At 41.2% G+C, this 288,358-nt stretch overlaps 12 protein-coding genes and 2 long non-coding RNA genes across 20 annotated transcripts in view; 9 read left to right on the plus strand and 5 right to left on the minus strand.

Moving 5' to 3' along the window:
• Positions 1–27,015: 27,015 nt before the first annotated feature.
• Positions 27,016–45,238, minus strand: LOC138968734 (ileal sodium/bile acid cotransporter-like). 2 transcript variants are annotated; one of them, XM_070341369.1, is made up of 6 exons: positions 44,798–45,238; positions 41,692–41,826; positions 41,083–41,366; positions 40,698–40,902; positions 38,339–38,490; positions 27,016–28,144 (listed from the first exon to the last, which is right to left on the minus strand). In XM_070341369.1, exons 2-6 carry the CDS (start codon positions 41,821–41,823, stop codon positions 27,766–27,768), a joined length of 1,152 nt encoding a protein of 383 aa, XP_070197470.1. In that variant the 5' UTR covers positions 41,824–41,826; positions 44,798–45,238; the 3' UTR covers positions 27,016–27,765. The 2 variants fall into 2 exon arrangements, with proteins under 2 accessions (XP_070197470.1, XP_070197476.1); XM_070341375.1 differs by lacking the exon at positions 44,798–45,238 and adding an exon at positions 43,154–44,389.
• A 3,140-nt stretch (positions 45,239–48,378) lies between these two features.
• LOC138968755 (uncharacterized) lies at positions 48,379–111,395 on the plus strand. Its single transcript, XM_070341400.1, has 6 exons — positions 48,379–48,605; positions 62,775–63,087; positions 92,652–92,849; positions 93,343–93,519; positions 100,073–100,289; positions 106,766–111,395. The coding sequence occupies exons 1-6, from the start codon at positions 48,457–48,459 to the stop codon at positions 106,954–106,956; spliced, it is 1,245 nt and encodes a 414-aa protein (XP_070197501.1). The 5' UTR covers positions 48,379–48,456; the 3' UTR covers positions 106,957–111,395.
• On the plus strand, positions 50,040–53,804 carry LOC138968747 (uncharacterized). Its single transcript, XM_070341388.1, has 3 exons — positions 50,040–50,410; positions 51,516–51,690; positions 52,133–53,804. The coding sequence occupies exons 1-3, from the start codon at positions 50,249–50,251 to the stop codon at positions 52,177–52,179; spliced, it is 384 nt and encodes a 127-aa protein (XP_070197489.1). The 5' UTR covers positions 50,040–50,248; the 3' UTR covers positions 52,180–53,804.
• Positions 111,396–115,089: 3,694 nt separating the features above from the next.
• Positions 115,090–130,376, plus strand: LOC138968839 (uncharacterized). 2 transcript variants are annotated; one of them, XR_011456298.1, is made up of 5 exons: positions 115,090–115,204; positions 115,717–115,874; positions 116,692–116,757; positions 117,098–117,174; positions 129,769–130,376. It is a non-coding gene; the product is annotated as an uncharacterized lncRNA (long non-coding RNA). The 2 variants fall into 2 exon arrangements; XR_011456296.1 differs by having other exon boundaries at positions 115,116–115,221.
• Positions 118,870–121,130, plus strand: LOC138963739 (uncharacterized). Its single transcript, XR_011454899.1, has 3 exons — positions 118,870–119,037; positions 119,403–119,734; positions 120,722–121,130. It is a non-coding gene; the product is annotated as an uncharacterized lncRNA (long non-coding RNA).
• Positions 130,377–137,979: 7,603 nt separating the features above from the next.
• Positions 137,980–143,954, plus strand: LOC138968848 (F-box only protein 31-A-like). Its single transcript, XM_070341513.1, has 5 exons — positions 137,980–139,106; positions 140,102–140,202; positions 140,942–141,101; positions 142,409–142,638; positions 143,181–143,954. Exons 1-5 carry the CDS (start codon positions 139,023–139,025, stop codon positions 143,335–143,337), a joined length of 732 nt encoding a protein of 243 aa, XP_070197614.1. The 5' UTR covers positions 137,980–139,022; the 3' UTR covers positions 143,338–143,954.
• A 3,035-nt stretch (positions 143,955–146,989) lies between these two features.
• On the minus strand, positions 146,990–151,282 carry LOC138968855 (protein adenylyltransferase SelO-like). The gene is made up of 2 exons (XM_070341524.1): positions 150,113–151,282; positions 146,990–148,136 (listed from the first exon to the last, which is right to left on the minus strand). The coding sequence occupies exons 1-2, from the start codon at positions 150,879–150,881 to the stop codon at positions 147,052–147,054; spliced, it is 1,854 nt and encodes a 617-aa protein (XP_070197625.1). The 5' UTR covers positions 150,882–151,282; the 3' UTR covers positions 146,990–147,051.
• A 540-nt stretch (positions 151,283–151,822) lies between these two features.
• LOC138968880 (glycine cleavage system H protein-like) lies at positions 151,823–163,738 on the plus strand. The gene is made up of 5 exons (XM_070341554.1): positions 151,823–151,981; positions 155,584–155,669; positions 156,439–156,502; positions 157,698–157,829; positions 161,019–163,738. Exons 1-5 carry the CDS (start codon positions 151,858–151,860, stop codon positions 161,111–161,113), a joined length of 501 nt encoding a protein of 166 aa, XP_070197655.1. The 5' UTR covers positions 151,823–151,857; the 3' UTR covers positions 161,114–163,738.
• Positions 163,739–166,703: 2,965 nt separating this feature from the next.
• On the minus strand, positions 166,704–189,075 carry LOC138968865 (uncharacterized). 2 transcript variants are annotated; one of them, XM_070341534.1, is made up of 11 exons: positions 188,996–189,075; positions 174,888–175,059; positions 174,317–174,472; positions 172,860–172,996; positions 171,838–171,986; positions 171,197–171,385; positions 170,784–170,873; positions 169,141–169,359; positions 168,349–168,480; positions 167,407–167,523; positions 166,704–166,869 (listed from the first exon to the last, which is right to left on the minus strand). In XM_070341534.1, exons 1-11 carry the CDS (start codon positions 189,009–189,011, stop codon positions 166,759–166,761), a joined length of 1,488 nt encoding a protein of 495 aa, XP_070197635.1. In that variant the 5' UTR covers positions 189,012–189,075; the 3' UTR covers positions 166,704–166,758. The 2 variants fall into 2 exon arrangements, with proteins under 2 accessions (XP_070197635.1, XP_070197643.1); XM_070341542.1 differs by lacking the exon at positions 188,996–189,075 and adding an exon at positions 179,041–179,119.
• A 10,450-nt stretch (positions 189,076–199,525) lies between these two features.
• LOC138968887 (mediator of RNA polymerase II transcription subunit 10-like) lies at positions 199,526–205,182 on the plus strand. The gene is made up of 4 exons (XM_070341561.1): positions 199,526–199,680; positions 201,760–201,843; positions 203,267–203,369; positions 203,809–205,182. Exons 1-4 carry the CDS (start codon positions 199,559–199,561, stop codon positions 203,902–203,904), a joined length of 405 nt encoding a protein of 134 aa, XP_070197662.1. The 5' UTR covers positions 199,526–199,558; the 3' UTR covers positions 203,905–205,182.
• A 4,512-nt stretch (positions 205,183–209,694) lies between these two features.
• On the minus strand, positions 209,695–241,459 carry LOC138968897 (mdm2-binding protein-like). The gene is made up of 20 exons (XM_070341573.1): positions 241,394–241,459; positions 240,730–240,902; positions 240,032–240,141; positions 239,398–239,465; positions 236,628–236,676; positions 235,716–235,923; positions 235,251–235,361; positions 225,314–225,438; positions 224,612–224,666; positions 223,818–223,938; positions 222,682–222,857; positions 220,287–220,437; positions 219,774–219,938; positions 218,813–218,950; positions 218,131–218,210; positions 217,577–217,665; positions 216,299–217,061; positions 215,880–215,993; positions 212,709–212,774; positions 209,695–209,812 (listed from the first exon to the last, which is right to left on the minus strand). The coding sequence occupies exons 1-20, from the start codon at positions 241,422–241,424 to the stop codon at positions 209,711–209,713; spliced, it is 2,895 nt and encodes a 964-aa protein (XP_070197674.1). The 5' UTR covers positions 241,425–241,459; the 3' UTR covers positions 209,695–209,710.
• A 3,663-nt stretch (positions 241,460–245,122) lies between these two features.
• LOC138963800 (uncharacterized) lies at positions 245,123–271,496 on the plus strand. 2 transcript variants are annotated; one of them, XM_070335682.1, is made up of 12 exons: positions 245,123–245,558; positions 250,888–251,088; positions 251,545–251,729; positions 255,408–255,543; positions 258,743–258,926; positions 259,254–259,414; positions 260,965–261,120; positions 261,696–261,844; positions 265,849–265,987; positions 267,255–267,335; positions 269,732–269,845; positions 270,862–271,496. In XM_070335682.1, the coding sequence occupies exons 1-12, from the start codon at positions 245,259–245,261 to the stop codon at positions 271,033–271,035; spliced, it is 1,980 nt and encodes a 659-aa protein (XP_070191783.1). In that variant the 5' UTR covers positions 245,123–245,258; the 3' UTR covers positions 271,036–271,496. The 2 variants fall into 2 exon arrangements, with proteins under 2 accessions (XP_070191783.1, XP_070191845.1); XM_070335744.1 differs by lacking the exon at positions 260,965–261,120.
• A 1,069-nt stretch (positions 271,497–272,565) lies between these two features.
• On the plus strand, positions 272,566–284,606 carry LOC138969026 (uncharacterized protein C20orf96-like). The gene is made up of 12 exons (XM_070341720.1): positions 272,566–272,688; positions 273,253–273,448; positions 273,882–274,030; positions 275,106–275,164; positions 276,284–276,383; positions 278,666–278,765; positions 280,267–280,346; positions 281,125–281,202; positions 281,915–282,016; positions 282,250–282,315; positions 282,925–283,067; positions 283,387–284,606. The coding sequence occupies exons 2-12, from the start codon at positions 273,280–273,282 to the stop codon at positions 283,445–283,447; spliced, it is 1,107 nt and encodes a 368-aa protein (XP_070197821.1). The 5' UTR covers positions 272,566–272,688; positions 273,253–273,279; the 3' UTR covers positions 283,448–284,606.
• A 295-nt stretch (positions 284,607–284,901) lies between these two features.
• The window catches only part of LOC138969074 (protein SYS1 homolog), a 15,236-nt gene continuing 11,779 nt past the window's right edge, over positions 284,902–288,358 (minus strand). For all 3 annotated transcript variants that reach the window (XM_070341779.1, XM_070341796.1, XM_070341788.1), the window contains one exon: positions 284,902–288,358. This exon is cut by the window's right edge and continues 2,680 nt beyond it. The gene's annotated coding sequence lies outside the window, so the exon portion shown is untranslated.

A 288,358-nucleotide genomic window follows, 5' to 3' on the forward strand; every position in this document is an offset into this window, starting at 1 on the left:
TGCTCTGATGTGTATTATACAAAGATTATCTGTGCTTAATAATAATAGTTTGAATGTTTTTTTGAAGTTGTTTGACTCCCAAGTACAACCGATAGTACAGTATGGTGCTGAGATATGGGGACTAGATAAGGCTGCTCTGCAGTGTGAAAAAGTTCATTTATTTGCATTGAAGAAGTTCTTAGGAGTCCGAATGCGAACACCTAATGACGTAGTATATGGCGAGACAAACAGATATCCAATATATTTGAATTCTATTTTAAGATGCGTAAGCTATTGGTTGCACAGACTTCCTCGTAAATCATATGAAATGTTGTATAAAAGGGATGAGAGTGGTAAAAGGAACTGGGCCTCAAGTGTACGTTGTAAATTGTATGAGTATGGTTTTGGTTTTGTGTGGTTGAATCAGGGCGTTGTTAATGAAAAACATTTTTTGTGTGTTTTTAGGGAAAGGTTGGTCGATTGCAGATGGCAAGAGTGGGATTATCATACACAAAATAGTGATAGATTTGCTGTTTATCGGACATTTTGTACTGTACATTGTCTTAAACCCTATCTTTTGTTGAATATGGATAGACATCTAAAGTTTATTATGACTAGGTTTCGATTAGGTATTTCAGAAATTGCTGTGCATTCTAACCGATATAAAAAACATAATGCCGATCAGTTGATGTGTCCCCTTTGTAAAGAAAAGCAAGAAGATGAAGTCCATTTTGTTTTTTGTTGTCCATACTTAAACAGATTAAGAGAAAAATTTATCCCATTTAAATATTATAAAACCCCAAGCACTTTTAGACTTAGCCTGCTCCTGGCCTCACCTCAAGAAACTGTTATCAGAAATGTATCCCTGTATTTGTATAAAGCCTTGAAATTAAGAGATGTTGTAACCTCGTAGTTAAAGACCGTGTAATATATGTTTTATTCTGTAGTGTTGTGCGATTATTATGATATTATGTTGTACCTTTTCTGCACCTGATGAGTTATATTATTTGCAACGTGAACCGTTTGTTCACACTCATTCATAAGGGACTATGGCCTATTGAATAAATTATCTGCGTCTGCGTCCCTCTCTCTCTCTCTCTCTCTCTCTCTCTCTCTCTCTCTCTCTCTCTCTCTCTCTCTCTCTCTCTCTCTCTCTCCCTCCCTCCCTCCCTCCCTCCCTCCCTCCCTCCCTCCCTCCACCCATTGCACACCGGTACGACCGAACTAAGGTAACGTTAAATTACTGTTGTGCAGCGGGTTGAAAGAATACCCTATACCTCGGAGATATACCTTCACTCGGTTTCAACGACGTCACGTGACATGTTATATGGTGGAAGAGAATGCTGTCGCTTATTTTCCTTTTAAGGATGAGGGTTTAACATGGATCGGGAACTTACAGGACAACCGCGGCTGTGCTTGCAAGTTTGGATAGTTCTTTCCGTGACTGAGCATCGTTTCAGTCTTACCGAACTGAGGGTGGAAAATAAGCGACAGCATTCTCTTCCACCATATAACATGTCACGTGACGTCGTTGAGACCGAGTGAAGGTATATATCTCCGAGGTATAGGGTATTCTTTCAACCCGCTGCACAACAGTAATTTATTGATACCTTAGTTCGGTCGTACCAGTGTGTAATACCTCCTCTCTCTCTCTCTCTCTCTCTCTGTCTTATCTCTCTCTCTCTCTCTCTCTCTCTCTCTCTGTCTCTGTCTCTCTCTCTCTCTCTCTCTCTCTCTCTCTCTCTTCTCCAGGCGAGGACTGGATAAGAGCATGTAAACTTGTGTCATTGTCCTCGTAAATAGCAGGGTTCTGTTATTCCTGAAGCTAATTAGAGGATGTGCATTTGTAAGCTTACGACACTACCCTCGTAAATGAGCAGGTTTTGTTGTTTCTGAAGCTAATTAGAGGATGCGCATGTGATTTTGAGTGAGCCGTTTCCTCTTTTTGAGATGTGATTGACTTTCGTACGCCTTCTCTTTCCCTCCCTCCCTATCTCTCTCCCTCCCTCTCTCTCTCGATCTCTCCCCCTCTCTCTCTCTCTCTCTCTCTCTCTCTCTCTCTCTCTCTCTCTCTCTCTCTCTCTCTCAGAATAACGTGGGATCTTTTCTCCCCACACTTCAGAGTTTGTTATGTCTAAAGCTAATTAGAGATCGCGCATTGAATCCTGAGAGGAATAGTCGACTGGAATGACAAATGAGATTATCGTCTGTTCTTGGCATGTTTTAGGAGTGTGGACCGTGTATGCTACACAGTACATAGTGTGGCTGTTCTTGTTATTCCTCGGTTGACTTTAGAACCGCGAATGATGTTTCCTTCCTTTTGTTTTTCATCCACATTGTGCTCTATGTGTATGTGTATGTGTATCTGTCTCTTGAAGCGTATGTGTATGCGTATCTGCATGTCTACCTATTCATACCGTTCTTTTCCAGTGCTTGTGTTACTTTATGTTTGTGTGTGTGTGTGTGTATGTGTGTGTGTTTGTATGTGAGTGTTTGTGTGTGTGTGTGTGTGTGTGTGTGTTTGTGTGTGTGTGTTTGTGTGTGTTGAGGCAGGGCGGTATTCTTGATGGTGTTTTGTGATTTTGTTGTTTTGTATTTGTTTTGCTTGGTTTTGTTTGGCTGTACAGGTTGTTGTTTTTTTTTTTTTTTTTTTTTTGGGGGGGGGGGGGGGGGGGGGGCTTGGTTTTGCCCATGTAAAAGTTGCTATCAGATTTAAAAAAAATAATTTTGCGAATTTCACACGGCATAAAAGCGCTTTGAACTTCGGATAAGGCGCTATATAAATAAAGAGAATTATTATTTATTATTATTATTAAGTGATAGTCCCAGTTTGGACGTACACTCAGGACACGTCGTGCTATTTATCATCACGGTCCTACTGATAGTTTTAGACGCCTCAGCTTTCCAGTGCCCAGGAGAGAGCCCAAGACAGGTTTACAATGCTAACACTCTTTCATCTGCCTTCCGTTTATCTTTGCGTCTGCGCGGCAAACAACGCCCCCTGTTTGGACTATCGATTGCGGCGGAAGAGTTGTTGTTCTTGTCGCCTCCTCCTGACCCCGATGAGGTCGAGGTTCTGACCTCTTGACACAGTAGTTTCTTCTGTTTCCGATTCTATCTGCATGGCAAATCAGTGGAAACAACAAGGCGCCGGTCTCTCTGGATCAATTGAGTCTCACAGGCTGTTCTAAGCTGTTGCAGTTGTGAACAAGGCGTGATTACAATGACAATTTTGAAATATTTGAATGACGAACGCCGATTACAATACATTTATCCACATGATTCTTGTTGTTTGGACAGTTTGTAAGTGTATGGAGCCTCTGGCGGCCCTGGAATAAGTCAGAGACGAATCGAGACTGTAAGCTGAAAATGTTTTGTGTAAATACACAAACAGCAATGGATTGCCATGATTGAAGAGCCAGGGCATGTGGGTGTCTTTAGGGGTATTATTTATGGGTTGTTAAATGTATATATAAATGGCGTTTTCAGCTTTCAGGCTATCTCAAGTTATTTCAAATACTGAGAGTTGAAAAATGGTATCATATATGTCTTGATAACAAGTTTATGAAATTTGTGGAAATAACAGTTCAAGCTGTTCTGCTTCAGTGTCCGATACAGAACTCTCTAGTCGCGGAATCTCTTCTTTGGTTGACTCACAAGGGGAGCGGCATTTACATTATACTCTTCAAGAAGAAAGATCCCCAATAACAGAGCATGGTCATTCTACCTACTCCGAACATCTTTCTACTGTTTTATTCAAATGAAGCACTTCTCAAAGCGAACAATGCTCCGTTAAAGTATAATAATTGCCACTATTTTTTCCACGACTTAAATTCGACTGAAAGCGATTTCTGATGGGACCTACTGACATAAAAACTTTCAGTCCCCTTACTTGGAGGGCCGACTGGGGGCGGGGGGGGGGGGGCTTGCAGGGTGAGGTAACAGCGAGTATCCGTCGTTACTGTTTCTGGTGCGTGTTTTCTTCAAGGGGGTCTGGCGGAGTGACACAGAAACACGCATATTTCGTTGCTGACAACGCCTGGGGCTATACGTCTAGTCGGGCGTGCATTTAGAGTCTGGCATTGACAAGAAGATTGGAAACTAGATTTTAAAATTCAAAAAATTGCCTGGAAATAAAAGGTTTGTATTCTTCTTTAGGTGTTTGAAGCCTGTTATCTGTCCCAGAAACATACAATGGCGAGCACATACTGAAATTATTACTGAGCCTTCCAATAATATGTGTAACTTAAGGCACAACACTTACCACTTGGGTCTTATTCGCAGTCTTCAAGTGGCAGAGAGCAGTTCTTACATGAACTCCTGGACAAAGCAAATTCATTGACCAAGAGAGTCGTCGGGGGTTGGGGTGGGAATAAAATTGCAGCGACCACCAGCTTCATATTCAGAGCTGGACTCCAAGTGTAAAGACGATCGACAAGATTAAGAAGAAGAAGTTGCAGCGAGGGTCAATCATTACTGGTTCGAGTGCGGTGCCTCCTGAACGTCAGTTTCCAGACTGTCTTCCAGTTAAAAAAAAGTTTCGTATGAATGCCTACATGCTTGTATTTAGAGCCAGGCGTATGCTTAGGCTTTGATACTAACTTCGATAAATAAAACCACATAAACACTCATTTGTTTGCCATCTGCAAGAACGCCAATGGATTCAGACGTCTTCTCAGTCTTTTCACTGGTTAAAAACCTAAGTCCCGCCCTAGTTATACTGACTCATGGAGAATTTTGAAGCCGGAGCTGTTTTCAGAGTTACTGTTCGCATACATGTGGTAACGTCTGGTCGCGAATATCCATAGAATCTGTTACTGACAGCAGAATCTCGGAATTTTCAGAGTTTCTTTTCTCATGCTGCGTCCGTGTGTGTGTGTGTGTCTGCGTCTGTGTGTGTGTGTGTGTGTTTTCAGTGTCTTGGTCATTGACTTGAAATCATTTTACCAACACGGGTCAGTATACTGGTGTGTGTGTGTGTGTGTGTGTGTGTGTGTGTGTGTGTGTGTGTGTGTGTGTGTGTTTTTTTAAGCCATGTTTCCTGCATGCCTTGTCTCGTATGAATGCGAAAGACGAGCTCCAAATTTATCATGTTTTATTTATATTGTTAAAACGTGAACCTGTACTCGGAAGCAGAAGAAGACATGGGGAGGGGGGCGGGGGGTGTTTCAGGAAAATGGGTTTTAAAACGAGAACTGAGCAAGTTGAGGAAGTAGCAAAGTAAAACAAGTCGCGTAAGGCGAAATTACTACATTTAGTCAAGCTGTGGAACTCACAGAATGAAACTGAACGCACTACATTTTTTCACAATGACCGTAGTCCGCCGCTTGTGCATAACGGAGTGAAACTGACGAGCCTGTTCATCGCGGTAGTGGTTTCGCTGTGCTGCATAGCACGCTTTTCTGTACCTCTCTTCGTTTTAACTTTCTGAGCGTGTTTTTAATCCAAACATATCATATCTATATGTTTTTGGAATCAGGAACCGACAAGGAATAAGATGAAATTGTTTTTAAATCGATTTCGGAAATTTAATTTTGATCCTAATTTTTATATTTTTAATTTTCAGAGCTTGTTTTTAATCCAAATATAACATATTTATATGTTTTTGGAATCGGAACATGATAAAGAATAAAATAAAAGTAATTTTGGATCATTTTATAAAAAAAATGATTTTAATTACAATTTTCAGATTTTTAATGACCAAAGTCATTAATTAATGTTTAAGCCTCCATGCTGAAATGCAATACCGAAGTCCGGCCTTCGTCGAAGAGGCCAAAATGTCAATCAATTTGATTGAAAAATGAGGGTGTGACAGTGCCGCCTCAACTTTTACAAAAAGCCGGATATGACGTCATAAAAGACATTTATCGAACAAAAAATTGTCTGGGGATATCATACCCAGGAACTCTCATGTAAAATTTCATAAAAATCGGTCCAGTCGTTTACACTGAATCGCTCTACACACACACACACGCACAGACAGACAGACACACACACACACACACACACACACACATACAGACACACACACACACACACACACACACACATACACCACGACCCTCGTCTCGATTCCCCCTCTATGTTAAAACATTTAGTCAAAACTTGACTAAATGTAAAAACGAAGAAGGATCGACAGAAGTTTCAATTATGCGGGAAGGCTGCGGAAGGATACAGGGTGAAAAGAAGTGATGACAAGTGTACGACAATGCCTGGAGGGATAGGTAGGATCGCGAAAAGTTCAGTGAAGCTGTGCTGTTGATCATGAGGTGTGTGTTTTGTGTTATGACAAGACCCAATAGAGCGTGTGCCGTAGCAAGAGATAGGCTTGTCTATGAACGTAAAACTGATGCGCTTGGTTCGCGCCAGCTTCAGTGCTGGAAGGTTCTCTCAGAACTGCAAAACTATCTGTAGGTAGTCTGCTGGAAGTCGAGTTTCAGAGTTAAGATATAACATCCCTGCCTGTCCGCCTGCCTGTCTGTCTCGCCCCGTTTCGCTCGCTTTGTCTGTCTGTCTGTCTGTCTATCTCTCTGTCTCTCTCTCGCTCTCTCTCTCTCTCTCTCTCTCTCTCTCTCTCTCTCTCTTTCTCTCTCTCTCTCTCTTATTGTGATAATTATTCTATTACCACACCATCAAATAATAAAACACGAAATAGCTAACTGAGGCCTAGTGTAACGCTAAAATCATTTTGCTGCATACAATAATAACAGGTATAATGGCAACTCGAGGTCTCGGAAGTAATAAATTGTTGATCAATGCCTGAAGAGGGAGACCAGAGTAACCCTTAGGGTGTTGTTATTCCTAGACGAGGGGAGTAAACGCATAACATAATGCAAAGCTGCATCAATATATCGGAACTAAAACGTACAACGTAATATCAGAACGCATCATTATTATTGTACTACGTTGCAAGCCCCTGGAGCAAATTTTTGATTAGTGCTTTTGTGAACAAGAAACAATTGACAAGTGGCTCTATCACATCTCCCCCTTTCCCCGTCGCGGTATAACCTTCGTGGTTGAAAACGACGTTCAACACCAAATAAAGAAAGAAAGAATCATTAATGGTACAAAAACATATAGAGTGATGTAAGAATGTATCATTATCGTGAAAAATGAGGTCAATGTTATGTACGAATGCATCACTATCGGGACAAAAACGAACATTGTAATACAAGAATGCATCATTACCGGTACAAAAACAGATAATGTAATCAATATATATATATATAAGGACGCTCCGCGTGAAGCCAAGCCCCCGAGGAAAGATCTTAGAAACGCTTTGTTCGGTAAAGCTATTAACAGATATTGTTAGAAGTCTGAATGTCTTTTCGATCAAGGCAGACGCAAAACACACGACGCCCAAACACAAAAGAAATATGAACCAGCCAGACACGGAAGTAGGTAAGGTCATTTAGAAGTCCATAAAACAGAGCACAATCATCACTGGTTGCTATACCGGCACGGTTGGCCTAGTGGTAAGGCGTCCGCCCCGTGATCGGGAGGTCGTGGGTTCGAACCCCTGCCCAGTTAAGTAGAGTCTTTATTGAAACCCCTTCACCTTCTCAGTAGATACTTTGTTCATCATGTCCTCGTCTTAGGCGTTAACAGTCACTTTGTCCTTCTCAGTTCCGTAGAGTTTGCATTGAAACCCCTTCTTCTTCTCAGTAGAGTCTGTATTGAAACCCCTTCTCCTTCTCAGTAGAGTCTGTATTGAAAACCCTTCTTCTTAGTAGATAAAGTGTTCATCCTGTCCTTCTAGGCATACACAGTCACATTGTCCTTTTTATTCTCAGAAGAGACAAAGTCCCTCTTCCACGTCTCTTTCTTCTTCTCAATGGAGTCTGCGTTCTGACCGGCACGGTTGGCCTAGTGGTAAAGCGTCCGCCCCGTGATCGGGAGGTCGTTGGTTCGAACCCCGGCCGGGTCATACCTAAGACTTTATAATTGGCAATCTAGTGGCTGCTCCGCCTGGCGTCTGGCATTATGGGGTTAGTGCTAGGACTGGTTGGTCCGGTGTCAGAATAATGTGACTGGGTGAGACATGAAGCCTGTGCTGCGACTTCTGTCTTGTGTGTGGCGCACGTTATATGTCAAAGCAGCACCGCCCTGATATGGCCCTTCGTGGTCGGCTGGGCGTTAAGCAAACAAACAAACAAACAAACAAACAAAAATCACTGGTTGCTAAAAGTACAATCCTTCTCGCGCATAACATCCTGTTCACCACAACAGATTAGTCCAGGCTTCTTTACATGGGATAGGATTATTCTTCTGTAACCGTGTGCCGAAACACTACGATCACCTCGGGAAGCGAAGTGCAATCAAACAGGATTGAAAATGTTAGGGCTAATTTCTTAGCCCTATAAAAACTGTTATGCAAACCCGAAGGTTTCCATGAACATACAGACAATCGGAAACCACCAGACCCCATCACAAACAGAACTCTACAATCCACTGGTGTTGACTTTTAAAGGCCAACAACTCGGGTGCAGAGTCTGCTGTGAAAGGAGCGGTAGCCTCCCCTGTCACACTTCAATTCAAACACACACAAAAGGTCTACAGCCTGGCGGTTTTCTGTGCATAGTGAGCGTTTTTTGTTTCTTAATTTGACTCCAAACTAACACAGATGTCAATCTGTAAATTTAATTCAGCACGCACACACAAATCCCACTCACTTTTATTGTTACATGTTTGTCTACCATAATTTACCATTATTATTTTGACATTATTTCAAATTTGTTATATTAAAATCGTCCGCCAAATTTCATTTGCTTTTAAGAGTACGCTCATAAGCTTAGCTTGTTGTGCTCCATGTTCCTTATTTCATGTATGCGGTAATAGTACCAATGGAATTTACTGAATAAACTTGTTTAAACCAAATCCCACTCAGTTACCAGGAAGCAGCTAGGCTGTAGAATGTTGGTCAAATTCAATGGCAGGATGAATTTGTCCTGTGTAAACAAAACAACAACAAAAAGGGCCAGATATGTGGGGGGGAAAAATCTCAATCACTTCGAACCATGAAACAGCCACTGTGTACATTTTACGTCTAGGGTCATATTGAAGGATGACCTTGTCCCCTGTTAACGCCTGGCCAGGTCTGAGCTTGTTAAAATGGTTTGCGCGAGAAGTTTTATACCTTTAACAAAGACCCAATCTCTATGTAGTCTTAAATGTCAATTATCAAGAAAACGAGATCTGCAGAATATGCTCGTTGCTCTCCAACACAGATTCTCATAACTAGAAATATAAAATACCGAAGTAACTCAATCAGATAGTATCAGAGAGGATGTCGCCCCATAAGGAGTAGATATTGTTTGTAAACTGAATCGGCGATCGTATTAAGTATATTTACAGATTAGCTTCGTTTGCGTTCCGTCGCCCGTGGTTACATTGATGAAGAGATATTTAAAAACATACGACAGGGAAAGAGTTTTATTTCCGGTCAGTATTTCACTTATCTTCAAGGATTTCTCTCTCTCTCTCTCTCTCTCTCTCTCTCTCTCTCTCTCTCTCTCTCTCTCTCTCTCTCTCTCTCTCTCTCTCTCTCTCTCTCTCTCTCTCTCTCTCTCTCTCTCTCTCTCTCTCTCAGAGAAAAGCCCTGCACAAATTCAAGACAAATTACAACAGAGCCTAAACGATGTTTCTGAGTGGTGTTCTGCAAATCGTATGCTTATTAATCCAGTAAAAACAAAGTCTATGATAATCAGCACTCGCCAAAAACATCAACTTTCAGAAATGACTCTGAGTCTGTCCCTAAATGAGCACTCCATTGAGCAAGTAGCTGAGCACCGTTTACTGGGACTTACTGTTGATAATAATCTCAAATGGCAGACTCACATCAATGGAATCTGCAAAAAAATTGCTAAAAATCTGTTTCTTTTGTCAAAGTTACAAAGCATTATTAATCTAGACACAAGAAAACTATTTTACAATGCCCACATAAAACCCCATATTGATTATGCTTCCATAGTATGGGACGGGTGTAGTGAAGTTCACTTGAAGAAGCTGAACTCGCTCCAGCGTAGAGCTGCTAAACTAGTTCTGCCCAGTCCATCTCTTTCTACAAAGGAAAAGATGAAAAGTATTGGGATGTTAAGCTTAAAAAAGCAGCTTTTGTATAATAAATGTTCATTTATGTATAAAGTCGTCTATAAGGACGCCCCAACATATCTTATACAACTCTTCAATTCATCTCCGTCATATTATTCAAACACTCGAAATAACCTTGCCTTGTCAAGGCCCCGCATCGATTTGTTTAAAACTAGTTTTTCTTATTCTGGTGCGTTCCTTTGGAATTCACTACCTGTAAATAACAAGTCATGTCTGTCATTATCTTCTTTTAAAAGACAGCTCCGAAAGCACCTCTCTAACGACTAAGTCGGTGTACACTTTGTGCGAGTGTGTGTGAGGATGTGTAAAAGAGAAAGTGTATAGTATGCTTCCATTAACAAGCACACTTTTGAATTTTTAATTTTTATTTTGTTATACCTTTCCCCATTGTTAATTCTTCATATTTGTTCTTTGTTTCATGTGTGTATTATAGTAGGGACTAGCTGTAAGAAAGGACCATATGGACCTAATGCTATCATCCCTCGGTAATAAAGTTTTCGAGTTCGAGTTCGAGTTCTCTCTCTCTCTCTCTCTCTCTCTCTCTCTCTCTCTCTCTCTCTCTCTCTCTCTCTCTCTCTCTCTCTCTCTCTCTCTCTCTCTCTCTTTCACACACACACACACATGCACACATACGCACACACTGATGCCTACGCACGCACGCAAGCACACACACACACACACACACACACACACACACATATGAATCGAACCTTTTTATGCCAAGGTATTTCGTGTTCCTTTTTTTCTTGGATGAATACTGCATCATTCCTCCACCACATGTTCGCAACAAAACCCGCCGGCTGTATGTTAAGGCACAGTCCTTCCCATTTAACAGATTTGGAATAAGTTCATTCGTCTACGCTGACACATAACAAAATAAACAGAACTGTAATACTAGTCCTGTGCAGTTTTGGACTCTGTTGATGAATTAATGTTGTAGACTGACCCTAGTTTAAGTAATTAAATTGATTCATAAAAAATCCTATTGTGTACAATCAGCACCAAGGGTGTTCAATTTAAGGATTTTTCCACTTGGAGAGATGGTCTTATTCCATGTAAAAGCCTGGGCAAATCACTGTTTCAGTGAGCGAAATTGTTTTCATGGAAATTAAAGCGTCGACTGTGCCTTCAAGTCTGCATAGAACGTCACTTACTTCTTTTGGAAAAACGTTAGTTTAAGAACTTTGAGAATTAATTCATTACCAGAGGCGGATATTAGATGGCAATGTCAATTCACGTTGTATTAAATCAGCTTTTTTAAACTTGGAGAAAAAATATGAAACTGTCTGGCACAGAAAGAATAACTATGGTGTGTCTTCGTGTCCTTAAAATGTGCTGCTTGGTTGAAGGAAGTAGCTGACTTGATGAAAGTGTCAGAAAAATAAGTTTGTGTACCATAATTGAAAAATACGAATGAATTCGAAGTTGTTGGTTTTTTTAAACGACGGCTTCTTTTCGACTTTCGCGAACCAAACATTATATTTCTGATTTTGTATAGCAGGGATTATACATGTATTACTGAAGTATTTCAAGACACAAGCATAACTAAGGAAGTTTTATCAACGAAGAACTTATATGAAACAGACAGACAGACAGACAGACACAAAGTAACTCACACATTCACACACACATTCACACACACGCATACACACACACAAACACACACACACACACATACACACACACAAACACACACACACACACACACACACACACACACACACACACACACACACACACACACACACACACACACAATTAAAAAGTCAATGATTAATTACGTTCAGTGGAAGAAACAGGCCAGATCCGACATTTAAAAGCCAACAGAGCAGGTGCTGGAGACCTTAACAAAAACTTACTTCAAAAAGCAATGGCTTCAGTTTTTTCCAACAACACGATGAATAATTCAAGTCTACGGATCTGACAGTCCGGCACGTTTCTCTCATTGATTTCTTATCCGTTGTCCAGTTGACAAATTAAACTCTATTGTGCTTGGGTTTGCAATCAGTGAAGCCAGACTGAGAAAAGCCTTTTTTCAAAGCATGGATATTACTTTATATAACTACTTTGTACATTATGGCAACAGTGGAAATCGATGTGCTTGCAATGTTTCCCTTGAAGAAAAATAGTAGGCGTGCAATTCTAATAGGAGGACAAATTCGGAACTATACGGACTAAGGCATTGTAATGTGAGCCGATTTTGTTTTTTAGATACACGATTCCGAAAAAACACACACGAAGACCTCTGTTTTTAAAGGCCAATTGTACGTATGTGTCATGTAGCATTACTTTGTTCTCTTTAGGCTCTCTGCAACCGTTTTAAATCACAAAAACTCCTGTGCTTCAACACAAACAGCCAGCGTTGATATATGAAAACTGGTCAGATTATGTAATGCCTGACGTGCATGAAAATCTTTGAATAATCTACGATTGTCACAGTTCGGGTTTTCAGTGTCCCAACGCATTGGAACGGATAGGTGCATATAGTATAATTGTGTCAGAGGCATTTAAAGGACTTAGATTCTCATCAAAATGTCTCAGTCGAATGTGTTTTTAAGTATTCAGAGAAGATTGATTTGGTTGATTCTGCGAAGCGAACAAGCCATGCTTAAGTGGAATTCCAGTCAATTCTATCGACCAGATCATGTGCCTTTTCCCTTCAGCCGAACAGCAAACACCTCTGGAAGGGGGAGAGAGCAAAACATTATTCCGATAATTGTCAATTCTGCGCTGGTTCTTGTCCCAGGTCGTGTTCGTGAATTCTTGCGCGAAATGAGGCCTTTTTTCTACCCGCTTCCGCATCTCTGTGTCAGTTTGCATGGCTGTTGGCGCGATGCGCTCATATACTCAGTGTCTCATTTCTTAAGCCGAAAATTTGCTCTCAAGCAGTTTTGTTTTCTCTCTCTCTCTCTCTCACTCTCTCTCTCTCTCTCTCTCTCTCTCTCTCTCTCTCTCTCTCTCTCTCTCTCTCTCTCTCTCTCTCTCCGTCTCCCTCTCTCTCTCTCCGTCTCTCTCTCTCTCTCTCTCTCTCTCTCTCTCTCTCTCTCTCTCTCTCTCTCTCTCTCTCTCTCTCTCTCTCTCTCTCTCTCTCTCTCTCTCTCTGCCCTCCGAACGAAGGTAATTAAAACAGATAGGTACTGGGTTATTTACTCTGAGTGCTAGTCTGGCGCAATAGCCTCGGGCACCGGGACGGGGGTCTGCGAGAATGAAAGGTCTGTTAGTGACCGTGTTCTAAAATACTCCGCTTTCATGTTAAATGTGGATGCTATTTACGCTGTTAAGATTATTTCCTTTCCGTGTGGGTCATCTTATAAATAAGGATAAGCTATCTTATAGCCCTCTTAGGTTGATTCGGGCTGCTGTCTCGCTTGGGAATTTTCTTCTTCTTTTTCCTGCATGTGTGTATTCATGTTTCCAAGACCTGAGACTTTTGACGTGAAATTGGGATCGTTATCGTGCGCACGCGCGTGCGTGCACATGGGGTTAAAGATCTTCTACTGCTTGTTCGGACACCGAGGAGAGTGCACACATTTTACTCTTGTAAATAAAATCCTCGCCGAACGTTGGGGTCGACAACACGCAGATAGCTACACACTGGTTAAGTCGATCCATCACCGCCATCTCCCCGCCCAATTTTTCTTTCATGTTTCAGGCTTCTATTATGAATAAGAGCCTGCTTCCACTTGGAGATAAACGAAACTTTACTTACAACAGTCCGTTCTGAATTTAACTAACTTTGGTGCGCATGGACTATATGACAGAAAAGGGTCTGTTCGGGTTATGTCAAGATCCACGTTGTGATCTAAAAACCTGCTGACACACGCTATTAGCAGGCGTATATTGTAGTACATTTCCGAGGTGTATGATCTATTGTTATGTTTCTTGTAATTGGCATCCGGCACTATGTCTGGTACATTGCCTTCTTCTTCTTCTTCTCTCTCTCTCTCTCTCTCTCTCTCTCTCTCTCTCTCTCTCTCTCTCTCTCTCTCTCTCTCTCTCTCTCTCTCTCTCTCTCTCTCTCTCTCTCTCTCTCTCTCTCTTTTTATTTAAAAAAAAAAATTTGTTTAGGGGTCGGGGTGTCATCTTTTGTGTTTCTTGTAATTGGCATCCGGCGCTAAGTACTGCTACCCTGGTACACCGTTTACATAGGCAGACCAACTTTTTCCCAACCGCCTCTGCGGCGACTTCGTTGTAAAATGCCGGGGAAAGCAGCCCGAGTCGTGGCATAGAAGGATGAAATGAGGAAAAACATCCCAAAACCAGATCTCTTCGTGACACGCTCCCCGAATCATTGAAAACTGACCAGCCATGCTACTTATTGGATTGGGCTGCTGTGCGTGTCGAGATTGCGCGCTTGGGGTCAGATATTTCAGACAGATTGTTTTTTTGTACTTGTTTGCAACAAGAAGTATCGTGTTCTTTCAAAACACTTTTTAAATATTTGAACAAAGATATTCTGTGCAGGCACAGCGCTTTAGGTAGCTCAGAAATTACCATCAAAAATCACGTTTACCTTAATTAGAGAAGCACATGATAGGTGTTCAGTAGTAACCCGAACATAATTGTAGTCGATATCAGAAGAATTTTTAGATCCTAACACAATAACGTGACAGGTTGGCAAACATCATGGTGGCAACGAATAAGAATAAGTGCTTGTCTATCAAATAACGCCCTTTTTTTTCCTTTTTTTTTTTTTTTTTTTGAGGGGGGGGGGGGGGGTACTTCGACCAATGTTTACGGGTGTCGATCACCTTTGACAGTCTCTTTTCTTGGAAAAATTAGAGCGTCTAGACATGTGCCGCTCTTGACGAGGAGGATTGGGTTCCTATGACAGCCTTGTCAAAAGCAGTTAGGGTTGCTCACATTGAAGGGGTACTAAAAAAATCCGTGGATGCAATTCAGTCGTCAACATTGATTTACTGTGTGGGTGTGTATGTGTTGTGTTTATCTCAGTGTGTGTTTCTTTGTCTGTCTGTCTGTCTGTCTGTCTTGTCTCTCTCTCTCTCTCTCTCTCTCTCTCTCTCTCTCTCTCTCTCTCTCTCTCTCTCAATCTCTGCGTTTGTATCTGTGTCTATCTACCTGTCTGCATATGTCTGCACGTGCGCCCTGCGTTCATGTGTGTGAATGGACAAGAGAGACAAAGAAACAGAGACAGACAGACAAACAAAAACAACAGCACAAACGGACAAACAAAAACAGCCTCGGTGCACTTTCGGAGCTAACGAAATGATTCACCGAGCAATGAGCCAATTGTCTAGATTCAAATTGACACACTGATGCGGAAGCGAAGAGGGAAAAGGCCTGATTTTGCGCAAGAATTCACGAACACGACCTGGGACAAAAACAAGAGCAGAATTGACAATTATCCGAGTATTACTTGCAAACTCTCTCCGTTCCATAGAGGCGTTAGCTGAAGGGAAACAGCACATGAATTGCTCGAGACAATTGACTGGAATTTAACTTTTAGCCTTTCATTTTCGCATCAACCATTGTATTCTTTGTAGATACTGAGAGTATCAGTCAAGATATCTCATTACAACGAATTTCTAAGTTTTGTTTCGTGCCTTGGTTGTTTTGTTGTTTGTTTGTTTGTTTGTGTGTTTGTTTGTTTTCCATTGACCAATTATTTGGACGTCTTGGGAAATTACATTGGAAATGTGTGTGGTTGTGTGTGTGTGTGTGTGTGTGTGTGTGTGTGTGTTGTGTGTGTGTGTGTGTGTGTGTGTGTGTGTGTGTGCTCTCTGCTCTCCCTCTTGGTCTTGCTTGTTGTTTTTTCCTTCCTGCATTCTCCTTCTCCTCCTTTTTTCTTTGAACGTGGTGGACATCGCAGACAGTTGTATCGATCATGCCCAGCTGCTTTACATGAATATGGTGGTACGGACATCTCTTGTGGTTCAACCCTCCATCTGTTCGCCAGCGTTAAGCGCATCTAATGGCTCTAATCGAAACAAGTCTTCCTCGCCGGTTCTTGCACTTCTACATATCCCTCCAGGCTGTGTAGTACCATCAGATTCTGCGTGTTGTTTCCGCTCTGTTGTCGCTCCATGTCGTCCTTTTTTCAAACCTTCGTGTCCCACACCCCACCCTTTTCTCCCCATCCCCACACCCATCGTGTCATCCGGGCGATTTCCAAATCCTTCCTCGCTCTTCCTTCCGTTCAACCCACACTCGTCAAGAAGCGGAAGTGGGCACAGCGCTTGTACATCTTTAACGAGTCAAGCGAGGTCATTGTTTTTGTTTTGTTTGTGTTCGTGTGTGTTTGATATACATGTGTGTGTGTGTGTGTGTGTGTGTGTGTGTGTGTGTGTGTGTGTGTGTGTGTTTGTTTTTTGTGTGTTTGTTTGTTGTTGTTGTTGTTTTGGTCCCGATTGTTGCTTCAACTTTTCTATTTTTTCCCCTGCACGATTACAGTTATATAAAAGCAGACTTGACCAGCGAAGTTACATACAAATCCCATGTATTCCATTTCTTTGTCCTTCCTGTTATGGTCAAAACCTTCCTGTTCTTCGTCCTCGTTTTCTTATTCTTCTTTTCCGGCTTTTTGGTTGTCTTCTTTTTCGTCGTTATTGTCGTCGACATTGTTCTTGTCGTCGTGTTATTGCTAGGATAAGTCGTTGAGGCTTCAGAGTGAGAGCTGTTGTACTGCTGTTTTCTTCTTCGTCGTCGTCTTCTTCTTCGTCGTCGTCGTCGACATAGACATCGTTGTTTATGGAAGCAAAGAAGGGTGAAGGGTTCCACACAAAAGGCTTTTATTTGGCTGGCAGCTAGATCGTGGTGATCACTACACCTCGCTACCAAAACACATAATGCACAAATCTTGACGTAAGTGTATTTTGAACGCACAGCCTCTTCCGCCTAGCCAATTTGCCAATATTGCTTGAAAATGTACGCAAATATGAAAATACTTCTTGTGACAGAAGAAACGTTTTGCACGAGCGGCGGACTACGGTCATTGTGAAAAAATGCAGTGCGTTCAGCTTCATTCTGTGAGTTCCACAGCTTGACTAAATGTAGTAATTTCGCCTTACGCGACTTGTTTCTTCTTAATTTCTTATCCCGAATTTAGCTTCATTTCAAATGGATAATTAGCCATCGTATGTGATCAGACAAGAACGCGCGCGCGCACGCACGCACGCACGCACGCACGCACGCACGCACGTGCGCTCATACACACACACACACACACACACACACACACACACACACACACACACACACACACACACACACACACACACTTTATTTCTCCAGCCCGGCTTTAATTTTCCCCTTATTGTTTTCAAGGTTCGATCGCCTTTAGATTTTTGAACGGGTCCGTTTTTGTTGGTATTTGTGTGTGTGTGTGTGTGTGTGTGTGTGTGTGTGTGTGTGTGTGTGTGTGTGTGTGTGTGTGTGTTTGTGTGTGTGTGTGTGTGTTGTTGTTGTTGGTGTTGTGTTTTGTTTTTGGTTGTTTTTTACATTTAGTCAAGTTTTGACTAAATGTTTTAACATAGAGGGGGAATCGAGACGAGGGTCGTGGTGTATGTGTGTGTGTCTGTCTGTCTGTCTGTGCGTGTGTGTGTGTAGAGCGATTCAGACTAAACTACTGGACCGATCTTTATGAAATTTGACATGAGAGTTCCTGGGAATGATATCCCCGGACTTCTTTTTCCTTTTTTCGATAAATACCTTTGATGACGTCATATCCGGCTTTTTGTAAAAGTTGAGGCAGCACTGTCACACCCTAATTTTTCAATCAAATTGATTGAAATTTTGGCAAAGCAATCTTCAACAAAGGCCGGGGTTTGGTATTGCATTTCAGCTTGGTGGCTTAAAAACTAATGAGTGAGTTTGGTCATTAAAAATAGGAAACTTGTAATTAAAATATTTTTTATTAAACGATCCAAAAACAATTTCATCTTATTCTTCGTCATTTTCTGATTCCAAAAACATATAAATATGTTATATTTGGATTAAAAACAAGCTCTGAAAATTAAAAATATAAAAATTATTATCAAAATTAAATTTCCGAAATCGATTTAAAAACAATTTCGTCCTATTCCTTGTCGGTTCCTGATTCCAAAAACATATAGATATGATATGTTTGGATTAAAAACACGCTCAGAAAGTTAAAACGAAGAGAGGTACAGAAAAGCGTGCTATGCAGCACAGCGAAACCACTACAGCGCTGAACAGGCTCGTCAGTTTCACTCCGTTTTGCACAAGCGGCGGACTACGGTCATTGTGAAAAAATGCAGTGCGTTCAGTTTCATTCTGTGAGTTCGACTGAGCTTGACTAAATGTTTTATTTTCGCCTTACGCGACTTGTTTTATTGTTTGTTAGTTTTTGACAAGGGGAAGAGTGATTGTCAGTGCATGATGACGTCGCAAGAGCTTGAAAAAATCAAGAATCAATTCAGTTTGTTTCCAACAAAAACAAATTAATCAATCTTTTTCCAGGAAACAAATTTCTTGGAAACATGTTGACCCTGTGATAGGGTGGAGTGGAAGGGGGGGGGGGAATAGGCCAGGAAGCATAAATGAGACGCCAAGACAGAGGTTGCGATAACGTGACTTTTAATTAACGTATACCAGAAAGCAAACACCAGAAAGCAGACACCAGAAAGCAGTGTAGATTCTCCTCAGTGAGCACACGTAAAAGGAACAGTAAACACAAGAGCACAGGTTTCGGAATTCAGTTACAACCACACGTCGACCGACACATATGAGCAGCACACAGCTCAGTATTACAAATCGCGTTCTCTCCTCTAGTCTAACTGGTCAGTCTTTTAAAGGCTGGCCACTTCCGATACCCTGTGGCGATAAGCCAATAGGGAGGCTACCTAGGTGTCAGACAACGGGGGGCGTTCTACTTAAGATTGCCTGCCAAATGAAAGGGATCGTTAAAGAGGCAGAAATCGTTACAGAGGTGTCACACACCGGAAATATTACGCACACCGGATAAGGCTCATTAGATTACAACCAGTTACAAAGAAGGGGGGGAGGGGGGTAAGAGACTAAAACCTCCAAGCCACCTGGCATCTTCTATGATGTACCCTGTCAAAAGAAATGACACCCACTTGACAAAACGCCGTCCAACGATACCCAGACAGTCTGGCGGCACATTACATAACGACCACCTAAATCTGAGATAAGAGGTTAGAAAGGAATCCGGTCAAGAGTCTACCCTACGATAGTAAACACACAATAATCCTAGCGGGAGACACAACTTGGGTCAGGGGAAGATAATAGACAGGGGAGGCAACTGGGTCGGGCAGGAGATAATTACACAAAAAGACTGGATACGCCACTTGGCTACAACCCCTAAAGCGATTCCATGAAGATCACGTTAATATCCTTTTGGCCAATTAGAAGAAAGGGCATGTTTTATGTGTTTCTGCACACACACGCTTCTTGTTTTCAATCTGGAATATATTTGCAATCATTTTGTGTTCCGACCCGATTTACTGCAATGTTGCACGCTCTTAAATGTCAGGATGAAAGATTGTTTCTATCAGAAAAAGAGTTGTGGGATCCTTAAGTTCATCCAATAAAAGCCTTGGCCATTTGAAGAAATCCTGTCGTGATATTTTTAATTTTTTTTTATATAATTTTGATTTGAATTGTGTTTGCCATGCACGTCACTGAGGGGCGTTTAATCAAGCTGCATGCGTCCATCAACTCACATTAACCTTTTTAATCTGCATAATTGAATTTTGTTGTGATTTTTAATTTCCTGAAAGCAACGAGAGAGACACACGTACACGGACAGCTTTCATTTCATTTTTCATTTCATTTTCATTACTTTATTGTCCCATCGCTGGGAAATTCGGGTCGCTTCCTCCCAGTGGAAAGCTAGCAGCTTGTTTGATGCATACAAAGATCTTTGTGACAAGCAGGCATTGGCGCGTGTTTTAAGGTCGTATGTTTTGCGACAACCTACGTAATCTGATTTTGTGACGTGTATTCTGAAACAAGATGCAATCTACCAACTGATCGACTTTCGTCCAAAACAGTACTCATGATACTTTCTGTATGACCTGCTTCTTTAATTCTATGTTACCTGAGTATGTGAATACGCTGCGTGTTCCATGCTTACAGGTACCGAGCCTCGTTTTAAAGATTTCTAAGACTGGTTGCAAAAATAATATGAATTAATCCGCAAAGGCGAATCGTCGCCTTTGCAATGATTAGATGTACTTTTATTCTTTTCTGATTAAAAGTGAAGAAATGCCATTCAAACAATAAATGTTCCCTCGCTCAACTAAGAGAACAATATCAAATTATCTGTTCTAAAGAATTTACAAAATAAAACTCAAAAACAGCATATCGTCGAGAAAAGAAATCTAGCGGGACAATTCTGGTTGTCAAAGCCCCTGTATTAAGATTACAGTCACGCGTCCAGCTCATTTCAAGTCATTCAAAGACAATCTTGTTAGTTCAAGTACTGCTGACAAGTTTTGGCATCAGTTTGGTCACAATCCAAAATGAAGCACTTCAATTACACGTAGCGGTTTATATTCAATCTGAAAGCGAATGCGAGATAGAGCAACGGATCAAAGGTCGCCGTGTAGGGTTCCAGGCGAGGAACTCTCGAACAAAATAATTGTGGATCTCTTTAAGCAGCAAAATTGTTATCTACCTAAGCTTTTTCGACAAGAGAATTCCAAAAATAAAAATGTAGGCTTTCCGTTTTGTTCATTTGCTTTTGCTCAAATCCAGTATTTAATGCGAGGAAGAGAACTAGCTTCGCGTTTGAAATTTGTTATTGCGGAAGGTCTTGGCAAGAGGAAAACATGCATCGGTGTCAGAAGGTTTTTGTTGTAAAAGTTAATGTTTTTAATGAAAAGGTCGTTGTCAAGGGATAAAAAGGTTACACACGTCGTCCTGGCATATTTTCACTCGGATAGATTTTCAGGTATTATCTCGCCAGAGGCTCTGGAATACCTGAAAATCGACCCGCGGAAAAATATGCGAGCCATCCAGGACTCGTAGGTGTGTAACCTATATGTTTCATGTTCGCACCGCGTTAAACTCAAGTTGCGTACATCTGGTCAATGCACCTGCTTGTAAATAGATACTGTCCTTTCCATGTAGAGCATTTTGTAAAATGCCACAGATCTGTACAAGCGTTGTACATATAGATAATAGCACCCTTTCACTTGGAAATACGAAAACAAAACAAAAAAGTCTGGCCGCTTCTTGTGCGTAGTTGGATTTTTTGCTGAATTAACTTTGCAGATTAATTCAAATTCATAAATTCATTATGACAGTATGACATAAATCCCACAAAATATCCCACTCTGTAAAGAAAGAAAGAAAGCAACCAGGTCGTGGTTTATTTGTCTGTGTGTTCAAGTGGAAGCATGCTCTTATCCTATGTAAAAGCCTGGACGTTTGAATAGTGATTTTCAGGATGCTTTACACCGTAAGGAATTAAATTAAGGCCCCTTTAAGAGCCCCCAATGAGAAACACGGTTCCGACAAGTCTGTAGCCACACAATCTGCCAGTGAACCTAGTTGAGCACGACTGTTGCCAAAATGGAAACAGACCAAGAAAAGAAAGGGAAAGGAAAGCATTTTTTTTAAATGGAAAAAAAGAACAAGTCGCGTAAGGCGAAATAACAACATTTAGTCAAGATGTCGAACTCACAGAATGAAACTGAACGCACTGCTTTTTTCACCAAGATCACATACTCGTAGTTTCGTCAGTCCATCGCTCGTGGCAAAGGCAGTGAAATCGACAAGCCATGCAGAATAGTGCAGTAGTGGTCGCGCTGAGCAGGATAACACGCTTTTCTGCATGTCTATTCTTTATAGCTTACTGAGTTTGTTTTTAATCCAAACATATCATATCTATATGTTTTGGGAATCAGGGACCGACAAGGAATAAGATGAAATTGTTTTTAAATCGATTTCGGAAAATTAATTTTAATCATAATTTTCATATTTTTAATTTTCAGAGCTTGTTTGTAATCCAAATTTAACATATGTATATGTTTTTGGAATCAGACAATGACAAAGAATAAAATGAAATTAATTTTGGATCGTTTAATAAAAAAAATAATTTTAATGACAAGTTTCCGATTTTTAATGACCAAACTCATTCATTAGTTTTTAAGCCACCAAGCTGAAATGCAATACCAAAGTCCGGCCTTCGTCGAAAATTGCTTGGCCAAAATTTCAATCAATTTGATTGAAAAATGAGGGTGTGACAGTGCCGCCTCAACTTTTACAAAAAGCCGGATATGACGTCATCAAAGGTATTTATCAAAAAAAATAAAAAAATATCCGGGGATATCATTCCCAGGAACCCTCATGTAAAATTTCATAAGGATCGGTCCAGTAGTTTAGTCTGAATCGCTCTACACACACACACGCACAGACACACACACACACACATACACACACACACACACACACACACACCACGACCCGGCCTCGTCTCGATTCCCCCTCTATGTTAAAACATTTAGTCAAAACTTGACAAAATGCAAACAAGTCGCGTAAGGCGAAATTACTACATTTAGTCAAGCTGTGGAACTCACAGAATGAAAGTGAACGTAGTCCGCCGCTAGTGCAAAAGGCAGTGAAAGTGACGAGCCTGTTTTAACTTTCTGAGCGTGTTTTTAATCCAAACATATCATATCTATATGTTTTTGGAATCAGGAACCGACAAGGAATAAGATGAAATAGTTTTTAAAACGATTTCGAAAATTTAATTTTGATCATAATTTTTATATTTTTAATTTTCAGAGCTTGTTTTTAATCCGAATATAACATATTTATATGTTTTTGGAATCAGAAAATGATGAAAAATAAGATGAACGTAAATTTGGATCGTTTTATAAAAAAAATATTTTTTTTACAATTTTCAGATTTTTAATGACCAAAGTCATTAATTAGTTTTTAAGCCACCAAACTGAAATGCAATACCGAAGTCCGGCCTTTGTCGAAGATTGCTTGGCCAAAATTTCAATCAATTTGATTGAAAAATGAGGGTGTGACAGTGCCGCCTCAACTTTTACAAAAAGCCGGATATGACGTCATCAAAGACATTTATCGAAAAAATGAAAAAAATGTCCGGGGATATCATACCCAGGAACTCTCATGTCAAATTTTATAAAGATCGGTCCAGTAGTTTAGTCTGAATCGCTCTACACACACACAGAGACACACACACACACACACACACACACACACACACACATACACCACGACCCTCGTCTCGATTCCCCCCTCTATGTTATAACATTTAGTCAAAACTTGACTAAATGTAAAAAGAGAAAATGGTGTTGTAATAAAAGGGAAAAAACTAAATTGAAAGCCACGCATAACTGTTAGCTTGCGTGCAGTCGGATGCTCAAGACAATGTGATCACAGAAAATGTGTCTGTCGAAAGTCAGGGAGAATTAAATGAAGATGAAAAAAAAAAAGTAACAGGTCGCGTAAGGCGAAATTACTACATTTAGTCAAGCTGTGGAACTCACAGAATGAAACTGAACGCACTGCATTTTTTTCACAACGACCGTAGTCCGCCGCTAGTGCAAAAGGCAGTGAAAGTGACGAGCCTGTTTAGCGCGGTAGCGGTTGCACTGTGCTGCATAGCACGCTTAACTGTACCTCTCTTCGTTTGAACTTTCTGAGCGTGTTTTTAATCCAAACATATCATATCTATATGTTTTTGGAATCAGGAACCGACAAGGAATAAGATGGAATTGTTTTTAAAACGATTTCGGAAATTTAATTTTAATCATAATTTTTTATGTTTTTAATTTTCAGAACTTGTTTTTAATCCGAATATAACATATTTATATGTTTATGGAATCAGAACATGATAAAGAATAAAATAAAAGTAATTTTGGATCATTTTATAAAAAATAATTTTAATTACAATTTTCAGATGTTTAATGACCAAAGTCATTAATTAATTTTTAAGCCTCCATGCTGAAATGCAATACCGAAGTCCGGCCTTCGTCGAAGATTGCTTGGCCAAAATTTCAATCAATTTGATTGAAAAATGAAGGTGTGACAGTGCCGCCTCAACTTTTACAAAAAGCCGGATATGACGTCATAAAAGACATTTATCGAAAAAATGGAAAAAAAACGTCCGGGGATATCCTACCCAGGAACTCTCATGTAAAATTTCATAAACATCGGTCCAGTAGTTTAGTCTGAATCGCTCTACACACACACACAGACAGACAGACAGACAGACAGACAGACATACACCACGACCCTCGTCTCGATTCCCCCCTCTACGTTAAAACATTTAGTCAAAACTTGACTAAATGTAAAAAGAAGAAAAAAAGTAACAAAAAATAAAAGAAAGAAAAAAACGAGAAAAAACCCACGTGTCTGAAGGATAGAGTGCAGTTCAAATTGAAAGGTCTGGGTTTTTAATTCACAGACAGTAAATTGCCTTGTTTTTACAAGTGTAAAGCCTTGTTTAAAGCAGACGGACACATGGACGATTTTTAAGGCCGCTCCGTCTCGTTAAACTGTCTAGTTCTTGTGCAATGGCAAAGTCGTGTGTGTGTGTATGTGTGTGTGTGTGTGAATCCTTCTTTATACAAGGCGGATAAATCGAAAGTTTTTAATCCCCACCGTCTCGTAATAGCATTGTCTAAGTCCCCTGCGAAGTCCCAGTTTCATTCGCTTGCATTCTTGTTGAGTACCAGATGAAATTAGAAAAGTTTTGTTTGATTCCCTTCGTCTCGTAACAATGTCAAGTTCCTTTTAAATCAAACTATTACCTTCGCTTTTTTTTTGCTTTTTTTTTTTTGGGGGGGGGGGGGGGAGACGTAAAATGTTAAGTGTACTGACCCCACCGTCTCGTAACCATGTCGACATCCGTTCCGATGGCCTCATGTCTTGCGCTCGCGTCGTTTTTGAGCAAATCCTTTTTGAACACGAGGGGTTTGTTGAATCGTTTCTGAAGCTCATTGGGAAAATGAAGTGTCGGTGGAAGTTTTTATTTTTATTATTGCTCCTCCCTCTCGTAACTAATGCATGCCGATGGCCCAGTGTTTTGTGCTATCACATTTTTGTGTGGATCGTGGGTTTTTTAAGACCGTTGTCTAGTAACTGTTATGTATACGATGCCCCAAGTACATTTTCTTTCAATGCATAATTTTTGGGAAAAAATCCTTTTTGGAACCAAACGAAATAAGTGTTCAGTCTTCCCCGTATCGTACCACTTGTCTAGTACTTTTCACATCACCAGCTTTATTCGCTTGTTTACCTTTTGAGTAAATCTTTATTTTCACTAAACGAGAGAAGTAAACTTGTGTTTATTCCCCGTCGTCTCGTAATATTATGTAGTTCCTTTGCCGTAGCTCAATTAACTTCGCTCGTATACTTTTTTGTCAATGTTTTGTTGAACCAGACGGGAAATGTGACGTTTTATCTTGGATCCATAGCCTCTCGTAACAGTGTCGAGTTCAATGACGATTACCCAATTTTCTTCGCTCGCATATTTTTCAGTAAGTGGTTTTTGGAACCAGAAATGGAGAAGCGAAAATTATTTTTAATCTCCTACCTCTCGTAACAATCCAGACGAACCAATTCCCCGCGCTTAGGGACTGCTGTAGGATAATCCTGTGATTTGAGTGTCGTCTGCTTTAGTTTCTAAATAGCCAACTTGCACAATGCCCCGCTTGAATAGCTCTCCGGTGCGAAAGATGAGAAAGGTTCACTTCCCTGCGGTCTCACAAGCGCTGGTGTTCTCTGGCTTGTGTTAAAAAAAAATTGTTTTAACTCGATCGCCTTTCCTTTGTGTACGGGCCATGCTTGGGTACTTTGAACGAACTTTAGGATTATTCTTGCGGCTATCATTGCCGCAGCCCACTGCTCACAGTAAAAATTCACAATTTTCAAGGCGAAGTGTCCGGACTGAAACGCAACCTCTCACAGAGCTATCCGACATGCCCGCATTTTGCGGCAGATCTCGCAAGGCCACGCAAGTTAACGCACATTTATCGCACGACTTGGCGGCGCTGACCGAAAGGGCAAGTCGCCTATAAGCTTAGCTAGCGACTGTTTATTTTCGTATCTTTCCAGATGAGCTTGATTTGCTTGTTTGAGTGCTCGCATGAAGTTGACTACACTGATCTAAAATGGATATTGCAAGTTTATTTAAAATCTTGTTTGTGAAGAGAATGTTAGATTAAATGACAAAACTTTTCTCTCCAGTTTCAAGTGCAAACTGTCAAACAGTAAAGGTTGATCTTTGTGTCCGTAAGAACGGTAACGATGTAACCGTGTGCCGAAACACTACGATCACCTCGGGAAGCGAAGTGCAATCAAACAGGTTTGAAAATATTAGGGCTAATTTCTTAGCCCTATAAAAACTGTTATGCAAACCCGAAGGTTTCCATGAACATACAGACAATCGGAAACCACCAGACCCCATCACAAACAGAACTCTACAAACCACAGGTGTTGACTTTAAAGGCCAACAACCCGGGTGCAGAGTCCGTTGTGAAAGGAGCGGTAGCCTCCCCTGTCACAATCGCCCCCGTTTGAAATGAATTTCGTCCCGAAGTTCCGAACCGGGAGACCACTGTCCATCCCAAGTTCGCAGAATGGGAACAGCACGATAATGTTCAGTGGTCATATTATGCCATTACCTGAACATATCATGCCGAGTCCCATCCCTGCTCGCAAGCGCCAGATGTAACCGTGTGCCGAAACACTACGATCACCTCGGGAAGCGAAGTGCAATCAAACAGGATTGAAAATGTTAGGGCAAATTTCTTAGCCCTATAAAAACTGTTATGCAAACCCGAAGGTTTCCATGAACATACAGACAATCGGAAACCACCAGGCCCCATCACAAACAGAACTCTACAAACCACAGGTGTTGACTTTAAAGGCCAACAACCCGGGTGCAGAGTCCGTTGTGAAAGGAGCGGTAGCCTCCCCTGTCACAACAGTAACAATCGACCGTGAATGCTTAACAATAGTATACGATGAACTTCAACTTTATTATGGTGAAGATGTAGAAAAATGAAGAATACAACAGAAATTGAAGAATACAACAGAACATGAAAATAACACTAGAAGCCCCGTGGTATTATTTAAGATGGTTGTTTTTAGGCAGCTCCTTCTCAAAATGACTTACTATGTCGTCCTTCACAGCCCCAACAATCACGTGATCCTTCTGCTTCTCTTTGGAGTCAGTATTCATCCTCTCCTTTTCGGTCTCAGAAGATACTGTGTTCATCCTCTCCTCTGTAGAGTATGTGTTCATCGTATCATTCTATGTCGATAATGTGTTCATCCTACCTCCCCTTCTTCTCCTCAGTAGAGACTGTAATCATCCCCCTTCTCAGTCGATACTGTGTTTAACATGTCCTCCTTCTAAGCGTCAACAGTCACGCTGTCCTTCTCTTTTTGAGTAGAGTCTGTGTTGAACCTCCCCTTGTCCTTTACATCAGAGTCTGTAATTATCCCCCTTCTCATTCTCAGTAGATACTGTGTTCATCCTGTGTTCCTCCAAGCCGCGTCAACAGTCACGTTGTCCTGCTCAGTTCATTAGAGTCTGTATTGAAACCCCTTCTTTTTCTCAGTAGATACTGTGTTCATCATGTCCTCGTCTTAGGCGTTAACAGTCACTTTGTCCCTCTCAGTTCAATAGAGTCTGGATTGAAACCCCTTCTCCTTCTCAGTAGATACTGTGTTCATCCTGTCCTTCTAGGCATAAACAGTCACATTGTCCTTCTCATTCTCCATCTTCCACGTCTCTTTCTCCTTCTCAATGGAGTCTGCCTTCTCCTTCTCCTTCTCCTTCTCCTCCTTCTTTTGACAGTCTCCGTTCAAAAAAAACATGCGTTGCTTTTCCTCCACGCCTTTCTGTGATCGCCGGTTGATCCATTCCTTGAGGCGAAAGCCTGCTACGAAAAGAATGGACTCGACCAAGATGAAGCACCCGAAGAGAAGCGGGTAGATGGCGATCTCACCCAGCTGTTCTTTCGGGTAGCTCAGGGCCAGCAGCGTCATGCACAGCGGAAAGTTCTGGACAGCCGTTTCCATGGAGACCGTGCGTCTTTGGGGTGACTCCATTCTGACGATCCTATTGAACAAAGTATAATAAAAGGAAAAAGATATCACCCACAAAAAATTAAACATTGAAAAGAAACAGGCTAAGTTTAATTTATTTCTTAAAATAATCTGATATGCGTCTTCTCTCTCTCTCTCTCTCTCTCTCTCTCTCTCTCTCTCTCTCTCTCTCTCTCTCTCTCTCTCTCTCTCTCTCTCTCTCTCTCTCTCTCTCTCTCTCTCTACTCTATAATTCTTAACTCATGCCAAATGAACTTACATTTTTCATTTAAGCAATGTATTGTATGTAAATGCACGTGTGGAGTACGCCCGGAAGATGCTGAACACTTTTTGTTACAGTGTCCAAAATTTAAAGAACATAGAACCATTTTATTCAATAGTCTGCCAAATATTTTCTGTTGTACAAGATTACGTTATGTCAACTGATCGCTTCGGCTGATATTATATTAACAGTGACTGCAATAGATGTAGCAAAGCATTCTCTCTCTCTCTCTCTCTCTCTCTCTCTCTCTCTCTCTCTCTCTCTCTCTCTCTCTCTCTCTCTCTCTCTCTCTCTCTCTCTCTGTTAGGAAACGCTACCGTTGCTGAGCTTTGGTTCAGTTTTGTGTGTTGCATGTAGTTGACTTATTTGTACTTTGTGGGAAAGTACCGATATTATATTTTGTAAACACAATATTTATGCTTGGACGAGAATGCAGGTGAACTTTCTGGTCCTGTCAAAACAAGTCGTTTACCACGCTGTTTGTAGTGTGAGTTCGTGGCGTTGGTTCGGATTAAGTGCGTCGGCGCTTTTGATGTACGTCACAGAGAACGTCACTGTTCTAGTCCATAGACGGTTCGTATATAATGTAGTTGTATCATGTTCGGTCTGGAATATTCTCGAGATTGAGTATTTACTATATATGCCAGCGCGATTTGAATGTTAAAAAAGCTTCTATTTGAGTTCTGCTACGATGTGCAGTTGTATGTATGGAATGCTAAATAAATCCTCGAACTCAATTTGACGAGTTGTTTTCTGCTGCTGCGAAGACGGGCGACGTAGAATAAAAGAACACAACTATACGACATTTGAGAACTTGTGGCAATCTCAAGTGTCGTGTAACAATTGGGGGCCAAAGCCGAGATCTACGTTTAACGCCAAGGGTTTTCCAGCAACAAGGACCAGTGTCAAGACAGTCACAGGAGGTAGCCATCAATCGGGTGTATCCTGAGAGATCAGTATTGAGACTACGGAACCGTGGATTCGGTGTGACTGGTGAAGAGTTTGGTAATCGCCGCAGCTCGGTACGGTGAGCGACGCCGGAGTGTATCGGGATTACAGAGGTTAGCTGCCGTTTGGACGAGACGGACTTCGTCGCGGAGCTAGTGCATTAATACTACGAAATACGACTGGGGTACGTCGTGTACGTATCGTGAGCAGTGTGCGCCGTCACGTTAGACGAGGAGGGTGGCAGCCTGCGTCTGCGAAGGTGAACAGCGACGAGAGAAGCATCGGAGGTGCAGTAGAGACTGTGTTCTTTTAGAAGACTACATTCGTCTACGTTCGTGGCTGTGAAAGAATACAGACGAACGCACCGGAAAAGACCAGAATGGCTGAGTTCTGGGCAAAAGGAGTTGAACTGGGACTGAAAGGCAAGCAGCTGACGGAGTTCGTCGAGTCCCAGACACGACTGCTAGCGCAGCGTGAAGAAAGACAAGCGCAGCGTGAGCGTGAAGAAAGAGAAAGACAAGCGCAGCGTGAGCGTGAAGAAAGAGAAAGAGAAGCACAGCGTGAAGAAAGGCAAATTGAGCTGAAACGCTTAGAGCTCCAGATAGAAATGGAGACGAAGCGCTTAGAGCTTCAGACAGAAATGGTGCGTGTTCAAAATGAGCACGAGGCACCACGCCAAAGAGATAACCAGCAGCAAATGTTACACAGGGCACCGAAACTTCCAGCATTCGCTGACGGGAAGGACCAGATCGACTGCTACCTTGCAAGATTCGAGAGGTTCGCTGAGAGTGCTAGATGGCAGCGCGACGACTGGGCGATTCTACTCAGCGCACATTTGACTGGGGCAGCACTTGAGGTCTACGCTAGACTCTCAAACGATGACGCCAGAGACTATGATGTACTGAAGGAAGCTCTGTTGCGTTGCTACAACTTCACTGAAAGGGGCTACCGTCAACGCTTCCGCGAATGCCAGCCATTGTCTGGAGAGACACTGAGCTAGTTTGTGGAGCGCCTGTCGTCATACCTGCAGAAGTGGGTGGAGTTATCAGGTGAAGAGCAGTCATACGAGAGTCTGCGGGACTTGATCGTGAAGGAGCAGTTCCTTAATGCCTGCCCGAAGGACCTGGCGACCCGCTTGGAAGAGCAAAAACTGCGGGGTTTGAAGGACATTACTGATGCTGCTGAGCGTTATCTCATTGCTCATGGAAGGACCCTGGGGACGTCAAAGTCAACGAAACCTTTCCAGAAGAGCGGAAACCAGGCAAACCAACCTGCCAAGGGACAAACGGAGTCCGCACCATCATCCAATGAAAGGCAGAACATAACGTGTTTCCATTGCAATGCCAAGGGCCACCGAGTCGCCAACTGTCCCCAAAAGAAAAATAACGGACATGTCAATGACAAAGCGCAAGAACATCGACGGAGATATTACGACAACAAGAGGCAAACGAGTGGCTCGAACCAACAAGTATGTGCGAGCAGCGTCATACTCCCAAGGGCTGCCGAGCAAGTGGATACACCATCGGACGTGGAAGAATGTCTATCTGATGGCCAGCTTCTACTCGCCAATGGCAAGTCAATCTCTGTCGTCGCCAGCGCAGCTGTGTCAGTGTCGAACATGCCCGTGTCGAAGGGATTTGTTGAGAAGCAGGAAGTGACTGTTCTCAGAGATTCGGGCTGCAATGGGGTCATCGTCAAAGAGGATCTGGTGCCGACAGAGAAGTTCACTGGTGACTTTAAGTGGACGCTCATGGCTGACAGCAAATGCGTGAAGGCACCAGTGGTAAAAATCCAGATCGATACTCCATACTTCACCGGAGAAGTTGAGGCCGTCTGCCTGAAGAAGCCCTTGTACGATCTATTAATTGGGAACATTGGGGGTGCGAGACGTCCTGATGACCCTGATTTCGAATGGAGAATGGGCTCAGCTCAGCCTGCTGCTGAGGAGGAAGACCCACTGCCATTCGCGAGTGAAGATATCAGCGAACTGTTACGAGATGACAGAGCAACTGTGCATCGCCGCGACCAGCCGCAGGTTGTAAGCGCTGTGACGACCAGAGCCCAGGCGAAGAAGGACAAAACAACTACGCCACTCAGGGTCACCAACAGTTCTGCAACTGCTGTCGTGGACAGGGATCGGCTGATTCAGCTACAGGAAGCTGATTCGACCTTAACAAAGTACAGGAGTCGTCCTGTCAAGGAGATGACTAAGGGCGAAGGCACTGTGCAATTTGAAGTGAAGGCCAAGATTCTGTACAGAGTGTTCCAGCACGCGAGAGTCAACGGTGGGAAGCCATTACGTCAAGTTCTGGTGCCTCAACCACTTAGGCGCCAGGTGATGGAGGTGGCCCACGACTCTATTATGGGAGGTCACCTGGGGGTCAAGAAGACATCGGACAGAATCCAGGCTGCGTTTTACTGGCCAGGACTGCATGCAGTTGTGACTCGATTCTGCCGATCGTGCGATATTTGCCAGAAAACCATACCTCGAGGAAGGGTCCCGAAAGTGCCGTTGCAGAAGATGCCTTTGATCGACCGACCTTTCAAGAGGGTGGCCATTGACCTCATCGGCGAGATCAAACCGCCAAGTGAAGAGGGTCATCGTTGGGTACTGACCCTGGTAGACTATGCAACCAGGTACCCAGAAGCCGTGCCTCTGAAGAAAATTGACACCGAGACTGTTGCCGAGGCACTTGTGGACATTTTCAGCAGAATTGGGGTTCCTGAAGAGATCCTCACAGACCTGGGGACACAGTTTGTCTCTGAATGCATGGAAGAGGTCAACAGGCTGCTGAGCATTCGTCACTTGACTACGACACCCTATCACCCGATGTGCAATGGGCTGGTAGAAAAATTCAATGCGACGCTGAAGTCCACGCTGAAGAAACTATGCAGTGAGCAGCCAAGGCAGTGGCATCGCTACATCAATGCCTTGCTGTTTGCATACAGGGAGGTGCCACAAGAGTCCACTGGATTCTCCCCGTTCGAGCTGATGTACGGGCGGACCGTGAGAGGCCCGATGCAAATACTAAAGGAATTGTGGACGAAAGATGTGGACACACCTGAAGTGAAGAACAGTTACCAGTACGTGTTTGAGTTGCGAGAGAAACTGGAGGAGACTCTCGAGATTGCTAGAGAAAACTTGAGAAAGTCTCAGGATAGTGGAAAGCACTACTACGACCGCAAAGCCGTAAACAGGAAGTTTACACCAGGTAACAAAGTGCTGATACTGCTCCCCACTGATCACAACAAACTACTGATGCAGTGGAAAGGCCCATACGAGGTTGAGGCCGTGGTAGGGATCAACGACTACAAGGTGAATGTCGGCAAGAAGTCCAAGATCTACCACGCTAACCTCCTGAAACTGTATGTGGAGAGACCTCCGGAAGCAGTACAGGTCGCAGCAAGTGTGGAAGAACCAGCCGAACTAGACGAGTTCGACGGTGAGGAACTACTGGAGTTGGGAGACCTCCACAAGAAAGAGGGAGTGGATGACGTCAAGCTAGGACCTGACCTGACAGAAGATCAGCAGAAGGAGCTGCATGATTTTATGGGCGACTTCACCCATAGGTTATGTGATGTTCCAGGCTCTACGTCCTTGGTCGAACATGAAGTCCACCTCACATCGGACGTTCCTGTTCGGTCAAAACCATACCCTATCCCGTTTCAGGCTCGGGAATCCTTGAAGAAGGACATCGACAACATGTTGAAGATGGGGGTCATCCGTGAATCATCATCCCCTTACTCATCTCCCGTTGTTGTTGTCACGAAGAAAGACGGCACAAACAGGGTATGCATTGACTTCAGGAAAGTCAATAAGATCACCGTGTTTGACCCTGAACCAATGCCGACGGCAACTGATCTATTCCGACAGTTAACTGGCAGTAAGATCTTCTCAAAGATCGATCTCAGCAAGGGATATTGGCAGATTCCTGTGCGCGAAGAGGACATACCAAAGACCGCCTTTGCAACTCCAGACGGAACGTATGAGTGCCTGCGGATGCCTTTTGGCATGGTGAACGGTGGTGCTACCCTTACGAGGGGAATGCGAAAAATGCTCAAAGGAATGAAGAATGTTGTGTACTACTGGGATGATCTGCTAGTCCACACGGAGACCTTTGCGGAGCATCTGGAGACTTTGAGGGAACTGTTTTCCCGCCTGACAAAAGCCAATCTGACCGTGAGACCCAGCAAGTGCATTTTGGGGACCGACAACGTTGGCTTCATAGGTCATTCACTGAAGGAAGGTCAAAAGGGGCGTTTGTTGGAAAACGTCACCAAGATCCTCAATGCGCCACGTCCTGAAACCAAGAAGCAGGTGCGATCCTTCCTTGGATTGGCTGGGTACTACAGAGAGTTCATTCCAAACTTCGCCGCCATAACGGCACCTTTGTCGGACATGACCCGAAAAGGATGCCCCAACCGAATACTCTGGGGACCAGCTCAGGAGAAGGCATACCAGACCGTGCGCGACCTGATGTCACGAGACCCGGTGCTACGCCTTCCTGATACTGCCAAAGAGTTCATCTTGCGTACAGACGCATCGGACGAAGGGATCGGCGCCATGCTGATGCAAGAGCATGGAGGTAAACCGTTTCCGGTCAGCTATGCCAGCAAGAAGCTGTCAGGAGCCGAGAAGAACTACTCGACCATGGAGAAAGAGTGTTTAGCCATCGTGTGGGGAATCAAGAAATTTGAACTCTACCTCCAAGGGGTGAAATTCGTGCTTCAGACTGATCACAAACCCCTCACCTACCTGAACTCTGCGAAGTTTGTGAATAATCGTATCATGAGGTGGGTGATGTACTTGCAGAACTTTGATATGCGAGTGGAATCGATCAAGGGTTCAGACAATGTTGGAGCAGATTTTCTCAGCCGAGTATGTGAGTAAAACTGTGTTCATTCTCCAACAAACTAATGTACATACCTGGATTTCAATCTGTTATGTATACATAATATGTGTACAGGTAGCGTTTCAATGGTTGAAAGAAATTGGGTAAATTTCTTCTGGTGTTGGGGGTAATGTTAGGAAACGCTACCGTTGCTGAGCTTTGGTTCAGTTTTGTGTGTTGCATGTAGTTGACTTATTTGTACTTTGTGGGAAAGTACCGATATTATATTTTGTAAACACAATATTTATGCTTGGACGAGAATGCAGGTGAACTTTCTGGTCCTGTCAAAACAAGTCGTTTACCACGCTGTTTGTAGTGTGAGTTCGTGGCGTTCGTTCGGATTAAGTGCGTCGGCGCTTTTGATGTACGTCACAGAGAACGTCACTGTTCTAGTCCATAGACGGTTCGTATATAATGTAGTTGTATCATGTTCGGTCTGGAATATTCTCGAGATTGAGTATTTACTATATATGCCAGCGCGATATGAATGTTAAAAAAGCTTCTATTTGAGTTCTGCTACGATGTGCAGTTGTATGTATGGAATGCTAAATAAATCCTCGAACTCAATTTGACGAGTTGTTTTCTGCTGCTGCGAAGACGGGCGACGTAGAATAAAAGAACACAACTATACGACATTTGAGAACTTGTGGCAATCTCAAGTGTCGTGTAACAGTCTCTCTCTGTCTATCTCTGTCTCTCTCACTCTCTCTCTCTTACTCTCTCTCTCTCTCTCTCTCTCTCTCTCTCTCTCTCTCTCTCTCTCTCTCTCTCTCTCTCTCTCTCTCTCTCTCTCTCTCTCTCAGCAAGAAGTCATGTCCGTAAGATGTTACATAAATGTAGAAAATCAAAAGATGTTATTGATAAAAATCTATATATTGCATTGCTAGGCGTGAATATAAATACCTGATTGTTAGGAAAAAGAAAAGCAACAACGCTGGTCTAATCGCTGACTTGAGCAACTCAGTAAAATCGCAGAAACTATTTTGGGAAACTATGAAGAAACTTTCACGGAGAAAAACGCAGCCGCGTCATAACATTACTTTAGATGATTGGTTCCATCATTTTAAGAATGTATTAGAGAAGGACACACATGTAGCTATAGTGGACGTCGTTGATGGTGCTGTGGATGAAAATGCTGATGTTAATGATGAAGGAAATGATAAGGATGTTGTTGAACATGTATTAGATAGACCGATTTCGAAAGAAGAGGTCACTCTTGCAATTAGAAAGCTAAAGAACGGAAAGTCTGCTGGTCTGGATGGGCTGATTGGTGAGTTGTTCAAGCATTCGGGTTTGTTTGTTTGTTTGCTTAACGCCCAGCCGACCACGAAGGGCCATATCAGGGCGGTAGCATTCGGGTGAGGCTGTGGTGATGTTTTTGGTAAGGTTGTTTAATGTCTTGTTTGATAGTGGTTTTTACCCGGACAACTGGAAGGAATCAATAATCTTGCCTCTGTTTAAGAAAGGTCAGATAAATGACACCAATAACTACAGGGGAATATCCCTGTGTGATGTCAGCAGTAAATTATATAGCTCCATAATTAATAACAGATTGCAGGAATGGATTAGCATAAATGATATTACTGGTGAACATCAAGCTGGATTTAAAAAAGATCATTCAACGGTTGACCATATCTTTACACTTTGTTCTTTCTTTGTTTGTTTACTTAACGCCCAGCCGACCACGAAGGGCCATATCAGGGCGGTGCTGCTTTGACATATAACGTGCGCCACACACAAGACAGAAGTCGCAGCACAGGCTTCATGTCTCACCCAGTCACATTATTCTGACACCGGACCAACCAGTCCTAGCACTAACCCCATAATGCCAGACGCCAAGCGGAGCAGCCACTAGATTGCCAATTTTAAAGTCTTAGGTATGACCCGGCCGGGGTTCGAGCCCACGACCTCCCGATCACGAGGCGGACGCCTTACCACTAGGCCAACCGTGCCGGTATCTTTACACTCCTGGCGGCCATTCAGAAACAGTTTACAAATAACAGAAAATTGTATGTAGCATTTGTTGATTTTGAGAAGGCATTCGATTCGATTTCTAGGAAACTTCTGTGGCCTGTACTTATGAAAAACGGTATTAGAGGAAAATTGCATCTTTGTGTGAAAAGCATGTATTTGGATGTGAAAGCTAAAATAAGATGTGGCGCTAAATTTACTGATGTAATCAATTGTACATATGGGGTAAAACAAGGCGATGTATGTAGCCCTGTGTTGTTTTCGTTATTCATTAATGAATTAGCTTTGGAAGTAATGGAAAATGGAAAATGGAAAACATGGTGTGACATTTGATTTTGTTGAATTGTTCATATTGCTTTTTGCTGATGACATTGTATTGCTCTCCACAACTGCTGTTGGCCTGCAAAGACAGCTGAATAATTTGTACAATGCAGCTTCTCGATTGGAGTTGAAAGTTAATATGAACAAAACTAATATTATTGTTTTCCGTAAAGGAGGATATTTAGCTAGTTGTGAAAAATGGAATTATGGTGCAGATTTGTTGTTGTTGCTTATAAGTATCTAGGAATATTTTTTTCCACGAGACTCAGTTTTAATGTTTCCTGTCAAGATTTGGTGAGTAGGGGTAAACGGGCAGTGTTTGGTATACTTCGTGTGTTGCACAAGTTAGAGAGTAGTTCTTACAAATTGTTTACGAAATTGTTTGATTCTCAAGTTCAACCGATTGTGCAATTATGGTGCTGAGATTTGGGCTTTCCAAAAAGGTACGAAATAGAAAAACTGCACTTGTTCGCCATGAAACGATTCCTATATGTAGACATGAGAACACCAAACGACCTTGTGTATGGTGAATTGGGAAGATTCCCAATATATCTAAACTCATATGTAAAGTGCATTACATATTGGCTAAAATTAACAAAAATGGAAAATTCTAAGATTCCATGTAAAGCATACAAAGTTCTCTATAATTTAGATTGTAATGGCAAGATTACATGGGCGACGGATGTTCGAAAGTGTTTGTTCTCTCATGGGTTTGCAGATGTATGGTACAACCAAGGGGTGGACAGTTTTGGTGGATTTTTGAAATGTTTTAGACAACGATTGATAGATTGCAGATGGCAAGACTGGAACGACCATATGCAAAGCAGTGATCGATTTTCTACATACAGATTGTTTAAGACCAGAAGCAGTACTGAAGCGTATATAGATATGGAAATGAACAGCTATGTGAAAAGTGCATTAACTAAATTGAGGTTCGGTGTATCGGATCTTGCTGTACACAGATGTAGGTATAGTGTACAGTACGGAGTGAGGAAGATTTGTTGTGTTGTCTGTGTAAATTGGCTGAAGAAAATGAAATACACTTTATGTTTTGCTGTCCTACACTACGTGACCTAAGAGTATTATTGATAAAGCCAAAATATTATAATCATCCATGTATGTACCGATATACTTTGCTTATATCTACTGGAAATGTCAGTCAAATATCCAAATTAGCACAATACATTTATCAGGGAATGAAAAGATTAATCACTGTGACATGATTTATGATGTATTACTGCTTGATGTGTACACATTTGGGTCATTTATGAAACACAATGTTTTACTATGATTATGTTGTATATGGGCGCATACCCTTCAGAAGGTGCTCTGGCCTAAAACTGAATAAACTTTCGTATTCGTATTCGTATTCTCTCTCTCTCTCTTTCTTTTTATTTGTATAAAATATTATGAAATATTTTGAAAGAAAAGGGTTGAAGTTATCCCTTGTTCGCCATGTCTTGTTATCAGAATGTGTATTGATTATTAGTTTTAGAACGTGTCCATAAGCAGTCTGCTTGTTAACGTTCTTAATGTTGTTACTGTTTATAACGTGTATACAAGAAATTATTAAAAACACGCTTAAACCAAATTTATGATATGTTCTTACTTTCATTTTATTATAATCATGTAGCAGTAGTTTTCTTTACTTGCTTATTCTTTAGCAATTTTAGATTAGTCCCTCTTTAGGGCGAGGGCCAGATGTAAAAAAGCAGATCACTGCTTACTCTATTACCCTCGTTAAATAAAGAATTGTTCTTGTTCTTGTTCTTGTTCAACGAAATTGCATGAGGCTATCTCCGAGTTTACTGACCAAGCAAAGACATATCCCAGTACATAGGCCACAGTAGGCAGGAGAATGACGGCCACGTAGATTCTCCAGGTGACGAAGAACATACGAGGGTAGAGAGCGAACATCAAAGCCTCCGTCAGCACAATACTCAATGCTGCACACACGCTGCCGACCTGAAGCAAGAACATCTGATAATAATAATAATAATAATAATAATAATAATAATAATAATTGTCACAAAGATGTGGGTATGATATTTGTGATGTGAAACACGTCGTGATTTTAACCTCCCTAAATATTGAATTGCGATGCGTAGGGGACAGGAGAAGCGTTATCACGGGTTTCGTGGGTTGCACGAGGAAATAGCTTTAGCTTGACATGAGTTGTGTTTACAAGTTTGAGAAATAGAGCTGGTTATGAACTAGAAAGATTACAGCGCCTAAGATTTTCAACCAGGAAGGTTGTCAGCGTGTGTCGGTCTTGTTCGGGGAACAAGCACTCTTTCAAGAGACGGGTCTCTTAAGGAGTTTCCATGAGGAGTTTTCCATGGCGTGTACGAGGGACGGACCTTACACGGGAGAATGCGGAGCGATGGTGGAGGAAGAGACCACATCGGCGCAGACATGGCTAGACGGGGGAGTGGTGCTACTCACTAATGGCGGAAGAGTGTTCCTCGGGGAGGAACGTGTGAAATATGCATAATAGCATTTACAAGGAGAGTGTGTTTCTGGGAAATCATCATCTACATAGATTCAGCGGCACAAGGATGTGTAAATGACGACATGCAGTGAGCCGTGATACGAACTCGTGAGTGTCTGTCAACACCTTAACTTGTGCGCTAATCTATTTGTGAGATAATTATTTATACCATGTATTCAATCACATGTTTGAGTAATTGCTATAAGATTGTGTGAACTGTGTGTTCGAGAGGTTGATTGTTATTGATGTATTGAAGTGAAGAATTGTGCTGTAATTTGTGAGGAATTAATAAGTCTGTATCCTCCCAAATTCTGTGTTTGAAGTGTGTAGTGCGAAGAGTGAAGAGTCAGTTTAATTATATAGGGCAGAACACGAATACATAACAGTAACTCCTTTATTCGCACCATAATCCACTTCATGACAATAATAATAATGATAATAATAATAATAATAATAATAATAATAAGGGTATTTATAGGGCGCAAATCCAAAAATTGTCTAAGCGCCTGATGTCAGCATCTCTTGACACACTATATATAGAAATAATGCAAACGTATGGAATCTCTGTGAATATTAGCGTCTATTTTACATAAGAGATTTCTTCCACTGCATTCAATTATACGAATTTATGTATTGAATTGATGTATTGAAGTGAAGAATTGTGCTGTAATTTGTGAGGAATTAATAAGTCTGTATCCTCCCAAATTCTGTGATTGAAGTGTGGAGTGCGAAGAGTGAAGAGTCAGTTTAATTATATAGGGCAGAACACGAATACATAACAGTAACTCCTTTATTCGCACCATAATCCACTTCATGACAATAATAATAATGATAATAATAATAATAATAATAATAATAATAATAATAATAATAGTAAGGGTATTTATAGGGCGCAAATCCAAAAATTGTCTAAGCGCCTGATGTCAGCATCTCTTGACACGCTATATATAGAAATAATGCAAACGTATGGAATCTCTGTGAATATTAGCGTCTATTTTACATAAGAGATTTCTTCCACTGCATTCAATTATACGAATTTATGAAGACCGTTGCTGGTTTAGGCATCCTCTATTTGAGCAGAATGCCGATGGGCAATATGTCCCTTCATATTACACACATTTATAACGACTGCTGACAGTTTAGGTCTTCTCCATCTCCGCAGGATACCGGCGTATAATATCCCCTGATATTACACTACTTTATGACGAACGCTGCCAGTTAAGGCCTCCTCCATTTGAGCAGGATGCCAGCGGATAATATCTCTTTATATTGCACACCTTTATAACGACTGCTGCCAGTTTAGGTCTCCTCCATCTCAGCAGGATGCCGGCGGGTAATATCCTCTTATATTACACACCTTTATAACGACTGCTGCCAGTTTAGATCTCCTCCACCTCCATCTCAGCAGGATGCCGGCGGGTAATATCCTCTTGTATTACACACCTTTATAACGACTGCTGCCAGTTTAGGTCTCCTCCATCCAAGCAGGATCCAGCGGGTAATATCGCTTTATGTTACACACCGTCATGAAGACTGCTGACATTTAGTGCCGCCTACCTTTGAGCGGGATACCTGCGGGTAATATCCCCTCATATTAACACCTTTATAACGACTGCTGCCAGTTTAGGTCTCCTCCATCTCGGCAAGATGCCAGTGAGTAATATCCCTTTGTATCACATACCTTAATGAGGACTGCTGCCAGTTTAGGTCTCTTCCATCTCAGCAGGATGCCAGCGGCAGCAGGGAAGACAACCAGGGCAAAAGCCTCGGCGATGTTCCTGTAGGGAATGGCGGCTGTGGTGGCTGACCAGCTTCCCCCGTAGATCCACAGGTTGAGGGGCAGCATGCCGGCGGCCAGGGCTGTGTTGATGGTGGTCATGCTCACACTGAAATGATTAAGCAGAATTTGCCTTGTGTTTGCAGACCCTCTGGCCAAACGCTGGCTAACAATTCACGTTAAACCATTCTCAAAAAAACAAATTAATATTTTCAGAATCATAACTTCTTATCACAATCGTCGTCATGTTCGTTATCTGTCCCGCAGTTGTCGTTGTCGTCATCATTACCTGAGAGGCACATCACCATCCACCCAGTAGGTGAAGATGTTGGACGTGGAGCCTCCGGGGCAACAACTCATCACCAGCATCCCCAAGGCTTGCAGGGGCGGTAACTGAAGCGCGTGACCCGCGCCGAACGCCAATAGGGGGAGCAGAACAAACTGGGCCACGGCACCGATGACGATTCCGAACGGGCGACGTAAATGTGCAAACAAATCTTTGACGTCAATTTGGCAGCCGACGGAAAACATGATGACGAGGAGCACAAGCATGAGCACGATTTTTGCGGCCACCTGAAAGAAGCACTTTCAAACACATCATTTATGACACGTTTTCTGAAGGTTGTCACCTTAGAATTATATGGGACTTTTACGCTGCACTCAGTGTACTGTAATTCAGGCGTTTCTGCAACGCTCTATTACTCCAAAATGCTACCTAACTATAATAATTCCTTGATATAATGTAACTCCAACTCTAAAACGTTCTGAATGAGTTTTTCTTCGATTGTTTTTTGTTTTTGCTTTTTTTGTTTATTGCTAAAGGGGAGGACGAACATGATGATCACCATGATTATCATGATGATGATGCCACTGACAAACAGCGGTGGGTAGTACTTACCTGCAAAGGACTACTCCCGGAGTTCTCAGGTGATGTCGCATTAAAACTGTTGGAAACATTCCCGAAGTCAACTGTGTAGTTTGCGATGTTAAACTGCTGTCCTTTCGAACTGTTTCTTTCTTTCCAGTCCATTTTCTGTTCAGCAACAAAGAAAAGAAACGTCCAATAAAAAAAGAAAGCAGGAAGAGCTAAACAAACGCTGATAATGCTGACACACAATAATTATTGAGTATCTGGTCTGATTTGCTGAGTTACTCTGGCCTTATTGCTTCCTTCTTCTTGCTCTCTCCCTCTCCTTCTCTTGCGCCTGCAAGATTTTTCACGATATGTTGTGCTCTATAATTGATAAACACGCACCACTACGTCAGCATAGAGTGAAACATCCCCAGCTCCCCCCCTTGGTTAACCTCAGACATTATCGAGGCAATGGCGATGCGTGATTATTTTAAAGAGTGCAACATGAAAACAGAGTATCTACAAAAAAATAAAGTGTTGGACACAGTGAGACAGGCAAAGGCAGAATATTTTAATAAACTAATTTCTGAAAAAAAAGGATACAGCTACAATCTGGCGAGCAGTGAATGAAATTCTTGATAAATCTAGGAAGGGATCAACCAATTCTCATTCACAAATATCTCCAAATGATTTCAACAAACACTTCATTTCGCTAGCAGACAACCTAAAATCTTGTCTCAAGCAAAATGATTCCCTTGATACGGATGATTGTTTTGAAAAATTAAAAACATTCTGTGGACAAAAGTTGACTCAAACTGACACATTTTCTATTTCTCCAATCTCAGTGCACGAGGTATGAAAACTGGTAGAACAAATGGCGAATAAGAAGTCAATGGGTCCAGACAAGATTCCAGTCAAGTTGCTAAAACTTGCTTTACCTTACATTGTCGATTCCCTAACTTATGTTTATAACCTAAGCATACAACAAAATGTGTTCCCTTCTATTTTAAAGTGTGCAAAGGTATTACCACTTCCAAAAAATAAGGATCTTACAGACCCAAACAACTTTAGACCTATTTCCCTCTTACCTGTTCTATCTAAACCCTTAGAAAAGCACATACAAAAACACCTACTGGCATATATGAAATAAATGAATCTGTTTCATTCTTTTCAGTCTGGATTCCGCTCGAAGCATTCCTGCCACACCGCCTTAAGCTCCTTATGCGAGACTTGGCTGTCAGCAATAAACAAAGCAGAAATAACGGGAGCGTTGTTTCTGGACTTTAAGAAAGCCTTTGACCTAGTAGATCACTCACTTCTACTGACAAAATTAAAGTGCTATATAAAAGACGACTCCGCCTGTGCCTTTTTTGAATCGTATCTTTCAAAACGGAAACAGTATGTATCCATTAACTGTAAAACTTCGTCAAACGAAATGTCAGGAGTGGTGTCCCTCAAGGGTCTGTATTAGGACCTATCTTGTTCTGTATTTATATAAATGACTTACCCCTGCATGTGTCCGATGAAAAAGTTAGATGTGAGTTCTTCACGGATGACTCTTCACACCAGTCAAAAATCTTTGGAATCCGTCAACTCTTCTCTTCAAACAAGTGTGGATGAAATCACTGAGTGGTGCGTTTCTAATGCAATGATCATTCATCCGATTAAAACAAAGAGTATGGTGATAACCACGAGACAAAAACACCAGTTAAGTCCTTTACTATTACAACTGTCAGTTGGTTCAACTCAAGTGCAGCAAGTTAGGGAACATAGACTATTAGGTGTTACCATTGATCAAGAGTTGAAATGGCAAACTCATTTGAGTAATATTTGCAAAGTAGTATCAAAGAATTTGTACCTGTTATCAAAATTAAGGCATTACGCCGATTCTGAAGCACTCAAAATGTTCTATTACGCCCACATAATGCCTCATATCAACTTCGCTTCGACACTTTGGGATAACTGCAGTGATGTTCATTTAAAAAGACTTAATTCCCTGCATCGCCGAGCTGCAACACTTATTCTGCATGATTTGAATAGGTCCACGGATGATAAACTAAAGCTCCTGAATTTCCTCCCCTTGAAACATCAGTTGACGTTAAACAAGGCTGTGTTCATGTATAAAATTCTAAATGACGACTGTCCTAAATATTTGCAATCACATTTCAAACATGCCACAAAAAGATATGGGTCCCAAAAAATTATCCCTCCTATACCTCGCATAGACCTCTACAAATCGAGCTTAGCCTTCTCGGGAGCTTTTCTCTGGAACTCCTTCCCCCAACAGATAAGAAACGCAACTTCAGTGAAAATGTTTAAGAGACAGTCACGTTCACACATCATTCGTGAAGGAAATGTCTTGTTCGATTGTTATTTTGTTGAACATTTTGTACTAGTGTTAACGGATGTGTTGCTAATTTGAGCAACTTAATTCTCAAAATGAAAGGTTTAACTATGTCAAAGTAATTTTGTAATTTTGTAGTTTTCCTTATATAATTCCTTAAATGCACATTGTGTTGCAATCCATACAATGTATTTCTGTATCTTATATGATTGAATTTTTATTTTTTATGTCCGTCTGTCTTTATGTGTTGTATAAAGGACAGGTTGGAAGAATAGGCTTTGCCTAAAACCTTTATCCTTTTGTAATAAAGTTCTGAGTCTCTCTCTCTCTCTCTCTCTCTCTCTCTCTCTCTCTCTCTCTCTCTCTCTCTCTCTCTCTCTCTCTCTCTCTCTCTCTCTCTCTCTCTCTTTTATTCATGTTGATATCCTTGAAAACTGTAACGTTCTCAATAGTTTTACCCGATAGCTTACCATGTAATGTGTCACAGGTATTCTTGCACTAAATGAAAACTGAAACTTGAGACACGGGCGCAGTTTATTTGTAAGGTACTTACCACACACAATGGGAAGAGTCTGGCTGAAATGTGTGTAACATGAACATTAAATACGCTAACACATTTCTCCTCGGAAATGTGTGTGGCTGTACAAGCTTCTGTGTCTGGGTTTGGATTTGGGTTTTTATTTCATTTTTGGTGTGGTATCCCCATTTTTACATCTTTTTTCTTGTTTATTTGTCTGTTTACAATTAACTGTTTTGGCTCAGTCAGTCAAGTACTCAAATACTAGTAGAAACATTAATTATACATACCGATTCCTTTTCTTGGAGGCGAAATACAGCTCCTATCTATCTTTAGACAAAACTAGAAGCGAATTAAACTCCCTAGTCTTGATTTACTTGAGTATTGTTCATATTCAAATGTACACACACATACGCAAACCTCAACACTGAATTTGGCCGTCACAAAACCTTAGTAAACTATAACCTCGAAGAACACCTGTTACACACGGTCAGTCCAAAAACACGGCAGAAAACTCGCTGTCAAAGTTTAATGTCCTTTGGACACAGACGTAGAAGCGATAGCGCACAACTTCAATGATGTTAGTTACTGGTGTTGATAAGATACGTGTATTTGTTAAAACTCGTTGGCTATGCGGAAATGTATGAATACACGGGTACTTATATGTAGACGACGCGAGAGTTAATGTCAGAAAGTGTCGATGGGTGGGTGAGCGTTGGTGACTATTAACCGCATTATGTTTGAGGATCGCTTGCTGTCGCTTGGCAACGAGGTGGGGGCAATGTTTTCAGAACACTCCACCATTTCATTTGTTTCACCTTTTTACCCCGTCGCGATATAACCTTCGTGGTTGAAAACGACGTTAAACACCAAATAAAATAAAGTAAAGTAAACCTTTTTACCTTTGTTTTTTGTTACCACCTGTCATGTGCGAACATCCCAGTGTCCTCAACATGTCAGGTGAACAATATAAATATGAATGATCATGTTGATCAGTAATTATTTAATGCAATTAATGATAAATACAAGGAGAAAATGCAAATTTTATGAAATGTACAACACTAATATATCGTCCACAAATACATTATGGTTTGTTCTTTATAAATTGCCAATGAATGAAACAAAATAACGACACACTATTCAAGTATGGACAACTATTCCCCTCGAGTGCAGTAACTGTTTGACATACAATCATGAATTGACATGGTTAATTAAAACAAATTGTATCATTAAAAATTGATTAAAAAAAATTCTCCTTTATACTTCGAAGAAATAAATGAATGAAAACAGAACAACCCTATGAAAACCTATTGCACAAAACTGTTCATTTTGCTTGTCACAAAAGAGACCCCCCCCCCCCCCTTCCACCTGCATTTGTTCCATTGTATGTGGATACATTGTTGCAGATCTATGATGCCTGCATACACAAAATGAAAGTTATGTCTGAACAGAAACAGCTTATTGATGGTGGCTAGCAGCCCGTAGAGTTTATCTTTTAAATTGTTCTGCATTGTCATAAGAGACTGCCAGCTGCAGTTACAAAAACATTATATTGCTGTGTGGAGTGACAGCTGCCCAATTATTGTTTTCTTGCATACGGGAACGCAGAAGAAGTTTTCCTGCATAACGATGATGATTTTCTTTTACTTTAACTTTTTCTTTTGCAAAATACTAAAACGTCTCAACCCTAATTCACAATTAAACATTACATTTAAATCAATAGGCCTACCATATCTATACTTACTTGTACACATGTTTGCTATCAACAAAATATGATTGATCAGTTTGTTTGTTGGGGTATGCATTCGTGGTAAATGACCAAACAATACATCATGTTCTGTTAATATAACAATTTAAGTCTTTACTTCTTCTTCTTGTCGTTCGCTGTTAGATCGTCAGTCCAGACTGCAGGGCGAAACGTGCTGTCCTCTCCAAGTCCTCTCTGGGGCCGTATAGCTTCTTTTGTAGCGCTGTCTCCTCTGGCCAGATAGTGTCCCTCAGAGCACTGTGGTATGGACAAGCCTGCAGGATGTGCTCTGCTGTCTGATTCTTGCCACACGGACATAAGGGGGAGGGAACTAGCTTCAGCTTTGTGGCCATATGATGGTATTTCTTTTTTCTATTTTTTTTGTGTCTGTTTACAATAAACTGTTTTGGCCTAGTCAGTCAAGTACTCACATTATAGTAGAAACATTAATTATACATACTGTTTCCTGTTTCCTTATCACTAGAAACGAATAAAACTCCCTAGTCTTGATTTACTTGAGTATTGTAAATATTCAAATGCACACTCACATACTGTCATACACAATCCCCAACACTGAATTTGGCCGTCACAAAATCTTGGTAAACTGCAACCTTGAAGAAAACCTTTTACACACGGTCAGTCCAAAAACACGGTAGAAAAAAACCCTGTCAAAGTTTACTTGACCATTAGACACAGACGTAGAAGCGATAGCGCACAACTTAAATGATTTAAGTTACAGGTGTTGATATGAGATACGTGTATTTGTTAAAACTTGTTGACTATGCAGAACTGTATGAATACACGGGTACTTATAAGTCCTGAAACAATGTAGGCGAGGCGAGAGGTAATGAGGGAAAGTGTGTGTCAGTGTAGGTGTGTGTGTGTGCGTGAGTACGTGCGCGCGCGCCCGTACCGCGTGTGTGTGTGTGTGTGTGTGAGTGTTTTCAGAACACGTCATCCGTTATTTTTTTGTTTTTCACCTTTTCTCTTTTTATTTTTAACCACCTGTCATTTGCGAACATCTCAGTGCCATCAACATGGTTAATGGCACTTTACATTATTTGTTAATTAAACAATAAATGATCACGAGGTGGAAATAATAATAATAATTCTGACAGCTGTGCTCCCCGCGCTTAACATATTAACTAAGAAGTGCTACTGCTGCTACATTTCTATTTCTGTCCCCAGTACAAGTGACTATTTGGGACATGATTTGTTGATACGATCAAGTCTATGAATTAAAAAACAACAACACTATTTGAACATCAATTACATATATACATTCTAGCTGATGATATGTATTGTTTAACGCCCTCACTGTAAAACCATTAAGGGCATGTTCCCGGTTTGACCCCGACTTGAGATGGTAAAAAAAATGAGACAAAAAAAATAGAAAATAAAAAGGGCCACCACAAGGTTGATTGGTTGATGGTTGTCGCGCTCAAGCTCCCGGTCAACGAGGCAACCGAGCCAGAGGTCGTTTCAAGTAGCGTCATGGAGATGGTTTGGAGCTCCAGCTGGATGACGTCGAATCGATATAGCGCACAACTTCAATGCTTTTAGTTACCGGTTCTCGATAAGATACGTGCATGTGTTTTAAACTCGTTGGCTATGCAGAAATGTATGAATACACGGGTAGCGATGCGAGAGTTAATGTCAGAAAGTGTGGGTGGATGGGGGACTTGTTTGTGTGTGTGTGTGTGTGTGTGTGTGTGTGTGTGTGTGTGTGTGTGTGAGTTTTTATGTGTGTGTGTGTGTGTGTGTGTGTGTGTGTGTGTGTGTGTGTGTGTGTGTGTGTGTATGTGTGTGTGTGTGTGTGTGTTGTCTGTGTGGTTTGACGGCGATTCACAATGACTGTGACCATCAACCGCATTATGTTTGAGGATCGCTTGCTGTCGCCTGGCAACAAGGTGGGGGGGGGGGGGGGGGCTATGTTTTCTGAACACTTCATCATTTTTTGTTTCACCTTTTCACCTTTTTTTGTTACCACCCGTTATTTGTGAACATTCCAGTGCCATCAACATGTTTAATGGTCACTTTAAAATATTTGTTAAACACAATAAATGATCACGAGGTTTGAAAGTAGTAATGACAGATGTGCTCCCCGCGCTTTACATATTAACTATGAATTTAAAAAACAAACAATATTTGAACATCCTTCTGTTGCAGACAGAGCGACGGCCATGTTGATGGAGTGACGTCATGCTGACGATGACGACGTGTGACGTACAGTCGTACCGCAGCGCGGTGTCGGCGCTGGCTATGCAGCACCTGATGTTGACAGCAGCTATGGTGGTGTTGTTCGTCTGCACCAAATCATACGTCAACCAGCTGCGACGTCAACACGCCAGGTATTTGTTTTATACATGTTTAATGATGTACGATACCGATACATGCACAGCCTAGCGGTGACCTGACGATTAACGTTCAAATGCTGATAGTGATATGTTAAAATCACCGAGACAAACTTTGTTGTCGAAATTCTTTGTCACTTCCTCGGGAGCCATGTAGAAGAAGTGACAGAATATTGACGTGACACCATTATTCACGTTATGACGTCTCTTCGGACATTGTTTGGTTTTTGACGACAGAGATTTCACTTTAAAAGAGAGGGTAAAAAATAGATCAATATCGTTTGTCTTTAAAGCGTCCTTCTCGGGAAAAAAATCTCGGCTCACCATCTCAGATTTAGGTAGGCGTTTACATGAAAAAGGTAATTCAATCCTTCCACTTTGAAATATATATATACCAAACTTCGACAGTCTGTGTTCTCTCATTTTAGAGTGGAACTTTTCTGTGTGAACAAATTTGTTAAGTGGACACAAGTGGCAATCTGTGAATTAATTCCCCACAAAAATTCTCATTCTCCACATTAAGGAGTCAGGGTGTTGATTTTTGTTATGTTTCCAAGCGGAGGGAAGTTCTTATTCCATGTAAAAGCCTGGCCAAATCTGAGATGGTGGGTGAACTGTGTCCACCGGAAGGACTGTGTCTTTAATACAAAACAGTATAGTATAATACAATACAGCACAGTGGAATACAGTGTGAAGTGTTCAACTTTTGAACACTCTGTTTGTAACCGGTTGTGAACACTGTGTGACGTACTATATATTTCTACTAGCAAAGGTGGCAGACGTTGTTACGATATTCAGTGTTTACAATGTTTGCTACTTTTGCTAGTATAAATACATAGTATCTCATACAGTGTTCGCAATCGGTTACAAAAAGTGTGTTCAAAAGTGGTGTAGTACTATACAAAATTGAATACGGAAAGAAGGGTGTCTGTTGTCTAGTCTTTTGTGCAGACTACACTTCTCATCCCACGTTTTTCATCCGCTCAACAGTATGTTTTGTCTATGTTCATTATCTGACATGCAGGACTAGACAATGTTATCGCCGGAAAGCAGCTACTTCTGTCTGTGGCAACGTACAGATGCAAGGCCCCCAAAAAATGTTGTTACCGATGACAACGCGAAACAAATTAGGTTTTGTTTGTTTATTTTGTTTTTGTTTTGTTTTTATTGTACGGAAGTTCGTTTGTTTCGGGTTTGTTTGTGTGTGGGTTTTTTAATTTACACAGGCTCAAAAGATGTTATCGGAAATGCAGTGTTTTCCTCAAACGCTGTTCCTAAGAAGAGCAATTTTTTGGGACGAGTGTTCCAGAATAGCTCCAAAAGATGCTATCAGAAAGCAGAGTTTTGCATTCACGGCGTACATGCCCTATTCCTCTGGATTCCTGGGGGAACATAGCACTGTGCAACGGCGAACACACGAAGAAACATTAAAGGAAAAGTCCAAGGTTTAGGGTCACTTTTGATATGTTGACCCTCTTAATTCATCAACCACAAATGCGTGTGTAAAAATGAACACAGAAATCCAAAAAGTATACTTTGACTCGTTTTTGGTTGTTCTGAATCGTTCCATCGCGCGCGCAGTCTTGGCTCATGACCTTGTGCACATACGTGTGCTACGTCACGAGCCTTGAACAACAAACATGGCCGGCTCAAGCAGTGAGGAAGACAAGTGGAATACGGACCGGTTTTCAGCCAGCCTGAGGTTTTTAGCGTGCCCGTTTGAGCCTCTTCGTCGTCAAAATGCTGGCGAGGCCACAAGGAACTGCTTGAAACAGAGCCAGCATAAGCGGCAATACGAAATGGTATGTGATTCTCTTTGTTGTGATGTTGACACACTAGTCCGTAGTCGCTACCTCTTGCATGCTAGATCGAAGTCAGGTGTGTTTTTCACAGATCAGTTGATGTTCTTCCACAGATCTGTAAGCATGTAAAGATTATGGATTTATGCTATTATTTTAGGCATCTGGTGTTGTTTATTTTCCTATCTTTAATCAAGGATTTCGTCCTTGAACTGCCCAGTTTAGAATAAATGCTTCCACGGTGATGTTCACACGCGACTATCCTTATTTTCTCTTGGAATTCTGAGTAATTATTCAGTCACACAACGAAACATGTAGACAGCAAGTTAACATTGCGCAAAGCCTGTTTCTTGCGGACAAAACTGTAATTATCCTGGTATTTTTATTTGCGACAGTAAGACACTACATGACATCGACACCACTAAACAGTGAAACTTTTTTGAAATGGCGGTGGGCTGCTTTCATGTGCTAATACTAATAGTGATCCTGACATTTTTCTTGCGAAACGGTCAAAGGGAAGTAATAAATGAATTTAGTTTTTTTTAAACGAGCACACGTGATTTCCGATCTCAAACTAGATCTGAAATCATAAGATTTTCTGAGCAGTGGCGAAACGCTGATGGCGTGATATCGCAAGCCGTTTTGGAAGCAAATAAGCACTGTCAGTGTCAGACAAGCAGTTCAAACTTTTTGATTATTGATTTTTAGGAGGACGCAATATCAGACAGTCACACTACAAAAAGACAATGCGTTAGTGCATAGATCGGTATTCTCAAACGTCACGAACAGACAGTACGTTGCTACTATATATTTTACTGTATTAACAAAACCTCACAGTCCCATTAAAAATGTGTGGTGTGTGCCGAAAAGCAACCATATGAGATTCAGTCAGTGGGACCCTGAATCTACCTGGGGTAAAATCGGGTTATTGACTCTCATTGCATGAATTTTTAAACTGAATATATACATGTACTACTGTTCGTGTTGTTTTTGTGATCCACTGCAATTTCTGTGTATACGTTAGAATCTCAAGGTATTATTTGAATGGGGCATACAGATGATGTATTTTGCCATGATCACAGAGTGATACGTGTATTTTGCTTTTCAGGTGTCAGTGCAGAAACTCCAAGAGGGAACGAAATTCAAATATCTGGAAAACCTGGATGAGGAGATGGACAGCCTAACAGCACATCCTCCTATGTTTGCTCGGACATCTACTACCTTCAAACTGCATACTATGCGTACACACAGGAATATGGACGACTCAACATTGATCAAAATGGGTAAGTAACACAACACAAACAAATGATTTCCATTATGATAGATTTATTCATCTGAAAGTAAAATTGACAACAGAGTGTACAATTTGTTTTCAAATACGAAAATATCACATTGGGTTAAAAAAAAACTAAAAAAACCCATCATATATCATAATCATTAAAACTATTCTTTATTTCTAAACGCATACATATCAGCATAGTTTATTCATGTAGACATCCTCATTTCGGTTCCCAGTCTATCTGAAATCAAGGTAAGATATGCCAGAAAGAATAGCGATCACACAGTGCTTCAGCATGAATGTGAAAACCTGCTCTACGTCACATAGACACAGCGTGTCTAATGATTCTATCCACCCTCTCCAAACAAATACGTACACGTTTTCTCTGGTACGAATGTCTTAAAAGCTCAAACTAAGCTGCTGTTTTATTCTGTCTTGCTTTGCAGGAAATACAGGCACGTCGCTTACCCATAACAGGCAGCTGGTGCGCTAGCGAGTGGGGTTTCTCGGCAGAAGCATCAGAGTACCATTACCAACCTGTGCAGTCAAAACAATCAGAGATACTTTTCCAAACGGATGAAGAGTGGGGTTCAAACTCCCTGAGCTACAGAAGGCTGAAATATACTTTTACAAATCGTGTGACTGTGTTGAACTAGTATCTTTGGTTGAACAGATTCCTGCATGGTTTGAAGATGATACTGAGTTGTCACGTGGTCCGGTACATGGTTCACATTCTGCAACATTTTGTTCCAGACTTTTTCCACTGTTGGTGTACTCCAGCATCAGGTAGTCAGTCCATGAGCCGGTCAGCATAGCTTGTGTCCAGTATTGTCCGTTTGCCTGTTGCCTGAAACATGGTTTTTGGGAAGTAACTAACGATCTCTGCACACATTTTAACATGTGAATAAGAACAGAAAAGTTTGTCAAAAGTATACATAGTTTAATTTACATTTACTTCAAGACCAGACTTTCTTCTCGTTCATTATTTCTTCATAAAGATTCTGGAAATTAACAAAATGTTTCCCCCTATCAAGGCCTCCTAACTTTTTTTTAAATGCAGGTCGGTTTGTTGTCATCTGTGCATTACTACCTCTTGCCACCCGTGCGGTCATTGCCACCAGGTATCTCAACAATCAAACCGTCTATACAGGCTTAAAGGCACATCCTTTTTCAAAAACAGGATTGCTCACTACACAGATCTGCGAAGACTTTTACATAGAAAAAAAATCTCTTGACTTGAACATATACCAGGAATAAACATCCTGACTGGTTTTTGGAGCTGGATTTTTTAGGGAATGTTTTACACGTGTGGCGTTTAAGAAATTAATTCATAAAATTCTACATTCGCAAAGAGAGTACCCATACAGAGTGTTCAGTTCTGGTATTTTTCAAAACGGAAGGATGGCCATATCCCATGTAAAAGCCTGGTAAGATTTGAGATTTTGAACCCAATCGTTTACACGGGAAGGGCTGTCCATTTAGGAGGAGGCATCCATGCCTGGGTGAGAAATACACTGATAACACAGAAAAAGCACGAGTTTAACCTGCATATTCACAAAACTGGTTCATTGGCCCGGCAAAGGGAACACATGTTAGTTATGTTAAGAGAACATCACGAAGACCTAATTATTAAATTAAAGCCTTTCTGCACGAATGTACATCTTCTATGAATTATATTCTAAAAGTAAAAAGCCATATGTCTAATTCATTCCACACACAAAATCCAGCTCCAAGAAGCAGTGAGGCTGTTGATTATTGGTATGTGTTCAAGTCGACAGATGATTTTACCTGTGTAAACTGAGCCTTGGCAGATCTGATATAGTGAGCAAAGACCTGCATTTTTTTAAACGTGTTCAGAGGCCTTGAAATGGTTAAACATTTTGTTTATTTCAAGTAGTCTTTATGAAGAAAAAAATAACAATAAGGAAGGCAAATGGGTTGAAATGCAAATTAGATTCCTTTTGACGAACTTTTTATGTTCTTCTTCACGTGTTACATTATGCGTACGTTGATCGCAAGATATTTTCGAAAAAATTCATAGATAAGCCAATCTGCAAACGGACAAAAATTCACAATATTTATGAAGCCAATAAATTTGACTCAAGAACAAAGCTTATGTGTTTGAGGTGATGTGCATGGGTATGAATGATGAATGTTGAATGAGTCCGTCAAAGATACCCTCCATGTCGCCTCACAGTGGAACCTACCATTAAAATTATACCACCTTAAATTACCTTGCTCTTTCAAATGTACTGCTTAAACTTCTTGAACATGCAACTCTTGCTGTCTACCATAAAGACCATCAGGTCAACAACATACTCGTGAATGTTTTGTTTTGGTCTATAATTAAACATTTCAGAAAATACCCTTTTTTTATATTTTTTTATTCGGAAGCATACTGACTTTATTTGAAACTACTTCGACAGATATAGTTTTGCAGGTTGACGGGAGGTGAGTTACGAACGAAATTCAATCCATATGTCGCTCAGCACAGAAAGCATAAACGATTAACATGAGTAGAAATGAACTTGTACTTGTTTTCATAATGTATTATTTGGATGGTATCTGTCAAAGACACTTTCTCGTTTTTTGCAAAGCTAGAATAAGGCACTAATTTTCAAAACAAAACAAAAATCTTACGATGAATGGCACGCTGGTTTTCTCCTGTGGTGATTCTGGACGGTAGGAACAGGACTGGTCAACAGTTGCGTTGTGATCACGGAGAACCGGGAAATCTGGAATGGTCTCAGTGTCTAGTGACCTGTTCTGACCAGTGGCCGTGAGTGATGATGAAAGGTCTGGAAGTAAAAGAAGAGAGAAAATGAGCGTGAGTATAAATCAATTCGAAAGTATGCTTCTGATCTATACAGTACACTGAACATTTAGACACCCTCTGGAAGTCGTCTGGATGTGTATCCATGTTGTAGCAATTAGACTGGTTTTGCGTCTCTCAGTCAATGCAGAAAGATTAATTCCCTGCACAATTCGTAATCTTCTTGTCTCTAGCATGCAGGTGTCTGTTTACCTTACCGGTTGCACATCCACCAAAAGTTTAGATCTGGTAAAAATAGCATTAAACCATGATTCCAGCAAACGCTGCCAATTTCATGAATTGATATCAGGGGATAGTTTGCGACTGAATAGAATAGATAACGTGACACACGCATTGTCTTACGTGTCCACAACCCTGACTACTTTTTACTCTTGCTCTATTCGCTGCGCAGCAAAACAATGTTTACGTGTATGTGTTCTGCGCGAACTTAGAATCCGGTTTCATTCTAGAATGGACCGGGTCCAGGTTGGAATTCTAACCCTGCGCAAGTACAGGGGTGCCATTCTAGAATGAAACCCTTGTTGCTGGTCCATTCTAGAATCGGCCGTGCGCAAGGTTGGAATTTGGGTCCAAGTTGGAATAGTCATTTCAGTTAGACTATCACACAGCCAAAGCCACAAATGTGGATTTTCTGTTTGTTTTTGTTTTTTTGTGTGTTTGGTTGGGGTTTTTTTCCGGTTTTTTTTACACTTTACTCAAAGACATCGTGAATTGGGATTGTGATGTTCTGAAAGTGATTACGATTTTGAGAGACACTCAGCACTGATCGCTACGAACGGAAATTTCCGGACTGACAGTGTTTTGCTGATCTCGCTTGTAACTTTTAATCTTATTCATATACATGAAGTTGGTCTTCTGAGTTATGAAGATATAATGTCAACGTTTTTTAAACCTGTGACAACAGCTCTATAACTCACTCTGTCCTTCTGTTGGTCTGTCTGTCGGTTAGTCGGTCTGACCGTCTGTCTGTCTGTCTGTCAAAAAAATTGTCAAAAAACCGGACATTTCCGAGAGGGAGACAGCGCTGACATTGCAAGCGGCCGCAACCGGCTCTCATCACAAAAACAACTGCCCTGCAAACAATACCGCCCTGGTAGTCCCCCTTGCTATGGTCTGCCTTTGTTTATTGCTTACTCAGGAGTGTCAACTTTCTTGACATGACATCGCAAGATCGCCAAAGGATTTTTTCAGGGGTAGACAAATCAGCCCCATTTTATCAAAGGGAAGGTGCAGGTGGAGATAATTCAAGGGAAGACAACTCTGTCTTACCTACAAACATTACGGCCCCCTTTATTCAAGGGTTTCATTCTAGAATGGCACCCCTGTACTTGCGCAGGGTTAGAATTCCAACCTGGACCCGGTCCATTCTAGAATGAAACCGGATTCTAAGTTCGCGCAGAACATATGCATGAAAATAAAAGCATGTACTCTGACCTTCAACGCATTCCTTCTTGTGAGATAATCCGCTGTTCGTATGTCGCCTCGGAGTTTCGATGGCTCGTCGACTGTACCAGCCTCGCGTAATACTGCCCTCTCCGGACTTTTATGAAGGGAAGACACTGCCGGTGGTCAAAACATTTGTTTCAGGGATGAAACGCCAACTTTTGTGCTGCAGAAAAATGGCGAAATCTGTGTCCAGAAAGTGCCCGACACTTTGAAATCTGCACGCTTGTGCTGCACACATCTCTTCCATTTCCACAAGAGACTCAGAGTTTTGTGAGGGAAAGTGTGCTATGAAATGCCTAGGGACATTGACGAGTTGTTGCAGTCTGCGGCTGCCCTCCACCGAGGCATTCTTTTCGGGCATACAGTGGTGACTTTTCTGTGTGAAAATCAAGCTGGTACTAGTGGTAGAATCAACACAATAACTTGTGACGTCACAGTGTACCGACGTCACAGTGTACCAAAAATCACGTGACCACTACTTGACCCCAGGCGACTTGTCTTGGTTAGCCCCGCAACACTAAATCTGCAACTACAACAACAACAAATTTTTTTCAAATTTTAAAATATTTTTCCAGAGATGTTTGTAACATTTGGCATTCGATTTTCAAGTTTTTGGGGATATTTAAAAACCTTGGACTTTTCCAAACAAAAAGGCATCAAAGGAGAAAATGTCAAAGAGAAAATAGGAGCAACTAATGTGATTCTCTTCCTTTGTGCAATATCACAGCCAGGGTAAAATTCCAAACAGCTTTGACGTGGAGACGGAAGTCAGGTTTGAAGAAAGAGTAAATCTATAAAGCGTCTGGAAGTGTCTTGTGAAGGTCCGAAGGCGGCGATTCAAACGTTCGAAAGCTTCTTCTTGTTCTTCTTTATGTTTCACCGTAGGTGGCAGGGGGAAATGTTATTTTGAAGTAGTCTGCGAGGATGTAACTTAGACAAAGGAAAGACGCATGAATGAGGAAACAGAAGCTTTCTAACCTTTTCTTCTATTGTGCAAAATCGCAAGAGGGAAGAGATTTTTGTTTGTTTGCTTAACACCCAGCCGACCACGAAGGACTGGGTGGCCGAGTGGTAACGCGCTTGCGCTCGGAAGCGAGAGGTTGCGTGTTCGATCCTGGGTCAGGCCGCAATTTTCTCCCCCCTTTCCTAACCTAGGTGGTGGGTTCAAGTGCTAGTCTTTCGGATGAGACGAAAAACCGAGGTCCCTTCGTGTTCACTACATTGGGGTGTGCACGTTAAAGATCCCACGATTGACAAAAGGGTCTTTCCTGGCAAAATTGTATGGGCATAAATAAAAATGTCCACCAAATACCCGTTTGACTTGGAATAATAGGCCGTGAAAGGTGAAGGCTCGCCTAACAGGCTTGAGGTTTGCTGGTCGATGTGAATGCGTTATATATTGTGTGTAAAAAATGTCTGTTTGTCTGTCTGTCTGTAAAAAATTCCATTTCAAACGGCAGAAATTAATATGTAAAGCGCGGAGAGCACAGTTAATTGTGGTTCGCGCTATATAAGCTCTTCATCATAATAATAATATCAGGGCGGGGGAAAGAGATGCAGATTTGAAGTCAATAGTTTAACAGTGAGTATTGTGCAAACGTTAACTGAATAAAAGAATTGAGATAAGAGGCATTGTCGGGCTTTGCTCCTCTGATTTCGAAGTGAGCCCAACCCTCCGAGCCAGGCTCCTTGACATTGACGTTGCATTTCTGCTCGTGTTAAACATCTTCACAACTAAAGATCCGTCCAGGCTTTCAAAGGGAACGAGAGCATCAGTACACTTGGGCACATACAAAAAATCAATAGATTGGCTCCATTCTGTACAGAGTCAGATTTTCTTTACTGAAATAGTTTAGCAGATTGACATATTAGCAGATGTCATTTTGGGAGCTAATTCAACAACAAAAATCCCAATGTACACACGAAGCGGCCAGAATTTAGATTTTGTGTGTGTGTGTGTACGTGGATGCTGTTATTCCGTGTAAAAGTCTGGAAAGATCTGTGGTGGTTAACATGATCGCTAATAGTAGAAAAAATGTACCTTTAAGCGTCTGTAAGTTTCTGTAAAGGTCTGAAGGTGCTTATTGAAAAGCCTGGAAGCTTCTTCTTCCTCTTCTTTATGTTCTACCATAAGTGGCAAGGGAATAGATTGTATTGAAGTGGTCTGTGAGGATCTAACTTCATCAAGGAATGAAGTCAGGGCGAGGAAAAGGAAACCGCTGTAAACTTTTCGTTTGTTGTACAGCATCGCAATCGGGAAGAGATCTTAATTCGAGTGAAGCCGATTGAGTTTTCAAACGTGTGTACGTAAAATGGGAAGCCGGAGGGATAGGAATCTCTGCCTATAAGAAGAACTCGATATCACCGTAGGTACTGGGTCAAAGCAAGTTAGTGCTCTATGTTGAGACGAGGAAAGACTTCAGTCTTCGGATCAAAAAGTGGTTCTTACCTTATTGCGAATGGTCTGGGTTGACGCGGGTCAATTTAGCACAACTGTTTATCCTACATACGTGAGAGAGATACCCGTGATATAAAAATCGTTCAAATCACACGTGTGTTTTTCATGTAAATGAGGTCAACCGGAAGGTCAAGCTATGTAAATTAGTAGTACATGGGATCAACCGGAAGGTCAAGCTATGTAAATTAGTAATTACATATTCATGAAGAACTACTTTTGCAACAAAATGGCAACTGCCACGAAAACCGATTTGTCAACACTGAAAGAATTTTTGACTGATGAGCTGTTCGAAGACATGTTTGGTGATGACGCGAATGATGAAGTCGATGAAGAAAAAAGTGAGTCATCCATGATTTATGATTTTTCTCCAATAGACTCATTCGTTCAGACAAACAAGAACAAGAACACTCTCCGAAAAACGGTTTACGATATACGTCGCCTATCGACGTTTATGGCGAAACACGGGGACAAAAGAAACATTAGCACCATCCAACCACAAGAATTATGCAAAATTCTCTGCTCTTTTTTCATGAGTTTGAAAAAACCGGATGGCAAAGAGTATGAACCATCCACGCTGAGGGGCCTTCTCAGCAGCATCCATCGACAGTTGAAGTCTAACAAGTCGCGTAAGGCGAAAATACAATATTTAGTCAAGTAGCTGTCGAACTCACAGAATGAAACTGAACGCAACGCAACGCAGCAAGACCGTATACTCGTAGCATCGTCACTCCACCGCCCGTGGCAAAGGCAGTGCACGTGGAATTGACAAGAAGAGCGGGGTATTCGTTGCGCTGAGAAGGATAGCACGCTTTTCTGTACCTCTCTTTGTTTTAACTTTCTGAGCGTGTTTTTAATCCAAACATATCATATCTATATATTTTTGGAATCAGGAACGGACAAGGAATAAGATGAAAGTGTTTTTAACTTGATTTCGAAAAAAAAAATTTGATAATAATTTTTATATATTTAATTTTCAGAGCTTGTTTTTAATCCGAATATAACATATTTATATGTTTTTGGAATCAGCAAATGATGGAGAATAAGATAAACGTAAATTTGGATCGTTTTATAAATTTTTATTTTTTTTTACAATTTTCAGATTTTTAATGACCAAAGTCATTAATTAATTTTTAAGCCACCAAGCTGAAATGCAATACCGAACCCCGGGCTTCGTTGAAGAGTACTTGACCAAAATTTCAACCAATTTGGTTGAAAAATGAGGGCGTGACAGTGCCGCCTCAACTTTCACGAAAAGCCGGATATGACGTCATCAAAGACATTTATCAAAAAAATGAAAAAAACGTTCGGGGATTTCATACCCAGGAACTCTCATGTCAAATTTCATAAAGATCGGTCCAGTAGTTTAGTCTGAATCGCTCTACACACACACACACACACACGCACGCACGCACGCACGCACACACATACGCACATACACCACGACCCTCGTTTCGATTCCCCCTCGATGTTAAAATATTTAGTCAAAACTTGACTAAATATAAAAAGTACTGTGCATCCGTTATAGACGGCCCCGAATTTGCACAACTGAGAGAAGTCGTGAAGACAAAGCAGAAGATTGTTAAACAGGAAGGTTGTGGCAACTTATTACCTAACAGGGCTCAACCGCTGAAAGATGAAGATGTTGACAAGCTGTGGCAGACAAAATAGATCGGAGTCGCAGATCCAGAAGCAATCCTGAATTCTCTGTGGTGGCAAAACACAGTCAACTTTGGTCTGCGCAGCGTGACTCCTCACAGGCACATGCAGTGGGGAGACGTGTCCTTGCATGAAGACAGTAATGGCAGAGAATATCTCCAATTTTGCGAAAGACAATCCAAAACATGCCAGGGCGACAATCCAAAGTCTGTGCGTGATGTCTGTCCGAAAGCTTGGGCGTCGAACGATGAGCGCTGCCCTGTCGCAGTTTACAAAACATACGCAGCTCTCTGACCAAAAGGTTACTCCGAGACAAGTTCCCCCTTCTATTGTGCAACAAACACAAAAGTTGCATCTGAAGAATTTCCATGGTTCAAGCGCCAACCTGTCGGCGTCAACAAGTTGTCAGCAACCATGAAAAACATGTGCAGAAAAGCTGGGATCATCAACCCGAGGTACACCAACCACTCTGCACGCAAGTTCCTAGTGCAGAACCTTTCCAAGAATAACGTTCCTCCGACCAAAATAATGCAGCTATCTGGGCACAAAAACGTCCAGAGTATTAACAATTACAGCAGCATTTCCCAAGAGGAACACCGTGGCTTCAGTCTGATGCTAAACGGCACTGCACAGGTCTCGGAGCTGTCGCCAGTGTCAGCAGACGACACATTGGTTTCGCCCGCATCGGCCACTTCATCTCCAGCCGTCCCCACTGCCACTGCCACAACCACATCCCAGCAAACGCTAACAACACTGTTTGCAGGGCCTGTGCACGTTGGTACCATCAACATCAACCAATATGTGTGCAGTCACCAAACCGAGAAGTGACCATCTGAAAGCTGTCGACTCGCCTGGCTCCGACCACAGGCGGAAGGTATCGTCCACTGGACTACTACTATCACAGAAAGACTACAAGGTATGTCACTCACCTTCGAGTCTTCTGTGTTCTTGGAGTCGCTTCCTGGGGGAAAATATTGTTCAAGACGGTTTGCCTCTTCCTACAGTCTGTGTAAGGTCAAATAAATACAGTTGAATGATTGTTTGAACTATTATGTGCCTTTAGTTTTCAGCTTCCGTCCGCTGCAGGTTGTTTTTAACCATCATTTGGACGAATCTTCGTTTGCGAGCCGCTAATCCACTTGGGGACAAATCATGTATCCGCACCGAATATGCATATCAGCGCTCATTGGTCTAAAACGTATGTAAATATTGAGCAGCAAAGGGAAGCTACCCACGGGAAATTAATCATCGAATATCCTGTTATTAACCAATGAGCGCTGGTATGCATATTCGGTGCGGATACATGATTTGTCCCCAAGTGGATTAGCGGCTCGCAAACGAAGATTCGTCCAAATGATGGTTAAAAACAACCTGCAGCGGACGGAAGCTGAAAACTAAAGGCACATAATAGTTCAAACAATCATTCAACTGTATTTATTTGACCTTACACAAACTGTAGGAAGAGGCAACCCGTCTTGAACAATATTTTTCCCCAGGAAGCGACTCCAAGAACACAGAAGACTCGAAGGTGAGTGACATACCTTGTAGTCTTTCTGTGATAGTAGTAGTCCAGTGGACGATACCTTCCGACTGTGCTCCGACTTGACTGTCATCCTATCGCGGAAGGATATGCTTTGCTGTTGTTGTTCCTTTCGGTTTCTTTTATCCTGTGGCCACTGCTTTTCTTTTTATCTGGTATATTTTGAAGTGACCATGATTTCGTTGTTCGAATTTATTTCATCAATGTTAATATTAAACTTAACAGTGTTAACAAAGGCGAACTACTTTGTCCTAGTTTAAGAGTGTGTGTCATGGCGGAGGAATGAATGTCAAATTGAGTAAAGTGGTTTGAAGTTAAGTTACAGTGATGATTGTCGTAAAAACGTGTGAAGGCAGCGTGTTGGGAATTTACCACATTTTCTCCTTGTGCGTTTCCCGCAGTGGGGCACTGCGGTTATGAAATTAAAGGCCCCTCCTGTTTTTGGAACCGCAGGAGCTTTCTAGTTTGCTGTTAGGTAGATTTTTGGTTCCTCTTTCCTGTCATGCTCTCTTTTTCTTCATGAATTCTTTTCTTTTTTCTGCCTTCTTGCTCATTCACCTGTATTTTTTCCAAAAATCTCTTCTCTTGCCGCTTGTCTTGCGATTCATGTATAGTTTAATCTGTTAGTGTTCTGATGTAAGTCCAGCAGTAGATAGGTTAAGCCTATTTTAACATACTGGAAACTGGTAATCTTCCAGTAGGTATTAATTTAGTTTTACTAAAGCCTGCTGGGACACAAGTAATGGGTTAGTGCATTTGTAAACAGGAATCGCTTGACAAGTGGCCCCCTTCATCCCCCCCTTCCTCGTCCTGATATGGCTCTGCGTAGTCGGCTGGACGTTAAGCAACAAATAAACAAACAAACAAACAAATCCTTGTGCGTTCGCTGGATCGGCGATAATGCATAATTATGTCACTATGTTTGATTGTTTGTTTGTTTGTTTGCCATACGAGCGACCAACTTCAGTCTTCGAGAGCTTCATTTTATTCACTAAATCATTTCAAATTCCTAGAGTAGTCCGTCTCGTCAATAATGCTGGATGTGAAAAAGCACCTGTCTTCTAATCCCACTAACCTCGTATATAAAGAGTACTGGTAATCTTATCTTATCTTATCTTATCTTATCTTATCTTACCTTATCTCTCTTATCGACAGGTGCACGGTCGTCATCATCGGGGCCGGTCCCGTGGGTTTGACGTCATTGATCATTGCGTCACGCAACCCTCACGTCAATCGCATCGTGGTGTACGAAGAGGCGAGCAGGCTCGCGCTGGTGAACAGAGCTCATCAGATCGCATTCGACAGAAAGACTGTGCTCTTTCTCAAAGGGCTGGATGTCGACTTCGACAACATGGAAGGCTTCTTCGAGAAGAACATCTTCTACACTAGGATAGGGATCTTCCTTGAGTACCTTCTGAACAAACTGCCCAGAGTACCTGTTCCTCTGGATTTGAAGATGGAGACTAAGGTAGGTTAAAGTTGTATGAGAGGGGGAGAGGGGTGTTAAGCTCTGAAAGATGTACCAGTTGCACTAAAAACAAACCTACGCAAGAATAGAATTTCCTATGAGTATCTGCTGAACAAACTGCTCTGGATATGGAGATGGAGATTAAGGTAAATTGTATATGAGAGGGGAAGGGGGTGATTGGTTCTGAAAGATATTCAAGTTGTAATAAAAAATAAATTTAAAACCACACGCAAGAATAGGGATTCTGCGTGAGTACAGACTGAACACAATGCCCTGGGTACCTGTGTCATTTGACATTTGCTATGAAGATGGAGACTACGGTAGACCGTCTGAGAGTGGGACGAGGGGTGATCGTATCTGAAAGGTGTACAAGTTGTAACAATAAAAACACGGAAGAATAGGGATTTTCCGTAAGTACAGGCTGAACAAACTGCTCTGGGTGCATGTGTCATTGGCTATGAAGATGGAGACTACGGTTGGCTGTATGAGAGTGGGGCGAGTGAGAGGGGTGATAGGTTCTGTAAGGTGTATCAGTTGTGCTAAAACAAAAGTCAACGTAAGAATAAGGCTTTCCTGTGAGTATGTGCTGAACAACCTGCCCAGGGTGCCTCGTTCATTGGTTATGAAGAGGGAGGCTCAGATAGGTTGAATAAACGTGGGAAGGGGATGGCTGTGGTGGCGGTGATGATAGTGGTGGTTGTGGTATACTCTACTCCTCATAATTTTCTTGAGTATCTGCCGAACAAACTGCCTAGGGTCCCTTTTACTCTGGATATGAAGATATAGACTACGTTTGGCGAGGTCAGTGTCGCTGCTATTGTCGTTGTTCATATCGTAGCTGCGGCCGCTTCTGATGCTGAAGCGAATTTGTGTCGGCTGTCGAATTTTTCACGCCATTTTCTTTGAGCGCTGGATGCAAAACAAGCTTAGAGAAGTCCATAGTGAAGCGAGAGGGCCTGTAAGTCTGTTTGTCTGTCTATGTACCTGTCTACCTGTTTGTCTGTCTATGTGCCTGTCTACCTGTCTGTGTCCGTATTTGCGAGAACGCATTGATGAGCACCATTAAACTGGGTTGCGCCTAAGCGTGTGCATCCTCCCATGTATGCTTTGTGCCAACGCCTACCTCAATGCGTCGGTCTGTGTCTGTTCTCTGCGTCTCTCGTAATACCGCGTACGCCCTTCTTCATCTTGCTTGCTACATGGTCTATAAGCCGGCTCACAAGGTCCGCTGATGTGACGGATGAAGCAATTACCACCGCGTCCTTACCCTAGAGCCACCAGAGAGCCCTGTCTCTTGTCTGCTTGAAACCCCAGGGTAGCGCCAACAATCAATAGCAGAAAAAGGGAAATGGGGATTCCACAAACGCTGTAGCTGTTTTCTTGTCAGTCCCAGGGGGAGGGGGGGGGAGATCGAAAGAAGAACGAAAGCAAAACAAGAACATGAATTAAATAAGCCAAACAGCGTAAAACCACTGGTAATTGTCTTGGTGTGGTTTTAATACACAGGTATATGATCTATAAATTCCTATCCCCCTTCATTGGCTCTGTCGACGCCCGTTTTTAACCGTTCTGGAAAAAGCTCAATGGCCGATTGATTAACCGCGCGTCGACTGCTTCCGATTACAATGTACTTCTGGCTAATACTAATACATGTAGAGAACGGGTGGATCGGTGGTGGGGGTGGGGGGGGGGAGTCATTTGCGTGCGGAGGGAAGGGCATCGAGTAAGGTATAGGATACGGAGTTTCTTGCCTGCAATTTGTTTGTCTAGGTCATTTTGACCCCAGATGGAGTTCGCCATCCACACACACTCTGTCATTCAATACGAACGGTTAGTGGAGTGTCCTTCTTGATCGGTAAGACTGAGCGATATTGGCGTTCGATTGTTATAACGCACCTTACGGACAAGGTGTCACTTATCATAGTCAGTCGACTGCGGAAGTTAGCTTGCTTGAGCAGCTGAGAATAGTAATATTTAATTTAGCTTTTGTTGCATATACAGCGCGGACATTTATAGGGCGCGCTGGCCAGGATTAAATTAAGAAAAGTGAACCTCAAATTTCGATCAATCCGACCCCAGATTAGTACTTTTCTTCATTCAATTCTGGAATGTCTGGTTCCCACCTGGTCGGTAACTTTCTCGCGTACGTCGGCCCAAGAAACGTGATCCGCATAGCTCTCAACTATTTGTTTTCAAAGAAATTGTACATGTTATGTCTTGAGCGCTTACGCCACTGTGTTATTGGATCTTACCGTTTATGGTTATAGTGGAAGGTCAAGGACTTCGTCTGCTTTCGTGGGCTGCAACTCCCACATGTACACTCGTGTTTTGCACGAGTGGGCTTTCACTGGTATGACCTGCCGTTTAAGCAGCTAGTCTGCTTTTTTCTGTCATTTTGTTAAGGGGAATGCATGCTGGGTATTTTCGTGTTTCTGTAACCCACCAAAATCTGACATGGGTTACATGATCTTTTCCGTGCGTACTTGGTCTTTTGCTTGCACGTACACACGAAGGCACTATAGCAGATCTGAAACTTAGTTGACCTTGGAGATCGGGGGAAAAATCTCCACCCTTATCTGTCATCTCACCAGGCGCAGCCGGGATTCGAATCCCGGAAATTCCACGTTGAAAGTTGAATTCTTAACCACTTGGCTATGGTAATCGTGCAAGGCCAAGGTACCTTTAAGTGGAGGTAGTGCGCGTGGGGAAGGGGTGTGTGTGATGATTTTATCTCCCTGGTTTTCTGGAGCACTTTGCCTACACCATTTGCACGACACCTTCGAGAAATCGTGGGTGCTCTCTGGTTTCACGCTTGTTAATTGATTTTCCTCCGGAGAGAGAGAAAGATGTAGGGTAGAGAGAGGGGGTGGTACAGAATGAGAGAAAGTGTGACGAAGAGAGGGGGCGAGGGAGAGCATGTGTGTCTCTGTGTGTGTCTGTGTGTGTCTGTGTTTTTGTATGTCTGTGTTGGGGCTTTCAGAAGTGATGTGGTTCCGTTAACCAAATCCTTTGCTTTTATTAATACACGTAGGCGTTTCCAGTGACGTTTTCCTTGAAGGTCAGTCTTTGTGAAATGTCTTTGAAAGTCAATCTTTCCGTTTGTCACAAACAAGGCAAAAGAACGAAGTCTGATGGAAAGTGAAAAAGTGGGAGTTTCCTTTGAAACTCAAGCTTTCAAAAGCTGCTTCTGCAAGGTGAAAAATTGGGACAATGGCTTGATCCAAGGCTTATAAAGATACCTTCCTTCTCGATTGAACCGTCACGTGAAGCACCACTGGTCTTTCAGGCGATAGAAAGACAAAAAGCTTGGCCGGACGAGACCCCCTGCAGCAGAAGCTTTATGGCGACCTTGTGCCACCCAACTGGATGGGAACAAGTCGCGGGATTTGATTGGTTTAAATCACAACAAATCTCAATTTCAACCAATCCGAACCCGCGGCTGCGTACCACCTATTCGGGTGGCATTAATCTAGTTTTGCTTCTCACACCTCAGGCATGTCGGCTCTAAAGAGGACGGCGACTTTTGTATGCGCCACAGGAGAGAACATCTGGAGAAGCACGACAACGAAGAACAAGAAGAAGAAGAAACAAGTCGCGTAAGGCGAAAATACAATATTTAGTCAAGTAGCTGTCGAACTCACAGAATGAAACTGAACGCAATGCAACGCAGCAAGACCGTATACTCGTAGTCCACCGCTCACGGCATAGGCAGTGAAATTGACAAGAAGAGCGGGGTAGTAGTTGCGCTAAGAAGGATAGCACGCTTTTCTGTACCTCTCTTTGTTTTAACTTTCTGAGCGTGTTTTTAATCCAAACATATCATATCTATATGTTTTTGGAATCAGGAACCGACAAGGAATAAGATGAAAGTGTTTTTAAATTGATTTGGACACTTTAATTTTGATAATAATTTTTATATATTTAATTTTCAGAGCTTGTTTTTAATCCGAATATAACATATTTATATGTTTTTGGAATCAGCAAATGATGGAGAATAAGATAAACGTAAATTTGGATCGTTTCATAAATTTTTATTTTTTTTTACAATTTTCAGATTTTTAATGACCAAAGTCATTAATTAATTTTTAAGCCACCAAGCTGAAATGCAATACCGAAGTCCGGGCTTCGTCGAAGATTACTTGACCAAAATTTCAACCAATTTGGTTGAAAAATGAGGGCGTGACAGTGCCGCCTCAACTTTCACGAAAAGCCGGATATGACGTCATCAAAGACATTTATCAAAAAAATGAAAAAAACGTTCGGGGATTTCATACCCAGGAACTCTCATGTCAAATTTCATAAAGATCGGTCCAGTAGTTTAGTCTGAATCGCTCTACACACACACACACACGCACAGACAGACACACATACACCACGACCCTCGTTTCGATTCCCCCTCGATGTTAAAATATTTAGTCAAAACTTGACTAAATATAAAAACATCACAGATCGGTCCCGGCTTTTTAAATGCACTAAGTGCGTCTTTTTTGTTGAATGCCTTCCAAAAATCAACAGCCTGGTTGCACGCTTCACGCAAAATATTTACCAGGCGTCGGTCACTTCAAAAATTGCATTTTGCCTACGCTGGCGGTTGTTGAAAGTAAGTGTTGAGTTTTAAAAGCAAAACTTTGAACCGTGATGCTTGAACTGAGAAGGAAGTTTGCTTGGAGAAATCATAGAAATGCCTCTAGGATAATGTCTCCCGTCCTTTCTTAACTATCCGCACGAACGAATCGAAGACCGACACATAAATTATATGTTCGCCTGTACTTCCTCCCTAAGTTGTCAGAAATGTGCGCACAAAAAGAATACTAATAGGATCATTTTCCACATCGTGTGTCAGCTTTGTCTGGTCTTTTCGTCTTTGTCTTCTATTTTGTCTACTCGTTATCAAGAGATTTTTCCCCGTAAGCTTTTAAATCATGCGCTGAAGAAGTTTTCTAGTTCTATGTGCATAGACGTTTTATGACCACACTCCAATTTTCAATACTCTCTCAGACTTTCCCTCTCAAATCCGATGCTTCTACCGGGGCGAACACCTCACATTTTTATGCGGCTCAGGGGGTGCACAGTTTTGAACGGTAAAATTGCGAAATCCATGCTTGTTATTCTCCCAGGTGCCAGGAGACTGGTTCCAAATAACTTACACTCTTGTTGCACAAGTCGTATGCATTTAGAGCGCTTACGTCCCTTTCTTTCTCATATCATGCATAACACGTTGCTGTTTTGCTGTTTTATTTTATTTGCACACACTTTAAGAGTCAACAGCATCCTTCACTTCCCAACACCACGATTGTGCGGTTCGAAAGTTAACTTTTTTTTTCTAAGAGAAAAGTCTTTCGGAGTTTTCGGAGTTTTCTTGCACCTCTCCTGTCGTGGAAAAGAAGAATCCTACCACAACACCTTAAGACTTGTGAGAGAGGTTCAATAATGCACTTCACTTTTGTCCTTTGAGATCAAACGTGGGAGTGCTTTTTGGATGTCAGAATTAAGGGAGATATACGAGTCCGGGATAAACTGTGCCCTCAAAGCAGTTTTTCCCAGTGTGACGTCCCAGAACGTCCCCACTCTAAGAACGTCCAGAAGGTCACAGTGCACATTTGAAAGCAGACCATCGACAAAGGTAAGATGTTATTAAAATGTTTGACTTCTTTAGGCTTTGGAAGAGACGTTTATCGGGTAGATGTATGTTTCTTTCTGATCTGAAGGATAAATCGAAAAAAATTTCGTTCAAATCGTTGACTTCTTTACATTTTTTTAAGCGAGCTTGATCAGGCAGAGGTGTGTTTATCGATAAGTTGATTAGTATCATCTGCTTATTCTCAAGAAAGATTATGCTGAAGGGAATATTGCAATGTTAACAGGTGCAGCGTTTGGACGTCAACATTTCAAACATCACTCTCGCTTAAAAAAAAGAAAACAAAAAACAAGCTCACAAACAAACATGTGGGATTGGGCAGGTGCTGTGAGAGAGATAGCCTCGGGGGAATCGAATCAAAACCCGATTATTAAAAAAAGAAACCAACTCTGTATGTAGCAGTTTAAACTAAACAAAGGTCAGAGCAGCCAGGCGATTGATTATCTGCCAGTTTTCCAAAGAGCTCCATCAAAGATAGAGCAAAGAAGAAAACTTACATCTTAATTAGTACAAGCATTCAACGACTTATGTCTTATTCTTCTCCGTCTTTTTTCGGTCTCTGACATGTCAAGATGTCCTAATTGTCCTTTAAAACAGGCTCAGTACAGGGGAAAACGTTCAATTCGGTTTCAGAGCGTTTTTTCCACCGGGAGGGTTTTTTCAGGGAATACTGCAGCTTGCGACAAGAGAAGCTCCCGTAGGACCGCCCGTAGTAGCACGAGGTCAACCAGGTATGGCCATACGTGCACAATTCTGGCAGCGCTTAGGGGCGGTATGCATGAAAACGTGCCCAACTGGGTGGGACTCAAGCACGGGGTATGTATTGGTTAAAATCTTAATCGAATCTCAGTTTCAACCAATCTGATCCAGCGCTTGGTTCCCTTCATGTTGTGCATTTTCTCGTGCTCAACACTCTATGGGATTCAAAAGAGCTGCAAATATGCAATAAACAGCCAAACAAGCAACCTTGTATGAAGATCTCATAACTTCGCTGTTTATCTCCACGTTTGTGTGCACTCTTGTGCCAGGAACGGAAAGAAGGGGTGTGTGTGTGTGTGTGTGTGTGTGTGTGTGTGTGTGTGTGTGTGTGTGTGTGTGTGTGTGTGTGTGAGGAGGGGGAGGGGGGGCAACTGTGCCTCAAGAACTCTTTCCGCTGAACAAACAACAAAAACAAAAAACGAAATAGATGAAGACATGGCAAACGGTTTTCATCACGTTCCATTTGAAGCACATGGTGACTGCACTGATAATGCTCCAAGCACATGCCGATGTCAGACATGTAAGGGAGCTGTAATTTTTATTTTTATTTTTTTTTTTTTCATTGGGACGAGGGGGCGTATAGAAAACAAAAGAGTGTGAGTCGGTGTGTGTACGTCTGTGCCTGTCTTTGTGTCTATGTTGTCGCGTCTGTCTGTCTCTCTGTCTGCGGCAGAATTGGAACATGTTCTAAAAATGTTCGTAACGACGACTGCGGTCTGCGTCGAAAGATCGCCGTAGGAATCTTTGTGTGTGTGTTTCTGTGTGGGAATACATGGAAGGGAGTGAAGTCTGTCTGTGAGTCGATGCATTTCTGCATCGGTGACTGTTTGATTTTGTTGCAAATCTTCCTGAATGGCGCATGAGCGACTCTCCGTATGGGAACGCCTACGGCAATTTCATTTTCCTCATGTCGAGTATTTCCTTCTTTCCGCTGAAAGAAAAGAAGTCTGTGTTTGCCTTCACACATTCCATAGTCCATACATCGATCTCCCACAGCAGTGAACATCATCGTTAACATACCGCCTGTCGCTCAGCGGCGAACAGCCTATTTTCCAACCCTCATTCCCACCCCCTACCTCAACCCTCCATCTCCAATCAAGACCCCAACCCCCTCCCCTCCGATTCTACGCTACCCTTCCCCGTCCTCACGACTGCTTCCGCCCTCTGCTGTGCAGTTCTTCCATTTTTGTTGGATAATGATGCAAGACAATTCCGCAGTGCCGGTGCTGATATTAAAACTGAAGGATTCTTTTTTTCCAGCGACCTTCCAGAACCCACCCCACCATGCCCATCCCCCTTTCTCTCGGATCACCCCCCTCCCGTTCCCCTTCACCTTCACCTTCACCTTCACCTTCCGCCCTCTGTTGTGCAAGTCCTCTATGTTTCGTGGGATGATAATGGAAGCCAGTGCATTACTGATTTGTCGGTACTGATATTGAAATCGAAGAGCCAATTTTCCGAACATCATCTCGACGCCCCGACCCGAGATCTCACATCATCCGCCGTTTACCTCCCCCCTTCATCCTCTGTTCTCTCTTTTTTTCTCTCCTTTTTTCTCTTTTTTTCCCTTTTGTTTTGTTTTATGCAAGAGAGAACAGATGACGGATGAAGACCTAGTTTTTGTCTCACCCTCCCCCACCCCCTCAACCCTTCGTTCCTTCATATCCACCACCAGCATTGCCCCCTGGCCGAAGCAGTGTCAGATATTTCTTTAGATTTTTAACTCCGGGCGCCAACTCTGCTCGAGAACATCATTGTCTATGATTTGTGTTGGATAATCCCGCACGACAGTAGAGTGGTGCCGGTTTGGGTTTTGAGATTGAAATCAAGATGTTGGTGTCTGGTTATACCCTTGTTCTGCCCACATGCCTCACACATCCCCCAAAACGCCTCCCCACCCTTTCCCCCACCCCAACCCCCCTCCAGCATTCACCTCCCTTTAACACACACACTCCCAGGTGCGACAATGTCCGATTTTGTTGTTCCTTTATTTATTTATTTATGATCGGGTACAAATACAAGACAGAGAAAGGATAGCGTCGGTTTCAAGATTGAAATGACGAGATGAGTGACTGGTGATGACCTGGTTCTGCCCCCCGCCTCCATCCTCCCAGGCCCTACCCCGCCGGTTCCTTTGAATCATCGGGCACGACACTGTCGGAAATGTTTAGTGTTGGCCGGACAAGAAAGCAAGACGCTGAGATGTAACAAAATGCTGAGACTGCAATCACAAGCTCGGTGACCGGATTTGACCTCGATCTGACCCTCACCCGCCCTGGACGACAGAGTCGAATACGTTTAGCTTTGATTTAATGACATATGCAGAATGGTGAATGTCGACTTTAATTAAATTACATTAGAATGGTGAATGTCGGTTTTAAAACTGAAATCATGAACTCCGTTATGCCCTGGTCGTCCCTCCGGGCTCTACCCACCTTCCTCACTCCCCTTTTACCGAACCTCGTTCCTAAACTTCCCGGGCACGACAGTGTCTAAAATTCTTAGTTTGATTGGTTAAGAATGCAAGACAGTGCATGGCTCCCATAGACGTTCTACCGTAAGGCATCCTGAACCCCGAATTTAAATTTGTAGGGGGTCCAAGGACCCCCTTTAGTAGAACTTTAGAGGATCCCAAGACCAGGAGGACTTCTGCGAGACCAAATTCATACAAACAAAAGCACGTTATTTCGGTTAGATTTACACCGAAGATTCGCGTCGGCACACATCTGGCAGAAAAATGTTATCGTCTTCAAAATCCAGACAATCTTGTCCATTCTGTGTATGGAAACTAGTAGACGATAACAGTCTGAAATCAGTACCGACGATACGCATGATAACGCAAATTTGGTGCGTCCAGTGACCCGCTCTTATCATCGTGGGACCCCCTTCAAGAATTTCTTGGACGTGTTTTCGGGTTCTAGTACGTATATTCTCTCACTGACTAAATCACATTGTAAAGTTTGTTTCGGTATCAAACTGATGGACAAAACTGTAACTGTATCAACTTTGACACAGCATCACAATGAGTACGGAGTCTGTGTTGCTGTTTCAAGGTTTATAAGGGTACACTTTCACTGCACATCGTGCACGTCCTCTTTTGAATCTCTTCAGATGTATTTGGTTGCAATTTTCTGCATGGGTTGGGCTGCCCTACCAGCCAATGTTGATTTCCCATGTTGTCACTTGCTGTACTGATCACACATTTTCTGCCGCGATATGATTAAGGTCGCTTCCGGTCTGTTGCTCATAAAAGCCGTTGCCTGCATGGATAGAAAGAGAGAGAGAGAAAGAGAAAACTGAAACTGAACTTTATTACAAAATGATAGAGGTTTTAGGCAAAGAGAGAGAGAGAGAGAGAGAGAGAGAGAGAAAAGAGAGAGGGAGAGTAGTGCGGTTTAGGGGAAGGGTAGAATCGGCGAAGGAAGTAAGGAGGTGGAAAGAAGAAACGGGTTCGTTAAGCGCAGTTTAATGTGCTGGTAATAATGCTCCGGCAAGCCACTTGAATTTTGATAGCCCGGAGCAGCCACTTCGCTCTGCTTGTCAAGGTTGTTTATCCTGTAATCTTCAAGTAATAAGCGTCACAACTCTCTCTCTCTCTCTCTCTCTCTCTCTCTCTCTCTCTCTCTCTCTCTCTCTCTCTCTCTCTCTCTCTCTCTCTCTCTCTCTATCTCTCTCTCTCTCTATTTTTCTCATGAAGGAAAAACCACTCCGGAAAATGAAACTTTGAACTCTGGCATAACCCTCCAAGAGGTTAAGGCAGCTATCGATCATTTAAAAGCCAATAAAGCTGCTGGACCCGATGGAGTCATACCAGAAGTCTTCAAATGTGCACATGCTCATGTTATTCCTTTTTTGGTCCAACTGTTTAATGCTATTTTTTCCTCTGGAGTTTACCCTGAAGCGTGGACTGAAGCCATAATCCACCCCTTACATAAAAAGGGCGATGTACATACACCAGATAATTATAGAGGTATATCTTTGTTAAACATCTGTGGAAAGTTGTATAGTTTCATTATTAATAAGCGTTTATCGAGTTGGGTAGAAGAGCAAAATTTACTCGGTGATATACAAGCAGGGTTTCGGAAAGATCACCGCACCGTTGATCACATATTTACTTTGTTCAGTATGATTCAGAGGCATTTGCTGAGGAAAAAAAAAGTTGTACGTTGCTTTTATTGATTTTCGAAAAGCCTTTGATTTAATTTCCCACTGTAAGCTCTGGCCTATTTTGCGCGGATCAGGAGTTGAAGGCAAGATGTTACAAGCCATCCAAGGCATGTACGTAGAGGTTACATGCCGAGTCTCAGTGATTATTAAAAATAATGGTCGAAGTTAGCGGATCATGAAAAATGCGAGCTTTAGCTTCGTACATTAGAGGTGTGTAACCTCTTTATTCCTCCTTTCTTCAGTTATTCAGTTCTTCAGTTATTCAAAGAAAAGAGGAGTTTTTTTGCGAAAGTTTGATCGAATCCTATTCACTCAACCAGTCAACCTGCGCAGGCGATCGATTAATGCGCGGTTGTATAGTTCCGTGCAAATCATTCTATTCTGTTAACACTTCTTGTCAGTTTTCCTATTTTGGACTAAAATCAAGTACACAAATATGCTGTTATTCTGCTGTGGCGGCAAAGGCAGATATTGTGTGTTCTGTATATGTTTTGGTATCGCTTAGGATAATGTTCTTTCGTCAAATGGGACTAGCAGACGAACTTATGCACCCGTGTTCCAACGTTAAAAACTGTATGAAGTTCAGTTTTCTGGGGAAAATAGTGTATGAAACCGCTTTATGTTGTTTAAATTGATGAGATGTGTGCATTTGGTTGCGTGTGATCTGTTTATTAAATGAAATATTGTTGAAAAGTGACCGTCGGATTGCAGTCTGTTGTCGAAGAAACTGAGTGAAAAGAAATTTGAAAGGGGAACTACTCTTGTCGCTAGACAAAGTATGAGAGTTACTTGCCTTGGGAATTTGCTTGTGATGAACGTTTGTGTACAGCAGACCTAGATTCAGAAAACAACCAAACTCATGGATTGTATATGGAGATTCATGTGTTCAAACCTGTAGTTGTTAATTTAAATGCGGTATGTTTGTATTGTTTGCTCCAGAGATGTAGGCCTATACTTCGTACATTAGAGCGTTCGGAACTTTTCAGTCGCAAAAGTAGTACCGACGCAGAACAGCTTCTCAACCCATTGCGCTATCGAGGATTCAGGCTGTTGCTGGGTCGTTATTTGTTTGGTTGCCGGGTGTTTATCGAAAAATAACTAGCTCTACACGTTTACAGAGGTAAAGAAGCAGAGGGGGGAATAAAGAAGAGTTAAAGGCCGAGTAAGATATGGATGTAAACTGACCGACGCCTTTTTTTGTCACAAAGGCCTCAAGCAGGGGGAAATAACCAGCCCGCTTCTTTTTTCCCTGTTTATTAATGATCTGGCGTCGGAAATTATTTGTAAGGGTAAACATGGAATACAGATGCTGCCTGACTTACTTGAACTATTCATTTTGCTTTTCGCTGATGATATTGTTTTATTATCTGATACCGTGGTTGGATTACAAAACCAACTGAATATCCTTGCCCACAAAGCTAATGACATGGATTTAGAGGTTAACCTGGAAAAATCAAACATAATTATTTTTAGAAACGGGGGATACATTTCTCAGAACGAGAAATGGTTTTTCAACGGCGTCAAGATGAAGATAGTAAGCTCTTATAAGTATTTAGGACTTGTTTTCACTACCCGCATGACCTTTTCAAATGCTCTTAATGATATGGCATCCAGGGCTAAGAAAGGTGTTTTTGAGTTATTAAGAACATTATGGAGACTCGGTGATTTCTCCCCAAACCTGTTTTTGAAACTATTTGATGCTCAGATACAGCCTATCCTGTTATATGGTTCAGAAATTTGGGGTCTTTACCCACAAACACAGATAGAGAAGATTCACACGTTTGCGCTTAAAAAGATTTTAAACGTGGCGCCAAGAACACCAAACGACATAGCATATGATGAAACTGGTCGCTATCCGTTGTACATTTTTTCTCATGTTGCATGTATAAAATATTGGTTACGCCTAGTCAAGATGAATGATTCCAGACTCCCTAAAAAAGCTTATAATATGCAGTTGTATTTGCACAGGCAAGGCAAGTTTTGTTGGACATCCCAAGTAAGATTAACTTTGTATAAATTTGGTTTCGGATTTGTGTGGGAAAACCAAGGTGTGCAATGCGAGAAAGCTTTTTTGAAATGTTTTAGACATAGGTTAATAGATTGTAATATTCAAAATTGGCAAGAGCGCATTAATACCAGCGCAAGGTTTGAGGTTTACCGCGTATTTAAGTTATCTGTTTGCATGGAAACGTATTTTACTTTTGTCAAAAATAAGCATATAAGAGATGTACTCATTAGGTTCAGAGCGGGCTTGTCCGAATTACGCTCACATAAATTGAGATACTCCCCACATACCCTACAGGACTTGTTTTGCCCATTCTGCAAAAAAGCACCTGAGGATGAAATGCACATTTTATTTCACTGTGATGCATTGAACGATCTTCGCTGCCAATACTTACCCTTTAAATACACGTCATATCCTTGTTTGGTTTCCTTTCAGTTGATAATGCAAAACAAGAAGGGTCTCCATGATTTAGGCAGATTTATTTATTATGTTAACAAACGCCGTGATTTACTTCCTAAGGTGTAACAGAATGATTTATTTTGCTTCATGTCTCTCTGTTTTGCTGATGTGGTTGAGTGCATTGTGTAGCTGCTGGTTTTTAAACAACTATGTCCTTTGATGTATGTTGTAGTTGAGGATGTATTTGATGAGGCTCCAGCCATCCCCTGTACATACCCATACATGTATGTATGTGCGTGTGTGTGTGTGTGTGTGTGTTTGTGTGTGTGTGTGTGTGTGTGTGTGTGTGTGTGTGAGTGTGTGTGTGTGTGTGTGTGTGAGAAGGAGTGAAAGCCAGAATGTTTGTGTGTATGTGTGTGAGAGTGGAGAGAGAGAGAGAGAGAGAGAGAGAGAGAGAGAGAGAGAGAGAGAGAAAGAGAGGCTGTCATGTTTGATATATGCACCGGTTGTAACGGGTCAGTTGGCCTATACAATAAACTTTCTGAGTTCTGAGTTCTGAGTTCTCTATTTTTCTCTCTGTTTCTGTCTGTCTCTCTCTCTCTCCCCCTCTCTCTCTCTCTCTCTCTCTCTCTCTCTCTCTCTCTCTCTCTCTCTCTCTCTCTCTCTCTCTCTCTCTCTCTCACACACACACGCACACGCACACGTGCACGCATTAACTCACGCTCGCCCACCCCCCGCACACACATACTTCTTTTCTTTTCCTCCTTTACTCTTCAAGTTCTTTTCGCGCGCAAAGACCTCCCCCCACCCCCCACCCCCAACCTCCAACCTGCCCATACCATCATGACCACCATCCCTTTTTGCCTTCATTCCCCTTTTAAATTCGTTTTCTTCTCCATCGCAAGCGATTACTGAATATCGATCTTCCAATGATGAAGACCCAGACTTGAATCAAGAGGTTTTGTGGATCCTGAAAAAGCGTTTGATGGCCAATGCTTCCACGGCCGCTTCTTGTGTTTAAATGCACTTCGTGTCCTTGAACTTAAGAACTTAGCTAGGAATTAGCTGATTGAAACTTTCACAAACTTTTTTCCTTTAAAGATACATTCCTGCTAGTTGAAATTATCTTGTAAGCCAACCCGGATTTTTTCAAGGCTCTGGCAAGGGATAATGGCATACTAACACCCCCCCCCCCCCCCCCCCCCCATAGGAAGAAGCGAGGATGACTTTTTTTTCTTTTTTGGGGGGTATGAGTCCAAATGGGATGATGCCCAAAACCTCTGATCCCGTTTAAAACTCTTGGCAGATTTGACGTGTAGTACGTGTGCTCTTTGTACGGGCAAACTTTTCAAGGGGAAGATAGATTTGTGCAGCAAGTAGGCCTATAGTGCGCTGGCACAGTTTTAAGAGGATTCGAAATGACGAAGTTTTTAATAAGCGCATTTCAGAAGGCAATGACATACTTTGCCAACAAAGTTTATCAATCTATTGATACCTCCTGTTGTTCTGATGAGATAGCATGTCAAACGAGCTGGATGATAACCGCGTCAAGAGGATTCCGAATGACACATTTTTACAAAGCGCATTTTGTTGGGGAAAAAGACAATTACATATCTGTCCCACTCAGTAGTTTACTGTATTCAGCTGTCTTGAATCATCCTGATATTATCCCATGTCACATGAGCTGGATGATAGCAGTTTGTTGTGCAGCAAAGGGGAGCTTTTGGGGGGTCTGTTGCGCGAGTAACATAAACGGATGAGTAACATCAGCTGCCGGTGTCAGACAGATATGTAATTTTCATTTCTAATCAAATGCACTCAAATGTATTTGATTAGTATTTTTGGTTTGTTTGTTTGCTTAACGCCCAGCCGACCACGAAGGGCCATATCAGGGCGGTGCTGCTTTGACATATAACGTGCGCCACACACAAGACAGAAGTCGCAGCACAGGCTTCATGTCTCACCCAGTCACATTATTCTGACACCGGACCAACCAGTCCTAGCACTAACCCCATAATGCCAGACGCCAGGCGGAGCAGCCACTAGATTGCCAATTTTAAAGTCTTAGGTTGACCCGGCCGGGGTTCGAACCCACGACCTCCCGATCACGGGGCGGACGCCTTTCCACTAGGCCAACCGTGCCGGTTTTGATTAGTATGGATTTCCCATTACAAATAGACGATTTTTGCAAATAACTCCGTCGGGTTTGTGGGGGTTTTGAAAGAGTGAATACCCTTGCTTTCCCTTTGACAAATAACTTCACACGTGCTTCTGTCCACGTGTTTTCGACACACCAATCGCCAGTGATTGGCCCTTCTAATTGTTATCCGAGTAAAAAGCAAGGGAATTCACTCTTTCACAACCCATACAAACACGACACAGTTATTTTTGGAATTCGTATATTACGACGGAGCTGACATCCCTGCTGCCACGAAAGTGCAAGGTGGCCAAAAACGTCAAGCCTAAAACGAACACTCTATATATGGACTTTGTACAGGACTGAGAACGATGCGTCCGAAGATGACCAGCAGATCCGCTGTAAGTGGCGAAGAATCATAACCACTCAGCGTGTCTGAGACCTCCTCGAAAGACATATACAGTAGAAGGGATTACTTCGTAAAGCTCCGAGGCTGTGAAGGGCTCGGAACCTGAGACGACTCAAAGCGGAACGTAAGCCTTGTTTATCTTCCACTTTCCCCGTCTGGTCGCAGCCATTGGTAAGAAGATTGGTGATGCTGATGTCGACTTGGATCTTGCTTTTGCTGTCTACTGCACAAGTGTCAGGTCCTCCAACCACCCAGATCCTCATCTGTGTCCTGCACCCACCCACCCACCCACACAAAAACACGCCCCCCCTCCCCCCCAACTCCTCATCTTCACCTCAGGAAAGCAGCCTGGCAGTTATTGGTTTCACATACCCTGAGCGATGCAGGGATGCTGCTAGGATTTATGTTCTTCCCCAAAATATTTCAAAATGGAATGAACAGTTTCTGCAATCTTCGAAAGCTTTGGGTGCAGTCCCTCGGTGGCGTCGCCTTTCCTCCAAACTACACACAGAGGGGGAACATTCTCATTTCCACGTCAATAGTCCCCCCCACCCCACCCCCACCCCCCCCCCCCCCCACCCTCATCTTTTCCCCTATGGGCCCCCTTTTAAATCCTCAGAGAAAAATTACAAAGTATACCTGCGTTTATCAGCTTGGCATTTTGTCATTTCTCAAAATCAAGTGGGTTTTTTTTAAACCCCAGGTAAATTTCGGTTTGACAGGCTCCGACTGATGCTTACACCACAAGAGTCCCCTCACCCTTCCCCCTCAAGACCCCCCCCCCCCCCCCCCCCCCCCCCCCCCCGAACAACCCCACCATCACAGACAAAGGATAAAGCAACAAGGCAGTTATCGGCTTGACATTTCTTGTGGTGATGTTTTTGTAGGGCTATTGGGCAAGCTACCGTTTTTGAGAGTCTGGGCATAGCCTTGGGCACAGTAATAGCGGCACAATCGGATTGGGTTAGATCTGAAAACTCTGCTGAACAATCCCTCTCAATGCGGTCAATGCGCATGCGCCAATCTTGGACTTAAAAAATGGGACCCTTTGACCGAACGAACCATGGGTTAGGGTTAGGGTAAGGGTTAGGGTTAGGTTGTTCACGACATGATTAATATCCCCATTTTAGCGCATGCGCATTGACCGCATTGAGAGGGATTGTTCAGGCAGAGTTTTCAGTTCGTGACACCGGTCTGAAGATAAATCAGCTCGAATGAGAAGCGACAAGTGGGATTGAATGATAAGGCTTATTATTAATGTCAAAGGTCAGTGTGTGTCAAAACTAGTAACAGTGCCAACAAATGAAAAAAATGTTATGTGTATGGTGTGGTAGAAGGTAATATATCGTTGGTCTGCAACTGCATTATCATCATCATCATCATCATCATCATCTTAATCATAACTGAATATATCAGCCCCAACGCTGCTAATTATAATAATAATAATAATATTAATAATAATAATAATAATAATAATAATAATAATAATAACGGGCATTTATAAAGCGCCTTATCAGAAGTTCAATGCGCAAGGAGGTCGGGGCCAGAGGAATACGGATCTGGTTTTGGCACCTTGTTTTGTAGAGAAATAACCAGATGCGTAAGCCGATTTCAAAACAGTTAGTCAATCTGTCGTCCTAAACATCAAAAATGAACTGTAAAGGTCCTCGCCGAGACTCTGCTGGCTGACAGAAACCCGTCGACCGACAAAGCGCTGTCTCGGAATCATGTACACTTGGGACCTAATTGACAGAAAATGGATTCTCGTTCTTTTTTTTAGCTCAATATCAATTCAAACCAAATACATCACATTTTATATACATACATACTTTTTGTTTCAAGAACAACATTATTTTAAATGCAAGAGGAGGGCTCATAAAATCTTGAAAACATTCGAAAACCTGTTAACCGGCAGCCGGTACACCAGAAAAGATATACTCTACCTTTTGAAAGCAGCTGACCATGCCGATACAATTACTGGTCGTGTCTAGTCGAGTGCTAATGACCATCGTCAGTATCAAGGCTTGGTTAGTGTGGACGCAGCTTTCAGTGCTAATTTGCTCTGATGGTCATCGCGGTATCCGACTTTGTCCAGACGAGGTGAGTAGTAAAGTGGACTCCCCAACACACTTGTAAAGACCCCTCCAATAAATGACTTTAAGACCCTCTTTTCTAAGATTTTCTGTTGAAAGCCTGTGTAAGTGTACCCCCATTTTAAGACTTCCTCCTTTGTAGGACCTGACTTTCTCACATTTGATGAGGTCTCAAAAGGGGGGTTCCACTGTACTTAGTTGTTGTACATTGGCCGGTGTAACACGACATTTTTACTCCACGAAAACTTTACTCCGGAGTAAATATTTCGTACGAAATTCTTACTCCGAGTACACTTTTCGTACGAGAAAAGAACTCTCCAAGGCACACAAAAATTACTTCCTCCACGAAATTTTTACTCCCCATTTTTTTTTACTTCCAGTAAAAATCTCGTGCGCTAAAATAAGTGATCTCGCGCACACGAATGTCGCGCTACCCTCCTTCCACCCCTTCCACCACCAAGCCAAACAGGGCACAAGGGAGTAAAAATTTCGGACACCTGGCATGGGAAGTTAAATTGCTCGTGTTGGGGTGAAGTAATTTATTCGTTATTTATTCGTCAGGGGAGTAACATTTTTTGTACGAAATGTTTACTCGGAACTCACCTGTCTTGGGGAGTAATTTTCTCGTGCAATGGGGGAGTGCTTTTTGAGTCACTTGAGAAAAAGTGACTCTATGTAATCGGTCAGTGTTAGTCTGTCCGGCCGGCCGTCCGGCCGGCCGGCCGTCCGTAGACACCACCTTAACGTTGGACTTTTCTCGGAAACTATCAAAGCGATCGGGCTCATATTTTGTTTAGTCGTGACCTCCAATGACCTCTACACTTTAACGATGGTTTCGTTGACCTTTGACCTTTTTCAAGGTCACAGGTCAGCGTCAAAGGAAAAATTAGACATTTTATATCTTTGACAAAGTTCATCGGATGTGATTGAAACTTTGTAGGATTATTCTTTACATCAAAGTATTTACATCTGTAGCCTTTTACGAACGTTATCAGAAAAACAAGGGAGATAACTAGCCTTTTCTGTTCGGCAACACACAACTTAACGTTGGGCTTTTCTCGGAAACTATAAAAGTGACCGGGCTCAAATTTTATGTGAACGTGACTCATTGTGTTGTGAATAGCAATTTCTTCCTGTCCATCTGATGCCTCGTATAATATTCAGAACTGCGAAAGTGACTCGATCGAGCGTTTGCTCTTCTTGTTTCGTAAAGGGAGTAAGTTTTTCGTACGAAATGTTTACTCCGGAGTAAAAATCTCGTGGGAGTAGTTTTCTCGTGTTACACCGGCATCAGGGAGCGCCGTTAGTATTAACTCATTAATCTAACGCGTTTGCTTGTAGCTCTGTCTGTCTGTGTGTTGCTATGCCTGTGTGTCTGTCCTTCTCTTTGTGTCTATCTGTGTGTGTGCTTCTATATGATTGTACCTGTGTGTCTGTCCTGCTCTTTGTGTCTATCTGTGTGTGCTTCTATAATTATGATTGTACCTGTGTGTCTGTCAACCTGTGTCACTGCTTGCCCGTGTGCATGTGCATGCCTGTGAGAGTGTGTGTGATTTCCTGGCCGCATGTCCGAAATTAATGTCATTCTTATCACGAACAACATTTTCCGTACGTGTGTCCGTCAGTCCCTTTAACCATTCTCTCTCTCTCTCTCTCTCTCTCTCTCTCTCTCTCTCTCTCTCTCTCTCTCTCTCTCTCTCTCTCTCTCTCTCTCTCTCTCTCTCTCTCTCTCTCTCTCTCGGTGCACACTCTCTCTCTCTCTCTCTCTCTCTCTCTCTCACTCTCTCTCTCTCTCTCTCTCTCTCTCTCTCTCTCTCTCTCTCTCTCTCTCTCTCTCTCTCTCTCTCTCTCTCTCTCTCTCTCTCTCTCTCTCTGATACACTTTGTAAAAACACATCCAAAAAAATATTTCAGTTATCAAAAATCAAACACTTTCTAGACCTTCGCACAAGAAAACTGTTTTTTCAGGCACATATTCAGTCAGCTATTGACTATGCTTCCACAGTGTGGGACTCTGCAAGTGCAAATACTTTGAAACACTTGGGCAGTTTACATAGACGAGCTGTTAAATTAATTATTTTAAAAAATACATCTCTTTCCGTGACTGATTATAAACGATTGCAAATTCTTCCTATCAAAGATAGATTTGCATATAACAAAGGTGTGATGATGTATAGAATTATGTCAGGGAATGCACCTACACTCATTGCCTCTAATTTCATAATAAATCATTATAGAAAATGTAACAAATTAATTACCCCAACTCCAAGAATTGACCTGTACAAGTCGAGTTTATCACATTCTGGAGCAATTATGTGGAACGCCATTCCAAATATAATTAAATTACGAATTCATGAAACATCATTCAAGGAATATTACATGCTGTTTCTTTTACAAAACTTATAAGAAATATTATCAAGCAGCTGGCAAAATATAACTGTACTCTCTGATTATATTGAAAAAACATGATTATATATAATTCATGAAGGATTTTTTACAAACACATATTTCTCTGTTATATATAATTTTCAAGCATTGCCAAAGAATCCTAATGCATCTTAAAATGTCTTATTGGTTGCTTGACATGTTAATTATGGTAAATATGTCATTTGTACTATAGTTAAACTTATCTTTTATTTCTTCTTGTTTGTTACCCCTCAATGGGCGAGGGCCGGATGAAAACAAGCATGTATACATTGCTTATTCTGTCACCCTCGTAAAATAAATTTCAATTCAATTCAATTCTCTCTCTCTCTCTCTCTCTCTCTCTCTCTCTCTCTCTCTCTCTCTCTCTCTCTCTCTCTCTCTCTCTCTCTCTCTCTCTCTCTCTCTCTTTCTCTCTCTCTCTCTCTCTCGCACCCTCTCTCTCTCTCTCTCTCTCGCACCTTCTCTCTCTCTCTCTCTCTCTCTCTCTCTCTCTCTCTCTCTCTCTCTCTCTCTCTCTCTCTCTCTCTCTCTCTCTCTGTGACTTCGTCAGATTCTTCGTCTGCTGCGTGAATGGTCTAAAACTCCCACGTACACTCATGTTTTTGCGCGAGTGTGTTTTTTTCCCCGGCCAACTGTGATCAGAGATTGATGGAGTCTTGAGAATGTTTGAGGCCCCAACTATCCCCCAGGCTCAAACATGAAATCACGGAAGTTTTCCATTACACCGTTGGTAGGAATGGCATTTTCTGCATAACATGTTGTCAGTTCCGCACCTGCTCTTAGTTGTCTTTTTTTTCAAACAAAACAAAACAAAACAAATCCTTAGCGTGCAAAGTAATTAGCGAGAAAGGTGAGTGTTTTAGACGAAATTACCCACAGCATGCTTGGGGTTCAACAACCTTTAATAGGCTAAGGAAACTTGCAGCGTCAAATTAGTGTTGGCAACATAATGCACTTAACAGACGTTGGCAACACTGCGGCACAGGTCTTGTTTTCTGGTAAAGAAACTTACAGCTTAATGATTGCTAATTTTGGTTTTCCAAAGAAAAATTGAAAATAAAAGACAGAAAGCAAGAAAGAAAGAAGTTTGGGAAAACATATGCATGGCTGTTAAACACTTGTTTTTAATTCTTTTTTTCGCTCATGTATAACAATAGAACAACAGCACCGCCAAGGAAGAAAGAAAAATACACTATCACAAAACGACAAAAGGTATACATGCACAAAACACGTCCAACTAACACGTTCATTTTCTATCCTATTTCCGATCTTTCCGTGAGGAATATGAATACTAGTTCCTCACAAAAATAAAACATGTTCTCTACCTAGTTCTGAATCGTGTACAAGACCATACCCATTATATCAATATAATGATATATTATTTCTGAAATCCAATTTGTTTGTTTGTTTTTGCTTAACGCCCAGCCGACCACGAAGGGCCATATCAGGGCGGTGCTGCTTTGACATAATACGTGCGCCACACACAAGACAGAAGTCGCAGCACAGGCTTCATGTCTCACCCAGTCACATTATTCTGACACCGGACCAACCAGTCCTGGCACTAACCCCATAATGCCAGACGCCAGGCGGAGCAGCCACTAGACTGAAATCCAATACCGAAATACAGGCAAATAAGCAAGCTTGTGACTTAGCACCCTCGCAAAAACCTGTATCCTGAGACAGTAATCATGTACGATTAGTCCACGCATGTACATTAGCAAGATCTAGATCAGCACTTTTCAGGACGTGTACGCGAACGTGTACGGGTAACGTCATCAAATCTAGTTTTTACGTCACGCGTTTGCCAAGATCTGCAGTCTTGGTGGGAGCAAAACAACGTATGCATTTGGAACATTGGAGAAAAAAGTGAGTCACGGGTGACGCAATATCTACACGTACACGTACAGGTCTTTGCTACACGTTCGACCATCTAGAACACTGTAATATCCAATATACAGCATTTGATTTTATCCCTAATAGCTTCAAACATCATATGAACACGTTTTTATGCAAAATTGGCTTCAAAACTCGTACTCCATTTCTCAAAATGTTCTGCTTTCACTAGCAGAATTGCACGTTAAACACTTGGTATTTGCTGTTCAACTTTGTGTGTATTTTTTCGGACACTTTTTGAGTGTTCCAAAAACAGGTGAGGGATTCAGGCGATGAATTCCATTTGGAGACGTTGCCCTGGGTGTGAAATTGATTTTCTTCTCCATCTTAGTGGGGAGGGGGGGGGGAAGAAAAGGATTGGAGCGAACTTGCATTGAACAGCTTATTCAGTGCAGACATCTCTCTCTCTCTCTCTCTCTCTCTCTCTCTCTCTCTCTCTCTCTCTCTCTCTCTCTCTCTCTCTCTCTCTGCTCATTCGCGCGCGCGCGCACATACACACACACACACACACAAACACACACATACACACACACACACACGCACGCACGCACGCACGCACGCACACACACACACACACACACAAAGCAAAGCAAAGCAAAGCAAAGCAAAGTAAAGCAACTTCAACCTTCAGAAACCTATCAACAACAATAACATCCCATTTGCAAGGTTTTTCTGAATAAAACAAATTTTGTCAAGAACTACAATTTCCTGTTCCAGCAAGCAACATTTTCAACGCCGCTGTCAACATGGCCACTAGCAAAGCCACGTCCCCCAAAAAGGGCGGGGGAGGGGGGGGATGACCATACCCAGCTACCAGGATTTATGAGTTGCCGTTCGAGCCTTTAGGCAGCGCTGTTGGCGTGTTGCTGAAAGGAGCTATCAGCAATAGTTCCAGACACTGCTAATGAACGTGCCAATTAGCCCGTTTCTTTCCTAATGGTATCGGTATTCATTTTTTCTCCAGCTCTTTGGACTGCCGAAATCCAGCCATGTTTTCTTATTTATTTCTTTTGTGCTAGGGAAACAGGCAAGTTGTGCTGAAAGTTATACACAAAATGTTTGTTTCCTTAATAACTACGGAGGAAACGAACTAATTGAAATATCGGTTTAGTACTTACACAGCCTTGCGGTTCCGTTGGGAACCGTTCAGTAGGCTAATAACCATGTTTCTTTTGTCTTTTGGGAAACGAGTAAGAAATTATGCCGAAGAAAACAGTAAAGTGATAATAAGCATTGTCGTTTGCATCTTTTCATTAGTACCAATGAAATACGGTTGTTGCAAAGTGTAGGAAGCCTGCCGTCGACTATCACCAGTTGCCCGCCACCACCCATGGGGCCTACAGCAATGTCGAACAGCCGTGTTATCGCTTCAATCGCTTTCACACACACACACACACACACACACACACACACACACACACACACACACACACACACACACACACGCACGCACACACACACATACACACACACGCACGCACGCGCGCACACACACACCCACACACACACACCCACACACACACACACACACACACACACACACACACACACACACACACACCTAGGGAGAATAACCTCACCCTCCGCCCTCGTTAAAACATTCAGTCTTCTTCTTCTTCTCGATCGCTCAGAAAACATTCAGTCATTACTTCTTTCTCAAACGACAGAGGAAGCAGTGCTGTTGAAATATCGTTTTTGTGTCGATACCATTCCGTTGGCTAGGGTTCAATAATACACTCATAGGAAAACGTTAGGGATCACTTACGCAAACACAGCTTCCAAACCACCAAACAAAATTGAATCAAATTTGTAACATGTTTAATTCATTATCTCTGCGATCCTTTTCCAAAATATGGTGACATTTCATTCACGCATTACGTGTCAACAAGCTCTGAAACAACATGGGGGTCGAAAACAAAATTTGCAAGTTCCGAACAGTTCAGTAATGGGTGTGTCCGCCGCGTTTTGCGATGCCTTCTGCAGTCCTGTTCCGCATCGAGTTTACCAGCTTCCTGCAGAAGGCCTGAGGAATGGCCTGCCATTCGATTTGCAGGAACTGAAGCAGTTGCTGCAGGTTCCTTGGGGGTGGGTGGTTGTTCCTCACTCGCCTGTCCAGCTCATCCCACAGGTGCTCGACGGGGTTGAAATCAGGGCTGCAGGCCGGCCAGTTCATCCTGGTGACACCAGCCTGCTGGATGAAGTTGTTGACCAGCCTCGCTCTGTGATGTGTCGCGTTATCGTCCTGGAACACAGCCTGCACACCAATCTGGTGTAGAGCGGGTAGAACCAAAGGGGCGACAATCTCATCTCTGTAGCGCTGGCCCGTCAGGTTGCCAACAATGTGGTAGAGGGGGGTTCTGTGTCGAAAACTGAAGGCCCCCCACACCATGATGGAGCCCCCGCCGAAGGCCACCCTCTCCTGCACCAGACCGTTGTTGTACCGCTCACCCTGACGCCTCCACACACGAGCCCGACCGTCATGATGGTGCAGATTAAAGCGGGACTCATCGCTGAACAGCACATCGGCCCATTGCTGGCGTGTCCACCTGGCATGGTTGTGACAGAACGCCAAACGAGCCTGGCGATGAGCTGCTGTCAGTCGTGGCCGTACAGCTGGACGACGTGATCGCAGGCCAACTTCGTGCAGGTGTTTGCGGATGGTTTTTGTGCTGACGTTGGTGTTTGTTGCCACCCTCAGCTGGCCCCTGATGATGGTTGCAGTGGTGCCTCGCTGCTGCAGAGCTTGTCTTCTGATGAAGCGATCTTCACGCTGTGTTGTCTTCTTAGGCCGTCCTGACCTGGGCCTCTCCAGAACGCTGTTGGTGGCCTGGAACTTCTGATGCAGCCTGACCACGACAGAATGGGACACTCCAAGTCGTCTGCCCACTTCTCACTTGCTTACGCCGTCGTGCAGCCATGCGATGGCCCGGGCTTTGTTGAAGGTGGTCACCTTTCGTCTGGGAGGCATAGTGAGAAGATGGTGGCTAGCGGAAAATCGCGGGGCTATAAATCCTAACTGGTGACAACAGTTCACTCTCAACACATCCTCCCTGCACGTGCATAACGAATTTTTCATCTTTCCCGCCCAGGCTTGCCCACGCGCCAGCGTAAAAATGGTCCACTTTTTGCAGTTTGGCAGTTTCTGTCTCGTGCCCTAGCCAGGCCTCCGTGGATCCCGACCAAGTTTCCTGCTAACACAGCATTGCTCCCCCACTGGTGTGTACGGCCTGACAGCCATTTGGTTTTAAAAACTTAGGAACAAGGAGTTTGGCACAGATAAAGTCAGCTGGGTTTTTCAAGGGCGGTCCCTAACTTTTGCCGTTCAGTATAGCTATGTTTGTTGTCAACTCCTCGGTTTGACCACCAAGGAGAGAGCGATAAGCTGCACTATAAGAAAAAGTAGCGGTAAGGATAATTGGTCTCTTGCTATTTGTATCACGCAAGTAAACTAGGTTCTTGAAAGTTCTTCAAACTCGTGTTCAGGATTGGCACGTGCTAAAATAGAAAAGGCGCAGAGGTGGCAATAAAGATCATTTCCTGTTTCTTCTTCTTCTTTGTTCATGGGCTCAAACTTCCACGTTCACTCATGTGTTTGCACGAGTGGGATTTTTGCGTGTATGACCGTTTTTACCCCGCCATTCAGGGAGCCATACGCCGCTTTCGGGGGAAGCATGTTGGGTGTTTCCGTTTTTCTATAACCGACCGAACTCTGACATGGATTACATGATCTTTTCCGTGTGCACTTGGTCTTGTGCTTGCGTGTACACACGAAGGGGGACAAGGCACTAGCGGGTCTGCACATAAGTTGACCTGGGAGATCGGAAAAATCTCCACCCTTAACCCACCAGGCGCGGCCAAGGTTTTTGAGAGTCGGGGGTATCTTCAATATCAATTTGACAATTATGAAATTGTGCTAAAACGTGTCAGCAAACCCAGAAGACAAAAGCGCAGGAAATGAATCTCCTTGTTCTGCTAGGACATGAATCTCCTTGTTCTGCAAAACACAAAGGGTAGGGAACAGAGAACCTAATTATCATTCGTGCGATAAGATCATGCTTCTGGCGGATTTTGTTTAAGTGTACGTGGTTTTTCTATTTTTACTCTTAAGAGGAACCCAAGAAAGCGACAGATGAAGGGTTTGCAGCTGTGTTCGAGTTGGAAGAACAAAAGCTTTTTATGTTTGGTCATATCTTCATGCTCCATCTCTTTGTGCTGTTTGCTTTATGGCAATGGCAACAGACATACACCATCCGCAGCTCTGTAAATATCAGACCCAGGCACGGGTGACAAGTAAAATGTAGGGTTTGTTTATTCTTAAGACTGGATTGTTGACAGGTAGGCACACACACACGTGTTTGTTTTTTCTTTGATTTTTTTTCTTGTGTTTTTTGTCCTCGCGATCCCTGCTGTGTTCACGAAGCCGGCACAGTATATGTGAATTATTCGTTAAAAGTGTGACAGAAGTAATAAAATGTGCTCGTCTGTGAAATCGTATGCATCACTGTATACACATCAGCAATTACTGCATGACCTAGCTTGTCCTTCTGTCATTGTTGTGTGCTTGCTGGTTTATTACTTTTGTGGACATTTACAAAATAATTGTATCAAAATTTTTTCCTAAAAGAACATTAAAAAAAACCATTCAGGGAGGTAGTTTTGTTGAATAAGATAAACGAACAAAAATAAAGAAACAAGTACACAACTAAGAGAACAAAAGACACAACTGTACTAATCTAAAACTCTACCAAATCAACGATATATTGAACTATTTCGTCAAATCATGCTTTACACATTTGTTCATGGAACAGCCTTATAAAGCATGAATAATGTACACGAATAAGGAAACCAAGAGAAAAATAAAACTAAAGTCTTCATTTCATGCTCTGCAAAACTGCCTCTTTGAACTCAACACCTTGAAAATGAACTGGATATTTTTAGTTCACATACCACTTTTTGGCATGCATATTTTACGCTTTATGCTTCAGGGAGCCATATTTCAAATCATTGAGTACTCGAAATGTGCAGCGTGGCAACAGTCGACAGATAAAAAGAATGTAAAAGGGTGTGTGTGTGTTTTTTTATTGTTAAAGTCTGATGCATTTTCGATGATTTAGTGTAAATGCAGAAGTTCTAAACTAGCTTGTGCCGACAGCTTTCATATAATAAAGAACTTGTAAGTAAGCCGAGCGTGCCCTCAGGGTAACCGCGCGTTTCTTGAAGAAAATTCTACAAAATGGATATTGTTGTATCGCAAACTCTGTACAACTTTTAAACAAATAATCTTGTTGTATGGCCCTGTAATTACTGCAACAATTAACCTGTCATCATTTTAAATCTTCTAATCTGAATGGCACTTTTCTTGCTTTAACTTAAAATGGCACTTTATATGCTTGTGTGTGTGTGTGTGTGTGTGTGTGTGTGTGTGTGTGTGTGTGTGTGTGTGTGTGTGTGTGTGTGTGTGTGAGTGTGTGTGTGTGCGTGCGTGCGTGCGTGCGTGCGTGTGTGTGTTTGTGTGTGTGTAATTGTTGTTTGTATTGATGAGTTTTAGGGTTATTGCGTGTTTATTCAGCCACAATGTAATTCCTCTTTTGAGATACTAAAGTTGTATTGTATTATTGTATTGTATTGTATTGTATAGTATATTGGACAGTTGGTCAAATCTTTGCTTGCTTGCTTGCTTGCTTGACCTTCCCCACAAATTCTCTGGACATTGTGACTATGTGGACCTGAATAGTGAAGGCGAATAGGGTAACTATTAATGATAAGTAAAACTAATTTCTCTGTTTGGTGATATTCACGCTTCTTGTTCAAAGTTACCTTTTTATATTTAGTCAAGTTTTGACTAAATATTTTAACATCGAGGGGGAATCGAAACGAGGGTCGTGGTGTATGTGCCTGTGTGCGTGTGTGCGTGTGTGTGTGTGTGTAGAGCGATTCAGACTAAACTACTGGACCGATCTTTATGAAATTTGACATGAGAGTTCCTGGGTATGAAATCCCCGAACGTTTTTTTCATGTTTTTGATAAATGTCTTTGATGACGTCATATCCGGCTTTTCGTGAAAGTTGAGGCGGCACTGTCACGCCCTCATTTTTCAACCAAATTGGTTGAAATTTTGGTCAAGTAATCTTCGACGAAGCCCGGACTTCGGTATTGCATTTCAGCTTGGTGGCTTAAAAATTAATTAATGACTTTGGTCATTAAAAATCTGAAAATTGTTAAAAAAAATAAAAATTTATAAAACGATCCAAATTTACGTTTATCTTATTCTCCATCATTTGCTGATTCCAAAAACATATAAATATGTTATATTTGGATTAAAAACAAGCTCTGAAAATTAAAAATATAAAAATTATTATCAAAATTTTTTTTTCGAAATCAATTTAAAAACACTTTCATCTTATTCCTTGTCGGTTCCTGATTCCAAAAATATATAGATATGATATGTTTGGATTAAAAACACGCTCAGAAAGTTAAAACGAAGAGAGGTACAGAAAAGCGTGCTATCCTTCTCAGCGCAACGAATACCCCGCTCTTCTTGTCAATTCCACGGGCACTGCCTTTGCCACGGGCGGTGGAGTGACGATGCTACGAGTATACGGTCTTGCTGCGTTGCGTTGCGTTCAGTTTCATTCTGTGAGTTCGACAGCTACTTGACTAAATATTGTATTTTCGCCTTACGCGACTTGTCTTAAGTTGCACAGTGTGTGCCTTGTCTGTAAAAGCCTGAAGAAACTATAGTCAAAGTAAGGCTTTGGGGGAAAGGTCTGACTCTCAGATCTTCTCTAAACTTATATCACTAGTTTCCGTTAATCAAAATACTATTTCAGCCTTACGAAGAGATCCAAGGACAGAAGCCTTGGTAGCATCTACCTGACGAATCCTCTCCCAGAGCTACGTGAAGCTGCTATAACACACAGAACATCTGAAGTCTGTATCTCTGTGGTGTGTCCTGTGATTCTCAAAAGTAATGGCGTGACTGATGAGTAACGGTCAACAGGGAGAACTCCTTAAGTACAGGTCTTTCCATTGGTTGGACACTAATTATGTGATGGTCATTGTCTGTCGGTTCCTGTGATTGGTTAAGAAGTTTTAGTTTACGAGAGAGACAGGGCACGAAGTGGAGATGCTGGAAGGCAGAAAAGTGGTGTTGGTGGCTATGTAAGCTTACACTACTTAAACGCAGCCTTAAAACTTTACATGGGAAGAAAGTTATCTTCGAAACAACATTTTCATTGTGACATTGTTTACGAGACAGAGAGACAGAGACAGAGAGAGAGAGAGAGCAAGAAGTTGAGATTCTGGAAGGCAAAAACAATTCTTATAACAAGGTTTTCATCGTGACATCACTTTCAGTTCATTATGGAGAGAGTGCACGACGTGGAGACTCCAGAAGGCAGAGAAAATATCTTCGAATCAACATTTTCATTGTGACAATGTTTACTTTCAGTTGACGAGGGAGAGAGTGCAAGGAGTGGAGACTCTAGAAGGCAAAGAAAATATCTTAGAATCCACATTTTCATTGTGACAATGTTTACTTTCAGTTGACGAGGGAGAGAGTGCAAGGAGTGGAGACTCTAGAAGGCAAAGAAAATATCTTCGAATCAACATTTTTATTGTGACAATGTTTACTTTCAGTTTACGAGGGAGAGAGTGCAAGAAGTGGAGACCTTGGAGGGCAGGAAAGTGGTACTGGCGTGTGACGGGTCCACAGGCGAGGCAGCGAGACTGCTGGGCCTCAGTGACGAGTTTGAGCAGAACTCATGCAAGGCTTACGGGGCGACGGCCTCCATGGACAGGGCTGACCAGTGCTGCGTACCCATGGCTGAAAGACGGGTACGTGTGTGGGGGGGGGGGGCGGCAAGGGGGTACGGGGAGGTTGGTAGGGGTGGTGGGAAGGTGCAAAACTTATGCAAGGCTTTACCGTGCTACAGCCTCCATGGACAGGGCTGACCAGTGCTGCGTCCCTATGGCTGAAAGACGGGTACGTGTGGGGTGGGGAGAGGTGGGGACAGGAAGGGAGGTTAGGAGGAGTACCGGGTCAAAATTCAGTTTTGGCGCACGTGGTGGCACTTTCTACCGATTATCTTGGGAGGGGGGGCTACGAGCTCAATGGACAGGAATGCCTTGTGCTGCGTACCTTTGGCTAAAAGACGGGTACGTGTGTGTGTTGGGGGGGGTGGGGGGGTGGGGGCGCAGGACCTAGTGTCGCGGTATTGTTTACCTTACCAGGCCATTGGTTTATGGGCACTGGTTAAGGTGCCTTTTCTCTTTGGGGCCGCGTTGATTTTACGGTTTCCTTGTGTTATAAGTCTGATGTATGTTTCAGTATCACGGGTTGATATTCGATCTGGCAGCCTACGGGATCGACACAAGCGACATGCAGGACGCCTCGGGTTTTACGCTCAAACTGTTCGGCAGTTCCCGCTACCGCTACATGAGTCTCGCCATTCCCAAGAGCGAGTCCATGCTCGTCAAAAACATGCGCCTTATATTGGATCGCTCTGTAAGTCTGTCACTGAGTGGCTCTGCGTTTTTGTGGCTGTAGTTGCTAACCGTGCGCCTTTAATTGAATTGTTCCGTGACTGTGTCAGCCCCTAGCTGTGTGTGTGTGGACGCGTAGGGGGGGGGGGGGACGCGTGTATGTGTGTGCCTCTGTGTGTGTGTGTGTGTGTGTGTGTGTGTGTGTGGTGTAGTGTGTGTGTGTGTTTAAGTGCGTGCGTGCGTGTGAGTGTGTGTGTGTGTACGCCTCACATCAGGGCGTTTTGTGAATCAGCCTTTCGTTTGGTATTGTTTGGTGATTGTTGACCTTGTTCTTGTTCCGAGTAGGTCTTCGTTTTGTGATTTAGTCATTGCTTTTGTTTTGAGCAGTATTCTGTTCGGTCATCACAATCATGCAACGCATAGTGTAAGGAATAACAACCAGGCAAAAGCCTAATATTATTTGGGCGAAGTCCACTTTACAAAGTCTACGTCACGAAGCTCGCTGTACGAAGTATTTGCACTGAATTTCGTTGTAAAAGACTTCGAGAAGTCTTTGTGAAGTCAATTTCGGGCTCAATTAAGCAAGGCCTTTAGAGCAGTGACAATAGTATTGAACCTGATCATCTTCATGTGGCCAGACTGTGCAACATTTCATTTTTAATCAACATGAAATATAATAATGTTTGATAAACACAATGTGAAAAGGAAGGTAAGTACAAAGACTTGTTAGCAAGTCAGGTACCGTGAGTTGTGGTAAGAGATGTTTGTTTACTTTTGGTCATGAATAAGCCGCTAGCAGCGGTTAAGCTGCAGAAAACCTAGTGGAGTAAAACAGATACGCCTTGTAGGCCGTAAAATGCGGTACCACTGAAACAATATACACTCCAAAATCATCTCTTCGAAAGAAGAAGCTTTTGTGTGTAATGTAAGCAAAGTACACCAAAAAATGAGATTTCACTGCTCCATTGCATCGCATTTTGCTATTCTGCTGTGTTTGGTTACTGCCCAGACAGGTCTTTCTTATACCGTCATTACGCTGAAATACGATTTCTTTGGTAGTCTCCAAACCAATTTGCCGAGATTTTTCACCGAATGAACAAAATCGATATTACTCGATCCAGAGATTTATGTTCTCTGTCTTTCTTTTTCTGTTGTATCTCTTTTCTTTTCGACTTCTACATAATCAGATTTCGAAGCGTGTATATTCATGGAAAAGCCATGAGACAGCTCAGTGCGTTAGAGCGGGATTCTCGAATTGCTATGCTGAACTGTAATGGAACCGTGAAACTGAACTCATCCTATTAACGGTACAGTGTTGCGAAAGTAAATGGCTGCGAGATTGTGTAGAGAAAAAGATTTCGCGCTTCGTTTACTTGCAGGCTTAGAAATTCTGATGTTGTTAGCGGTGTACGGTTTTTGGGGGCGTGGTGCTATGCTGTCACAAGCACAGACACACGACTTTAGTCGCTGTCGTTAAAGCTCTACAGAGGCACTGTTAAAAGTGTCACGAGTTCTTCTGTCACATAAAGACACTAGCTGTTTCTCCTGGTGTAACACCGGCAGGCGACTTTGTTGAAATGTTTTACGTCTCCTAGGCACCTTTAACATCAGTTGTTCTCGTTGAATTAGGCAAATACATCTCCTTTTTTGAGAAATAATGAAATTTAGATGTTTGTCCTCAATGGCAGCAATGGCCATGTATTTGATACTACACTTGAAAGCGTAAAAAGTGTTCCTAAATAACCAACTTCACTATATCTTCATGAGCATGTGCAAAGCACTGCCCCTGGTTCGATGGCTGACTAAGTTTTGGTTTATAATGATATACAAGTGTACAGCTCAGCTTTAAAAAAATAAAAAATAAAAAAAGACCTGCGTCAACATTGTTTCCGTCGCTTGCTAGATAAAAAAAAATTAAAAATTAAAAAAGTTAAAACATTTAAAATTCAGTTCTTAACGTATGTCACAGTAAAGTGGTCCGAGAGGCGGAGGAATTTCATTGCAGGAACCGCAATGCAGACCAGTCATTGTGGCGACAGAGAAGCTCTCGATACTAAACATTTTGTTTCGAGAACTTGCTGTCCTCTCTTTGTCTTCTCATCTAGGTATTCTGCGACTTGCACTCTGAGGCATTAAAGTGAGTTCGGCTTCGTTTCTGTGGTGATAAATTGTACAGGATCCACGAGGCCGAATGCATCCGGCGTTGTGAGCCTAATGAAGGTTGGCCTGGGTCTGAGACATCTTCACTGAGAGAATTACACTGCACTCCTGTCACCTTTATGCTTTACGGTTTTAATTGGGCTGGTTTCAGTCCGGGTGAATGTCCGTCCAAAGCCCACTGCTTTCGAAGGTATTCTGAATCTCGTGTAAATAATCGTCTACACCTACACAGCTTTGTTCAGTCATCCTCTTGAGCACATACTAAATTAACAGCTGGGCCCCTTCACAGAGAGCTGTCATAGTGTCAATGTTCGTGTTCCATAGACACAAGCCTGGACAGAGTGATGGTAACTACACGATGGTTTATTCAGTCAGAATGGTACCTTTAAAACTACATACCACATACCGTTTCTTTTGCCGCAAAAAAAAACCCACTGTCGCTCTTGAACATGGCTCCAGGCACTGTCGGGGTAAACACCTTGAAGGATTTAGACTGTCAGGAAATGTCTAAATCTGTCCTGTATCTGTGACCCTTGAGCACCCTACATTCCAGACCTTCCATTTCTAGGATTTGCTCCTTCTCCTGTTTCCGGTCTCGTCTGGGTCTCGCAGTCTCGGCCAAAGTCTCACTGCATGTGACCTCGTTCATATTGTCGGTGAAACGTGAAAGAATCCATGAAATTGAATGCACATTACCTACAGTGGTGCGTTACAATGGGTATTGGGAAAAAATGTCTCCGAAATTCTCAAGACAAGTAGAAATAATGAAAATGACCACAGATATGTGAGATAAAGGCGTCCTTCCACTAAGACACATACCAAGCAATCTACAGTCTGGCTGCTTTCTGTGCAGAGTTGGAATTGTTGCTCAATCGGTTTAGTAGCTGACTCTTGTGTCACTCTGCAAAGTCGACTCAGAAAGAAATCCACTCTGCGCGTGAAAGAACCATGCTGTTGACAGTTGGGTTAAGTCCAAGTGGAAGGATGCTCTTATTCCATGTGTTAGCGTGGACAGTAGTGATGTACACTGGAACCCCCCCCCCCTCCCCCCTTCCCCCTTTGAAGACCTGATAAATCTGAGAAAAGCTGATCTTAAAAAGAAGGGAGTCTTAAAATGGGAATAAATTTACGAAGGTTTTGAACAGAAATCCTGAGAAAGCAGGGTCTTAAAAGGGAGGGAGTCTTAAATTCGGGGAATCTTAAAAGGTGGGGGGGGGGGGGGTTCCACTGTACTTGATAGTTTAAGGGAAGGAAAGTATCTTTAAACAGTCCTCGGTCACAAAATCTGGTTCATCATCTCTTGTATTAGTTCTGCACACGACTCAGTGCAGCTGTTCTCGCTCTGACTGGCTTATCTTGCCCAAATCTCGTTTTACATTGGGGATGTTGTGTACGGAAATGAAACCCTTTTTTTGACTTTTCTCCTCTTAAGACACTGCTTTCTCGGATGTTCTGTTCAAATCTCTGTTCATTTACCATCTCTGTTTGAAGATCTTATTTTCTCAGCTTGTGGAGGTTTACCACTGTATAAGCTTTACCAAGTACATGTGTTTATTTAGTACGCATCTGCGGACTTCTCTTCTTATTTCGCTGGGCTGAAAAAAAAACTTTTTTAAAAGCGCGCATAAACACTGTTACCAACCACAGACACAGGATTTGGGGAGAGCATAAAAATCGGGGTCATGTGGTCTTCCTGAAATCTCGAATAATATGGAATGAGTGGAAGTTTTTTTTCCATTTATCATTGCGTTGGCTTTCGATGCTATTAGTCCAAAGCACTGCAGGCTCAGCACAAGAAAATGGGGCGAGAATGACTGAACAACATTGGAATCAACTGGTCGTCATGGTGTCTCGGGGTCTGCTCGATGGATCCAATGCTCGATGGATCCACGTGTCGGAAGATCCCACAGTGTTCAGTAAAAGAATCCATCGACCCGTGCTTCCATCGATCCTGGGATCTGTCGGCACACACTGCAGCCATGTGTGCTGATGGATCCAACAGTCAATAAATCCAAGGATCGATGCATCTAATGAAGTTTGATGAAATATTACACTCGTAGTTATTGAGTCTATCCACCCTTGGTTCCATCGAACCTTGCATCAAGTGACCTTTTGGTGTCCCACTGTGTTCAAAACGGGTTACAGATATGTGTTCAAAAGTGAAACACTTCAGATTAGAGTGTACCGGACCTTTGTATTCATTCCCCCCTGGATTTATCTCCATTAGGATCCATGGATCTGATCCCGAACGAGAAATCAGGCAGACCAATCGATCCTTATGTTGGTTATTCACCGCTCGCTCAATAGCTAGTGTCTGGTGCCTGTGCTGTGGATTACTGGTGTTCAAAGCCGACATTATGGTAGCCTGCGCTTTTTGGCACCGTTTTTAGGCTTCACGGGTTTCCTGATATTTACAGTATTTTGTTGTGATCTAAGGATTTTTTTCTTCCCACAAGACCGGAATAGGATGTAACTGATTTGTTTTCTAGCTGTTATTAGAAGATGTGCATGACCTTTTCGAGTCCCAGTTTTCGTGTGTGTGACGCGGGATTTTAGGTGCAACGTGATCGTGTATGAGCGCGGAAGGGGAGGGGGGGTACGCACGGGATTTGTGTGTGTGTGTGTATGTGTGTGTGCGCGTGCGTGCGTGCGTGCGTGCGTGCGTGTGACTTACTATCTCCGCCATTGTATACATTCTATGTCCGTTCTCTGTAGGCTTATCTGTCCTTTTTTATAAGCTCGCCACTCTGTCGGTCTGTTTCATCCATTCACTGACAAGCATTTAGTATTCGTGTCTTTCTATCAGTCTGTACGTGTTGCAGTATCGGTCTAGCTTGCCTGCCGTGTCTCGCTGTGTATATTAAACCTGATTAAACCCAAAAAAAGACTTAATTCGCCATTAATAATAATAATAATAATAAATAACTTTTCTATAGCGCGAGTCCCATCAATTGGCTCCAGGCGCCATTAAGCATAAAAGCCAGTGTTCATTTGCCTTGTGTGAGTTAGCATAATGTATACATATGCACTCATCACAAATACAATACACTGACAGTTTTTATGCAAAATAAAAAGTGAGGTTAATGAGATGAAACCACACAACAGTTTACCCGATCTCGCAAGGTCGAAAGCATTGACCCACGAATAGTTAATAGCAACATTGAAAGATCCTGTGTCCTTTTTAGATAACTGGTCAATCTGCTTCCTTACCAATAGAGTACACAGCGACCCAGTTAAATACACTGACCCTGTATGTATCAACATTAAAAAAAAAAACAAAGGTAGATTATGTAACATTGAATTTATGACAGAAAAAAACGTCAACATTCACAGTACGTCGACCCAGTGGTCTTTTAAGTTGACAGACAGACAAACACTTATGATACAGATAATGAATTTATCTCAGACTTGTCGACGAAACTCGCTTGCTTCTTCTTCTTCTTCTTCTTCTGCGTTCGTGGGCTGAAACTCCCACGTACACTCGTGTGGGTTTTTTTGCACGAGTGGAATTTTACGTGCCTTGACCGTTTTTTACCCCGCCATTTAGGCAGCCATACGGACTCGCTTGCAAGATGCTGGCTCGCCAAAAACTCGAAAGAGAGTTTCGTCGACAATTTTGAGAGAAGTCGTGGACGTACTGTAAATGTAACGTTTAGTTTTGTCATGAATCAAACGTTCCAATAACCTAACAGTCGTGTTTTTGGCTCACGAAGTGTAGCCTATGCGATCGTAACTTTGTCTGTCTGTGCGTGCGTGCGTATGTGCGTGTGTATGTCTGTGGTAGAAACTTTAACATTTCGTCATTTGAAGACGTCACATTATGGCGTAAGAGGGTTAGACGTCACGCGAAGGAATTACTGAAAGTCTCGGTCATTGTTATTTTGAGCAGGCCGAGACTAGTTGGCAGTCGTGTCCCTGTAAGTAGGCTACATGCAGACAGACAGATCTAGATCTAGTGTCTCGCTTTCTTGCACAGTTTCACCTATGCTTCCTCTGTGTGTGTGTGTGTGTGTGTGTGTGTGTGTGTGTGTGTGTGTGTGTGTGTGTGTGTGTGTGTGTGTGTGTGTGTGTGTGTGTGTGTGTGTGTGTGTGTATGACGGAGTGATTGAGTTTGTGTTACTGTTTGTCGATTTCTTACGTGAGCCTTGAAGGCTTCGCCTCTTGTTTTTTTTTATTCTGATTTTTGGAACGTTAGCGGTCTATCTGTTTTTAGAATCCCGTATCAACAGTCAAAGTGCTTGTGAGGACGTTAAATAAATTGATTCAGTCGGCTAGGATTTCTTGGGATCAGCAGGTTCACGTGACAAGCTTGGCAGTGCGACTTCCATCTCTCGATTAGCACGCCGCTTTACACAACTTTTACAATAACTGACTTAATTAATATCCAAATTAACTATTGTTTTTCTTTCAAACAGATGATGCGCAACATTTTCATCAAGTGCTTCAACTCGTGTCGAGCGTCGAGCGAGAGCGAACTGAATGAGACATGGGCACTGAGGAACATGAAGTTCTCTCCGCGTCTCTTCGACATCAAGCTCTTTCAACGTCGGGAGACCGTGGCCTACTTCGAGGACGCCGATATGTTCGTGTGTGCCGAAGGCGAGGCTGCGAGGTGTTATAATTTTCAAACTGGTAAGCTGTATCTAGTTTTCTTGTACGCACGCCGGAGAATCGTCGGAAACAAACAACGGCGCGTACTCGCTTCGCGCAGCGACAGATCTTGGCGTCTCAAGGCTGAGCCTTCATTTGAGGTAAATCGAACGCTTATCTGACTGGTTCTTGTTTATACGAGTGCATAAGACGTTAGACTTGTACAACAAAGGTACCAATGAGTTGATTAATGCAGAATTTCTTTTGTATGGTTAATTGAACGCTGGAGTTTTGTCTTCCCGCGGTAAACTTTTGACTTTAAATGCTTGCTTCTTCACACTGAATCCTTTTGAGTGAAAAATGTAACTGCCATAACAAACTTGAATATGTTCTCTCTGAAGCTACTAATTTCTGTTGTTGAGAATGGAGGAAATGTTTAGTAGAATCGATTTAGAAGATCAGATGTTCACTTTTTCAAACAACGGTGCCGCCACGTGGAGACGAAAGCATGACAACGGTGCTGACTTGGTATGGAAAACAGTGCTGAGTCGCTTACCAGGAAGTCTCTGTCGTTGATTTAGTCATAAAAACAGCGTTGTATTGAGTAACTAGGGTATTTCATTGTTCAATAGTATACAGAAATGGCAGAGACTAAAATGTGGATTAAGTTTGATTTCAGATGGATGTTGAGATTTCCGGAGAGTGGGTGGACAGTTTTGTTGAGGTTGAAACAACATCAAAGCAGATCTTAATCTGGGTTTTGTTCTGTGCAATAGCTTTCAGTGTATCTTCACGAACACCAGGGCGCACTTGTTTCTGTTGTGTGAGGGAAGAACTTTGAAGGCATTTTGCTGATGGAACAGCAAAGTTGATGGTTGCTTCAAGCGGATTGTACCGACCTCTTTCTGCACACCCTTAAATAAGCTGTCCTGCATTTTTTGGTCCTCCCATGAACTTCAAAAAACGTTCATGAAACAGACGAAAACCAGTCATCCAAAATCGCTTGACTTCATTGCTGTATCTCATTTCGATTGTACTTTGTGTTCCAAAAAATCTGACCACATCGAGAAATAACTGAAAGCAAATATTGTTCCTTGGAAACGTTCCTTCTGAGACCATTTGGTGAAACTGTATCCAAGGTTTCAAGCACCCAAAGGATTTCATGCATTCAGCAACATATGGGGCAAGTGACCTCAGCAATGCTATGTCTTCCATTTCTTAACTTGTGCTGGGTACTGGTTGTTCAGCAAGCTGCTTAAAGTGTTGTCGCCACTCCTCAAGATGAAATGGTCCTGAAGACTGTTCCTTAATTTTTGAGCTGATTTTCAAATGAACATGAAGGTGTTTGGACAACTTCTAGTTTATTTTTTTGAAGCTTGTCATCACTAACTGTGATTTTCAATCCCTTGTCATGGATGTCTTTTGGTACCGTAAAAACCCTAGAAAACGCCGCCCCCCCCCCCCCCCCCCCCTCCGCACAGTTCGGCTAAAAGTAGGGGGTGGGCGTTTGCTAGGTATACACCCCCTTGCAAGATAAAGTGTCATCACATTTTCACAAGAAAATAATTGATACAACAATGGCAGAGGAATACAGTGGAACAAAAAAAAACAGACACAGGTCTAGACACACAGACACACCAATAAATGAAGAAGAAACAAGTCGCGTAAGGCGAAAATACAACATTTAGTCAAGTAGCTGTCGAACTCACAGAATGAAACGGAACGCAATGCAATTTTTCAGCAAGACCGTATACTCGTAGCATCGTCAGTCCACCGCTCATGGCAAAGGCAGTGAAATTGACAAGAAGAGCGGTTTAGTAGTTGCGCTGAGAAGGTTAGCACGCTTTTCTGTACCTCTCTTCGTTTTAACTTCCTGAGCGTGTTTTTAATCCAAACATATCATATCTATATGTTTTTGGAATCAAGAACCGACAAGGAATAAGATGAAAGTGTTTTTAAATTGATTTCGACAATTTAATTTTGATAATAATTTTTATATTTTTAATTTTCAGAGCTTGTTTTTAATCTAAATATAACATATTTATATGTTTTTGGAATCAGAAAATGATGGAGAATAAGATGATTGTAAATTTGAATCGTTTTATAAAAAAAAATATTTTTTTTACAATTTTCCGAGTTTTAATGACCAAAGTCATTAATTAATTTTTAAGCCACCAAGCTGAAATGCAATACCGAAGTCCGGGCTTCGTCGAAGACTACTTGACGAAAATTTCAATTTGGTTGAAAAATGAGAGCGTGACAGTGCCGCCTCAACTTTCACGAAAAACCGGATATGACGTCATCAAAGACATTTATCAAAAAAACGAAAACAACGTTCGGGGATATCAATCCCAGGAACTCTCATTGAAAATTTCATAAAGATCGGTCCAGTAGTTTGGTCTGAATCGCTCTACACACACGCACGCACGCACACACACACATACACCACGACCCTCGTTTCGATTCCCCCTCTATGTTAAAACATTTAGTCAAAACTTGACTAAATGTAAAAAGAACGCTGAGGCGTGGTTAACCATTCAGTCAAGCGATTGCACGCTAAACTACGCCCGTGTTCATTTTACACACACACGCGCACACGCACACACTAAAGATGTGCTTTTTGATCAATGGATATCACAGAGAAGTACAGGCAAGATTAAATGGATCGTGAGCTTTTCTGGCGACAGCCGTCTGACATATGAAAGCAGTAAGCATCCATTAGGAAAACCTTTTGATTGCTAAAGTAATATATTCTACAAACAACTCTGCTCATTTGCAAACTTTATGTCCTGACATTGTAAGCCTGCAACTTCAAAAGCACAGATATGGGCCATTCTTTCAACACACACACAAAATAAAACAATTAAAACACACAAAAAGTCTCCAAATGATATGTCTGACTGGCAGTTTCAACGTTGATATCTTTGAGGCAGCAGATGTTTCCGCCGCAAAGTGAAACTGATTCGGAAGAATAAACACAATACAATACAATACAATACAATACAATAAACTTTATTAATCTCTAAAAGAGAAATTGCATTGCTGAGCTTTTGTGTCCGTAATAAAACATACATAAAACATTCAAAAATAAACATTTGTTCTTTGTCATTCATACATTCTTGTGTTCTTATACATTTCTTCAATTCCTACATCAATATTCTATCATAATTATGTACATACATTTATTCTCTTTTAACAGTCTGTCTTCAAACGCATCTCAGAGAGGAAGGCTAGAGATTTGTGTTGTGCCATAGGTAAAATCATGTGCTTAGCTATGAAGTAATGTTATCACATGTTATTTAAGGAAAATGAGTAAATATATGTACCAAGCGTATAACATCAGCAAAACTGAGAAAATACACACACACACACACACACACACACACACACACACACACACACACACACACACACACACACACACACACACACACACACACACACATACTTTGACAGATGTTGAGCCTGGGATCACTTTATTTTCACTGAAGAAAAAAATCCAATTTCACAATAATAAAAACAAAACCTAAATGTTTCTTCTCTACAGATATCAATTATTTTCGTAAATAAACCTGATCTTCCCAGCGATGGTGATGATTTTTGGTTTGTGATATAGACACATTTCAAATCAATGTTGGTTTCTTTTGGGACTGTATATATTTTGTAAATAAAAAAAAACACTATAACAATAGAATCAGGTACCTTTTTCTATTAACAAAAACAAACAACCGGGGTGGGCGTTTGCTAGGTAGTGACCCCTCTGCACAACTTTTGGTCAAAAGTGGGGGGTGGGTGTTTGCTAGATACTGGGCGTTTGCTAGGGATTTTACGGGTACATGGTTAAATTTCCTTGTAAGATAACCCTTATTGCCCGATGCTGGGTGTATTTGGAGCACTCGGTACTGCAGTTTCTCCTCGAAGTGTTCATTTTGAATGTAATTGACTATCAATGTGAAGGTCTCAAAAGTGTAGTCACAGTACCAGCACTTAAATTCATTCGAATCCATTATCAGTCCATAATATTTCACTGGAATCCAAACAACAGAAAAAATGATTAAAAGTGATCACTGCAAACAGCTTTTCTTTTTACAAACAGAGAAATGTCACAATATTGCATTGTTTACGGTTATCTGATGAGAAAATACGCAATTTTCCATTCCCATTTTATGTAATGCGACCAAAATGAAATGAAAGGTATGTGAATGCGTATGTACGTTTTGTTTGCATATATACATGCTTGCTCTGTCTCCAATAACCACAGACAGGTGAAAAGCCCCTTGACATGCCAGTGTATTAATTACTAGTGGGAATTTAGCCTACATCCGACAAAATCACTGAATCCCTTCACAACTTAACAAGCACTGGAATGCTTTCAATGTCAACAAACATAAACAACGGATGCATAGTCAAGTATAATAACTATCTGTGCAAATATATGAAATAAGAAAATATTGTTCAGAGTTAAAATCAATATCATGTCATTTTAATGTGTTTGTGTAGAAATATTGCCTGTCAACACCGTTGTATCCCTTGCACAGACTCTGCTTCGCACCGTTGTTTGGTACATGTCCGCACCGTTGTCATCGAACTGCAGTATCAGTTCTTTCAAATTATTTTAAAACAACTTAGACGCAACTTAGGGTCACAACACTTGACGACCTGTGCGATTTAAAACATACTCTTTTGTTCCACAAAGAATCAGTACAGAGAAACGACCATCAAAACGGAAAAAATCGGGACAGAAAGACAAAAAACGGCGTTTGACTAGTTGTATGTTTAGATAATCTGCATCTAACGGTTGGTGTAATATACGAGCCTAATGTTTCATACGCTTGCTTAAAGTAAAATCAGACTTATCAACGTAAAAACTGACCTCAAACGAGAACACTTTCCACACACCCGATCGAAATCGCCACCGGATGCACGCGCGAAGCGAGTACGCACCGTTGGCGTTTCCGTCGATTCTCCGGCGTGTTACGGTTCAAGATGTTTCTTCTACTGTTTGTCGATTTTTCTTCGACGGTTTCAATGTTTCGTTTCAAGGTTGTTGGGTTGGTTTTTTTGCAGTTTCAGTGCCTGCCAGCAAACCTGTCCTTGTATCTGCTTTTCCTTTTGCTTCATCCTTTACTAGTTTACTTAATTGAATAAAGCTTGTAGTTTGTGCATACCATGTTCCTGCAGTCAACAGGCCTTCAGACATATATTATACTACTAGAGGAATACCCGGCTTCGCCGGGGTGAATCGCGAAACAGAGACAGACAGCGTGGCGGTTCACCACAATCACCTTTGAAGGCGAAGTCCTGTCAAACGGGATTGAGAATTTTAGAGCTTATTTCTTAGCCCTATATTATCTGCTGTGGCTTCTCAAATGCCAGAACATACAGACAGACAAAAGCCGCTAGACCACATCACAAACAGAACTCTACAATACACAGGTTTTTGCCCACACACACACACACAAACACACACACACACAGAGAAGCCGTATATATATATGCATATCTGTATCTATAAATATATAGAGATAGGTGAGAGTGTATTTTTCGCGTGGCTATAAATTGATTCGACCTTTTCACTTTGACAGTAAGAACAACTTACGGGTGCAAGGGAAGCGTTGTGGACAGCGCAGTGGACAGCGCAGTGACATTCTAAAAATAGTAATAGTAACTTACAAACGAGAAAGCCACACGAAGGAAGGGAGATAAACGCCAAACACTGGAGAAGATAAGGAAGAGTTACTTATAATGGTGAAATGAACACAAAAACCAAAATCAGTTCAGCGCTGCGCGCTGAGAGCACGTGTTGAAATATCTCATCGATGATATTGTGTCCGGGGTGTAGCTGAATACGGTGTCCAAATTTGAAAAAGATCCAGCGAGAACTTTGGCGTTGTGATGTGGTGTAGCGGCTTTGGTGTGTCGGTATGGGGGCCCGGGTAGCTGAGGTGGAACCAAAATCGGTTCAGCGCTGCGCGCTGAGAGCACGTGTTGAAATATCTCATCGATGAGGTTGTGTCCGGGGTCTCTCTGAATAAGCCCACCAAATTTGAAGCAGATCCATCGAGAACTTTGGCCGTGCATGGCGGATACACAGATACACAGACACATACACAGACACACACACAGACACACAGACACAAGTCGTATATATATATATAGAAACCTTTTACATGCCGCAAAAACTGTGTTTATGTGCTTGACGTCAGCATAGCATATTATGCAGATGCGCATACCATGTTTCATGAAATACTTTGTTCATATGACAAAAATGCGTGTTTACACTTCTTAATGCAGGTGACCGGGCATGATATTCATGATTCTATTTATCCATGTTCCAGCGCTTGACGTCAACTGTGGGTCTTAATGTGTTTATGTGCTTGACGTCAACATAGCATATTATGCAGATGTACATACCATGTTTCATTAAATACTTTGGTCATATGGCAAAAATGCGTGTTACACTTCTTAATACAGGTGCCCGGGCATGATATTCATGATTCTATTTATCCATGTTCCAGGGCTTGACGTCAACATGGCGCTGAAGGGACTGATGACGTTACACGGCATGCTGGAAATGGCGGCGTGCTCACAGACAGAGTACGACGTGATGAGTGCTATGGTGATGAAGGCCAGAGACTCAGCGGGCATCTCCAAAGTCTACCTCAGCAAGGGACTGCCTCAGTCAATCTTTTCCACGTCCTTCTCTTGATGATAAATGGTGGACTGCAATCATTTACCAGCGCATCAGTTCCTTTGATACTTTTATAAGTGAGATCTAGCTGTGAACATCACTGAATATTCATCTGCGCGTGATTTCCGGGCAGTGCATTCCGTTCACTCACCGTCGCACATTAGTGATACGTTAATTTTCATTTTCATTCATTTTTTAAATCGATCCAGTCGTGAACAGCACACTATATTGGTCTTTGTGCGATTCCAGTACACCAAAGCCGACTGTCACAAATCAGTTACTTTTGTATTAACACTTTTTTTTCGATCAGGGTTGCCGTTGTCAGTCGGCAAAATGCCGAAAGAGAATTCAAATGTCAAAAAACTGTTCTGTCGTTTTAGCAGAATTGCCGAACTTTTTTTTACTTCGGAGACAAAGCTGATGCCAATGATTACCCAAAACGTCGTTTATTGCCGAAAATATTACATTCACTGTACTTCGAATCAGAGGTCTTTTAAGAGAGCAGACAGTCAAACACTTATGACACAGATAATGAACTTAACTCATATTTTTTATTGCCTTGCCAGCGTCTTGCCAGCGAGACGCTTGGAAAATGTTGAGATAAGTTCATTATCTGTATCATAAGTGTTTGTCTGTCTGTCCACGTAAAAGACCTCTGGGACGAAGAACAATGAATTTAACGTTTTGTTGTGTAAAAATAACCTACCATTCTTGGTGTGTTTATTGTGTTCCGAATTCTGGAACGTTAACAGTCTATCTGGTTTTGGATTTATAGCCTAGCCGAAAATGTTATGGTCAATTCTGAAAATTTGCCCCCCCCCCCCCCCCTTCCAATTAATACAAGTAACACCCCTGTAGATTTAGCTGTACACAACACCCAATTCAACTTTGCACGATTTCAATGACCTCATTTTGGGCGGGGATGTCGCTCAGTCAGTAGCGCGCTGGATTTGTATCCAGTTGCCCGCTGTCAGCGTGAGTTCGTCCCCACGTTCGGCGAGAGATTTATTTCTCAGAGTCAACTTTGTGTGCAGACTCTCCTCGGTGTCCGAACACCCCCGTGTGTACACGCAAGCACAAGACCAAGTGCGCACGAAAAAGATCCTGTAATCCATGTCAGAGTTCGGTGGGTTATAGAAACACGAAAATACCCAGCATGCTTCCTCCGAAAGCGGCGTATGGCTGCCTAAATGGCGGGGTAAAAACGGTCAAACACGTAAAAGCCGTGGGAGTTTCAGCCCATGAACGAACAAACAAACAAACAAATGACCTCATTTGAATGTCGCGTCGTCCAGAGCTGTTGAACCTTACGATGTTGTTCCTTTTATCACTGTGTTGAGCAGGCACTCGTGGAAGGACCCCCATTGAATTTTTTTAATTGGGGGTCCCGGACCCCTATAGGAAGAGCGTCGGTGGGGGGCCCTGCCATCGTGTGTCGCCTGTTGCAATATTGCCTGCCATAGTGTCATGCAACGGTATTACTCGCACAGTTGATGAAAACAAATCTTGTATCAGGAATTAACACTTTGTGCCACTCTCGATTTTCAAAGAATTCTCGACAGACCCGTGAGGCTCTCTTTCATTTCGAAAATACCAACACGAACAAAACGCCTCTCAAGGCATTGTGCACATTTTCTTTTTTTTCCTTTTTTCTTTCTTTGTATTGTAGCAAGCGCCTTCGATGCCTCAAATGAAGGGGTAATTTATAGCTGAGCACGATATGCTCAACTGTTAAATTGAAGTGTTTTGACGCCTTTCGCTGGGTTTTTTGTTTTTCAATTCAAATGCCAAAAGGAAAATATTCCTTGTCATTTGCTAAATAAGTGTGACAGAGAGCAGCATAGGCTACACCCTTTCATTTCTTTTGCGGGTAACGTTTTTACCTTTGATATTTTGCAAGATGGCAATTTGTGTTTTAGGTGGATTTGTGCCTCAGCTTTTTACGTGTCTGTGCCTCTGTGTGTGTGAGTGTGTGTGTGTGTGTCTGTCTGTCTGTCTGTCTGTCTGTCTGTCTGTCTGTCTGTCTGTCTGTCTGTCTGTCTGTCTGTGTCTGTGTCTGTGTGGTCAGTACGTGTGTACGTGTGTGCGTGTGTTTGTTTTTGCCTGCATGAACGCGTGCACGAAAAGAAAACTTCAAAGTTGTTTGTTTTCGTAGATACGACACGTATAAGTGTCGATGGCGCATTTTTGTTTGGGCACACACAACAATGGTGTATTGTGCAATTTGATAAAAATGAGTTTGAGAGAATGTTTTTTTAAATTAAAATCGATGATTTTTGTCGCCAAAGATGTGTGTCAAAGGCACAGACCTCGCCGTGAAAACAGTTCTGTGCACACAGTATCAGATCTTCACAGCCTTTTCCATGGGGTAAGAACACTTGGACACAAACCAAAAATTAACATCCTGACTTCCTCCTGCGAAGAGTTTGAATTTTGTTAACACTTAATTCCTCACATTTTAAGAAATAGATTTATCCAACAACAAAAAACAGATTCCAGGCTGTTGATTGTTGGCTTGTGTAGGAATTGCCTTTTCCCATGTTCAAGGCTGGACAGATCTCAGATGATGTGACTGATCGTTTACGCGCGAAGAACACCCAGTTGACGCATTCCATCGCAGGTCCTGTGCTCTTTGTTGTAGGGTTATCCCGTGGAAAGTCATATCACATGATTTGCTTTTTTATCTCCGTAATGTTAGTGTACACATAATATAATGTCGTGTATTTGCATGCTACAATTCCAAAAGACCTTCTGGTTTTGGGACCCTCTCGAGTTCCGCTGAGGGGGTCCTTGGAACCCCTAACAATTGTAACTGGGGGTCCCGGGACGCTCTAGGAACAATGTCAATGATATGACCTCATCACTCTGTGATCCATGAAGCCCTGAGTGTGACCGTCTGTTGTGATCGTCTGCTCAGCAGTCATTGTGATCAAGGTTAATTTAATTACTCACGGCTGGCTGGGTACTTGTGTTTTGATTGTTTACCTTTTTGTTGGTACTGGCTGATTTTTGTATATTATTCGACTTGTGCGATGATTTGCTGCAATACATTCCCAGGTTTGTGTTATGTTGTGATACAGCTATTTCATTCAGTTTTATCTTCTGCTTACTTTAATTCAGTTTTATCTGTTATGACAAGGTCCTGTGTATAAAAAAAAATATCCTCTTGTGAAAAGTGCAGTGTTGTAACTGAGCAATGGTCACAATTACCACTTGTTTCAACATGCATGTATATGTTTGTGTCGTGGTGTTGTCCGACAGGGTGTGTTTTGTGAGAATAATGCACAAGCACATAAAGAGATCTAGTTTATGACTGTATCATATGTAAGACAAGTTTACGAGCAGACTCTTATGAAAATCACGTTGTCGAACGACACGTGTATGCTACCTTTTTAAAATTAAAAACATGTAAATGACATTCAAAACCCCAGCATGTCGTAAGAGGCGACTAACGGATTCTGTTTCTCCTTTTACCCTTGTTAAGTGTTTCTTGTATAGAATATAGTCAATGTTTGTAAAGATTTTAGTCAAGCAGTATGTAAGAAATGTTAAGTCCTTTGTACTGGAAACTTGCATTCTCCCAGTAAGGTAATACATTGTACTACGTTGCAAGCCCGGCCCTGGAGCAATTTTTTGATTAGTGCTTTTGTGAACAAGAAACAAGTGGCTCTATCCCATCTCCCCCCCGTTTCCCCGTCGCGATATAACCTTCGTGGTTGAAAACGACGTTAATCACCAAATAAAGAAAGAAAGACATTCAAAATAGAAAATAATAGTGAAGATGTGCGAGAAATGTTCAACCTAATATAACTAAAGCTTTAAAGCTTGCGTGCTGTTAATGTTACTTTCCATTTTTCTCATTTCCTACTGCTCAATGAGAAAGAAATATTGATCAGAACTGAGTCTTCCATGATTGGAGAGAGACACGTTTGGATTTGAATTGCTCAAAGATTGATTCCGCTTTGACTGGGAACTTTCTGTACTAGCTTCTATATGGTGTCTTTGATATTTCCAGACATTTCATTCGCATATAGATGAATTAATTCCACTGCTTGGTTTGCAATTTCTTTCGAAAAGGAAAAAAAAGGGAAGAATGAGACAATGTCGTGTAGACCACAAAGCCTTGTGGGCGGAACTCAGAACTTAAGGTGGCAGGTTTTTTTTTAAATGGAATGAAAAGCAATGAAAATCCAGCTTGTATATATATACACGTTCTGTGTCTGTAAACTCAATGGATAATTGGTGTGCATGTTTGTTTGTTTGTTTGTTTGACACATGTCAAACCAACCTGTTTCTGTTTAAATAGGCAACACCGACATTCTTTTCTCGCCATCAGCTAGAAACCTTGGATTCACCCTTTCATCTGACATGACCCTTAACAAACATATATCTTTAGTCTGTAGAACAGCTTATTTTGAGCTTCGTAAGATCAGCACCATTCGCCACACACTCTCCTCTCAAACAACTAACACTCTTGTCTGTGCCTTTGTTCTTTCTAAACTTGACTACTGCAACTCTCTTCTCTCTGGCTGTCCTCTGTACCTCCTGCATAAACTACAAAAAGTCCAAAACTCGGCAGCACGCCTCATTCTGAAAGCACGAAAACGAGATCACGCAACACCACTTCTTCACACACTGCACTGGTTATTATGCCTATTCAAGCCCGCATTGACTACAAACAGTCCACCCGCTGCTTTAACTTCTTTTCTGGTTCGTCTCCTGCTTACTTCTCTGAACTCCTCACCGTCTATTCTCCAGCAAGACAACTCCGTGCCTCTTCTGACTGTCGCATCCTCACCATTCCACACACCAAAACCAAAACATACGGACAACGCACTTTTACTTTCTGCGCACCCACACAGTGGAATTCTCTCCCCTTTCACATCCGCCACTCTCGGTCACCCCAAGCATTCAAACGAGCACTTAAAACGCACCTCTTCAAGAAATACAACTCCTGATTTTGTTTTCTCAGTCCATCAGTAGGCTACATGTAGTGTATTTGTTGTTTTAGTGATAATGTGATAATGTATATAAACATCTAGGGCTGTTTTCAGTATTGTTGATAACATGTTCTGTTTGATTAAGGGTATTCAGCTGGTATTTCCTTGTTTTCACTACGTATTTTATTCATGTTTTTATTACTTAATTAGTGGAAGTATGCTTTTAATTAAGCGTTGCTGACTATGAATGTAGATGTAAATGCTTGTATAACTGTGTTTTAATTTTAAATGTGTCAAGCGCAAAGAGCATGATTGTAAAGTTATGATGTTGCGCTATATAAATGCTCATTTATTATTATTATTATTATTATTACATGTGTTGATTACCAAACTAATTCAATAAATTAAAGTTTGTTGTAGATTTGTTGGTGTGTGCTTGAGTCGACGGGTGCTCTTATCTCACGTAAAAGCCTGGACAGATCTGCGGTGGATTACATGTTTGTTTACGCCAGAAGAAAGTATCTTTTAAAGTATCTTTTAAAGAAAACTACAAGCCTTCAACTCAGCTGAATTATGTTGCAATGTGACTGTTTTCATGAAAGTGGTGTGGCTTTGTTATTGGATTAAAATCTCGCTGGAAATATTTTATGTAGAATGAATCGTGTTTCTTTCCCTATAACTGAAGCGAAGTTCATTTCTTTCTTTCAGTCAGTTTTCATTGACGGTAGGAAATCGAAGCCTGCGCTCCTTCAGTACGGTGTTCCACAAGGCCTGTTTTATTTAGTCTATACACTCAACCAATGTCAAGCATCATGAAAGAACAAAGCTGTGATTACCACAAGTTTGCTGACGATACGCATCTCAGAGGTTCTGAAATACCAGAAAAAGACAGTATTCTCACAGACAAGCTTGAGCAGTGTGTAGAGAAAGTAAAAGATTGGATGCTGTGCAACAAACTGAAACTCAACGACAATAAGACTGAGGCCCTGAAAGTTGGTACCCGCTCCCAGTGTAGTAGAGCACCTGGGGCTTGTCTGAGGGTAGGGGATCATGAAATAGTCTTTAAGCCTTACGTTAAAAATCTTGGGGTATATCTTGATTCACAACTTATCATGAGCAGACAAGTGAGTCACATTTGCAGTACGTCCTACCTGGAGATTCGCAGAGTAGCCAAGATAAGGCGTTTTTTGACCAAGAAGGCTGCCACACAGCTCGTCTGTGCACGTGTTACACCTCGCATTTACTACTGCAATTCTCTTTTGGCTGGCATTTCATCTGATCAGCTATCTCGCATTCAACGAGTTCAGAACAGTGCAGCTAAGGTAATCCTCCGAAAGAAGCGCAGGGATCATGCTACACCACTGCTGAATCATCTCCACTGGCTTCCAGTGCAACAGAGAATACAGTACAAGCTGGGCACTCTCGCTTTCAACTACTTTCATGGCACCCTCCCTCCTTACTTGTCATCAAAACTGACAAAGTACTCTCCAACTAGGTCCCTGAGGTCCTCATCCCAGCTGCTCCTCACAGCCCCTAGAGCTAAACGAACATCAGCTGGACAAAGATCATTCAGATATCAAGTCCCTACACTCTGGAACTCACTTCTCCTAGCGGTCCGCCAGTCTCCTTCATTACCATCATTTAAGATTAAACTGAAGACTCACCTGTACAAATCTGCCTTTTACTAAAATGAACAAAGTAATTAGGACATTGAAGCTGTTGTGTAATGTGTGCATGTGACTTGTGAGTGAATGTGCTGAATGATAAGTTTGCTTGTTGACTAGTTGTTAGTTGTTTAATTTGTTGCCCCAAAGTCTATGTTACATCTTCGTTCTGTTTTAGGTCTGTACGCTTTTATGTGAGTTCTGTTTTATTGTCAGACTTTTTATGTGTAACTATGTGTCTATTACTTATCTTACGTACGTGTTTGTTTTTTGTTGTTGTTTTTTTCATCTTTTTTAAAAACAATTTTTCTAGATTATTTTATATAACTATAAGTGGTCGTTGTCTATGAATTGTTTTTAATGCTTGTATGTTATTTCTTACGAGAAAACTTTTTATGTAAAATGTTAAATTTTAATGTCTACTGTAAAGCGCCATGAGACTGCCATTCGGCGGTGAACAGCACCATAAAAGAATGTTTTATTATTATTATTTATTATTATTATTATTATTATTATTATGTACGGCTGTATTTCATTTTTTTCTTTAACACCTCCCCCTCCCCCTCCCCCGTCTCTCTCACTGCATCTCTCCCTCCCTCCCTCCCTCCCTCCCTCCTCCCCTCTCTCTCTCTCTCTCTCTCTCTCTCTCTCTCTCTCTCTCTCTCTCTCTCTCTCTCTCTCTCTCTATGATTAAGTATGCATGTATGTTCGTTTCAGTTGTGTTTATCTTAGTGTCTGTTCATTCGTTGACAAAGACTATCGTTCATGCGGCATTGATGATATTGGTTGTTTTGGTTATTTGTCGTTGTTGATGGGTCTAATGTATGTTTCAGCACGTGTTTGAAATTATGAAAGTCTGATGTATCATTGTGTTATTGCAGTTGTCAGTACCTTTTCTATGTTCAATAAAAAGACATTTCAAAATGTACTTAGAATTTGGTCGATGACTGTGAAATGGAATGGGCACACACACACACACACACACACACACACACACACAAACACACACACACACATTAATACACACACACTCTCTCTCTCTCTCTCTCACACACACACACATGACATAGAACCGATGGTAGGCAGGGACCTATATTTATCTAATATAGGTCTATGGCTATAGCTTACATGTAGACGGACTTCTTTTCTTTCTTTTTTTAGTGAATGCAGCGCTTTTGTTTTGCTTTGCTTTGCTCTGTTTGTGTGTGTTTTTATGTTCGTTTTTTTTTTTTGAGGAGGGGGCGAGGGGTGTCTTGCGACTGTTCAAGTTTTTGTGGCGATCGTTGAGCTATCCGCGGTGAAACATTTCAAAATACGTACCAACTTACCACATGGACAGGCTCCAACAATTTAAATGAAAATGGATTTAAATAGTTAAGTAGTTGAGGTTTTTAACTTATTTAATCTAAATGACTTATTTTAAGGTTTACGCATCTGTGTAAGTGTACACATTACAACTCAGTCAGTTACGCTTGCCTTTGGGCATGATACGGTCCAAGGGAGGCTACTGGCGAGGAAAAAAAAAGTAAAACAACAGAACATCAACTCTTTATTACTCAACATTCAGGCGAAGACTACTCTCCGAGTTTGTTGTTGCCTCAGCTGTGTTGTCTAAGCCAGAGTGTGTGGGATCCGACTGTAGCTGTGTTCAAGGAAAGAATGGTGTGTCATCCGATGTGGTAACACTTTTTCTCCTTATCTCCTTTCATTCTTTGCATAGCTCACAATCCACGGCAATTTAAGCCTCCAATTTTGCAGATCATGCAAGCAAGAGTATCACAAGTGACATATTAAAGCAAGACGTGTGTGTGTGTGTGTGTGTGTGTGTGTGTGTGCTTTATAATAGCTTATTTCAACAACAAAAAAATCGGCTTATCACTGAGTTTGAGTCTCTCTGTTCAAGATGTGTGTGTGTGTGTGTGTCAGTGTATTGTGTTTCTGTGTATTGTGTTTCTGTCTAAATTGAACACAATTTACTTTGACCAGCTGCTAAATGAGAGTGTGTGTGTCTGTGCGAGGGTGTTTGTGTGTTTTCTTTCCAGATTACAGCCGAGTCACTTTGCATCAGCTGCCAAAGGAGCTTGATCGAGTGTGTGTATACATGCAAGGTTAGTATGTTTGCATGCGAATGCACAGGTCTTTTATTCGATCTCTGTCTGTTTACATTTTTACAGATCAAAGATGAGTGACTTTGACCAGCTTCCAAATGAGGTTGTCTTCCACATACTGTGTTTCCTCCGTGCTGAGGATCTTGCCAAGACAGGGTGCACTTGCAGACGACTGCATGAATTATCTAACATGGACAGCCTCTGGGAAGCCTTGTGCGGGCGAAGTTAGTCTCTGTCTGTGTTAATTCATTGTTGTGAGAATTTGTTGAGTCTTGCACTTCAGTAAATGGGTGCAATTTATCAAATTGGACTAGAGTAAAGCTTGGAAAGTTATGTATATTATTGATTTGGTATATACGTGTATGTGTATACCTTTTGTATGAAGGGAGTGGGGATGGATCCACATTGCACATGCGTGCGAGGATTGAGGGCAAATGCGGGCAAGAGGAGATAGTGTGTATATACGAATACCTATGTGTTTATGTATGGGTGTGAGTACAGGTGGGCATGTGTGCAGTTAGAACAGATGCGGTACTGGGGCCCCTTTTGTGACTTCCAAAAGTCTGAGAAAATCAGGTCTTATAATTAAAAGGGAGATCGAGTCTTGAAATACATGTAGAGGTGATTTTATAGACCTGAACAGAGTGTCTGAGAAAACAGGGGGGATCCATACATGCATGTATTCACTGTATAAGTATCCCGTGTGACTTGGAATAATTGGCCGTGAAAAGTAGGATATGCGCCGAAATGGCTGCGATCTGCTGGTCGATGTGAATGCGTGATGTATTGTGTAAAAAATTCCATCTCCCACGGCATAAATAAATCCCTGCGCCTTGAGTCCGAGTCTGGAGATACGCGCGCGATATAAGACTTCATATAACATTAAGTATCAGTGAATTTGAACCAGGAGCTAGTGAGTTGCATGTGTATTCTTAAATTGTATATTAAATATTAATTTGTATACCATAAAAAAAATCTGTGTCTTTGTTTTACAGACTCACCGGTGTCATCAATAATTGAAGAAAAGTTTCTTCTTTTCAGAATATGGACTGACCTCAACCGAAGGCTGGGGAGAAAATGTCACCTTTTATGACATATATTCCAAAGGTATTCTGAGCTGGCTGCCCTGTGAATTATTCTTTAAAACTCTCCTGTATTTTCCTCTCTCCTGTGTGTGTTTTCGTACCCTAAGAATAGACACATGGATATAGATTGTCATAACTGCAATTAAAACCATGAAATTCGTCTTCGTTCGTACATGTGAAAAAGAAGGAGAGAGGATGTGTGTGTGTGTGTGTGTGAGACATGTTTTTCTCATTTTGATTTTTTTTTTAAATGTGTGTGTGGGTGTGTCAGGGGTAGAAAGTTGGGGATGGAACAAGAATAAAGAGTTTGTGTGTGTGTACTGCTCAATAAGAGGTTTAAAAAAACCATTGATTTTTTTCAGTGCTTCATCAGTACGGAAATTGCTTGGGGTTATGGCGAAGTGATTCTACACCCTATGGATTATGTGTTCATTTGAAGGTATTACCACATTTGTGCAGAGAAAACTACTAAACCGATCTTCATGAAACTTTACATGAGAGTTCCTGAGTATATATTCCCAGACTTTTTTCTTCTTTTTTTTAATAAAATTTATTGTCATCATTTTCACGAGTTTTCATTCACAAATACCTGGGAAATAAATCTCATGTTCCCCATGCAATAACTCGAGGTGGTGAATGGGTTTGAGCTTTCAGGTGAAACGTGGATTGTCAAAGTAAAAGCCAATCAGGCTGATTGTTTGATGTGTGGAACCATCGCGGCTTTGGATTTGTGTTTCCGAGGACAACGATTGTAAGCATTCACTCTCAAAGACCCAATCAATGTTGATAATTACCGCGGCGACTCATGGTCACTTTGCAACTTATCTCTGTAATCGCAAAAACCACAACGAAAAGTCATAAACGCTTAAAAGAAAAGAAATATGCTCAACACTTACTGAACTCACAGGTATGATCGCAGCTCTGTACATTTTCAGACTGGAAGAAAAGCGTCAACAAGCTACGTTTGACGTCACATACAAGTTTGACGTGTTATCTCGTGCTACTGTGACGATGCTTTGTGGCCCGGAGTTGGATTCTAAAAATTCGTCTCCCTGTGGGTTATTGTGCATTTTGTTGCACAACCAAAATGATGAGAAAAACGATGTTTGGTGGCTTGTTGTCAGACCAGCATTTTGTTGTTGGTCCTCGGGGAGCATATCGCCTTTTGTCTCATATTTATCAACCGCGGCCTTCGGCCTTGGTCGATAAAGATGAAACAAAAGACGATATGGTCCCTAGCTTGGACCAACAAAAAAGCTGGGGCCGGTTTCATATACCGCTCTTATCCTAACTTAGGAGCTCTTAAGGGGTCAAGATGGGGTTAAGAGCAAAGTTAAGATAGGTGCGTTTCACGGACCGCTCTTTGGCCAAAGAGCGCTCCTATGTCGCTCATTAGCGTAGGGCAGCTCCCCCCAGCCCTAAGTTAGGTAAGAGCAGACAAGCGCCCCCTACTTGCAAGGGAGATAATTTTAATCCTAAAAATGGCAGCCGTAAATGAGACTGTGAGTCGACTCGACTCGTGCATCATTTTGCGATATAACATGCGCCATCAACACATTTTCGTCACCGCACGGATCCGCGGAATGCCCAAGACGATAAGGAGAGTGCCGCACGCTTTCATTTGTCAAAGCATGGACTCCTGTTTGAAATATGTTGACAAGATTGTGGACGGTATGCAGTTTAGCACTTACAAGCACCCGCGAAGACTATGATTGCACCGTTTTCTGCGTGATTGATGTCTTTCATTCCATGCATGGCGACATATTCTACATCAGCAAGGAATCGAGTCTTCGCTGTATTCACCGAATGTATATTCTGCCTTGCACGACGAGTGTGAACCCGACAGGAAGCGGCTAACCACTCATACTCGTGAGCAATTCCAGATCTAGCTTGTAGTGCACTTTTTCGGCGTGTTTGTGGTGCTGTTTACACACATTTTCGAACAATAGTCTATCAGTCAGTCAACGAAACAAAACAGCACGAGTATAATATCAACAAGGAAGGATGCCACGCCGTGACGACTTCTACAGGCATTGAAGTAGTTGGTGACGAACATCTTTGGACCGTGTGTCGTGTTGTTCTATGGCCAGGTTGTGAAAAGGGTACCATGATTCTAAATGAGAGCTGCGTGTGTCCTGCAATCCAAGCACCTCTGGGCTTGTTCATATACGGTGACATTGGCTACATCTTGACACCCTGAATACTCACAGTCACACCCTATATCTACAGCAGTGCTCCAAGCAGGTTAACTCAACACGTGAACTAGACACGTCAGCATTGTTTCCTGTCATGATGAAAAAAGGTAAGGTTTGGAATAGATCTAAAGCATAATTGATCAAATGTTCCTTTCAAGGCATGCTACTTTTCAGATTGTGTTTGGTAATGTTGTTGCAGAAAATGTCAAGGTTATAAAACAGCTTGCATGAGAGAGAAAACATTAGAGCAGAAAAGGCATGTTTGAAACTTAAATGGGTTGTTATTGTTAATCAGCACCATATATACTGACTGTGCTCGTTGTAAGTTTGACTTGGTAGCTGTGCTGACAGTGTTGTCTTAGTATCATCTGCACTGCAGATCTGTGCAGCGTATTCACCTGGTTATTGTAAATGCATACAAGCAAAAACAGCATTCAGCAAACACTCATAATTTTCTTTCTTGTATCACCAGAGAATAAACTTCATCACCGTCTGCATCGTCTGGCACCACCATGCTCTCCTCCAGTGTCATCTTCTACCCGTGGACACTAACATACAGTTACCAAAGCAAGGGCAGGCACCACCATGCTCTCCTCCAGTGTCATCTTCTACCCGTGGACACTAACATGTACAGTTACCAAAGCAAGGGCAGGCACCACCATGCTCTCCTCCAGTCCCGTCATCTTCTACCCGTGGACACTAACATACAGTTACCAAACAAAGGGCAGAGACAATGAGGAATGCCAATGAAAGCATAAGTCTTAGTGAACATGGTGTGCAAGAAAAGACTGGACATCATTTCAGGTAAATATGTTATGCTTGTAATATGATACTCATTCAGTCATTGACAATTCTGTAGAACATTTGGAAAACAAAAGAATGATGTTTCAGTGTTTGACTTCTTTTTTAAACTTTTATCTGAAACTTTGACTTTAAATTTTACTACTCCTTGATATCAACAATTCTGATTCTTAAGTGACAATAACTAGTAATTTACTAGTACTAAAAACATGTATTTATGCTGTTATTGTTAACGTGGGGGGGGGGGGGGGGGGGGGGCATAGATTGTGAGGAGAATAGAACATGCTCTGGGGGATTTCAAGAAATTGTGCTAATTTGTAATTCAGTTGGTTTGTTCCATTTCCTGAATTGTTAGCCTTGTCTGATTCATTTTAAAGGACTGAGTCATTGCTGATATACAGAGCTTTCTTTTAATTGTTTAACCCCTCTAAATTAACGCAAGACCTCATGTTTTTTACTGCTGAAGCGATTGACACCTGCATCAGCAGTAATGGCAGAACACAAAGTACAAAAGTTAACCAAAGAAGACACCCTGTTCTGGACAGATAATTGATGTTCTTCTTCACGTATGTAAACGTTGCCAAAGCGCTTTGAGCTGTGAAGAAGCGCAATATAAATGTTCTATTTTATTATTATTATTGTGTCTATCCTGAACTTGAGTTGATTTTTAAGTGGTACTTTGTGTTTTTTCGGGTCAATTTTTGGGGCATCCTTTTTTGAGCAGCGGAAGAGTGTGCCACATTTCCAAGTGAAGTGCCTTTAATGGCGTAGAAAGTTTGAACAAAATGATTCGGGAGTGATTTTTTTTAAAGTACACAATTTGTACAGATAAAATGGTTTGCTAAGTGTAGTATGAATAAGAGCAAGTTTTAGAATTACTCACTGTCTTCTCTTTTTCTTGTAAGATTATGTGGTGAAACTGCTCTGTTGCTAACATTTAATACAAGAAACCTTCTGCTCTTATGACTATGTTGCTGTTCCTTGTTCAAGGACCTCTACCCACACACTGATGCTGACACTCGTTGAGGGGCCAACTACCAACACTGATTGTGATACTCGCTGAGGGGTCGACTACCAACACTGAGGCTGACGCTCGCTGAGGGGCCAACTACCAACACTGATGGTGATACTCGCTGAGGGGTCGACTACCAACACTGATGGTGATACTCGCTGAGGGGTCAACTACCAACACTGAGGCTGACACTCGCTGAGGGGCCAACTACCAACACTGATGCTGACACAACACTGATGCTGACACTCGCTGAGGGGTCGACTACCAACACTAAGGCTGACACTCGCCGAGGGGCCAACTACCAACGCTGATGCTGACACTCGCAGAGGGGCCAACTACCAACACTGACCCTGATACTCTCTGAGGGGCCAACTACCAACACTGATACTGACGCTTGCTCAGTGGCCAACTACCAACACTGATGTTGACGCTTGCTCACGGGTCAACTACCAACACTGATGTTGACGCTTGCTCAGTGGCCAACTACCAACACTGATGTTGACGCTTGCTCACGGGTCAACTACCAACACTGATGTTGACGCTTGCTCAGGGGCCAACTACGAACACTGATGCTGACGCTTGCTCAGGGGCCAACTACGAACACTGATGCTGACGCTTGCTCAGGGGTCAACTACCAACACTGTATGTAGTGGCCACTGTGTAACCTCCCTTGCACAAAACAACAAATTTTATATTTAAAATGGTTAAAGGAATTTTTTAAGCATTTACATTAATTATGCCAGGAACAGTCTGCAGACACAGAAGTATACAGTGGTTTTGTCAATATTAGTTAGCAGTTAAAACATGACCAACGTTCATATTCTATTTCTATACTACCGGTCAACAACAACAAACTAAGCAATCGCGTTTGAGGGCAGATCATTTTGATGAGGCCATTTATTGTAAAAGCAATTATAAGACTGAAAAGCCCATTCATTGTCCTATGTTATTTAGAAAACAGATTTAGTTTACACGAGGTACTGTTTATAAAGTAGAACCTACAAGACTAGCATCCCCAACAATCAAATTCGCAAAATCAAGTTTAACGTGTTAAAATCGACATACTATCAAAACTGCTGAAAGGAAACCTGTTGTGCATGTTATTAGAAAGAAAAATTAAATATGCATCCAAACAGTCAGCTTAGTTTACATATCTTGTCTAACAATGGCGTAATGGCATGATGAACGGTATGTAATTCTTCTGAGAAGCCGTAAAATGCGGTTTCTGGGGCCATTTTAGTGGGTAATCAGAAGAAATCCAGCACATTTAATAAATTTCTCAATGCATTGCCTTCAAACGTCTGGTAATTTATGCTAAGACATGTCGTTAAGTACATCAAGTCATTCGAGAGATTAGGTTTGCTTTTATTTGACATGCCAGAAAGAGTCCTTAAAATAGTCGGTTGGTCTAACTCTAAGCTGACTCATCAAACAAATTTAATTTGTTGCTATTTTCAACTTCAAATAAACCAAATACTCAAATTTCATGTACATATTTTATCAGACATGGATGGTATGAGGATTTCAAAGCGAAAGTAATCTTTAAGAAGTGGACTATTTTCACAGCGCTGAGCACAAATAGCCCACATCAAGCTCACTGTTGAACATTTAACTGCTAGCTGCTGAGCAGGGCTTTTGAGAGAGCATTTCCCAAGAATGTTTGTACGCGTTTGAACAAGTGGTCTGAGCAGCCGTCGTTGATTATGAATTACATTTCAGTGTAATTTGAAGCTTTAATGTTTGTTTAAAAAGCCTGCATATTTAAAAAAAAAATCTGTTTTCTTTGGAAAAGGTACATCTTTATTTTTTGTAATTCTTTCTAACATGTCGCATAACAGCAGTACTAACGTTTCAAATGACTTGACATTTTGTTTGTAATTCGGTACATCTGATTGTCTTGTCTTTCCATTATTGCCCACAATCAGCAGTAGTGATTACTTCGGCACTTGATGGGATGTTGCGCAAGTCCAAGAAAGCAGCGTTTCCAGCATCCAAAAGTCCATTTAAAATTCACAGGTTGGGGAGTATGGGGGGAAGGGGACATGAGTCACAGTGGCTACTGGTTTAGTGCGAGGCGCGCGACACAAAGGTGTCGACAGTGCGGGCCTCGACGACAGCTGCTGGTAGAGAGTTCCAGTCCTTCACTGTGCTGGGTAGAAAAGCGGCACTCCGATACTGAGTGCGGCAGGTGATGAGGCCGAACTGCTGGCAATGGCCTCTTCGCTGGCGTGGTGGTAAGGGGGCCAGCTTCGACTTGATGCCCGGACAGTGGACGATGCTGTTCGTGATCTTGTAGAGCATCGATAGGCGGGCAAGCTTCCTGCGCTCCTCCAGAGACTGCCACCCAAGGGAGTCTAGCATCCGGCTGACACTTGACGTGTTGTGGTAGCGGTTGCAGACGAATCGGGCAGCTCGTCTCTGGGCGGTCTCAAGCTTGTCGATGTTCTTCTGGGTGTGCAGGTCCCATACTGACGAGGCGTACTCCAGGATAGGCCTGACAAAGGCCTTGTATGCCTGCTCTTTCATGGATCTTGATGAGATCTTCAGATTGCGCCGCAGGAACCCCAGGGTCTTGTTTGCCTTGCTGACGATGTTGTTAATATGGTCGTCCCAGCACAGGTCACCCTGAATGGTCACACCCAGGTACTTGACCGCCTTCACTGTCTCCAGCGTATGCCCATGGAGCTGGTAAGAGGGCTGTAGTGGGCGTCTGCTCCTCGTAACAGGCAGGGTGTTGCACTTTGCAGGATGGAACTGCATGTCCCAGCTCTTCTCCCACTCGGCTAGGCGATGGAGGTCTTGTTGTAGCTGGGCCTGGTTGTTTACGCTAGTCACCACCCTGTACACTGCAGTGTCGTCCGCAAACAGGCGCGCTAGTGCCGTCAGTCTCTCCGGGAGGTCGTTAATGTACGCTAAGAATAGCGTCGGCCCCAGCACTGATTTGTTGCTTAATTAATTCATTTGATAATTGTCGGTAAAAATACCGGCTAACACCTCACAATCGCAAACCTGTTTAATGTTGTCTTTTCTAATTCATGACATGTGTTAGCACAAATCACCAAATATTTGAACGCAATGCGTTAAAAATTGCAGAAATTCAAATGTATTGTTTTGTTTCATTACCCGCTAAAACGGCTTCAAAAACTGCCTTTTATGCCTACTGAGAGGATTACCACATATTTTTTTTTGTTTGCTTAACGCCCAGCCGACCACGAAGGGCCATATCAGGGCGGTGCTGCTTTGACATATATATAACGTGCGCCACACACAAGACAGAAGTCGCAGCACAGGCTTCATGTCTCACCCAGTCACATTATTCTGACACCGGACCAACCAGTCCTAGCACTAACCCCATAATGCCAGACGCCAGGCGGAGCAGCCACTAGATTGCCAATTTTAAAGTCTTAGGTATGACCCGGCCGGGGTTCGAACCCACGACCTCCCGATCACGGGGCGGACGCCTTACCACTAGGCCAACCGTGCCGGTTTACCACATATACCTACTGAGAGAATTAACACATACACCGCTCAGCATGGCATAGTAACAAAATTGACTGTTTCAGATGCACATTTGATTGCTCTGAGTCTGATTTGTTGTCGATTTTAACGCAGGAACCTTGATTTTTCGAATTTGATTTTTGGGGGTGCCTGTGTTGTAGGAATCACTGTATGTATACACACTTCCTCATGTGAACTCAAACAGCTTTTTGAATAAGGGCAATCAATACATGCCCCTTTTCAGTCATATAATTTGTTTTACAATAGACTGCCTCATCAAAACATTCTGCCCTCAAACGCATCTGCCTAGTTCTTTAAAAGAATCACGCTTTGGACTACACAGTCCTGATGATGTGGGTCGTGTACAATCCATACTTTCCAAAGAAGGATTAAAAGTAAAATAAAAAGTATGGGTCGTACACTACCCACGCCATCCAATTAGGAGTTTTGCCGTCTCTTTGCATAGTATGGGTCGTACATGACCTACACCATCCCAATTAGAATACACAGCGTAAAATTCCTTACGGAATTCCATATGGGTCGTCCGCAACCCACATCAGCCCGACTGAGTAGTTCAAATTACTTCGTTTGTGTTAAAAGATAATTTTTCAAAAGTTCTGGTCAAATGACTTGAAGAGAAAAACCGGTGTATTTTATGGTAGTTCCTGCCCTCAACTTCCTTAGAATATGCACCATTTTGATCACTGTTTCTCGTAATTTCCGTTGACTTGTGCTCTTCAGTGTACTCAATTGCGATGAAATTTAAAGCCACATTGATTTTCGGGCTGTTGTTGTTGAAGATATTGAGTTTTTAAGTTTGTCTATGTAAATTGAATAATTAATTCTGTGACCTAAAAAAGAGAGGGGATAGTACTGTGACAATTTTCTGAATTTTGATTTTAACCCCAACCTTGTTCTTAGGTGTCCCAGTTCAACACACAGTGACTAGTATTTCTGAATCATACACACTTTGAAGGCAAACTTAATGCCTTATTGCACCCATTTTCGTACCCTAACTAAAACATTCATTTCCGTGTTTATTCATTTAAACGTTCAATGGCATTTAAAGGTAAAATAATTGATTTGGCTTTATCCTCGTATGTTAAATTTGCCAAATTGTGCCTATTCTGAATTTTCTTTGATGTATAATTAGTGCCTAATGTTTTTATAGGGTCGATTTTGGGGGGTACCCTTAATTAAAAGTGTGCCAGATAGCCAAGTGGATGGCCTTTAATGACAAAGAAAGTTTGAATGAATTGACACGGGAATGAATGGTCTAGTGGGGGTACGAAAATGTGTGCAACATATTTTTTTGGCAGAGTGTATATCCAATGGCAATAGTAATACCTGCCTTGCATGAACAAATAAAGGACTGGGTGGCCGAGTGGTAACGCACTTGCGCTCGGAAGCGAGAGGTTGTGAGTTCGACCCTGGGTCAGGGCGTTAGCAATTTTCTCCCCCCTTTCCTAACCTAGGTGGTGGGTTCAAGTGCTAGTCTTTCGGATGAGACGAAAAACCGAGGTCCCTTCGTGTACACTACATTGGGGTGTGCACGTTAAAGATCCCATGATTGACAAAAGGGTCTTTCCTGGCAAAATTGTATAGGCATAGATAAAAAATGTCCACCAAAATACCCGTGTGACTTGGAATAATAGGCCGTGAAAAGTAGGATATGCGCCGACATGGCTGCGATCTGCTGGTCGATGTGAATGCGTGATGTACTGTGTAAAAAATTCCATCTCACACGGCATAAATAGATCCTAGAGTCTGAGTCTGGAGATACGCGCGCGATATAAGACTTCATATAATAAAAGATTGATCAGAAAATTGTGTATGTAACTTTGTCTCACATAGCCATAAACAAGCTGGTAGCTGTTTCCCAAACCAATATAAAAAGAAACAAGTAAATAAAAAATATTTAACTCACAGTCACCCCATGAATTTGGATCAACAAGCCCAAGAATATTGGTTTTTTTCAATAATACTAAATTATTTTTTGAACATTCTTCAGTAACAAACAAAAACTATAAAACATATTCGAAAATGCTTTGTCAGGTTGAACTTTTAATCAGGTAAAAACAAAATACATACCTTATGCTTTGAATATTAATGTACATGTCTACTATCTGATACTGTATCGCATGAACTTCACACAGTCTGACTCAATGTGCCTTGTGAAATTGGGCAAGTAAATATTGGCAACAAACCTGTGATCTGGATTTTGACATAATACTTATATTTTAAAGGCACAATCTTTCCATGTCAAAGAATTGTTCTCATCATCACAGATGTGGACTGTCTTTTGCATGGATTGGTGGGATAAGACAAGTCTTACACTTGGACAAACACAGGGAGGGTAGGAGGAGGGGGGCCTTTTAAAATTCTATTTCAAATAAAGAATATGTTCGTACTCTATTTTAAGGTTTCACCTGGCCATCCTCTGTGTATCTGATACAGCTGTATATATATAAAAAAAATCCTTGTTATGCAAACTATCTTGTCAACCACCCCATTTACATTATGGGATTCATAATCCGGTATTTATGGTGTTTATGGCTATCTGGAAAGAAATTTTTTTTACTTTTGGGTACATGTCTAAAGGCAGTTTTGATTGATTGATTTTTGGATGATCACAGGTGGCAGTGACTGAATGTAATCAACAAAAGCCTCATAGTCTGCAATTAATAATTATCCAATGTACAAATATAAACGCATTCGTGTTGGTGTTTATGATTGATGCTTTACAGTGTTAGGAAGGTATGTAAAAGATAACCAGAAAAAGGTCAAACAATAAAACCCTGCTATTTCTCGTGTTAAGTTGTGGTGAAAATCGATGCATCGCATTGAAATAAAGTCAGATGTGAATGATCAGAAAGATTTGAATGATGTTTTGTTGGGTTCCATGCTTCTTGTTGGCATTTAATAACTGCTTGGAGATAAAAGTCTGTGTGTGTGCTTGTGTGTCTGTGTCAAGATATACATATAACGCAAATAATGCTTTCTTACTGAAATGACCATCCGTAGGATATGCTGACCAATGCTCTCTCTCTCTCTCTCTCTCTCTCTCTCTCTCTTCAGTATGACCTATCACGACTGATTATTGCAGAGTCAATGTCTTCATAAGTACAGAAAATAATTCATATAGATCTATGTAAAAACTAAAACACCCACACATATTTTGACACCCAGTCTGTGATGTCTGAATGAAATACATTTTTATTTACGTCACAATTGCATGACAAGTACGCGAGATAAATTTAACAACTTTGACCTGACAACACAAAACAAACAACAACAAAAAAACTCCCTCTCTGTCAGCAAAGCCTTACGCAGATCGATGCAAGGTGCAGATCAATCAAACACACACAATGTTGTCAAAATGGCACAAGACACGTACAGAGTGACCCAAGAAAACTGCAACCCTCACAACTGCTAATTACTTCTACATCTCTTGACCGGATCACTATATATTTAGGGGACATAAACTTCAGCCTATGCATGACCCTTCCCTTGATTGGCAATGTTGTAGAACAAATGGTCTGACGTTTGTGCAATTTCGAAACAAAGTTTCCAAATTCGACGATCGTCTCAACAGAACAAGGTTTGACATTTAGCGGTAGCAATACTTACCTGATTTAAACCCTCCAGACTTTTACTGTTTGGATTATCTGAATATCTGAGAATACACAAACACCCCCTTCACCCCCTTAGATCATCGGTGACCTAAAGAAAGCAGTTACAGCTCCCTAAACAGCAAAGCTTTCGTGCCACTCACAATTTCGGAGGGGTAATTTGAAACACATTTTGTAGAAAAGGTAAATGTCCGATCATTATACCTAGAGACTCGAAACTGTGTAGAATGGTCGTGGATGAACTGAAGTGTATGCACAACTATGAACATATTTGCTAAACTCAAATGACTGAAAAAATAAACCCTTCGTTGTACAGTTACACTTTCGCAATGCCACGCAAAATTCATTTATGACAGGAACGCTTTCATCCATTTGAAATGCCCTGATCCGGCTTTTAATTGCTATATTCAAATAACTGACTGTCTGATGTTGATTCAGGTATACTAAGTCATTCAAATTATCCCAAAGCTAACAATCTTGAGTGCTGAAATCGGGTTAGTTCGGCGACTGCTCAATTTCAAACCTCGTGCTGTTGAGTCGATCCCCGAATTTGGCAACCTTTTTTGAAAATGCACAAAAGTCAGACCATTTGATCTAAAAATTTGTCAATTTGTAGAAGGGTCATGCATAGACTGAAGTTTAAGTATCCCATATATCAAGTGATTCGGTCCACAGATGTAGAAGTTATTAACAAATTTGAGGCCTATAAAATTCATTATGGACGATGTCAAGGACGTCATTCAGATCTAGATCTACATACATACGTATGTACAGGTACCAAGTCTCATGTTTTATTCGTTTTGTAACGGGGCTAGAAAAACAAGCCTCCACGATCGCGTTGCTTTTGTTAACATTGGAAAGGAGGGTTATTATTTCTGTATGTGTAAATGTGTCCTTACTTTGTTTGGATCGATGTTATCATCAGCTTTTCGTCTGCTTTCAACCGGATGTTGTGACCTTCAACCTGATGTGACGTAACTAATCGGGAAACTCCGTTTAGCCACTAAAAATAGCGCTTTGCTCGCTCTTTGCAAAGAGCGATCCCAAAGATGGATCATGAAACGCGTCGTTCCTAACTTTCGTCCCACTCTCAGCTAAGAGCTCTTAAGGCCCTATTCCTAGGAACGCCTAAGAGCGCGTATATGAAACTGGCCCCTGGTCTGTCAACAAGCCACCAAACATCTTATAATGTCCTTGATGATGTCATATCCGGCTTTTTGTAAAAGTTGAGGCCGCACTGTCACGCCCTCATTTTTTTATCAAATGGATTGAAATTTTGGTCAATTAATAAGTTTGGTCATTAAAAATCTGAAAATTGTATCTAAAATGATGTTTTTATAAAACGATCCAAACATAAAGTCATCTTATTCTCCATCATTTTCTGATTTCATAAACATATAAATATGTTATATTCGGATTGAAAATAAGCTTTGCAAGCTAAAAATATAAAAATTATGATCAAAATTAAATTTCCGAAATTCCATTGTATTGCTTGTTGGTTCCTGAATCCAAAAACATTAGATATGTTATGTTTGGATTAAAAACAAGCTCAGAAAGTTAAAAAGAATAGAGATAACTGAAAAGCATGCTACCCTGCTCAGCGCAACCACTACCGCGCTTTACTGGCTTGTTAATTTCACTGCCTTTTCCACGAGCGGGGGACTGACGATGCTATACGGTCTTGGTGAAAAAATGCAGTGTGTTCAGTTTCATTCTGTGAGTTCGACAGCTTGACTAAATGTAGTAGTTTTGCCTCACGCGACTTGTTTGTTTTGGGCTTTTGATTTGTTTCCCATCGTTTATTTTCAAAATGAGTGATCGCTGCTGTACACTGTGTATTATATACAGAGTTGCTTCATTGATTAATGAATCATTTGCATTGCTTGGATCTGCAGCAGGAAAAGGGGGAATTGGTTGCCCGCTGCTTGAATTTCCCCAAGACTGAAGATGTGCGGGACCCTTTGCATTGGTCAAGGCCAGTCTTCAGAGTGACCTTGAAAGATGGGGAAGGTCAAGTCATCTGCCGAAAAGAATGCACACCATCTGCGGCTCATTTAAAGGCAAGCTGACTGGACTTTTTTGGTGACGTTTTTCTTAGCTGAATCTGCATGCAATCCTGCTTTTTTACATTTAGTCAAGTTTTGACTGTGTGTCTGTGTATGTGTGTGTGTGTAGAGCGATTCAGAGTAAACTACTGGACCGATCTTTATGAAATTTTACATGAGAGTTCCTGGGTATGATATCCCCCAGACGTTTTTATCATTTTTTCGATATATATCTTTGATGACGTCATATCCGGCTTTTTGTAAAAGTTGAGGTGGCACTGTCACACCCTCATTTTTTAATCAAATTGATTGACATTTTTGTAAAGCAATCTTCGACGAAGGCCGGACTTTGGTATTGCATTTCAGCTTGGTGGCTTAAAAATTAATTAATGACTTTGGTCATTAAAAATCTGAAAATTGTAATTAAATTTTTTTTTTTATAAAACGTTCCAAATTTACGTTCATCTTATTCTTCATCAATTTCTGATTCCAAAAACATATAAATATGTTATATTTGAATTAAAAACAAGCTCTGAAAATTAAAAATATAAAAATTATGATCAAAATAAAATTTCAGAAATCGATTTAAAAACAATTTCATCTTATTCCTTGTTGGTTCCTGATTCCAAAAACATAATAGATATTGTAAGAGAAACCGTGACTGTCGGAAGGGTTGTCATGCCAAGACAGCTGACGTAACTAATATAGGCCGAAGGAATGATTATGACGCAGTGGAAGTGACGTGCGGATTCTCGACCGGCGGGTAGGCGCAGTTAATCAGAGAAATCAGAACCACACAGACGTTACGTCGCCCCGAAAGGGATCCCCGTATCAAGTAAGTCACTTGGGTAGAACATGGTCGCCTGTGCTTAGCTTGCCGTCCCAGTAGATAATGGCCGCTAGGGACGGACGGCCATACTTGCCAAGGGCACACTATGGGTATCCCGTAAAACCCGTGTAAAATATTACATTGGCGACGAGGATGTCGAGACGAGCCTGCGCCATGTTGCGAGACCGTTTTCGACGTGGGTTGGGGGTGGAAAACGTCTCTGGTGATGGTCTGATTGACTGCCGGGGACATATGGAGTTTCCTCCGGTGTCCTCCTTTTGTGTTTCATTCTAATTTATGGTTACCTTGCATAGGAGTAAAGGATTGTTTTAGTTTCGAAATTGTTTAGGGAATTTTTAGTTTCCGTTGCCTCTGTAGACTCAATCGGGTGCACAAAGTGTAGCCGAGTGAGAACTTGACTGTAAAAATAATAAACTGGGTAACGTATCGGATTCCTGGAATGAATTAAACAAAGTCTTATGTTTTTAATTCGAAATTGTTTAGAGATTTTTGAGTTTCCGTTGCCTCTGTAGACTCAATCGGGTGCACAAAGTGTAGCCGAGTGAGAACTTGACGGTAAAAACAATAAACTGGGAAACGTTTCGGGTTCCTGGAATGAAATAAACAAATTCTTATGTTTTTAATAATATTAGACAAGTAGGTTTTTGATTTATTTCCCGTTGCACAGATATCAAACGTCGCAAGTTGTGACGAACGAGACCACTTGCGGTTTACAAAATACCTACAATCCGTTGCTTTGAGCAAGTTTTTGACTCGCATGCGAAGCAAAAGTGAGTCTATGTACTCACCCGAGTCGTCCGTCCGTCCGTCCGTCCGTCCGTCCGTCCGGAAAACTTTAACGTTGGATATTTCTTGGACACTATTCAGTCTATCAGTACCAAATTTGGCAAGATGGTGTATGATGACAAGGCCCAAAAAAACATACATAGCATCTTGACCTTGCTTCAAGGTCAAGGTCGCAGGGGCCATAAATGTTGCCTAAAAAACAGCTATTTTTCACATTTTTCCCATTTTCTCTGAAGTTTTTGAGATTCAATACCTCACCTATATATGATATATAGGGCAAAGTAAGCCCCATCTTTTGATACCAGTTTGGTTTACCTTGCTTCAAGGTCAAGGTCACAGGAGCTCTTCAAAGTTGGATTGTATACATATTTTGAAGTGACCTTGACCCTGAACTATGGAAGATAACTGTTTCAAACTTAAAAATTATGTGGGGCACATGTTATGCTTTCATCATGAGACACATTTGGTCACATATGATCAAGGTCAAGGTCACTTTGACCCTTATGAAATGTGACCAAAATAAGGTAGTGAACCACTAAAAGTGACCATATCTCATGGTAGAAAGAGCCAATAAGCACCATTGTACTTCCTATGTCTTGAATTAACAGCTTTGTGTTGCATGACCTTGGATGACCTTGACTCAAGGTCACATGTATTTTGGTAGGAAAAATGTGTAAAGCATGTGAGTCGTATGGGCTTTGCCCTTCTTGTTGTTATTATATTTGCAAGGTGTTTGTTGTTATAATGAAGGAGATGCATTTTGAGTAGGAGGGTTGATGGAATAGTTTTTAAGTTTTAAAATTCTTCCAATTTATTTTTGTGTTCATTGGAGATGTCGTCTGCTTAACGTTAGAACTGGAAGTGAGATCATAATTATTTATTCAAGACCGCCATTATGTGTGTTTGCTTCCGGTTCGAGTGTTGTTGTGTTTTTTCGAGTTGATCGTCGTAAGTTTACTTGTTAAAAGCATGATGGATTTATGGTTTTGATATGGGAATATTAAGTTCAGCTATCAGACTTTGCCGGTTTGAATAGGGGATATGGCGTTTAAAAGTTCAGCTATCAGACTTTGCCGGTTTGAATAGGGAATATGGCGTTTAAAAGTTCAGCTATCGGACTATGTTCGGTTTGTTATGGGAATATTAAGTTCAGCTATCAGACTATGTTCATTTATGCATCGCGTAAAATGTGTGTAGATTGCATCATAACCGTTTCGTCCGCGTACGTTTCGTCTTTTTCGTGCGGCAGCGAGCTGGATTTCGCTCAAGATATTTTGTTGTTGAGATTTTGTTTCCAGTACTGAATCTTCAGGATTCAGATCTCGTTCGCATTCTGTTATTAACCTTGCCTGTTTGCTGTAGATTTACTTTGAAACGAGGTATGCTTTGATCTTAGATCTGTCTGGATCTATTTTTGTTTTCTCTTTCGTTTGGTAGCAGTCGTTCGTTCTACAGAGGCCACGTAGCCGTCTGTGAGGCAGAACATTGACAACTTCGGCGTTTTTCAGAAATAAATGTTCATTTTCTACAATTCGATTAGGGTTTCTTTGTTTCCCGTTACACTGTTCTATTTGCATGTGATTTTCTCGGATAAAATCCGGTGAAATTTACGCATGCGTCGTACCACATGCGGTCATCACTTGATCCTCTCGTAGATCGCTAGCGCTGATCGTAGAGACAATAATGTTCAGTTTGCTTTTGCAAGGTGCGATTTTGTTATCGGATTTATTATTCTTTGCTCTTGAAGAATCTTCGCTAGATTCTGTGCTTTCTGTTTCAGACATTTTTTGGTCCAAATCGTGAAGTCTTGTAAACTGCCGAGTTCGTTCGATTTTCAATGTAGCGTTTGTGCTGTTGGTGTAGTCTTGGTCAACCCAGGATCATAAGCATTGCGGAACTCCAGTCTCGTAGTCTTGGTTTGGGTGACGTCGACTGTTTTAGTTTTCGTAAGCTTGTGACGTAAATTCACGAAGGAGTATCACTTCATTTCCATTTCACTCAGTTCCATATGGTTGTTCACTCATTGTTCACGGGGTTACAAATAAAAAGAAAATGTAAATGAATAAATGAACAACAAAGAAAGAAAGAAATTAAAGAACATCAAACACGTTTTGGATGAACTGTAAATTAGTGGTTTAATTTGTTTGTATTTCGTGTGTGTACAACACTTTATTGATTAAGGGGGTAATGTAGTCACTGTTTGCATTGTTTCACAGTGATCGATTAATTCATTGAAAGTATAAGGCATTCATTCTGTAGACCATTATTAGTCATTGTGCATTATACGCTTTGAAATTTAAGTTGCTTACATTCACCTTAATTCATGGTCATCGATAATAATTATTTGGCTGGTGGAGAACTGGGTAAGAAATATCCATAATAGGATATTGGAATGATAAGTTTACGAGACCGTTTAACAGCAAACAGGTACGGTACGTAACAAATATCAAAAGTGATAAGAAGTCGCGATGTTTGTCGGGAGAAACTTTCAACAGCGTTTCCGAGTATTCTTCGCGTAAGAAATGGATTGCAGTTGAACTGCAGGATACAAACGATACCGGGCGACCAGTTGTTTCTGGACCGCTGTATTTCTGTTTGTGTCGGCTGCACTGAACTCCTAAACAATACGGATTAACAGGTGTAGATGGAGCCGCTCTAAATCCTCGTTTCGCCGGGTATCGAGTAGAAAATGGCGCTTTGTCACTAAAACACACTGTCGGCAAATGGTGCATTTGAACACGGAGCATAATCAAAGGCAAGTGGAGACCAAGACGTTCAGATCACATCGAGCTTTGAGTGACACGTGATAGTGGTCATCTGTAAAACTGTCAGAACTGCGGTGGCAGGGCGAACTTATCCGTGCCCATGGTTCCGTTTTTATAGCGGGAGGATAAGGAACTTGAGACCAAGACGCTCAGTTCAACACCAAGTTCCTGGTGTTGGGAAGCTGAGACTGATAAGTTTTGTCTCAGGACATTGACAGTTGCGATCCGTAGTCACGTGAGAGTGGTCTTTGTGTTTCTAACATTGTCAGAACTGCAGTGGCAGTCCAATTCTCCATACCCATGTTCCCGTTTTCACAGCGGGTGGAGACAGAATTTGAGACCGACATGCTCAGTTAACCTGAAGCTTTAATGGTCGGGTAGCTGAGAATAGTTGTGTCTCAGAACACCGCCGCAGCAAGCAGTTTTGCTCCGTGGTCCTGTTTTTCAGAACGGGTGAAAAGGGAGACAGTTGCACAAAATGCCTATCGCAGACAGCCTAAGGGTGGGGGCCTGTCTTCAAATACTGGTAGTGCTCCCCAGAGAAGCTTTTATAGGTCAACACCAAACGAAGGAGATACTCAAACATTTCCCAGCAGCTCAAGTTCCCTGCGGTGTTCGGTGGTTTTGCACCAACTGTAGGTAAAAGAAGAGTGGCCAAGCACGTGCACATATATATACAGTTATCTAGTGTAACGAAGCACTTCACATGCGATGGGGGATGTTTCTATTTCTGCAGGTAGCAGGAAAGCCTGAAGTTTGATATAAGAATGAAGAGGGTGTCTCGTACAGATGAAAAGAAGATACCCAAATAAAAATCATATAAGCTGCTGATCTGCTGATAACAATTCAGGTCTGCAGTGATGTTTAAAAAACCCAAACAAGAGCAGTACACAAAGACAAAGCAGATGCTTGGAAAGGATTATGTTGGCATGTGTTGCAAAATGGAAAGGTATTGCCACGAAAAGAGAATGGACATGGAAAGAAAGGCATTGTCCTGGAAAGATGATGGAAATGGAAAAAGAAAAGAAAAGAAAAAATGGCATTGTCATGGAAAGAAAGGCATTCCTGAAAAGATGTGGGACATGGAAAGAAACGAAAAAATGGCATTGCCATGGAAAGAAAGGCATTCCTGAAAAGATGTGGGACATGGAAAGAAACGAAAAAATGGCATTGCCATGGAAAGAAAGGCATTGTCCTGGAAAAAATATGGAAATGGCGAAAGAAAGGAAAAGAAAAAATGGCTTGGAAAGATGATGGAAATGTAAAGAACGGTATTGCTGTGGAAAAGCTGTGAATTTAACGCAGAAGTCCTCTCGAAATCTGTGTGTGCAATGCTCCTTTGTAAAGTTGTAACAGAAAGTTAGCAGTACAGCATACTGTATCAACAGAAATTATTATGAGCATAATGTGCACTTTGTGGCTGATTTAGCCAACAGAGAGTTTAGGAACTCTACTACTTGTGTTACCACATTGGAATAGTGAATAATTGATAATTTCGGAAATCAGAAAACCTATTACATCACAGCCATTATTTTAGACAATAATGTGGGGTTTACAACTTGGGATGCATATCCCGAAATAGCTGCGGTTTTCCTCCAAATATCTGTTACAGTCATAAGAATGAAGGATAACTTGCCATTACTAGAGAAGTATACCGCTCACAAATTCAGCCAGGGCAAAACAAGGTTGGAAAGGGGCAGTCGCTGTACTTACATTGCTCTAGACGAAAGGTTTCAGCACTTACATTGAGCAAAGTATACCGGCAAGACAAGCCACTAAAACACTTTGTGGTAGCCGGCGTTGCAGCCTGGCATGGTAAGATCAAAGGGGTATAGGTAGGAAGAAGGAAGATGTACTCAGTGAATCCGTGCACCTGGAAATCCGAGTCAAGCCGTATCAGTCGCGTGTTTACAGCTAGTGGAGACTGAAACCATGATTGCAGTGACTCGTCTCAAGTTTGTAGACGTCAAATAAACTGCAGGGTCGTTCTGGTCTTTCGCTACCGTTGCGCCGGTCGGGTGGTTGTACGTGAACGAACGGCCAGTGGAGACTTAACTGAAACCATGATGGTAGTGACTCTTCTCACATTTGAAGACGTCAAATAAACTTCAGGGTCGTTATGGTCTTTCGCTACCGGTGCGTCGGTCGGGTGATTGTTCGAGAACGAACAGGGTCGTTCTGGTCTTTCGCTACCGTTGCGCCGGTCGGGTGGTTGTACCTAAACGAACGGCCAGTGGAGACTTAAACTGAAACCATGATGGTAGTGACTCTTCTCACATTTGAAGACGTCATATAAACTTCAGGGTCGTTATGGTCTTTCGCTACCGGTGCGTCGGTCGGGTGTTTGTTCGAGAACGAACGAGCGCGTCCTTTGCTTTGGTCTTGAGCTGACGAGGCTCGTCGGTCCCCTTGATGAATTGAATATTCGTCATTAAATGGTCTTTTAAACAGCCCATAGAAGCACTGTTGCTCGTGGTGCATGTTGTGAAGACGTTTGTGTTTTCCAGCTGGGTTGGCAATTGGAGACCAGTGGAGGCCACTTGTTGGTTGATGGACCCAGATTTTGAAGTTCTGTTGTTGTTTAAAAAGTGTTACTGTTGTTGAATTGTTGTTCAGCCGGTAAGCTGAACTCGGTTGTGTTCTACAAATTTGTTCCACATTTGTTTACATTATCTCGTTGTTCAACGGTTTAGAAGGTAAGCTGGACTTAAATGTTTGATACCCGTAAAACAACTGTTGCTGTTTAGTTTTGGATTGTAATTGTTATAAAGTGGGTTTTATGTTCCCTAAATTCATCTAATGTATATTGGGGAATGTACTCTTTTTATTCACATTGAGATTTCTATAATTCCATAGCGGGCCGTGGTATTCTCAAATCTTCTGACAAAGTACACAAGTTATTAAAGCATTGTATGAATCAATTTTCAATAGTGGCGTCAGCAAAATATAAACTTTTGCTAAGTTACCAAACAGTCTGGCCTGGCATAGTACAGTTAGGATAAAGTTAAATGGAACACTATATATTTTGATAAATAATAGCATTAATTGCAGCACCATTATAGTGGGAGTTTATAAAGAAAAACAAGTTAAAACGTTATTTAGTTAAGTGCCGGGAAGTAACATAATGGGTCAATGTTGTTTTAGAATGAATAAAATGAGGATTATAGTTAAGAGGAGATTTGATTTGCAATATAATCATTCGTAATTAAAGGGGTCTTTGATAAAACGGGGAGGAATGTAAGAGAAACCGTGACTGTCGGAAGGGTTGTCATGCCAAGACAGCTGACGTAACTAATATAGGCCGAAGGAATGATTATGACGCAGTGGAAGTGACGTGCGGATTCTCGACCGGCGGGTAGGCGCAGTTAATCAGAGAAATCAGAACCACACAGACGTTACGTCGCCCCGAAAGGGATCCCCGTATCAAGTAAGTCACTTGGGTAGAACATGGTCGCCTGTGCTTAGCTTGCCGTCCCAGTAGATAATGGCCGCTAGGGACGGACGGCCATACTTGCCAAGGGCACACTATGGGTATCCCGTAAAACCCGTGTAAAATATTACAATATGATATGTTTGGATTAAAAACACGCTCAGAAAGTTAAAACGAAGAGAGGTACAGAAAAGCGTGCTATGCAGCACAGCGAAACCACTACCGCGCTAAACAGGCTCGTCAGTTTCACTGCGTTTTGCACGAGCGGCGGACTACGGTCATTGTAAAAAAATGCGGTGCGTTCAGTTTCATTCTGTGAGTTCCACAGCTTGACTAAATGTAGTAATTTCGCCTTACGCGACTTGTTCTTTTGCTCTGATGTACAATACTTGATGGTTTGGATTGGATTGGATTGGATAAGATTTACAGTCCAGTGAGGTTACCCTCATGGAAATTCGGGCTGCTTTCTCCCCGGGGAAAGCGAGCTGCCATACATACGGCGCTACCCATATTTTTTTTTCCTGCATGCGTGTATTCATGTTTCCTGAGACTTAATGCCGTGTGAGATGGAATTTTTTTACTTTATTCCAAGTCCCACGGGTATTTGATGGACATTTTTATCTATGCCTATACAATTTTGCCAGGAAAGACCCTTTTGTCAATCGTGGGATCTTTAACGTGCACACCCCAATGTAGTGTACACGAAGGGACCTCGGTTTTTCGTCTCATCCGAAAGACTAGCACTTGAACCCACCACCTAGGTTAGGAAAGGGGGGAGAAAATTGCGGCCTGACCCAGGCCTGAACACGCAACCTCTCGCTTCCGAGCGCAAGTGCGTTACCACTCGGCCACCCAGTCCCGTTTGTGAAATCATATGCCTTTCTTTGTTATTAGAATCCATTTGCAGCAGTTGATTTTACCTGCAGTATAATATATGTTCTTTATGATTTGTCAATACATGTACACAAATTAATTTAATCATGTTTATATATACTGTCAGAAGTATTAATTGAAGCTTTCAATGTAACTGCTATGTAAACCAGCAATAAAAATGTTACTGCTGTGTAAAGCAAAACATTGACAAAACAGCTGGAAATACAGTATCGTCCTATTAAGTTAAATGAATTGTTTGTGCATGAACATGGTCAAGTATGCTAGACCTGCTAATGAACTCATACTTATATCCTAGCTGTACTGTTTGCTGCCATCAGGACATTTTACATTACTATATCCTTGAATACCTGTGCTGTAATAATTATTGAATTGCTTGGAAATGTTGCAGAGAAATGAGAATGAGAAGCTGGAGTACAAGTGCGACCAGTGTCAAGCAGCAGTGTTAACTTCTAGTGAGGAGGAGGTATATAAGAAAATGCTCGAGTACTTCTTCTTAATTCTTCTTCTTCTTCTTCTTCTTCTACATTCCAAGCCACGCCAAATTGTCAATAAGGTCTTTAGGGTGATGTCCACGGTCCGGTGCAGTGTCTCTGTTGTTCCTACCAGCTAGCTTCCCGTGGGCCTCCACAGCACTGGTTAATGTCCGGCGCCTCAGCTAGGGCGTCAAAGGTGGAACAGGACTGCAGGATGCGGTCAGGGGTTTGAGGGCCCATGTCACTTGGGAATTCGTCTTTGTTGGCGAGTTCAAGTTTCTGGAGCACATGTATGTACCTTGTAACAAGCCCGTGAAATAGCCCACAGGAACAACTAGTCTCCATCAGTTGTGTGCACACCTGAGATGGCCACAATAGTCAGGTAGTTAGGATGTCCGCCTTCCATGTGGAAGGTTCAAGGCTAAAAACCCACCTGCAGCTTGTGGTATAAGGGTGGAGATTTATCTGATTTCCCAGATCCATGTATGTGCAGACCTGTTAGTGCATTATCCCCCTTTGCGTGTACATTCAAGCACGAGACTAAGTACACATGGTAAAGATTCTGTAATCCATGTCAGAGCTTGGTGGGTTATAGACACTGAAAAGTACCCAGTATGCATCCTCCTGAGCATAGAGTATGACTGCCTAAATGACAGAGGAAAACAGCAACACATGTAGAAGCCTCCTATGTTCATTTATTGATATCTGTAAAACTAGCCCCAACAGCTAGGTGATTGCATGAATACATTCCGCCAAAAAGGAGAGGAAAACAATAGAAAACATTCAGAGGGTTCAAAACTGACATGCCGCACTGTCCATTTTGAAGAGGCGAGATTGAATGGCCATTTACTCATAAATGCAGGACAAACAAAAACTGACAGGTGTATATCAGGTAGATTTATATTATTTAGGGAAGTACGTGTGCAAATTGGTTCTATTTTTCAGCATGTTATGTTTTGATTTGTATCTAGACTGATTTTTTCAGGTGTTCTCCATGTGGGTGAACGAAGCTCGACCGGATCTAGATATGAGCCGTCCTGACCTCATCTTCAAAGGCTTCAGTGTTGCAAAGCTTACAAAACTCTGGTAAAGAACTTATACTGGAGATGGTTTTCGAAGATGTTTTGGTTTTTGGTGGTTTTTTTCAATCCTTGTATGTGCTTGGAATAATAATAATAATAATACGAGAATTTATAACGCGCACATATCTCACCACAAGGCGACTCAAGGCGCACTCATACACATTCTTTCGCGTTAACAACTCATGCACACTCATATAATAATAATAATAATACGAATATTTGTAACGCGCACATGTCTCACCAACAGGCGACCCAAGGCGCACACACACTCATTCCCACACACGAAGACTTAAAGTCATTAACACACACACACCATCAACCATTAAATATGTACAGTTATTCAGGGTGGGATGGGGGTGGGCAGTGTAGACAGTTTGGCTGCTGTACATGCAGTCAATTTTGTAGCTGTTTGCGGCTTTTATATTCTTTAATCAGAACTTCTAGCGTTAGATTAGTATTAGCCTCTTCGTCAGTCTTTTGCCTTACCTTTTGCTCTGATAAAGATTGACAGTACATGTAATTAACACTCAGAAATGGATCTGCAATTTCTTTGTACATGTATTGCGTATATTGTTCAGAAAAGTCGTTCATTTCCTTATTGCTGACTGTGTATAGGGTAATGTTGCTAATGATGTTGTTGGCGTTGTTTGTTGCCTACTTTATGTGAACACACAGAATCAAATTATGAATGCAAGATCCCATTTGTTCTTGAACATTTTCAACCTACGGTTCATCAATTGTAGGTCCAACTGCGTTCTGGATGAAATACCCCCAGCTGTGCAGTCGCCCATTTCACCCATCAGACTAGGACTGTACAAAGGGACGTATGGGTCTCATGGCATCGAAATCATCAAAGTCAGTCTGAGTGAGAATGGCTATGAGCTTCTTGGAGACAAAATTCTTGTGAGTAAAGGCTGGTGATGTTGTAGGGTATTCTTTTGCATTGTTTCTAACTCTCCCTGCTCTGCCTGGTGGTTTGCACTCTTATATCATGTCTCTAGAATTGATGTCCAGTTCTTGTGAATGCTATTTGTATGTGCACACACATGCACTCATGCATGCACATATATGCGGCAGGAAGGCACACGCACACAAACATGCATGTATACACACATGCACATACAACCACGCAAACACACACACACACTCACACAATGCAGGAATGATCATACTCGCACACTGAACACAGACACTATATCATGTGCGCCAATGTCAACTCTCACATTTTCCCCAGACACACACACACACACACACACACACACACACACACACACACACACACACACACACACACACACACACTATCATCATCACAGTATCTGCACTGAATACATGTTTTTATATTTAGTCAAGTTTTGACTAAATATTTTAACATCGAGGGGGAATCGAAACGAGGGTCGTGGTGTATGTGCGTGTGTGTGTGTGTCTGTGTGTGTGTGTGTGTAGAGCGATTCAGACTAAACTACTGGACCGATCTTTATGAAATTTGACATGAGAGTTCCTGGGTATGAAATCCCGAACGTTTTTTTCATTTTTTTGATAAATGTCTTTGATGACGTCATATCCGGCTTTTCGTGAAAGTTGAGGCGGCACTGTCACGCCCTCATTTTTCAACCAAATTGGTTGAAATTTTGGTCAAGTACTCTTCGACGAAGCCCGGGGTTCGGTATTGCATTTCAGCTTGGTGGCTTAAAAATTAATTAATGACTTTGGTCATTAAAAATCTGAAAATTGTAAAAAAAAATAAAAATTTATAAAACGATCCAAATTTACGTTTATCTTATTCTCCATCATTTGCTGATTCCAAAAACATATAAATATGTTATATTCGGATTAAAAACAAGCTCTGAAAATTAAATATATAAAAATTATTATCAATTTTTTTTTTTCGAAATCAATTTAAAAACACTTTCATCTTATTCCTTGTCGGTTCCTGATTCCAAAAATATATAGATATGATATGTTTGGATTAAAAACACGCTCAGAAAGTTAAAACGAAGAGAGGTACAGAAAAGCGTGCTATGCAGCATAGCGTAACCACTACCCCGCTCTTCTTGTCAATTTCACTGCCTATGCCGTGAGCGGTGGACCACGAGTATACGGTCTTGCTGCGTTGCATTGCGTTCAGTTTCATTCTGTGAGTTCGACAGCTACTTGACTAAATATTGTATTTTCGCCTTACGCGACTTGTTTTATTTTTTCCTCGCAAGGGTGACCCAAACGTACCAGCGGGCAAGATCAGCCTGTACGTTGACCTTCGAAAGCCCATCACGTTGAATGATGAGCGCGAGATGCACGAATTTGACTTTGTCAACTCCCTTGACCCAGATACTTTACCTTCACCATATTGTTTTCCTCCAAACGCTTCACAGCCTTTCTCACTGTCAGACAACATCTTCATGAGAGACACTCAAAACCTGCCCAGAACGTGCAAAGCCAGGTGATTATTGGATTGCAGCTGTAGTGGTGGTGGATTTGTTGTTGTCACAGTCCTGGTCTAGTTTCTTTTCAAAATTAAATGCATAACTTTGTGTACAGTAAGGCTGTTGATTGTTGGTATTTTTCAAAGTGAAGGGATGGCCTTATCCCATGTAAAAAACCTGACCAGATCTGAGATGGTGAGCTGAATTATTTAGACAGGAAGGACTGTGCCTTAATTTATACTTTCTGTATGCATGCTTTATGGACCACGCCACGAACAATATCTCTAAGGCTGAAATTTAAATGAATTGATTGTCAATATAACATTAGTTGTTCTTGAGTCATCATGGGAAATAACTGGTAACCCTATTTCAAATTTTAATGCTGGTAAATGAAGGGTGGGTGAGTGTGCCTGTGTGTGTGTGTGTGTGCGTGTGTGTTTCCTGTCAGTGACTGTTCATGAATGTATTTCAATGATTTTTAGTGCAGTTTGCTGTATTTTGTTTTAAGCCACCTTAAACAAATACAATCCTGAGTCCTTTTGGCAATTTTGCTTTTCAGGTATGGTGGACGGGGTCAGATTGCTGCACATGGGTATAACAACCCAGATACCTGTCGCGCTCAGTTTATCGTCTTTTCTGAGGACTACTTTGGGTTCCTGTGGCTGGACTTGACTAGCTTCTCTGTTTTCAGGCTTGCTGAAGATGACTTCAGTTGATGAGTGTGTGTGTGTGTTCTGTATGTGTGTGTGTGAGTGTTCTGTGTGTGTGTTTTTTACTGTGTGAAATTGCATAACTGTGATAGAATGTGCAAGAAGAATTCAATTTAATTATCTTTTGAGCGATTTTGATTAGCAGGCCCGTTTTCTTTATAACTGGACTAGATTTCTCTGTTGATACGCTCTCCCCTCTGGGGGTGTTAGATTCTCTTTGAAATCTCGGTCCCGTCCGAGGAGGGTCTGATTTCCCCAATAGAGCTGTCTGTGAAGGGACACTTTTCTTTCTCTCCTTTTTTTTAAAGTCTCGGAAGTAAGTCTCTGCTGACTTTCAGTTGTTTCTTTCACAACTTTGATTTATATATCATTTTTTATTGTGTGTGTCTTTATATGCATGTAAAATTGAAGAAATGTTTTGGTTATGAGCAGCTGATGTGTTGTTGTTTTTCTTCTTAGGATTCTTTTGAATTTTGGTCTGTTTTTCCATCTTTTGTTCATTGTACATGTATCTTAACAACAGGTATTTCTGATTTGTGTGTTTGTTGTTGAAGAGATAGGTATTATTCAGTTAATTATTGGCATATTGTACAATGAATAGCCTTTGATTGTATTACAATTGGTGATTTCCCGTACGAAACGTTCTTATAAGAAATTGGACCCAATTTCATATAAGATTCTTATAAGAGTCTTGTATGACAATTTCATATATGTGGCTTATAGGTATTTTAAATGCAAATGAGGTAAATTCTTATAAGAAACCGTTATATGAATCATATATGAACCTATAACCTGAGCTCATATAGGTCTCTTATATGAATCTTATATTCTCTTATAAGAAAGCTATAGGTCTCTTATATGAAATGTTCATATATGAGACTTATAAGAATCTTATATGAAACCTACATCTCCCTTATAGGATTCTTATATGTCTCATATATGATATTTATATGTCTCATACTAGACACACGACCTTGACCTACATTTGTTTTTACCAGGGAAATAACACCTGCTTAACCCAATTTAACTGTCTTGACTTTGAATTATAATGAATCCAACTGCAAAATACCTTTTGGTTCAGTATATATACATATCTTTACTGAAGTTGTGTTTATTTTGAGGGCAAAAACAGATCTCTAAATCACTGGTCACAAGAAGAGGAGTAAGACATGATTGTCCTCTTCAAATCCAATACTTTGAAACTTGAAATTATGAACAAGAAACAACAAACAAGTTACAGCCACAAATAATTGTCTTGAATATGCACAGCTGTCACAGTTTCTTGTTGCTTGAACCAAAGTAGTGCTGGTAAACATGATTTGATCACCTGATGCAGAACCAGAACTGTAAAGTAAAACAAATAATGGAGGGAAATTCTGGATTTTGAATAAAAACACAAACCTGTCAGTGTCAAGCTGTTGGGTTGGTTGGGCTGCCACAGCCACCCACAAACATCAGCATGACATAAACATTCTCTTCACATATTCATACATCAAGTCCAATTATTTCTGTAAGAACTTTGCACTGATTTTCTGCTAAACATCCTCACAGAGCTGCTGTCACAAAGATGGCCGTTCAGTCAGGGGGAGATAATGCTCAAGGCAAACCATCCACTTCCTGTTCATATATGAAACATATATGAAAGCCAGTATTGCCAGTAATTCAGCATTGTCCAATATTTTTTCTAAGTCCTGAATTCTCCTATGCAGAAACCAAGTGATGATTCATATAAGAGTCATATAAGATTCATATAAGAAACATATAAGAGAACTATAGGTTTCTGGAAGTGCAGGTTCTCATATATGATTCATATATGATTCTTATATGAATTGGGGTCTTTTCCATATAAGAGACTTATAAGAAACCTATTCCTACAACTGACATACATAGCTTTTTACTTGTCATATATGAAACTTATATGTTTCTTATAAGAAACTTATAGGTTTCTTATATGTCTCTTATATGTTCATATATGTTCATTTCGTACGGGTTGTGCAATTTAGATTTTCAAATTGGAATATTTTTTACTGCGCTGTTTCTTTTGAATAGATCATTGATTTCTTCTGTGATTTTTGTGCACACAAATCTTGAAATTAGTTCTTAGAGTATAACCTGCACTGAATGTGTGCAAGCATCTTGCTGATGTTTTAATAAATTATGACATATTCTACTTTCAGATATTCTTAGCTTTATTTTTTTATATATCAGCTGCATTTTAGTACCTACATGTTTTACATTTCTTGCACTTGCAAGATACTGATATTAAAGGTAATATAATTAAATGTGTGTAAACGATCACTACTTCTTACCTTTTGTTCATAGTTGGTTCCAGAAATGGAATCGGTGACTCCGTCACGTACGTTATCAACATAATTATGGTCACATGTACGTACACTCGATTCATTCTCAATCAGAATTTGTATATAATGTTTATTCTACAGTAGCAGAATTGCTCAATTGGGAAAAGTAGAGCACACCCTTTATTGTCTGTTTTTTATTGCTTTGTGGGGAAAAAAAAATTACTAATGAAATCAGGATCTTGCTGCATGAATCAGAAAAGCGTGTTTGCTTTTAATCCTTTGCCACACAGATAAGTCAGAATTGTGTTTTTTGTATTTGTTGATGTTGTTTTTTGTTTGTTTTGCTGAGTATTCAGTATTTCATTTGTTTGTTAATTTGTTTGATTGTTCATCTTCCCATTACTGCAAATTTTAAGCCGTGATCACACTGGGCAATCTTTTTGCTGTAATTTGATGTAATGTGAACGTAATTTTAGTTTTTTAGTTCAGAAGCAAATCTTATTATGCCCAGTAATGTGTATTTATGAGTCGAGGAACTAGGGTTTTATATAATCTTACTTTTAATGTCATATGTTTGTGACTTTTCATGCAACGTCAGAAATCAAAGATATTGATGAATGAGAGTATTTGCTTTTGCTATTGCTCCTGATTGGTGTGTGTGTGCGCGCGCATTTTATGTACATGTATTTACTAAATCCATGTGTGTGCAGAAAGTGTGCAATTTTTATATGCATGTATTTGTGACTAGATGAATACCCGCTTCGCCGGGTACGGCTTCGCCGGGAAGAAGTCAAGCCGAATACCCGGCTGCGCCGCTTTGCCGGCGCACCGCACGAAGGAAGGGAGATAAACGCGCAAAACACTGGAGAAGAGTAATACCCGGCTTTGCCGGGACAGTGACCTTCTAAAAATAGTATAACGGGAATATGGATTGAGCGTTGTCGACAGTGACCTTCTAAAAATAGAAACGGGAATATGGATTGACGCCACACGAAGGAAGGGAGATAAACGCTGAAAACACTGGAGAAGATAAGGAAGAGTTACTGGAAATGGATCCAGAGAAAAACCAAAATCCGTTCAGCACTGCGCGCTGAGAGCACGAGTTGAAATATCTCATCGACCAGGTTATGTCCGGGGTGTACCTGAATATGCCCACCAAATTTGAAACAGATCCATCGAGAACCTTGGGCGTGCATTGCGAACACACAGACACACAGACACAAGTCGTATATATATATAGATTACCTCCATGCGTGTGTGTTTTTGTGTGTAAGTGTGCGTGTTTGTGTACCTACATGCACAAGCACAAGGCAACCGATTGCAATCCATGGAGGCCTCCCCAGAATAATTCAAACATCAACGGTAAACCCAGATTTTATTCCTCTCACTTACAAACAACACTTCGATCAGCCCTTAACATTCAAGAAGAACAGCTGACTTTTAATCTGGAGGCCCAGTCTGGCGGTGGATCAGCTAATCCCATGCGTTCTGCTTTTTCCTGGTATGTAAATGGATTCTTGAAGATGCTATGCAAGTCATTCAATACTGAAAAATCATTCTTTTCCACTTTCTCTACTGCTAACTGGGCGATCCAGTTTCTCAAGATGTATCGAGGATTTGTCTTTTGCATTATCGCTTGTCTCTTTGTGTCTGTCTGTTCTTCTGCTTGTAATCTTTTGACATACATTTTCACCCATCCAGAAAACCATTCATGTGTGTCAACTTTCTTCAATGCCCAAAATGTCATACTAATTTCACCACTTTTTAATTTGGCAAGATCTATTTCGCTAAGTTCCCTGAAAGTCATTGTGAAGTCTGCCTTGGTGTCTGACATGATTCGCAATAACACAGCGACAAGGTTTTCGTCTTCTTCCACATGGCTTGCACTTAACCCTAGCTTTTCACGGAATATTTCCATGAACTTTAACCTATATTGATCACCATAATTTGACAACATTTTCTGTGATAATAATTTTTCTTTTTCACTCCACAAAGGGAGAAGAGCATGTCGTAGCTTTTCCAGATTGAAAGCCCCAACATCTGGTTGGTTTTCATAGGAGTAACGGCCCTCATCGTCTGACGTATTTGGAATAAATTTAGGATCGTAGGCATCAAGAAAGCCAAAAGGTCCATAGTCTATGGTGATAGATAACAAACTAAAATTGTCTGTATTGCATACACCATGTGTGAACCCCACACTCTGCCAAAGAGCTATCATAAAAGCTGTTTCTCGCACAAGTTCTTGAAAAAAGGCCAGATATTTTCCAAAGTCATTTGTATCAATCGCCGGAAAATATTCAGAAATAACAAAGTCGACCAGCTGTTTTAACAGTTTTGTTTTGCCAGAGACTGTGAGGATCTCTAATGAGCCAATACGAAACCATGATCTTGCCAAACGAAGCACGACAGCCATCTTTTCACGTCGAGGATGTCCGTCGTAAAACTTGTCCCTGATGACTGTGTCATTACTGACAACAATGGAGGCTGCTCTGGATGTAGGTATTCCTGCAAAAAACAGTCATCAAAATTCTTATTTGCAATCAGCTTGCATTCTGTCAAATAAGTAATTTAGTCATTGAATAGCTGACAAGCAACTGCAGAACATTCTTGCAAGGTTCTGATCGTAAAGATCGAATGCCTTTGGATCCATGCAACTTAAAGCCATATGTACTCGATGACTATACACGCTAATTGCTTTACCAACAGCTGGAGACATGCTAAATTAAGTTCCCTGCAAAATATTGTGGTCTAGGACCCCTTCAATGTTGAGATATGTTAATTTTCATTTTTATCTGGATCGTCCTATTTATAGATTTGCCAACAGAGGTAGCGTTGACGCAAGGGAAATAACTCCGCGTCTTTGTTTACATCCAAAGTTTTTGAGACTCTAAAACAAGCTGTAATGCATGTATATGGTCCGCGCATGGCGACATATCGTCATTACATGGTCTTATGGTGCGTTTGACATCGATTATGGGCAAACTACACTTTGTAAACACGGGAGCGCGTACATATGCCTTTAATCTCACCACACTGATATAAGCACATCTATATCTATATACGGCTTGTGTCTGTCTGTCTGTCTGTCTGTGTCACTTCGCGATGCACGGCCAAAGTTCTCGATGGATCTGCTTCAAATTTGGTGGGCATATTCAGGTAGACCCCGGACACAATCTGGTCGATGAAAATTTTGAACACGTGCTCTCAGCGCGCAGCGCTCAACCGATTTTGGTTTTTCTGTACACCCATTCCCAGTAACTCTTCCTTATCTTCTCCAGTATTTTGCGCGTTTATCTCCCTTCCTTCGTGTGGCGTCAATTGCGTACAATGCGCCTGCGAAGCCGGCCTACACCCGGCGAAGCCGGGTATTCGGCTCTACTTCTTCCCGGTGAAGCCGGGTACCCGGCGAAGCGGGTATTCATCTAGTATTATTTATTTGAGCATGTACATAAATAGAGTAAAATAATTATGTACAGATAACACATGCACAGCAATCGTATAAGTCTTCTAATCACAATACCTACAGCTGCTCATTCCTAAGACTCGCCATGATTGATCGGGTGAATCAACAAAAACAAAAATTGTCTTGAGGATAGTGCTGTCTTGTTCATTTAATGTTTCTTGTTATCTAAGGTGCAAGGTAACTGCATAGTTCTGCATTAGCTCTCATTGTTTCTTCCTATTTAGTGTGGTTACATCCTAATGTATCGATTGGACATTGGATTTCCCTTCTTTGAGCCATGTGACGTCAGAGGCCTACAAAACTTGATATTTGAGCATTTCAGGTTGACCGAAACTTCAAAGGAACTACAAAACACACGTCATTTGTTTGATTGCATGTGTGTGTGCTGGTTCAATCGTCAAAACAACAACAAAGCCAGTACATGACGTGTGTTTTGTAGTTCCTTTGAAGTTTCGGTCAACCTGAAACGCCCAAATATGAAGCTTATGTGTTTGATTGCATGTGTGTGTGCTCGTTCAATCGTCAAAACAACAACAAAGTCAGTACCTGAAAGGAATTCGATCGATACATAAATGTTATTAGCGTTTTTGACCAAAATATGACATTTTACACAGATCTCGACAGTCATTGTTCTTCGAGGTGAACAATGACTGTCGAGATCTGTGTAAAATGTCATATTTTGGTCAAAAACACATATAACGTACATTGTTTCTTTAGTTTGAAGTACATGTAAATGCACACAGAATGTACACAAACCCACTGCAGAACTCTCCCAGTTTATAATGGTGTATTTGGAATGCATTTTTGTGAGACTGCAAAACAGACAGCTTTAAGGTGGTCTTTAATTGTGCCAGAATTGGACTTCTCAAAGACTTCACAAAGTCTTTTAACTGAAAACTTTGTGCTAAAGCTTCATGCGGCCAACTTCACGAAGTATACTTTGCGTAGTCGACTTCGTTCAGTTAAGGACAGGCTTTACAGAAGCAAAAACTTTCAAGAACTACAATTAAGTACAAACCTAGATGATACATCGCCTCACTGCACAGAAACTCTCTGACAGATGACCGGATCACAGCTCTCCCGTCACCTTGTCGAGAGTATGGCGTCAACCCTGATCCTTTCAGCTGAAGCTCCCATCGTTCACCTTTTCTGTTAACGTATTCTCCCAGCATCACCGCTCTGCCATCTCCTAACTGGCCTGCCCAGTAGCCAAACTGATGCCCACCGTAACGGTGTGACAGAGGGATCGCTGACTCTCTTTCCAGGTCACCACTCACAAACTTAACAAAATCTCCTGAAGAAGCAACTGAAGGAGAAAGGTCCAGGATATCCGCAAGAGTGTCGTCTGAAACGGCTGCAAGTCTGGAGCCTGATCTGAAGGGAATGGGATACACAACACTGAACACAGCTTCTGGCACTTGTCGGATGACATTTGTTGTCACTGGGTCAATGGGTAATGTCATGTATAGCCGATGATCTGTCGGAAAAGACCATGACTGAAAATCAGCAATAAGATTCTCCCTCTCTATGGGGTAGAATAAAAACTCCTTCTGATCCGCTGGCTTTAGAAAATATGGACATGTACAAGTGATGAGTTTAGTGTGATTTTTGCATTCAAATACAACTGGAAATACGCTGCATGCTGCAGGTTTCAGCTTCAGATTATGTGATGTGGAGCATTTTGGGAGGGTTCGCCCACAATCAGAAACACTGATAGAAAGCAACAGCAACACGCAGAGAAACTGAATGGAGCATTTCCCATTTTGCACAACTTTTGCGTTTTCCATCGTTTTTTACACAAAAGAAATGGTCCGAGATGTGTTTCAAAAAAATTCGTACTGCATTCCAAGATTTCGCTTGCACGCGCGAGCAATACCTGTTTCTGGACACATTTGTTGTTTTTGCTCAATTTGCGTGGATGAAGCAGACGATTTTCTGCTCCCACGTAAACAGTCTTGGAGGAACCAACGATAGGCTAACCAAAACTAGACGTATTTTATCTTTTCAACAAAAGAACGCTCAAGGGAGACACCTCTCTCCCCCTCTTTCTCTCTCTCTAAACACCCGTGTGTGTGTGTGTGTGTGTGTGTGTGGACGGGCGGTCAAACATCACTTACAATGAAAAACAGAAAGTGACAATCATGCCATAGACAATTATGCACAACTTGAGCTAATCTCCCTTTTCACATTCATTGGTGCATTATTTTTAAAAACAAATCTTAGCTGTATATATCAGTATAGGCCTATGTGTGTGTACTGTAACGATAAATAAACTAGAAGAATGTAACAATCATAAAAGCAGGCTAGTAAACAAGGAACAGAAGGAGAAATGGGAATGATAACAAAAGTGAAAGGAACCCTTTATTCCTCTGAATTCGTGGGAATAAAGAAACACAGAGTGTTGTTGTAGCTGTAATTGTTTTGTTTTGTTGTAGCTGTTATGTTTCTTTTTAGATTTCATTTTAAGTAATCATATGTGGTATTGGCATAATTATATTTCAAAAGAAATTGTTCCATGCTTTTTCTTATCATTGACACTACAGTTTAACATTCATTTTTATTTTTCAGTTAGATCCAGTTAATCGTATCACCAGATCCGTGTTTACTCCTACATAAAAACAAACACTGTACATTGTAGTTTCTTTGATAAAAAGCACTTTCTATAAAATAAACAATATGTACCCGTTTTCAAGCGCCTATGGTTCCATCTTTCCCCAAATGGTAAACCACGTGACTCCGTCAGCGTTGGCCTTGAGGTGCAAAATGGCGGCGACCATGCTCGTACGACTTGCCAAACAAACATCTCGTGTCACTGCCCTTGCTCTGCGCCAACAGACTTTCGTTGCGAGCTGTTTGCAGCCATTTTCATCGTCACGTCTACTAGCCAGTGAGTAATTAAGCATACTGCTGTCTTCCATCTTAGAAGTCTGTTTTCGCTAAAGAGGGCACTGACTTTCGATCAAGTATCGCAGCGGACACTTGCACGGCTGTCAAGTGCGGTTCACTTTCTTTCTTTCTTTCTTTCTTTATTTGGTGTTTAACGTCGTTTTCAACCGTTCAAGGTTATATCGCGACGGGGAAAGGGGGGGGGGGGGGGGCGGGATAGAGCCACTTGTTAATTGTTTCTTGTTCACAAAAGCATTAATCAAAAATGTGCTCCAGGGGCTTGCAACGTAGTACAATATATGACCTTACTGGGAGAATGCAAGTTTCCAGTACAAAGGACTTAACATTTCTCACATACTGCTTGACTAATGTTTCCATGGTTAAACAGCTAGAGCGAGGACAGCGTAGGTCAGTGGATAGTGATGCAAGGGATCGTCATGCTCATGATGTGGATGACCGCGTTATGCCCTTACCTTGAAGACCCTCTCTTTACCTGAACAGACATCCAACTGCAAGCTTGCAAAAAGCTGTACAAAAGGTCGAGGAGTTTTTGCGTAATTATTACCACAAAATATAGTGATAAATAAATGAATCATTAAAAGCAGCGAAAGAATTACAGTCATGATAAAATAAACATTGTTGAGTGAAGGGTGTCATTTACTGTAAATTGAGAAATGACATGGTTTAATTGTTCTGCTTCAAACCAAGTAGTGAAGTACTGAAGAAGGCACCTGTTATGACACAAGCCTGTTATGCTCAAAGTGCACTAAGCCACATGCCTGTTATGTCACAGGCCCCATATTTGATTTCAGATGTCCCTCTTTGTGCCATTAAATCCAACTTTTTTCTTCTTCTTTTTTCTTTTCATTTATTTTTTTTTTAGCTTTTTTTCCCCATCCTCAGTACATATTCTTTTTGAATTGTTATTTAAATCCTTTCTTTCTCTTGAAAGCAATTGTATGGAATAAATGTTCCACTGAGCATGTTCTGTCATGCCTCTTCTAATCCTACACAGTTTTAAGTAACCTAATGGATTATTCATCGAGTTAGCAAACCCAAGTTCTTCAGGTCCCATGAAAGTTATCCGAGTCACTGTCAGCTGTGCAGTGTGGTATTAAATCTTCATTTGTACTGTTAACAGTGTGTGCAACTGTCTGTCTGTGCTTCTTCCTAAGGATCTTCATAGATATTGTTAAGAGTTTATTTGTGTATCTGCCAGTACCATGCAGTCTATAGAGTAAAAGTGCATGTCAATGAGTTTGTGGGTAATTTTACAATGACACATGTATGTTTTCTCTGTTCTTAACAGCCAACAGATGAGTTGACATGCTTTGGAAATTAGAACACATACAGTTCAAAGTGCAGGTCAGGTTCACCAGAAGTGGGTCAGCTGATAGGGATAGCACTGTCCCTGAAAAGGAGAGCGGAAAATGAAAACGGTGATCAAAGTCAGCAGTTAGTGCATACCTTTGTTTGCTGACTCTCAGCATGAATAAGATTAAGATCTCAGTAACCTGAGGTTAAAAATCTTCCACCCGAACCTTGTTGTTTGAGAGTGGCATTTTACCGGTCATTTTCCCTCAAAGTCAAAGACGGCGTCATTCCACTTCCAGCCATGCATGTGGCAGGGTTAAATCCGGCATCGCATGCAAAATTATTACCCTGAGAGTAAAAGCTCAGGAACAAAGAAGAAGAAACAGTCATTTGGAGGAATGGGAAATTACTGCATGGAGAAAAAATATTAAACATTAGAAAAACCCAATCTAGGCAAGGTGAATGTATAGATCTAATACTCAGAAGAAACCCAAAGTCAACTTGTATAAATACTTAGGCCAAAAAAAAAATAGTCTGTGTACGGTAACATAGGCAAAAAAAATAGGGTCGGTAGGTCGGAATTTTTTTTCTTTTTTTTCAAAAAACCCCATATATTAGTTTTTAAGTTATTTTGCCAAAAAACAAAGGCTTTTTTTGTTGTTTGTCCAAATGCCAAAAAAAAGTCTAGGGTCGCGCGAAAAAATAGGGTCGGTCGGGATACCGTAAACAGACTTTTTTTGTTGTTGGCCTTATGGATTATGCATCTCTATGCATGTGAATGAGCTTTAAAAAAACAACACTATCTCTGCCCCTACACACACTCTCACCTGTATGAAAAGCATGTGGTGAGAAAGAGTAGGCGGATAGCTTCAGATAGGTCCCATGTCCTTGCCCACCTCTATGAACTCCTTCCCTCTGGCCGTAGACTTCGCACGCACAAAGCTAGGACACTCAGGCTGCAAAACAGCTTCATCCCCAAATCCATCACCCTTGGCAACATGTAAACACATCCACATACCCGACTCAGCCCCTCTTCTGCTAGTGCAATCAGTAGTAATGTACATATGTATTGGTTTTATGTACGTCCGTATTTTTTCTGTGATATATTGTATGCTATGATTTTTTGCAATGATGTTTAGCCATAGTCCGTTATACGCGTAGGTGTGCGAGAATATGTAAGCGCAGTGCTTTAAAGATGCCCATGTGGGAATGTGTAAGTGGGCGTAGTCGAATGTCCATGTGGGAATGTGTAAGTGGAGCATATAAGAATGCCCATAGGTGAATGTGTAAGTGGAGCGTATAAGAATGTGTAAGTGGAGCGTGGTCGAATGTCCATGTGTGAATGGGTAAGTTGAGCGTATAAGAATGTCCATGTGTGCGATGTGTAAGTGAGACATGGATGTGTTCATGACTGAATGCGTAAGCACAATGCAAGGAATGGCCAGAAAGGTATGTGGGAGGTGTGTTTATAACCTGCCCTGTTATATAGTGCTATATGTCTTATGTAAAAACAATGTCCTGTTTGTATTATTGTTATGTACCACGCCTGAATTTCTCTATGAGATAATAAAGTATTCTTATTCTTATTCTTCTTATTCTTCCTCCACTCACCCCTTACTTGTACTTCTCTGTTTTGTGTTGATAGCATACAGACAAGAATAAAGCTGTTACACTTACAGCTTTTGCAGTTTAATTGAACATATTTAAAACATTATGTGGAGATGCAGCTGCCTACTCAAATTTCCTTATAGTTATACAGTTATTCACATGACACCCATATTTGTTGCATGTGTGTCCATGTTTTGTTTGAGTGTTTAATCAACAAATCACATTGTGATAGAAAAAAGTAGCTGGAGTATGAACTAACGTTTTTGCAAATATTTTACATGTCATAGTCTGCATGTGAGAGGTGTTTGTTTGTGTGTGTGCGTTTAAACCATGCAGGCAATTGGAAAAGAGGGCAAAAAAGGGGGATTGCCCAGCAAGAATCTCCAACCAGAAGGTCAAAATTGATTCCACTTCTTGCGAGTGAATCATCTGAGGCCTTGATGCCACTCGACCACACATCACAAACATGGACATTTTGCAGAATTGCTAGATCACACGCTGTTCCACAAAGATTTTCAGCCATTTCATTTCATGGTGGTGATTTGTGTGCTCAGGAGAGTGTGCACAAAAAACTGAGTTAAAGTGAGTTGCATGTAGTATGCTGCTTTTGCTGTGATTTTGCCCCTTGTTTCAGTACGTTGGAACTCGCCATTTAAGACCGTGGTGTGATTGATTTTTCAGACAAAGTGTTCACAGAGAAGCATGAGTGGATTGAGCTCAGTGATGGAGGAAATGTTGGCACTGTTGGCATCTCAGATCATGCACAGGTATGGTGAAGCTGAGGTGTAAATGTTTAATGTGTCTTTATGAACACAACGTGTGCACACTCACACACAAAGATACACTCACTCTTTCTGCGAACTAGTGTCCCTGTAAAAATTCACTGACTGCATATGCGGTGTTGACGCATTGTTCCGACCCCTGGCTGGTCCAGCGTCATATAATGTTGGCATGTAGGAGACCAGGATGTAAGGTCCAATGTATACAGTGCATTTTCTATCTAGGTCCAACTGACTGATTGTCCTGATTCTGGGAACAACATTGCATATATTATGGACAAACTAAGAGGCACACAGACTGACAGACACCCTCACGCACACACAGACACACCGCTTTTCTCTCTTTCTCCATCTCACTGACTCACAGTTGTCATAAATTTGTAAAAGATGGTCGTAACAATTATCCGGTTTCTTTTGAAAACAGTCACACTCATAAGACTTTTACTCAATCTTTCATTTTAACCTATATTTGAATATGTTGCCAAACTTTGTTTTAGATGCAGAACTGTAGAATTCTACAAGTTCATTTTTGAAATATCACATTTGCTAAGAAGGTGTGTGTGAGGGGGGGGGGGGGGTGGGTACATGTATTATTTGAAGTGTTTTGTCAATGCTTTAATACAGCGTTTCGAGAAGACAAGCGGTTTGGAGTTTGAGACACTACAAATAAATATGCAACATCTGAAGTCTAGCAGCTTAAAATTCTTTGGGGTTAGTGATATTTTTTTAGCGTGAAATCTTTGTTCTTTTTTTTCAGGAAAGTCTTGGCGAGATAGTGTATGTCCAGCTACCAGAGATTGGAACAGAAGTTGAAAAAGATGGTAAGTGTGCATACATGTGTAATCCCAACTCCATAGTCTTGCACTAAGGTCACACTAAACAGCAAAACAAAGATGTCAGGACAAGAACAAAATTGGTTCTTGTGTTATACACTGACAGATCTGCCGACCAGGCTGTCAGAAGTGGTGGTGCCGGAATCTACATAAAGTACCCAGGAGGTCGAGAAGAAGAACACATCTCCCTCGCTACCGGCCTCTACTCCACCAACTTTAAGGCTGAAGCAGTAGCGCTCCAGACAGGTGCAGCCCACATTAAGCACAGTCCACTCTCCTCCAACAACGTTGTGTTCTTCAGCGACGCAAAGTCAGTCCTGCAGGCCTTTGACACTGCCAGAGACAAAGAACTGAATGACCTGTCATCCGCCTTGACCTCCCTGTGCAGAGCCCACACAGTCGTGCTGCAATGGGTCCCCTCTCACTGCAACATACTAGGCAACGAAGCCGCAGATACTCTGGCAAAGGAGGGCACTACGAAGGACCAGAATGACAGATCAACCACCTTCAAAGAAGCCAAGACCATCATCAAGACCAAGCAACACAAAAAGTGGTTGCAGCAGAACCCACACTACAACAAAAACGACGCTTTTCACCTGCTCACAAGGTCTGAGCAGGTCCTCATATTCAGGCTGCGGACAGGCCACAACCAAATGAACCACCACCTTTTCACCAAGTTCAGAATTGGCCAGTCAGACCAGTGCCCTTGTCAAACAGGCAGCATGACAACGGAACACCTGCTGCAGACTTGCCCACTACACGATGGCCTCAGGAGCCAGATCTGGGCGGAGGCGACCACGGTGCAAGGGAAGCTCTATGGCAGTCTGGACGACCTACAGCGCACGGCAACATTTGTGCGGAGAACCGGCGTTTCCATCTGAGTGATCGACAAGAAGAAGAAGAAGAAGGTTCTTGTGTTTGTCTGTGTACATATTTAATTTTTTTAAATTGCCTTAATTAGATAATGAGAAACGCATGAGATTGCCACAATCATCCTTTTAATGAGATGGAAGTCAATTGTTCCTTTCGGTACTTCTAATTCTTTCAGATGCAAGGAGACCTGTTCCACATTACTCTCACGTACAGTGGTCTGTTTTTAAAGCACTTAATTAATTCTTTTGTTTCTTTGAAAATGTGAGCTGTAGACACTTGTACATGAAGTAGCAAATGTTTATGTCCACAGGTGAAGCAGGATGCGTGGAAAGTGTGAAGGCAGCTAGTGATATCTACAGTCCAGCAGCCGGGAAGATAGTGGGGGTCAACGAAGCTCTGTCGGACAAACCGGAACTTATCAACAAATCTCCACTGAGTGATGGTAAGCTAAGGGTGTATGTGTGTGTGTGTGTGTGTGTGCGTGCGTGTGTAAATGCGTGTGTGTGCTTGCATAATTTAGAGAAACTGTGCACAGGGATACAGAGATGTAAGTGTGTGTGTGTGTGTGTGTGTGTGTGTGTGTGAACCTCACACTTTTGCATATATGGGTGGTTTTCAAAAAAGTAAGAATTTTCTTGTCCCTGTACTTTCATAAAATCTTACCAATAAACGTATCAGTATTTCTCGATGCAAATTGTTTTATCGTAAAGAGCAACCATTGTACAAGAAGTGGGGTCTAACTTTTTTTATCAAATATTGCTTTTGATTATTACTATTGTCCATACAATATCGAGTGGGTGGCTAAAAATAGCTGTCCCACGTAAAACATGGTAAACTTGAACTGTCCATAAAATTCTTGAAAAAAAATTCAGGCTGTCCAGAAAAATTATTTTTAAGGTTATTTATCCATGAACTTTACATTTCAAATTCTATTTACCCCTTTCTGCCAACAGAATGACAGAAAAAATAAACTGAAGATGAAAAAATCATTGTCCCACGGTTTCATGTCAGTGGTGTTACCATCACACAAGTTTGGTGGAAAACATTGGTTTCCCCCCTTGCTATCCATCTTTATATTCGCTGAGAGCTCCTTCCCTTTACCCTCCATAACTTGAATGCAGAGAAAGCCGGCACTGTGAGCTGTGGACCATTTACAAGCCTTTGGAAGCGAAGCAGGTAAGGGTATGTTTGTAAATATTGTCAGTGGTGTTACTAGGTGCAGTTGCAATAAAACACACTCAGGGGAGAAACTGATAGCTCAGTTAGTGGTATTAGTAAACCACTTCCACATGGTGCAAGAACTTTGGATCACGCATGCTTGGGGGAGCAGTCATTATTTTTTAAACTTCATTTTGTCAGTGGTGTTACCGTCAGTGGTGTTACCATGCTGTAGGGTAACACCACTGACAGAATGGTAACACCACTGACATTCGAAGGTCTTTTTGGTGTATTTCACACAGCAGAGACGGGCAACGTTAATTGAAAAGACTACTGGAATGCATACATGGGAAAGAGGATGCTAGGGACTGGGCAGGATGCTTAAAGAAGTAGTTGCTGGTACTTTATGTAGCGTGGAGCTATACATTGCAAGTTATATATCATGTTATATCAATTGTAGCATGCATTATAACAAACACATGCTAAGTATGTACACTTTTGTCTTAGGAGCTGGCGTATATACCGCAGTCATGGCCCTATCTGCTGCTGAAAAACAGCGTCGTTACCGACAAAGGAGAGATGCAGACCCAGAAAGCGAAAGCCGTATCCTGGGGTGGTTGTGGAGGTTGATGGTGAAGAGGTCTATGTGGACTGTATGAATGCGGTGGGCAAGGGATTTACTAACACTTTCTTCTGGCCCAAAACATACCAAGATCTCTGTTGGTATGACCATGACAAAATTCTGGCCGTCATCCCACAGCCTGTTCGTACTAGCAATGCAGCAGACCAGTTTTCAGTTGATGAGGCAATATGGAGAGCGGTGGTGGGAAAGTTGAAGGCTTGAAGCATATGATTTTCTGCAAGGGTATTGTCAACTTGACGAGGTTCTGGTATCAAATGCACCGCAAGACATTGTTCATTTTTCTACTACCAAGCCTTTTTTATTACTGCCATGCATTCTGTCAAGAAACGCTGCCTGAAGAGTGCAGGTGCACATATTACTGTAACTTTCTTTTGTGCCCAGGAAAGAAATGAAATGAGATGGATGCAAGCATATCTCATTTGTATTACTGCCTGTTACTTTTTTCTTTATTGTCATGTTGTATTTGCTTGCATTTTCCCCCCTAAGTTTTCTGTTTGTGCTTGTAATCTGTTTGGAACAATTATTTGAGCTGTCGCATTAACCATGTGCATTTGCAATGTGCTACATTTATGTTCAAGTTGTGAAAATGGCATAACGATGATGTCAGTATGCCATTAGTGTTACCAGTTGTCAGCGGTGTTACCAACTGTCAGTGGTGTTACTAATGTCAAGTTTTGTTACCTTTTTGGAATAAGTTTGTGACATTTATGCATAAAACCTGTTCAAAACAATGTCAGTGTTCAGTTTAACATGAGCATTACTGATAAATTGTGTTGTTCTTGAAATCTCATTACAAATTCTTTAATGAATGGTGTTTATGTCATTGGTGTTACCAAAAGTAATTTGTTTCACTGTTGCCTACAATGAATGTACCCCTGAATAGTTAAAGTTATGATAATTTCACTTTATCAGAAGTCTCTTTTGGGTTTCAAATTCATAATGAATGTTCATGGTGACAAGTATCTTATTTCCAATTTATAATAAATTCAATTTTTGTATGATGATTGTCAGTGGTGTTACCGACTGTCAGTGGTGTTACCGCTATGTCAGTGGTGTTACCATGCTATTTTTTAATTTTTGTCCATAATTCCTTGGACATTTTAATCAGTACAATGCTTTGTGTTTATGCCTTTAAGTCCAAAGCATACACAAAAAAATAATCGTAAAAATTTTATCACTCCTTCATCTGCTCCGTGTGAAAGACAATGATAAAAAAACAGTAAATCAGAGCGAAAGGCACATTTATGCTCTGAAACCTGATATTTCAGTGCAGCGATACATGTTCAATCATGATCAATTGGGAGATCATCTTTAGGCTCTTCAATCCATATGCAAATCAGTATGATATCGCCTTATTTTGTTTGATAAAAAAAAATTCAAAACATGGTAACACCACTGACATTTTTTCCTTGTTTATTTTCATTAATTATTTTTTTCTTCTCCACTGTTTTAGACAAAGAGTGCCCATTTTGTGTTTTGAATACTTTAATGTTTCCTTAATCATTCTAACTCACAAGAAAGTTGATTTGATTAAAGTCATTTTGAAAAATTCATCTGTCTGAAAATTCTTACTATTTTGAAAAGCGCCCATATGTGTATGTGAGAGTGCACACACCGACAGTAGGTGTGTGCATGATCGGGGCATGTTTGTGTGCATATGATTATACTGCTTCTATAAAGAATTATGTATCCATAGCGAAGTTAGCTCATATGAATATTTACCATAAATTAAACAGCAATACAAAGAGGAAAGAGGGCTTTGGAGTCTCAACTGTTTCTTATCGCTTACATTGTGTACAATTTGTCACTGAAGTATGGATTTTGTTGCAGGATGGATTTTCAAGGTGGAAGTAGCAGATTTGTCCGAGCTGAATAACCTCATGGACGAAAGTGCTTACAGAAAGTTCCTGGAGACTGAGGAATAATGGAGCCGTCAATTATTTTCCTTTCTTTAAAGTCTGTCAAATATGTGCAAGTGCATTTGTCAATAGAGTTAGGTTTTTTCGTTTTGTTCCAAGTTATATTGAGTTTTGTCACTTTGTTGGTTTTGTTAAACTGTACTGAGATCTGGATTGGGTTATAAAATATATTTACTGTCATAAAACCAGTGTCTGACTGCAATACATGTCTTTGTTCTTTTATTATATTTAGTCAAGTTTTGACTAAATATTTTAACATCGAGGGGGAATCGAAACGAGGGTCATGGTGTATGTGCGTGTGTGTGTGTGTGTGTGTGTGTGTGTGTGCGTGTGTGTGTGTGTGTAGAGCGATTCAGACTAAACTACTGGACCGATCTTTATGAAATTTGACATGAGAGTTCCTGGGTATGAAATCCCCGAACGTTTTTTTCATTTTTTTGATAAATGTCTTTGATGACGTCATATCCGGCTTTTTGTGAAAGTTGAGGCGGCACTGTCACGCCCTCATTTTTCAACCAAATTGGTTGAAATTTTGGTCAAGTACTCTTCGACGAAGCCCGGGGTTCGGTATTGCATTTCAGCTTGGTGGCTTAAAAATTAATTCATGACTTTGGTCATTAAAAATCTGAAAATTGTAAAAAAATATAAAAATTTATAAAACGATCCAAATTTACGTTTATCTTATTCTCCATCATTTGCTGATTCCAAAAACATATAAATATGTTATATTCGGATTAAAAACAAGCTCTGAAAATTAAATATATAAAAATTATTATCAAAATTTTTTTTTCGAAATCAATTTAAAAACACTTTCATCTTATTCCTTGTCGGTTCCTGATTCCAAAAATATATAGATATGATATGTTTGGATTAAAAACACGCTCAGAAAGTTAAAACGAAGAGAGGTACAGAAAAGCGTGCTATGCAGCATAGCGTAACCACTACCCCGCTCTTCTTGTCAATTTCACTGCCTATGCCGTGAGCGGTGGACCACGAGTATACGGTCTTGCTGCGTTGCATTGCGTTCAGTTTCATTCTGTGAGTTCGACAGCTACTTGACTAAATATTGTATTTTCGCCTTACGCGACTTGTTGATCCTTTCTTCGTCAAGATCTGCTACTTCTCATCATTCTGTTTTCTCTTGCCAGTACTTTTCTTTTGTTTGCAGTACCCCACTCAAGGGAGGGGAAGGGGGGAGTTTGGGAAGTACATTTACAGACTTTCACGGGAAATCTTGGGGGGGGGGGCACTGTATCTTGAACGGTTAACAGCTTCATTATTGGTCAAATTTGAAAAGTCTCTTTATGAGACAGTTTATTATAGTTGCAAATCAGCCTTTTGAAGGGTGTTGTCGCTCTAATGCGGAGTTATCTTCCTTAGTGTGCATGGTGTTTCAGTCAGACTTCATCTGCAAAGAAAAAAACTTGAAATGCAGACATTTGAGTAGACACAGTGTCCTTGGCTCTAACTTTTTCAGAGAAGCCCATTTTCAATAAAAGGAAATACAGTACCTGCAATGTGAGACACCTTCCTTGGTCCCTGTGTTTATTAATTTTACAAAAATATGCCTATCGTGAGAGGTTCCAAAGCTGTCCTTTCATTGGCAATTGCAGGTAGGTGTCACAGTTTTTTCTTGTATTTCTAATTTGAGTCTCCCTTTCCTTTGGAATCTCAAGTCTGGCTTGCAAGTTTTTGAACAGTTTTGTGTGAAAACAGTCAAAATGCTAGTTTCTTTTAAAAATCTTGCTCCATTTTATCAGGTCAGTAAAAATTTGTGTCTGTATGTTTTTCAAGCTGATGGGTTTTTCTGCTTCTCATATAAATGAGATCTACTAGTCAGTTAAGAACATGAGCTACTCTGTACATGTAGATTCATGTCCTGAAACTCATAGCTATTTGGCATAATAATTTTAAAAGAAATTAATGCTTGGCATTGGGCGTTATAATTCTGGCGACTTACGGATTCTGTTTTCTTTACCCTTGTTAAGTGTTTCTTGTATAGAATATAGTCAATTTTTGTAAAGATTTTAGTCAAGCAGTATGTAAAAAATGTTAAGTCCTTTGTACTGGAAACTTGCATTCTCCCAGTAAGGTAATACATTGTACTACGTTGCAAGCCCCTGGAGCAAATTTTTGATTAGTGCTTTTGTGAACAAGAAACAATTGACAAGTGGCTCTATCCCATCTCCCCCCTTTCCCCGTCGTGATATAACCTTCGTGGTTGATAACAACGTTAAACACCAAATAAAGAAAGAAAGAAAGCGTTATAATTCTAATAGAATGTTTGGTATTGTTTTTGCCTTTTTATTACTTTAAGGGGGAATGTAGGACTGTGATGTTTGTGTGTTTAGCATTTCTTTTCTTTAAATGGCATGAAATAGTACTGTTATAGGAGCTGGAGAAATATTTTAAATGGATTATGCAAAGATTTGTGGTATATGTGAAAATGTCTATTTTTCATTACTATGTGTTGATTTTGCAAATGTGATTATGGTTTGTGTGGACCGCCCTTTGTGGCTTTAAATGCCTGTCAAACACAATTCATTTGGAATTGATTGACTTCTTGCTGAATGATGTATTAGCAAATTGTATTACTTTTGCTACTAATAAATCAGGAGATGTAAAGCATCAGTGTGTGTGTGAGGGTGTGATTTTGTGTGTGTGTGTGTGTGTGTGTATGCAAGAGAAATCAGATTCATGAACTGTAGGTCCAGGCAAAATAAAGTTCAACCATAACAGAATTTAATCATCTGTGCTTTGTTTCACCAGATTTATTTTTACCTGAAACATTCATATAAATATGCAATCATGCTTGACATTCAAACCATAGGGTATCGATCCATGTGACCAATTAATATCATTCAAATGCAAATGTGTTAACTCCTTCATAATTTTGTAAGGTTTAGCCTACAGAAGTGTGTACATTAAAATCAAACGATAGTACATGTTAAAAAAAAATATATATATAATATCTTCCATTCATGCAACCTTCGGTTCATAATATCACAGTCAATGACACAAATTAGTGCGAGTAAATTTACTCAAATGTGACATGTATGCTATGTCATTGCTCAACACATTCAATTCACTATGCATACAAACTTTCTTAACAAAATTTAGTTTTGATAAGCAAGAATTTGTAAGTTGTACATCCTCCGGTATCGTATAACATCAACTAGTCCCTAATACGCAATGTACCAGTGGGACATGAAGGATTTGAAATTTATAATTTTTTGGTACATCCTGTTCACACATTATTACCCTTGGTTCATTGTTAATAATCTTTACAGAATTGAACACATCACTTTTTTCTTTTTTTCTTTATTTGGTGTTTAACGTCGTTTTCAACCACGAAGGTTATATCGCGACGGGGAAAGGGGGGAGATGGGATAGAGCCACTTGTCAATTGTTTCTTGTTCACAAAAGCACTAATCAAAAATTTGCTCCAGGGGCTTGCAACGTAGTACAATATATTACCTTACTGGGAGAATGCAAGTTTCCAGTACAAAGGACTTAACATTTCTTACATACTGCTTGACTAAAATCTTTACAAAAATTGACTATATTCTATACAAGAAACACTTAATAAGGGTAAAAAGAGAAACAGAATCTGTTAGTCGCCTCTTACGACATGCTGGGGAGCATCGGGTAAATTCTTCCCCCTAACCCGCGGGGGGTACATCACTTGTAGCTACACTGCATGTTCAACAGAATCTTTATCACTATTACAGGCAGGAAAATTAGCTCACAGAATCACATGGGAGGCCACACTACATGGAAAGTGAATAAAAACAGAACACTTTACTGTAAATAAATGAGATCAGGCACCATTACATCCTTCAGCCAAAGGCTTGAAGACTGGCAAATTGGTGCTACAAGCACACGCATAGACTTTAAAGCAGTAATCACTCAAGTGGCAGCACTGATAGGAACAGCGTCACTTCTTGTCAAGAGTCCACGATGGCTTTGTTTCAAAATGAACTTATTCAATGCAGAATAAAACCCATTCATTTCAAATTTTGATGGAATTATGGTCTGGAATGTTTAACTGTTGAAAGAATGGTAGGAAGCTTCAAAGGCCAACGGTAAGCAAGAGTAAATGTTATCCATTTCGAAGCTGTAAGACATTCACGCAGGAGTACAGTGATACCTACGAGGAGAGGTTACACCTTCCAATAAAGAACACCTGTAATACGTCCCTCTGCATGTGCATTACCTCGACCAAAATATGCAGGCCATCTGCAATGTTGGAATCATTTTTGCTGTACTTAATAGTGTTTGTTCCCTGCAGGTACCACTGTAAAAGCATATTTATTTTCACCTATTTCCTTCCCTTTCACTACTATGCCTCTTTTTGAGGTACTGTACTTAAAACATTTTTATCATCATACGCTGCTTTTTTTTTATTGTAAACATCAACTCAAGACTTCTGAACATATGCTCTGAGGCAAAAACAAATTCACGCATTACCCAGAAAAACAAGTGGTAATCTTTTGTAGTACATGTATGTATTTGTAACATTTGTTTAACAGCATACATTGTTTTCAAACTTTGATTAACTTTGACACAACACTCCTAAACACGAGTACAGTGACAAAAACAGATTTATGCATTTCTCAGAAAAACAAGTTGAACACATTGTGCTCATACTGTCAATATTGTTTGTGCATTCACAGTACAGTATATTTTTCCCCGAGATGAAATGCCCAGTTTATCCAAACAAGTGAACGTTGAGTATGGAAATACATCAGCTGCATTCATAAGCAATGTCTGTCAATGATTGTCTGAAAACCAATCACTTCTTGCTTTGAAACATATCACCCAGACAAATTTGAAGGCACATTATAAAACTGATTGCACCCAATAGCAAATAGCAATTTTTCATGAAATGCTAACATTGTAATATTTTATACAAAAGCATCATTGAAAAAGCATAGTTGCATTTAATTATTATTGTACCCAGCAACACTTGGATTACAAAATGCCCAATCTTCTTACAAAAATATCTACCCATACATATTGCATTAAAGAAAAGGCTACAAAATGCAGAAAAAAAGACATCCAGTCACCAGATTCATCCAAACACAAAAAAAGCAAGTATATAACAAGGGTTATATAATGCAAGGGAATAAATCCCTTTGGAAGACAAATTGCCATGGATTGAGATCAACATTTTTCACAAAAAATACGATTCACAATAATCATGCATTCATTCTATTACAGGCTTCCTATCTCTCTCTCACAAGAACAAAACCGTTTGTGTGCTTATCTGTTTTTGTGTTTGCATGTTACTTTGTCGTATTTTGAAATCTTTTTTTCTCTTTTTTTTTCACCTTTGTCTTTCCCTTTTTGGCTCAGTTTCTCTCCATTTTTCCTCCTTTCTTTCCTCGTTTCTTTCTATCCAACACTCTCCTTCCCTTTTCAACACTTTACTTTCACAACTGACAAAAACATGTACACCTGTACATAAACTTGTTCATTTTCTTGTAGATTACACCTATTTCTTGTTTGTGTTTCATGCATGACAAATTTAACAACAAAAGCACTGTTTCTCAGTGGATATTGTGTCAGCTGATTCAGTCCCCCCCCCCCCCCCCCCCCCCCCCTTCATTGTAAGTGCTGAGGATTTGGTGTCAAACAGGATTAAAAGTCTATGGTTTCTCAGCGTAGAAGAGACCCCACCTCTGGTCGCCTTCCCCCACTCTCACCACCTTGTCCTTCCAGCCGCTGACGATGTCATCGAAGTCTTTCTGGCTGAACTCCTGAAAACAAAGCAAAGCAATGTGATTTGAGTTTAGGTAGACTATATATGAGAACTGGGTGGAGCGTCTCAAAGTTTTCACTTCCCTGGCAAAGGATATGAACATTGTTGGATGGGAGCAACATTTAGCTTCCAGCATCTTCTTTATTTTCATTTTCATGGGAAATATACAGGTGTAAACATTTGGTAAATTTTGGGTTTTTTAAACAGCTTAAAAATTGCAATTCTGAAGCACTAGCTGCTAACAACCAGCACTGTCCCTTCATTTTGTCATCCTTCCATTCCACATTTTAACACTTCAAGAAATCTGTTTTGGACAGTCTCAAATAATGTTCTCTCTCATTGTCTCTCTCCCATTAAATCCATAACCATAACCTAGCACCTAGTCACTTTCTTTTTCAAAGCCTATCCTATGGACAGGTAACATCATACAACCAGAGACTACTCTATAGTCTCTGATACAACCCACACAATCAGCACTCATCATGCAAAATGCCAGACCCCTTTATGCAGATGTGAGATGCCTGTGCTATTTTACCTTGACAAAGTCATCTTTGATGGTTTCTGTGGTTTTGAGTTCCCTCTCCAACACCTGGATGAACTGCTTTGACCTGTCCTCTGCTCTCACCCTGACAAAGCCAGCTTGTTCCAGGAGCTGAAATCAGTAGAGTAAAGGTCACATTAATTTCAAAAGAACAAAAAAGTTAAAATTAAAACAAAGCCAAGACACACACGTGACACATTGTTCCCACACATGATCAATCTGCTCTTGTCTTTGTAAGCAATTCCCTCCCTTTATTTATTTGATCTGGCCAACATTGGCCAGTATGCCTGCTCGATAAATCTAGCTCTGTTTATTCGTGCTGGAATACATCCGCTGACAACGCTCACTTTAGCCCTGTGGACTTGTACTGAAAAAAGGCTTGGTGCATCCTTGCCTCTCTTGCTTTCGAGAAACAGACTGTAAGGCTGCAGCGCTTAGAACTGCTGTGACCGTTTCTGCTCAGGCTTAACTCCTTGTCCACAGTCAAGCAGTCGATCATTCTCCACACTTCAAGCTTACAGCTATCACTTGTTCGCCATGTTTTGCTATCGGAATGTGAATTGATTATCATTTCAAGAACGTGTCCATAAGCAATCTGCTTGTTAACGTTCTTAATGTTGTTATTGTTTGAAACGTGTGTATGAGAAATTGAATAAAACACGCTTAAACCAAGCTTACAGCCTGTTTTGCTACCAGTGTCATAATTACATTAAAAGTTTAAACTTTCTCTGATCAAATCTGCAAAACAAGAATTCCACTTTCCTTCCCAACACAAAATATTTTCAGTCAACTTTATCTCTGCAGAACCATACAAAAATCTGTGGCCTCCAAGTTTGAATTCTGGTTTTAACAAAAACATAGCTATCATTTGAAAGCTGAATCAAAGACCCAACAAGGCAGAAAACGCGTGGTCTGCCTCCCAGCCTCATTTCCTACCTTTCCATAGGCTGAAGTAGACAAAAGGTTGTAGCCTCTCTGTTTGACGTAGGCCTTGAATTTCTCTGTGTGCGGCCCTTCACTGCAGCAGTAGTCTGAGATGAGCACTTTGCCGCCTGGTTTCAGCCATTTCTGTAACACATTGACATAATTAGCACAACTTTACACATTGAACAGTGGAAGATGTGTAACTTAAAACCCTTTCAGACTGATTTTGTTTGGTAGCAATCCTTCCTCATTTGTATTGATAGATAGGAAGAGAGGGGTGCAGCGGAAGAATTTTAAAAAAAGAGTGCATGTTTTTCGTTGTTGTTTTTCTGAGAGTCTCAAAGCTTCAAAACCTAGCATGTAAAATCTGCAAATAAATGTTATAACACAACAGGCTAATCCAAAGACTTAGAATTAACTACTTCATCAGTTTTTGTCAGAAACCCTTTGTCACTTTTAATACTTACTTACTTACTTATGCCTTTGACCCCGTCCGGGGCATAGGCCGCCAACAAGAGCTCGCCAGGCACTCCGATCCTGGGCCAATCTCTCCAGTTGTCTCCAGGTGTAGTCGATGTGTTTTGTCACTTTTAATATCACTAAGCAAAGCTGAACAGTCAACGGTTGCTGCTAACTGGGTTAAGTATTTGTCACAACCACACACACCTCCAAGGGAATAACGCAATATGAATTGTGTTTCACTTGTTCTTCTCAAACAAACTTACAAACGAATTCTTAAAGAGGGAAAGTTTGTCTTAACCTAATATGAATTGTGTTTCTTGTTTTCTTCTAAAGCGAACTTACAAAAAATTTCTTGAAGAGTGAAAGTTTGTCTTCGATGTGAAGGATGGTGTCGCGGCTGTAGATGATGTCGAAGGACTGAGGTGCGTAGTCTCTCTTGGTGGCGTCGGCAATTTCAAACGACACCTGATCAGGGCCCATGCCAAGCTCGTCCGCCCTTTGAAGACCTATGTCGGTCATGTTGGAAGACAGGTCTATGGACACCACTTGCACGCCAAACTCCTGGTGAAGGTAACAAAGCATTAAGGCTGTCCTTAGTTTACCGTATTTGACGGACTACAAGCCGCGACTTTTTTTTTTTTTTAAATCGCATTGCGGCTTATAAAAAGATGCGGCTAAAACGTTACCTAAACTTGAATAGCATTCACCTAATGAAACAAACTCACCTAAACGCCGTGCTAGCGATTATTCCGGGCGGGACTACCAAGTTCCTACAACCCCTCGACATCACAGTGAACCGTTCCTTCAAAACACACATGTGCCTGCTAAGGGAGCAATGGATGTCGGAGGGATCGCACTCATTCACCAACACTGGGCGAATGCGGCGAGCTACGATTTCGTGTGTCTGTCAATGGGTCGTGGATGCGTGGCAACGTGTCCCCACACGAGTGATCATCAACGGATTTCGGAGTACAGAGATCATCGCAGCACCTACAGCAGACGACACGAGCGGGACCGATTCAAGCTCCGATGATGACGTCACCCCCTCGGCTTCGACTTCTTCAGTTCTGGATAAGCGATCATGTCGCTGTTTGTGTCCGACAGCGAGGAAAGTGACTTTTCTGGCTTCTCCGCAGCAGAATCTGATGGTTCCGACCAGGCTGACTGAACGGTAGACACCTTTGTACATGTGTGTGTTGGTTACAAATTGTGTGTGTGATATTTTTCTTCAAACTTTTTCACTTTTCTTCTTTGTTTCACTTGTTTATTCTCGGAGCCGATTTCCCAAATACCATACTTTCGTTTGCCTGGTTGTTTTGATTGATTGACACGATCTGATTATATTTTTTTTCGACGGCGGCTAAAATAGTGACGCGGCCTATACGTGGCTCGTCCCAATTTTTTTTTTAAAGTCGGGGGTGCGGCTTATAAAACGGTGCGTCTTGTGATCCGTCAAATACAGTAGTTCAAAGTTGACCTTGCAAAGACTTTGCAAAATCTTTTTACAAAAACTTCAGTGCCAAAGCTTAATAATACAACAAACTCCATGAAGCAGACTTTTGCAAAGTCAACTTCGCCCAATTAATATCAGGCTTCACAGTTAAATCAGAAAGCTGCAGTTTTGCATGAAGCTATGTTCATTGCATGCAAGATTCGTCTCACCAGTCTAAAAAGAAAACAAAGTTTCCTTTGGCTCAAAAACACTACTTAATGTATTACATATTTTCTCCCTCCCCTTGCAAATCCCCTCTCACCCAACACTTCAAACTCCCCAGACCCCCCAGAAAGAAAGAAGAAAGAATTTTGCAGAAAAATAACAAGTCTCATCAATCTTCCTTCCCCAGCACATCTGCTTCTACTCCATCTCCGCCCAACCAACACCAACAAAAAAATAAAATGGGGAAAAAGAAAGTGTGAAGGTTTATCAAAAACGTCATCTCCATAGGCCGGGTTAATACATACTGAACATTTTCTATTCAACTCACCTTCGCCATGTAGAATGCGCTTCCACCAATGCCACCTCCAACATCCAGAACTCTCTGGCCTTTCTTCAACTTCAACAGATCCACAAATTCCTGGAAACACAAACAACTGATGTAATCAACTAGTGAAACAAATTCAGAACATACAAAAAAATGAGATTTTATTTCAATCTACCGGTACTCTTTTGTGTGTGTGTGTGTGTGTGTGTGTGTGTGTGTGTGTGTGTGTGTGTGTGTGTGTGTGTGTGTGCGTGTGCGTGCGTGCATGTGTGTGAGTGCACTCATTTTAGAATTTGAGTAAAGATGACAATAAGGATTAGTCTCCCTTCTTATTGTCATATTTTTCAGAAAACTAAAGCATTAACTTCAACCAGGAAAAGATCATATTCCACAATTACAAACAAACCAAACATTACCTTTGTTGTTTCCAAGCCTCCAGTGCTGACAAAAGTTCTGCCAAAGATTTTCTCATAGCGCAAGATGCCATTGGCAGAATACTGCTGGTTATCCAAAAACTCTTGGAACGTCTTGAAACCATGCGTCTTGCTTGTATCCCTCAGAACTTTCTCCACCAGCCAGATCATTTGGTTGTTGTTGTTTTTGTGCTGAAACATCAGAGAAAAGTCCATGCATAAAACACTTCAAATTTTGGTCCATGGCAGTTTGTATCAAGATTTCCTTTTTTGTGCTAAAAGTGACATCTCTCCTTATGATGGAAGACACAACTCCAGTATTGTTCTCAGAGAGAAAGTCCATGAACTAGTCTTGGGGGATGGGGGGGGGGTGGATGGGTGCATGCATGCAAGAGAATGTGTGCGTGTACATACATGTGTGTGTGTTTTTGCGTGAGCATACACATGTATGTGCGTGTGTCAATGCAAATGCATACTTACCACATTGTCTGCTTATGAAAGTGACTAACCTGATCCAGAATTAAGTGATCTTTAATTTTATTCAGTTTAACCTCTTAAATTTGTTTCTGTCAAAATTTGATATTAATTCCATTACTTAATTTCTGTCTGAATTAAGGTGACATATATGACATCAACCCACTAACCTTGATGTATGTTTCCACAGACTTGGACAGGACTGTGTCAAAACCGAACACGTGTTTGTCATCCATTGCAATTGTTGTGGAGGCTAGAAAAGCTTCATACACTGATGGGTCTCTGTACTGTGTGGGGTTTACGGTTCTGGCTCTGTTACCTGAAACAAAGATACATAAGGAGACATATTAGTCGTGGAGACCTGAAGAGTTTGTGATAAGAGATGGGTCTCTTGCAAAAAAATGCACACCTTGAGCGGGTTTTGTGTTCAAAAACCTTAACCTCAAACTGTATTTATGCAAAGAAATTGACTGTGAGTGTGAGTATGAAGCAGGCACACTTTTACATAAGCTGCATGTAATGTCTGATGGACCTTCAAACAGAAATGCTGTCAAATGGAGGTCTTATACCTGTAGTGGTACTTTTACATGACACGTTCCTACCTTGTACATACACAGGAAAAACACACAATGCAAGTACAGACTGAAACACAATTAGAATCTGACATGACCAAATACAGAAAACCAGCCAATAAACCATGAAGCCTTTGGAACACCACATGCTTTTGCCTTGTCTGATTGACCTTCAAACAGGAATGCTTTCAAATGAAGGTCTTATACCTATACACGTAGTGGTATTTTTACATTACATGTTAACAATATTCCTACCTTTGTTCATACGTAGGTGAAATAAACAAACAAGTACAAACAAGAACACAATCAGATTCTGACATGACCAAACACACAAAACACTTCTCACAAGCTCTTCATATCTCCACAACTAACGTGGCTCCTTATGTATCCTTGTTTCAGGTGACAGAGCATTCTGACATGACCAAATGCAAAAAAGAAACAACAAAAACCCATAAAATAAACCAATCATTTTGAACACCACATGCTTTCATAGGTCAAGCAAAACACAAATCAGCTGCACAGAGAAGCAATTAATGCCATCTCATTCTGTCAAACGTATCTACATTCTCTGTCACTCTAAGTATCTCCCATACCTAAAGGTACAATGGGGATACACATACCTGATGCATGTCTGCAAGACTCTCGTATAAACAGGTAACCGCCAGGTGCAAGCCAGGTAAGGAGTTTGACCATAAGTTGTTGGACCTCTTTGTCATCCAGGTACATTAACAACCAGTTGGAGAAGATCAGGTCAGCACTGAAACAGAAAATTGTTTGTGTTGGTATTATTCATAGAAAGCAAAAGATTTGTTTTTAATTCATTCTGACTGACCCATTTTTTGCTTCTAACCATTGACATACAAAGTACTCCAGTTACTGGGAATATTTATTGGAGAGAAGTGAAGATAAAAGTCATCCTGAACTTACTAACTCGTGAATACATATTTTACAGCGAATACTTTGTGTGTGAGTGTGTGTGAATTGTATCTACAAGTCAACTGTCTGACCAAAACAGAACTTTCGCAGTGTTCACCACCAGTATTTTTCTGGGAACTTAATTAATACATCAATAGAGGGACAAATGATCTACTAAGATGAGGAAGATAAAGATGTATGGATTGTGCTGCCAGGTACAGTTGAACCTGTGTTTAACGACCACCAAAGGGACCGACCAACAGGTGGTTGTTATTATAATTTATATACAGGTGGTCGCTATGAAAAGGTGAATTATATAAGGGACAAAAACAACTCGTTGGGGGACTTTTGGGGTGGTCGCAATGGGCAGGTGGATGTTATCAAGAAGTGTTGGTAAGGGCAGGTTCGACTGTACATTCATTAGAGGTTCAAGATGCACTTTTTAGTATATTATATATAAGCCCTCCCAAGCCTCCACTTATTCTAATGTCTTAGTTCTAACTACAGAAGCAGTTAAGGGAACAGATGTTCCGGGCATTTTACATTCCATGTTGAATGAAGTAACCTTTCTGTCTGTGTAAAATTTCATGATCTCATTTGTCATGACCCAATTAAGTCATCCCATTTTACTATCTGCTCTTCCTGAGAGGAACCAGGTGCTGAACTGTCTGTGTTATTTTCAGACTTAAACAATGTTGGGTACATGTATTAGACCAATCACATGTGCGAGCACTGTTGCTGTTATCTATATGATACAAATGAAGGAAATTTCCATCTAAAATTACACAAAGAACCCACAAGCTCATGCGTGCAGAGAACAGATTAAACAAATGTTGCATACATACATACAGGTCTACATACAGACAAATACACAGACAGACAGACAAACACATTCTCTCTCTCACACTCTCTCTTTGAACATAACAAAGTGCATAAGCACAAGGTTCCCCTTTGCAGGTTGTTAAATCAAGGGTGAGTTTAGGGTTTTACTTTTATAATTGACAGCCTCCAGGGATGTTTGTCATGCTAAAAAAGCGCTACCCACACATGACAGAAAAGTACAGCAGTCAGCGCTTGGGCACTCAATCACACACGTTTACTACAGATTTGTTTTTTTTCTTGGCTTTAATGTGACTCACCTTTCTTTCTCTCTTTTTCTCACCTTTCTTTCTCTCTTTTTAGCTGAGTGACATCTGCACAGACAAATTCAATGTTGCTAAAGTGTTTGTTGGACTCTTCATTCTTCTTGACGAAATCTTGCATGAAATCCACTGCTACTACACTTTTTGCTGTGGGAGCAATTTCACGTGTGAAGCGCCTGTAAAGGAAAACAAAATCTCAATTACTGTATATATATATATAAACTAATCTTCTACTTTTTCAAAGCGATCATATTATCAACCATCATCATTACTTCAGATTGGCTCTCAATTCAAGGTCTCTCAGGTATGCTAACATATTCCCCCCCCCCCCCCCCCCCCCTCTCCCCCCCCCAACCCGTTTTTATTTCAGCAGCCATATTTCCTATTAAGCTAACAATGACATGTTTTCTTTCATTTATCTTCATGCTTGCAAAGTATCTTTTTAATTAAATTTGCAACAATATTTTCCCTTTCATATACAGATCTCATAACTCCCATTACCCCGGTACTATAATTATCTTCTCCCTCCAAAACTGAAAGCTTTTCAGCTTTAAAATGGAAGTAGATTGCAGCCAAGAATAATTAACTAACCCGATGCCAGCTCCCAGCTCTATAACTCTTTTGCCTGTGAAGTCTGGCAGGTATGAGAGGATCTCAGGTAGCTCCTCTTTGTTGAGCTCTTCTGCACCGGAGTCCAGCATCATTTCAACCAGTGAACTCTGACCTGTGTGCTCCTTCCAGTAATCTGTCATCACCGACCGACCTGAAACATTCAGAAAATACTCATGAAAAATACGTACACTGGAATTCTCTTCTTGTGTACTTCAACTTTCAAGCAAAGCATCACAATGCACAATGTTGAACACTACAAGAATTGAAAATCCTTTAGAGACCACCAAAATGACACATAGAGATTACACAATGTTCTATTTTTAACTCATGCTGGGAATCCCTCGCGACTTTCTTTTTTTTAGTGGGGCACTTAGGGGGGTCAAGGCTTGCCGAGACCCCCTCAGTTCCCCACTAAACAAAGAAAGTCGAGCGAGTTACCCAAAGTGAGTTACAAACGAACATTGTGTAATTTCTTTAGTACACTCTTTTTGCAGTTAGACATATGTTGTTGTTTTTGGACTTAACACAGTGTCTATTTACATCCAATAGAGGGCCTCAGGAAGTCTGTTCACAATGTGTTTGTAACGTAGATCCGAGCTTGAAAATAGTCCGATCATTTCATGTCAAACCTCCCAGCTTCTCTTAAAATCCATGTGCACGCAGCACATCTTGGGTTCACACTGCAACACTCTGGATGAACAGCACATCAGTCAAACATGACGTATATATATAATTAGAAGAAAAAAATGCAATGTTTTTGAACAATTGACGTCATGGTTGACACAATGGTTCAGCTCTCCAAAGCGCACGCTAAGAAAGTTACAACATGGTTTCCCGGGTTTGTCAAAAGTTTTATAGCACCTTTTACCATATTAATTATATTGCTACTGGTGACAAGTGGGGGTCAGCTCACACGGACGCATTTTTCAATACAGTCTAGGGGAGAAACTGGTCACAAAGCACCCGGTGCATGCCAGAGAGATAGGAGAATCGCCACAATCAAAGAAAATACCACAATCATTCAATACATATTGAAATGTTAAGATTTACTATGAAAATGCTAGCAAAAATGGCGACCAAAAACGGGAACGCACACTAGGAGTGTCTTTGCCGACTTACCTCCCGTTCTGTGTTGTTGATAATAGTCGTGTCTGTGCTGTTTTTGTTTAAATAGTATCTAATAAAACTGATGCAGTTCTTGAAATGTTGCAAATTATTGTTGTCTTTGTGAAATGCGAGAGTGTTCTGAGGCGTAATCTGCATACGGCTGATGTCACACATAGGGTACCCCACTTCGATCAGCGTATCACTCCAAATGAGCTTCATAGTAGAAAAGTAGATACACTACCAAAACACTGCTTAACAGATCTACAAGACTGAGCCAGAATCATTAAAATTTACTTCCTGTATAAAATATTGCAATCAAATTTGTTCACGCCGTCGCACATGCAACACAGGTTACCCTCGCCTTCGATTCAAAGTAACTCCACTCTGACTGAATTACCATCGAAACTTGGATAACGAACTGATTCGGAGATTACACGCCACACATTTATGATATTTTACACACTAATTTCAACTGTGTTGTTTCGCGATAAACAGCCATAAACAAACAAATGTGGCGCCGTCACGTCGCCTCGGTAGGAGAAACGCAGGTTACCAAGAGGTTGCTTCCGATACCTGTCTGATTAAAATCATCTTTTTTCACGAATGAAGGCTCTTTGGCAGATCTGGTGAGTTGGAAACTGTCTATGAATGTTTCATTTAATGTCAAATGCGTACATTCTCGTCGATATTGTTACCTTTGAGCTCATAAATGAAGTCAATGGTCGTGTTTTCCTAAAGTGACTTTTGTCAGCACAGAACTTACTGTGCTTCGATCATTGACTGAGAAGAATCTTCAGATGACACTAGTTCATTTCACTACGTGACTGTAGATCTGCAAGAAAACTTATGGCAGGGGAAATAAGCTTAACTGAAGACGAATAAGCGGAGTAACTGTTCTTCAACGTATTGCTCTCACTGATCTAAATATTTAGATCTTGTCGTCTGCTTGTCTGCTATTAAGTAGTCTTCGATCGTGTGAAAGTCACATCTATTTCGACTGTGTGCATCGATCCGTGTAGTGAAATGTTGATCTTTGATGATTTGGCAACATAACTTCACTAAATGTGCTTCGAGTGTATCTCCCCGTTAACCATTTGAAAACGTCTTTTAACAAGACCAAGTTTCGACAGCCCAGACGGGGAGGATCCTCGATAGCTCACAGGGTATATAATGTTTTCCGCCGTTTTTTAAAGAATCCTTTCAAATTTGCTATTCCAAAAGTACCCCATGACACGACTCGAGTGGCAAAGAATATTCTCTGCAATTCCTGTCTCAGTCCGTGCAGCCGTTTCGGGTCCTATCGTCATCATACAAACATACACACAGACACACAAGAACCAGCTTTAAAAGTTAGATTATGTAAGAACCATGTGAACCAGTGATTTTTTCTTATGTACATCAGATACTACAGTATTTCTGCTTTAGTTTATGAAAAGCTATATTTCAAAAACAAAACTAGAGATTTGAATTTTGACCACTTTTCCCCCTTTCTCAGTTTCTGTCACCAGTACTGAAGAACAACTCATATATAATCGTAAACAAACGAGACAGAATGCTGTTTAGAGATTAAATAAACAAAGGGAAGTAAGCGCTCTAAATGCATACGGCATGAGCAATAGAGTTAGTGAGAGTTATTCGGAACCTCTCTCTTGGCACTTGAGAGAATAATATCATTGAAATGAACAAGCGACTTTTATCGGGGGTAGTACCGCTTTTATCCTCTAAATAGATGCTGATGCAACCTGTTTGCCGCTAATATGCCTCTTAATTGTGCAGCATCACTATATTATGCTAACCTTCGTCTGGATACTGCACTACACGGCAATGCCTTTCATCGCCCCCCACTTATATAAATCCAAGTCATCATGAATGCTCAACTGAACTCAGTGATCCCCTACATTGAGCTAAAAAATCAACATCTTTACATTTAGTCAAGTTTTGACTAAATGTTTTAACATAGAGGGGGAATCGAGATGAGGGTTATGGTGTGTGTGTGTGTGTGTGTGTGTGTGTGTGTGTGTGTGTGTGTGTGTGTGTGTGTGTGTGTGTGTGTGTGTGTGTGTGTCTGTCTGTCTGTGCGTGTGTAGAGCGATTCAGACCAAACTACTGGACCGATCTTTATGAAATTTGACATGAGACTGAGAGTTCCTGGGAATGATAATATCCCTGGACGTTTTTTTCTTTTTTTCGATAAATACTTTTGATGACGTCATATCCCGCTTTTTGTAAAAGTTGAGGCGGCACTGTCACACCCTCATTTTTCAATCAAATTGATTGAAAATTTTGTAAAGCAATATTCGACGCAGGCCGGACTTTGGTATTGCATTTCAGCTTGGTCACTTGGTGGCTTAAAAATTAATTAATGACTTTGGTCATTAAAAATCTGAAAATTGTAATAATTTTTTTGTTTTTATATAAAACGATCCAAATTTACGTTCATCTTATTCTACATCATTTCCTGATTCCAAAAACATATAAATATGTTATATTTGGATTAAAAACAAGCTCTGAAAATTAAAAATATAAAAATTATTATCAAAATTAAATTTCCGAAATCGATTTAAAAACAATTTCATCTTATTCCTTGTCGGTTCCTGATTCCAAACACATATATAGATATGATATGTTTGGATTAAAAACACGCTCAGAAAGTTAAAACGAAGAGCGGTACAGAAAAGCGTGCTATGCAGCACAGCGAAACCACTACCGCGCTGAACAGGCTCGTCAGTTTCACTCCGTTATGCACAAGCGGCGGACTACGGTCATTGTGAATAAATGCAGTGCGTTCTGTTTTATTTTGTGAGTTCCACAGCTTGACTAAATGTAGTAATTTCGCCTTACGCGACTTGTTTATGGTATGCTGTTGGGATCCTAAACATACGTTTACAGATGCGAACCAGAGTAGTCTCCACCTGAATCACATTCATTAGAGTTTAATTGGCAGTAGTTCTGCCCATTCTCGTACACAAAAGGAAACGGTCGTTTCAAAACCTCGCATTCTTTGATAAATAGAAACCAACCCTACCAGAAGTGTCTGCTAGTAGGCCACAGCAATCAAAACGGCGACCGACCAAATGTACAAAAAAGACATCGGCTGCTCCTTCTTAAAATAGTTATTTCAACCAATCAGAAGCCAGGTCCGGAGACAGCGTGACCTTATTACCTCGATATGGGGCACTGTCAGGGGCACCTGCTATCATGCCTACACGGACTTACATCTCATGTACGTCACGGACTTACATCTCATGTACGTCCGTGGTGCCTAGGATACAGCGCAGCGAACTGACAACACAACGGTAGGCCCCACCTATTCCAGCCCGTTCCCTCGGATCCTCACCGTGACTGTGAGTTTTTAGGAAATCATGCATCTATTAGTGCAAAATCTCAAAGGTGGCACTCAGTGCTAGACGGGGCGATTGTGACAGATTTTTTGTTAGACGCGGGTCATACAGCACGGTTTTCGGGTAACAGAAAAACATAAAACATGTGTGTTAGCGGCAGAACAAAGCAATCATAAATCAGCGTACGATCATCGCGACGTGGTAGAACAAGAACTGTTAGATCAAATAGCAAAAGGAAATTATATAGTGGCAAGTAAAAGCCGCGATCCCTAACACAAACACACAAAATCAGTGCGGTCTAGCCATCGTTTATTTTAAGGCTCAGTAGTGGCGTAGTGAATAAAATACAATGGGGGCAGGGAGCAAAAATCATACATGATTGTTTAAAACTAAGACTAAAAAAATGTACTGCAAGTAACACAAACACGTTCATCGCCTATTTTACTTTTATGGCGAGTATGTTTGTTAGTGATCATGAGATAAAAGAACAATTCTGCATCAGCTGTTACAACTGAGACACGCTATGAGAGCGGCGTGAATACTGAACTGCAGTACAGCAACTTGAGCCAGTGAAAACCGGCTGTAGTTTGAACTTTTGCTTCTGACAGTCAGAAAAGCGAAGGTGCCTAGCCTAAATAAGCATGGGAGTAGAATCCCCCCTCCCTCTCTCTCTCTCTCTCTCTCTCTCTCTCTCTCTCTCTCTCTCTGAACTGAATTACAATGCCAAATAGCTTTATCGTAAATGTTTGAAGACAAGAAACGGGCACAGCTTAGTCTGCACTGATATGAATCCACACACACACACACACACACATCATTTTCAAGGGGGGGGGGGGGGTCCAAATCAGTTTCTTTTAGGGACAAATCGACGACGCGAAGCTTTTAGTTGAGGGTGCGAAGCGTTCGAACCTCCTATATGGGAGTCAGGGGGCATGCCCTCCCCCCCCCCCCCCCCGGAAAATTTTGATTAAAAACAACGAACTGACATGGAGCAATCTGGTGCAATCTGAGCAAAGAAACTTCCCCTAATACATCTCCGAAAAAGTAAATCTAAGAAGACAAATTTGGATCAAAACAAGGACATATTGACCGATCTGGTGGTACCTGAGCCAGCAAATTACCCAACTACTTTCCAAAACCGTCACTAAGAAGACAAAGGCCGGCTCCTAGGCGGGGGCATGTCCCCCCCCCCCCCCCCGGAACGTTTTGATAAAAATCAAGGAAAATGGAGCAATCTGGTGCAATCTGAGCCATCAGATTTTCTTAATTTTCAAATGGTTTTTTTCATTTTTTTTTTCACTTTAAAAACAACAAACATTAGGCTAGGGGGGGGGGGGGGGGGGCGGAAACCCCCCTGGATCCGCCACTGCACACACACACTCACACACACGAACAAAACTACTATAAGCACAGGAAATAAAATCAGTGTCCGAGGCCATATAAACTGTGTCTGAACAAAACGACTTGAAAAATGGCACCGCTGTCTATTTCGCTACTGTCTCAACTTCAGTCAAATGTCCCAGTCAAGGTTGAATGGACACTCATTTGGGAGCAAGAGGGGGGCGGGAGGGGGTTGGAGTGAGGTCGGTTAAGAGTACACAAACCCACCTTTCCCCACTGACTACGGCCGGCCTTGTAAAACGACCTTGAGAAAATTTCCGATCGCTGACAGGTAGGTTTCGATACGCAACTCTTGTCTATATACATGTGTGTGTGGAGCCGGAGGGGCGTAGCCAGGGGGGGGGGGGGGGGGTTACTGACACTCACATCAACTTTCTTTTACCTCAGTCCTCAGTCGAGCTAACAGCGAGTGGTTTCCCTTTCCCCTTGGGCAGTTCTTTTAATGACTTCAAAACTATGTTAGCTTTGGAGATTAAGTTTGGAGAACTGATGCAGCATTGATTAGAACAAGTTTCTTGCACCAAGAATATGTTGATGTAAAGGTCAAGGTTATAGGTCACTTGAAAGGCTTGATTCTTTTCTTCTGATGCTACAATCTTTCATTGATTTTCGGCCATCTGAAGCTGACGTGTCTCTTTATTTAAAGAAGAGAATGAAGTGCTTTTTTGTTGTCCATCATCCGTCCGCAATCCATCCATCATCAATCCGTTTGCCTGTGGCGCCTAGCTATAGCGTCTTCAGTACCGGAGCCTTTACAATACATTTTCAAGTACAATATCGAACTGAACCAAATGTCGTCAGGAAACCATGTCCGATAACGCATGTAATGTGAAATCAGAAGATGTCCTACACCATCACAATGAAACACAATATCATAAAAAAAATTTTTTAAACTGCATGTGTTTATTGGTGCATTTCAGGATTGTACTTTCGCGTCGGCGTTTCAAATCGTTGAAAAATTATAACGTCATTTTGACGGTGCTACAGAACTTTTTTTCTCTCTCTATTTCTCTATTTCTTTAGTCAATTCTTTGTATTTGTTTTTATTTTTCTTGCGGTAGCCCGGAAAGGAGACGTCTAGGGCTGGCGTAGACTTCCCAAAATTGCCGAAACTGTATCATTGTCTTTGAAAAAAAAATCCTTCAACATATTTCAAGCATTAGGAGAGGAGCAATGAGCAAAGAGAACCAATGGTTGGCCAACGCCGTTTGGTCCGTTCTACAGTTTGTTAAAATCGATTTTGTTTGTGGAACCAGCTGTGTTGAATTTCCAAATGCAGGACTGAACAACTTGACTGTCAACACATGGGACGTCATTGCTAGAAATAACAAGTCGCGTAAGGCCAAAATACAACATTTAGTCAAGTAGCTGTCGAACTCACAGAATGAAACTGAACGCAATGCAATTTTTCATCAAGACCGTATACTCGTAGCATCGTCAGTCCACCGCTCATGCTCATGGCAAAGGCAGTGAAATTGACAAGAAGAGTGGTTTAGTAGTTGCGCTGAGAAGGATAGCACGCTTTTCTGTACCTCTCTTTGTTTTAACTTTCTGAGCGTGTTTTTAATCCAAACATATCATATCTATATGTTTTTGGAATCAGGAACCGACAAGGAATAAGATGAAAGTGTTTTTAAATTGATTTCGAAAATTTAATTTTGATAATAATTTTTATATTTTTAATTTTCAGAGCTTGTTTTTAATCTAAATATAACATATTTATATATTTTGGAATCAGAAAATGATGGAGAATAAAATAAACATAAATTTGGATCGTTTTATAAAAAAATTTTTTTTTACAATTTTCAGATTTTTAATGACCAAAGTCATTAATTAATTTTTAAGCCACCAAGCTGAAATGCAATACCGAAGTCCGGGCTTCGTCGAAGATTACTTGACCAAAATTTCAACCAATTTGGTTGAAAAATGAGAGCGTGACAGTGCCGCCTCAACTTTCACGAAAAGCCGGATATGACGTCATCAAAGACATTTATCGAAAAAATGAAAAAAACGTCCGGGGATATCGTACCCAGGAACTCTCATGTCAAATTTCATAACGATCGATCCAGTAGTTTAGTCTGAATCGCTATACACACACACAGACACACACACACACACACACGCACATACACCACGACCCTCGTCTCGATTCCCCCCTCTACGTTAAAACATTTAGTCAAAACTTGACTAAATGTAAAAAGTTGCTGTCTGTTGCATCATTTGGCAAAAACAGACTGTTGCAGCTCAGCTGAAAAGACAAGGTCATGATGACTGGCAAACACACAGACAGCAGAAGGAACTTGCAGTTCACACACGCACACTCACACATATGTGCGCCCACACACACGCACAGATTGTGCATAAAATCTTTCTCCTGTAAAGTCGTCAATTTCATGGTGGTTCGAATCAAAGATGTTGTCACTAATTGCCACAATTACTCGTTTCAGTTCATTCAAGAAGGTTACGAATGATGTAGTGCAGGGATCCAGCTACATCTGATCAGTCCGTTACGAAAACTGACTTGCATGCCAACGGATCTGGTCTTCGGAAAGTCAGTCACAGTTAACATCAAGTTCTCTTTGTCGTCACATATTATGACGTCATTGATGGTAAAAACGACTAAGCGGAGAAGCCGGAGCAATTTAGGCCACGCTTTCAGCCAACAAGCATACTCGTTTAAAATAAAATCCAAGGGAACACGGGGGATAACCGGTCAAAGGCCGAACAGAAGCCGAAGGCCGCTCATGACACGTGTGAAGGCAAGTTTTGTCTGTTTTCTAGGTATTATTTGATTTATGTGGGGATTTAAGGTAAGCTACTGATTCAGCGATGACTAAATTTGTTTCTCGATGCATAAAAAGTCAGGGAGCGATTGATATTTGCCCGTAAATAGCCTTCAAAGCTGAAAATGTCCGCGATCGAGCACCGGAAATGGCTGTTCGATGGGTTTTACAAGTAGAAATGTGCTTTATTTCACCAAATCAGCTCGTATTTGGTGTGGGTAAGGGATTCTAGAGGACGAAGGAGTCATAAGAGGTGCAAAGAAGTGCTATTTGGGAGTAGAATAAATCTTCCGAGACAGTAGACAAGAGAAGGTCATATTTGAGAGATGCGCGTAGGCCGATTGTCTTTCCGACAAGCGAATGATACAGCAGATTAACCATTCGTTTTGACCAGAAACCTAGTCTCTAGTTTTTACGAATGAGTTTTTTAATTAAAACAATCACGAGAACTCTCTCGCTTAGCCTAATGGCTGTTCGATGGGTTTCGCAAGTAGAAATGTGCTTTATTTCACCAAATCAGCTCGTATTTGACATCGGTTTGGTATATATATATATATATATATTTTCTAATCCTACCGCGAACTGGATAGCAGACGCAGCACGACTGTTGCACCACACTTTGAAGTAATTCCACACTTTGAAGTAAATTACTTCAAAGCGTGGGACTTTTGCATGCCTGTTTGAGCCTGATGATTTTGTCAAAAAAAAAATGGCAGTCTTTTGGATGAGTGAACAGAAAAAGTGAGCGAGCCAAGAAACATAGTGATGTTTGTTATCAGGCTTTTAAGCAATGTCCCATTGTTGAGTGTGACGAAAACTCGTGGTGACGATTTTAAAACATGTTGGGTCACGCATGGTCCAATCTGACATGGTCCAATCTGACATGGTCCAATCTTACATGGTCCAACCTTATATGGTCCAACCTTACATGGTCCAATCTTACATGGTCCAATCTTGCATGGTCCAATCTTACATGGTCCAACCTTACATGGTCCAATCTTACATGGTCCAACCTTACATGGTCCAACCTTACATGGTCCAATCTTACATGGTCCAACATTGCATGGTCCAACCTTGCATGGTCCAACCTTACATGGTCTAATCTTACATGGTCCTATATAACATGGTCCAACCTTACATGGTCCAACCTTACATGGTCCAACCTTACATGGTCCAACCTTACATGGTCCAACCTTACATCGTCCAATCTTACATGTCCAACCTTACATGGTCCAACCTTACATGGTCCAATCTTACATGGTCCAACCTTACATGGTCCAATCTTACATGGTCCAATATTACATGGTCCAACCTTACATGGTCCAACCTTACATGGTCCAACCTGACATGGTCCAATCTTACATGGTCCAACCCTACATGGTCCAATCTTACATGGTCCAATCTTACATGGTCCAATATTACATGGTCCAACCTTACATGGTGCAATCTTACATGGTCCAATCTTACATGGTCCAATCTTAAATGGTCCAATAATATATATATGGACCATGTAAGATTGGACCATGTAAGATTGGACCATGTAAGGTCGGACCATGTAAGATTGGACCATGTAAGATTGGACCATGCGTGACCCAACATGTTTTAAAATCGTCACCACGAGTTTTCGTCACACTCAACAATGGGACATTGCTTAAAGCCTGATAACAAACATCACTATGTTTCTTGGCTCGCTCATTTTTTCTGTTCACTCATCCAAAAGACTGCCATTTTTTTTGACAAAATCATCAGGCTCAAACAGGCGATGCAAAAGTCCCACGCTTTGAAGTAAGTTACTGAGTTTACTTCAAAGTGTGGGAAGATCCCCCCACACTTTGAAGTAAAAAATGGGTTCACAGTCGTGCCGCGTCTGCTATCCAGTTCGCAGTAGGATTAGAAAATATATATATATACCAAACCGATGTCAAATACGAGCTGATTTGGTGAAATAAAGCACATTTCTACTTGCGAAACCCATCGAACAGCCATTAGGCTAAGCGAGAGAGTTCTCGTGATTGTTTTAATTAAAAAACTCATTCATAAAAACTAAAGACTAGGTTTCTGGTCAAATCTGCTGTATCATTCGCTTGTCGGAAAGACAATCGGCCTACGCGCATCTCTCAAATATGACCTTCTCTTGTCTACTGTCTCGGAAGATTTATTCTACTCCCAAATAGCACTTCTTTGCACCTCTTATGACTCCTTCGTCCTCTAGAATCCCGTACCCACACCAAATACGAGCTGATTTGGTGAAATAAAGCACATTTCTACTTGCAAAACCCATCGAACAGCCATTTCCGGTGCTCGATCGCGGACATTTTCAGCTTTGAAGGCTATTTACGGGCAAATATCAATCGCTCCCTGACTTTTTATGCATCGAGAAACAAATTTAGTCATCGCTGAATCAGTAGCTTACCTTAAATCCCCACATAAATCAAACAATACCTAGAAAACAGACAAAACTTGCCTTCACACGTGTCATGAGCGGCCTTCGGCTTCTGTTCGGCCTTTGACCGGTTATCCCCCGTGGGGAACGCAATTGCAAAAAACAAATCGGCGTATTTTACATCGTGATTTTCATTTACATTTTTATTTGTATTACTTTCTCCCTTATTTTCATGACCCTTATTCTCTTGTTTGTCAGTACAGGTTGATAAAAATGCAGTCACCTGAATGTGGAAGCAACGTACGCTTATTCCTTGTCAGGGATTGATGTCGAGTTGACCGTACTGACCTTGACCACCAACGACGTAATAAATAGTAACGTAAGATCTGCCATGATTACCAGGTCTGTATGCCACCGTATCGATGAAAACCCGCGTCAATGCAGCGCAACTGACCAGACATTAACACTTAATCAAATTAGTCCAAGGTGATCAAAGCTGACAATGTGATCTCGTTCGAGGTTAGAACTCAACTTGATTGATGACCCATAGCGGGTTATGCTGACCCTAAGACCTCTGTCTCTCTCTGTCTCTCTGTCTCTGTCTCTGTCTCTGTCTCTCTCTCTCTCTCTCTCTCTCTCTCTCTCTCTCTCTCTCTCTCTCTCTCTCTCTCTCTCTCTCTCTCTCTCTCTCTCTCTCTTGTTGATCTAAGCTGTAAAGATGGTTGCATCATGTTCACGTTGTCAGCAGCACGCAGCGAGTCACAGTAGCGCGCGTGGTTTTTTTTCAGTTTTCGTGTATGCAACACACACACACACACACACACACACACACACACACACACACACACACTCAAAACACACTTGAAAACCTCATCCCCTTTCCTCCTTCCAACCCCTCAATCCTCTCTCCCACCGACCCCCCCCCCCCCCCCCCCCCTCCCACAACCAACAACCAAAGCGCCAAAAACACAAAGCATAGCTCTATGTAAACAAGGCTAAAGCACATACTGCCCTCCTACCTGAACTTACGGTTCCCCATTCTGATATATTATAAGTTTAGCAAGTTGTTTCAATACTTTCCTTTTGTCTAAATAAAGATTCGAATAACAATTGTAGTATAAGTATTACTTTTCCAGTTATGTATTTATTTACTTATTCAGACAAATCGTTATTTAGTTTTTTTGGCATTATACAAAAGTCTAAACAATATTCTAAATAAATAAAAAGCAAATAAGCCCACAAAACCGTTGAAAACTCTCGGCTATTTTGCCATGTAATAGTGACAGTGCATATAACAGCTGATCGGAAACAGGGAGAGCTCTTACCGCGGTCGTACTAATAACCATCCGAATTTTGTTTTTGTTTTGGCAAACCTGAGAGATCCTGTTACACTTTCTCGTATTCATTTTGTTTTCATGAAAGAAGGACACCAGATTTAAGACTTGGTATTAGAAACTTATAAAGTGAGGGGAAAATGAACGGACACATTTACAATGGATAAACACAAACCAACCAACCAACAAATAAAACTTTTCCCCAAGTTTTTCAGTACTCGCAAATGTCTATGTGACTATTTCAGTATTTGCTTTATAAATGTAGTTTTCTTTTATAACAGTTACTCATCTTGTTTTACATGTACTGTGCTCACACACTTATTTGGAAGACGGCAACTGGTTGAGTGTCATCGGGACGCAAATTATTTTGCGATTGTTGAATCAGTGTGTCTGTTTGCTTGACCGTCTGGCTGTCTGGTTGTCTGGGTGTACCCTTCAGCAGTCAGCTTGTGTGTGTCCACAGCGTTACAATGTGTCTGTGTGCTTCAATGTATGTTCGAATCTGTTTGTGTCTGCGTCCTTTTTGTTATATTTAGTCAAGTTTTGACTAAATATTTTAACATCGAGGGGGAATCGAAACGAGGGTCGTGGTGTATGTGCGTCTGTCTGTCTGTGTGTGTGTGTGTGTAGAGCGATTCAGACTAAACTACTGGACCGATCTTTATGAAATTTGACATGAGAGTTCCTGGGTATGAAATCCCCGAACGTTTTTTTCATTTTTTTGATAAATGTCTTTGATGACGTCATATCCGGCTTTTCGTGAAAGTTGAGGCGGCACTGTCACGCCCTCATTTTTCAACCAAATTGGTTGAAATTTTGGTCAAGTAATCTTCGACGAAGCCCGGGGTTCGGTATTGCATTTCAGCTTGGTGGCTTAAAAATTAATTAATGACTTTGGTCATTAAAAATCTAAAAATTGTAAAAAAAAATAAAAATTTTCAAAACGATCCAAATTTACGTTTATCTTATTCTCCATCATTTGCTGATTCCAAAAACATATAAATATGTTATATTCGGATTAAAAACAAGCTCTGAAAATTAAATATATAAAAATTATTATCAAAATTAAATTGTCCAAATCAATTTAAAAACACTTTCATCTTATTCCTTGTCGGTTCCTGATTCCAAAAACATATAGATATGATATGTTTGGATTAAAAACACGCTCAGAAAGTTAAAACAAAGAGAGGTACAGAAAAGCGTGCTATCCTTCTTAGCGCAACTGCTACCCCGCTCTTCTTGTCAATTTCACTGCCTTTGCCATGAGCGGTGGACTGACGATGCTACGAGTCTACGGTCTTGCTGAAAAATGGCATTGCGTTCAGTTTCATTCTGTGAGTTCGACAGCTACTTGACTAAATATTGTATTTTCGCCTTACGCGACTTGTTTATATTTATATTGTATCATATATTTCTTCAGCTGCGTAACTATACCGCTGTTTAATTAATAATCGGTGCACGGTGACGGCCGTGATTTCGATTGAATGCCGATCTTCGATTCTCACATTTTCGAGGCCTTCCCCTTCCCCATCCCACCCCCCCCCCCCCCCCCCCCACCAAAAAAAATATAAAAAAAATAAACCAACACCAAACGTGCTCACAGGCGGAAACACGAACACTAATTTAATGAAGCATAACAATGTCACTGATCTGGTTTATCAGTGTAAACAAAAATAGTTGAGATATAATAAACATATTCAATCGAGAGTTGAAAAGTCAGGCAATCCGCTGTACTCACCAACTTTAGTAGACATGATGATGAAATTTTAGCGGTGTCACACTGTCAATACGGAACGCTCTGACTCGCGACCAGCTGATGCCCTCTCCCCGGCTTTTATTCGGCCACGGCACAAGTGAATGAAATACTACAAGTAGATAACACTGTTCATTGGCTCTATCGACGCCCGTTTGTAACCGCTTGCTTCCCTTTATATGATAAACCGCCCATAGATCGTCGTTCTCCCGAACTAACTCCTTAGTATGTCATCGAGAATAGAGGATTTTGGGTAGTTTCATGCAATGACGTCAGCGACTTTTGGTGATTGGTCAATGGCATTTCGTATCAATGATAATGTCGGTCACGCTTGAAATTATCGCTACTTGATATTGCTTTCCAAACTTATACAAAGTGACAGGGAGCGTAGAGTCCGTTATGAACTGAACTAGCCCCGAACAGTGAGATATAGAGAACAGTACACAAATACGAATGGAGAGACTCGGAAACTCGAGTCAGTCGTTGCCACGCTCGAGAACTTGTGACTCAAGTGTAATATTTGAAGTTAAAATCTCCCTAGCCAACAGTGCGACAGAGTAGCTCAGATCAGTTGGTAACACGCTCGACCATGGCGCTAGTCCTTACTTTTGTGGTCCCGGATTCGATCCGCTTCGACGGCAATTTTATTTTTATTTTTTTTCTGAACTCGTAATTCTTGTATTATATTCGTTTGCTTCATTCCAAACGTTTTGGGTTATGAAATGAATCGAAATAATAAAAAGTTGCATAAATATTGAGTACTTCCAGCGGAACAATATCATCTCCAGAATTACCCATTAATTTTTTTTTTTTTAACGGTAACATCGGCTTTGGTGAAAACTGATTGCCCTATAGGCAACACTGCGACTACATGTAATGATGATATCAAGAAAAAGTACAAAACACAAATCAGGAAAACGACGAGTCAACAAATGCTCAATTCGCTCAATGAAAACCCGGCGCGCGCACGTGGCAGTTATGTTGACAGTTCAAGTCTTAGTTTTCACGCCTAAATGTTGTGGCGGGGTGGTAAGGCGTTTGCCTCCGAAGCCGGCGGTCTCGAGTTCGAGTCCCCAAAGACTTTTGTAAAACATGATTTTTCAACTTTTTTTTCTTCTTTTCTGAACTCTGTTTGCTTGTATATTATTCTTTTTGATTTAGCCCAAGGGTTTTGAGTCGAGAATTGAAAATCGAATATAGTGCGTGCATGAGTGCCCTTGAACAGCTTTCCCACAATCCCGTATTCTATTTTTAGTACGAGATATCCCCAAGGAAAGGTCAAAGGGCATATGTATCACCGCGTGTCGACTGCTGGTAATAGTAGTTAATTACTTCTAGTATAATAGACTTCTGGCCAGTACCGGTTCGTTTATCACGCTGTCGCCTAACCCGCAAAAGGCCCCAATGCCGGTGTAACACGAAATTTTTACTCCACGAAAAATTTACTCCGGAGTAAATATTTCGTACGAAATTCTTACTCCGAGTACACTTTTCGTAGGAGAAAAGAACTCCCCAAGGCACGAAAAAATTACTCCCTCCACGAAATTTTTACTCCCCATTTTTTTTACTTCCAGTAAAAATCTCGTACGCAAAAATGGGATGCGGGCGAAGGGATAATGCCAATAAGTGATCTCGCGCACACGAATGTCGCGCTACCCTCCTTCCACCCCTTCCACCACCAAGACTAACAGGGGACAAGGGAGTAAAAATTTCGTACACCTGGCATGGGAAGTTAAATTGCTTGTGTTTGGGTGAAGTAATTTATTCGTTATTTATTCGTCAGGGGAGTAACATTATTGTACGAAATGTTTACTCGGAACTCACCTGTCTTGGGGAGTAATTTTCTCGTGAAATGGGGGAGTGCTTTTTTCGTAAAGGGAGTAACTTTTTCGTACGAAATGTTTACTCCGGAGTAAAAATCTCGTGGGAGTAATTTTCTCGTGTTACACCGGCTCAAGGGTGAAGGTCGTAGAAATATTTCCATCGTCTGCACGGGCGATGCACTGCATGACTGAGACAGGGAAATCCCACGATGGCACGATACATTTCTTGAGGCAAAATGCATCAGCTGGTGTATGGAATAAAAACGCTGAAGAATAGTTACAACTCATTTGAAAGGGATGTGTACATTCACGGGGATTGTTTCATTGAACAAGAAAAGCAGAGCGGCGAGAACATAGGCTACATGTAAGCTTACGCTTAACAGTCCAGTCAGTGCATGCCCTCGCCGGCGAGTCAGTTTCGGTGACTGAACCGGTGTCCGTGTGGGCCACAGTAGGCTACGAGGTCCGGCTACACAAGTAGGCTCAGACTAACGAAATAAACGCAACTCAACCGAACGATTTTCTTCGTCTCCGACCCGGACAACCGAAACACACGTGTTCAGTTATTGACTGATAACTGGTTGTCAAAGTGTTCTGTCTGTTCACGATTGATCGACCATTATTGTTTTTCACAGCTGGTTTCATGGTTTTTGAGTCACTTGAGAAAAAGTGACTCTATGTAATCGGTCAGTGTTAGTCTGTCCGGCCGGCCGTCCGGCCGGCCGTCCGGCCGGCCGGCCGTAGACACCACCTTAACGTTGGACTTTTCTCGGAAACTATCAAAGCGATCGGGCTCATATTTTGTTTAGTCGTGACCTCCAATGACCTCTACACTTTAACGATGGTTTCGTTGACCTTTGACCTTTTTCAAGGTCACAGGTCAGCGTCAAAGGAAAAATTAGACATTTTATATCTTTGACAAAGTTCATCGGATGTGATTGAAACTTTGTAGGATTATTCTTTACATCAAAGTATTTACATCTGTAGCCTTTTACGAACGTTATCAGAAAAACAAGGGAGATAACTAGCCTTTTCTGTTCGGCAACACACAACTTAACGTTGGGCTTTTCTCGGAAACTATAAAAGTGACCGGGCTCAAATTTTATGTGAACGTGACTCATTGTGTTGTGAATAGCAATTTCTTCCTGTCCATCTGATGCCTCATATAATATTCAGAACTGCGAAAGTGACTCGATCGAGCGTTTGCTCTTCTTGTATTTGTTTGACTTAGTCAGTCGAACGGCATCACTGAGCCGCCTGGCCGACTACACCGTCGCACACGTGACGCGCAAACGCACACACTGACACATGTACCTTCCCTTATTAGTTTGATCATGGTCCCTGGTTTGATTGATTTAAATGGTTAGAACTAACACACTCTTTACTGTGGTAACAGTTCCGACTCACCATCCGGCCAGGGATAAGTCATCCCTTCACTGACTTGCACACATATTACAAATCAATAGCCTATGGGTGTTCTGTGCACAGAGGGATTTTGTTCATACATTAAATTTGTTAGAGATACTAGTGGCTTCTTTCACAAATTAATTCATTACAAAAAAAGCCAACTCATCACAGGAAGCAACGGTCAAGGTGTTGCTTTTTTGTATGTGTCCAGGTGAATGGATGGTCGTAGATCTGAGATGGTGAGTCACGTCTCACTGTCCACGCTGGAAGGACCCGGACCCGGTATGCCTGCACCGCTTATCAGTGATGACACCGCACTTCATATTCAGTATTCATCTCTTGTTATATATCATCTTCTTCTTCTTTTTACATTTAGTCAAGTTTTGACTAAATGTTTTAACGTAGAGGGGGGAATCGAGACGAGGGTCGTGGTGTATGTGCGTGTGTGTGTGTGTGTGTGTGTCTGTCTGTGTGTGTGTGTGTGTGTGTGTGTGTAGAGCGATTCAGACTAAACTACTGGACCGATCTTTATGAAATTTGACATGAGAGTTCCTGGGTATGATATCCTCAGACGTGTTTTTCATTTTTTTGATAAATGTCTTTGATGACGTCATATCCGGCTTTTCGTGAAAGTTGAGGCGGCACTGTCACGCCCTCATTTTTCAACCAAATTGATTGAAATTTTGGTCGGGTAATGTTCGACGAAGCCCGGACTTCGGTATTGCATTTCAGAGTGGTGGCTTAAAAATTAATTAATGACTTTGGTCATTAAAAATCTGAAAATTGTAAAAAAAATATGTTTTTTATAAAACGATCCAAATTTACGTTTATCTTATTCTCCATCATTCGCTGATTCCAAAAACATATAAATATGTTATATTCGGATTAAAAACAAACTCTGAAAATTAAATATATAAAAATTATTATCAAAATTAAATTTTCCAAATCAATTTAAAAACACTTTCATCTTATTCCTTGTCGGTTCCTGATTCCATAAACATATAGATATGATATGTTTGGATTAAAAACACGCTCAGAAAGTTAAAACGAAGAGAGGTACAGAAAAGCGTGCTATCCTTCCCAGCGCAACTACTACCCCGCTCTTCTTGTCAATTTCACTGCCTATGCCGTGAGCGGTGGACTGACGATGCTACGAGTATACGGTCTTGCTGCGTTGCATTGCGTTCAGTTTCATTCTGTGAGTTCGACAGCTACTTGACTAAATGTTGTATTTTCGCCTTACGCGACTTGTTACATTTAGTCAAGTTATGACTAAATGTTCTTAACATCGAGGGGGGAATCGAGACGAGGGTCGTGGTGTATGTGCGTGTGTGTGTCTGTCTGTGTGTGTGTGTGTGTAGAGCGATTCAGACTAAACTACTGGACCGATCTTTATGAAATTTGACATGAGAGTTCCTGCTTTTTTTCATTTTTTTGATAAATGTCTTTGATGACGTCATATCCGGCTTTTCGTGAAAGTTGAGGCGGCACTGTCACGCCCTCATTTTTCAACCAAATTGGGTGAAATTTTGGTCAAGTAATCTTCGACGAAGCCCGGATTTCGGTATTGCATTTCAGCTTGGTGGCTTAAAAATTAATTAATGACTTTGGTCATTAAAAATCTGAAAATTGTAAAAAAAAATATAAAAATTTATAAAACGATCCAAATTTACGTTTATCTTATTCTCCATCATTTGCTGATTCCAAAAACATATAAATATGTTATATTCGGATTAAAAACAAGCTCTGAAAATTAAATATATAAAAATTATTATAAAATTTTTTTTTTCGAAATCAATTTAAAAACACTTTCATCTTATTCCTTGTCGGTTCCTGATTCCAAAAACATATAGATATGATATGTTTGGATTAAAAACACGCTCAGAAAGTTAAAACGAAGAGAGGTACAGAAAAGCGTGCTATCCTTCTCAGCGCAACGAATACCCCGCTCTTCTTGTCAATTCCACGGGCACTGCCTTTGCCACGGGCGGTGGAGTGACGATGCTACGAGTATACGGTCTTGCTGCGTTGCGTTGCGTTCAGTTTAAGTTCTGTGAGTTCGACAGCTACTTGACTAAATGTTGTATTTTCGCCTTACGCGACTTGTTCTTTGTTCATGGGCTGACACTGCCACATTCACTCATGTTTTTTTGCACGAGTGGATTTTTACGTCTATGAACGTTTTTACCCCGGCATTCTGGCAGCATACGTCGATTTCGGGGGAAGCATGCTGGGTATTTTCGTGTTTTTATTACCCACCGAACTCTCACATGGATTACAGCATCTTTCCCGTGCGCACTTGGTCTTGTGCTTGCGTGTACACACGAAGGGGGGGGGGGGGGGGGGGGCAGGCACTAGCAGGTCTGCACATAATTTGACCTGGGTGATCGGAAAAATCTCCACCCTTAACCCACAAGGCGGCCGCGGCCGGGATTTGAAGTCACGGCCTTCCGATTAGGTGGTCGATGACGGTCTTATCCACTCCGCCCGCCCTTATATTATATGAACTTGACCTGTCGCCGGACATATACATATTAATTAGTGTGCAAAGGTTCCTTTAGTTAAACTTTCTTTCCTCTCAGAAAAACAAAACAAACATCCACACACATTATCTCTCATCACCTGTTAAATCAACAGTAAAAGTGGGCCGATCTAGAGTAATTTCAGCCCATTAGACAAATCTTAGTCTAGCTTATTTGAGCGGCCTATCTCTAAGCATGACATCAGTGTAAGCCACGGTCAGGGGAACTTTCCAAGCCAAAGATAAAATATTTCCAGCGCCCTATAGATGTGACATACACATTCGCTGTGATGTGGAAGATATTTCTCGATTGGACTTACACAACAATCTTTCTGTTCACATAACGAAAGTAACCTGGTTCGCAGTCTAAGATCGCGATTATAAAATGACTGACCATGCTCCAAGCCATGAGTGTACTTGTACGGATTCAGTGCTTTAAAGCTACAAGGCTCATTTTATGCCTAGGTTGTCTAAGAAAAAAAGCTACGAACAAAGTAGCATTAATGAAAAGGAATATTTTCAGCTTATAATTGGTCATTCATGAAATGATTTTTTAAAATTTTGTTATCTTTTAATTGAATTTGAACTTGTCGCGTTAAGCGAAATCAATACATTTAGTCAATATATGTGGAACTCACAGAATGAAACTGTATACGCACTGCCTTTTTTTCCACCAAGACTACCATAGACTTGCCTAGACCTCGCGGTCAAGAAAGTGCCAATATTGTCTCTGAAACACAATCCAAATGAAACTAATTTGCAAACAATGTATAGTCTTGATTTAAGCTTGTTTTCAATCCAAACACAAATATGAATATATTTTTGGATTCAGGAGATGATAAAGAACACAATGCAATTATTTGTTAAAGTGTTAGCAAAAACATAATTTTAATAACAATTTCAAATGAACAAACTAAGTAATTATTTATTTAGCTTCCGAGCTGAAATGCAATCCCATAGTCCGCATTTGGTTCGACCAAAATGTCCATCAATTCGAGAAAAAACAAGTCGCGTAAGGCGAAAATACAACATTTAGTCAAGTAGCTGTCGAACTCACAGAATGAAACTGAACGCAATGCAACGCAGCAAGACCGTATACTCGTAGCATCGTCAGTCCACCGCTCATGGCAAAGGCAGTGACATTGACAAGAAGAGCGGGGTAGTAGTTGCGCTGAGAAGGATAGCACGCTTTTCTGTACCTCTCTTCGTTTTAACTTTCTGAGCGTGTTTTTAATCCAAACATATCATATCTATATGTTTTTGGAATCAGGAACCGACAAGGAATAAGATGAAAGTGTTTTTAAATTGATTTGGAAAATTTAATTTTGATAATAATTTTTATATATTTAATTTTCAGAGCTTGTTTTTAATCCAAATATAACATATTTATATGTTTTTGGAATCAGCAAATGATGGAGAATAAGATGAACGTAAATTTGGATCGTTTTATAAAATGTTTTGGTTTTTTACAATTTTCAGATTTTTAATGACCAAAGTCATTAACTAATTTTTAAGCCACCAAGCTGAAATGCAATACCGAAGTCCGGGCTTCGTCGAACATTACTTGACCAAAATGTCAACCAATTTGGTTGAAAAATGAGGGCGTGACAGTGCCGCCTCAACTTTCACGAAAAGCCGGATATGACGTCATCAAAGACATTTATCAAAAAAATGAAAAACACGTCTGGGGATATCATACCCAGGAACTCTCATGTCAAATTTCATAAAGATCGGTCCAGTAGTTTAGTCTGAATCGCTCTACACACACACACACACACACACACACACACACACGCACGCACATACCGACCCTCGTATCGATTCCCCCCTCTACGTTAAAACATTTAGTCAAAACTTGACTAAATGTAAAAATGAAGTCGCCGCCACGGTGCCGCTTCAACTCTTTCGAAAAACCGGATATGACGTCATCAAAGAAATGTAACCCCCAAAAAAGAAAAACCTTCTGATGATATTATTTGGAAAAATGTCTATGTACAGCTTCATGAAGATGTGTTTGGTAGTTTTCTGGAAAGCACACACACACACACACACACACACACCACCCAGAGCTCTGCCTAGCGTTTAAGGGGTAGGGGCACAGAGATGTATACAGATATGTACACAAATCTATATATAATTCAGTGGGTAGGGGCTTCCAAAATTAGGAAAGGGTATAAGGGCTGGAACGGGGCGGGGCGAATGGGGTTGGTTCTGGCCCCCAGATGCAGTTGACATTTTTGCATTTTAAATGGGTATTTTCTTATGTCTCCTTGAGACAACATAAAAATCAAATTTTTGACCAAAAATGAACTTGCTGCGCATGTGTTTTGCCTAATATCGTCTTCCAGATGAGTCAGTTGTAACACACATTACTGACATAGTACTAGGCAGTGTCGTATATATCGTGTCTTTTGCTACAGGTAAGAACCTTCTTTCATCTGCAGCTGATGAATAATCAATTTGTTACCAAGGCATTCAGTTTTGTCCATTTAAGGTACCGCCCTTCAATCTTGTGTGAGAGCCATAAAGAGCTTATTAGAAATGCGACGTGGTGCCAAAAGAAAAATTTCCATGTTTGTGTAAAATGAAAATGGACATTAAAGTTTTCTTGTCTTATCTTATCTTATTTTAAAGCACACCAACGCGCAGAACTAGATCTGCCACTTTGACACTCACCAGCTGTGAAAAGAGGATTTTTTTCTGAAATAATTTTGCATGAAGTATAGTCAGGCTGTTGATTTTTGGCATGTAAATGTCTTTCTTATCTCCTGTTATAAATTTTTTTTTTTTTTAAACAATAAAAAAAATAAACACTTGACAAATCTCTGGTGGTCAACAAGACTGCTTACACGAGAAGGAATGTGCCCCAGGTACGGATATATCCGTACCCACTCATGTGGCTCTATCTGACAAGGTACGGATATATCCGGTCAGGCTGTTAGCTTCAGTCGCTTCCTGTAACGTCAATCTAACGCGTGCATTCCAGCGTGTTGCTACACCGTTTCTACACAGTTACTACAATTCTGAATGACCTGCTGCAGCACAGCTGGTCTCGGCTAAAAAAAACTTGGTCAACATAGGTGGGGTAGAACTTAGTGTTAAAGTGAAATAACCTAGCTTATTCGCTTAAAGGGGGAGATGTAGCTAGGTAGTATCACACATGGCGTGAACGATACCACGCCGGCGGTTCGTCTGGCTAGCCCAAGAGTCGGTTCCATCCTCACCAGTTCGGCGAGGCCGTGATTAACTGTTCCCGCCAGGCCCGGGTCAACTCAGTTTGTGTACTCTCTCCGTATCAGTCTGGATGCCACCACGAGTATGTATGCACATGTCAACCTGAAGACCCCGAGTTCACGGTGAATGTCTTAAGGATTGGAAAATCACAAAGCGGCATACGCATGGGGGTTAAAAAAAAACCCACCACAAAACAAAATGTAAGTAGTAGCACGCCGGGCACTGACACTTTACACTATCCACCTTCCTTGGGAAAATAACCCAAGGGCAAAAAGTATACTAAAATGCTTTTACTTGGCTAGGCAGTGACTGAGTCTTGCTACACATTTAAAAGGAACATGTTTTACTATCAAAGACTGAGCATAGTATCTTGCTATGTGTGGTGCTCAGTGCATCACCTTTTAAGGCTTTTATTGGAAGTTGAGCGCGCGCGTGCGCACACACACACTGACAGCGCCGGACGATATGCACGACTTCTTCGAAGGAAATGCCAATGGCACCAAAGCGGTAGAATATTGTTCCTACTCAGCGGAAATTTAATCTAAAAAACAAACAAGTCAGTGACGGAGCTTGTTTTTCATCCAAACATAACTGATACGAATATCTATTTTGGAATTCAGGGAATGATGAAGAATACAATGCAATTATTTTTTGAAGTAATTGTAATCGAAATTTTACTGCCGAGTAGAAGTTTAATGCCCAAGATGATCAGAGCCGTTTATGTTTCCACTGAAGCTGAAATGCAATCCTATTGTCCGGACTAAGTCAAAGATTGCTTTGCCCCAATTTCAATCAATTTGATTGAACAAAGAGGGCGTGACAATGAGGGCGTGACAGTGCAGCCTCACCTTTTGTAAAAAGCCGGATATAACGTCATCAAAGCCGTGACATTCATAAAATTTTAAAAAAACAAAAAACGGTCTGGGGATATTAAGTTATTCGGCTGAATTTTTATGTAAAGTTTCATGAAGATATGTCGAGTAGTTTTTTTGGGAATCGCTCTGCACAGACACACATACATACGTACATACATACATATACATACACCACCACCCTCGTCTCGATTCAGTCCGAGTCTATATTAAAACATTTAGTCAAAACTTGACAGTACATTTAACACACACACACACACACACACACACACAAAACACACACACACACAAACGCACACACACACACACACACAAACGCACACACACACACACACACACACACACGCACACACAATAAATAGAGAAAGAAAAACAATTAAAAAAATAAAAAAATAAATTAATACAAAATATAAAATGGTTCCCCACTTTCTATGGAAACCAGCAAGGCGAACTTGAATCATAGCGGTATGAATTGCAGTAAGAGGAAACGCAAACATCCCCTTCTCGCATGTACACTATCATGTTTATTTCACGTTTATACATGCCTCTAAACCTATAATTAAGGGTCAATAACTATAAAAAAAAAAAGCTGAATTATTCCAGGCATTTAGTGCCATTGCTAGTCGGAGTTGCTTCCCTTGACTCGCTCTTCTTCACAAGAAAGGGCATAATCCTAACTTTTACAGACAAAATGGCAGACAAATTCGAGACCCTGGAGCAACAACTCGAGTTATTCATTGAAAATACTCGACAGATTGGCATTGTAGTGAGCGATTTCCAACCACAAGGTCAAAATGTGCTTAACCAGAAATTGTAAGTATAAACAGCGCAAAACTTCAGCACGTGAAGCAGATTTCTAAATGGACTTTTGAGACGCAGAAAAGCTGTCTGCTAGTGCTAGTGCTAGTGCTAAGCCTGCTTCTTCAGTTTCTTGTTATTTTACCTCATTCGTCGTTATTCTCAGTTATTTAGTTACTTGTAATTTAGTGTCCGTTATGATGTTTAAAATGAAAATCTTATACAAGTAAGAGCCTCGCAGATTTTTAAGCGTCTTATCTCATTTCGGCGTCGTCGTCCTGGAATTTTGGTGTCTTGGCGATTTTGATGTTTTTGTGAGCAGTTTACTAGTAGTAGTACGTAGTGGTAGGGACTGGAGTGGTTTCCATAATACTCTCGGCTTTTTTAGCGTCCAATCTCATTATCAAATTTGTTGTAGGTCAATCATATTAACATGCTCAAAATCGTTTGCTCAATATCAATGATCGTACAAATAAAGTGACTCAGTCATAAGTTTTTCTATGTCCAGCAGATTTTTGAAGGTGTTGATGGTTTGTGCACTTTTAACAACATCAGACAGTATGTTCCATGATGGTGCAACTCTGTTAGAAAAGGAATGTTTCCGAATATTAGTTTTACTAAATTCAATACAGATTTTGTCCGTATTTTTCCTTGTTGCATCAGCGGTAGTCTTCTTAAAGAAAGACTCCACTTTGACATTATCAATACCCTGAAATTTTGTACATTGTCTGTATCAAGTCGCCTCTGAGCCATCACGATTTAAGGGTCAGGAGATTGAGTGCAGGCAGTCTGTTGACATAATATGTCTTGTTTTCCAAGGCCTTAACTACCATTAGACTAATTAAGTAAGGCACACAAAAAAAGTCTGTTTACGGTATCCCGACCGACCCTATTTTTTCGCGCGACCCTAGACTTTTTTTGGCATTGGGGGGGGGGGGGGGGGGGGGGGAATCTTTGTTTTTTGGCAAAATAACTTACACAAATGTGACCCTCCACCACGAAATGAGTCGCATGTCACCTCGCGCTGTTCTGCGCTAGGCTTAATATATATAAGTCCGGGGAGTGTATGGTAACAGTGTGAGGGTCAGCTTAGTCACAGGCTTATAACTCAAACAGTTTTCGCTCTTTTCTAAAACGGTTTTCACCACTGGATAGAGCATAAAAAACTCTTTAGGAAAATGTAAAAATATGAAAATCGTGCAAAGGTGACATGCGACTCATTTCGTGGTGGAGGGTCACAAATATGCTTTTTTGGAGAGAGAAAAAAAAAAGAAAAAAAATCTGGACCTACCGACCCTATTTTTTTTGCCTATGTTACCGTAAACAGACTTTTTTGTTTGTTGGCCTAATCATTCTAACGAGAAACATGCATTCTCTCATATACGATGGACAATACATGATTTAAAATTCTTTTTTCTTTCTATCCATATCATGTACGAATATAAACACAATGTCATGATAAAACTAATCAGTTTTGGCCTTCTGCTAAAAAGCTGTCTAAAATGGGTTACGCCAAAATTCCATGATGATGTCGATTTGCAGATTTGCTCTGAATTGTATGCAGTATTTAGGCAATATTATGTCTGCTTTCCTTTTTGCAGTGGCTGCTGTTACGCCATCAGTGACAGTTGACATACAAACTTAAACATTGTGAACTTAACATCACTCATCTGAAGTAAATGAGCACCAAATTGTATGAAGTAATTCTCTGAACACATGTGGTAGGTGGTATAGGCATTTGGGGGGGTGGGGGGGTGGGGGTGTCACCTTGTAAAACTTTCTGTGTACAGAAAAATATATCAAGTTTCCTGTTGAATCTTCTTAAATGATTCAGAAAAAAACCCACTTACAGTTACACACACACAAGATTACTCATACTAAGCTAGCAGCATTTAACTCAGGTATTCATCACATGCATCTGATTATGTCCCCAATCATCTTGAAAAAAATTCATTTTGATATCAGTAGGCTTAACATTAGAATCAGTTTATGACGGTAAAATCCCTGCTGTAAAATGGAGTAACCAATGAATGGCTGAGCTGTATTATGCCGTCAAAACGCGTAACTGATTTTGATGAAATGTTTTCTTGTCAGGAACACCATGGTGAATGAGATGCAGGAGCTGGACAAGTTGAGGTCTCAAGTTCAAGATGTCAACGTCCCTCTGGAAGTTTTTGAGTACGTCACTTTTCTGTTCTTATTTTTGCTTCATTATTTAGCATTTGATGCTTTCTATGCAATGGTAGAAATGGTGGATGCAGTGTTTGTAGTAACATTTGGTAGCTGGGACTGGGTTGTTTTTTAAGTCTTGTAGTTTTCAGTTCATCTTGTCTCTGTTCTTTTACTTAATTACCATTTGTGTAGTTTATCAATAGCAGATTCAAAATCACTACTCACCGTAATAAAATAAATGCCTGTTGTGGTTTGGTATTCATTAATTTGATTTTTGTTCATGAAGAAGGATTGAATAAGCTAATAAGCCTAATTCCTTTGATAATGGTATGACCATTCAATGTGTGACTGTTTATTGCATAATGATAAGGAAATAGTTATGGGCAGAAAATCATAACGTGGATACAACTTGTTCTTGGTCAAATATCTTTTTACATTTAGTCAAGTTTTGACAAAATGTTTTAACATAGAGGGGGGAATCGAGACGAGGGTCGTGGTGTATGTGTGTGTGTGTGTGTGTGTGTCTGTCTGTGTGTGTGTGTAGAGCGATTCAGACTAAACTACTGGACCGATCTTTATGAAATTTGACATGAAAGTTCCTGGGAATGATATCCCCGGACGTTTTTTTCTTTTTTTTGATAAATGTCTGATGACGTCATATCCGGCTTTTTGTAAAAGTTGAGGCGGCACTGTCACACCCTCATTTTTCAATCAAATTGATTGAAATTTTGGCCAAGCAATCTTCGACAAAGGCCGGACTTCGGTATTGCATTTCAGTTTGGTGGCTTAAAAATTAATTAATGACTTTGGTCATTAAAAATCTGAAAATTGTAAAAAAAAAAAATTTTTATAAAACGATCCAAATTTACGTTCATCTTATTCTTCATTATTTTCTGATTCCAAAAACATATAAATATGTTATATTTGGATTTAAAACAAGCTCTGAAAATTAAAAATACTGTATAAAAATTATGATCAAAATTAAATTTCCGAAATCGATTTAAAAACTATTTCATCTTATTCCTTGTCGGTTTCTGATTCCAAAAACATATAGATATGATATGTTTGGATTAAAAACACGCTCAGAAAGTTAAAACGAAGAGAGGTACAGTAAAGCGTGCTATGAAGCACAGCACAACCGCTACCGCGCCAAACAGGCTCGTCACTTTCACTGCCTTTTGCACTAGCGGCGGACTACGTTCAGTTTCATTCTGTGAGTTCCGCAGCTTGACTAAATGTAGTAATTTCGCCTTACGCGACTTGTTTAAATATACAGTCATTTTTCTTTGAATGTTGAACACTTGAAAGTTGGCAGTATCAAATGCGTTAATGTGGTATGAATAATATTTCAAAGCTAGAGGGCAAGTTCTGACAACTGTTCATGGCTGTAGATTGTATTCATCTGATGTATCTTGATTGCTTGTTTCAGTTACATTGACCAAGGCCGAAACCCTAACCTGTACACACGGGACTGTCTTGAGAAAGCTCTGACCAAGAACGAGCAAGTGAAGGGCAAGGTCGACAATCTCAAGGTTAGTGTCAGAGAACCTGAATTACAGCTTGTTGTGTGAGAATTTTATGAATCTTCACCAGATGACCCCAAAGGCATTCCCACTTGGCACACTTATAAAATGCAAAGCTCTCAGTTTGACTGCACCCCGTGAACCTTTCACTTCTAACAAAAAGAAAGTCACTTTGACTGAAGTTTATATGAAAACTTGCTTGACTTCTTACACCTTTTATTGGGACATCGCATGGAAGTTTGGGGGTGGTACAGGAGGGACACATACACACACATCAGGGGTCTTTATCCAGGCTAGTAAAGATTGATCCAATCAGTATTGTGAGTTCCTTTTTTTTCATGCAAATTGTCATCAAAATCATTAATTTGTGCATAAAATAGGTTTTCAGCTTTATGAGATTAATCTGTATGCCCCTCACCTGATGTGTCTTTATCTTTTTTTTTCTCAGAAATTCAAAGCTTTGCTGATGGTGGAGCTGAATAAAGTCTTCCCTCAAGAGATGAACATGTACAGAGCCTGGAAAGGAAATGACAGACCTGCATAGCACTTTGAAGAGCAGAATGCATGTGTGTATGAGAGATATAGATAAATGTGTTGGAGCGAGTATTTCAGAAAGAGAGAGTGTTGATTGGAAGTGTGCATTAGTGTGTTAGCATGTATGTTTGTGTGAGGGATACAAGGACAGAGTGTGCATGGATGTGTTACAGAGTGTCTGAGCACACTGCCACAGTACTCGTTCTTTCTTTCTTTATTTGGTGTTTTACGTCGTTTTCAACCACGAAGGTTATATCGCGACGGGGGAAGGGGGGAGATGGGATAGAGCCACTTGTCAATTGTTTCTTGTTCACAAAAGCACTAATCAAAAATTTGCTCCAGGGGCTTGCAACATAGTACAATATATTACCTTACTGGGAGAATGCAAGTGTCCAGTACAATGGACTTAACATTTATTACATACTGCTTGACTAAAATCTTTACAAAAATTGACTATATTCTATACAAGAAACACTTAACAATGGTAAAAGGAGAAACAGAATCCGTTAGTCGCCTCTTACGACATGCTGGGGAGCATCGGGTAAATTCTTTCTCGTCCCAACCAATATGGGACTCCCCCTAACCCGCGGGGGGTAACACAGTACTCGTACCAGGCAGGGACGTTTGTGGACCGAGTTGGAGCATTTTAATTTAAAAATAGTTTTGATTGCAAACGCATGATGTATGTCAAAATGAGAGCCATGCAAGTTTGAGAATAAAGAGCAAAACCAAACCTGTTTGATGCTGCCATTTTTGAAAGCTTGTCAGTGCGTCAGTATTAACTGTTACACAAAAGTCATATAATAGAAACAAATTGTATTTGAACTGCAGAACTGATGTCTGTATTTCCATTGCTTGCTTTTAAACTAAGGAATCAATTATTTTTAATCTGATAACTTTGTATATGTTCAACAGTTTCTCCTATCATGCATGTAATGGAATACAAATTCAAGGGAAAACACCATCAGTCTACATTTGGAGCATAAAAGGTAAAAAGATGGCAATCATAGTCATGATGTTGCACTTGGAGTCTCTGAAACAATGATTACTTTTTATGGATGTATGATGCAAGTGTTGAAAAAGTAATGAAGTTTGGATGGTGTCGGCTGAACCTCTTTTGCCGTCGTGTTTTCAAGTATGGTACTTACAAATGGAAAGTACATTTTCAGGATGTGTGTGTGTGCGTGCGCAAATGTTTGTATGTTTCTAGCATGTAGTAAGAATGATGTGAACTGTGAATATTTTATACCATGTATGAAAATAAAGCATTGAATGAAAAGGAAATAAACCAACAGAAATATGTGTGTGTGTGTGTGTGTGTGTGTGTGTGTGTGTGTGTGTGTGTGTGTGTAAAAATACTAAATTAAAGAAGTAGAAAAAAGCCTGACTGGAAACTACCAAATGAGTTTATTATGTTCATAAGAATTTGCAACAATATTCTATCCCAACCATGGCATAACTTGCACTAAATCTGACATTTTTTCCCCAATTATACATGATGAAATAAGAATTAGTGTGCAATTCAAGCAGAATATTTGCTTACTGCTATGCAAAAAAAAGAAAGATGTGTACCAGAGCTGAAAGGCCTAAGATGCAACTTCTCTCTCTCTCTCTCTCTCTCTCTCTCTCTCTCTCTCTCTCTCTCTCTCTCTCTCTCTCTCTCTCTCTCTCTCTCTCTCTCTCTCTCTCTCTCTCTCTCTCTCTCTCTCTCTCTCTCTCTCTCTCTCTATATATATATATATATAATATATATAAAACATATATATAAACATGCCCAAGCACTTTTTGATAAAAACAATTTATTCCATCCAAAACAGTCTGGTTTTTGCAAAAAGCACTCATGTCATACAGCTCTCATAAATCTGATTGATCAATGGCTAACCAACATAAATTCCAATAAATTTTCTGCAGCACTGTTTGTGGATTTTGCAAAGGCCTTCGATGTCATTGATCATTCTCTTCTCATCAGGAAATTGTCAATATATGGCATACAATGCACCACCATTAATATTCTTAAATCTTTTCTTTTAAATAGAAAACAAATTACATTTACTAATGTGTCATATTCAAATGAAAGTACTTTGAAATATGGGGTCCCACAGGAATCTGTTTTAGGACCATTATTGTTCTCTATTTATGTTAATGATTTACCACTTTGCATACGTAATACTTGTGAGTTGTTTGCAGATGATACTACCATACATTCCAGTCACCATTCCTTAGATTATTTATCAAAAAACTCTCCAAGAAAGCATTAATGCACTGCTGAATTGGTCAGAGTTAAACCATATGTCTCTTAACCATACAAAAACTAAATTTATGCTCATAACCACAAGACAGAAACGACAAAATCTTTTATCGAGCATTCCACCCCTTTATATTAAAAATCAAGTATTGGAAGAAGTGTCTCACCATAAAGTCCTTGGTCTAAAGATTGATACTAATTTGTCATGGAATGACCACATTGATTACATCTGTAAGATTGCTTCCCAAAAAATATATCAGTTATCAAAAATTAAACACTTCTTGAATCTCCACTCGCGAAAGATCTTTTTACATTTAGTCAAGTTTTGACTAAATGTTTTAACATAGACGGGGAATCGAGACGAGGGTCGTGGTGTATGCGTGTGTGTGTGTGTGTGTGGAGCGATTCAGACTAAACTACTGGACCGATCTCTATGAAATTTGACATGAGAGTTCCTGGGAATGATATCCCCGGACTTTTTTTTCTTTATTTTTTCGATAAATACCTTTGATGACGTCATATCCGGCTTTTTGTAAAAGTTGAGGCGGCACTGTCACACCCTCATTTTTCAATCAAATTGATTGAAATTTTGGCAAAGCAATCTTCGACGAAGGCCGGACTTTTGTATTGCAATTCAGCTTGGTGGCTTAAAAACTAATGAATGAGTTTGGTCATTAAAAATCGAAAACTTGTAATTAAAAATATTTTTTTATTAAACGATCCAAAAATAATTTCATCTTATTCTTCATCATTTTTTGATTCCAAAAACATATACATATGTTATATTTGGATTACAAACAAGCTCTGAAAATTAAAAATATGAAAATTATGATTAAAAATAAAATTTCCGAAATCGATTTAAAACCAATTTCATCTTATTCCTTGTCGGTCCCTGATTCCAAAAACATATAGATATGATATGTTTGGATTAAAAACAAACTCAGTAAGCTAAAAAGAATAGACATACAGAAAAGCGTGTTATCCTGCTCAGCGCGACCACGACCGCTGTATTCTGCATAGCTTGTCAATTTCACTGCCTTTGCCACGAGCGGTGGACTGACGAAATTACGAGTATATGGTCTTGGTGAAAAAAGCACTGCGTTCAGTTTCATTATGTGAGGTCGACAGCTTGATAAAATGTTGTTATTTCGCCTGACGCGACTTGTTTTACAGTCACATCTTGTCAAATATTGATTACTAGATGAATACCCGCTTCGCCGGGTACGGCTTCGCCGGGAAGAAGTTGAGCCGAATACCCGACTGTGCCGGGGACCCGGCTTTGCCGGGTTTACGCCGGCTTTGCCGGCGCACCGCACGAAGGAAGGGAGATAAACGCGCAAAACACTGGAGAAGAGTAAAAATAGTATAACGGGAATATGGATTGAGCGTTGTCGACAGTGACCTTCTAAAAATAGAAACGGGAATATGGATTGACGCCACACGAAGGAAGGGAGATAAACGCTGAAAACACTGGAGAAGATAAGGAAGAGTTACTGGGAATGGATCCAGAGAAAAACCAAAATCGGTTCAGCGCTGCGCGCTGAGAGCACGTGTTGAAATATCTCATCGAGCAGGTTGTGTCTGGGGTGTACCTGAATATGCCCACCAAATTTGAAACAGATCCATCGAGAACCTTGGGCGTGCATCGCGGACACACACACACACACACACACACACACACACAGACAGACACAAGTCGTATATGTGACCCTCCACCACGGAATGAGTCGCATGTCACCTTTGCATGATTTTCATATTTTTACATTTTTCTAAAGAGCTTTTTATGTTCTATCCAGTGGTGAAAACCGTTTTAGAAAAGAGCGAAAACTGTTTGAGTTATAAGCCTGTGACTAAGGTGACCCTCACACTGTTGCCAGACACTCCCCGGACTTTTATTAAGCCTAGCGCAGAACCGCGCGAGGTGACATGCGACTCATTTCGTGGTGGAGGGTCTCATATATATATAGATGCATCCACTGTATGGGATTGTGCAAGAGCTAATGTTTTGAAACCTTTAGCCAGTCTTAACAGAAGAGCAGTTAAGCTAATTATGCTAACAAATCACACTCCTTCAGAATATGGTTATAACAAGAAGAGCAAACGCTCGATCGAGTCACTTTCGCAGTTCTGAATATTATATGAGGCATCAGATGGACAGGAAGAAATTGCTATTCACAACACAATGAGTCACGTTCACATAAAATTTGAGCCCGGTCACTTTTATAGTTTCCGAGAAAAGCCCAACGTTAAGTTGTGTGTTGCCGAACAGAAAAGGCTAGTTATCTCCCTTGTTTTTCTGATAACGTTCGTAAAAGGCTACAGATGTAAATACTTTGATGTAAAGAATAATCCTACAAAGTTTCAATCACATCCGATGAACTTTGTCAAAGATATAAAATGTCTAATTTTTCCTTTGACGCTGACCTGTGACCTTGAAAAAGGTCAAAGGTCAACGAAACCATCGTTAAAGTGTAGAGGTCATTGGAGGTCACGACTAAACAAAATATGAGCCCGATCGCTTTGATAGTTTCCGAGAAAAGTCCAACGTTAAGGTGGTGTCTACGGACGGCCGGCCGGCCGGACGGCCGGCCGGACAGACTAACACTGACCGATTACATAGTCACTTTTTCTCAAGTGACTCAAAAATTGCAAGTATTATCATTTCAAAAAAGATTGATGTATAATAAAGGTGTTATAATGCATAAATTGATGTCAGGGTATGCACCGGAGACATTACGTGATACTTTTATTTTGAACTATAACAGACTAAAAATCATAACACCGATTCCACGTATTGACCTTTTCAAATCAAGCCTTCTTTATTCAGGTGCTGTCCTATGGAACTCACTGCCTATTTTTCTTAAACATAAAACAAACACATACATCTTCAAAAAAAATTATATGTCACACATAATGCAACTAAACATGTGCTGAATGGTTCGTCAATTTATTTAAAATGTATGTGCATGTTAAACAAAATTATAATAATATTCAGATCTAGATTAAGTTATGTTAAAAAATGACACTTTTTATCATTGACAATTGTACTTAAAATGCAGTATGACAATTTATTTTTAAATTTGTATCTGTATATATACAGTTATAATGTGTTAAGTTTGATGTGATAGTTCTTTGATTATATTGTTTTCTGTTCTTGTTGACCCTATATTAGGGCGGGGGCTGGATGTAAAAAAGCAATATTCTTGCTTATCTATAACCCTCGATAATAAAGATCTTGTCTTGTCTTGTCTTGTCTTGTCTGTCTCTCTCTCTCTCTCTCTCTCTGTCTCTGTCTCTCTCTCTCTCCCTTCCACACACACTATGATAAAATTCAAACATGACCTACTGAATTCAAACAAGCATAACATCGGTATCAAATGCAGAAAGACTTTGCACTGTAATTTACAGGTTGGATTTACAGAAAAAAAGAGAAACGCCTATATCAATGCGTAGAAGTAATGACAAGTTCTGTTCCTGCAAGTACTATTTCTACAAACAGCTCGGAAGAATCTCACTTATCTGAGAATGGATTTGGGGGGGGGGGGGGGGGGGGGAGGGGGCGATCATCTGGTCACTGGAGATCAGCCTTGCTGGCTTTTTCAGCAACAAGACTGGATTTGCGGAGTTTCTTCTTGACCGCAAGATCCTGTCTCCTTCGCTCCAGGTCCACAACCTTCAACACAAATACACAGTACAAAGACAGTTAAGTAAAATGAAGTACACACACTGTCCTTTTCGCAGAGAGCAAATAAAAAAGTTTTTTTGAAATGTTTGCAGTACAAAGTAGTCCTTTGGTGTTCCAGTAATCCATCTATGCTCCAATCCCCTTTTGAAAAAAAACGTTTTCAACAAGCAGTTACCCGGGACATCTCTGTCAATACTTTTATTTTTTGCTTTTATGTGGAATATTTCAGTGAAAATTGAACAGTGCTTTTACAATCCATGGAAAAATGTTTTACAGGATCTATGTATCAAATGCAGGGAACGAGACTCGTCACCGACAGTCTGTCAAAAGCAAAAATCCTCCTACAACAGTTCCGCTCGGTATTCACAAGAGAAGACGGATCGCCTCCCCCACAAATGCATAGTCCCCAACAGCCTCACATCTCCGACCTTGTCATCACGGAAGAAGGGGTTGCCAAATTATTAAGAAACCTAAACCCTTCAAAAGCTTGCGGCCCAGATGAAATTTCCAGTAAGGTCCTGAAAAACTGTGCCGACATTCTCGCGGCACCTCTAACCTGCATATATAGACACTCTATGGAAACAGGACACCTGCCCGCAGACTGGCTAACTGCCAACGTAGCCTGCGTTTTCAAAAAGGGAGATAAAAACAGAGCTGAAAACTACCGACCGGTGTCCCTAACATCCGTTGCATGCAAGCTGCTTGAACACATTATCAGCCACCACATCCATCTTCACCTGGAGAAATACAAAATCCTTACGGACAGAAACCATGGGTTTAGATCAGGCTTCTCCTGTGAAACGCAGCTATTGACGACCATGAACGACTTACAGAAAACAAACAATGCTGGAGTGCAGAGCGACATTATTATCCTCGACTTCAGCAAGGCGTTTGACACGGTCCCCCACTCCAAGCTCCTCCACAAATTGGAACACTACGGCATCAAGGGACCCATACACGATTGGATCACAAGATTCCTGTGCAATAGAACCATGAAAGTCATCCTGGAGGGAGAACACTCAGAGGGAGCAACCGTCGACTCAGGAGTACCACAGGGCACTGTCCTAGGCCCATTGCTTTTCCTGTGCCATGTGAATGACCTTCCTGGGCAAGTGAATTCAACAGTACGATTATTCGCTGACGACTGCCTGTTATACCGAGAAATCCACTCCTTCCAGGACCACATCACCCTTCAAGAGGACCTTGAAAAACTAGAAGTATGGGCCAACCAATGGGGCATGCGATTCAACGCCAAAAAGTGCTTTGTCCTCCCCACTAAGAAAAACACAACGTACATCTACGAACTCAACAAGGAAATCCTACGGCACGTCGACCAAAGCCCATATCTAGGGATCGAGATCTCAGCAGACCTCAAATGGTCTAAGCACATCGCAACCATAGAACTGCGACGAATGGCATACATCTCCCTCATAAGGTCCACCCTCGACTATGGAGCAACAGTGTGGGATCCACACCTAGTCGATGACAAAACAAAACTTGAGCGGATTCAGAAACAAGCGGCAAGATTCATAAAGCGCGACTACCGTTCCCAAGACCCAGGATGTGTAACAAAGATGCTACGGGACCTAAATCTACCATCTCTACAAGAGCGCAGAAAACAACAGCGACTCACCACTCTCTTCAAAATCATTGAGGGACATACCCCAACAATACCTCCAGAAAACTTCCTGAAACCAATAGATAAAGAGAAGAGGAAAATACGGGCCAACACCTTTCCCGATTGCGTAGCAAGTAACATCGTCACCAAGTACTCTTACAACAACACCCGTGGCTACATCATTCCAGACGCCAGCACAGAGCAGTATCGACGCTCCTTTTTCGTGCAGACGGTGGCTGAGTGGAATGCACTAGACGAGCAGGTGGTCCAGGCAAAATCTGTTGCTGCTTTCTCAACAGCAATAAGCAGAGGTGCCACAAGCGGCCCTCTGCTCTAAAATCTAGAGAATCACTTTTAAACCAGCTTTTAAACATTTTAAATTAGGGAAGCTAAAATAAGAGGACTGGGGTCGGCGTGTATGTTGGGTGCTTTACGTCCCTCGTTACCCCCCAGCTCCTCAAACACCCAAACAATGATAGGAAATTGTATAGGTTATGGGGTGTCCTAAACTAGGGGTTACTTGAAGTAACATGTTAGATGTTTTTATGAGGACACACAGAAATTGATAGGTCCTTAGTTTGTTTTTAACGTATAGGCGGTGCGCTCTCACCCCCGTCGCGCAAATAACCTAAAAAGGTTCCAAGCGGCGTAAAATTCCTGATTCCTGATATGTCCTCAGATTCATACAACTGTACCAATGCAGCATTCTACTAAAACAGGCAGCCAACAGGAGTACTTTTGTTCCCCTCCCCCTTGATCATGTGTGCGTGCTTGCGTTTGTAAGAATGCAGGGCTCTCCGAACTGAGCGTCCCTGCGTCTTTTACGTACTAGAAGCCAAAAACAACTTATGACATATTCATGGAGGGGGTCCCGTGATGCACTAAACTTGAAAAGAGCGGGTCTCGGGACACACTAACTTTGTACTGTCAGTACTTGTGTAATCTGCTAGTTGCCATACAAAATGGACAAGCACTTACACTTGGTTGGATTTCGAAGACTAGAAAATTTACTGCGGGATCTGTTTGGACGCACATTTAATGGCAAGATAAATATAAGTGGTATAACAAATAACGAGTTTGTGGACGTCTCACATAACTTCTAAAAGTCCTCCTGGTTTTCGGACCCTCTAAATTTCTGCTGAGGAGGTCCTTGGACCCCCTACAAATTATACCTGGGGGTCCTGAGACCCTCTAGGCAGAGCATCTCTGGGGACCCCTGGAATGTATCTTGACTCCTCAAAACAGTCTACATCCTTAAAGTCTCACCTGCTCCACTTGTTTTTCAGCAATACTCTTCATCTCTTCCTTCAGGTTGCGAGAGTCAGGCAATTGCTGCACACATATAATAATAATTGTCAGTAAGTACTGGTGTCACATGACTGATGTGAACCAGTTGATTGGCTAATGGCGATGCGCTAAAACTGAGTGCGCTAACTTTTCCACAGAGCGTATTCTTCCGCCCGTACTCTCATCCTCAGAATTAATTAATGACATGTAGCTTATATTCTCCACAATACCAAAATACCATAAATGTCCTGCTTCTCAATTAAAGCAGAAGTGGTTTTTTTCTGACAGATTGCATGTGCCTGTGCCACAGTTGCCACTGATCTAAAAATAGAACCCGCTGTGTCTATTTTTCAGTTTCGACTTGCGAAGAATCTTCTCATAATTATGCCGTAGCTTATTATCCACATTACCAAATGATGAGTTAGTATACAATTCCCAGCAGCTAACAGAAAACACAAGTGTTATTCCGATAACGTACCACTGAACTAGATCAGCATTTGGAATATATACGTAGCAGACTAGATTACACTGAAATACGACTGCATCAGTTCAGTAAATGAATGGTTTCCGAATTATTATTTCAAGGCAACAACAATCGGAATCCAAAACGTGTAGGGTTAAGAACGTTCTTACCATGTATAAAACTTATTACCAGCCTGCCTCATGCGTGCAGACGAGCAATTGTTGTTTTTGAAATGAGACTGCAGTGCAGTGCCGTGGTTCGATTGCCCTAGCCGCCTAGCAGACGACATAAACCCCGCAGCAAATTAACATGTTGGACAAACTGTGAACAAACAAACGATGGGGACATAATACGTGTAGGGTTCACAGCATTCTTACGGTTCATATATATAGTACCAGTCTCCCCGATGAGTGAAGATACAACACGAGAAACATACCACATTTACTTTGAAAATGTGCTAACCGTGGCCTTGGCCGGAGTCAATTCAAGGGGCAACACTCTGCACAGTCAATCTGTCGAAGCTCGATGAAGATTTCGAATCGCAAATAACTAAGAGCACAGTCCTTTCTCCGAGTTTAAATGAGGTCTCTATGAAAGATCATCACTTTTTAGCTTAACGCTACACTGGAATTTACCAACAGAAATTAAAACAAGAGTTTGCGTGTGACGAAAGCACGACACACTTGAGACAGCCCACACAAAAGTAGATCTGACACAAACCTGACCACACAGTTACGCCTATCCAAATGCGCGTTGCAAAATGTGCGTTTTGAATCTTCTTTTTTCTCTGGCCTTGGCCGGAGTCAATTCAAGGGGCAACACTCTGCACAGTCAATCTGTCGAAGCTCGATGAAGATTTCGAATCGCAAATAACTAAGAGCACAGTCCTTTCTCCGAGTTTAAATGAGGTCTCTATGAAAGATCATCACTTTTTAGCTTAACGCTACACTGGAATTTACCAACAGAAATTAAAACAAGAGTTTGCGTGTGACGAAAGCACGACACACTTGAGACAGCCCACACAAAAGTAGATCTGACACAAACCTGACCACACAGTTACGCCTATCCAAATGCGCGTTGCAAAATGTGCGTTTTGAATCTTCTTTTTTCTCTGGCGGTACTGACAATATCATTATTGAAACAATCCCAGTGCACTAAGGGATTTATAGAGCAAATCTCGAAAATAATTATTGAACTCAGCGCTACGCGCTTTGTTCAATAATGAATTTTCTCGATTTGCTCTATAAATCCCTTAGTGCACTGGGATGTCTCAATAACTTAAATAATAAGAAACACTTATCAATCAACTGTTCTCAGGAGAGCTTATTGTGATATTTGGTATCGTAACAATGACAAAAAGAGAATAAGAAATATATGTAAAATCTTGAACACAAATCATACTATTCAGACTCGGAGACACAAACTGAAATGTATAAACTCAGTTACTTCACACAGCCATTGAAATATCATGCAAAAAATGTTTCGCTACGTCTGAATGATTCTTTTCAGTGTCGGGTCATTACCTTTCCATTTTTTAAACTTAATAATGTTAAGCTTTTTTTCACAAAAAGAAGTCTTGACTCATTAGGGATTTACTTTCAGAAAAAAATAAAGGGAACAGATGCATAATCTTGCATAATCTTGGTTTGTGGTAACATTTTGGGATTCATAAAAATAAAAATGTGATACTTCAAAAGTGTTCTTAGTAATAAAACAAGTCGCGTAAGGCGAAAATACAATATTTAGTCAAGTAGCTGTCAAACTCACAGAATGAAACTGAACGCAATGCCATTTTTCAGCAAGACCGTATACTCGTAGCATCGTCAGTCCACCGCTCATGGCAAAGGCAGTGAAATTGACAAGAAGAGCGGGGTAGTAGTTGCGCTAAGAAGGATAGCACGCTTTTCTGTACCTCTCTTTGTTTTAACTTTCTGAGCGTGTTTTTAATCCAAACATATCATATCTATATGTTTTTGGAATCAGGAACCGACAAGGAATAAGATGAAAGTGTTTTTAAATTGATTTGGACAATTTAATTTTGATAATAATTTTTATATATTTAATTTTCAGAGCTTGTTTTTAATCCGAATATAACATATTTATATGTTTTTGGAATCAGCAAATGATGGAGAATAAGATAAACGTAAATTTGGATCGTTTTATAAATTTTTTTTTTTTTTTTTACAATTTTCAGATTTTTAATGACCAAAGTCATTAATTAATTTTTAAGCCACCAAGCTGAAATGCAATACCGAAGTCCGGGCTTCGTCGAAGATTACTTGACCAAACTTTCAACCAATTTGGTTGAAAAATGAGGGCGTGACAGTGCCGCCTCAACTTTCACGAAAAGCCGGATATGACGTCATCAAAGACATTTATCAAAAAAATGAAAAAAACGTTCGGGGATTTCATACCCAGGAACTCTCATGTCAAATTTCATAAAGATCGGTCCAGTAGTTTAGTCTGAATCGCTCTACACACACACAGACAGACAGACAGACACACACACACACGCACATACACCACGACCCTCGTTTCGATTCCCCCTCGATGTTAAAATATTTAGTCAAAACTTGACTAAATATAAAAAAGAAGTTTCATTGGTGAGTGATGGAGGGGAGAAGGTTACAATAAGCATTTCTGTTTTTGCCCACAAGTGTGTATGTCTTTCCTTCTTTGCAACTAACCATGACAAAAAACTTGGTGACTTGGTAGAGCTTGGTGAGGCAGGAACTGTAGATGATGTCGCTGGTTGTGACGCCGGCATCCACCAACACCTGTGATACTATCTCCTCCAGTTTCTGCACAACAAAACCAGCAATAAGGATATACGTTCAATGACAGCTGTAATAGATTATTTCAAATAGGAACTCCCACTTGCATCACCTCTTTGAGTCAAAAGTAAATAAATAAATTAAAAAAACTTATCTAACAACAAGTTACAAAATGAAAAATAGGAAGGGAGATGGACGTTGGTTTTTCATTCTTGAAATAAAAACTCCTAGACCATGTTTCCCTCAGACTTTGCACAAGGAACAGAAGAACAGAACTGAACAAACATTACAAAAAATTAAATAAATACACAAGAACAATTAATAAAACTCACCCTCTTATGTCTTTGTGAGCGAGACTCCTTGGATGACAAAGAAGCAAGATCACTGGCCGACCCTTGGCTACTGAGACTTTCGCTGGACAGGCGTCGATCTTGGCCGTCTCCAGAAGAGGTCACAGACACTGAAGACAATGATTTCCTCAATCTGGGACTTTCTCTCTCTGAGCCCATGCTTCCCTGAGCCATCTGACTCAGTCTCCTCTGTGACAAGGGGGGAGTAAAAATGTTGACAGTATGGGGTGCTTGCGGCATTTTTCTGAAAGGTAGTAAGGTTGGGGTGGAGGTGCTAGGCTGGAAGAAGGAAGAATTTTGGCTGCTGGTGTCTGAAAGCAGCAACTCTGGAGACTGCTTCAGCCTCCCATCTCCTCCTTTGCTGAACGACTTCTCCCTCTTCACCCTGGACTGTGGGGCAGGAAAATGTGCACTTTCTTGCGACGACTGTCTGGACTGTGAAGCTGAAGACCCCCTTCTTGAATCCCTTTTGTTTTCTCTTCCAGCAGACAATCTGTCTCGTTGGTGCTTTGCTGACGGCGTAGCTGCAAGAAGAGAGGATGACGAAAGTGTTCTGGAGATGGGGGTGAGCTTGCTCCCACCACAACTGACGTCCATCTCCCGCCGGTGTTGACGTCCGCGGAACCTGAGTGCAGGGACATGGGGTTTCTTGCTACAAACATGGTGGCTCTCCTCCAGTATGATGTGGTCTCTGAACTTTTGGTAGAATTGTTCTTGTTTCTCGCATCGCTTGATGTGCTCATAGCTGGCGAGAAAGAAATGTCACTACAGTGGAAAACCGACACAAATCTGAGAAAATGAAGAGGGAGAGTACTAAAATGGTGGTAAATTTATAGATGGACAAATTCTTAAAAAGGGGTGTTGAGTGTTCCACTGGATAAAATTTGTGTTAAAGTTGCAGGAGAGAAAACATTTCTAAGTTATGATAACTCATAACCTTGTGAAGAAAATTGAGGAAAGTGTGTACAATTCATTTTTCTGAAAGGGAACTTGGACAAACGATAAAAAGGTGCTGCTTTTACATCCAAATAAATAACATGCCTGTAACAAACTGGAACACAATGTATGTATTTTCCCAGCTAAAAGATGAAATAACCTCAAGAGAACAGCATAAACAAAATAGTCCTTCCCCTTTTTCGCTTCCAACCCAATCCCATCCCCCCAATCCTACCCCAAAGGATAGCGTTCAGACAAAAGTTAAACAAAGAGGAAAATAAAATATAGAACTATAGTATCAAGAATAATATTAAGTAAACTTACTAGATGTCATGATACTGGAGATCTTTGCAGGCTGGCCACTGCAAGGCTTTCTCGTCATAGCTGTACATACGCTGAGGCCGCACAGCTGGCTGAACACAAGCAAACCAATTTTTGTCAGCAACAATGTTTTCACCACTACAACATACAGTGAGAAAGGTATCAAGAATTTGGAGATCTCCAAAATTTGTATTCTTTTTGTTAAATTAATAAATATGCACTCCGAAACCGAAATTGTTCGTCTACAATAATGTTCTATGAATCAGGACTCCCACTGAAGAAAAGCAAAGTTCTGAAAATTCTAGAGGGTCCTGAACAATTCTGACATTTACATTCAAAATGTTGCAGTCTGATGCAAATCTCAGCACATGAATAGGTTTCTCAGCAAAGAGCTTTGATGAATGTTATGCTGTCCTTCATCAGCCCCCCCCCCCCCCACCCCCAAAAAAATAAAGAGACAAATGCTGCAACTTAAAAACAGTTGTATTACACACTATAGGTCCCAACAGGTATGACAGAACAAACCTCTCAAAATCCGTTCAAATACAGTGTTTTACCTTCACAGGTGAAAGATCGTCCTGAACAGCCGAGCCATCTGGTTTGAACCATTTCAACATGTCTTTGGCATCCAGTGAAGCTGCATTGAAAACCACTATATAGTAAGGCTTAGTATGGTGCACAGCCAAAGCAGAGAATATAAAATAAATAAATTAACAGGAGCACAACATAACACGGTATTCTAAAACCATGTAGATATGCAGCACTATTTTTCGGCTGTTAATATGAGACAGGAGGACTCACTTGTTTACAAAGGATTTAGCATCATACATAAGCAGGGAGTCAAAAAATTGTAGCATCCTTCCATCCTTTTCAAAATATGTATCACAACAAAATAAAAAATATATCAAAACACTGGTTTTTTTCTCAACCTTGATGCCGAGCTACTTGACAATTTGTAAAATGACTTTGCACAGCAATGAAATAAACCTCTAACAAAAATGAACATGCACATACTCCAGATGTAGGCAACATACAGCTCAGGCCAAGGGAAAGAACAGAAAATCAAAAAGAAAACAAAATGCAAGAGAATAAGCTGGAATAGATTTAAAAAAAACTATGATACAATGTACTTTCAAAAGCTGACCAGAAACTTGTGCAGGTACACATTTACTGGTGTTCCTGCCCACCAAAGATAGAAAGTAAACTTTACAACATGTTTAAGACGTGACATGGACTCACAGTCATCAGGCCCGAGTGGGGATGACAGCATCATGCTGCAACTTTCGTTGGACTGGTAACGTCTCAGCACCTTGGCTTTAGACTCAGTGTTAGACATTGCTCGCCTCTCTGGCCACTCTGTAACTGGCCCCTGCAAGTCTGGACAATAAAAACAGAATTGTGTATGCATCAATGAAACACTGCATGGGTGCAACCTGGAAAATTCCAAAAACCGGCAAAAGTTGGGGTCCAGCTTTTTTAGTATTTAAAATGCCCAAAAAAAAACTCTCCTGGAACAAAAACATCGGCAGCCGATGAAACCAAAAACCGGCTGCCGGCGTGTAGCCGGCAGAGTTGCACCCATGACACTGTTTGACTGATTTGCTCTCTCCATGACTGGTAATTCGCCTGCAGAACTGTTCATTCCCTCTTTCTCCTTTCCATTGCATGTTCGTTTTCCTCCCTACCCTTGCTCTTTTTAAGACCCAAGCTGGGTTTTTTTCTTACTCCATATCCCCTTTACAGTCATCATTTCACTCAAGTTAAAATTTTCTTTCCCGCAAAATGCAGTCAGACACTTTCCACTGCAAAAATACTTGCTCCCCAGCTATCCTCAGAGGCTATCAAAGACTCATACTGAGTTCATTCTACATGTGCAGGAGTGAAACACTGTTGTGCCAATAGATGATGTTTGGAAATAACTCTGTCCGGTTATCAAAGAGTGAATTCTCTTGCTCTTAGTGAGTCAAACTTTTCCATGTGACATTATAGGCCAGTCCCAAGCGAGGGGTGTGTCTAAAACATGTGAACAAGGAGCACGTTTTGAAAGCTTGCCTCAATAAACGCAAGAGTATTCATTCTTCCCGACCCATACAAATCCGACAGAGTTATTTACGAAATCTATCTTCAATACTCTTAAAGTAGCACAAACAAACTCAAACTTAAGTGAATAACGAAAAAAACGTAAGTAATATCTTCTTACCTGGGAAAACGACAAAGTCTTTGTGGGTTAAAGGTTCACTTTCAAGAAACTCTCCTGGTTCCTGTTGCACACCCTGCTGAAGAAAAGTCTCCTGTCCCTCTATGATGCAGTTGACAAGATCCTCCGTTGTTAGTGCAAATTCCTCTCCATTCTTCTCACATTTCTCTGTGAAATGAAGAAATCAGAAAACGACAAAAAATTATGTCTGCATTTCTCAAAAGAGCAAATCTCAATTTTAACACTGCTGTGTCCTTGGTAAGTGGAATCCAAGGTGCTTGCAAATGAAATTGTTGTGACAATTGTTAACCAAGAAAGTCACAAATCAAGCAATTTCTACCTATATTAAAACAGACAAAGAAATGGGTATATGGCAGCAAGCCAGCCTCAGTGTGTCCTTGGAAAACTTTACATCATATTTAACTTCAGCAACGACGGACATCAGAAATATATATTAATTCATCACTTAAACCTAAAAGGATGAATCTGACATTAAGCATTTAAAGCCAGCTATACTTTTCGCATTGTTGATGAGCTGAACCACAGACTGCAGCCAAACTTTGTCCACTGTGTGGAAGTCAGAAGCAGCCAAAAGTGGCAAGTTGTACACAGCTCTCTCCACCCTGTCAGCTATTTCCTTGAGTACCTTAGGCTGCTTCTCAGATGCCTGAAAAGATAACGAAACAAGAGTTATTTTCTTCATCCTAGTTTGACATTAACTATTGACATGATAAATGCCAGACACACTTGCCTTCTTTATGGGACGGTGCATGCTCTGTTTTGGTGTAGAGTTACACCATGGGGTACCAGGCTTAGTCTTACATTTGGACGAACAAGCATAATTACAAGATCTTCATAATGCACAATGATTGCTGTGCGTGCTGTGCACATGAAGGTTGGTGTAGGCACCGATGAGTCTGCATGCATAAAGCTGACTCTGAGAAACTGTAACAAATTTCTCTTCCTGGTCCAAGACCAAGCCATGAACCCTGGGACCCAAGACACGTGAAAAAAAATACAGTATCTATTTCACTAAAACTCTTCTCAAAAAGTTGCTATGGGATTATTTATCAATTTAAAGGGCAGCTGTCGGCTTGCCTGGCCTCAAAAATGCACGCAAACACGCGTTTAAGAGTTTCCCGAGTTGATTCAACTAAAGACTGTTGATTTGGTCCAGAAGAAGATACTTTTATCATTAGTTTGAAACCATGAAAATGAGTGAAACTTTCTGCTAGTTCTCACAATCCGCAAGAAAACGAAGCAGTTGGCAGGCCGAAACGACTCAAAATCCGCGACCGACAACTCTGTCAGCACAAGAAGAGACGCCGCAGCGTTAGCCTGGCAGTGACGTCATCCGAGGAACCCGATAAGGCCGCTGCGAAGTTTACAGTACAATGCAGAGTACAGCTGGGCATCGGTAATGCTGTACGCGTGATTGATTCTTGCACAAAGTAAAGTATTAGGGTGGTGGTATCTTCTCAGGACCCATGTTCCCATCTTCTCTTCTTTGATCTGACCAACTGCAACCTTCACAAGTTATTTCTAAAGTGGTTCCCATGCTGTTGCTACTCCCCCAGTCCACCCGGTTAAACCATAAAGTTGCTCAACCACAGACCCTCGTGTCCCTGGTCAGCAGACACTTTACACTGAAGAAGGTCCGCTTGAGGTGTCACGCCAATTACCGTGTACGTGTGAGGTACTGAATTCAAGACAAAAACCAACTCTGTCGGTGAGAAACTCTAGGAAAGAGATAATGACAATACCTCTTCAGTTACTCACTCAAGTAGGTGGACGAGATAAGATAAAGGGAAGAGAGACGAAGACAAAGATGAAACAGTGGATCTTGTGTGGAAAATGGGGGAGGGGGGTTCGGCCGCAAAAAAATCAAAGATGAATTTGTCAAACTGTGATTGTGATGGTTATCGTGTGTGTGTGTGTGTGTGTGTGTGTGTGTGTGTGTGTGTGTGTGTATGTGTGTGTGTGTGTGTGTGTGTGTGTGTGTGTGTGTGTGTGTGTGTGTGTGTGTGTGATAACACGTATATGTGTGTGTGTGATAACACGTATGTGTGTGTGTGATAACACGTATGTGTGTGTGTGATAACACGTATGTGTGTGTGTGTGTGTGTGTGTTTGTGTATGTGTGTGATTGATTACACGTGTGTGGTGTGTGTGTGTGTGTGGTGTGTGTGCGTGTGTGTGTGTGTTTGTGGGTGCATGTGTGTGTCTGTGTGAGTGTGTTTGTGTGTGTGTGTGTTTGTGTCCCTCGACGCGTGACACTATATGCCAATAAGTTGAACAAAAACAGGGTTCAAGTGGGAACACCTCGGCTGAACAAAAGCTGGAGGGGGACGGAAGACACTTCATAAACTCCGTTTTTTACTGCGAAATTTTGGCCTGGGAGCAGACACCCCATCCTAATTTTCTCTTCACCTACCTATGAAGTATGCTTTAGGGCTTGACAAGACAACCCGATTGCGCTCACTACACGGTATAAAGAGAGCGCCGTTCAACCCGGCCGATTCCTCGGCTGACGTCACGCGTCCAAGGGAAGTAATTTTCGAGCGGGCTGCATTGACTCAGCCAAGAATGCAAACTTTCTTCGATTAAAGACATTGTAGCATGTCTAAAATCTTCGGACTTGTGTTATCAAGCTGTTAAAATCACCAAGTAACTTTTAAGTATAGTTTCAGTTACATAAGAACTCATTCTGATGAACAGACTTTGAGAGCCACAACCCAACAGCTGCCCTTTAATGCAACATGTACATCACAAAAAGTAAATTTGAGTTCCAACAAAGTAAAATTTCCTGATGTATAAATCTTATCAATACCATCAGCATTTTTTTTATGACACAAATACCTTGCTCCAACCCTCTTCTCACCACGCCCAGCTTCCCCCTCCCTACACATACCTCAGTGTTACAGTCAAAGCTGAAATAGCTGGCCTTGTGAAGTTCCTCAAACACAGCAGGGCACACTTCAGACGGCGAGCGCATGACAATGGTAGTGAGCTGACCAGTTGCACAATCTGGGCCAGGTAGCAGCAAAATCAAGTGCTGTCTGCATGAAAGAGGTTCTTTTTCTGGGTCTGCACAATAGAGAAAGAGAACAGGGATTAAACCAGAACATGGGCCATTTGACTTATTCACCATAAAAATCAATGGGTCATTTTGAAACTCTGTGTCTATATCATTTTTTATGTCAGAAATTGATCGTTTCCAAGCCAAAATGATTGATCCAATCAATGTTCATGCTTAATGAACCAAGGATCCAGAACTAATTCCCAGCACAAACCATGTGTGAATAAATTGTTTGATGGGAATTCAACACAGTGCTAAGCAACAGCAAACTGCTTGTGATTAGGATTTATGTAACAGATCCAGCAAACTACTCTTAACAGAGTCATTATGGATAAAGAAAAGTTACAGTGTTAGTGATTTCAGTTTGCAGCACAATAGACTTTCTTTCTTTCTTTGGTGTTTAACGTCGTTTTCAACCACGAAGGGTTATATCGCGACGGGGAAGGGGGGAGATGGGATAGAGCCACTTGTTAATTGTTTCTTGTTCACAAAAGCACTAATCAAAAAATTGCTCCAGGGGCTTGCAACGTAGTACAATATAACCTTACTGGGAGAATGCAAGTTTCCAGTACAAAGGACTTAACATTTCTTACATACTGCTTGACTAAAATTTTTACAAACATTGACTATATTCTATACAAGAAACACTTAACAAGGGTAAAAGGAGAAACAGAATCCGTTAGTCGCCTCTTACGACATGCTGGGGAGCATCGGGTAAATTCTTCCCCCCAACCCCCGGGGGGAGCACAATAGACAAATTCCATAAATAACTCCAAGTGTGGAGACTACTAGTGATTGGCTTATAATTTCATGTGGAACAGCTTGTCCCAATGTTTCCAAAAGAAACAACTCTTGCACAAAACATACAAATCTAAAAGAGGTATTTCTGAAAATCATCTATAACCTGTCAATAGCAAGAATCCAACAGCAAAAAAAAAGTGGGGAAAAAAAGAGGATTTTTTTTGTACCCAATGTTGGTTTTCCTGTGGTAGCAACTCCCTCTTTCCATGCAGAGGTTGACAAACCATGAGCTGCTGCCAGCGGAACACTGAATTTCTCGTGCAGAGGAATTCGCAGTAATAAAGCTTCCTGTAGTAAAAATACGTAGCACTGTTAGTACAACTTTAAAAACATAAGTATGACAAATCCGGAGAGAAAACATTCACTTTTCAAACAAATATACTACAGAAACCACTGCACACCTATAAAAACTGAAGAAACACTTTGCAGCAAACCACCAATCTTCTAGATAACCAAATTTAATACAACACATGTACTTACACAGATAACCACCCTCTATTTCTGAATACTCCTGTATAAAATGACAAACAATGTCTGTGACATGAGTTAACAATGTAATATGCATGCTCACTCAGAGATACCATTCACAATAAACAATTGTTTGTTTGTTCGTTCATGGGCTGAAACTCCCACGGCTTTTACGTGTATGACCGGTTTTACCCCACCATTTAGGCAGCCATACGCCGCTTTCGGAGGAAGCATGCTGGGTATTTTCGTGTTTCTATAACCCACCAAACTCTGACATGGATTACAGGATCTTTTTCGTGCGCACTTGGTCTTGTGCTTGCGTGTACACACGGGGGTGTTCGGACACCGAGGAGAGTCTGCACACAAAGTTGACTCGGAGAAATAAATCTCTCGCCGAACCAACGGGGGGACAAACTCACGCTGACAGCGGCCAACTGGATACAAATCCAGCGCACTACATCCCCGCCCTACACTTGACAATAAACTTGCTTACCTGAGGAGTCAACAAGTTGGCTAGCTGCCCAAATTGAGTGTCTGCATTCAGATGGCTGACGCTAAGGAAATATACTTTACAGTCAAACATGTCTATAATGACCAACCCATGGGGCCAACTAAATGTAAACGTTTTCCTTTTTTTACAGACAGGTGTTGGTTATAGAAAGGTGAATTATACAGGAAAGAACCTTGTCAGGGTTACTTTGAGGTAGTCATAATGGGCAGGTTTTTGTTACAAAGAGATGCAGGTTGCCAGGGCAGACTCGACTGTACAGACAAATGATTGGAAAGTTCTTCAAGCAACCAAACATTGACAATTAATTATGAACCAATTTTATTTTGGAGCTCATTTATAAAGTTTGCAGATATAACCACAACAGAAATATACATGTATAATTGGCAAGGATTTTCCTTGAACAAAAAGCAGAGCAAAAAACATTAATCATGTATTCTAATTCAGGTCTATCATTTTGCAAAACATCAATATCTCTCCATAGCCACCTTTCCAAGTTCTCATACAGTGAAACCATTTTCAAGGACCTTAACAAATCAGGTCGAGTCTCAACATTTTAGACTGTCTGAGAAAGTAGAGTCTTTTTGTGTAAGAATCTTGAATGAAATGCTTAACACTATTAAAACTTGAATCACAAATTTCAAAGGAAACACAATTTTTGTTTTATTTTATAAACATGAAGGATACAGTTGCAAGCTGAAGTTGTCAATGAGATAGAGGGGTACAGAAGCCAGACTGACACATGACAGCACTTCCAGGTGTCGTCCAAACACCAGCTCTGATTCTGAATCGGCATCTTCGCAGATCATGCGCTGCACAAAGAAGCAAAAAACATCAGTCACCTTTCACAAGAACTTAGCTTACACTAAATTATTTCTATTAACAACTATCTCTATAACAGAGAAAGAGACCACAATGGATCAATAGATCAAAAGACCTACCCCAAGACAGATATGGTTCAGATAATAGGGACATCCAGCTTCAACCTTCGTCAGACGAACATTCGTCGGTGCCGGTGGTGGGGATTTCCTCTCTATTTTTAACTTTGTGCCTCAATGCGCATGCGCTTGGTTTTTCGCGCCCACCACTGCTTGCCGAAGACCGGGATCTGCGTGGTGAAAAAGGCGTGTTTGACGAACCTCAATCAGCAATCTTCGTGAGTACTTTTAGTCCTTTTCATAATGTTAAAGACATCCGACACCAATTAAACAACCGTTAAAAATCGCCAATAATTTGCCTGATATATCTTTAAAGTCTGACAAAACAAATGTGTTAAAATCAGAGAAATCGATCGTTGCGTTTTTAAGATACAGCCTCATGAATATGTTGACATTTCACGTTTTTTTGTAAATCAGGGTAGGCTATTGGATATGGGATCTAACTGATTAATTAAAATCACAAATACTTGTTTTTGTATGTGGCGTAAATACCGACTTTGTGCACATAAATATGATGGGTTTTGTTACGAATAAGTGTTTCCATTCTTGGCGCAACACTTCAAAAACATTGCTTAATAATCGTTGGAGTTGTAACTGAAACAAAGCATGGGCGACCGCTCAATCGCTGAGCGCAGCTAGAGGTGTTCGACCCAAGCATACGGATAGGCATAGAAATTAGAGCGCTTACCTCTCACGCTAGCATAAGGCGTATGGCTGCCAGTCGGGGCGACATTATTATTAATATTATATTATTAGTATTACCATTATTGTTGTTTTTGTTGTTGTACTTGCTGCTGTTGTTGTTGTTGCCTGTGTAATTGTAATGTGTTTGTATTATTTTTTTTTTTTATACAGGGTGACCCAAAAAAAGAGTACCCAAACAAAACGTCATAAATTGAACAAAAATAAAGCAATCTTCATAAATTTTATTTACACACACAAGTAGCCTCTGCATGATTTGCACAGAAAATTTTAGCATTCTAGCTTGTCTTTCAGGAAAGTTATGCTCATTCTACAGAACATGCTCCAAACGCCGCTGCAGGCAAACTTGAACTCGCCGCGCAAAGTTATCAATCACCCGCACACACTCCTGTTGCGAGATTCCGCGAATGGTTGTTGTGATGGCTCTCTTGAGTTCTGTGATTGTCTGTGGGTTGTTCCTGTAGATGTTGTCTTTCAGGAACCCCCAAAGATAGAAATCGCGCTGACCGAAGTGTTTCTGGAACTGTACTTGCACATCTCTGTATGATTTTGTGCGAAAATAAGTCTCTATGCAAAAGGTCCGTTGATCATTAGTATAGTTCATTGTGAGAACAGCTTTTATTTCATCCAACCATGCAGTGGATTAGCTTGACTCACCTCAAAAAGAAAGAAAAAAAAGTTAAAATTGACAAAGTTATTCAATTTTGTTTGGGTACTCTTTTTTTTGGGTCACCCTGTACATGAGAAATGATTGCATGTTGTTTTTATGTTGTTTTCATTTATATGTTTTATATCTATAAAAACGCTATAAAAGTGAAAGAAACGGGCGCATGAGAGGAGATCTCCCCATAGCCCGTGAATGCATTACCCAAACTACAAACAGCTGTGTCAGATGTATCATGGACTAGTCAAACGCTAGTGACAAATGACGAAAACAATGTACCTGTAGGACTTTGTCGAATGTGAAATGCAATGAATCACGTGAAAGAAGCTTGACGGGGTTTCGCACCCATTAATTATAATCAGAAACGCTTAAGTGTGTGTGTGTGTGTGTGTCTTTGTGTGTTTTGGGATAAATTGTTAGTTTGTCTTTTGAGCACTAACACGTATTTATGTGTGAAGTGTTTTTACCGTGTGCTTTTCTGACATTGCTATTGTATAATAGCCAGCAAAAGTGACGGTCATGATGGTAAATTGAGATCAGTTGCATAATTTTCATAAATGCATGTCCACTTTTATCAATCGATCGAGCAGTTGTAATGATAAGATGCTCAAGATAGAAAAAACACAGACTGAATCAACCGCAATGCATATACAATAAACTAAAAAAATCTAGCCAGGCAAAACTGATGCTACACCAATATTGCACTGTTGCAGTTGAAGAAGAAAATGCAATTATCTATATGATGTGTGGTAGGTAAAAGCAGTTGAACCAAGTGTGAATATCTTACCATTGAGTTGATATATCAACATGCCTTTAGAAAAACACGCATGTGCATCACACATAGTCACACACACACGCGTGCGAGCGCGCACGCATTCACGCACAAACACACACGGATACACGCATGCACAAATACACATGCACGCACTGACGCACGCATAGACAAACACACACACATTCACACACACACGCACACACGTTTCTGATGATAATCGTTGGGTGGGAAACCCAGTCCATTTATATCCGTTTTAAATTTGCATAATTGAAAATTTTTATCTAAATTTTAATTTGATTATATACTTACCCAACTCACATACAGCAATTTACTTCAGTTTAGTGCTAGGACGCTGAATAGCATCGCCTTGGTAACAAGGGGAGGTCACCCTAAAAAAGAGCTACCTTGACCCCTTAACAGGACAAAGTCACACGTGACTTCCTGACCTTGCCGCCATCTTTGAATCATTCAATCGAAAGCGAACATAGAAAAATTTCCCTCTTTTTTAGGAGAAAACCCCCATAAAACCCCAAAAGCGGGGCAGGAGGGCGGGTATCCACTATGTGAGTTGGGTAAGTATATAATCAAATTAAAATTTAGATAAAAATTTTCAATTAAATTACATATCTTATCCCAACTCACATACAGCAGAATGCTAATGAAGGAGGTGGGAAAACAAAATTCCACTTGTCCAGCAGCGACAATGGCTGGTAGGGAGCTACTGCCACCATGACGAGTGCTGGCCACATCTCGCAGGTAAAAGTTGATGCAAACGCCCTGCGATTTCCAGTAGGCAGCGTCTAAGACCTCTGCCAGCACGCCTGAGCGGAGGACTGCCAGAGAAGTAGCCCAGGCTCTGGCTTCATGAGTTCTTGACAACTTCATAGGAAGGACAGAATGCCCAATCCCAACTTGTCTGTGCCACCACGCATACCCTTCTTTAATAAGCGTAGAGACCCATCTTACCAAAGTGACCCGCGACAAGTCCTTGCTCCTTTCAGTGTCAACTGAGATGAAGAGCAGTTTTTGGTCCCTAGACCTAATGGGCGTGGTACGGGATAAGTAGCTGGTAAGAGTACGAACAGGACAATTGACCATAGCAGGGTCACCAGAAGCAAGAATCCTACTTAAAGGAGGAATGCGAATAACAGAGGAGGACAGACCTTGTTTTTGGTTTTGGCAAGGAACTCCGGCCAAAATCTTAAAACAAAAGAGCCATAGCTCTCAAAAGAAATATCCTTAGCCAGGCCTGAAAGAGCGTGCACCTCACCGCCTCCACGGGCAGAGGCTAACAAAACGAGGAACAAGGCTTTACGAGTCAAGTTAGCTAAGCTCGCTGAAGCTAAAGGTTCGAAATCCGAAGAGGCTAGAAACTTGAGTACCAAAAAATAAGTCCCCGCGGGAAGAGGGGACTTAGCCTTCATAAAACCAATCGCTGCCCCCTTAAGAACACTAGCAATTACACCGCCCAGGTTAATGCTATGCCCTAATTGCTTCAGAGTAGAAGAAATGGCTGAGCGCCTGACTCTCAAAAAAGAAGGAGCCAAGCCCTGAGCAGCCAAACACGAGAGATGATTTGCTACATGCATAGAGCGAGGTGAAGTAGCAGTAACTCCATTCTCCGAGCACCACTTTGTCCAGGCTGACCAGTGTGACGCATAAACAGTGCTGGTCGATTCCCTGTGGGCCTTTTGGACAAAGCCTAAAGTAGCGTCTGAGGAGCCAGAACGGCGCAGCGACCTAGAAAGAATGGAGGGCTGTCTGCGAGGCGAATGAGGACGGGGAACCAATGTTGGCTGGGCCACCAAGGGGCCACCAACACCAAGCAAGGCTGTCCCCGCTCCGCCTTCCTGAGAACCTTTCCCAAGAGATGAAACGGGGGGAAAGCATAGGCTCAGACGCGACCAGTTTACTTCGAGGGCGTCTGTTTCCCTCCCCTCTGGGTCTGGAAAGGGGGAGATAAAGACCTGAAGCCTGCAGGAGAATCTTGTCACAAACAGATCGACTGTAGGCTTGCTGAAATGCCACCCAGACGTTGTAGGACCTGATGAGTCAGAGTCTACTCCGTGTGCATCGTCACTACGGGCAACTGAAGTAGTCCGCAAGAACGTTGAGTATGCCTGGGACGTACTTCGCTGACAACAGAATAAGGTGCTGGCTGCCCCAGGCAAGAATCTGACCTGACCTGACAGAAAGAGGGAGAGACAAAGTGCCTCCCTGTTTGTTGAAATAGGCCGCCATGGTCGTGTTGTCTGTGCGAACCCCAATTTGTTCGTTCCTGACCATAGACAGAAACGATTGGAGTCCCAGGAAAACAGCCTCTAACTCTAGGGCATTAATGTGCCCCCCACTCTGCGTCTCGTTCCACAGACCTGACGCAGTGTGAACAGAAAGATGGGCACCCCAGCCCTCCATAGACGCATCTGTGAACAGAAACTCGTCCGGGGGGGGCAAACGAGATTGGCACTCCCTGTGAAATCCCAGGGAGCAGCCACTGCCTCGTTGTGTGCCGAAACCAGCTTTCAAGAGAGACTACTGTCTCCCAGCCCTGAAGAGAAGGCTTCCACAGCGAACTCAGGGCAGCCTGAAATGGCCGCTTGTGGACTCTGCCTAAGGGCACAAGAGTGGCCATCGATTCCATTTGGCCAAGAAGAGAGGTCAGAACACGTACAGCCGCTCTCTTTATCAAGGACAGAGTACGAAACAGACTTTGCAACCTGTCCACCCTTCTCTGTGAAGGGCGTACCCGCCAATCGACGGTGTATGTCTTTGCGTGTGGAAGAAAAACAACCCCAATGCTAAAAACGTCTGTGCCAAACCTAGGCTTAGCCACATGATGGTGTTAGTTCTTTCCGTAACCTCTTAGAAAGAAAAGCTGAAACTAAGGAATTCCTGCGAGTCCTTTGTGCTGCGCAGCGAAAGTCGCTGACAGAAGCCACTGCCTCAAGAGGTAGGCTTAGCCGGAAAAGTTCCGACTGAGAGGTTACGAGCAATGGCTCAGTGAGCCTAAAAATTTAGTCAGAATGTGAGCCCATAATTTGGACATGTTCTGGCGACTTGTCAGAAACCAAAGCTTATGACCCTGATGAGAAAGCGCAATTCCGTAAGCCGTAAAAGCTGAGAAAGTTTTAACAGCTTGCCTTGTTTTTCACCACAGAGGCAAAAAACAAAAATTGAGGCCTTAGCAACTTCACCCTAGAGGGTGAAAAAAAAGAGGTATGCCGCACCAAAGATGGGCGTACATACCGCGAAGCTGCCTAAGGCAGAGGGTTTAACCCAATGTGTGTTTGCTTAGCTCCGTATCTTGCCTAAATAAAGGCCAAACGTGGCCAGCCGACGCAGATCACAGCTTCTCCCAGAAGATGAACCACAAAAAGCAAAGAGCGGAGTAGATCCGCCTCTTGTTTGCAACCTGAGCCAAGCAATTTGCCAAGAAAAGCGCTGGGAGGCTCCGCTGTTCAAAAGACTTTAGCCAAAGCAGCTAGAAGCGACATGACATCCTTCTCCCGTGCGTCACGACGAAACTCGAAGTTAACAAGAGCAGAGAAGATAGAGCTCTATAAAAAAATCTTGCAAAGTTTCCTAAACAGAGGATAACTTGAAAAGATCATGTGCTTATTCCCCCAGAGACAAGAAAGAGGACTCAGTAGAACATACTGTTCTACTGTAGCCGTCTTCCTTACCAGAATAGTGACAACTTTCTCTACCGCATCGTCACGAAACCTGAATGGGTCTAATGACGACGCGATCAATCTCGACAGAGATCTCTGCAAAGTCTCAAAGAGAGACGATAACTCAAGCAAGCGTAAGCCAGTTACTCCAAAGACAAAAGAGAATTCTCCGAAAACGGGACTACTCTGTCTCTGCTGTATCATCTTGCCTAAGGACTGCAAGTTCTGGAAAAGTGGAACGAGGCAAGGCAAACGAGCCAATCAAATTGACTGAATTATGCAGCAGTGTAAACCTCTTAGCCAAACCAGCAGGCAAAGCTGAGGCTAAAAACAAAGAAGCACGGTAAGGCTGCGCTGAATCAGGAGCCAGACCTTGTGCTGTTAACCACGGTACAGCGTGAAACGCACCGCCATACTGCCCAGTAGTCAGTAGCATAGACAGCTCAAACGCTACCAACGGGAATTTCCGAAAACGGGAATTTCCGAAAACGGAACTGCTGTTTCCAGTCCTTCGCAGAACGGGAATCCCCCAAAGCGGAAGGAGGTTGGGCAACAAGCCTACAAGTGTTGCCGCACCCTCCTCGAACTACCTTGAAGTAACTTCCGCCGCCAAAGCCAGTGCTAGCGGAAGTTCAACCAGTACACGGAAGTTGGCATCTTAGTCAACCTGAACAGAAGCACCAAAATCCGACTCATAATCCCGCACATCCGTGCAACAAGGCAACGAACTTCCGCCCTGACTACAATAGTCAGGCGAAGCGTCACCCAGAAGAGACGACACACGAGGGATGCGATACCCAAGCAGTGTGTCCCTAGGGACTGCTTTCCTGCCCAGAGGGCGGAAGCGGGGAATGTCACCCCCTCCTCAAAATACCGTGAAGCCACTTCCTCCGCTAAAGCCAGAGCTTGCGGAAGCTTAGTCGGTATGCGGAAGTTGACATCTTCGTCACCCTGGACGGAAGTGCCAAAATCCGACTCGTAGTCCCTCACTTCCGTGAAGTCAGGCAAGACACTTCCGCCGTGACTACCATAGTCCGACGAAGTGTCGCCCGGAAGAGACGCCCACGAGGGATTTTATACCCAAGCGGTACGTCCCTAGGGACTGCTTCCTGCCTGAAAGGCGGAAGCGGGGAAAGCTGTGAAAGCTGTGCTGCCGCACCCACTGTTCCTCTAGGGAGTGTAGGAGGACGCACTTCCCCTGTTCGGTCAGAGACCGACTCTGTTCGACCGAACGCGTGTCTGGGCTTTTCCCTCGATCTAGACGTTCACTCAATCGGAACGACGTAGACCTAGGGCCTAAGCTTTCGCGCACACGAACCGGTGTGGCTACTCTCTCCAAACACGCACTTCGTTTTGGCCGGAGAACCCGGTTACTGGCGAAGTATAAATACCTTGATCGTCGTCAGTCCAAGAGGCCTGGGAACGCAGCAGGGAAACACCACGGCTGCCCTCAAACGAGGCGTGAACGTCGGCGGACGTAAAAGTGGAGGAAGGCGGAACACACACCCTGGCAAGGGAACGCACACCTCCCACACCGGAAGGCAAAGACACATCTCAGCCTTGGTAGACGAAAAACTCGGCTGAAAGAGAGGATATCTAAGCACTCAAGGAGTGCAAAATAGCATAAACATCCTGCTTCTCGCTAACAGGGCCTGAACCGGACAAGACCGGTGAAGCAGCTGAAGGCAAACTAGGCATAGCCGGAGAATCAGGTAAGTCTATCGCACATCAAACGAGGATTTAGTCAAGGATCTGTGACTTTAATCAAAGCTTAACATGCCGAACTCTACGACTTACGAGAAGGCTTCTTTGTGGGAGAAGGCTCGGCCACCGACTTAGCATTTTTATTCTTTCCTTATCCGACATGGCGAACGGAAAAAATGTAAACAAAGCTAAGTATTCGACCAAACCTAAGTCACAAAACGATAACAAACGACAAAAAAGCTCACCCAAACACACAGTAGGAGCAGAGGGACCGTGTGCAAGTACCAAGGCAGGGTCTGACAAAGGCAGAAGTCAGACAAACCGGCTGAAAGCCGGAGCAAAATCAAAACACGTCTGTAGACACGGACCGCTGAAGATGGAATGATTCAAAGATGGCGGCAAGGTCAGGAAGTCACGTGTGACTTTGTCCTGTTAAGGGGTCAAGGTAGCTCTTTTTTAGGGTGACCTCCCCTTGTTACCAAGGCGATGCTATTCAGCGTCCTAGCACTAAACTGAAGTAAATTGCTGTATGTGAGTTGGGATAAGATATGTAATTTAATAAGTCGTACATAAAGAGTACACAAAGAGGTTATTTCATGTGAGAAGAAAAACAACAAACGAGATTGCGAATGATGCACCATATCCATCGCAAAATACATCAACGATAAAATCTACCTCTCTCTCTCTTTCTCTCTCTCTATTCAAAACAATTTTAACGGGTGAGGGAACATCTTTGGAAGAGATGTAAGCCATATATAATAAGCCAAGAAGAAGGAAATACATATTATTTCATATACATTTTTATCCGTTTTCGATTTGTGTATGAATAACAAAGAACAGCATAGCAACATCTTGTAGCAGGCGTAATGTCGACTTCATGAAATATTCTCTTTTTGTGTTTGCTATATTCGCCCGAACATAGGATAAACTGAACAAACAATCTTCACTGTCGTGTATGTCATCAGGACATAATGTTTGCGAGCAGTTGTTATTACTTTGGACTGTAAAGAACAGTTTCAGAAATTGTAATTGGTTGTCGATGCTACGTCTATAAACTAATGAGAACAACGAAACAAAAACGTTATTCGTTTTAAAACTTTGAAATAGAAATTCTGTTGTTGAAAATCATAAAAAATACGCTCATCACATGTAATTATTACACACACACACACACACACACACACACACACACACACACACACACACACACACACACACATGCGCACGCGCGCGCACGCACACACATATACACATACTCACACACAAACATACATATACACATACAGACACCCACACAGACACGCTACAGACACACACACATACACATACACCTGCAAACACAGAAACGAACACGCACTCACAACCACGCACAAAGAATGAAAAATTCTTGGCAAGCATAGTGACCGAGACTTGTAATAGGTGGAACGTCTTGGACCAGAAACATGGACTTTCTTTTACGTGTTCCGTGACGTTATTGTAGGTTTGACGTCATAATGACACAGGAGCAAAAGAAAAAGATGAAGGACACGAGGGCAAGCAAACTCATTTGTTTTAGGGGATCATGAAAACAGGGGGAGGTAAGGCCCGGAAGATAAGAGTTACGGAACTTGTTCGCAATCGTCACTACGCTGTGCATTGATCGGTGTCGGATCCTTTTAAAAATATGTTTTATGTGCACAGTGTTAAAGTTTAATATCTTTACGACGCTTCTGTGGACTGTGCATTTGTAAACTGTTCATTTTGGAGGCCTAGTGCATGAACACGGATACCCACACAAAACTCAGAACTTGAGTCGACGGGCGACATATCCTGCCACTGCCGCGTGTGGTTCGCTTTTCAGAATTTATTTTTTCAGTGTTGCTTGTGTACCCAGCATATTCAGATGTCTAGAATATTCCGATAAAAAAGACTCGTCATATATAACACTACTCGTCATCACTGTTTCGAAAAACAGACAAACGCGCACGAAGAACTTCGCGTAGACCTGGACCGAAATTGGAAAGTGGTGACCGTGACGGGATGTGACGTTACCACTTCAACAAACTCGCGAAGATCGGAACTCACGAACTTTTGACGAAGGCAAATCTGGATGTCTCTAATTTTCGAAAGTAGAAAACCCCATTAGAAGCACAGAAGAAATTCACAATATTTAAAGCAAGCTGAAGTTTACCTTCTTTGTTGGTTTTTGTTTCCAAAAGTGCAGGGTTTGCATCTTCTCTCTCATTCGACAAAGATCACTGCACTCCAGAGAGACTCCTGATTGCACAAATCCCCTCTCCGACTGAACAATAAAAAGCAGAAAAGAACATTAACTTCATTTATATTATTCCACACTTGTGTGGTGTCAGACTGGATGCAAACTGCGGCCATTCTTTTGCATACACTCCAGACACTCCCTTGAGCTCAAGCGCCATGTAAGAAACACCAAAGATATCCCAATTCATATGAACACGACATAAACCATACAAATCTTCTATGTAATCAATCATAAAACACACACAAACATGCTTTCTAAAACATATACGCACAGGCACGATTTCAAATGTATGAACTTTTAAATCTGACTCTTAATTTGTGCTCTCTAAATCATAGTGCATGAATTGCACAAGAGATTAAACAAAGTAATGAAACCTACAGGCCACATGAGAACACCTCTCCACAGAGGTAATGCAGCAAGAGATAGCTGATCTGGAGAAAGGATTGTGGCATGAAGAAAAGATGCGATCAGTGGCACAACACTGTCTTCCTCTCTCACATCCGCATCTTCTGCAATGACTGTCATCCCTGCTCCATGCCACTCTCGCAAACGCATCAAAGACCCAAGGGTATGGGCACAGTTGGAGCTGAAATTTAAGAAAAAAGAGTTACAAACAGGGAGAGAAGAGCCCCCCCCCCCCCCCCCCTGAAAAAAACCACCAAAAAACCCAACCCCACATGTTTAAAGAGTAAGTCCTACAAAAACTCTGATATTATCAGATCTTCAGAAAGACGTAGCCCTGAATTTGAAACTTACAAGTTACACACCTGATGAACAGCTGCGAAAAGGTCTTGAAAGTAAAAGACTGTTTAATGGGAATATGTAAAACACAGGTAGATTGCTTAAACTAAAGGCACTGTACTGCCAAATTAAATCACTCTCACGAATGTGGCCTTTTAAAAACATACACAGCCCAGTTTTGTTCCTAGACTAAGAGGACAATAGGTCATTTGGACCTGGACTGAAAATATCTATAGGTCAAAATGTCCTGGCTACAAAAACAACAGTTCAATTAGAAGACCTCCTACATGTCAAAACTATCGGAAAGCTGACCCGCAAGGGATAGAATTAGAACACTCACAATCAAAAAAGTATGCGTCTATGACCGAAGGCTGAGGCCTGGGAACAACTTTGACTGCCAGTTTAGGTAGACTCTTATTTTGAATAACATTTTTAAACGCACAGAGAGCAGAAACTCTGTAGCTCTCTGACCAATAGATGTTGCTTGATTTGTGATCAATATTACAATTACATTCCATTCATACTCTTGTACAATTGTGTTCTGTATACCTTCCCTTTTCAAGCTTTGGGTTGATGATGAAAATGTCCAAAGTGAAACCTGCAGCAGAGTCAGAGACAGATCATTATTAGGGTACCCGACAGAGCCACACAAGAGTCCGGGAGGTCGTTCTGGGCTGGCCCAGAATGACACATCCCCCCAAACCTTTGAGATACATAGATGCATACATTTCGTCATCTGAAGTCCTAATGTACTTATTCTTGAAGTTTGAAGGGAAGCGTCGAAACTTTTTTCTTTTTTTTAAAAATAAAGTTAAAGGTTTTTTTCTCGATTTTTTTTTCTTTTTCAGTATCATTCTTCCACGAAATATTGTCCACATTTACATTTAATTTGTTTTTAAAGGTCTTAAAGTACTTAATCTTGAAGTTTGAAAGGGGGGTCAAGGCTGACTGGCCTAGTGTGCTGCTACTTTTTCTCTTTTCCTTGTGCAAACTACAAATCGGTTTATCTAGTTAGATAAATGGATGTGCATAAGCACGAGCTTGGTTTTGTGATTATATCTGCGGCTTTTTTGTGTGTACGCCATGTATGCAGATTGTGTAGGTATATTAGTATTCATGTGTGAGTGCATGTGTATGTGTGTGTGTTGTATGTATGTGTGTGCGCCTGTCTGTATGCGTGTGTGTGTGAACGTATGTCTGTGTGTATCTGTGCATGTGTGTGGTGATAGCATGTGTGTGTGTATGCGCACGCGTATGTGCGTGCGCACGCGTGTGTGTGTGCGTGACTGCATGGATTTAAACGATGAATTTGCTTTTTTACTCCTGTTCTTTTGTGTCTTAATGCTTGTATTTTGGTTCTGTACATGTGTATAATAATGTCATTGTAAAGCGCTTAGAGCTTCTAGGTAAGCGCTCTATAAGTTTGCATTATTATTATTATTATTATTAGTCAGATTTGACCTGGGCTAGCTGATTTTGACCGGGAGCCCAGAATGACCCCCCCCCCCCCCCCCCAAAACTTGTGGAGATGCATAGATGCATTCATTTATGCGTACATTTTGTTTTAAAAGGTCCTAGTGTACTTATTTTTGAAGTTTCAAAGGAAGCGTCAAAACTTTTTTTATTTTTTTTATTAGATCATTTTTCCAACAGATTTTGTGCACACATACATATATTTCGTTTTAAAAGGTCCTAACGTACTTATTCTTAAAGTTTGAAGGGGGGGTCAAAACTGACTGGGGGGGGGGGGGGGGGGGGTCAAAATTGGCTAGCCCAGAATGACCTCCCGGTCAAAATCAGCTAGCCCAGAGTGACCTCCCGGTCAAAACTGACTATGTGTCAGAATGGCCTGTTGCACCAGTCCCTAGCCCATTTCAGGTCTTCTCTAGCAGCCGGCAGCCAGCTGTCTACATCCCCATCCCCCCCCCCCCCCCCCACACACATTTTCATTTTTTATTTTCATACAAAGCCGGGTTTTCCCATGTAACATGCCCCTAATGGCTTTGCCGTGAGGGCGTAAAATTTACATTTTCTTCTTCTTCGCCACACAAGAGTACAATAAATTCATGATTGACTAGAATGAATACCCGCTTCGCCGGGTAGCCGGCTTCGCCGGGAAGAAGTACTTAGAGCCGTACGCCGGCTTTGCCGGGTCCGAACAATGGACCCGCCAAGCTTAGGTCCCTCCCAGATTCGTGGAATGGGAACAGCACGAAAATGATTCAGTGGCCATAATGCCATTCCTGACCATATCGAGTCCCATCCTTGTCGACGAATGTAACCGTGTTAATCACCTTTGGAGGCGAACTCCACTCAAACAGGACTGAGCAAGTTATGGCTTCTCAAAGGAAGGCCAGTACATAAATTTACACAAAAGCCGCCAGACCACATCACAAACAGAACTGAACAATGCACAGGTGTTGCTCACATAGAGACACACACACACACACACACACACACACACAAAAACACAGAGAAGCCGTATCTATAGAGAGATAGATGACAGTGTATTTTTCGCGTGGCTATAAATTGATTCGACCTTTGCACTTTTACAGTGAGGATAATTTACGGGTCCAATTTACGTTCTGGACACTGCGTTGACCTTCTAAAAATAGTAACAGTAACAGAACGCCGGGAATATCCGAAGACGCTCCACTCACACTATAGTGCACCATACGAAGGAAGGGAGGTAAACGCTGAAAACCTGGAGAATATGAGAAGATAAGGAAGAGTTACTTATAATGGTGAAATGAACACAAAAACCAAAATCGATTCAGCGCTGCGCGCTGAGAGCACGTGTTGAAATATCTCATCGATGATATTGTGTCCGGGGTGTAGCTGAATACGGTGTCCAAATTTGAAAAAGATCCACCGAGAACTTTGGCTTTGGTGTGTCGGTATGGGGGCCCGGGTAGCTGAGGTGGAACCAAAATAGCTGAGGTGGAACCAAAATCGGTTCAGCGCTGCGCGCTGAGAGCACGTGTTGAAATATCTCATCGATGAGGTTGTGTCCGGGGTCTCTCTGAATAAGCCCACCAAATTTGAAGCAGATCCATCGAGAACTTTGGCCGTGCATGGCGAATACACAAATACACAGACACACACACAGACACACAAGTCGTATATATATATAGATGATTCATACTTCCAAAATACTTCTGTGCACTACACATAATGTGAGTGTACATATATACAGACATACACACACAAGGAGACACACATACACTGACATAGTCACAGACAAACACGAGCTCACAGAGACATGTGATGTATACATGTTGTGTACTAAAACAAATGACCATATAATAATAATCATTACCAGAGTAAGGCAGATCATCAGCCAGATTATGAATGTATTCAGATAGCTTCCTGGTCTTCTGTGCAGTGCTGAAAATGTAAAAAGGTTTTGGTTGTTGAAACAAAAAGGATAACTCTCTCTCCTTATCATAAATTTAAGCAATTCTGCTTTGACAATTACTGACTAACATTTTTGAACAACCAGTCTACAGATAAACAATCTTAGGCCAAAAGTGCTTGTTAATGTTACTGTTAAATGAAAAAAATCCACAGAATACAAATTGCTGGAAACTATACAAATTAACAGAACAGTCCCACAATGTGTTACCTGTTATGGGATGAAAGCCAATTTGGTTTTTACATGCATGGATACATGTATCATTATTATTTATGTATCTCACTGTCTAACGTACAGTGATACCTGTAATGAAAGGACACCCTTGGGAAAGTGTCCCTACATTGCAGGTGGTCTGACATGACAGGTATATTTTGGTCAAGCTAATAGACAAAGGGACAACAGAATGTGTCCTTACAATTTCATGGGATTGGGAGGTATCCTCTCATTGGAGAGGCTTCACAATCACATCACAGGTATCACTGTAGTGTAAACATGATGCAAGTAGATGTATAACCTGCAAATGCAAAAATAATATTACCAAGATTCCTGATGTGCGATGGGCGCTTCTATCTGCTGAAGTCTTGCTCCCAAATCAACAGACTCAAGTGGTTCCCACTCCCCGTTTTGGTCAATGCCATCAATCAAGAACTGCAAAGAGCACAGAAAATGTCAATACCAATCTCTGAAATCATTTTGGGCAAATGATTTTTTTGTTATACCATAATACGATGGAACCTCTATTTCAAGACAAGACCGTTATAAATTTAAGACTCCATGAGTCACCCTACAATGGAACTTCCGTTTTAATTTAAGGCCCCTCAATTTAAGAGCCTCGCTCTTTTAAATTTAAGATTCCTGTTTCAGTGTTTGTCAGAGGTTCTGCTCATAACCTATGTAAATTAACCCCCATTTTAACTAGTTAAAGACTCCCTCCTTCTTAAGACCTGATTTTCTCAGATTTTTGGAGCTCTTAAAAGGGGGGGTTCCACTGTACCAGTATTAAACTTTTAAAGCCTTATTTTCTGAGACGATGTCAGTATGTTCACCTCCGTTACAAACAAGACTCCCTCTCTGTAAATTAACTTTATTAAGACTCAGATTTCTTAGATTTTTACACACACACACACACACACAGAGTGATACTGATTATACCGATAGTGATACTGAGTGATAGTATGATACACACACAAACAAACACAGTGACATACACTCACACATGCACAGAATTTGATCTACCTCAAAATGCTGGTCAACACAGCAGAAGTTGACCATGTATTTGTCACTTGTGCTGTTAACATCTGCTCCATTCGTGCCCTTATCTTGTCTCTGCTCTTTCACTTTCAGCTGTTCCTTGACTTTTGCATGGTTATTTTCTGCTGCAACCCTAAGATGGTTGAAGTCACTGGCATCTGAAAGTGGAGATATGACACGATTTCCCTTCAACCTCTGATTCACTTGTGACTTCTCTGGGGTAGAACTAGAACTAGTAGACCTACTCCTAGAAGTGCTTATTTTGTGAAACAGAAAGACTTGGATTTGAGACTTGGGCTCAAACTAGTTAAACTCAAAATCAAACCAAAATTCATATGTATAACTTACAGTTACAGTGTATTTGAACAAACTTAGTTTAAGTACGCGCTCTTACATTTGTATGAACTTACAGGTTTGTCATTAGCATGAGACAAACGCTTATTTAATACCAAACGTTGTTAGTGGTGCTGATTTAGCAACAATGAACATGTCTTGGTCAACTTGAAAGTTGAAAACCGAACATCACTTCACAGTCACACCACAGAATGTTGTGCTGTCAAATAAGAAGTTACTTGACACAAATTCTCAATAAATGCGACACATGACATCATAATAAAAATGTCTAAGCAGACAGCCAGTCTGGTCTTACCTAAACCAGAGAGAAAGAGTGTGTAATGCATTCCAACGCGTCCTGCGCACTGCTTTCTCTTCGAAATCAGCGCCATTAGAGTATGTTTACTTCCGGCAGCGAAACTCGCTTCCGGAAAAGCTTGAAGGGCTGGATTTGGGAACCGGACCTTGAATAGAATGCGCTGCTCGTTACATGGTTGCGACTTTAGATGCCCCATTTATAACAGCATAACTTGGTGAAAAGTGGCAATTTTCGAACAGATGGAGGAAAAGCAAGTCGCGTAAGGCGAAATTACTACATGTACATTTAGTCAAGCTGTGGAACTCACAGAATGAAACTGAACGCACTGCATTTTTTTCACAATGACCGTAGTCCGCCGCTTGTGCAAAACGGAGTGAAACTGACGAGCCTGTTCAGCGCGGTAGTGGTTTCGCTGTGCTGCATAGTACGCTTTTCTGTACCTCTCTTCATTTTAACTTTCTGAGCGTGTTTTTAATCCAAACATATCATATCTATATGTTTTTGGAATCAGGAACCGACAAGGAATAAGATGAAATTCAGTTGGTTTTAAATCGATTTCGGAAATTTAATTTTGACCATAATTTTTATATTTTTAATTTTCAGAGCTTGTTTTTAATCCAAATATAACATATTTATATGTTTTTGGAATCAGGAAATGATGTAGAATAAGATGAACGTAAATTTGGATCGTTTTATATAAAAAAAAAATGAAAATTCAGATTTTTAATGACCAAAGTCATTAATTAATTTTTAAGCCACCAAGCTGAAATGCAATACCGAAGTCCGGCCTTCGTCGAAGATTGCTTTACAACAATTTCAATCAATTTGATTGAAAAATTAGGGTGTGACAGTGCCGCCTCAACTTTTACAAAAAGCCGGATATGACGTCATCAAAGGTATTTATCGAAAAAATGAAAAAATCTTCCGGGGATATCATTCCCAGGAACTCTCATGTCAAATTTAATAAAGATCGGTCCAGTAGTTTGGTCTGAATCGCTCTACACACACACACACGCACAGATCGACAGACAGACAGACACACACACATACACCACGACCCTCGTCTCGATTCCCCCTCTATGTTAAAACATTTAGTCAAAACTTGACTAAATGTAACAAGTCGCGTAAGGCGAAAATACAATATTTAGTCAAGTAGCTGCCATTTTTCAGCAAGAGCGTATACTCGTAGCATCGTCAGTCCACCGCTCATGGCAAAGGCAGTGAAATTGACAAGAAGAGCGGGGTAGTAGTTGCGCTAAGAAGGATAGCACGCTTTTCTGTACCTCTCTTTGTTTTAACTTTCTGAGCGTGTTTTTAATCCAAACATATCATATCTATATGTTTTTGGAATCAGGAACCGACAAGGAATAAGATGAAAGTGTTTTTAAATTGATTTGGACAATTTAATTTTGATAATAATTTTTATATATTTAATTTTCAGAGCTTGTTTTTAATCCGAATATAACATATTTATATGTTTTTGGAATCAGCAAATGATGGAGAATAAGATAAACGTAAATTTGGATCGTTTTATAAATTTTTAATTTTTTTTACAATTTTGAGATTTTTAATGACCAAAGTCATTAATTAATTTTTAAGCCACCAAGCTGAAATGCAATACCGAACCCCGGGCTTCGTCGAAGATTACTTGACCAAAATTTCAACCAATTTGGTTGAAAAATGAGGGCGTGACAGTGCCGCCTCAACTTTCACGAAAAGCCGGATATGACGTCATCAAAGACATTTATCAAAAAAATGAAAAAAATGTATGGGGATTTCATACCCAGGAACTCTCATGTCAAATTTCATAAAGATCGGTCCAGTAGTTTGGTCTGAATCGCTCTACACACACACACACGCACAGATCGACAGACAGACAGACACACACACATACACCACGACCCTCGTCTCGATTCCCCCTCTATGTTAAAACATTTAGTCAAAACTTGACTAAATGTAAAAAGACACGAAGAATGAAAACGAACAACAATATCACCGACAGTAACGAGCACGAGAAAAGCCGTTATAAAGTTGCCCCAAGCAAACTGAAGTAGGCTATTACAGATTTTTAATACGAATTTTTCTATAAGTTCAAGGAGTGAGACTAAGGCAAAAAATAACAAACCAAATAAAATCTTAACGTGTTGTTTTTTTAAGATCACGACTGAAATTTGAATATTATGGCGTATCAGAGCCCGTCGCGATATAACCTTGAACGGTTGAAAACGACGTTAACATTATACATACATTTTTTATTACATTTAGTCAAGTTTTGACTAAATGTTTTAACATAGAGGGGGGAATCGAGACGAGGGTCGTGGTGTATGTGTGTGTGTCTGTCTGTCTGTGTGTGTGTGTGTCTGTGTGTGTGTGTGTGTATGTAGAGCGATTCAGACTAAACTACTGGGCCGATCTTTATGAAATTTGACATGAGAGTTCCTGGGTATGATATCCCCGGAATTTTTTTTCTTTTTTTCGATAAATACCTTTGATGACGTCATATCCGGCTTTTTGTAAAAGTTGAGGCGGCACTGTCACACCCTCATTTTTCAATCAAATTGATTGAAATTTTGGCAAAGCAATCTTCGACAAAGGCCGGGGTTTGGTATTGCATTTCAGCTTGGTGGCTTAAAAACTAATGAGTGAGTTTGGTCATTAAAAATCGGAAACTTGTAATTAAAATTATTTTTTTATTAAACGATCCAAAAACAATTTCATCTTATTCTTCGTCATTTTTTGATTCCAAAAACATATACATATGTTATATTTGGATTAAAAAGAAGCTCTGAAAATTAAAAATATAAAAATTATGATCAAAATTAAATTTCCGAAATCGTTTTAAAAACTATTTCATCTTATTCCTTGTCGGTTCCTGATTCCAAAAACATATAGATATGATATGTTTGGATTAAAAACACGCTCAGAAAGTTAAAACGAAGAGAGGTACAGTAAAGCGTGTTATGAAGCACAGCGCAATCGCTACCGCGCCAAACAGGCTCGTCACTTTCACTGCCTTTTGCACTAGCGGCGGACTACGTTCAGTTTCATTCTGTGAGTTCCACAGCTTGACTAAATGTAGTAATTTCGCCTTACGCGACTTGTTTGTGTATGTTTTTGTGAGGCGCTTAGAACTATTTTAAGATTTGCGCGATATAAGTATCCTTATTATATTATTAATACTATTTGTATTGGAAAACATTTCTCTGAATATTTTCTTACAACTCTCCTTTGAATGTTTTCCTTTTAATTGCAATAGGAAAACTAATTGGATCAAAACGTTTCTTTGATATCTTACACCCTCGGCTTTGTATGAAAAAATCAAGACGTTTGAGGAAATAATTTTCTTAAGGCTACGGCAAAAAAAATCATCAATGGAAAGTTCTAAATCACCTGCATACACTGATCTAAAACACATGGCAGTGTTTACTTAGCGGGCAAAGTATTGGATCCCTGATAGCGCACTACAACTTACAAGTTGAGAAACAGGAAGTTCTTCCAGAGTGGTATCCCTTCCTAAGTTCGAGAGTTTCGTTAGCGGTAGATTTCGAACATAGTTAATTGCGTAGCATCGACAATAACAAGAACAGCAACAGTGCAGTCTGTGTGAGTTTGACTGCAAGGGCTCTCCAAGATCTCACTGGCACCATAAGACCGCGGCCAAAAAGCACACGAACACGTTTAGAACTTGTTAGTGGATATGTGTCTCTCCACAGCCATACATGATCATGATGTGACAGCTGTTGGTTCATTTCAGCTGATTTATTTTTGCAAAAATGTTTTAAGCTGGTTGCCAGAATGAACTGGAACTATGGCCATTCCTAATATGAAAACATCCTGCATTTCTTTATGCCATGGGTAAGGTATGACGTTTCGAAAGCGAACGATATGCAAGGCTCTCCTTCCTTGTTTCTCGTCAAGTTGGCGTCGAAGCAAATCCGTGCATATTCACCCAGAAGTCGAAATTTGGGAATACGAACTCGCTGCTTCTGCTAGTACGCAATCTGCATCACACCTCCCGAGCAGGTTCGATCCTGCACAAGGTGAAGAATCAGGACACTTGACGGTTCCCATGCCATCGGGAGAACCCAACGTGAACACATCATCATCACAGGGACAAGACTTAGACTGTTCGACATTTAAAAACACGAGTTGTTCTCGTTTGGTGAGTTATTGTATGTCACTCACACATGTATGAATAAAAATAAAAATTGGATGTATCGCGTTCTTTACCCCTTTCAGACCCGTAATCTCTCAGTATCTTTTGTTCCTTCCGTCTGTCTTCAAATGAGTCTACAGGCGTTGTGCATCCCGTGTTGATGATAAGTGTTGGTTTACAAGTCAAGTTAATATTTATTTAAAAAAACCCTAGGGTTACATGAATAAAATAAATAAAAATTGCAATAAACACGACAAAAAAGATATATGTAATAATGAGACACAACACTTCTAATTACGCCCTCACGGTAAAACCAGTAGGGGCATGCTCCCGGGTCTTACCCCAACTTTAGATAAAGTGGTTATGAAAAAAGGGTGAGTGGCGCACCGTACGCCGGGTACCCGGGTAAGTGGCGCACCTTACGCGATTGACGCCACACGAAGGAAGGGAGATAAACGCGCAAAACACTGGAGAAGATAAGGAGCGTTGTGGACAGTGACCTTCTAAAAATAGTAACAGGAATATGGATTGAGCGTTGTGGACAGTGACCTTCTAAAAATAGTAACGGGAATATGGATTGACGCCACACGAAGGAAGGGAGATAAACGCAAAACACTGGAAAAGATAAGGAAGAGTTACTGGGAATGGATGAACAGAAAAACCAAAATCGGTTCAGCGCTGCGCGCTGAGAGCACGTGTTGAAAATGTTCATCGACAAGATTGTGTCCGGGGTGTACCTGAATATGCCCACCAAATTTGAAGCAGATGCATCGAGAACTTTGGCCGTGCATCGCGAACGCACGCACACACACACACACACACACACACACACACACACACAGACACACAGACAGACACAAGTCGTATATATATATACTAGAGGAATACCCGGCTTCGCCGGGGTGAATCGCGAGACAGAGACAGACAGCGTGGCGGTTCATCACAATCACCTCTGCAAGCGAAGTCCTGTCAAACGGGATTGAGAATTTTAGAGCTTATTTCTTAGCCCTATATTATCTGTTGTGGCTTCTCAAATGCCAGAACATACAGACAGACAAAAGCCGCTAGACCCCATCACAAACAGAACTCTACAATCAACAGGTTTTTTCCCACACACACACACACAAACACACACACAGAGAAGCCGTATATATATATATGTATATCTATATCTATAAATATATAGAGATAGGTGAGAGTGTATTTTTCGCGTGGCTATAAATTGATTCGACCTTTTCACTTTGACAGTAAGAACAACTTACGGGTGCAAGGGAAGCGTTCTGGACAGCGCAGTGACATTCTAAAAATAGTCACTCTCAGAAACGGGAATTTGGGGTGAACGGCGCGACAGAGACAGACAGCGTGGCGGTTCACCACAATCACCTTTGAAAGGCGAAGTCCTGTCAAACGGGATTGAGAATTTTAGAGCTTATTTCTTAGCCCTATATTATCTGCTGTGGCTTCTCACATGCCAGAACATACAGACAGACAAAAGCCGCTAGACCCCATCACAAACAGAACTCTATAATACATAGGTTTTTGCCTACACACACACACAAACACACACACACACAGAGAAGCCGTATATATATATGCATATCTGTATCTATAAATATATAGAGATAGGTGAGAGTGTATTTTTCGCGTGGCTATAAATTGATTCGACCTTTTCACTTTGACAGTAAGAACAACTTACGGGTGCAAGGGAAGCGTTCTGGACAGCGCAGTGGACAGCGCAGTGACATTCTAAAAATAGTAATAGTAACTTAGAACTGAACGGGAAAGCCACACGAAGGAAGGGAGATAAACGCCAAACACTGGAGAAGATAAGGAAGAGTTACTTATAATGGTGAAATGAACGCAAAAACGAAAATGAGTTCAGCGCTGCGCGCTGAGAGCACGTGTTGAAATATTTCATCGATGATATTGTGTCCGGGGTGTAGCTGAATACGGTGTCCAAATTTGAAAAAGATCCACCGAGAACTTTGGCGTTGTGATGTGGTGTAGCGGCTATGGTGTGTCGGTATGGGGGCCCGGGTAAGCTGAGGTGGAACCAAAATAGCTGAGGTGGAACCAAAATCGGTTCCGCGCTGCGCGCTGAGAACACTTGTTGAAATATCTCATCGATGAGGTTGTGTCCGGGGTCTCTCTGAATAAGCCCACCAAATTTGAAGCAGATCCATCGAGAACCTTGGCCGCGCATCGCGCACAGACACACAGACACACAGACAGATACACAGACAGACACACAGACACTAGTCGTATATATATATAGATATATATAGACTAGAATGAATACCCGCTTCGCCGGGAAGAAGTAGAGCCGAATGATACCCGGCTTCGCCGGAAAGAAGTAGAGGAATACCCGGCTTCGCCGGGATGAAAGCGTTGTGGACAGTGACCTTCTAAAAATAGTAACGGGAATATCCGGCTTCGCCGGGATGAAAGCGTTGTGGACAGTGACCTTCTAAAAATAGTAACGGGAATATGGATTGACGCCACACGAAGGAAGGGAGATAAACGCGCAAAACACTGGAGAAAATAAGGAAGAGTTACTGGGAATGGATGTAGTGGATCTACAGAAAAACCAAAATCGGTTCAGCGCTGCGCGCTGAGAGCACGTGTTGAAAATTCTCATCGACCAGGTTGTGTCCGGGGTCTACCTGAATATGCCCACCACATTTGAAGCAGATCCATCGAGAACTTTGGCCGTGCATCGCGAACACACACAGACACAAGTCGTATATATGTAGATATCTATCTATATATATATATACTAGAATGAATACCCGCTTCGCCGGGTAGCCGGCTTCGCCGGGAAGAAGTACTTAGAGCCGTACGCCGGCTTCGCCGGGTCCGAACAATGGACCCGCCAAGCTTAGGTCCCTCCCAGATTCGTGGAATGGGAACAGCACGAAAATGATTCAGTGGCCATAATGCCATTCCTGACCATATCGAGTCCCATCCTTGTCGACGAATGTAACCGTGTTAATCACCTTTGGAGGCGAACTCCACTCAAACAGGACTGAGCAAGTTATGGCTTCTCAAAGGAAGGCCAGTACATAAAATTACATAAAAGCCGCCAGACCACATCACAAACAGAACTGAACAATGCACAGGTGTTGCTTACATAGAGACACACACACTCACACACACACACACAAAAACACAGAGAAGCCGTATCTATAGAGAGATAGATGACAGTGTATTTTTCGCGTGGCTATAAATTGATTCGACCTTTGCACTTTTACAGTGAGGATAATTTACGGGTCCAATTTACGTTCTGTACACTGCGTTGACCTTCTAAAAATAGTAACAGTAACAGAACGCCGGGAATATATCCGAAGACGCTCAGCGCAGTGGACAGCGCAGTGTAGTAACTTACAACTGAACGGGAAAGCCACACGAAGGAAGGGAGATAAACGCCAAACACTGGAGAAGATAAGGAAGAGTTACTTATAAGGGTGAAATGAAGACAAAAACCAAAATCAGTTCAGCGCTGCGCGCTGAGAGCACGTGTTGAAATATCTCATCGATGATATTGTGTCCGGGGTGTAGCTGAATACGGTGTCCAAATTTGAAAAAGATCCACCGAGAACTTTGGCGTTGTGATGTGGTGTAGCGGCTATGGTGTGTCGGTATGGGGGCCCGGGTAAGCTGAGGTGGAACCAAAATAGCTGAGGTGGAACCAAAATCGGTTCCGCGCTGCGCGCTGAGAGCACGTGTTGAAATATCGACCAGGTTGTGTCGTGTCCCGGGTCTACCTGAATATGCCCACCAAATTTGAAGCAGATCCATCGAGAACTTTGGCCGTGCATGGCGAATACACAAATACACAAACACACAAATACACAGACAGATACACAAACACACAGACAAACAGACACAAGTCGTATATATAGATATATATACGACTTGTGTCTCTCTGTGTGTGTGTGTGTGTGTGTGTGTGTGTGTGTGTGTGTGTGTGTGTGTGTGTGTGTGTGTGTGTGTGTGTTCGCGATGCACGGCCAAAGTTCTCGATGCATCTGCTTCAAATTTGGTGGGCATATTCAGGTAGACCCCGGACACAACCTGGTCGATGAGAATTTTCATCACGTGCTCTCAGCGCGCAGCGCTGATCCAATTTTGGTTTTTTCTGTTCATCTTCCCAGATCCATCCCCAGTAACTCTTCCTTATCTTCTCCAGTGTTTTGCGTTTATCTCCCTTCCTTCGTGTGGCGTCAATCCATATTCCCGTTACTATTTTTAGAAGGTCACTGTCCACAACGCTCAATCCATATTCCCGTTACTATTTTTAGAAGGTCACTGTCCACAACGCTCCTTATCTTCTCCAGTGTTTTGCGCGTTTATCTCCCTTCCTTCGTGTGGCGTCAATCGCGTACGGTGCGCCACTCACCCGGCGTACGGTGCGCCACTCACCCGGCGAATACTAACCCGGTATTCGGCTCTACTTCTTCCCGGCGAAGCCGGCTACGGGGCGAAGCGGGTATCTATATATATATACGACTTGTGTCTGTGTGTGTGTGTGTGTGTGTGTCTGTGTGTTCGCGATGCACGGCCAAGGTTCTCGATGGATCTGTTTCAAATTTGGTGGCCATATTCAGGTACACCCCGGACACAACCTGGTCGATGAGATATTTCAACACGTGCTCTCAGCGCGCAGCGCTGAACCGATTTTGGTTTTTCTGTTCATCTTCCCAGATCCATTCCCAGTAACTCTTCCTTATCTTCTCCAGTGTTTTTGCGTTTATCTCCCTTCCTTCGTGTGGCGTCAATCCATATTCCCGTTTCTATTTTTAGAAGGTCACTGTCGACAACGCTCAATCCATATTCCCGTTATACTATTTTTAGAAGGTCACTGTCCCGGCGAAGCCGGGTATTACTCTTCCTTATCTTCTCCAGTGTTTTGCGCGTTTATCTCCCTTCCTTCGTGCGGTGCGCCGGCGAAGCCGGCGTACACCTGGTAAAGCCGGGTCCCCGGCGCAGCCGGGTATTTGGCTCGACTTCTTCCCGGCGAAACCCAAGTTACCGTCCGGGTTGGACGTTGGCAGTCACAGATACCACGTCGGGTCTCTTGTAACTAATATCCGATAGTGACTTGTGGTGTCATGGTGTTTCAGTGTGTGTGTGTGTCTGGCTGTCTGTCTGAGTGTAGATTTATATATATATATCTCTGTCCCTTTCTGTCTCTCTCTCTCTGCCTCTCTCTGTCTCTCTTGAGGTCTCTGTCTCTCTGTATCTGTGTCTCTCTGTGTCTGTGTCTGTCTTTGTCTCTGTCTCTGTCTCTCTCTTTCTTTCTCTTTTCATAACATCCGTTTTCTGCTTTGCACAGATCGTACCCCTCATTGTCATCCCCGACGAAACAGAGAATCCGGACTGTGGTGGTGGCGGTGCAAAGAGCCAAACCGATGATGACGCATTAAGCGGAAACATATCATTAACAGAGAATGAAAGTGATATTAGCATTTCAAGTTTTGCGGTTATCTCACGCCCGGAGGAGGCCATCTTCCCACCTTTGTCTTGGTGCACATATGTAAGCTCAGCATTAGCTTGTTTCGATGTTTCTTGGTGGGGTTTTTTCCGGTGTTTCTTGATTTTAATCGGTTCAGTTTTTTATGTTTCGTATCCAGTGAAATCAAGTCGAATCATATAAATCATAGTAATCATACTATTTTCATATCAAGAACTAATTTGTATCAGATGTGACCGTCAACTTGCCATATTTCCATCTGAGAAAGAACAAGTTATCAACACACACACACACACACACACTCACGCACGCATGCACGCCATCCCCCTCACACACACACACACACACATACACACACACACACACAACAGCACTTGATACTTAATGTACTAGGCTTTTACGATGCCTTACATTTTGCACCGTCATTTTCCTCGGCACCCTACCCTTTTTTTTCAACATTTTGCGCATATAAATTATAAGTTTGAAAATGGCATTTCATGGGATTCCATTATTTTTCAGGACAACAAACGTTTTCAATCGATTTCTGATGACCAAGATCAGTCGACTGTAAAGGCTTTGCAAATGGCCAGGGACAGCAAAAGTCTGGCCTCTTTTCCCCCATACCAGCGAGGCTCTCCGGCCAGCGTCAAATCCACGCTTGTGGGCGATCGACCCATGTACACTCAAAGCACAGTCCCGTCGTGGTGAGAAAGTCATAAACCACACTGACACACAATAGCGCACGCACACGCACGCACGCACACGCACACACACACACACACACACACACACACACACACACTCTGATGTGAAAGTGTTTACATTTTGGTCATGGGTGAGTTTCAAATGTCGTAAACGTATTTCACCAACATCGCAAGATAGTGTTTTTTTATGAGGGCAGTGCCAATCTCCTCTCCCTTGCTGCCTCCACCTTCTTGTCCCTGAATTTGGTCAGGTACCCTTTTCATCACCTTTTTTTTTATAGCTCAAATTCCTATAACAGCTCAAAGGGCTTTGCTTTTTTTTTTTTTTAATTAAAATTAGATCCATACAAGTTACAACAATCCCCAAAATCACACAAAACACATACTAATCACACAGGTACCAAGTGGACTGTAAATATAAAACAAGTCGCGTAAGGCGAAAATACAACATTTAGTCAAGTAGCTGTCGAACTCACAGAATGAAACTGAACGCAATGCCATTTTTCAGCAAGACCGTATACTCGTAGCATCGTCAGTCCACCGCTCATGGCAAAGGCAGTGAAATTGACAAGAAGAGCGGGGTAGTAGTTGCGCTAAGAAGGATAGCACGCTTTTCTGTACCTCTCTTTGTTTTAACTTTCTGAGCGTGTTTTTAATCCAAACATATCATATCTATATGTTTTTGGAATCAGGAACCGACAAGGAATAAGATGAAAGTGTTTTTAAATTGATTTCGACAATTTAATTTTGATAATAATTTTTATATATTTAATTTTCAGAGCTTGTTTTTAATCCAAATATAACATATTTATATGTTTTTGGAATCAGAAAATGATGGAGAATAAGATGAACGTAAATTTGGATCGTTTTATAAATTTTTATTTTTTTTACAATTTTCAGATTTTTAATGACCAAAGTCATTAATTAATTTTTAAGCCACCAAGCTGAAATGCAATACCGAAGTCCGGGCTTTGTCGAAGATTACTTGACCAAAATTTCAACCAATTTGGTTGAAAAATGAGGGCGTGACAGTGCCGCCTCAACTTTCACGAAAAGCCGGATATGACGTCATCAAAGACATTTATCAAAAAAATGAAAAAAAGTTCGGGGATTTCATACCCAGGAACTCTCATGTCAAATTTCATAAAGATCGGTCCAGTAGTTTAGTCTGAATCGCTCTACACACACACACAGACACACACACACACACACACACACACACACACACACGCACATACACCACGACCCTCGTCTCGATTCCCCCCTCTACGTTAAAACATTTAGTCAAAACTTGACTAAATGTAAAAAACAAGTCGCGTAAGGCGAAAATACAACATTTAGTCAAGTAGCTTTTGAACTCACAGAATGAAACTGAACGCAATGCAACGCAGCAAGACCGTATACTCGTAGCATCGTCAGTCTACCGCGCACGGCAAAAGCAGTGAAATTGACAGGAAGAGCGGGGTAGTACTTGCGCTGAGAAGGATAGCACGCTTTTCTGTACCTCTCTTTGTTTTAACTTTCTGAGCGTGTTTTTAATCCAAACATATCATATCTATATGTTTTGGGAATCAGGAACCGACAAGGAATAAGATGGTGTTTTAAAATTGATTTGGACAATTTAATTTTGATAATAATTTTTATATTTTTAATTTTCAGAGCTTGGTTTTAATCCAAATATAACATATTTATACATTTTTGGAATAAGAAAATGATAAAGAATAAGATGTACGTAAATTTGGATCGTTTTATAAATTTTTTTTTTTTTTTTACAATTTTCAGATTTTTAATGACCAAACTCACTCATTAGTTTTTAAGCCACCAAGCTGAAATGCAATACCAAACCCCGGCCTTCGTCGAAGATTACTTGACCAAAATTTCAACCAATTTGGTTGAAAAATGAGAGCGTGACAGTGCCGCCTCAACTTTCACGAAAAGCCGGATATGACGTAATCAAAGACATTTATCAAAAAAATGAAAAAAACGTATGGGGATTTCATACCCAGGAACTTTAATGTCAAATTTCATAAAGATCGGTCCAGTAGTTTAGTCTGAATCGCTCTACACACACACACAGACAGACAGACAGACACACACACACACACACACACATACACCACGACCCTCGTTTCGATTCCCCCTCGATGTTAAAATATTTAGTCAAAACTTGACTAAATATAAAAACACTGGCTGGGAGTCTAGCCAGCGTGAGAGGAAAGCGCTATAACTGGAACACACCGGGGACTGTGTTACTCCCGTTTTCAGCTGGTACCGGTGTCACGCAAACGTACGTGTCTGCACTAAAGTACGAATTACATGTATGTCTTATAAAAAAAAACTCAGATCCGGAAACAAATGTTGTTAGCACTAACCTAAGTAAAAAAATCTGACTAGGTTTATTATGTGACCCGCATCGGCTTGAAATACTCGCGGAATGTCGCTTTTTGGGCACTAAAGCTGATCAAAATTAAGAAATGATAAGCAACGGTATCATTTTATGGCTTTTCTGTATCATAAGTTTGTTATATAGTTTCTTGCTGTTATGCTGATGCATTTCCCCGACCATGCTTCAAAGTGTTGAGGCACGAGAAGTAAAACCAAAACCCATGTCAGTCGAGTTTTGTTCCGCGCTGGACACCCACGCTGGAGAGACACAAATTTAGGGGCTCCAGCGCGGAACAAAACGTACACCACTTGCTTGTTTTGATTGCTTCTTATGCCATAATGATGACGCATTGAAACACGAAATTGATACAGATGAACATAGAATGATATACCAAAAATAGTAAAAATAGAGGAATATTTGTACTTCAAATCCTTGTTAGAGAGAAATTAACGTTGAACGTTCATTTTTCACTAAAAAAACAAAACGCATGCAGGCCCTACATTTGGCCACTGTCAACGAACCAGGTAAGCAATAGACGTAAGTAGCTGTCTGCAAAGAAAACAATTATTCCCCGTTCTACTGACATTCATCAATTTTTGCTTGGTTCAGTGTGAAAGTCATAGTTTGTGTTTTTTATGAAAACACTTACGTTTACGTTACAACGGTACCAGCTGTAAAAGGGAGTAACAACGGGACCAGCTAAAAACAGGCGGAACACAGTCCCCGGTGTGTAGTGTGCCACTCCGGACCGTGTCGCTGTTCTTGGGTCAAAAAACGGCTCCATGCGCTCAACGATAAAGCGGTCGAGCGTGCTTTCTTTGAATAATAACTCCAACGACTACTTAAAGAATTTGGCAACAGGATTCAGCATCTCTATATATCCACATTCCCGAATCGGTTAATAAATGCCCGAGCTATGAGCGAAGGACAGCAGCAAAGCGCTTTAATACGTGCAGCTCCCGTATTCGCCGCGTAGCGGTTGGCTGGTTGGCAAAGCAAAATACGTCATGCCACATTTCAGGCAAAACGGCTGATATATAATAAGCGGTCAAAAGTGTGACGGACGGACGGACGGCGGGACGGACAGAGGCCTTTTCATAATACATGATAGATGTGAGTAAAATTATTACAATGAGAGTATAACAAAATATAAAAATATTGAATGAATAAAAAAACTGTCAACAAAAATGTTGTTTGTTTCTTTTATGTATAATGTTGCGTTTAAAATGAATAAAATTAGGAGAAAAACAACAACATCACCAACAACGTAGGACAGTTATTGTTTCTTTCAGTGTAAACTTTGAGGCTGATCTACCTTTCATCGACCATAATGCTGCCAAAACTATCGCCCAGAAGATAAACGCTTTGGAAGCGGACGAGGGGCCAAAGAAAGTAGGCTTCTTTTGCTGTGGCCGGTGCTCCGTAAAGGTGAGTATGTGTCTTAAATTATTTTTCCAAAGAAGAGGGCCCCAAAGGGGGGGTATCATCACGATCACGGGAAGGGAAATTTTAGCTTTCACGATCACAGTTACCTTGATTTTTGTTTTCACGATCACGAACACCAGTGGCAAATCACGTTCACGGTAAAAGTTGCATGTACAGAAAGCACGTGTCAAAGCAAACACAACCACACAGTAATTCGCTCCTCTGGATCTATTGTTTATTCAACACAAAGTGAGAACTGTTGCACTTTATTATTATTATTTTTTGAATTCTCTTTCATACACACATAGAAATACATATCATGATTTGTAATCAGTAACAAGAATGTTGTTTTCATTGTTTTCTCTCTCTCTCTCTCTCTCTCTCTCTCTCTCTCTCTCTCTCTCTCTCTCTCTCTCTCTCTCTCTCTCTCTCTCTCTCTCCACTCATACACATTCAACTCCCACACCCTGACTCACAAAGATGAATATATACTTGCACAATTTCACATTTCCAGAGCTAAATCTTGTAAACCCATTTTCTCAAAAACTATTGCGTGGATTGAAATTAAAGTACATGTATGTGTGATGGGTTCTTTATTTTCAACTTTGCCATTCAATTTGAGGTACACCATCGCCTGGTTTTATGGCCTTGAAATACAAAAGGAATGCTACAGGCCAAAAATGGTTTTACCTGAAAGAAGCGCGCAGTGGCAAAGCCACAAGCCTGAGCCTGCAAAGCAGGCGAGCCAACTAGGGGGGTCCGGGGGCATGCCCCCCCGACATTTTTTTCAAAAAACGGTTAAAATCGGTGCAATCTGGTGCATTCTGGGCATCATTTTCAGGGCTGTATTAGTGTTGTGATCTTGTTAAAAATCCCATTTTAGCCTCCCCCCACCACCATTCAACACACCTCAAAACTGGTGAAAACAACATTGACTACTGTGCGCTGGCTTCATTGCGACCGGCGCCCGGTCGCGTTGCGCGATATTCACACAGATCGTTTTTGCGGAAATTTTTCAACTTCACCGGAATAAATTTGACTTTACCGGATTTTGAAAACGGCTTTATCGGATTTCCGGCAATTACCGGAAAAGTAGCATGCCTGACAAAATCCCTAACGAACATGACTTTGATCGTCTTTGAGTTTGACATGACTCATGAGGATCAAGTGACCCAAACTGGCACGTCTCCCTGCCATTGTTTCTGAATTTAACCCATTGCTGATATTAAAGTTTACAGGCGCTAAAATAAATCCAAGCTTAATGCAAAGAAACGACAATTACTAGAATTAGAATATATGCCAAGCGTGTCCACGTTGCTGGTATGAAAAACACATCGTTCTAGTTTCGGTTTTGGCTACACGCAGACTCGATATCGAGCCAGTCGAGGTCACACTGAGCGAGTGACAGTCGGACGTGGCAATGTCGACAATGTCAATGATCTCACTCAAACTCAAAGATCTTGAACAAATTTCAAGATCTTTGCCTACATTCAGAACAGTCATAGAGCAACATAGATCAACATACCTTGATATTTCGTCTTCGGAAAGACCGACCCGTAGCCTGACCTTTCCACCAAGGAAGGCATTCTCGCCGCCTGCTTTGGTCTGGCTTGAATCCACAAAATATAACAGAAGTTCGATGACAGTACCGCTGTACGCCATTTTTGATCTTCGAATTCGAATTTGACTGAATACACTCAAAACTTTTGCACGAAGCCCTTCCATTGGATGAAGTTTGGCAGACTTTTGCAATTTGCCTTCTGATTGGATCTCTTTTTTTGTGTGATTGGTTCTCTTAAAGGGAAGCAATCGCTGTCAAAATCATATTTCTGAATGTGTTGTTGCTTCCCTTCAATCGGGATTGGCTCCTTGACGAATAGAGGATCATAGAGTGATACAGCTGTGAAAAATGTACGTTGAAAATAAAATGCTTTGCAATAATGCCCATCACGATCACGAAAACAAATCACGATCACGATCACGAGACTTGATTTTTTTGTCATCACGTATCACGGGCAAAGTCCCATCACGATCACAGAAATGGAAATTTCGGCAATCACGGTCACAGAAAGGTCAAAAAACGCCAATCACGATCACGATTTTAAACCCTTTGGGGCCCTCAAAGAAACACACACATCCGAAACAGATTGAGATAGACGCTCAATCGTCAAGATTAAAAAAAACACAAAAAAAACAGGTAAGTTTATGGAACTTTTCGTGATAGGCAAAACGATACATTCATAACAAGTACGTCGATTTAGTGTTTTTGGTGGAGGATGCATGGATATACAACAAATAATAATTTTGAAAGAAAGAAAATTAGCTTGACTTTATAGTCATGCCCTTCGTCTACGTTATCGATGAGTCTACGTATTACTGAGCTAAGTGCCTTTTTACATTTGATCGAATTTTGATTATTTTTTTCAGATAGACTGGGAATCGAATTGAGGGTGGTGGCGTGTGTGTGTGTGCGGTGTGTGTGTGTGTGTGTGTAGAGCGATTCCCGAAAAAAGTACTTGACAGATCTCCATAAAACGTATGCATTCTTCCAGATGGTATCCCCAACACGCTTTTTCTCATTATTTCGATAAAAAAAAATTTATGACGTCAGATCCGTCTTTTTACAAAAGTTGAGGCCTCACTGTCAAGTCCCGGCTCAGATTGTCAGCGGCGAAGGGGACAACACGAAAAAAAGGCATACTCCTTTCGCCGGCGTGAACTTTTATAATAATAATAATAATAAATGAGCATTTATATAGCGCAACATCATAACTTTACAATTATGCTCTTTGCGCTTGACACATTTAAAATTAAAACACAGTTATACAAGCATTTACATCTACATTCATAGTCAGCAACGCTTAATTAAAAGCATACACCATCAAACATACATACCAAAGATTCTTCCACTAACTAAGTAATAAAAACATGAATAAAATAGGTAGTGAAAACAAGGAAATACCAGCTGAATACCCTTAATCAAACAGAACATGTTATCTACAATACTGAAAAACAGCCCTAGATGTTTATATACATTATCACATTATCACTAAAACAACAAATACACTACATGTTGCCTACTGATGGACTGAGAAAACAAAATCAGGGGTTGTATTTCTTGAAGAGGTGCGTTTTAAGTGCTCGTTTGAATACTTTTGAGTTGAGGAAGGTACGTTTAATATCTCAATTCATGTTCGTCCAGAAATCAGAGAGTGAAGGGATCTCCGGGGGAAAAAACACTCTACATGTATTTGGCACTGCTTTACGTCGTAAACCAGATCCCTGGATTTCTCCGGGCAGGACCCGAAGGCACACGTCGGATCAGTACGTCTGGCGACAGCAACTGGAAACTGCGATCAGGAACTCTGGCGGGGGCAGCCAAAATGGTGTGCATAGAAGTTCTGTGGGTGGGGGGAGGGGGGGGGGGGGCAGGGATGTGAGATTGCGTGTGTGTATACGTGTGTATTTGCGTGTGTGTGTGTGAGTTTGTGTGTGTATGTGTATGTGTGTGTGTGTGTGTACGTGTGTGACGGTTGTGTGAAGGTGGTGTATACGAATGGATAGGTTAAAGAAGAAAGAGGGGTTGGTGCTGTGAGCTATGCTTTGTTATTGGTATGCTAACTGAGTGTTTGCTGAATTGTCAAGCTCAATGTATTCCTTGTGGGTTCCTTTTTGACACGCTAGACTGAAAACAATCTTGTGCTTTTGAAAAGGCCTCAAGGGCAGTTATCGGATTGGGAGCCGACTTCCACGCCTGCACGAGTTCAGTGAGAAGACTGATGCCCCGCCGCCTGAGCCGGACGGGTCGCGCGAACCGAAGCCTGAGGATTTCTTCGACTTCTTGGAACAGCTGGGTTCGGGCAGTTATGGCAAGGTAGAATGAACGGTGCGGGTTGAGTCGTCGGTTGGTTAAAGGTACCGTCCTTCTCCAGTAGTTATTACAAACAGAGAGCAAAGTATAGGTATTTTTGTTACTGAATTAGTTTTGTTAATGACACTTACGTCAGTCTGCGGAAATAATCCAACAAAAATGTCCTGCTTAACACGGGAAGCAAGATTTGTGTTATGCGTCAAGGCTCTCCAATCTGTGCGTCCCTGCGTCGTATACGCACTAGAAGCCCCAAAAACGTATTAGAAATTGATGCTGGGGGCTCCGCGACGCACTAAATCTAAAACGTGCGGGTCAGGACGCACTACGTATCCCTTATCACGCGTGCCATCGGTACTGTTTTCAGATAAGGTTCAGAACGATCTGTACCGACGCAAATTTACGGAGTTTATCTATAACCTACATGACCAGAATGTTTTTGTGAATGGAACTTTCAAATGTCGGCATTACATTGACATAAGCGCCCCAAAGATCATGTGTCGGCGAGGAATGTATGTGCCTTCCGTAAACAATAATATTAACCTCCTGATCTTCGGACCTTCTAAAGTTCCATTAAGGGGGTCCAGGGACCCTCTATACGTCAAATTTTGGGGTCCCGAGGAGGAGCTTTTGTGGGTAGCCTGGGCCCGTACGTGCAAGTGGAAGATATGCTCTTACCACTTGTTAAAGACTGGACAAATCTGTGGTCGTTAACATAAACGTTCACTGCACGGAAAGGCAGGTATTTTTAATGCGTTTTTGAAATGCTTTGTGGTCGATCGTCTCAGGGTGGACGGTGGGTGTAGTGTGGACCGACGGAAGGTTCGTCTTTCTCTTCTGGGTACGGTTAGTATTAAATGAAATAGCAAAAAAGAATTCACCAGAAAACTTCAGGAATTAAATCCTTGAAACGAAACTTACCAGCTTATTTTAGGGTGGAGGTCTTAAAAGGAGGGTTCCACTGTAGTTCCACAGCGTCCAGTATCACGGGAGATGTGGGCTGAGCTGCATGAAGCGAAACTGGGTCCCACCCAACTGGGTGGAACGCAACCGCAGGGTCGGATTCGTTGAAGATGAGATTTGGTTGTGATTTCAACCGATCGGACCATGTGGCTTTTTGTTCCCAACCAGTTGAGTCGGACCTAGTTTCGCTGCGTGCACCTCAGTCCGGATGCCCTGTTTTTTGTTTGTTCGTTCATGGGCTGAAACTCCCACGGCTTTTACGTGTATGACCGTTTTTACCCCGCCATTTAGGCAGCCATGGCCACACGCCGCTTTCGGAGGAAGCATGCTGGGTATTTTCGTGTTTCTATAACCCACCGAACTCTGACATGGATTACAGGATTTTTTCGTGCGCACTTGGTCTTGTGCTTGCGTGTACACACGGGGGTGTTCGGACACCGAGGAGAGTCTGCACACAAAGTTGACTCTGAGAAATAAATCTCTCGCCGAACGTGGGGACGAACTCACGCTGACAGCGGCCAACTGGATACAAATCCAGCGCGCTACCGACTGAGCTACATCCCCGCCCTGATGCCCTGTTTGATGCCCTGCAGGTGTATCTGACACGGTTCCGTGTAACGAAGGAACACTTGGCGGTGAAGGTACAGCTGACGATGCAGAGGCGGAGGGCGGAGGTGGAGGTGCGAGTGATGTTGAGCACAGGCAACTACCCCTTTCTTGTCTCCCTCCACTCACACTTCAGCACCATGGTAGGTCAAGGCGAGAGAACTCAGAACTGACTCGCAAAACTGACCCGTGGGGGAAGGGGGGGGGGAAGGGGGGGGGAGGGAGGGGGGATGGAGGAGACTTGCTCGTGGTCTGATGTATTGACAAGTGTTCTCTGTGTTGATTGCATTTTCCGTATTTATCGTATTGACGTATCTTCTCGGTGGTTCCCTGAGTTTTTGTCATTAAGTCTAATGAAATCTGTTGCCATAGAAATTGAACATGCAAGGCGTTCTGTGTGTGTGTCTCGTAGTTTTCCATGTACTTTGAAGCGGAGAACCATCCCGGACCGGTCCTTCGGGTTGCTTAGCACTCTCATGTGTTCCCAACGAGCATTTTGAAACGCTCTCTGTGTTTTGCAGTTTGACCTGCACGTCGTAGTGGAGAACATTCCCCGTGGGTCGGACCCTTTTTAGTTGGTTCGTTGCATTATACATTTTGATGGAACATTTCAAGTGGTGTGTGTGTGTGTGTGTGTGTGTGTGTGTGTGTGTGTGTGCGCGCGCGCGTGTTTTCGTGTGTGTGTGTGTGTGTGTGTGTGTATGTGTGTGTGTGTCAGTTTGCCCTGTACATCGTAATGGAGTACCTTCCCGGTGGGTCCCTGACCAAGAGACTGACGGAACCGTTCTCTCCCGTAGCGGCCGCCTTCTACAGTGCTCAGATTGCGCTTGGCATCATGTACCTGCACAGTCAGGGAATACTGTTCAGGTAATTGCTCAGTCTCATCAAAATAATAATATTGAAAAATCTGAGAATCGCTCTTCTCCTTACCTTTCTTCTCCTATTTTTCTCCTCTCTTAGTCAGTATTTGTTGCATTTCCATTTGTCTGTCTGTCTGTCTGCCCGTCTCAGTGTCTGTTCATCTGGGATTCTGTCTCTGTATCCATTATTCACATCCACCGGGTGCACCTTGCACATTTCAGAAAAAGAAACAAGTCGCGTAAGGCGAAATTACAACATTTAGTCAAGCTGTCGAACTAACAGAATGAAACTGAACTCACTGCATTTTTACAGCAACATCGTCAGTCCACCGCTCGATGCACAGGCAGTGAAATTGACAAGAAGAGCGGGGTAGTAGTTGCGCTGAGAAGGATAGCACGCTTTTCTTTATCTCTATTCTTTTTACATTTAGTCAAGTTTTGACTAAATGTTTTAACGTAGAGGGGGGAATCGAGACGAGGGTCGTGGTGTATGTGTGTGTGTCTGTGTGTGTGTGTGTGTGTGTGTAGAGCGATTCAGACTAAACTACTGGACCGATCTTTATGAAATTTGACATGAGAGTTCCTGGGTATGAAATCCCCATACGTTTTTTTCATTTTTTTGATAAATGTCTTTGATGTCGTCATATCCGGCTTTTCGTGAAAGTTGAGGCGGAACTGTCACGCCCTCATTTTTCAACCAAATTTGTTGAAATTTTGGTCAAGTAATCTTCGACGAAGCCCGGACTTCGGTATTGCATTTCAGCTTGGTGGCTTAAAAATTAATTAATGACTTTGGTCATTAAAAATCTGAAAATTGTAAAAAAAATAAAAATGTATAAAACGATCCAAATTTACGTTCATCTTATTCTCCATCATTTTCTGATTCCAAAAACATATAAATATGTTATATTTGGATTAAAAACAAGCTCTGAAAATTAAATATATAAAAATTATTATCAAAATTAAATTGTCGAAATCAATTTAAAAACACTTTCATCTTATTCCTTGTCGGTTCCTGATTCCAAAAACATAGATATGATATGTTTGGATTAAAAACACGCTCAGAAAGTTAAAACAAAGAGAGGTACAGAAAAGCGTGCTATCCTTCTTAGCGCAACTACTACCCCGCTCTTCTTGTCAATTTCACTGCCTTTGCCATGAGCGGTGGACTGACGATGCTACGAGTATACGGTCTTGCTGAAAAATGGCATTGCGTTCAGTTTCATTCTGTGAGTTCGACAGCTACTTGACTAAATGTTGTATTTTCGCCTTACGCGACTTGTTAACTTTCTGAGCGTGTTTTTAATCCAAACATATCACATCTATGTTTTTGGAATCAGGAACCCACAAGGATTAAGATGAAATTGTTTTCAAATCGATTTCGGAAATTTTATCTTAATAATAATTTCTATATTTTTTATTTTCAGAGTTTTTTTTTAATCCGAATATAACATATTTATATGTTTTTGGAATCAGAAAATGATGAAGAATAAGATAAACGTAAATTTTGATCGTTTTAAAAAATTTATTTTTTTTACAATTTTGAGATTTTTAATGACCAAAGTCATTAATTAATTTTTAAGCCACCAAGCTGAAATGCAATACCGAAGTCCGGCCTTCGTCGAAGATTGCTTGGCCAAAATTTCAATCAATTTGATTGAAAAATGAGGGTGTGACAGTGCCGCCTCAACTTTTACAAAAAGCCGGATATGACGTCATCAAAGGTATTTATCGAAAAAAAGAAAAAAACGTCCGGGGATATCATTCCCAGGAACTCTCATGTCAAATTTCATAAAGATCGGTCCAGTAGTTTGGTCTGAATCGCTCTACACACACACACAGACAGACAGACAGACACACACACACACACACACACACACACACACACACACACACACACACACACACAGTACACACACACACCACAACCCTCGTCTCGATTCCCCCCTCTACGTTAAAACATTTAGTCAAAACTTGACTAAATGTAAACAAGTCGCGTAAGGCGAAATTACTACATTTAGTCAAGCTGTGGAACTCACAGAATGAAACTGAACGTAGTCCGCATTTAGTCAAGCTGTGGAACTCACAGAATGAAACTGAACGTAGTCCGCCGCTAGTGCAAAAGGCAGTGAAAGTGACGAGCCTGTTTGGCGCGGTAGCGATTGCGCTGTGCTTCATAGCACGCTTTACTGTACCTCTCTTCGTTTTAACTTTCTGAGCGTGTTTTTAATCCAAACATATCATATCTATATGTTTTTGGAATCAGGAACCGACAAGGAATAAGATGAAATAGTTTTTAAAACGATTTCGGAAATTTAATTTTGATCATAATTTTTATATTTTTAATTTTCAGAGCTTGTTTTTAATCCAAATATAACATATGTATATGTTTTTGGAATCAGAAAATGACGAAGAATAAGATGAAATTGTTTTTGGATCGTTTAATAAAAAAATAATTTTAATTACAAGTTTCCGATTTTTAATGACCAAACTCACTCATTAGTTTTTAAGCCACCAAGCTGAAATGCAATACCAAACCCCGGCCTTCGTCGAAGATTGCTTGGCCAAAATTTCAATCAATTTGATTGAAAAATGAGGGTGTGACAGTTCCGCCTCAACTTTTACAAAAAGCCGGATATGACGTCATCAAAGGTATTTATCGAAAAAATGAAAAAGATCCGGGGATATCATACCCAGGAACTCTCATGTCAAATTTCATAAAGATCGGCCCAGTAGTTTAGTCTGAATCGCTCTACACACACACACAGACAGACAGACACACACACACACACACACACACACACACACACACACACACACACACACACACATATACACCACGACCCTCGTCTCGATTCCCCCCTCTATGTTAAAACATTTAGTCAAAACTTGACTAAATGTAAAAAGACTGAGGACCGAAGGTTCACGGGGAAAGCGTGCATGCACAGACGAATTTACATGCTACATGTACTATATTTACCTAAACCAGCATTTGATGTCGGTTATATTTCGGGCATTTCGGAAAAACCCCAAAGGTCTGAAAAATGAAGAAGACGCGATTTTCCTGCGATGCTTGTCAGTTGTGGTTCGGGACACATTTCAGGCAGTTTAAGTTTCATACACCCGCATGGATTCGGCATGCATACAGTCATTACTGAACATGCAGATCATTCGGTCATTTCAACTGGTCAAACACTGAAATCATTCAAAAAGAACAGAGAGAACAGGGCAGCGTTCATGAATTTGTTTCACCCAGAGACCTGAAACGGGACAGGCAGCCGGTACAGTTGCCTACAGGTAGGCTAGTTGAAGTGGTCAAAATAGAGCACAAAAACGACGTCTGTCTCGCACAGAGATCGACGGGAGCAGTGGCGTGGTGGTTAGACGTCGGCCTCCTAATCGGGAGGTCGTGAGTTCGAATCCCGGTCGCTGCCGCCTGGTGGGTTAAGAGTAGAGATTTTTCCGATCTCCCAGGTCAACTTATGTGCAGACCTGCTAGTGACTTAACCCCCTTCGTGTGTACACGCAAGCACAAGACCAAGTGCGCACGGAAAAGATCCTGTAATCCATGTCAGAGTTCGGTGGGTTATGGAAACACGAAAATACTCAGCATGCCTACTCAACGAAAGCGGAGTGAGCTGACTATGCTCTCAGAGTATAGTGTGGGGAATCCAAAATGGGCAAACGAGCTCACACGTAACCAGAAAATTCTGGAACGCTGAAGAAGAAGAAGAAGAAGAAGCACAGAGATCGACCTTGGCCGAGGTGCATGACAAAGTTACCAACCGGGTGAGAGCCAGCGGCGGTGTTGGTTTGGTTGAAATTGAGATTTGATGTGATTTCAACGAATCAGACCCCGCGGGTTGTTCTCTCCCGGTTGGGTGGCCTCTACTTTCCAACTTTCGTGCACCTCAGCCCAGCAACCGGTTTGCCAGCCGGTACAATTGCCTACAGGTAGCCTCGTGAGATTAGTTAAACTAGAGCACAAAACGATGTCTTTGTTTCACACAGAGACCTGAAACCGGACAACGTGTTGTTCACAGAGCACAACAACCTCAAGATCTGTGACTTCGGCTCGTGCTTACCGGGTTGTTTCGGCAAGAAGAACGTCAAGGTCAGCACGGGCACACCGCGCTACTGGGCGCCAGAGGTGAAGATCGTTGGTCAGAGAGGATGTGTGTTGGTGTGGATGATTGTGCAATTATGTTTGCGAGGCGGCGGCTTTTGTTGAGTACCTTTCTTACTATTTCTCGATTTATGAGCTCTGCATTGCATGGATGATGTATTATATGGTTCAGGAGATTGATATGCTTCAGAGATTTTTCTGCTGAATCATTTTGCATGCTCCACCCTTCCGATTCTGTTTATACTGTCAGCCAAAGAACACCCGAGACCAACTGCATTCAATCGCTATATAAGTTGAACTATTCTCACAGACATCTTCACACGATGAACCATGCTATGCATGCACTTCCATTGCTTCTCTTTTTCTTGGCCCAGAAAGAGCGACGAATTGGACAGATTGAGAATCAAAGTCAGACAGGGAGGACAAATAATTGCCGCAATTATGACAGGCTTGGATGGGAGAGTGCACAGGAGCATGTATCAAAGCGCCGGTCGATCATTATTTACTCCTTCATGCTGGTGAATAGTAGTACTAGTAGTAAGGGTACAGTATAAGCATGAAGGAGTAAATAATAATGGACCGGCGCTTTGATACAAGCTCCTGTGGGATAGTGGGTCTGATCGGACCTGTCATGATTGTCGCCAGTGATGGCGTCAAAGTCCTGTGGGCCTTCACCAAACAGAAACCTTGCAATCTTTAACAATACCTCTGTTCCCGAGTAAACCATCGTGCATAGGCTACCACTCTGTTCAGGAGTTTACGTTTGGTTAGAAAATATTTCCACTTTGACATATATATACATGTACCACAAATCGGCAGCCTGACTCTTCTGTGCAAAGTGGGGGTATTTCGATGTATCAAATAACCCTGGGCTGGGGTACAAAAATGCCACCTTGCACAGGCAGCAACCAGGCTATAGATTTTGGTATACATGTGTTCAAGTGGAAGGATGCTTTCATCCCATGCAAAAAAAAGCCTCGGCGGATTTATATTCACAAGACGGTCTACACGGGCACAAATGTCCCACTCTGTACAGAACGCAGCCAGGCTGTAGATATCTGGATCGTGTCCAAATGGAAGAATGCGCAGTTTTTTTCCCACGAAAAAGCCTGGACAGTTCTGGGTTGGTTTACAATTTTGCGATACCTTTATTCTTTCCAACACCCAAAGCAACGTTATATAATTTTTTGAGCGAATTAAGCGGGGTAAGTTCCTTTTGATCAGTCAGCTTTACCCATGCACCGGGAAAAAAAAATGTGTAACGGTGTGCATGTGATTGGGGAGTGTGCAGAAGCTTACCCAGAAGTCCTACGCCCGGCCGGCTGACTGGTGGTCTCTGGGTCTCATCCTTTTCCAGATGCTCAATGGTCGGGTACGTTGGCGTTTTTCATTCTTAAAGGGATACTATTTGTCTGACCGTTTAACAGGAGAGTTTGACTAAATTAAAAAAGCTGGGGTATTCACTGTACCTGTGATCTAAAAGCACATGGCACAATTTTCTCGATAGCGCACTAGGCCTACAAGTGTGGCAATTAATAAAATCAAAGTAAATGAATGAGCTTCTAGGCGCTGCTTCTTTCCGGTGCTGGAAACAAAAGTGACAGTCCAGAGACGCCGCCTGGCAGCTAGACGGATAGCGCCCTATATGACGCGGTAACGGCAACACGTGCATTAACGCCATCTTGCATCAAGGGAAGTAACCCAAACAAACCCTCACACAGAATGCCATTTCTTCGCATAGTTTACGAAATGTTAATTAAAGGCACAGTACGCCTCCCGTAAACCCATCTCAGATACTGTCAGGCTTTTACACACAGTACAAACACCCTTCCATTTGAACGCTCACCAAACGGGAACATCTTAGGTGCCCTACGTAAAGACTCGAGCAATTTTTAAAGAATTAATTTTGCGGATTGTGTCAGAGACAATCGGACCGTGGTGCGTTTTGGTGCTAGACCTAACTTTTAAAATCGAAATAATAAATTGACATCTTGTCACACAAACATTATTAAATCACAAAAGAATTCTTTTTTTCATTAAGACAGGATCAGTGCAACTCGAAGTTTTCAAAATTTTAAAAAAGATATCCCGGAAGCAGGGTGACGCAAGGTCGTGGTTCTCGCATCTTGAACACACGGCCAGTACCGTGTAACTGGCCTTGATACGGAACGATCCAAGGGGGGCAATCTCAGTCATCTGAAAGAGGGAAATCCAAACGCAATCCGCTTTGTTCGATTTTATGGGCTTGGACGATAGAGAAAAATAAGAAAAGCAAAAGCTGGAGTCCAGTCTGGACGAAACTGCTATCAAGAACGCAGAATTGATTTTTTCTGAGTTTTTTGTTGTTGCCGTAAGCGCCATGTTTATCGGAGCAGGAAACTCTTCCAGGGTGAGGCCCCTTCGTTGATGCATGTCAACAAGCATCAGATGTGCGAGAAGCGAAATTGTGCCACAACTTCAGTTTTAGCTCGACACGGCGCTTACGGCAAAAAAAAAAAAAACTCAGAAAAATTCATTTCTGCGTTCTTGATAGCAGTTTTGTCTAGACTGGACTCCAGCTTTTGCTTTTCTTATTTTTCTGTATCGTCCAAGCCCATATAATCGAACAAAGCGGATTGCGTTTGGATTTCCCTCTTTCAGATGACTGAGATTGCCCCCCTTGGATCGTTCCGTATCAAGGCCAGTTACACGGTACTGGCCGTGTGTTCAAGATGGTGGTTCTCGTAGCAGACGACGGTTTATGCCCATCATCGGCCAGTTCAAGTTCCTCTGAACAGTCAAAAGCCATCGCTAGAACCACAACCGTTTGTTTCGTGCATAGTCAGAGGTACATAATAACGTGCTATTGCAGATAAGCTCACATCGAGTCGCATTCAAATTACTAACTGACGACTTCATTGTGAAAAAGGGAAACTGGATCACACGGGTTCACAATGGCTCAAGGGTAAGATAAACCACGCAAAAATAAATTCTTTGAACATTGCTCGCTCTTTAGGGAGGGCACCTAGGATGTTCTCAAGCAGTGAGTGTTTAAATGAAAGGGTGTTTGTACTGTGTGTAAAAGCCTGACAGTATCTGTGGTAGTTTACTGGAGGCTTTCAAAACTCTTTTGCAAAGTCAAGGCAGTCCTGCGCGGTAGCATTATTTGTAACGCAACATCTTAGGTATAACTTTAGAAGCGATCTGAGGGCCTTGCATGGTTTTTCTTTTCTTTGATATTTTCCCTTGAACAATCCAGGCTACCAGGATGACTTGTTTATCGATTTCATCACTCTTCAACACGTTATCACGTCCGTCCTAATTGCCCTAAATTAAGATACTGGATCACCGATTTTGGCACGACCAGTTTCTTCGCAAGTTGCCTTCGCCAGCCTTCCAGGCTTTGGGCAGGTGCCACCCTGAATGGTTTAATGGCCTTGGTTTTGTTTATCTGTAAAACTAAATTCTGGAGCACCTCTCAGACTAACTATGCCAACCCTGCCACAAAGTATGAAAGCATTGTTCTTCATCTCGTTTCAGTTCACTGTTAACTAAGTCGTGTCATGTCCCTGGCCGCTGCTGAAAAGACCGCGCATATGAATGTTCTTTGCCATTGTTTTTCATGTTTTGGTAGCTTCTGTTAGGTAAATAAAGTCTTTTATGTATTTAAAAAAGATTTATGTTGGACTTCTTTCTCAACATAGCGTTCTAACACTGCGTTTTCCATAATTATGCTACCTTACATTTATCTAAATCGGTGCAATGATTATGTGACTTGTCTTCTGCCAGTTTCCCTTCTCCAATTCAGAACCTGGATACTGTGCCTTCACGCACGAAGTTCTTACCGCTGAACCAAAATACGACTCAAAACTTCCGAAAGACGCAATTTCCTGTTGCAAAGGAGTAAGTATGCTAGCGTGCCGAGGTGTCAATTACTGACAAAATTAATTTGAAGAAATACTAAATAAATAAATAAATGACATCCGCTCTATAGCATTTTTATTCTGACAGATTTTGTTCTGAACGATTTTGTTCTGACAAAGACTTAAAACCTTTTTAGGAATATAAGAGTACACATCTGGTAAACATCTCCAAGTTTACATCGTGTTAAAATGAGTTGTGGGGGATATATTAAGAAAAGTGTTCCACATTTAAATGGATTTGTAAAGATGGTAAAAATGAAAAATTTGATGATGTTGATGAAAAATATTCATATAGTGTAAGGTGTAATAAGAAAAAGTTTGATATTGACTGGAAATGGTACAGAGATTTCTTTGATCTTTTCTTTCTTTATTTGGTGTTTAACGTCGTTTTCAACCACGAAGGTTATATCGCGACGGAGATTTCTTTGAGAAAATGGATTGAGTATATATATATATTGATTCTATGCTCTCGATTTAGATAGTTTGTCTTCATGTCATCATTATTATTTTTTCTTTCCCTAGTTTTTACGTAGAATGTGTTGTATTTGTCCTGTTTGTATTTTCTACGTCCAGAAGTTGTAATTGTTACTGACACGAATGTCAAATGAATGTATGTCGTTTTGTGAGTATATATATATATATAGATATAAAAAACAAATTTAAAAAAAATAAACATTAGTTGTGGGGGATATATTTAAATCGGACACAAAGGCGACCACATCAGTCCTTGCAAACCACGAGATTCAGTCAGTTTCTGACCCTGTATGCTTTCAAAACTAACGCACCTACAGCGGACCCGCCTTTTAAGATTTAGTCTTAAAAGAAAGAATGTCTTTAAATGGAGGTTATGAGTAGAAAATCTATGGGGAAAACCTTAGTGGCGAGATCTCAAAATGGAGGGGAGGGGTCTCAAAATGGGGGGGGGGGGGGGAGGGGGAGGGTGTACTTAAATTCATGTACAGCAAGCAAAACTGAGATTGAGTGCGGCGTGTGCAGCTGCTGACCAAAGCCCCTGACAGGAGACTGGGAGGTCCAGAAGAGTATGAATGTTTGACGGACCACCCGTTTTACCGGCGGAGGGTCGACTGGAAGAAACTGGAGGCTTTGACGGCCAGGCCTCCGCCCATGTACGCCCATCGCCATGCCTCTATGCCCACCTACATTCTGTAGCCATATCATCTCTGGAGTATTCCAGCCAACTGGCCACACCTCTTTGCTTGGTCCCAGACTTCCAAGAAACTGACAGGGTTTTGGCCGTGCGAAGGGAACTGCCGCCTTGTGTACTGATAATTTCTGTGTCGGTGCCTTTGCTGACATGCCACGGTCATTTTTCTTAAAAGAAATCCTAGAGTGATAATGGTTCCGATGATAACAAGACAGCTCGTCCCGAAGACAGTTCTTGTGTTCCAGTGTCTCCAACAATTGAAAGGCTGGAATCGATTTATCTGCTACTGAAGCCTCTTCAGCCTGCGGTCGTCTTTGTTCAAGTGGATCAGTGACCATTCCCCGCCTAGCCTTTAAGTCTTGACGGAACAATGATTAGTGCAGACAAATTTGTATCATACGCAGTCATTTCCGCCTGAGCCTAGGCGGAACAATAATCAGTGATTACAAACATCACATCAAATATCGCACATTTGCTGATTAACTTGTCAATGCATATTGGCGTGGTTAAACCACGCCCATCATGTCATCGATCGTGGTATCAGTTTTAGTTCTTGGCTAACTTGCATGCTTCAATATAGTCGTCTCGATCAGTGTGTGTCGCAAAAGACTGATTTAGTTTTGCCCTTTGGTGGTGTTCTCTCTCCCTCAGTCTCCTTCCTCTCGGCCTCTCTCTCTCTCAGTCTTTTTTCTCTCTCTCTCTCTCTCTCTCTCTCTCTCTCTCTCTCTATCTCTACCATGCAGTCTCTCTCTGTCTCTCTCTGTCTCACATACACACACGTGGCACACACACACACACACACACACGTGACGTTCACTGATACATGTGTGGCCATTTCTGTGACTTTGGACACTGTTGACAGAAGCCTCTGATAGGAGAAACTGACGCGGGGTCAAAGTTGGAGCAAAATGTATACACACCCACTTCAAGCTAAATTTCTAAAAGTTCAAGTAAGTATCAGTGATAGCACATTATAAAACAGATGTAAATTATGGAAAACAGTCTTGGGATGAATGTAACAATAATTTTGACCACAGTGACTATTTTCGCAAAAATAGCCACAGATGTCCACGTGCCACCAACACATATCCGCTGCTACATCGATTCAGTGTGAACGATCGAATGACTGACCTCATTTATAGTAACGGAAGACGAAGATACGTACTTTTATTTCTATTTTAGACATGATCAGTCGTAGTTTTCAGTCAGCCTCAGTTTTAGCAAAAAATTTAGTCAGCCGTTTAGTAAAAGAAAGAATGAAGAGAAAAAGGGCCACAATGACTTTTGCTTGCAAATTTGCGAACAATACACTTTGCGTCAACAAAAGTTATGTATGTCACTCGGTTCGGATGTTGCCCCACTCAAAAGGTGGAATGACAGATAATGAAAAATTCATTAAACAATTCTTCCGTTTTAATAGACACTCTTCATTGGGTCGGTTTTCAAAACTTCAGCGCATGGTTCTAGCACAACTGGATCACGTACGGTCTGTTTCTCCCATGTTTCCCACTGTCTGCTGTGGTCCATGTCCAAGTCCACCTTTTTAACCGGGACAGTCGTCTATGACAACTTGCTGCAAAGCTTCAAAATGGCGACGGCAAGTGTCTCTTTCAGTCAGGATTAGTTAGACATGGGATGTAAACAGCAGTATTGTACAGGTGAGTTTTTCGTTTTATCTTTGTCCTCCGAAATCAGTAACTTTAATTTTTGGAGTTGTTTGTAATTCGTAACAATTTTCTTTGAGACTGTATTTTCACAGCAAGTACTTGCTGCCTTACTCGATCAAAGTGCACTAACCAGTTGTTGTTTTTTGAACACACACACACACACACACTGCTAGAGGTAAGCTCTTCAGTCAACAATATCACAAAAACACCTGTGTAGAAAACCTCTGGTGTATTTTCTTCTGTCAGTGACTGCTGTGTGGTGGGTTATTATTTCTTCAGTAGACACAGTTTGCAAAGATTGGTTTTTGCCTTTTAAAATGATATATTCAATCCATAAAACCAATAGAACCACAGATAATAATTTAGAATTCCCACAAGGTTTTAACTGTGGTTAATCTAGGACAACACAAAGAACAAATTGGGATATATATGTTTACTGTAAATCAGTCACTTAAAAAATTTATGGATATTTTTGTCAATAACCAAATTGTTTTAGGGTTGCTTTTATCAATAAACTAGTCAATTATCCATGAGTTTCTAATTGATTTTCTTCAGTCAGGTAACTCAGACATTTAGAGCAAGATGTCTGAGGGTTGGGGGAAAAGGGCGACCACTCGCATTGATCGCTCGCAGTTCGGCAATGATGAGCTGCTGAAATCGCTTGGTCAGCAGTTCAACCTTGACTTCGCCAACTATGACCAGTGGCAGCGTAAAAAGCCCTCTCGACCCCCTCCACCTCCAAAACAAAAAGGTGAGTGGATGACCAAGTCAGTGCTGTATACAATGTATGATACCCTAGGTTGAACAAGATTATGTACTCACCAAAACAAACACAAACACGAACACGAAACAAAGAATAGAACCAGATTTGACGGAAATCTTCGTCTGCAAAAAGTGATAAAAACTGAATTAGAGCAAGTAGAAAGAGAGAGATAATGAAGAAAATAAGTTTAGAAGAAGACAGACAGAACCTGACATTAAACTAAAGGTACGTTCTTCAATAGAATATTCCGTTCTTCACAGTGATGAACTAGGATGTTGGATTGTGATGTAAATGCTTATCTGCATGGTTATACGTCAGATTTGTAATGGTGAAAGCGATGTTTTTAAACTTACATGGTTATTGATGTAGCACATCATGGGGTGCTACAAGATATTTATATACACAGTTATTTTATTTTTAGCTACTGAGCAGACCCTCTCATTCCTTGTGTCTCGGCCCAGCAAGTCAGCAGACACAGGGAAGAAAGCTTTGTCCTACAGAGAGAAGAAAATAGCAGTGAAGAATCAAGAGGAGGATAAAAAGCGATGGGAAAGAATAACAATCTTGGAGGTAAGGAAAGCATCTTCTCTTTTTGTGTGTGGCATTGTCATAAGGTGAAGTGTGTATGTGTGTGTGTGTGTGTGTGATATTTTTGCAGAAACAAGCAGACATAAAAAGTCTTGTGGGTAACAAGGACATTTATGGGAAATCGGAATTCCTCTGCTGTAACCTCATGAATATTAATGAGTAGCACATGGACCAATCGCTGGGCAATGCCAGAGATTGTTCCAGCCAGCTAAATTTCCATTGCAATATGTAACAAAGGGGATAACTGGTAAACATAGGGATGGGTGGGAGGGAAAAGACGAAGAATACGTCAAAAGTAGAGACAGAGCAAAAATGGTGTTGTCTGTAGGTAGACAAAGAAGAAAGTGACCGAACGCGGTCAAGGGGAAAGCATCCACGCTAAGCTGGCTGGAACAATCTCTGGCATTGCCCAGCGATTGGTCCATGTTACAGCAGAGGAATTCCGATTTCCCATAAATGTCCTTGTTACCCACAAGACTTTTTATGTGAAATCAGTGGAGACAAGGCAGATGAGACACAGTTCACACAATTAACATACAAGCAAAAAAATAACAAAAGAGTCAATGCATAGTGTTGCTGCACTAGGCCACCGAAGTGACAATTATTTTATTAAATTCTGTAATTATTTTACCTTACCTATGTTTTTCAAGAATAGATAGTTAATTGCCCAACCTGTTAATTAATTTAGTTGGGGATTCTCATGGAATCCAACAATTGAATTTCATTATAAAATCTAGAGAGTCCATAAAGCTTTTGGGGCTGTTCCGCCATAACGCTGACAATTGCCAGGCAATTGGCTGCGCATACATGTGCAACTGGATGTGTATGTTTTATGTGATGAGAGACTGATACTTCATCTGCTGTCTTGTTTACATACTCCAGAAAGGCTGTGTATGTTATTTGTTGCTTGGTAATTTGCAGCCAAACTTTTGTGCTTCATTGTTGTGTATCTCTGATCAAGATGAATGCACACTTAAACAGATAGATGTGTCATTAAAGGAGAAATGGATTGTGAATTGCATTTGTTTACCAACTGCACTTGTTCTGTTCTTTTCAGCTGAGGATACAGACAAGGTCAAAAACTCTTCAACAGTACAAGAAGCGGATGAAAGAGTTGTATCCTTTGTAAATAAAAACACTCAAAGCATCACAATAGAACAGGATTTCTCTACAAGTATTTCAGATGTTGGAACTTTTCTTGCTGCAGATGTTGAATATTTCTTTCAGTGGCATTTTATGTTACTTTGTTGGACCCTGTAGCCATTTTATTAAGGTCTATGAGATTTGAAAGAGGTCAGAATGGCTACGGACGGAGACGTAGACTAGCGGTTAGGACGTCTGCCTCCTGTGTGAAAGGTTCGTGGTTTGAATCCCAACCCCACCTGTAGGGTTGGGGGTGGAGATTTTTTCGATCTCCCAGGTCACCTTATGTGCAGACCTGCTAGTGCTTTATTTTCCCCACGTGTGTGTACACGCAAGCACGAGGCCAAGTACGCACGAAAGAGATCCTGTAATCCATGTTAGAGTTCATGGGTTGTAGAAACACGAAAACTCCAAGCATGCATGCATCCCCTGGAATCGGACAGGGAAAAAAAGATCATGTAAAAGCCCTCTCGTGCCTACAAATGTAAGTGTGAGTCGAAGCCCACAAACGCAGAAGAAAAAGATTAATGATTACTTAGTCATTACTAGTCAGTGCTAGCAGTGTTGTAAATAATTCATGTTTCTGAAGAATTACCTGATATCATTTCTTTCTTTATTTGGTGTTTAACGTCGTTTTCAACCACGAAGGTTATATCGCGACGGGGAAAGGGGGGAGAGGGGATAGAGCCACTTGTCAATTGTTTCTTGTTCACAAAAGCACTAATCAAAAATTTGCTCCAGGGGCTTGCAACATAGTACAATATATTACCTTACTGGGAGAATGCAAGTTTCCAGTACAAAGGACTTAACATTTCTTACATACTGCTTGACTAAAATCTTTACAAAAATTGACTATATTCTATACAAGAAACACTTAACAAGGGTAAAAGGAGAAACAGAATCCGTTAGTGGCCTCTTACGACATGCTGGGGAGCATCGGGTAAATTCTTCCCCCTAACCCGCGGGGAGCACCTGATATCATTGCTACGTTTTATTTTATGAACCTGGGGCAAACATTGCTAATTATGTGTCTTTTCCAGAATCATAGGCCAGTTATTATATATGTCGCATGAATCCTTAACTTTATAACAGGCTGGACGAAAATATCAAACTCAAGACAGAAATTGATGACACAGAAACAGACACGCACGGTGGTGTCAAATCACTGCTCAGGAGATACGAAAAATACAGGGTATGTTTCTTATATAAATCTTATGAGTCTTATATGAATCAGAACTTAGTTTCTGCATAAAGAATTTAGGACTTAGAAAATGTTTGGATCATGCTGAATAACTGGCAATATTGGCTTTCATATATGAACAGGAAGTTGATGGTTTGCCTTGAGCATTATCTCCCCCTGATAGAACGGCCATGTTGGATCGAATTCAAACTTCTTTGTGACAGCAGCTCTGAATGTTAAGCAGAAAATCAGTGAAAGAGCACGACTTAAATGCAGAATTCTTACAAAAATGATTTGACTTGATGTATGCACATGTGAAGAGAATGTTTATATCATGCTGATGTTTTTGGGTCAACAGCTTGACAGGTTTGTGTTTTTATTGAAAATCCAATTTCCCTCCATTACTCAGCTGTATTGGTTTTGCTCTAGTTCTGGTTCTGCCTGCAGGGTGATCAAATGATGTGTTACCAGCACTATACTTTGGTTCAAGCAACAATAAACTGTGACAGCTGTGCATATTCAAGAAAATAATTTGTGGCTGTAACTTGTTTGTTGTTTCTTGTTCATGATTACAAGTTTCAAAGTTCATGAATTTGAAGAGGACAATTAACATGTGACCAGTGAGCTAGAGATCTGTTTGTTTTTGTCCTCAAACTGAACAAACATTCAGTAAAGATATATCCAGATAAGGTATTTTTCAGTTGGATTCATTATAATTCAAAGTCAAGACAGTTTAGTTGGGTTAAGCAGGTCACTTTTGCTGTTATTTCCCTTGTAAACACAATTGTAGGTCATGGTCGTGTGTCTAGTATGAGACATGTAAGTGTTATATATGAGGCATATAAGGAAAATGTAGGTTTCATATAAGATTCTTATAAGTTTCATAAATGAACATTTCATATAAGAGACCTATACAGCTATAGGTTTCATATTATAAGAGAATATAAGGTTCATATAAGACCTATATGAGTTCAGGTTATAGGTTTCTTATATGATTCATATAAGTTTCTTATAAGAATTTACCTCATTTGCATTTAAAATACCTATAAGCCACATACAGTGGAGTCCGGTACAACGAATCTCAAGGGAGATACATTTTAGTTCGTGATATCAGTAATTCGCTGTAGAGTTTTCAACCCTAAATGGCCTTAAGACAAGTTTTCCCACTCACCTTCAAATGATCGTGTCATCGATCTTTCCTTGGAGAGTACAATCTCTGCATGTTTTCAACAGCTTCATAATATAATCCATAGAGGCATAGTTCAAATGTTCACTTTACTGTCACAATTTTAGAAGTAAAATTTAAAAAGTCGTGTAAAAGCATGTACATATGTACATTCTGATCAATCTCCGATTTCATGGTGTCCACCAGTTCTGGTGCATGTACTACCCTGGCCAAGTTTCCTCTCAAGACATCAAAGAGACCGCCCCATAGGTTAAACTCCCTATAGGTTAAACTCGGTCACTGACCCGGGAGTGACCCGGGTGCAGGAAGTGTTTCCTCTCTCATAAAGGGGAACCACCTCTCATAGCTAAAACTGGGTCAATGACCCCTGGGAAGAAGGTAACAGTGTCTATAAACAAGGCCACCCAGCTATCACAATGGACCTGCCTTTGATCTCGCCTCATAGCAGATCGTTGTAGCCTTGTGACTTTTTAGAGCACAGTCATAGCTTAGCAGCTGATTGGAATAGTGAAAACACAGCGGCGTTGGCTGTTCCGTGCACCTCCCGCTGTTTGTTCAGAGTTCGCTCAGAGTTCGCTCATCACGGGATGTGCACTTGTGTTTGTGTATTTTTGTGTATTTTTGTCTTTGGAGACAGTTATTGACATCAGTTCGTTGTAGCCTTGTGACTTTTAGAGACAAAACGCCTCTGGGGCGATGAAAACGTGTTTGTTATAAGAGGGGTTCGTTATGCAAATGAGTTCAAAAGGTTCGTTGTGGCCGGAAAGTAACAAGTAAGAAATAGAAGGCTGTCTGCCGGGAAATCAATGGCAGTTCGTTAAAAGCGGGATTTCGTTATACCCAGGTTCGTTATACCTGGACTCCACTGTATATGATTCTGTCATATAAGAATCTTATATGAAATGGGGTCCAATTTCTTATAAGTTCATTTCGTACGGGTATTGCAGCCACAGTACCGATTTGTGGTATGTGTTCAAGTGAAAGGATGCTCTTAATCCATGTGAAAGCCTGGAGAGATCTGTGGCAGTGAGCATGGTCGTGTGTGCAGGAAGGACAGTACCTTTAAGCAGTGAGCTGAACCAAATGTTTCATTAATTGTTTGCTGCAGGGTGGCATAGCGCAGTTGAACACCAACTTTACGAAGGAGCTGGCAGAAGCACAAGCTGACCTGGCGCAGACAAAGCAAAGGGTTGAAAGAGAGCTGAAAGGTTGGTTTTCATAAAATTTTGTCTTTCTGTTACTAACACTGCTGGAGATATTTGTTGTGTTCTTTACTTCTTTTGTGAAGAAAGAAGAGATTCCATTGAAGCATGAAGACTCATGAACCCTAGCTATGACCAAGTTAAAGAATTTCCTGATGAAGCAAATGTGCATATGGATACCAAAGTATAGTATTACTTATAACCAGGGAGTATATGTGTGTTTCTGTAAATAAATACTTTGGCCGACAGGTTCATGACTTGCAGTTCAAAACTTTAACTTTATAACACTGAAAATCATGATGAAAGGGTCATGCAGTGCATGCCGTGGCAGAACTACATAATCAGAAAGCGTGTGTAGCAAAGAAGAGAGCTGGACTGTGAAGCTTAGGCCAAATAAAAATATATGTTGGTTTAGGGTTACGTGACCGACCCTATTTATTCCCGCCTACCCTAAAACTGTTTGTTCATTTCTAAAAAAAAACAAAAAAACTGTTGGCACATTTTGCGAACCATACCGACACTAAGTGAAGTAACCTCTTTTAAAATCGACTAAAAAAATAAAAAATAAAAATAAGATTAAACAAGAAGGGCAAAGCCCATACGACTCACATGCTTGACCTTGACCTTTACATGACCTTGACCTTCAGGGTCAAGGTCAAATAACTAAACCTAGCAATGACATCATACACTAAGAACTGCTTTACACATTTTTCCTACCAAAATACATGTGACCTTGACCCAAGGTCAAGGTCATCCAAGGTCATGCAACACAAAGCTGTTAATTCAAGACATAGGAAGTACAATGGTGCTTATTGGCTCTTTCTACCATGAGATATGGTCACTTTTAGTGGTTCACTACCTTATTTTGGTCACATTTCATAAGGGTCAAAGTGACCTTGACCTTGATCATATGTGACGAAATGTGTCTCATGATGAAAGCATAACATGTGCCCCACATAATTTTTAAGTTTGAAACAGTTATCTTCCATAGTTCAGGGTCAAGGTCACTTCAAAATATGTATACAATCCAACTTTGAAGAGCTCCTGTGACCTTGACCTTGAAGCAAGGTAAACCAAACTGGTATCAAAAGATGGGGCTTACTTTGCCCTATATATCATATATAGGTGAGGTATTCAATCTCAAAAACTTCAGAGAAAATGGGAAAAATGTGAAAAATAGCTGTTTTTTAGACAACATTTATGGCCCCTGCGACCTTGACCTTGAAGCAAGGTCAAGATGCTATGTATGTTTTTTGGGGCCTTGTCATCATACACCATCTTGCCAAATTTGGTACTGATAGACTGAATAGTGTCCAAGAAATATCCAACGTTAAAGTTTTCCGGACGGACGGACGACTCGGGTGAGTACATAGACTCACTTTTGCTTCGCATGTGAGTCAAAAAAAGCCCACCTACCAACCTTATCTTTTTTGGCCACGTTACCCTAAAACAACATTTATTGTTGTTTGGACTTATACTAACATGTGACGGAATGATTACTGTGCAGTCCTGGAGCAGCAGGTGGCGGAAGTGGACCAGCGCCTCAAAACAAAACAGGATGAGTTGCGAGTCCTTAACAGTTACAAGGTCAGTGTCACCTGAATACCGGCCGTTGCTGTATGGTTTTAGCTAATAGATTACAGCAGGTTTAACAATCACTCTCCATCCATTTTCAACATTACATGTGATTTTAGAATTTTGCCGAGCACATAGCAGTAGGACATGAATGAAGTACATGTTCCACGCATAAAGGAACGAATTCAGATTTGCAGCCTCATCTGAAGCTGCTTTTAACGACTGCCCCTTTTTTCATTTTTTAGAATCTTGTCAATGGAGAAAGGTTTTGATTTGAAGCTAATAAAATCAGTTTCTGGAAAGATTTATTCAGAACAGTCGGATGTAAGTACGTAGTCTTGAAGAAGTCCTTGGCTGGTTTTGATTATTGAATGTTTTAATTAAGGCGCTGGCTTCAAAACCAGTTGTCGCTATCAGCGTGGGTCCAATCCCCACGTTCGGCGAGGGATTTATTTCCCAGATACAGATTTGTGCTGACTCTCCTTGGTGGCCGAACATCCCCGTGTGCACACATGCGCACGATAAAGAACCCAAGTTCACAGCGAAAGTTTCAGGGCTTGGAAACATGAATACACGCATGCAGGGAAAAAAATTAAAAAATATGGGTAGCGCCGTATACTGTATGGCAGCTCGCTTTCCCCAGGGAGAAAGCAGTCTGAATTTCCATGAGGGTAACCTCACAGGACTGTATAAAATCTTATCCTTATTATTTATGAATTGCCCAATATGTACATGCAAAAGATATATATATGTAAGTTCATTATTACTTGTAATGTGTTGTGGTTTACAGGACAAGGAATACCCAGTGAAAGCGATGATGATTACCAACCTAATGAAAGAACTTGAGAACGTCAAGAATTCTAATCAGGTTAGAAATTTGCCTGGTTATAGTTCCATATCTTGTCATTTTTCTTTTGTGTGTGTGTATGAAGTTTAACTTTTTAAGCAAAATTGGACTGCTTGGTTCATATGCCTAGCATTATAAGAATCTTTGGGTTCACAAAATACGAAAAATGATTACATTTCCTGTCAACAATGCATTTTCATGTAAGCAGTTATTGACACAGTTTTTTCTTACAAACTCATTTTGTGCAGGTATAAGTTCAGTTGAGACTGGTTGATATGGTTGTGAAGAAGTTACAAGAGGTGTGCCAATAGACACATTTCCGAAATAACTCTGTCGGTTTTGTATGGGTTGTGGAATAGTTGCTTTTCCTGGGAAACACTGAGACAAATAAACCCAAGTGAAATTGGAGTCAAGCGATCGACTTAGATCCCAGTGAAAATGAGATCTGAGATCTGTGATTTCTGCACTGTCCGGTTAATACTATGCTCATTTTATTGAAAATACACGCATTGGAGCTGACAAATCAATGCCGATGCGATCGCATGCGCCAGTGTACAGATCACGTACCACATGTGTCACAAGACATGCTGCTTTCTAGTGTTTGGCCTACAATGTATATGACTCTTTCCTCTCTGTCTTATACTTTCCCCTCTCAAAAGCCATGCATCATCCAAGGTTTTTCTTTCACATACTGGTTCGCATATATATATCCGCCTTCTTTTTTCTTATGCAGGAAGACAGCGAGGAGCTAGAGCATATCATCAACACAGAGTTAGGCAAATACGAAAAGGAACGAATACATACGACCAATGACATCACCAGAGTTGTCACGGAGGTGAGCTTTTTCATACTTGTGTATTTTATGTAGCTAGCTCTTTACTTGAAATATTTTTTGTCAATATCAACAGAGCTACAGTAGCAGACATTTTGGGGGGGATTCATATTATTACGTATCATGAAGATGAGTGGTATGAGCATTTGCTTATATTGTTTACATGACGATAAGAACTACCAGCATCAATGTGCCGTACTAGTGATTTGTGACATGTGGGTACATTTGCTGTGCAGGATGCTGTGGGCATGATGCATCCCAGTCTAAAGGACATGGCACTTCAAAATATGGTGATGAAGAAGGTGAGCTCTTGTTTTTTGTTTGGTTTTTCTCACTCATTATCTACAACAATGAGAATGTTATACAGTGGAACCCCTCCAAAAATCTGAAAAAAAATCAGGTCTTAAAAAGGTCTTAAAATGGGTGTAAAAGTTAAAACAAAAAATCTTAAAAAAATTAAGGTCTTACGAGGGAAGTCTTAAATTGGGGGTGGAGGGGGGGGATCTTTAAAGGGGGGTTCTACAGTAAAAACAAAGCACACATTGATTCAACGTTGTTATTTTATGAAGGTACATTTCTGCATGTAAGCGTAGGTTTGCAGGCAAAGGCAGCAGGGTATGAACAGAAATGTGAGACAGCTGTACAATTACTGCAGGGAAGTAAGGAAAAAACTCACATTTCTTGTGACATTAAATACAGTGATACCTCTGATAACAGGACACCCTTGAGACCAGCCAAAAGCGTCCTTATGTTGCAGGCGTTCTCTCATGGCAGGTATACTTTAGTCAAGTTTGTAGACCTTGGGATACCAGAGGATGGCCTTTATTTGCAGTTGTCCTCTCACTTGAGTGGTCGCACATGGCTTGTACCACTATATAGTCATTCTGAGTATATTTATTTTCAATGCGCAGGAGATTGAGTTTCACACAAAGGAACAGGTAGGACTGCGAGATGCCACCAAAGCTCTTGAGAGGGAAGTTGACAAGCTGTTACGAGACCCAAAAACCAATATTCGCCTGCAGATGTTTCCAGAATTCTTCCCCACAAGAACAAAGTGAGTGTACTCAGAGAAAAGAGGGAGGGAGGGGGGGGTCACTGGAGAGAAAGAGAGTGAGAAAGAGAGAGAGAGTGATTGTGTGTGTGTGCCTTCTGTGAAAGAAAAAAGGCCAAGGAGAGAGCGTGTAACTATGTATTCTAGGGATTCAGGGGGGAAAAAGTGATCATGACAGATCGAGGGTGTGTGTGTTACTTTGCATCATCACTGCTTTGTTTTCTTTCTTGTTAATCATTACTCTTTGCACACTTTGTAGTAAATTTATATCTTTTTGTAAGATTTTGGTAGTAATTTCACTCTCTTTAATTCTGTGTTGCAGATGTACACCGGACATGGATGTAGTGTTAGACATACCAACACAGCAGTGGTTACCAATATGAGGCAACATTCCTGTTCATGTTTGAATTTTGATGCAGTGCCTGTGCCGTGAATGCTGAACACAATGATTTGAAAAGGAGAATACTGTATATGCATTTAATGAAATCCTGTTATTCAGCATGAAGACATTGTCAAGCAGCAGCAGTGCCTACTTTTTCTTTCTTGCTTGATTGATTGGATTTATCAGCATTTTTCTGCAAATACCTACCAGCACCAATTGTGTCACGAAACCAGTTTTTCGCATGTCGTTCTGTACTTATATGCTAATTGTGTCTGTGAACAGAAGGCATGTTTTACCTGATGAAGATGCACCGCATTCCTGTGTGATAGTTTGTGTCATGCTGCAAGAGAGGTGCTTATAGGCACTTGACAAGCAGGGTGATATTTAATTGTTTATTTTTCAAGCGCATGCGAATGTTTCTTACATGAGAGATACTTGATTGGGAGATTTGATTACATCTGCATGCACTTGAAGCTGTTAAATGTTCACGAGTCCCACTGTGGTCATGACATCAGTCATATTTATTTATATGGTGTAATTTTTATGTTGTTGCTGATTATGTTTGTTGCTTCAGACAGCATTGTGATTTCTGTGATAAATTTGAAAACAGTAAAGCATTAACTTTTATTTTTGCATGTGAAAGAGGTTGTTTTTTTACTCAACCGTGATAGTATAGCAATGTATTTGTGGAAAATCTGCTGAGATAAAACTACAGTTAATGCCATTTCAGCATTTTCTGAGACTCTCATATCACTTTGCTGAGTTGTCACTGTCTATATAATTCTAAAATGTGACGTGAATTTAGTAGATATACTGCTGACTTTCCCAGAGTACTGGAGTACTGATCTTCAAATGAGCATCACTATAATTTGTGCCAGATAGTTTGTAAATGTGTGTGTATTTTACATCAGTCTTCAATTCAATCAGTGATTTGAACAAGATTGAATCAACAGCATTATTATTTATGTAAGAAATCAGAGTGCCTACATCATGGTGAATGTCCAGACCTAGAGCACAGTTCTAAGGAAAATGATTATGCAAATACTTACTTGTTTCTTATAACTGTAAGCAAACAGCATTGTGCTGTGAGATGTTATTTTGAAGCTCATTTCAAGTCATTCTGATGCAAGAGAAAAAACTGAACTACAGTTGTACATGAGCATATTTTTCCTGTCTCCTTGTGCGTGTGTGTGCATGTGTGAAACTACAGAAACTTTCTTTCTTTCTTTCTTTATTTGGTGTTTTACGTCGTTTTCAACCACGAAGATTATATCGCGACGGGGGAAGGGGCAGATGGGATAGAGCCACTTGTCAATTGTTTCTTGTTCACAAAAGCACTAATGAAAAATTTGCTCCAGGGGCTTGCAACGTAGTACAATATATTACCTTACTGGGAAAATGCAAGTTTCCAGTACAAAGGACTTAACATTTCTTACATACTGCTTGACTAAAATCTTTACAAAAATTGACTATATTCTATACAAGAAACACTTAACAAGGGTAAAAGGAGAAACAGAATCCGTTAGTCGCCTCTTACGACATGCTGGGGAGCATCGGGTAAATTCTTTCTCGTCCCAACCAATATGGGACTCCCCCTAACCCGCGGGGGGGTACAATGTACTACAGAAACAAGAAGAGCAATTGAATGCTATTGCAACTTTCTTTATTTGGTGTTTAACGTCGTTTTCAACCACGAAGGTTATATCGCGACGGGGAAAGGGGGAGATGTGATAGAGCCACTTGTCAATTGTTTCTTGTTCACAAAAGCACTAATGAAAAATTTGCTCCAGGGGCTTGCAACGTAGTACAATATATTACCTTACTGGGAGAATGCAAGTTTCCAGTACAAAGGACTTAACATTTCTTACATACTGCTTGACTAAAATCTTTACAAAAATTGACTATATTCTATACAAGAAACACTTAACAAGGGTAAAAGGAGAAACAGAATCCGTTAGTCGCCTCTTACGACATGCTGGGGAGCATCGGGTAAATTATTCCCCCTAACCCGCGGGGGCCGCTATTGCAACTCGCCTTCATCATATACAATATAAATTGGATGCAAATAAATGCTGCTCAGTAATCATCAAGATGAACACTGTGTCACCAGGGACACTTCACACTTGCCACACAAAAACAAAGGTAACATTTCCTTTTTTTAATCTTCCACTTCGAATTGAAATAATACTTCAACCACATTAACTCCTCAATGCAAACACACAACAAAATATCAACATTTTGTTTCCCTTCTGCATCAGGGCCGGATCCAGGGGGGGGATTTCCTATTGCCCAGACCCCCTCCGCCTGACTATGCATGTACCTCCTCCAAGGGTAACAACAAAACAAGTCGCGTAAGGCGAAAATACAATATTTAGTCAAGTAGCTGTCGAACTCACAGAAGGAAACTGAACGCAACGCAACGCAGCAAGACCGTATACTCGTAGCATCGTCACTCCACCGCCCGTGGCAAAGGCAGTGCACGTGGAATTGACAAGAAGAGCGGGGTATTCGTTGCGCTGAGAAGGATAGCACGCTTTTCTGTACCTCTCTTCGTTTTAACTTTCTGAGCGTGTTTTTAATCCAAACATATCATATCTATATATTTTTGGAATCAGGAACCGACAAGGAATAAGATGAAAGTGTTTTTAAATTGATTTCGAAAAAAAAATTTTGATAATAATTTTTATATATTTAATTTTCAGAGCTTGTTTTTAATCCGAATATAACATATTTATATGTTTTTGGAATCAGCAAATGATGGAGAATAAGATAAACGTAAATTTGGATCGTTTTATAAATTTTTATTTTTTTTTACAATTTTCAGATTTTTAATGACCAAAGTCATTAATTAATTTTTAAGCCACCAAGCTGAAATGCAATACCGAACCCCGGGCTTCGTCGAAGAGTACTTGACCAAAATTTCAACCAATTTGGTTGAAAAATGAGGGCGTGACAGTGCCGCCTCAACTTTCACGAAAAGCCGGATATGACGTCATCAAAGACATTTATCAAAAAAATGAAAAAAACGTTCGGGGATTTCATACCCAGGAACTCTCATGTTAAATTTCATAAAGATCGGTCCAGTAGTTTAGTCTGAATCGCTCTACACACACACACACACAGACAGACAGACGCACATACACCACGACCCTCGTTTCGATTCCCCCTCGATGTTAAAATATTTAGTCAAGACTTGACTAAATATAAAAAGAAGTTTATTTTGCCTTTAAAACGCATGACAAATACCCCCAGAATGCGCCAGATTGCACATATTTGAATCTAGATTTTAAAAATGTTCCAGGGGGGCATACCCTCGAAATCCCCTACAAAGTTCGGGTGCTTTGCACCCTCAACTAATGTACACTTACCACAATTGGGAAACCCCCCCCTCACCCTACTTAAGTCTGGCCCTGTGCATGTACATGTACCATATTATTACAGTTCCATTAGTCTGAACCATAATTTTGTATATATATAATATTTCTCAAACACACAGACTGACAGAGAGCTTCAAGTTTAAGAATTCACACAATGGACAAAAACAATGTTCATCACATGTCACACCTTCAGTTGGGTGCCCCAAGATCTCTTCAACAAAGGTGGGTGAGCTACACGAGTTAAATCTTGACAAATGCTAACATGTAGTCACACACACACACACACATTATCACATACGTAAACACACGCACCGATGAGACAGCATATAATTTATACAGTAATCTAAGGAAATTGCAACTTGGAGAAAAATTTGAAACTGTTTCACCATATAGCTTTTAACCTTTTCTTTGCGTTTTTGAGAGGATTTTGTCTCAGAAGACAGATTATCTAGCCTGCAAATGACAAGAAAAAGAAGCTTCGAAGACACATCTTACTGTTCTGAGTAGCATGATGCAGAATGCATTGGTCTGTGATTTGACAGGACTGGAGGCAAAAGGATTAATTCTAAAATAACGTAAACGCTCACCTGAACCATTCTGGGAAAAAAATCGTTTTATGAATGTAGACAATGAAAACAAAGAGCCCAATTTTCTTCCTACATATATGTGAAAGTGTGGCTGAACATTTATTGACATCGGTGTTGTCTTCTTTTAATCTCACATGAACACGCAAAGTTTAAACATACCGTATTTTCCGGGTTACAAGGCGCATAAGGCGCACCCCCTTCTTTAAAAAACAAGAAGAGCAAACGCTCGATCGAGTCACTTTCGCAGTTCTGAATATTATATGAGGCATCAGATGGACAGGAAGAAATTGCTATTCACAACACAATGAGTCACGTTCACATAAAATTTGAGCCCGGTCACTTTTATAGTTTCCGAGAAAAGCCCAACGTTAAGTTGTGTGTTGCCGAACAGAAAAGGCTAGTTATCTCCCTTGTTTTTCTGATAACGTTCGTAAAAGGCTACAGATGTAAATACTTTGATGTAAAGAATAATCCTACAAAGTTTCAATCACATCCGATGAACTTTGTCAAAGATATAAAATGTCTAATTTTTCCTTTGACGCTGACCTGTGACCTTGAAAAAGGTCAAAGGTCAACAAAACCATCGTTAAAGTGTAGAGGTCATTGGAGGTCACGACTAAACAAAATATGAGCCCGATCGCTTTGATAGTTTCCGAGAAAAGTCCAACGTTAAGGTGGTGTCTACGGCCGGACGGCCGGCCGGACGGCCGGCCGGACAGACTAACACTGACCGATTACATAGAGTCACTTTTTCTCAAGTGACTCAAAAATTGTAATCCAGTCACCCATTGGGCGCAGGGGGCCGATAGGGCGCACCAAAATTGAAAAAGTATACCGGTAACAAACGGTCGAAGAATGAAAATAAGCCGCACATCAAATACGGTAGATGACATGTCTTTACAAAGCGCACATACACACACAAGTATCACATACCGGTACTTTCTGGTC

The sequence above is a fragment of the Littorina saxatilis genome, linkage group LG1, assembly GCF_037325665.1.
Source record: "Littorina saxatilis isolate snail1 linkage group LG1, US_GU_Lsax_2.0, whole genome shotgun sequence".
Lineage (NCBI taxonomy): Eukaryota > Metazoa > Mollusca > Gastropoda > Littorinimorpha > Littorinidae > Littorina > Littorina saxatilis.

Coding starts and splice junctions, on each gene's coding strand:
- LOC138968865 (XM_070341534.1), bottom strand. Junction 171,386..171,837: donor CTGTGGAAACATACATCAAG/GTTAGTGGGTTG, acceptor CTGATGTTTCAG/CACAAAAACAACAACAACCA. Junction 170,874..171,196: donor GAGGCTTGGAAACAACAAAG/GTAATGTTTGGT, acceptor TTGTGTTTCCAG/GAATTTGTGGATCTGTTGAA.
- LOC138968755 (XM_070341400.1), top strand. CDS start 48,457: ATGCTGACGATGACGACGTGTGACGTACAGTCGTACCGCAGCGCGGTG. Junction 48,606..62,774: donor CTGCGACGTCAACACGCCAG/GTATTTGTTTTA, acceptor TCTTATCGACAG/GTGCACGGTCGTCATCATCG. Junction 93,520..100,072: donor GCCTTATATTGGATCGCTCT/GTAAGTCTGTCA, acceptor TCTTTCAAACAG/ATGATGCGCAACATTTTCAT.
- LOC138968747 (XM_070341388.1), top strand. CDS start 50,249: ATGGCCGGCTCAAGCAGTGAGGAAGACAAGTGGAATACGGACCGGTTT. Junction 50,411..51,515: donor ATAAGCGGCAATACGAAATG/GTATGTGATTCT, acceptor TTTGCTTTTCAG/GTGTCAGTGCAGAAACTCCA. Junction 51,691..52,132: donor CTCAACATTGATCAAAATGG/GTAAGTAACACA, acceptor CTTGCTTTGCAG/GAAATACAGGCACGTCGCTT.
- LOC138969026 (XM_070341720.1), top strand. CDS start 273,280: ATGTCTGAGGGTTGGGGGAAAAGGGCGACCACTCGCATTGATCGCTCG. Junction 281,203..281,914: donor ACGTCAAGAATTCTAATCAG/GTTAGAAATTTG, acceptor TTTCTTATGCAG/GAAGACAGCGAGGAGCTAGA. Junction 282,316..282,924: donor AAAATATGGTGATGAAGAAG/GTGAGCTCTTGT, acceptor TTCAATGCGCAG/GAGATTGAGTTTCACACAAA.
- LOC138968887 (XM_070341561.1), top strand. CDS start 199,559: ATGGCAGACAAATTCGAGACCCTGGAGCAACAACTCGAGTTATTCATT. Junction 199,681..201,759: donor AATGTGCTTAACCAGAAATT/GTAAGTATAAAC, acceptor TTTTCTTGTCAG/GAACACCATGGTGAATGAGA. Junction 201,844..203,266: donor GTCCCTCTGGAAGTTTTTGA/GTACGTCACTTT, acceptor TGCTTGTTTCAG/TTACATTGACCAAGGCCGAA.
- LOC138963800 (XM_070335682.1), top strand. CDS start 245,259: ATGACGTTTCGAAAGCGAACGATATGCAAGGCTCTCCTTCCTTGTTTC. Junction 251,730..255,407: donor CAAAGCACAGTCCCGTCGTG/GTGAGAAAGTCA, acceptor TGTTTCTTTCAG/TGTAAACTTTGAGGCTGATC. Junction 255,544..258,742: donor GTGGCCGGTGCTCCGTAAAG/GTGAGTATGTGT, acceptor ATGTTCGTCCAG/AAATCAGAGAGTGAAGGGAT.
- LOC138968734 (XM_070341369.1), bottom strand. CDS start 41,823: ATGGACTGGAAAGAAAGAAACAGTTCGAAAGGACAGCAGTTTAACATC. Junction 41,367..41,691: donor CCGGGAGTAGTCCTTTGCAG/GTAAGTACTACC, acceptor TGCTTCTTTCAG/GTGGCCGCAAAAATCGTGCT. Junction 40,903..41,082: donor GATGGTGATGTGCCTCTCAG/GTAATGATGACG, acceptor TAATCATTTCAG/TGTGAGCATGACCACCATCA.
- LOC138968880 (XM_070341554.1), top strand. CDS start 151,858: ATGGCGGCGACCATGCTCGTACGACTTGCCAAACAAACATCTCGTGTC. Junction 151,982..155,583: donor ATCGTCACGTCTACTAGCCA/GTGAGTAATTAA, acceptor TTGATTTTTCAG/ACAAAGTGTTCACAGAGAAG. Junction 157,830..161,018: donor CAAATCTCCACTGAGTGATG/GTAAGCTAAGGG, acceptor ATTTTGTTGCAG/GATGGATTTTCAAGGTGGAA.
- LOC138968855 (XM_070341524.1), bottom strand. CDS start 150,881: ATGGAAAACGCAAAAGTTGTGCAAAATGGGAAATGCTCCATTCAGTTT. Junction 148,137..150,112: donor TGAGGCGATGTATCATCTAG/GTTTGTACTTAA, acceptor TGTTTTTTGCAG/GAATACCTACATCCAGAGCA.
- LOC138968897 (XM_070341573.1), bottom strand. CDS start 241,424: ATGCATTACACACTCTTTCTCTCTGGTTTAG. Junction 240,903..241,393: donor ACTCTTTCTCTCTGGTTTAG/GTAAGACCAGAC, acceptor CTCCACTTTCAG/ATGCCAGTGACTTCAACCAT. Junction 212,775..215,879: donor TCACCAAGTTTTTTGTCATG/GTTAGTTGCAAA, acceptor ATATGTGTGCAG/CAATTGCCTGACTCTCGCAA.
- LOC138968848 (XM_070341513.1), top strand. CDS start 139,023: ATGTTGCAGAGAAATGAGAATGAGAAGCTGGAGTACAAGTGCGACCAG. Junction 139,107..140,101: donor TAACTTCTAGTGAGGAGGAG/GTATATAAGAAA, acceptor TGATTTTTTCAG/GTGTTCTCCATGTGGGTGAA. Junction 140,203..140,941: donor GCAAAGCTTACAAAACTCTG/GTAAAGAACTTA, acceptor CATCAATTGTAG/GTCCAACTGCGTTCTGGATG.